The sequence below is a fragment of the Amblyomma mixtum genome, chromosome 1 (assembly GCF_055824585.1).
Source record: "Amblyomma mixtum isolate Tamu chromosome 1, ASM5582458v1, whole genome shotgun sequence".
NCBI lineage: Eukaryota > Metazoa > Arthropoda > Arachnida > Ixodida > Ixodidae > Amblyomma > Amblyomma mixtum.
The window spans coordinates 315,483,256-315,771,613 of record NC_143012.1 but is presented as its reverse complement, the minus strand read 5'-3'; the positions used below and the strand labels follow the sequence as shown (position 1 = coordinate 315,771,613).

Here is a 288,358-nt window from a genome sequence, read left to right as displayed (position 1 = left end):
GGGCGCACCGCCGAGCCGAGGAAAAGTCTTGAGGGTGCTCCCACACCACACCCCTCTCCTTCTTCCCGCTAGAATAACGGAACACTGAAAGGCGAGAATAGCGGTCGTCGTCGTCGCTCCACGGACAGAAGGAGATCGATTCTTCACAAGTTTCTGGCGATCCCTCTGCGCACGCTACTTTTGTACGCGTAGATCCTTTTCTAGCTGTGCGTATGTCTTTCTACTCCTGGCTCCCTGCAGCGTCCCTTCCTAACGCTTTGCGTTCATTCCTTCGTTCTGTAGTAGCATTTTTTTTTACTCCTACCTTCCGGATAAAGTTGTGGTTTCTTTTTTCTTTTTGTGCGGCGGGCGAGTGAAAAGCTTTTGACGGCTGCGACGCGTATTTCAAATGCAGATGAACAAGAAATTAGCCCGAGGCGTGTTAGAAAGTGTGTTTATTTTAAGTTTCCTATTTCAGCACCCGCATGTATGCAGAATCGTGCGCCGGACAATTTAACTGCACCCGAAAAAGGAAAGAGCACGTGTTGGAGGATTCTATTGTAAGCGTAAAGGACTGGGGAAGCCGTTAATATGTTAATACCGTCGCGGCTGCGGACACAACGATGGAAGAGGGAAAATAGAGGCGCCAAGCTTTTTTGAAATGTGCGTCTCCTGGTGTGAAAACACACTATAAGGGGTCAATCACGCGTTCAATTCATGCGTCAAATATTTATGCGCTGTTTTTCTTCGTTTTCTTTTTTGTCTGAATTGCGTTTGCTCCATATGTGAAAACGAAGCTTTTCGCCGAAATGCACACGGGCCGAAGCTTTTACACACTGCCTATTCGAATATTAGGCGCTGAACCACATTGAGTATAAAAAGTGAGTTCTAATATGTACAAATCAAATATTTTTTTATTGGGTGGGGGAGGAGGGGCTTCAAGGAATATATGAACGCACAAAAACCTGCCACAAAAAGCGACAGTTGCACTCAATCTAAGGCACAATAAACCCGGCTGGTTTCGAAAGCTGTGCACTTCTGAGGCGTCTGTGGCTGTTCCATCGTTTTCTCGCGTAAATTATTTTTGTGCAGCTATAAACACCTGCAGCTAGGTTAGCGTGTATATCATGTTCTGTTTTATCTTTTTATAGTTATCCTGCTCTCTTTATTTCTAATTATCTGAACGCGCCCTTTGCACCACCAAATGACTGTGTGCGTGTGCATCAATATCAGAGCAGACGGTGATGGTGGTAGAAACTTTTATTGCCAGCGATGTAAATGGTGGGAGCGAAGCCCCCTCTGGCACTTGGATGTTTCCTCACTGTGAGGAGGCACCCTTAAAAGAGAAGGATAACTCCTGGAGCGCAATCCTTCTCTTAGCACTGGAGATGATCCTGCGCTGGTTTTGAGTGGAAGTCCTGGTTAGAAGAGTCTTTGAGTAAGACTCCACCATGGTCGGTGATGGAGGATGAAGGAAGGTGGGGCATGTAAGGAGGGTGCGTAGGGTGTGTAAGAAATCTCCTGGTTTGCCGCAAAGTTTGCATGAGGAAGAGAATTGGTCTGGGTACCGGGCATGTAGTAGTATGGCGTATGGGGCAGTCTGAGTTTGTAGTCGTTGTTAGCGTGCGGCCTGCGCTATGGTTAGGGATGGGGCTTGAGGTGTGTTCCTTTCAATTGTGCCGGTGGTACGAGAGAATATCAAGGAAGGGAAGCAGGCACTCCCCGGCCCGTAGAAATGGCTCGACTCTTCCTGCCCAGAATGTGAGACCATGGGCTAGGGAATGAGCCTCCTCGTCGCCAGGGAGGCCGGCACCTGCTGGCGTCCAGATGAGGGTTATGGGACGCCGTCAGAAGCGTAATAAGCGGTGCGGGATATGTAACCATTGGCACAGTTGAGAATGGCAGATTTGGAGCCAGAGATCATTTTTGTGGCAGATGTAGTGTTGTGAGCAAGCTTGACGGCTGCCTGTTCTGCGTCTGCGGTGGAATTGGTTATGATTGAGCTGGATGTTAGAAGCTTTGCTTGACTGTTGGATACCGCCAGGGCCATACGGGAACGTGACGTACATTCCGCTGTGTTCACGTTCCTCACCTTTCTGTTTGTGGAGGACTCTAGCTTTTGCTACTCTGCGGTCCCTGTCTTGATCAAGGTGCATGTTATTGTTGATGGGTAATATGAAGAGGTTAGAGCGGAGGAAAAAGTAAAGATAGCTACCTCGGGAAAGTGTCTAGTTGGGTTAATTGGGATAATAGAGTGCGGCCAGGCTCTGAGCTGGATAGGCGGGATATTTGTGCCGTGAGGGTTGCTACTGTGAGTACCTCAAAGGTGCTGTGGGCACCGAGTTTTAGGAGTAGGTCTTTGGATGTGCTAGGGGGACGACGTAGTTCCGTTTACGTGCAACTCCGTAGGTGCACGTTTACTTGGTCTCTCTCCTTCAGTTGGAGTGGTAGGTATGGGAGGACCTATGTGATGCGGCTTATGATGTAAGCATAGGTGAGACAAAGTGTGTTTCGCTCGCGTAGGTCAGCCCGGTGGTTCGGCATGCGGCGAATTAGTCGAGTGGTCTAATGAGCGTGTATTTCGAGAGTATTTTGACTTTTTCATGCACGCCATGGGAGTGGAGAACTAACCCTAGCACGCGGATGTCCGATACTAGTGGTACGGGATGGGTACTTAGCGTGAAGGAGATGTGAGTATGGAATGAATCGTGTTGCTTGGGGCGTTAGAGAAAAGGTTCTGATTTTGAAGGGCAGCAGGCCAGGCCACGCTCCCGTACATATGTGTCGACTGTGGTCCAGACATCCAGACAATCCAGACAACAGAAAAATCTCCGAACAGCAACGACGGTAATCTTTCGTCTATGTATACGCAAGAGGCCTGGGGTGATTTTTGCGACGCACTTAAGCTTCATGCTTCAGGCTTTCCTTTGTATGAACAAGCCTTCCGTGCAGAAGCCGAAACTCCTAACATTTTAACAACATTTGGTCGACGTTTTTTTTTTTTTTTCCTTTCGAGACAATTCGGGGGAAGGACGGAGACAGCGAAGAAATTTTTGGAGCGTCTCTGCTACAGTGCTATGTACATACGTAGGAAGAAAGGACGCCATACATGGGGTGGTAAGTGCCCACCCCATACCGATGTGATAAAGCTTTGTAGGGGAATACCGATGCAATGTTCCTGCAAATCTGCCATGTGACGCAACCATGCAGAGTTCGTATGTACATGGAGAAAGTTTGAAGAGCAAGTGGATTCCAGTGAAAGGCCCTGCTCTCTGGTGCTGGAATATGCTTGCCATCTACGCCGCTAACCTTAACGATAGAAGCTTTCGGAGGTCGGTAGGAAAACGTTTAGCATCTTTTCCAGCTGCGAATGGCAATGAGCAGGTGTTTATTTGGTTGCCAGAAGAGGCGTGGTCCACTAGCCCTGAGTCCAGCCCAATATGAGTGTTTTATGTCGGGGTACGTACTTTTCATAGTGCCGGTAAATACTCCAGTATAGCCTGACTGGGCAGTAAGTACCTTACAGCTTGACAAAATTTATTTTCGTCGCAATGTGAACGTGAAGAAAGAATGAGACTGGGGGGCGCCAATGCGTCCATGTCAAGGACGAGAGGCGTACGAAGACTGCAAGGTGCGGATATACAGCGAGCTCGTTTTGGGGCCGTCATGAATCAAAGTTGTTTGCAGTCGCTCCTCGACCGCAGACAGATTTCGCAACTGTGGGAATGTTCTGTGTTATCCACAAGGGAGCTGAAAAGCAGCAAAGGTTTTCCACTGTCCCTCGCTTCTGCAACTGTGGGAAGTACATACAGGTAAGTGCATCTGGCTAGAAAATTAGCAGGTACGTATATATGGAGATTCCTGTAGATGGTGTTCTCCTACAAAAGTAGATATCGCCCTGGCAAACGCACGCAACAGGTTGCACGGCGACCACGAAATTGAATTCGGCTGAAACGTTGCGCAGCAGAAACACGGGGTAGCGCGTGAGCGAAATTTTCTTCGATTGTTCCCACTTTCAGCTGTACTTCAGTGTCCCGCTTCAGAGGGGGCAGGCATGCATGAAAGCTGGGTTGTAGCGTCCCGTGCAGGGCTTCATGCTGGTCTTCACTGTTTCTGAATACTTTTTTTAATGCTGTCGTATTTTGTCCGAAAAAGAAATAGTTAATTAACTGCTATTACTTCTGCTGTTCCGTTCACATTGTGAAGAAAGGAGGGAGAATTTTTTTTTTTTTTCACTTTACAAGAAAAAAAAACGGAGGAGTTAACGAATGAAACTCGTCATCTGGAACGTCTCTTTTTTTTTCTTTATCAGAAGAAACTCTAAGGTGAGAAGTACTGGCGCCGTCTTCCTGCGAAATTCCCTCACCATTACTGGATAACGAACCCACCTCACTATGAACTGAACTGAAACGTTAGCAGTCGTTAGTCAAGTTTATGCCACCGCTGCAAGTTATAGCTAATAATATAGCAAGTTATAGCTAATAATAGCGCAGCAAGGGAATTCTTAGATTTCTGCAATAACATGAACCTCACTCAAGTTATACTAGAACCCACCCGCGTAACTGATAATTGCGCGAATATCCTAGACCTCTTATTGACAAATCACCCAGACAGTGTTCAGCCCATTACTTACCTGCCTGAAATCAGCGAACACGAAGTTATTCATGCTAACATTTCCCTCAAACTAACATGCCGACGAAAACTCAATAAAACTATTCGCCTTTATGACAAAGGAAATTATGACATGATTAATAATGAACTCAATGAGTTTTTTCCAGTTTTTGCTTCACGTTTTCATTCTCAGTCTATTCAAGAAAACTGGTCGTTATTCAAAAATAAACTAGAAATTCTAACCAATCAGTTCATTCCCCTTTTTAGTTTTCAAGAAAATTCCAATAAGCCGTGGTTTACTAAAACACTTAAACGTTTAGAAAACAAGAAGAAGCGTCTTTACCGTTCAGCCAGGTTTCGCAGTACGAATTGCGCATGGGCAAAATACTACGAGGCCGAAAAATCATATCTCTCCGCTATTCGTTACGCTAAATATACGTTTTTTCACTCAGACTTACCCAATCTGTTAAAAAGTAACCCGAGAAAATTTTGGCAAGTCATAAACCCACATCATGCAACTGAGATAACGCTCTCAGATGAGTCAGGTGCAGTCTTCACTGAAGCCGAGTGTGCCACCATCTTCAATGCTGCCTTCGCATCTGTATTTACTAACGAGACTGAAAAGCCTTTTTCGATACTACATTCCCAAATAGGTTGTGCTATGCCACCAGTCATTTTCTTGTCATCAGGTATTTCGTCCCTAATAGAAAATATGAAGCTGTCATCTTCATCCGGTATTGACAATATTAACTCCAAGCTCCTGAAGAATACCAGGGATATTTCTGCTGAATTTTTATGCTTACTTTTCTCACAGTCACTCTCATCAGGACGAATGCCAGATGACTGGAAAAGTGGTAAGGTCGTTCCAGTCTTCAAATCAGGCAAGAAAGATTCACCTCTTAATTACCGACCGATTTCTCTTACAAGCGTACCCTGCAAACTCATGGAACACGTCATTTACACAAACATCATGAGCTTCCTCGACTCTAACAACTTTTTTCATCCGTCACAACACGGTTTTAGAAAAGGTCACTCATGTGAAACACAGCTTGCTATTTTTCTTCATGATTTGCATGCTAATCTTGACACTAACCTGCAGACCGATGCCATCTTCCTAGATTATGCAAAAGCGTTCGACAAGGTACCACACAAACGATTACTACTAAAACTGTCATACTTGAACTTGCCTACTGATATTTTAGAATGGATAGAAGAATTCCTCGCTAATCGCACGCAGTTTGTCACTATTAACGATCACAATTCTAACTCCATTCCTGTAACATCTGGTGTCCCTCAAGGCTCTGTACTCGGTCCACTTCTGTTTTTAATTTATATTAATGACCTGCCAGGCAACATCAATTCTAAAATTCGCATGTTCGCAGATGACTGCGTCATTTACCGCTCAGTTACTACCATTAATGACCAAAATTCTCTCCAGGAAGACCTTAACCGCATTCAGGAATGGTGTGACGTTTGGTTAATGGAACTTAACCCTCATAAGTGTAAACGTATGTCTTTTCACCGCCGCCATAATCCGCTTGATTTCCCGTATGTAATTAGTAACGTCCCTGTACAGACTTGTCTATCGTATAAGTATTTAGGTGTCACCTTGTGTAACGACTTGTCCTGGAGTGCCCACATCACTAATATTATCTCATCTGCTAATAGAACACTAGGTTTTTTACGACGTCATCTCCGCCATGCCCCCGATCATGTAAAATTATTAGCATGCAAAACACTTGTCAGATCAAAATTAGAATATGCCTCACCTATTTGGAGCCTGCATCATGCTTACCTTATCAACGCACTTGAAGCAGTACAAAACAGAGCAGCCAGATTCTTTTATTCTTCATATTCCTACGACATCAGTGTGTCAGGGTTGAAAGATAAATCCGGGTTATCACTCCTCTCAGTTCGCCGTCGCATCGCCACCCTTTGCTTATTCTACAAATTCTACCACAGTTCACTTTCCTGCGCACCCTACATCGTCCCGCCAACCCGCATATCTCATCGCACTTCTCATCCTTTCCAAGTTTCTCGACCACGTTCCCGCACGGTTACTTTTGCAGCCTCATTTTTCCCCCGTACCATTGTGGACTGGAACGGCCTTCCCAGCAACATTGCAGCCATCATGTGCTCCGCGACCTTCGCTGATAATCTTCATGCTCATTTGTCATCATGTTAACACTTGCCGCCAACGAATATTGTACCCACCCCTTATGTAATGCCCCTCACCGGGCCTTTAAGGAAAATAAATGAAATGAAATGAATGAAATGAAACTACTGGATGCGAACCTGTGTAAACCATTTACAAACGCGCTCGTGATAATGCGCAAATGCCCTCAGCTCGCTCACTGCGTACTCAAACTATTGATATGGAGCTGACGTGTAAAAGCAGTAAAGAATAACGCCCATCGCTGGCTCTGCTCATTTTGTGTCTCAAGCAAATGTTAACACAGGCCTCTCTTATGCGTACCTCCATTGGAGACGCATGGGAGAGACCGGGAAGTACCAGCGTGTCTACGGAAAAAAATACATTTAACCCTTCAACCGGTCTTAGCTCAACTGGACAAGTCCTGTCATCCGCGCATGCTGCGTCAAGGGGCCGCTAGCCGCGGGCAAGTCTGTAGCTGTGGCAGCGAAAAGAGGAGGAGGAGGATGAGGAAAGAGGGCGCGTACCGAGAGATCCTCTTTCATGAATGTCGCAGCAGCAGATGCAGCAGCATGTGTATACGCGGACGCAAACTGTTGTTGTTATACGTCCGATAGCGGTGTTTCCCTCCGAGAGTGGCACTCGCTTTCCAACTACATGGACGCAGAATGAGGGCGGACAGTACGCGGCCACGCGGGAGCAACCGCTTAGCGTTAATTGCGAGTTAACTACGCGAGGCACGTACGTACGCGAGAGGTAGCGGCCGTTCCGTTCGTCCGTCCGGCTGCCGTCTCCGCAGTGTTTTTAGTTTTGACGCTTGGGGTCGCGGCGCGCCATGTCCGCTCCGTCGGCCCGACCGGGCTGCTCCGTTCGCCTCTTCATCTTGTTTATTTCTTTTTACGCCCGGCCTCGCGCGGAGCATAATAGAATGAACAGCGGCCATTAGGCCGGAAGGAGTCGTTTCCTGAGCCCATTGCGTCACAAGGGGGCAGTGTCGCTTCTTGCCCCAAGCCTCCGCCACTCTTCCCTTTTTCTTTTTGTTCTTTGCTTATTTGATCCCCGGGGTCCGATCTCACGCGCCTACTTGCATCGGGTAATGAGCAGGGAGAGCGTTGGGGTCGCGCGAGGGAACGCAGAGGTTCCTCGTAGGTGTCAGCTAACGGCGGATTGCGTAGAACTCTGTTCGCCTATGATCTCGGGATAGTTCTGTTTTCAGTGTAGTGTTGAAAGACTTGTGCATTTTTAGATGTGCCGTGTGCTGTGGGTGTTTTTGGCTCAAAGTGGCGATTCCGATGTGTGGAGCGCTCTCGTTTCGACTTTGTTCGCAACAGTGTTCAAGGAGATTGCCCGTTTTTCTGGTTTTTTTTTTCGCCCTGCAGGTATGGTTTCCAAGGCATGGGTATGAAAATTTAGCCCCAAAAGTATTTTGGAGAACTTCGTCTGAATGACCTCTGTCTCTGTAGAGAGGAACTAGTTTCAGGGTTATTGTAAGAGAAGAAGGACTTCCAGTGTTTGTTGTGCTACCTGTTTACATTCTAGTAGGTTCCGTGGCCCACACAGTTTAAAAGCTTGGGCGCGAAAATTCTGAACACCATGCCACTGCGGACCAAATATTCAGTCTCTGTAGATAACATTTTTTTGTAATACTTTCGAAGAGACGCTGAGAGAAACTTCATCAAATTACTGTTCTCAGTAAAAATTGATCCTCTGGCTCTTTCTGAATCTTTCTGGCAGAAAAAGAGGGATTTATTGGCGATGAAATTGGGTTTTTGAAATATTCCCTCCATTCGATTCATTCTCGTGACATCCTTACGGAAAAAGACGGGTTACTGTCGTTTCGAAGTGAAGGGTGGTGTAGCATAGCCTCTGGGATCGGTTCCAGAAAACGCATGCATTTACTTACGAAATCAGCTGGTGATGGCGCCACCTATATTTATTTTTTTTTGTCTTTTGCAGCTTATAAGCTTATTCGGTGAGAGTGGTGTCTTTGTGATTAGAATGTGGTGCCTTATCAAAACTCTCTCTTTAAAGAAAGAGTAACTATCTTGAAATTTATATGCAGCAAACCAAGAGTTTTTTTTTTAAATCAACTCAATCTAATAGATGATTCCACAGTGCCTAATTGCAATGTGTATATACAAAAACATACTTTATCGCCCGAATTAATATCTTTAACAGGCTGCGCAGAACAGGTTGGCCGCCACAATAAAATTTGAATTCTTAGGTTACGAAACTTAAATCTTAGATGAGTGGCAAATACCGCAATAAATATTTTGTTCAGAGCGCACGAGAACAAAAGGTGGAGAGATGCATACCGATAGCAACAATAGGCGAACGGTGGTGGAGGGGGGAAGCGAAGTTGGTCTCGTCAGCACAGCAGCAGTCACCTTGGTCACTGTCTGTGTGGGTTATTTTTCTACAAGGAACCCAAATAAGTATTTATAACAAAGCAGAAATAAACAGCTCGCAGTCACCACCCTTTTAACCCGTTTGTGTACCCCTCTTGTTTGCCGCCGCCCACTCCGCTCTGAAATCCTTGCCCATTCTGTAATGTACCGACCAACATGAAAAAGAATACACTTTAAGTGAAGGCGCCCGAGAGCTTTTTTCAGTAGTGGCTCAAAAATAAAATGAAATAAAATTAGTTACGCGGAAATAAAAGGCACGGTAACCGGCCACTCCCGGTAGACACCGAAACCGCGCGGCCACAGAAGGCATTTTATTTATTTATTTATTTATTTATTTATTTATTTATTTATTTATTTATTTATTTATTTATTTATTTATTTATTTATTTATTTATTTATTTATTTAAAATACCCACACCGCCATTCCAAGGCATCAAACAGGGATAAAAAATTACATTATTTGTGAAGAAAATACAAAAAAATTGGCGGGGGCTTAGCTTTGGTTAAGCCTGGTAAGTTGCGAAAGCAAAAGCGCAGCGCCTGCAACTGAAGGAACGCAGTGCGCCGCGTCTACAGGTCACGCGTGGCTACCGGCCGCCGCTGCGCGACAACTCAAAGCATCTTAGGTAATTTTTTTTATATTTTGTTTTTGATGATGTTGCGACTGAGAGAAAGAAAACAATCTACAGCTGGTATGACGTCACAACGGCAATAGCGCTACAGGTGCGCAGCGCGGCAAACACACACCGTAACTGCAGCCGGGCTCTCTGAAGGAGCGAGTTGGTCGCCCATAATCTACAGCTGGTATGACGTCACAGCGGCAGTAGCGCCACAGGTGCGCGGCGCGGCGTAACTGCAGCCGGGCTATCTGAAGGAGCGAGTTGGTCGCCTATATTCACTCCGCTAAAGGTCAAACGTAACTGCGGCCGGGTCACGCGAATGCTTGAAAGTGCAAGTAGTATTGCTTTCGCAATAAAAACATTGTGAAAGTGACAGCACAGTACCATGATGCACAAAACAATGTCACTTTGTAGCGCCCGGCGACGCTATAAAGCGCAGGCGCTGAGATCGGCGTTCCCGCGACAAAAGAAAATAAAGAACGACAGCGCGTGCTCGGAGCGCACGCCCGACACGCGCAGTCCGGAACTAGAAGCCTGCCACGCTGGTCGTCTCTGTCTGGTGCTCCGCTGCGACCCCGCAAACCCTCAACAGTGGTGACCTGGCGAACCGTGCCTTCTATCTCAGCGGCGTTCCAGCATGGCGTACTGGCAGCACCCAAGTTTCGACCCGCCGCTCCCGGCGTTCCGGCCTGCAGGCGTCGGCGAGTGGTTCGCCCAACTGGAGGCTGCGATGTACCTGAACGGCATCACCATCCAGCCGTTCAAACACGAAGTCCTTTGTGACATCCTCCCGGCCGACCTCCTGCGTCGGCTCACCTACTCTGCTTTCGGCGGCCGGCCATACGATGAGCTGCGTGCGGCCGTCTTGGCGGACATCGGCGCCTACTACGTTCCGCCGCCGCTCTACGACGCAGCGGACCCGTTTTCGCCGCCGCCAGCCTCTGTCCCTGGACCGGCCTCGCTCGCGCCCACGCAGCCTTCATCAGAACCCGGCCCGCCTCAGCAGCCCCTCGCCGCATCGCCGCCACTCCCGTCCAGCGTCTCCAGCCCGGCTGTCTCTCCCGACGCCACACCAGGTGGGATCCGCACGAGCTCCGCCTCGCGTCCTGCTCCCACTACTATCCGACCCGCGTCTCTGGCTCTGCCTCTTTGCGCTTCAGTGGCGTTGTCGCCAGAGCCTCCTGCAGCCAAAGACGACTCTGCGGCAGCAGCCGTGCCGAGGCTTCCGCCATCTCCATCTACCTCGTCACTACCGCCAACAGCTCTGCAGGCCTCTTCTGTGAGGTTGAAGCCGTCGCCCGCTGATGCTAAAGAGCCCTCGACAACGACCAAGCCTGCTTGTCACACTCCCAGCCCCTCAGAAGGTCCGCAGAGCACTACTCGTCATCAGGAGCAGGATGAGAAAGCCAACCCGATGACAGCAGTAACAAGCACGGCGATCGCCTCCAGCCCCACTTTGCCTGAAACAGTTCCTGACCCAGTGTCAGCGCTTGCTCTCAAGCCCGACCATGCCCACACGCGCATCAGCACTGGCCAGTCGCTCCGGACGGCCACTCCCGCTTTACCCCAGCACCTGGAATTGAACCCAGCAACTTCCTCCGTCATCACCACAGCTGTCACCGTTGTCTCGTCGGTCACACCTGTGCCAACCCTAGTGGCCGGACCGCACTGCTCGCGCCCTACATCAGGGGCACCTGAGCCATGTAAGCCAGCCATTTCCACCTATTTGGACGACTTGAAGCTGGCGCTACAGCAGCGACACGACACCACGCTAAAGACCACATCTGTCCACGGAGCCGTTTCGACCGCTCCCTTGCTTGTGACGGCGTACTCTGTGTGCCAGCTTCCCGCCGACATCAGCTGCAACGGTCCAGCACCAATGACACTTGTGCCAGCGGGCAGCACTACAGTCGGTGACGGCCCCACCATGGCCTTCATTGCCCTAATATGCTTTGTCAGCTCGGCACCCTGCATCATTCGCCCATTGCGCAGCAGCCAGGCTCGTCCACCTGAATCCGCGCCCTCCACCCGACGGCTCTTCCCGGCCTCTGACCTGAACTTACCGGACCTTGTAGCGACCCCGTGGGGACACTGTTACTCTAGCTGCCTGCTTGCCTGCCGTGGCTACTCCATCTCTGCCCCGTCGGCACGCACATTCCGACGTTCCGTCTAGGCGGGGGGCCCTGTAGCGCCCGGCGACGCTATAAAGCGCAGGCGCTGAGATCGGCGTTCCCGCGACAAAAGAAAATAAAGAACGACAGCGCGTGCTCGGAGCGCACGCCCGGCACGCGCAGTCCGGAACTAGAAGCCTGCCACGCTGGTCGTCTCTGTCTGGTGCTCCGCTGCGACCCCGCTAATACCTCAACAACTTCATGGAAGAAAATACAAAGTTAAGTAGAATGCACGCTACGTGTGCCGACCACTTGTCCATTTGGAAATAGTTTGGGGAAAAAGTATTTTGAAAAGGTATGTTTCGCATCTTTATTTTTTAAATTTAAATTAATGATGTGTTCTTAATGAAACACCATCGGGGTTTATTATATATTGACTCTAGTCAATGCCAGTTCTTGAGTGTAATATATTGCGAAGCAATTTTAAACGGAGAACTTTCTCACCTTTATGGACTGTATTCCAACCAAAGCTGTTCTTCGCACGTGATGAACTGAAATTTCTGTAATAGTTGCTGAAAAAAAAAAAAAAGCAGATGGCCGAATTCTGGACTCTTTCTAACTTTTGCACATCAAATGCAGATTTCGGGTCCCAAACTGCACAACACTAAAGTATGCTTCGAAAATTTGACGTACACAACGTTTTTTAGTCTCTATATTAAAATGTGTTGCGAAAATGTGTTTTCTTCTATTTATGATATAAGCAAAATTATGAAGAGCCATTTTACGAATGAAACACAAATGCACAGATTTTTTTTAATTAACATGCATTACCGATTTTCACACGCCTGGGCTACCTCACACAAGTCTTGTTGCAATGTTTCTCAGTCACATTTCGCAGTCACATCAATTGTTAGTAACTCTATACCACACACAATCATCCACGAAATGTTGCATGTTTGAATAAATATTCGCAAAAATCTCGTTCATGTAAATTACAAAAGTACTGAACCCAGAACGGATACCTTAGGCACCCTTGAGATTATATCAACCGCATGGGAGTGCTGTCTTTTTTTAACAAGACTGTCACCTAAGGTTCAAATATTGTGTTATCCGTTTAATAACTATCTCCTTTGTGTTGTACCCTGGTATTTTTTTAGTAATAACGAATGTGACACAACGTCAAAAGCTTTTCTTAACTAAAGAAATATAGAATCAATAGAACATCTCTTATCTAGTAGGCTAGTTAAGTATGACCGAATTCGGTGAATCTGAGTGACACACGAGTAGCCGATGCGAAGACCACGCTGGCAGGTATTTAATAATGAGCACGCACAAAGGTGTTTCATAGTATTAGCGTAAAGCATGTGCCCTAAAGCTTTACATGTAACAGTAATGAAAGACACTGGCCGGTAATTTGAAACAATAATTCTACAGCCAGCGCGGTGGCTCAGTGGTTATGGTGCTCGGCCGCTGACCCGAAAGACGCGGGTTCGATCCCGGCCGCGGCGGTTGAATTTCTTTGGAGGAGAAATTCGAGGCCCGTGTACTGTGCGATGTCAGTGCACATTAAAGAACCCCAGGTGGTCGAAATTTCCGGAGCCCTTCACTACGGCGTCTCTCATAGCCTCAGTCGCTTTGGGACGTTAAACCCCATAAACAAACAAACAAATAATTCTACATCCCAATACAGGCATACGCCAACGTTTCCACGTTTATATTCTTCAGGTAAAGAGCCGTCCTGTAATAGCTTAGTGAAAAGAATCTGCAGGTAACTTGACAAAGAAAAAAAGACAAAAAGAGAGCAGGACCGCTGGTAAATCGTCCGGTCCGGTGGCGCTCGTTTTTTTTTTTTTTTTTCAAGTGATGTAAAAATGACACAATCCCTCGTTGACCGAACAGAACGCCCGTTATGGGATCGTCACTCAAAAGTTCGAGTGAAAATCAGCGGGGCTATTACTTTCCACAACACGCAACACTGTGGTGTAAAGCGACCTAAAGCCCTCAGCTTACATCAGGCTATAGTGAACGATTATATCCTCAAGATCGAGTGCCGGGATGAGCAATTTATCCTTTTTATTTCTTTTAATGTATTGCCAGGCCTCCTTAGGCTGATCTTGGATACGTAAGTCGAAGGACTGAGAGGAGAAAGTGCAAGAAAGAAGAGAGAAATAGGAGCAATAGGAGCTTCGGAGTAAATTCGACCACCTGGGTTTTTCGGCAGCGGCGGCGGCTTGAGTGAAAGATACCTAGAGAAGAAAACTAGGTGGGCCGCTTTGGTCATGTGACGTTTAGACGTTATCACAGCCTGCCCACCTTGGCAGGAGGCAACCTGCCCACCGGATTGAGAGCAAACTGCCTATCGTGGCAGGTGGCAGTTCAATTAATGATTGGCCGCGAGAGTTTGCTAGGGGAGAGAAAACTGTGTCACGCAAGCCTCAGCGGTGTAAACACCTACCACCGAAGAGCAGTGGCGCATCGCTTAACCCCTGCACCGTTACGGAAGGAGTGCACGAGGGCTCCCGGGGATCTATGGATGTTAATTAGACAATGACCAATTCCGTTTTTTAACAGCGCGAAAAGACGACGACGTTTACACACACAACAGCACGAGCGCTGTGTGTGTAAACGTCGTCGTCTTTTCCCGCTGTTAAAAAATGGATAACAACCAACTCGCCCAGCTTTCTGTTTTCTTAATACCAATTCCGCATATACGAGGTCTGTTAGAAAAGTATCCGACTTTATTTTTTTCTGCGAACACCTGATGGATATGAAACAAGCGCGCTTGCATCAGGTGACCTTGAACCTTCATGCGCATGCATGAATTTTTTCCCGCCTGCCGATAGCGTCAGTCGCTGGGACGCAGCATTTCAGTGAGGCAGTGCGCAGTGCTCTCGTCGGTTTTTTATTGCAAGGAAAATGGCGGAGTGAAAGGAGCAGCGCTACTGCATCAAATTTTGCCATAAACTGGGCGACAGCCAAGTGGAAACCATTCGAAATATTCAGACAGCTTTCGGTGACGATGCTATGAGCAGCACACAGATTAAGCAGTGGTACAATTGATTTAAACATGGCCGCACATCGGTGGAGAACGAGCCACGCTTCATGCGGCCATCAACATGCCAAAATGACCAGGTCATTGCTAAACTGAAAGCTGTGGTGATGCGGGAACGTCGCGTGACTATCCGAGAAATTAAGGAAGAGGTGGACATGAGCAATTTTTCCGCACATTCCATTATCATCGAAGATTTGGCCATGGAGAGAGTTGCGGCGAAATTCGTGCCGAAGCTGCTCACGGTGGAGCAAAAGCAGCTTCGTGTTGAAGTCTCACAGGACATGTTGGATTCCGCAAACAGTGACCCCGACTTCATCAACATCATAATCACTGGTGACGAGTCTTGGGTGTACAGGTACGACCCGAAAACCAGATCTCAGTCGTCACAGTGGAAGCATTCCTCGTCACCAAGACTTAAGAAGGCCCACCAAGCGCGCAGCAATGTGAAAGTGATGCTGACTGCTTTCTTTGACACCCTCTGCGTGGCAGACCACGAGTACGCACTCCACAGGGTCAAACAATGACCAAAGAGTACTACAGGGATGTCCTCCGTTGCCTACGTGATGCTGTACGGCGCAAGAACCCGAAGCTGAGGTCAACAGGAAAGTAGCGCATCCATCACGACAATGCTCCTGCACATTCCTCGCACTTGATTCAGACTTTTTTGGCGAAAAACCAGACTCCTGTAGTTCGACAGACTCCTTACTCTCCTGATATGGCCCCTGCGATTTCTGGCTGGTTCCCAAAATCAAAAGGCCATTGAAAGGAGCGCGATTTAAGACAAGGAAGAACATTATGGCTGCAACGACAGGTGAGCTAAACTCCATTCCGAAAGGGGCCTTTTCGGAATACTTCCCACAATGGCAGCACCGCTGGGAGAAGTGTGTGGAGTCCCAAGTAGATTACTTTGAAGATGACTAGGTTTGCAACGCTCCAGTTATGCAAGTTTTTTTTCTACGGCCAAAGGTCGGATACTTTTTTAACAGACCTCGTATATGCGGAATTAACCCACTAACCCTATCGGGTCATACCCTTAATGCTGAGCTTGTGTCCCCTCCAGTATTTTTGTACATCCCCAACCATTAAGCAGAGCCGCTGCGTCCGGGGTTCGACCCCGCGTCCTCATGTTCAGCAGCCGAACTCTGTAACCACTGAGCCGTAGCGGTGGGTATTGTGGCTTCAGGGAGGATGTTGGAAGAAGCGGAGTAAGATGGGAGGAGTCATGAGGAAAGGAAAGACACTCTAAAATACTTTCCCCTCAGTGAACACATGAACCACACCGGGAAGGAAAGGATGTATATAAGGGGGAAACAAGCTGAGGGAGAGGAAAATGCGGTCAAGGTCAAAAGTTTTCAGGCCATATGCTTGTCTTTTGAGCCGCATAACAAAACTGTTAAGCGCAAGTCCTTTCTACTTCCTTTTTCCTTGTTGCTGTGCTGTGCGATAGGATTAGAAGCATCGTGGGGCCAATATCATCGATCGGTCATGAAATCTGCCCATGGATTGGAGGCAAGTGACGTCACGTGACAAGAGCATTACATCGGCTGGAGGAAAATGACATCATAAAACTGGAGGGAACGTCACTTCCGCTGAAGGTTACAGCTGCTAATGCTATCGTGTAGTGCCAACATAAGATGGGATTAGGAGTTCCTCTTAATTTTTTCCCATCAGAATGTACCAACTAGCTCAACCACCCATATTACTGCACTATAACGAAGCACTTACGGCTCCCCTGAAGACCAAAAAGGTATGGAAGAGGGATGACGATGGTACTACTCTCGTTAGGGAGATTTAAAGTTTTTTTTTTTTTTTTGCACTTCAAGAAAGAAGGCGCTAAATAAACATCGAAACGAGACAGTACGGCGATACAGGCGCCAATTTCCAACTATTTATTCGGAGAACGAGGTACATGCATTTACCAAACGCAGAACCGCCCACATTTATTCCCTTCGGGGCTTGTCAGTAGCTGCCACTTATCGAACCGCACTATCGTGTTGGCACAGAAAATCAAATTCCGCCAAATGCAGGTTATTTGACGGATCGCTTGCGCACATATCAGTCTTTTCTTTATGCGAAACGCCTCAAGCAAAACACTCGCCTTTTCGTTCTTGCTCCTGCCTACAATCCTCGCTTCCTCGAGTCGTGCCTCGCACTTACACGTGTCAGTATGCTGGACCAAATTAGTGTATTTTTCCCCACTTTCCAATATTAGTACATTGCACAACTCCACAAAGCTTCACGTATGCCATAGATTTTCCACTGCACGGCTGAAACGGAAAACATGAGACCTGGCGACTTTTGTCAAAGTCCTTATCTGCATGCTACGCACAGTCTCGGAAGCTTTTGTTTGGATCAAAGCCACGTGTGCCCGGAACCATGAAGTGGCCACTCATCATCTTCCTGCGCGCCGGCATGTTGCTACAGGAGTACAATAGAGACTGAAAATGGATGAATTGGAGTCCATGGGATTGTGGTTAACGAAAAACCAATGGGTCCAGTGTTTTCTTTTGCTGTATTCAAAGAAAGGAGGTTTGATGTTCCTGAAATCAATCTTGAGCTGGCCGCTTATTCTAAAGAGGCAGCGGAGAAAATAGCGCAACCGAAACGCGTGAGGTCTCATTGCGTTACAAAAGACGAACTCCCATTTATTTACGTAATGGTCGCCACTGAGTGGCTTCACACGGCGGTATAGGAAGCATATGTCGAAGATGGCTAGAGATGTTCCGCATTCGTTAGCCAATACAATTTTGCTTTTAACATTATTTTCATAACATTAAGCGCATTAGTAACCGCGTTCACCGTGAATATTCTCTTCTCTTGCAAATCTTCATGAATTATATAATCGGCAAGCGCAAGCTTAGCAACGTGTGTTGATTTCGAAAGCGCGATCATCTTGTGAAACAGGAGATTAAAGCTGGCAGTCTGATTAAAAACACTGCGCTTTTTGTGTGTAAGGGCTTTACGAGCCGCACTGGCATGATATGCTGATCAGCACAGGTTTCGTGAAAGGCATCAAATTATCTGGCAGCAGCTGTTTACCTCTTCGGCACTATAAAGGGCCTTTTCAACGCTTTTCAACTTCGCTTCAATTTCCCGTAAATTTAGTACAAATTACAAAACAAACTTAGTCATATTCGCACGATGACAAATATCTGAAAACTACGATAGAAGGTTCTCGTGAGCATGCTGAAGCCGTCCATTATGTTCGCAGTGAGGTTCAGAGCTTACCTGCGTGCATGGTGCGAACAATATGTTTTAAATAAACTGCGAATCCGGTCTGTTCTGGTTTTGATAACAGGAGAGAATAACATAGTTTTGTGAGACTGTGCAGTGGGTTTTCTTTGTTCTATGTTGCATTCAACGTTTCAATTCCTGCCCAAATTTTACCTGTATTCTCAGCCGCCGTTGACTCAGAATTACTACACATGAGCCACCACCCTATTAAGGTGCCCAGAATATAGAGAACACGCTCGGCTTCCAAATGGATCAGTTTAACCGATTTGCAGCTTATCTCACTCTCCGGTCTGGCGGTCGCTTACTGATGGACCACATTAGAGGTTCGCAGTCCCACTCTTTGAGGGTCGACGTTTACAAATTAGGGGCTTCAGCGCAATGTCTGGTTTCTAAAACCCTGAACATACGGCGGGGCATTAAATTAATTTATACTAAAGCTCTCTTTTCAGTAACCGCAGCCTCTGCATTCTTTGATTGCGCTATGATATGAGGCACTTTCCGCTGGACATTGCAGATTATTTACTCACGCTTTGAAGTTGTAGCGCTCGCCCTCAGGTGCTTAAACCCAGGGGAATTTCTGATTGGTGGTTTCGGTCGCCCCCTTGGCTGGTGTTTGTGCTTGCATGGTTAGAAAAATTGTACTGATGTTGCAATTTGCGGGAGAAAGATACTCGGGCGGAACATCTGCCGACTAATGTAAGGCTAGTCGTGCCTGAGCCTTAATTTTTTCATGGGCTGCTAGCTATTTAGATTCAAGACAAACGTTTTTCCGCCTAAATAGTGCATCCATATCTCAAGAAACACGATTCATTAATTTTCAAGCGCAGAACACCAACGCATAACTTTTTTTAAAACATTCACAAAACATTTGCAAAAAGTTCCACAACGGCTGAAGATTGTTAAATCGAATTGCTAGAATTTGTCAGATAAATACCCGAAGGATCACTGAAGCACTTTCCATTGCAAATATGCATATAAAGCTAGACATTAAGCAGAACAATGGTATAATTGATATAAATACTGGTGGCAAAATCTGCCTGTATTTTAAGTGTCGGATAATATGCAACTAAACTCACTTTTTACGAAATAATATTTACTGTGCTGCATCATGACATAAAAAAACCATATATGTGCAACATGAAGGATGCTAAATTCCCCCGGCACAAAGAAAACAGAGCTAAGTGCAGAACACTCCCAGAAAAATCGGCGAGTTTTCTTTGTACACAAACGTGTTAACATCACCGCCACCAAAAACCATGAAAGAAATAAGCAGCAAAAGCAGAAAAGGGAGTCGGTGAGGGTGCATGTAATGACGTCGACTAATACACGCGTATGTACTAACATCGTCAACCGAAGCCAAAACAAGGCAGTAAAAAGCGAACAGCAAAAACGAGGTCTCATTCGAGGGAAACTGAATGTTAGCGCAGTTGGTTTTTCCTTCGAAGCGCGAACTCTCCTTTTTAAAAGTGCTAATAAAACCCGCCTGTATTTCCTCTCTACCCGCTAGGGTTTGCATTTTTGTGTTCGCATTTGAACTGTCCTGTTCGCGCTTCATATGACGTTGATCGTATTTTCCTGCTTGGTCATATATTGTACAGTGTTCCTTCAAACTCTCTCGGTGGTCGTCGGGATTAGGATAGAGGCACAAATTTTGAGTCTTACTGCAAGCTGCTACCTTTATCGCTACACTCAGGTGGTATAAATGCACACGTGCAGCATTGGCGTGCTCATTTCGTCACATACTAGGTAACGGCACTAATAATGCTGTAATGGTGAAGAAGAATGTTTTACTTTCTCCACATGCACACAGTAGTCCTCTATGGCTAGCGTCATACGGTGGCGGTAACTGTCGCAGTAGAGTGTACAACACCTTGCAACTTCACTGTACTATGCTTGGGGCACCACTCACGTTGTCATAATATCATTATCATTGCTTATCAATGACGACTTCCTCTCGAAATGTTCTGTCCTTTTGCTTAGACGCTATTAACAGGTGAGCTCCACCTTTCACCTCCAGACGTTCAGTTTCTCCGATCCATAAGCTTCCTTGTGGTGGCGTCTTGCTGGAGCAGGTCTAATATTAACACAGGGAAACACAGGGATAAGACCGGTGCCCCTCTTGACACCAAGAATGCCCTAGGAGTGCTTGTGAAGTGGCCCCCCGTGCAGAGCGGGCAAACCTCGTAACACAAGAAGGATTCTCTTACTTCTGCTCACGATGGTACATATGTATACACGCGGCGTCAAAAGTTTTCAGGTGTCACCGAAAAATGCTCTTTTCCGAGTAGCTTTGGAAGATAACCTGGAAATGGCAGGGGCTCTGCAGAGCCACCGTAGTGGAGTTCAGGTTCCAGATTTTCATTTGAAATTACGCTCAATGGCTTCAACAAAATTAATCTTTTTCGCAACTGGCGTGCCCCATAAACTTCTGACACCGAATGTGCATTCTTGTGATCTTCCAGCGGAATAAATACACAAAATATCACTCGCATGTTTTAAGTTTTAAGCACACTGGCGTGTCGCTGACCGTTCATCAGCGCTCTTTCAAATAAAAGATGCTTTCTTTACGCTTTATAATAAGTATTACTTATTCAATATAGGGCTGTTGAATGCGTCATTCACACGTTAGTGTGCTTGACCTATACAGACTCTTCCTAACCACACAGGTGCGACAGTTTGTTTCTTTATTATTATGAAAGATTTAAAGAATATACTATCGTCCGCAAAAGTGCACGGAATGTGCGCGCAGGGAAAAATTTAATTCGAAGTGGTCACCAAACCAATCGCTTGTATGCAGGTATGTGGGAACGAGAACGCTTCATCAGCTGGCAATATTACCAGGCGACTGGGTCGCGAGCAGCGCTACAATCATTTTGAGGGGACAGCTTCACTGTGCAAGGTAAAGCCGGGTATCGCAGTGCGTGTAACATGACGGGCATGACTCTGGTAGGTGGTGCCCAGAACGCAACCTAGGAGGCAAGTGGGCCGCCTAGGTCACGTGACCTTGCGACATACAGCCCGCCCAGCGGATAGTAAGCAAACTGCCCATCGTGGCAGGTGACAGTTAAATTGATGATTGGTCGCTCGGTAAGATCAACCTGGCCAGCACAAGGGCAGCCGCTGGGAGCACCTGCCATCGCAGGGAAGTGGTGCATCGCTTAACCGCTGCACCACTGCGCCATGAGTGGCACAATGACTCCCAGAGATCTATGAATGTAAAGTAGAGAATGGCATACTGCATATATGGGAAATAGCCCACTACGCTAACGAATCGTACCCTTAAGGCTGAACTTGTGTGTCTCCTTCTTTTTTTTTTTGCTTTTTTTCTAGAATGCACGTCCAGTTAACTTTATACGTACGCGCGTTCCTTTCTAATAAACAGTTGTGAAGCTTAAAATAACTTCAATTCGGGCTAGTTGGTTACGCTTATACATATTGGCAGTGCACGTTAAAAAACCCCAGGTGGTCGAAATTTCCGGAGCCCTCCACTACGGCGTCTCTCATAGCCTGAGTCGCTTTGGGACGTTAAACCCCAATAAACCAACCAACATATCGGCTCAATACGCGTACAACAAAGACGGGTAGCGCTCGTCCCGTCTTCATGTCTGTCGCCTTTGTTGTCTATGGCTACTAGGCATAAACAGTTGTAGGAACAATTGGGAGTTAGCGCTGATCCGTCCACATTATTTTTGTCACGTGTATTGCGCTTACCTTACCAATGTAATACCGAGTCGAAATTCAAAAGGCACGTGTACTGTGCGATTTCAGTGCACGTTAAAGAACCCAAGGTGGTCGGAACTATCTGAGCCCCTCCACTAAAGAGTCCCTCATAGCCTGAGACACCTTGAGATGAGACACCTTGAGATGTCGCGAGACCATGTGGCAGGCGTCACCATGTTCCTGGTTCGGCGAAGACCTCAGTTTTAGTCCTTCTTCGTCGAGAAACCAGAGCCTCTCATGACGCAGCTATGTGACCACTGCGGCTGTCACACTAGAGAACGCGCACTTGCGCCTTCACTGTAATGCTCATAGCGCTTGCCTTGTAGGACCACTCGCACAGAGTTCCACAAGCGGCGCGTGGTGGCGCCACGTGTTTACGAAAGTTCCTCGAGGATGATACTATCGAGAACACAATGATAAAAAGAAGCACTGGGTATCTGAAAGCACGACATCGCAATCGCTTCGCTGGCCGGACGGTGAAAGCAGCAATGACAGCATAGACCGTACTGCACTCAACTTCTGAGGCGGGGCCAACAGTACCACTGCCGCGTTCAATTTCCGGAGGTTCGGCAAGCTTCTTTACGGGATACACGGGTCGCTGCAACTTCCTTTTGCTCGTAGTATTTTTCTCTTTTTATGCCGAGTCTCTGGTTTCTTTTTTTTTTTTCGACGACGACCGTTTTGTTTACATTTGGAGCTGTTCCGTATAGAGCCAAGAACCACAGCGGTCACGATTGTGCCTTGCTTTTACGCCTGGTCTGCCGTTATCAATGCACGCAAAGGTTCTTTCGAGAGCGCTGGTCACCCAATCTTCTCTACTGATCGATCTGCGCGACCTGTATTTACAAGAACCTACCAGGAGAGAGCACAGTTCGAAAAAAGTAAATAAACAGTACCAAATCTGTCCCGGAGTTCCAAATCTAAGGCACTCGCTGCCTGCTATACGCAGCTCATATTGTACCTTCCTTTCTTTTCTTCGGCTACTCCGCCATTTATTGCTTGCACATCGGCTGAAACTCTTTATGGGAAAATGTTGCGTCCCACCGAGCACACACAAACCTTCATTTTTGTCGTTATCAAGGGAAAGCGGCTGAGAGAAGGAAGGGAAGAAAAGTAAATGGCACTTGAATGGAAGAGGCATAAAGCTAAGTCGGGGGTATTGGACGCACATCCCAAAAGACGGTTACGAACATGCATTTCCGGATATGAAGCATATCTTTAACCGTCTGCTGGTCTGCATGCATTGGACGCAGCTGTCTAAAAGGTTGCTACCCCGGGCCTTCATTCTTTCCCGAAATGGATAAAAGGCTCGAAGGAATTCTATCTTAGTGGCCTACTGAGCATTTGATTTTTTTATGACCATCAGGCTCAAAAATGGTGCAATGCTCGCCTTCTCATCAAACACATGTGTTTGCTACACCTACACGAATGCTCACACTACCGATATTCATTCATCGTAAGATAGTTTCTCAGTGCTGTCATAGAAAGAGAAGAGAGCTAGCACGATATGGTGGTCTGTCAGTCCAGGCTTGCCAACGTTGTTAGACATCTTGGTTTCGCCGATACCGCGATAACTGTGGAGCATACGTCCTTCGGGAGAAAGTTGCAGAGAACTAAGAACAGCAGTTCAAAGCAAGCTTGGCACGATGAACACGAAATGCTAGGGCTCTCAAGGACAAAAAAAAAAACTTGTGATGCCTCGGTGGCCCGTGGGAGAGCGCCTCCAGCAGGATTACGTTTTCCAAGGTCGAGCTGGGAGTAAAAGCGCCGTGGGTACCGAATTAATTTCGCTTCCTTAGCAGACGCAAAACATTATCCACGATCCGCCTCAGGTAGCAAATGGATGGTAACGATTGTGTACTGATATTTGGCCCCAGCACGAAGTCCTGCAGCGATACTGTGAGTTTTCCATGCGATTCCAGAAAGGGCACACTACAGGAGCACTGCTGATAAGCAACGGATGTCGATGAATGACACCATGGTGGATTCTGAGCTAAGCCATGGCCTTTTGGATACCAGACTCGGGTTGGTACTCAGCAAAATGATGATGGCTAAACCGATAATACTCGATCGGATAACCTCCAATAAACAACCAGGGTTGGTTTTAACTTTTTCATTGTCGCATGTTGATTTCAATTCAGGTACTTTTTTCTTTTTACTTTTACGAGTTTTAATCGTCCTCTTATGCCCCTGGAAATTTTTAGACTTCTCGAGAGAAAAAATAAATGCGAGTGCGACAACTCAGTCCTGTCATACACAGCTCTCTCTCTGGATACCACTGACATTTATCGTTTTCTTTCTTGTAAACCTGTGAAGTTCAAGTTTGAAAAAGCGCCATGCTTTTTCCATGTGCACCAGCCTTTTGTTTCCATAGTTTTCGTTTCCTAAATTCGCATACTCTCACGGTGTCGCTGCGGTCATGAGCGTTGCGCTTCTCTGCATTGCGATTCGCTGTACGTTTTCTGCTACATTATTTCAGCTCGCGCATAAAGATGCTAACAAGCGCGCCGTTTTCACGTCGAACTTCAACTTCCCAAAGAACGTGCCACCTTTTTCTCTGTCTTTTTTCTCATCGCGACTGGTTCCCTTTTTCAGTGACATGATTTCTCGAAATCTTTTTAGGTAGAAGTCTTGATACTGTTGCGCGTAAAAAGAAAATGAAACAGAACAAAGCAAAAATTGTTGCCTTCTAACCCGGGAGCGCGTGCTTTTCTCCAACTATTCTACTTCGTTCGGTCAAAGTGCGCTTTTCGAGGGTGAAGAATTACAAGTGAACGGTTTTGACCTCGCATTCTGGCAGAGCATGAAAGTGCTGCAGTGTAGTTTTGTCGCTTAATGTATACAAGGTGTTTTCGACTGATGCGAACTTCCTTCGGTTTTGTTTTGCGACAGCTTACTGAAGCTCTCTGCGTAGCTAAATTATATAAGCGAAGTCATGTCGATTTTTTAGTAATGACATCGACGACAAATACCATTTCCTGAATTCATTGCATTATTACATTTAAAGCTACAGACGTAGTGTGTATGCCTTCAGAGAAACGTCGGAGAGTGTCGTTAAGTAATTTCGGTTCAGTTTAGTTAATTTCATTTTGGAATACTAGCTGCAGCTGCTGCCTGCCTGTCTGAGCCTCTACTCTACCATTTGATAGATGTAGGAAGTCTTTCTTACATTACCTGAGCATTGTTTGTCGCTCAGAGCTAAGCTTGCTTCAGCTTAGCTTCATCTCTAAGTTTGTGTTTGAGCTTCATCTCCGAGTTAAGGTGATTGTTTGTAATGACTTTCTCGCTTCGCTACTGCTTAAAGTACTATTTCCGTAAGTGCGCGGAAGCGTCGATATTATTACTGCATACTATTCGCTGCACAATGCGTCGATAGCTTTCCTAAGCATGCAGCCGATTTGTACCACTGGCCGCAAATTCAACGCTAATGTTCGAGCGCGTGTTTTAATTTACTCGGCATTATAGCGCCACGGAGCGTTGGGCGCTGGCTCCGAGATGATGCTTCGCAGTGTTTTTGCGGCGGCTGACGACAGTGGATTCCCTGCAGCCACCCCAGCATGATCTCGGACCCAACGGCCACCGTTCGGCAGTACTGATGCCGGTTAAAGGCACGCGCTCGAGAATTGGTTCATCACTCCCGGGCTGTGGTGCAGGTTTCCACATATTTTAAAAAGCCATTTTTATCAATATGACGCTGAACAGTAAGGTGGACGTTACGTGTACGTATACCGCATCCTGCTTCTGCATTTACCTGCGTCAATTTGGAGTACATAATTCCGCGCGATCAAATTGGCCGTCAACTACTGAAACCATTATAAACAATTTGTCCTTTATAAGATCTGTTTGCTTTCTGATAGACTGCTCTTTAGTTTACTAGCTCCAGCGCTTGCTTTGTTGCATGCAATTAACGTTTTGAAAGGAAATGATCAGGGAAATATGACTGCCTTTTCCACTTTTCGCTTCACTATAGGCGCCCAAAGCAGAAAGTTGAGCGACTCACAAAAAAGAATTCCATATCCTTCGTAGGCCGCAGTTAGGTTGCGACGTAGCCTAACTGCTCTCACGGTCTGCCGTATTTTCATGCGGCATTCCGTGGTGCCTTAAGCATTACGGTGAGTACCGCATTACGATAAACTTAGCGTTTATGTATAGGCTAGAAGCATTGAATAGACGCCGGGTACTGAAGGCGAAAAAAAAAAGCTAGGGGGATAGAATTCATCGCATTTTAATGACTGCATTGCGTGCCGCTGCACTCAGATCTGCTCACAGTCATCCCGCTGTCGACACGTGTCGGCTTTTCACGAACATTTATTCTGGCAAGGTTTTTTTTCGTGGTCTGCTGGAGCAAGTCGCCACTGCGAGGACAAACCGAGTATAGGCACTCACTCGTCTCCAATTTTGAGTGCGTGCGAGTTGAAGAAAGTTGTGCTTCCAATCCCAAAGTAAAATTAGTCCAAAAAGAGACTGGAGTAGTAGGGTAAGTGGAATTGGTTGTTGGCGACTATCAAAAAGTATTATTTAGTAGTACAATGCAAAGTATACTCCTTGTGCAGCAGATCGTGCAGAGTCATTTTACTGCAGAATGGAATCATATTGAAGCTTATTTTTTTCCTCTTTAGTTCTGCGAAATCGCTTTCATCTCTCTCGTCGCCACATTTAGATGCAGGACTTGTTTTATGCCAGCCCTGTAATTTCCTCCTCCCGAAAACGGGCTTTCTTCGAATGAACTGAACTGGTGCCGGCTGTAAGATGTAAAGGCTATCACAAGCAAGAATCACATCAGCTAACTAAGTTTAGGTTACTGGCGTCTTACCAGCAAGGCTATAAATGACGTTAAATGGAGACTTTGGACAAGTCGAAGTCAACGTGTATCAGTAGAGTACCGTATTCTAATCACAAAGAAAACAGCTTTCGTAAGCTATGAAAGTACAATAAACTGAATAAAGGTGGCGCTAACATCGACCGACTTTGCTAGCAAAATGCATGTGTAGGCATCGATTTCTTCGCGGATCCCAGAGGCTGCGCTACAACGGCATTCAATTCAAAAAGGGTGGCCACCATTTCTTTTAGTTGATGACGTCACGAGTTAGAAACGATTGGAGGGAAGATTTTTAGATCCAATTTTATATAGGCGATAAATGTTTCTCTTGCTGTCGGCAAAACTTCAGCATACAACCGGAAAGAGCCTATATTTACTTGTACTTTTTTTTAAAAGCAAACTCTATATGACGCGTAATCTTGTACACGATGCCCAATGTAAAATTTGGAAAGTTGCGCAAAGAGCATCAAGATTTCATTCGCCTTTGAACGTGAAGACACAAGGAAGTGAAATCACCTCAATTACGAGCTTTCTACAAGGGATCCGCTGCAGATCCCCGCGACCAGACGAGTACACAGCGCACGGTGCAAAGAGAGCAGTCCGCGCTCGCACGATAAGGGTGCTTCAGAACACAATCGCAACCCTGCTTTTGTTTCCACTGCCAGAAGCCTTTCTTCGAATGAAAGAGGCCCACTGCGGAGATTTGGTTTCATTTTTCTTTTCTTTTCTTCCTAACCGCAAATACGCTCCTTTGCAGGTTCGCGTCGAGAGAAACACACCGAGAAAGGCGTGGAGGGCCGAGGGATTGACGGGGAGTGGAATCAAAACGCTCCGTCCATTATGCTGCCAGAGCAAACAACCTGCGCGCCAGCATCGCCTTCGTAGGTGTCGACACTCGGGCCTGTGATCACTTCGTTGCTGCCCGCCCCGTGTTGACCGAGAAAATGGAGTTGCCGAGCAGGTGTGCCGCGGCCGACCGAGTGAAAGAAGCAAAACTTCTTTTTTTTCTTACAGTGAATTGTAGGCTAGAGTAGCGGCGAAGCACACTTGTTCGATGGTCTCTCTCTTCTTTGTTTTGTTTCCCTTTCCTCTCTTCAGATTCCTCTCCCTTCTACTTCAAGGCCCGTGAGACATTCCCTCGACACCCATTGCTGCTCTCCTCGTTGTCTCTAGAGCCCACTAACTCCCTTTCATTTGCCTTGCTTTCTTATTCTTCTAGCGATTCTGTTTTCGCACTCTTTGTTTCCGACCGCAAATGGGCAGTTTTCATCGGATCTGTGTGCGCACTGCTACTGGGCAGGTTATCATCATGTGAGTCTTGGTTAACCTCGATAACGTAGACGAGGGATAGCTCTAATCGAAGAGTTTGTCAGTATCATTCAGTGCTCTGCGAGATTAGGTACGTCCTGCTGGTGTACTTGGTTGCAAACAAGCCTTTCGAAGAAAAGCTGCCCCTGACAGCGATGTATTCTTTATAAAAAAGAGAATTCTGGCGAATCCTGCTTGTTTCCCCGGTTTGTTTTCTTGTGCTGGATATAATCGGTGGTGCACCTCCCCGTTCCCTTCTCTCGTTCCCGCTTTCGTTTGCGTTTGTTTTTACCTTAGACCTGTGCCTATATTTTTCTTCGCTGTTGTTCTTCCATTGACTGGGCGAGTAGGATGTCACGTAGTGGTGACTGAAGTCCGGCGAACAGCAACACAGCAAGAATGTCTTCGAAACAAAACTCTTTATTCGGGCTGACTTGCGCCCGCAAAGAACTGAATCACTCGGCGGCGGCGTAGCAACAAGCGTGCTCGGCGGTCGTCGAACAGAATGAACGCCGCTGTCGGCCGTGCTCTATTTAAAGCTGATAGCGAACCTTCGAGATAAAGCTTTAGAAGTTACTAGAACATTCTGGCGCAAACTAGAATCGGCTACGTCCGGATGCGATCAATCGAGATATTTCTAGGCGCGTCTTGCGTCCCAACCGAAGCGATAAAGCGGCGTGCCGGCAGCCTTGAAGCATGAAGAAACAAACACTACAAACGAACGCTACAAAGATTCGCGGCAAGGGGGTAATAGAGGAGAACTGCGGAAAGAAAAGGTGTGCACGATACGGGCGTGAGCGAATAACTCGGGCGAAGTGGTAACAGGCAGTACATTATGTGCCATCTTCACTCACTCTTCACAAAATGTTCTTTGGACCACGCGTACATGAACATGTTAATTTCCGTAGAATGCCGAGATGCGCCATGTGCACAACTTCATAAAATGAATTCGGTTGACTGCAGCTGACACGTCGCACTCTAGACTTAATGGCTTCTGAGGGTTAGTCGCAATGAACCAGAAAGACCACCCCTCTCCATGGGACAATTTTTTTTATAAATGTACTGTGCCGGCCCCCCCGCTTAGGAGTTCCTTAAAAGAGCAACCAATGCAGACGAGCCAAGGGTGGAGCCACATTGGGGAAAACTGGCGACAACTATATGTCACCACGCTCCACCGGCATCACCTTGTTCCGGGATGATGCCAGCTCCGGCTCCGCCTTGCGCTTCGTGCTCCACTACGACAACGTCCTTTTAGAATGATTCTGAGAAAAAGTCCGCGCTTTGATGCCCGTCAAAGGCCATCGCATTTCGATAATGGTAAAATTCATGAACGTACTTCAGGTGTCGTTCAGGTGTGCTTCGAGGAGCCCCGGACAAGTAGTCGAAAATAATCCGAACCGGTCCACTACACTATGCCTCACAAGTTGGATAGGGTTTAGAATTAGATTTAATATATTGTCACGTATTGTCGGGAGAGCAGGAGGACACTGAAAATGGCTTCTAAACAAAACTCTTTATTTGGGCTGACTGAATCGCATAGTATAGTTGATAACAGAAATGATAATAATACTCATCATCATCAGCCTGACTACGCCCACTGCAGGGTAAAGGCCTCTCCCATGTCTCTCCAATTAACCCTGTCCTTTGAATAACAGAAATATTTGTTATTAAAAGAGTTCTAGAATACAGCAGCTATTACTCGTAGTTGTGCTTTCTATAGAGATCGTGTGTATTCTGTAAAAAAAAAAAAAATCTGAGAAGAGCGAATTTCAGATTTTTTATACGCATAAACCATGAAAAACTCGAGCCTGGCGCGTGTGCCCAGCCATGCTGCCGCGTTTCTCGTGATGCGGGGACATTTCTGGCAAATTGTGCCACTCCTATAGAATAAGAGCGAGCAGCGAATAATTAATTCCGTCTACGCTCGCAGCACGATCGTACCGACGCTGCGATCTCAACCGCCACCGGCCGACAACAATACGCAAAGGTCGCAATTGCCGGCGTATCACCGCTTTCCCGTCGAGTTCCCTGCTTAACGTGTCTAGTAGAGCAGCTCGTTCAAGACAGGGCACGCCGCTCTTCATCCAGTTTGTTTCAAGTTCCCACTCTTTCTACCTTTTTTCTCCCTCTCTCTCCGCCTCTAACGTCAGAACCACAACGTGTTATTAAACTTGAATTCCAGATGCGCAACGTTCAGCGAGCGGAGAATCGCGGTTCCCGGCGCATTTGTGCGAAGCGCGCTTCGTAACCAGCACGTTCTCCAGGGGAACGCAGGTGGGCGGCGGACAGCGCCTAGTCTAGGTGGCGCTCCTCTTTTGTTTGCTTCTTTCGTTCTTGTTTCCTCTCTAGCAGCGCGGACGAGAGGTACTCGTATAGGAAATCAGCAAAGGAAAAAACAATAAAAAATGCGAAGCAAAGGCGCAGCGGCGCGCATTCATCACCGGCACTCGTACAGGCGCGCTCACATCTCGACGGAACCTGCGGCAGCAGCCGGGGCTCGTCTATTTGAATTTAATTTGAGCCTCACCGACGTCGCGGCGGCGGCGGGGGACTGGAGCGCCGTACGTCGTGTGTTCGCTGTCGCCGGGATGAACTGCGCCTCGTGTCGGAAGCGGAGGAGGCGGCGCTCAACCCCATCACTGCCTCCGAGGGCTGCGGTCCGGGGGCCACTGGCGACGACCGGAACAAAAGGAAAGAGCCAGGCGAGCCTGTGACAGGGCTCGCTAAATGGGATCCAGGGAAGGGCTTTGCTCCGTGCGACGTGATTCCGTTGAATCCGAGGCTTAGAGGGGAGGAGGAGGATGGAGAGGGGGAGGTCGATCCTGGCTTGCCTCCACATCCGGCTGGAGCGAACACCACCCCTCCCTCACCTCTCCTCTCCACACCACAACACTGCCACACATCCCTCTCCCACCTTCCCTGACTCCTACCTACGTATTGTGCCTGCCCTCTCGGCTCGGATTTAAAGGCGCGAGGTGAATTAGGTGCTTGTTCAACCCGCTGCACTGTAAAGAGGCTAAGCCCTGGAGAGTTAACTTAAAAAATATCCGCCACCTCCGCTTCACTGCCTTCTTCTTTTTCCTCTTTTTCCTTTGGGTCGAAAGCTCTCTTTCAGGCTTTTGCTACCTCTTCCTTTATTTTTCTCGGGCTGTTCGGGATGAAAAAGCGTTCCACACGGATTTTAAGGCTGAAGAACCTGTATATGTATAACCGGGAGCCGGTAGCACTCTCTTTTTTGTGTTCTTGTTTTCTTTGTTCACCACCTGTTGCTACAGCGACCGTGACGCGCTTGATGGGTCGTATGTGTGTGTTATTTTCGGATAGCTTGTACCTTCGCCGCTTGCTTCGCATGCGCTGCCCTCGGCGCCGACTCACCGCGCATGTTTACCTAGCGCAGCTCACAGTTCATTCACTAGAAGAACGCTTCTAATCGGAACAAGGACGTGGAGGATGGCGATGCGCGTGCCATTGTTCACATTGTTTACTGGCGAAACAATGCGCCGAGAGGTAGTCTTAATCCTGCATACGTCGATTTATTCCAGCAAGCATCCGCACACCCATGGAAGGGCGTATTTTGGGATGAATACAAAAACTTAGGCCGGTCGATTGGATTGATATGAAGGAAATGAGAGAGTATTCTTCTCCACCTTCTCTTCCTTTGTTTGTTGCTCTGCATTCTCAAGTACCATGCTGAGCATTCTCAGACAAAAATTTTGAAAATTGGAATATTGTGAGACACTGTTATGGAATTATTGAAGTTAATGGTCCATTCTTCTGATATGTAGCAAAATCTCTTTGGAAGTGTTTCCATCGATCGCACCGAGCACTTAAAACTGCCATAGAAAGCCAGTGGGGAACGCTTTGACGATAGAAAAAACGTTTATAGAAAAAAAAATACAAGGCCACCGTCGGGTGATCTGCGGGTATATTGATTGTTATAGTGAGACCTTACATTATGTGAAAAAATTGCGTTCATGAACGGTTTTTCGCTCAAAAATGCTTTTGTCCAAAATTATTCGCTATGGAACTGTGTAATTACGGGCACTACGCTACTTGCAACTTCACATAGCCACTTTCATCACTGAAGTGTGCTTACAAAGTTGCTATCGCCGGTGTTTTATTACAGTCGGGGTTTCATTAAAACTGGTGATTCGTTCTAGCCGGTGTTAGAGCTGGTGACAGGTGGATAGGTGACAGGTGGAACATGCCACCTGTCATCTCTCCCCCCCCCCCCCCCTCACAGATGATGACGTCGGACAGTTTTCGCTGTCATGGCCCTCCTAACGCTCTCTCTTCAAAATAGTGAAATCGCCTGGACTAAACAAAGGTTTCCCGAATGCACTGAATAGTATTCATCTTATCGGGATCTAAATAAACGAACTGGCCACGGATAACTTCAAGATATCATGACCGAATTTTTAGTCTATGCAAGACATGGTTCTGCCACTTTCTTGGTGGAAAGTGTCACAACCATATCATTTAGCCCTCTCATTCAAGCTGATTAGAATGATCTTGCCAGGAAGGCATACAGCGGAGCATTCCAGAAGAACACTCGCTTCTCATTAATCTGGCCTAACTAGCCCCACGTGCAAGTCAACTGCACTGTCCAGCGAGGTAGCACTTCGCAGTTCCTTAAGCTGCAGTCCCGCAAGCGGGCTTTTCCACATAATAAGTTTCCCAGACCAAGTTTGCGGAGCTCTCACTAGAAGGATTGTGAAGGTTAAATCACGAGAGCCATAGGCGCGCACATTAAGTACGAAACACCTTTTAGAAGGGCCAAAGAAGAAAATTTGAGCTGTCGCGTTGAAACCGCATGAAGAGTGGTTGCTCATCTTATTTGGGACAACAAACATTTTCGGAAAAAACCTATTGCATAGCAGCGGATGTAATCCTGCTTTTTGCGCTCGCATTTTTTTTCCTCTGCTGAGGCAGACAAAGCTTGTTCATTCGCTTAACAAAAGAAAACAAAAACGAAAAAGGCGCTTATTCCAAAGGTACAAGTGGCCAGCGATAGCTGGTTCATGAAATGATTAACGGAATGATGACGCCAGGCATGACGGTACCACGATTGCGCTTATTTGTGATATGGGAGGGTTACATTGAGTGCTTTAGTGTCTATTAATGCGTGGGCACAAATGATGACGATGAAAAAGATTTATTGGATCTAATAAAAGTAAGTTTTCGCCGTTCTGGAGGGGTCCTCAGTCCAGGGGTTCTGTATCCGCTGCCGTACGCCTGGCCCGGTCCATCAGCTTACGGTGGCCATCCAGGTCCGAGCTGTACGCAACGGCTTCGCACTGGGCGGGGTTGGAGGGGGGGAGGGGGGGGGGAATGCGATGTTGAGTTGCCACGCCCAAGTGGTGAGCACAGACAACCTACGTATCTTATCGGACAGGGCGATTGCGGGCAGCGTCCCGAGCGCGTGCTCCCTGTGTTCATATCGCCGCATGTTTGCGGGACCTTGGGCTTCCACCTATGTGTGGCGTTCCTTGTAGCAGAAGTGGTTTATTCAACCTAAAAATGAAATCGAAACGAAAGAAAAATATGGGTGCCAGTTTAGGCAAGTGCTTTCTACTATACAAGCACCTGGGCTGCAGCCTGTACGAAGGAAATGGATTGGGTGAAAGGTATGAAGGCGAAACGCAGATAAGAGCTATAGCGAGGAAGGATAGAGAGAGAAATATATGCATCTATATGCAGGGCGCAATCACATTTACGCGTCTGCTGAAAACGAAAAAGAAAAGAGAAAGCAGAACGGTTCACGCGCAATCCGCAACTCTGCCTGGACACCAATGCGCGAGCATTGTCACTATGTACAACATCATCATCATCAGCCTAACTACGCCCACAGCAGGGCAAAGGCCTTTGCCATCTCTCTTCAACTAAGCCTGCCCTATGCCAGCTGCGGCCACCCTGTCCCCGCTCACTTAGCTGTCTGCCTTTTACGCTTGCCTTTTTTAGGAATTCACTGAACAACTGTATGCATCGGTACACTGTATTCACAAGTCGCGCGCGTGTTGTGTCCCTTCCCTGTGTATCAGACGCCCGGCGCACTGTACATTGTAGCAGCCGGTGCAGGGCGCCTGACTGCTTTCTGTCCGTGGGCAGCACACTCGGAGCGTCCTCTCAATGCTCGACAACCTGGCGAGGTGAAGACGGAACGCCAAGTCCGTCTGCTCGATGTAAGAGAATGCGTATTATTACGTGTGGCCACTATTTGCAGCATTGCCTCCGTGCCGTTTCAACTTTATGCACCCTTATTATAAATGCCGGCTTTGTGAGCATGGCCGTGAGTATGGCCGTAAGTGAGTATGGCCGTTATCCGTGAGTATGGCCGTAATCACTTTTACTGCGCTGCCCGCAAACTACAGATTGATGAATGTACTGTCGGGGACAAAACTGACCACCCTCCTCCAAGGTCTGAACTGTGCCGAACTGCATGCGAGAGCCACCTGATGATGCACTGCTGGCGTCGAGACCGATGCAGTGCTGAGGTCTCTACACCAGGAGTGCAAGAGTTCAGAACTTGAAGGGGGGTTAGTTACTTTTGTCCCCGATAGCACGTGTATAGTGTTGTCAACTGCGTGAGATTTATGTTACGAGCGAGGCCTTAATTGCTACGTCAAGTTGCTTCATAACATTCACGATGACGTCGACAGCTAAGACAACTGGCCAAGTGCGATCGAAACATGTTATGAAGGGCTTCTGAATTCCAGAGTGTTTTTCCCAGAGGCGTTTGGAAGCGTCTAAAGGCGTCCGACGATCATGCAAAACCTTCCCCCCTCTACATCCTGCAGACTATGCAGGTTACATGAGGCGCAAGGCACATGCAACAAGCACGGGGTGACCATGTGGTTGTCGGCGTGCACGCCGTGATGACGCAGGTAGCGTGAGGCACGTGTGTTCTCGCGCCTGGGGTGGCCGTCGTACGTAACTCTCTCCCTCCTCTCAATGCGGACATAGACGATGCAATGCTGAGGAACGTCGTTCGAACAGCTATTCCCGTAACACACGCACGAAGCCGGCTCTAGCGCGGCCTTGTGGGATAAGTCGTCAAAGATACTAGGTAGTGACATTCGGCACTTTGAGCGTTGCGAACCGTGTGACACATGTCATGCGGAACCGAATCACGTGGTCTGTGGTCCAAATTAACAAGGAAGAAGTGTTTTGGTTTCTGGATTCGCTTTTTAGCCCTGTGCACGTTGTGCAAGGCAACGGCCGCGCCCCTGGTGGCCGGCTTGCTAAGTGCAATAGGAAAGGGAAAGCCGGAAGCACTGGTCGCTCACCTTACATTTCAATATTATTCTCATCATAGCTTTGCTCTGTGTTTGTGTCGTGATGCAGATACAAGCAAAATCTGTTGCAAGTGCACTGCGATACAAACGTAATCGTATAGTTAAGTGAAAACAAGGTAAAGAATGCTTTATTTTCTTATTCATTTGTTGTCCCGTCAACAACAATTTTTGTCCAATTGAATGCTAAAACACGAAACTTGTGTGTGAGCTCGGCTGGCAACACGACCGCGTATAGAAAGTTTGGTTACATTTCGCTTTGTTACGCGTTTTTTTTTTAATTATCTCCTTTAATTTTATGTGATAACGGAAAGTATCTGAAGCAGTCGGAGTGTCAACGCGAAAAGGGGGCACTTAGAGATGCGTATGCATTTGTTGTACGAGAAAAGCGCAACAGCGGCGAGACATGGACAAAACCAGCGCTTGTCTTGTCTGCCTCCCACCAGTCTTGCGCTGTTCCCCTGCAAAGAATGCATAACAGCTCGCTCAAATTTCTGCACATAAACCTGGCTCTCCATGACAGCTAAAATACACTAGCGCACGTTTCCTGCTACTGCCACAACAGAAATTATCAGTGCGAGAAAGAAAAAAACGAAAAATCGCAGCCGCGAACGTTGGCAACATTCTTACCGACTGAAGTGCCCTGCGGAAAGTGACTGCTAGGAGGCTTTCAGTAGCATCTCTACAGGAGGCGTGCAGGCCGTATAGCCCTATGGACTAAAAGCTCTTAAAAAGGTGAGCAGGAAGGTTCTGTTCACCGGCGAATATTTAGAGCTCCATGAATGTCATAAGGTCCTCACTGCAAGGCTTACTAACAAAGCTTGTAGCCTGAAAATACTTTACCAAGGGTATCCCGTCGTCCTTCCGACAGTGAAAACAGAAGAGCCAGAAAAACGCCCGGACGGACAACTACGAAGTAACGCATGCACCAATGGTCTCCAAAGTTCAGCAGAAAGCGGGCAACACAGCACCAAAGACGTCGTCATGGGCTCGCTGACGAAGGGAATCGGAGCAACAAATAAAACCTTCGCCGGCCCTTAGACGGACGGTGCTGAAAGGACACCGCATTCAAGCATCCGGTTGGGCGAATCCCGAAAAGATGTCGGCGCCTTTTACAAGCGAGAACCTCGTCGCCGGCTGCCGCCTCTGTCGATCCTCACTGTCCCACCAGCGACAACGCTTTCTGCAAGCAAACATAGCCCCTGGTGGCGGGTATCAGCAGAACTAGCAGCAGCAGCAGCAGCAGTCAGTACAGGGACCGTAAAAGGATTTCGCCGCCACCCACGCTGCAGCTACGCGCGCGCTCCCTGGCAACGAAATTGTACTCGGCGCGAGAGGCTCTCCACGCATATCGAGCGAGTCCGCGCGACCCCTCGCCATTGTTTTTAAGCGGCGCGCCTGGCTCCGTTCCGAGCTCGCGGTGCGGAAGAAATCGGATTGGAAAAACAGGAGCAGCAGCGTCGGCGCGTCGCCCGCAGCGTTTCCCTGGACAAGAAAGGAGAGGAGGGGGGTGAGGAGCACTTCGGGGACAGCTTGGGGTGAGGAGCAGCCACTTTCGGCGGTGGTTCGCGAGGCAAACGAGATGCGCTTGGCGCGGAAACACCGCGCTGTTTCTCGCACGCGTGTACCGTGTAACGCGACGCGCGAGCGCGTTCTATTTCTGCTGCTGAGCCTGTTGCATTTCCTGGAGGACATGGGACGGGGGAGGTCCAGGAGTTGCTCGCGGCAACCTGTTGAATCGCGAACAGCGGAGTATTCGACGGCTAACGTTTTACGAGAGCTTTAACGTTTTACGAGAGCCAGTCTTGCATTTTTCGAAGAAGTTGGAGGCATTTCGATACGCACGGGACGTTACGCATCTCCGCCAAACGATCCAGCCCCATGGTTCCCCACAACACTATTTAAGAAGCAACGCGACATCAACAAAACTGGAAGAAAGAACAAGAAGTAAGATGGTAATGGCGCTTCCTTACTTCTCTCCTGTTGTTCAGCAACCTCTTGAGAAGTATGTTACATTAAGGCCGATTCAGCACCTTGGTATTCCGAAAGCCTATCTTCTCCTCTGCACTCCTTTCACTGCAAGATGCGAATGCATTCTCAGTTCACCGAAATCATAGGGCTGATTTAGTTCACTGAGCTCTAGCTTCGGTGTTTGATAATCTGGTGTACTCAAGGTATACCTGGGCGTGTAATAGGCGGGCAACATTTGCCGGCGACAGTTGTTACTGGAACTCCCCACAGGCTCGCCCGCTCCTCTTTACCTCGGGGAGCCGTGGACACCTCATACGAATTCAGCACTAAAGAGGAAACCAATACCTTTAATAGCATCACAGACATTCAGAAAAACAACAAAAGGATCTATCCTCCTCCGGATAGATCGCTTAGCTCGGCTGAGGCCTATGACTGGAGAAGACTCCAAGCTAGAAACTTCGCATCCCCGCTCTGGAGGAGCTGGACAGGAGGTGACACGAGGGAGGATGCGGAGGTGTGCGAGTTCTGCGGGCATACCGCTACACTCGAACACATACTATGGAGATGCCCCAGTGCCCCAGGATATGGCAGAATCAATAATGCAGAGGAATGGGAGACCATACTCAGAAGTGCCGACCTTAGCATACAACGATACTCTACCCGCCTGGCAGCAGAAGCTGCGCGACTATACCGTTGCTAGTCTTCCAGCTGCGACGCTGCCCCTCCCCGGACGCCTACGTGCGGACCCGGAGGGGCACGGGTCTTCTTCTGGCGGAAATAAAGTTTCTTCACTCACTCACTCACTCACTCACCTGGACCTAGGGGTTTAAATGGTTGTTGGGGGCCTGTGAAGGACGCACACCCGGTCTCCTTTCATCATTTTGTTGCGAAAGCAACCCTACGCGAGCCGCCGAGCCATTTCGCTGAGCTGACGAAAGGCCATACTGCGCATGCGCGAGGAGCAGTGACGTCACACGGCGCACAGTTGGCGCGCCGCCGCCATCGCCGCGCGGGTGACACAGAGGTGCCGCTGCCGCGCTCGCCAGTTGCGCATGCGCAATAGCGGCGCATAGCTAGCGTGCCGGGGCTGCCGCCGCTGCTGCGCTCTCTCCATCGCCTCTCTCTCTCTCTCCTTGTTGTTTTCGCAATCCTCCAAGTTTAACCAGAGCTAAACCACTGTCAATTTTTCTCACTGCGTGACAAGGTCAGCACGTCGGTTCGTTTAGTTTCTCCGCCTTCGAGTGGAAACGCGCGCACAGGCGGCTGCAGTAAGCGCATGCACGGACACTGTCCTGGCCGCGCTTAAGCTCACTACCTTGTTCCATCCACTGCCAGCGGTGGCGCCACCTGCTCGCTTTCCCGCGATCTTTCAGCGGTCGCTGAAAACGCAGCGCGGAGCGATCGAGATTGCCTTCGCGAGAGCGCTTTTCTGCTCCGTCCGGAGCCGGCAGCATCATTCGCCGCGCACTGTTGTTGCGCACAGTTGTTGCCGTAAGAATCCCCACGTCAGCAGTGCCGGTGTATTCGTCGGACGAGGGAAAAGCAGATCCGAAGTTACCTGGATGATGCCGCGCCTCACTCTTCGTTGGTTACCAGTTCCCCTTTTTTCCACACTTCCTTCTCCTTTTTGTCCTCCCCCGCTGAAGCAGAGAGGCAACGGTCACGAGCACAGCCGCGCTTTGCCCCAGAGCGACTAGAGCGACCTCTTCACGTACAATCGTGCTCTTTCTCTCCATCTTCCTCCCTTCTTTCGCAGCGGTTGTAGTATAGCGCCCTCCACAGGCCAACGAGAGCAATGTGCGGGATTGATGAGCTGCCGGCGCATGCCGGTGAGCGAATCAAACAAGGGGGCCGAGCGCGCTTTTTCCTCCCCCCCCCCCCCCCCCCCCCTCCCTACTTCTTGCTCGCGATCATGTACGCCGCTCCACATCGCCACGAACGCTCGCTCATCCCTCCTCTTTCTTCCCTCCTGGCTACGACTACTACTTCTCAGCGAATTAACCGCGCTTCGAGGCCGCCGGCGGGCTGCGCGCGAGCCGTATCTCAGAGTGGTGTATGCGTTTTCTTTTCCCCCTTTCTTTGGCTTCCTTTCATTCTCTCTTTCCTTCTTTCTATCTTAGTGGCTTATGGCAAAACAGCTCGGTGTCTTGCCCGAGCGATCAGTGGGAGCCGAAACCGCGTTGTGCCCGGCCTTATCTTTTTTGCTTCTACTTCCGCTTCCGCGGCCGCGACTAGATTCGGGTGTACTCTCCTATGCAACCACATTCTCGCTAAGAAAGGGCTCGTTTTCTTCTTCTATTCCTATTATACTGCTTGTTTTTTTTTCTTTACTGGACGCTTTCTTCGTGTTTCTTGTTGCTCACGGCGCGGGGTCTGGCATCCGTTAACCCCCTGACTACACAATAGCAGGACCGAGATCGCAGCGGTGGTTCATCCCCTGTTTCTGCCTACCTGTAGCTTTAGCGATGGGATATACCGCTCGGCCTTTTCGCTTACCCGCGAAGAACGCCCGCCTGTAAGCCTGCTTCGTTGTGAAGAACTTGCGTGGGCACAAACGCAGTCGTTGTTTTTGTTTATGGTTTATGGGGGTTTAACGTCATAAAGCGACTCAGGCTATGGGGACACCGTAGGGAAGGGCTCAGGAAATTTCGACAACCTGGGGTTCTTTCAAAGGCGCAGCTTTTTAGGCTTGTTGGTGCATGATCATAGCGGTGAGAATATAGCGCAGAGTAGGACAGGACTAGTACGGGACTAGTACAGGACCGAACCAGTAGGACAGAGTAGGACAGGAATATAGCGCTCGTGTTGTTCGTGTCTTCTTGTGTGCTGTCCTACTCTGCGCTATATTCTCTCGCTATGGGGTTCTTTAACGTGCACTGACATCGCACGCTACACCGGCCTTTAGAATTTCGCCTCCATCGAAATTCGACCGATCTGCGATGTCCACACCGAACGCGAGTGTGTACGGTATCCCTATTCTTCGGCCTCGGTGGCACGCCCAGTACGGGTGTTGCCATCGTAAATGGTGGGCTTCTGCATCGGCCGTTCATACGGAAGCATCTTCCTCTTCGCTGCTGGTGACGTCACGGCGCAGAAGTCGCGTGAAGCTGGTCACGTGATGTGTGGTAAAAGACTTCCACTCGAGCGTCACGACTTCTATTTGCTCCTCAAGAGCAGTATACGGACGCCATTTTTCAGCAATGGCACGTTACTGCATATCACGGACTATATAAACTGGACAGAGCAGTACGTTCGATTAATGGTTTTCTACCAATATCGAATGCCGAAATCTTCCTGAACATTATTCTTCGTCTTCCCTTTTTGTAGAGCCAGAAGAGAATGGTGTGGAGTAAGCACTGCACGGGCCTCAATCTGAGGCCCAAGCCCGGCCCGGGCCCGAGACCTGAAGCCCGAGCCCGGCCCAGGCCCGTGGCTTCAAGCCCGGGCCCGGCCCAGGCCCGCTAAATTATCGCTCTAGCGGGCCCGGCCCGGCCCGTGAATCCCGGAGTGAAGCCCAGCCCGGGCCCGGCCCGGCCCGTTTCACAGTAACGCTTGAGGTTTACTGCTCGCTCTGAGCAAGTAGACTTCTACTAGACCGATAAGAAACAGGCTGAGAAAGGTTCTGAAACCGCAGTTTGGCTTGCAGAAAGTTGGTTCTTTTTAACCCAGAAGGAAGTGATTAAGAGTAGTGCTCGCCAGGCCCGTCTTTTGGACAGTGATCTCTCGTAGGTGCGCAAAGATAAACTCGGAAGTTCCGAGAGCCAAATAAAACGGGCTGCATACGCGCGTAATAGACTACTTTGCATTCCCCCATGATTTTAATCAATCATATTTTGCCGCCCGGAAGTATAAACATTAAAGCTGCCTAGCAAGCAGTGGGATGACATTTTTTTAGTGAACGCGATCACACAGGTGGAACTCATATCCGAACTGGTCGCCTTTCAGCAGAAACGAAAAGCTAGAAGTCTTGAGTATTTCACGGTGTGTGTTTTGAAGACTATAAGCGTCCTAAACTCATATTTTCTTCCCGAATGCATTTCTAATAGTATATAGGTATGTTTTTGGATGACGAACGATCAATGGCCGATTAAGACCAGTTGAATTTTACTCTTACTGGTGGAGCAGAAGATAACGCGCGAACCATGTGATAACTTACAGGGCAAAACACTTGTCATGACAACGAGGCTGAAGAAGCGAGGAGGGATAGGTGTGGTTATGAGATGAGAGTTACAAACTCTCGCGAGTTTTTGTGGCTATTTTATTTACGAGACGTTCCGGTCGGCTGATCAAAAAGAAAACCAAACGCGCTTTAGTTTGTGAATTTTCTCAAATGAGCAAAAAAAAGCTATGAAATAAAAGCTATGTTTTTGGGGCTGAAGGGCCCAAGGGGAGTAAGGCTGTAAGAGACACCGAAGCAGAGGGCTCCGGATCATTTCGACCACCTGGCTTTCTTCAACGAGCAATGATACTGCAAAGTACATGGCTGTCATGCTTGGCGCCTAAATAGAAATGCGGCCACCGAGGCTAGGAGCAAACCCTGGTTCCCCGGCTCAGTAATCAAGCGCCTTGACCACTAAGCCTCCGCGACGTTGAAATAAGGAAATAAATAAGTCAATGAGTAAAACTTAGTTTTTTTTCTCAGCGCGTAGTATGACCCATAGCTCATCCGTGTCGGTGCTCCAATGCCGCAGTTGTGCACATCACTCTGCAAAAATGAATGAATAGTCGGACACCAGCCGTTTCTGTACGGACCCAAGCCCGACTCGGGTCCGCAGCTTTAAGCCCGAGCCCGGCCCGGGCCCGCAACTTCAGGCCCGGGCCCGGCCCAGGCCCGGCAAAACAGATCCGGGCCGGGCCGGGCCCGGGCTTTCGGGCCGGCCCGAGCCCGCGCAGTACACTAGTGTGGAGTACATTTTGCAGGTACTCTCAGATCATTAATGGCAGTTTACGAGTATCCCTGTATCTTACCCGTACTCCCCTATGTGGCGGAAACGTGGAGGTTAACGGGAGGGTTCAGCTTATATTAAGGACGACGCAGCCTGCTATGGAAAGGAAAATGATTGGTGCAACGTTAACAGACAGGAATAAGGCAGAGTGAGTCAGGTAACAAACGCGGGTTAATGATATCCTATAGTCTAAATCAAGGCTAAGAAATGGGCTTGGGCTCGACACATAATTTGAAGGCAAGATAACCGATGGTCATTGAATGTAACGGATTTAATTAGAAGAGAAGGCAAGCGTAGCAGGGGGCGGCAGAAGTCAGGCGGGTGGACGAGATCAAGACCGTTTGCGGGGTTAAGGTGGCCGCGGCTGGTACAGGGCAGGGTTAACTGGAGATATATGGGCGAGGACTTTGTCGTGCAGTGAGCGTAGTCAGGCTGGTGATGGTGATGTCGGCATTCCAGGGGACAACCCAAGGCATCCGGTATATCATTGGAGCGCTGCATTGTAGTATTGGTGCGTGATGTGGACCGTTGTCAAAAGTACTTTAATGGCAGGGTTGCTGAACAGACCACAGTGATGCTACAAAAGCCCATTGACAAGCAGAGAAGCGTCAAATTCACACTCGCATTGACTGCACAGCTACTAGCTACTAGGAAGAAATTCCAGTGCAGGATGTTTATGCGAAAGAGTTTAAGTAATAGTTTACCTTGAATATGTCAGAATGCCATTTTTTGTTACATTTGGCCCATTACAAAAGAAACAAGAAAAGAAGCAAAACTAATTTTTTATCCGGCACAGTAAGCGTAGAGAGGCAAAGCTCTCGCACTATAAGGGTAGCTGTCTACTGCGTAGGTCTTTTTCAAGGAGAATTTTATTCTGAGAAAGCATGAAAAATTCTTTTCCGGAAAAAAAAAGGCACAGATTCTTAAATATTCGCTGCAAAACAAAAGTTATAGTTCAGTTAAAAGAACGAATAGAGAACACAAAAAATAAACCAAGTGAGCTACATGTCGAGTTCCTGAGAAACGGGTCTTAAGTATGCCTGAAAATACATGGGAAGTATAGTCCATGGTAGAGAGAGCGCAGGCAAATGTTTCTTGATCCGCACAAAGCGGACACGGGAAGGGAAAGCCTCAGGGTGCTTGCCAAGGTTTCGGCAAGAGGTCTTGTCTTCGTCTAGGCTAAGCGTTCTTCGTAAGGGAGCTTTAAGTATGGCCTTCACTCCGAGTAGAAGGGCGTGATGTGTGAAGGCTGTTAGATGGGGACTGTGAGTCTTGTCCAGACATGATGGCCGCTAAAGAGAATTAATCGGTTCGCCTGCAAAACTGTGACTCAGCCGGCCTCTTCTTTTCGCAGTTTTACAGGTCAGCCGGTTAACCCTCTTTAGCTGCCACCATGCCTTGACAAGGTTCACACTGTTCATTCTAACACCCGTCAAACATCACGCCCTCCTCCTCCTTACCGTGTGTTCCTCCTGGGAGCGAAGGCCCCATTTAAACTCCGAAAATGATTAGCGCTTTACCCATACGAAGGCAAGTCCTCTTGTCGAAACGTTGGCAAGCACCTTGGCGTTTCCCTTGCCTTGTTCACTTTGTGCGTATGGGAAGTATAAGGCCCATCTTGTGCAGGGCGTCGTACGGCGGATGTGGGCAATTCCGGAGCTTGCCACCACAAGACACTATATACACATCGTCAGAATGGTCGAAACGCTGGTAACGATCAGAGCGAGGTGTACGGAAGTGGCAACGAGTGTTCTCCATCGTGCGGGAGTGGAGACACGAGGACGACGTTTTAGGAACGAAAGCCAGGTACAGTATTCTGCCAACACTTAGGAGGTGAGGAACGTCCCTGATATCATGACACGACGCGCGAGTCACTGGACATCCCTGTTAAGAGCCAGCCAACCATTGTACCATATCTTCTACTCTCCAGTTCTCGTCCATAATGTACGTAGACTTCTTTGCCTCAAACCAGTCATAAATGGTCTTCCACAAGTGTAGACGTCCTGTTGAACACCTGGAAGCAGGTGGAGCTTCAAGAGCAGCTGAAAAGGCTTTCGAATTCGACGAGCTTCAAAGGGTCCATAGTGAGAAACATGAAGCTAAATCATGCTACGTTCTTTTTTTTCCCAGTACCATTCGGAATGGTAGGCTTCCCATCATAGCACAGCACCAAGAAGTGGTGGGTGGCGGGAAGGGGGTGATGACGTCATCTGTGGCCGCTTTGAATTTGCAACGTTGCGAATCTGTTTAGAAAAAAAAAGAACAAGCTCCACCAAAAGTAAAGCTCAAGCTTTGTGACTTGATGGGATTCGGCAAGGCACGGCAGGCCACGGCGGAGCAGCGGAAATCCGACTGTTTTCGTAGACGACGTTGTTAATCAGCTTCTCTGCAGAGCGTTTTGTTGTGTGGAGAAGCGTGGGTGTCGTGCCAGCTTTCATCGGCGATTATGTAATGTTCAATTTTAACGTTTGAGCAAACAAAATAAAAACGGCAATCTTTACCTAAAGTGTCATACATTAGAATCCTTCAAGCTCGTACAATTCTGAAAAAGCGGCTCAGCTTCACTTTAACCTTCAATATCGTCTGCTTTAAAAGATAAAATACGGCAACATCGGTTTTCCAGCCGGTATGCTTTGCAGTTGAAGAGTTTCTTCTGGTTCTTCTGATTCTTCATCTTCATTATCATCATCAAAGATATGCATGTCCACTGCAAGACAAACGCCTCTCTCAATCACCCCTGATAGTTCTTATCTTCATTAGACTACGCTTCCTTGCTCAAACGTTAATGAAATATCGCAAGATTTTATGCTCAACGAGAATCACCACCACAAAAATCTTATAAAATCAATCGGCATTGCTTTCGTCATACATAAGGCTGAAACATGATCCTGCAAACATGCGTCATTCGAATGGCACTGCCCTGCTTCTCGTTTAAGATACAAAAAACTGTCCTTGGTACTCTAGTTATCCCAAGCCTATTCTCAAAACGGCCACGAAAAAATCCCTGGTGTTTGAGCATCCCAATAATTACTAAGGGGATCACCTACAAGTATACACCGATGGATCAGTGAGCAAACCTGATCAATCATCCTCCTCTGTATTTCTGATCCCTGGCCTCGGAATATCTTGGGCATGTCGACTTCACAAAATAGGGCAAAATCCGTGGCCTTTTCGAAGGCTCATAGACACCTTTCTCTATGTGAGCCTCAAGGCGCAGTAATTATAACTGACTCAAAGTCAATTCTAGAGCACCTCTAAGAACAGACTCTCTTGGACAGATTCAGCCTTGAATAGTTAACCCTATTAAGACAGTTCCAGTATAAACGATTCACAGGGCGCTTTCAGTGGCTTCCCTCTCACATTAGAGCCGCTGGTAACATGGCCACGGATTCACTAGCTCAGGCAGCTCGCTCACCCTAACTCTCAGAGTTCTAAAAGGTGATAGTTTTTCAAAGCAGCTTGCGACACAACACTGTGCTTCGCTAGAGAAAGTGATAAGGCCGCTCGGCTACACCGCTTACACACTGACGTCATGTGACGTCACTTATGGGCTCAAACTGGGTCGTTGTGGGGGACGTACAACATTTTGATCTAGCGTGTTTTGCGCATGAGCGCGAGGGACTTCGGCCAGCCGGAGGAGGTGGGACGTGTCTCTGGCCAACGTTACTAACGTGGTGCTCCCTGAGAGTCCATTAACTAAGAGGCGCACGTTAAAAAGGTTAATTTAAAATTTCGCACAGGACGCTGGCTTGCTGGGCAGTGCTAGGAGTCTCCTTTTTTTTTTTTTTTTTGCTTCGTGTATGCGACACAAACGGAGCATTTGTAGACATCACCAATGTGAAACTAGCACTTCCTGCCCCTTAGCCCAACCACCACCATCTCATAGTCGAACAGAAGAGTTCGCTGTTATTTTTCCTGGAGGTAGGATGGGGTGTCCGTAAAGACCTGCTTGCCATTTTTTCCCCCCAGGATTGCCACCAGTCACCTGCAGTGCCGTCATCGATAACAGCTCGGACGCGCTCACTGAAGACCCTTTTCTTATCAGTTCGATCTGTTCCGCACCCCTTGAATTGGCTTGTTGTACTCATTCACCAAGCACAAGCTGAATTCGTTTAGGAAACAGGCATGTGATATCCGGTGCAAACATTGTTTCTGAACCAGACTCTGAACCAGAATGCGCTTACACTCATAGCTGCACCGACGAAGCTGCTGCTGGGTCGTGAAGCGGACGGGCTACAAGAGGACCCACGCATGCAAAGCTGTCTAAAATACCACATCAGCCATGAGAAGTGGCAATGCATTCGCGTATACCATTCTCGTTATGAGTTCGAGCTTTTACCACAAGATATAATGAATGCGTTGTCTCATGTGCACTCATATAAGCTAATGCTACTACATAGTTATTGAAGACCTGAGGGAAAGGTTTTTGTTCTGTAGTGAATGCAAGTGCTGTTTCAGCCGCCACTGCTGCTGCTGATGATGATGACGGTGGTGGTGTCAACGAGAAGCTTATATTGAAATGCATGTGAGGTTATCCCTGCCTTGGGTGCGTTGGCGTTGTGAAGTCGACGACTGAGGACTTATTGAGGCAGTGGTGCTAGGTTAAAAACGGTGGCTTGCCCTAGCTTGCGCTAAATCGGCGACGTTCCCTCAAAAGATGATTAGCTCCCGTTTTGTTCACAGGATGTCCGCTAAAAAGCTTAGTGAGCCCTGCTCTGCTTTGCAGAAAAACCGGGCTTGGGATACCTACTGCTTTACTGAACTGCAGCGACTTGTATGGGCAGAACAGCAATTTTTTTTTTACCTAATCATTGCCTGAATAATTTCGCATATAGCCATTTTTCTGTAAGTATTATTCTAAGCGACCTCGTGCGCCTCTCTTTCGGTGCTTCCCTGGTGCCTCTTTTATGCCGTTCTTTCTTCCGTCCTTTCCCTGCCAGTAAACTTTCAGATGCCAACCATGGGTTAAGCAGCAACGGAGTAGCATAAATACTTATGTTCACAATTTTTTTTAAAATAAACACCAACCTAACCATCCTGCAACTCGGCATTTTCAGTCTCCTTGGCAAGTGGTGTGCCGGTATTGAATACTTTACGAAAACAGCAATGCGACCAAGGCAGGCTGAAATCTCTAATAACACCCTGAGCCACAAATGGCGGCAACAACTATGCCTGCTGCAGAGCAAACTTTGAAGCAATAGCAAAGGGGGAGGGAGATTGAGGAATTGTTTGGTCTAAAACCACGGGATCCTTCCTTTAACAATTTTTAACGACGGGTAAAGATATAAACGCCTACAGCATTCCTTTGCCTATAGCTTAGGCGATCCGAAGAAAATTCCCGACCTTCAGTTTTAACGCTGCCTTTGTTCTTCTGAAACTCTGGTCACGTCAGGCTTTCGAGTATTTTTTGTTTGCCACTTTCACTCTGTTAATCTTTGCCTTTCGCACCGCTGCGCCACCTAGCGACCACAGAGCACTCCAGTTACGCCACACACAGGAGAATGCTGGCGGCTTTACAGCAGGGGATGCATTCAGATAACAATGAACGGGCAAAAACTGGCCTCCTTTTTTTGCTTGTCAGTAGCACTCAGCGGCTACCCTCTGTTCCCTTCAATTTTTATGTATGTGCATTTCTCGACATCGACGTCCTAACCCAGTGAGCCTCCTCTTTTTTTTTTCTCCGTAGTATAGAATCAAGGCTCTTCTCTCTTAGCCATCAAAGAGAGAAAGGGAAACCGCCCATTCTATCCTCCCCCCTGAGTTTTTTTTATTTCTTTCCGTTCGGAGATCCGAGGCGGTGCAAAGCTCAGCCGAGCGTTAATTTGCATTCCCATGAATTCCGGCCACCGCGGACCACCGAAGCGGTGCGGCGCTAGCGGACGACCGCCGTTAATAAATTACCTTTAAATAGCTTTCCACGTCCCTGGTTCCGTTTGGCGCGCGCACGAGCGAACGCACCCCCCCCCCCCCCCCCGCCCTCCTACCCCCTCTTCCCATTTCACCTTTTCTTCCTTCTCTCGCTCTTGTCCGGGAGAGCCCGAGCTCAGCGGCGCAGGCAGGCGTAAAAAGGAAAGCATCCATCCGGGCCCCAAATGAGCGAAAGAATGGCCCACACCCCACCGCAAAGCAGGTATACGGAGCCGGCGTGTATGAGCGCGGAGTAAAAAAGTAGGGCCAGGAGAGAGAGGAAAAAGTAACGCTCTACTCGGAGCTCAAAAGAATGTGAACCCGTCGTTAATGCAGGACTTCTACGCGGCCGGCGCTGTTGAAAGAAAGCGCGGGGTTTGCCCTCTCCATCTTGCTCTTCTCGCTGTGAGCTTCTTCGCGTGCTTTCCATGCCTCTTCGCTTCGGAGCCCGCACCAAAGAGTCTCTGCTTTTGGGCGTGATCTTTTTCTTTTCTTTTTTCACTGCTGTAGCAGTATATATAACGTAGCCTGTGGCTTTTTGATCGGCTGAGCTGTATAGTTAGAAAGTTGCTGAGTTAGATGGTGGCGGAGATAGTTGCTGAGCACTGAAGCTGTCAAGGCCACAAGCAAGCACATAGTAAGACTAGCGTTGAATTACGGCACTTTTTTGTGCGATAGCATTAAAGTTGCTGTCACACCAAAACCCCGTCGATGTCCGCGACAGAATTCGCTAATTGGTCGAAAGAGGTCACGTGACCTTATTAATAATAACCTGCCCATGATGGCAGGTGGTAACCTGGCCGCCCGATTGTGAGCAACCTGCCTACCGTGGCAGGTAGTAATTGAATTAATGATTGGTCCAGAGAGGTCACGTGACCCTCTCTGCCCACCTGCCCACCGGGGCAATTATTAAATAAATTACTATAAACCAGCTAGCTAAACTTGCCTTTCTGCTACAACATGGAAATAGCTTGGAAGGACCACAAAGATTACAGATAACTGATCGCATCTATCGTAACAAACAAAGTGATAAACCGGTGTGCCGGCCGATGGCTGATAGCATCGACCCGATGCTTAAACTTAACACGAAAGATAGCCAAAATGAAAATTCGAGTAACGCTTAAGCTCCACCGTTAGGGGTATGACGCGATAGCTTTAACGGGTCCCTTCAGCGACTCCACCACTTGATCTCATTAGCATATTACCCGATCACGCGATCTGCTAATGTTAACAGATAACACCGCACACCACTGTTAAGTGGCGCAAACATAAGGCTGTTCACGTACATCACCCCAAGGCGATATCCGCGTTGCTACTCTCTTAATCACTACTTCCTCAATTAGTGACCCTCTAATCTCTCACACACACGCGCGCGCGCACGCACGCACGCACGCACGCACACACGCGCGCGCACGCACACACGCACTTAGCATGCATTCGTAAGCTAACCACGTTATGTGAAAGACCACGCGACATACATGTAAAACCCCGCTCTAAACAAGCCGCGCGAATGTGTCCTCGTGGCCATGGAAGAAGAGGCTATTCGGAACGGCCAAGTTTTCATCATGCTCTCAGCTAAAAACAGCTCATCGGCCGTCGGCCGAGGTCCTGCAACTTCTGAAATCCCGATCGACACTTACAAGACTGTCCTGCCTCGTCCCCCGTTCGGTGATATTGTGCTCACCACCGTAATTTTGCATGGCGACCTAAATTGCCGTCCATACCGAGCACCTGACTTCAGGGAGCCCTTCCCCGTGTCATGGGTCTTCATGGTGTCGTTTGCATTGGCCAATTTCAAATTAGCCATTTTTGGATGATGCTATGTGAGAATAATGCATCAATACAGAAGAACGCAGAGTGGGTGAGGGAACAAACGCGAGTTAATCCTAGTCGAAATCAAGAGGAAGAGATGGGCTTGGGCAAGGCATGCAATGCGAAGGCAAGATAACCGCTGGTCCTGAAAGGTGCACTGAAGAGGAATCTGGACTCGTCTTTTTGCCGCGGGAACTCAATCTGCACGTTCCGAGCATTCTTAAAAACTTCGATTTATTGCCCTGTGTGGCAGATTTTCCTAATGAAATCAAATTAACGTCCGGTTCCCGCCTTTTTTTTTTAATTCTCCCTCGTACGGTGGGCGGAGTCGACCAACGCGTGGAGTGCCTTTCAGCCAGTCCCGCGGTGGCTTGCTGCTCTGCCATCGGCGGAGTAATACGTAGTAGTCCGTAGAAGCAAATAGTGCGCGCGTATTTTTATTTCTGCGGGCTTATTTTGCGGCTATATTATCTGCTAATGAAACTATTTATTCACGGAAACCTAAAAAACAAAATAAAGCGAAAGCAAAGCCTCCACGGAGCTGACTGCAAGGCACTCCACGCGTTGGTCGACTCCGCCCACCGTACGAGGGAGAATTAAAAAAAAAGGCGGGAGCAGCACGTTAATTCGATTTAATTAGAAAAATCAGCCACACAGGGCAATAAATCGAAGTTTCTAAGAATGCTCAGAACGTATAGATCGAGTTCCCGCGGCAAAAAGACGAGTTCAGATTCCTCTTCAGTGCACCTTTAAGGGTAACGGAGTGGATTCCAAGATGAGGTAGCAGGGGTGGGCAGAAAGTTATTTGGGCGTATGAGACTAAGAAGTTTGTCGGTATACGGTGCCCGCAGCTGCCAAAAGAGTGGGTTAATTGGAGAGACATGGGAGAGGCCTTTGCTCTACACTGGGCGCAGTCAGGCTGATGATGATGATGGTGATGATGATAATACATTTCACGCATTTCCAGTCCTCTTCGAATGCTTTACTTGATAGGACCTACGTTTCTGCTGGCACATTAACCAGTGTGCGTGGCTACTGGGTGAGGGCGATATTTTGCAGCGACCACTGCATGGTGTCTATTCAGATAGGGAGGTATACTCGGCGTCAACTCCAAACACAGTGGAAGCTGGAAGCAAAATAAATCTCTCCTCTCAGGTAAAAATTTTCAGCACGCTGCATCTGTTTGCTTCAAAGATACGTGGGCACGTGCAGATTTCTCAGTCTTTCAAAGGTGGTATCTAGGAGGTTAATAATTTGACCATTGAAGCATCCGCACGCATCTCACTCCTGAAGCGTATTCACCCTGGTGAATTTGGGTGCACCCTAAATGAACAGCATGACGTTGAAAAATAGCCCAGGGATCGTATCTTGATGACATCAACAATTTTAAAGCAGAGTTACAACAGTTAAGCGCAGAAAAATATAAGAGTGCCTTGATTAGGTCGCGGACACGGAGGTTCGTTAATGAACAACCATCTCGCCGCGGATTTAATGATGAAAGGCAGGCTGCTCTTTCCAAGGAGGTTCTAGAAATTGGATAGGAAACTGATACATAAGCTAACAAACCAAGTATTTTTGGTGCTTTTTATTACTATTATATGCGGCTCTTCAGGGGTACCAGTAACCAGATTTGAAGATCAGATTTCGCTGCTTCAAAGCAGTGTTTCCTTGACTTGATGGTGAGCAGCGTGCACTCAGTGAGAGGGTATACTGGGCGCAATCAAGTCTTTCGGACTTACCCTGAATCATTAGAACTGCCGCTTCGCCTACCAGCAGCTGCTGTTTCTCGGCCTCATTATTAGCAAGGACGGCGTACGCCCTGGCCCACAGAAGACAGCCACGATTGCCCAGTTCCCGCAGCATAACGACAAGAAAACCGTCTGCGAAATTTTGGTACTGTGTACGTATTGCAGACGGCATGTCAAGAAGTTTTCACGGATAATTGAACCTCTGACTCAGCTGACAAAGAGAGTCGCGCCATTAATATGGGAAGCCCCGCAAGCAGAAGCCCTCAAGTGTTCAGCGTCGTTTAGAGTCACTCCCGGTCTTTGGGCATTATGAGGAAGACGCCGATTCATACCGATGCAAGCAGCGTGGGCATAGGCGCCGTCTTTATCCAAAAGAAGTACTGTCTGAGAGAAGTAATCATACGCTAGCCGTTCCCTTCCAAATGCCGAGGCAAAACTACGATGACCGAGGAGGAGTTCCTCGCCATCATCTGGGTAACATCGAAATCCCGCCCGTGTGTGTACGGTCGACAATGCAAGATTGTAAGCAGTCGCCATGCACTGTGCTAGCTTGCCAATTTTAAGGACACCTGCGGCCGGCTGGTTCAGTGAAGCCTGCATGCGTCCCAGAGAGTTCGACGTCACCGTAGTCTACGAGTCTGAGCGGAAGCACTCCGATGCAGACTGTCTGTCATGAGCTACCGTCGACGCGTCACCGAAAGGTGACGATGACGATGTATCACTGGAACCTTTAAACGCCAGTGATTTCTGAAGACAGCACAGCTCGGACCCTGATCTAGAGCACCTTGCCAGTACTTGGGAGACAAAACCGGCTCAGCGCCCGGAGAAAGAACGAAGTTCTTGAGAACTACGTTCTTACGAAGAATCTCGCCGCCAGTAAGATTCTAGTAGTTCCCAGTAACCTTGGAGAAGAATTTCTGCAGTCTTCCCACGACAAACCGACAGCTGGGCACCTAGGGTTAATTTTCACCAGCTGTCACGTAGTGGTTACAGCAGTCCGGCAGTCGAGAAGGCACCGAAACGGCTTCGGAAAGAAAGTCTTTATTGGTCTCAATTGCGTCTGCAAAGAACAACTCGGCGGCGGAGATCAGAACAAGCATGCTCGGCAGGCGTCGAGGAACAGAATCACCTCCACCCTCATCGTCAGTTTAAAACTGGCCGAGAGCTTGCGAGGTGAGGCTCTGAAAGAACCGACATCCTAACGTAGAAATAGTTTTGCAGGGCAACGAACATTCGAAATAAGTCTGATCAACTCTACGATCACAAAGTGATAAAGTTGTATGCCGGCGGCTTTGAGCATAGCATAGCATCTCCGCCTTAAGAGCATGACGCGATAGCGTAAGGGGTTAATTGCCATATGTGCAGGAGGTCATTCTCGACTTTACATTTATATATTTATTTATTACATTTATTATTATTATTATTATTACTTTACATTTATTTATTTATTTATTTATTTATTTATTTATTTATTTATTTATTTATTACATTTCTTTAGCATAACAGGGCGTCGTATCTACCCAGGTTGAAAACCTGGGGCAAATGAAGGCACGGGGAAAGGGGCGCTGTAGTGCAGTGTTCACTGTTCAGGACTAATGTCCACCCCTTCAGCTAGTTCTTGAACGTGCACTGATATCACACAGCCCGCGGAAGTTTTCTCCTTTCGCTTTTATCGAAACGCGCCCGCCGCGGCCGGAGAGAAGAGCCACCTGTTCTTTGCCGATTACATGGGCAGGAAATACCGTGCGCATCGATAACGACCATAACGACTGATGGCACCGCCGTCAACCGAACATAACGCCGCAACCAACGTTACTAGATTACCTGCCGCAACGTCTAACTGGACCCTTCGCATTAAGGTAGTCTAGGGTCTAGGTTAATAGAGCTGGTGACGCCACCTTTGGAAACAATCAGGAGCTATTGGAAATCCGAGTCTTTTTTTGCGGATTTGGTATTCTCCCTCGCAACCTCACTCACGACCCTATTTTATGCTTGTGCTGCCACACCGTGTTCGTTGCGCGAAGTACAATGGAGCGTCCATGCAAGCTGCTGCTTCCTGACGACCAAACGCCGAAGCAATGTATGGCGGTCTTTTCTAAGCCAGAAAAGCATGGCACAAAAGCACCCCAGAAGCTGCTAAATGCATGCACTGAACACTTATTGACATCGGACTGAATCTGAGTTTGGTGAAGGGTTCAGGTCGCATCATGACATAACGAGGTATTAAGGCAGGAAGGACTATCATAAAAAGCGAGCGGCTAAACACGCCGCTAATAGATAAGCCACCAACTACAATAATTTTTGTATTTTTTTACTTCATTTCTTGATGGTACATGGACCGCCAACAAAACAGTGCAGGTATCGCTGTAAAATTACTGCCTACAGCACATGGCCGCAGGACGAAAGGGGAAGATAGACGGCGAGGAAGGAAGGCTGGACCTTAGTATCATGCAATAATCGTGCCGTACTCGTCTTATCTCTGGCGTCGGTGGCTCTCATCTGCTCTGAGGTGAAGCTAGAAGAAGCTGGCATGAGTTCACAGCGACCGGAAAGCAAGTTGTTTCTGCACTGTTGCGAGGTTGAGTCGTACTTGGGACGATCAATAAGTGCGAAATGATCTCAGTCCTGTATCTTCCTTAAGTACACAGGCGTTGGGCCTATATTTTTACACTTATGTTCCGACTCTGAACTTGCTCGTTATACGTTGGAAGCTACCGTAGCGAGGGCACGGCTTCCAGACCTGTATGAGGATGACTAACGTGAAGATAGCACAGTTATGGAAGTTGAGGTATCAGTCTCGTAGCTTTCACTCTATTGTGAACAAATTGTGAGACGGCGTATAGCGAATTCTCGTTATTACGTTTGTTTTGCTCCGCTCTCTTTCTACAACCATAAGGGTATCATCACCTCTATGATCAGTGCCCACTTCTACAAGCCTGTGTATGTAGTAGGTTGCATGTCATGACGGATTAAAAGAGTGGCGGTGAGAGAAAAGAAAATAACCAGCCGCACTGAGGGAAACATTTTGCAGTGGAATATGCCATAATATCCACACTTTTCGAGAAAAAAGAAAGGTTAAAATGCATTACACGCATAAGAAAGCCCCTGCAGCCGCCGCCCCGAAAAGTTACCCATAAATCAGTCCCGGTTTCACGTTCAGGAGTATGTAGTCAGACAGGCCATTTTGTATCAGATTGTTTCGTGTCTGTGTATATGCCCGTCACTGTTGTGCACATTTTTTTCCAGTAACACGGTTCTCATAAAAATTTAATGATATGCCGGAGACAGCACGTTGCCCACGTGCGTGAACTCTTTTAAATAAAATTGAATATCGATATACTGGACTGCTACTCGAAATGGACTCAGAAACAATATCATATATGTATAGCTGTCAGCAGTGCGCTATTTTCACTTGCTCGAGAAAGGCACTGACACAAGACCGCTGAATACTTTTGAATATTGGCGCGTATTTGATTTTCCCGCTTTAGGCATTAGATGGCAGAACAGTGCAGCTTCCTTGTTATTCGCGCCGTATATTCGGTTTGACTTCTTCCGTTTTCAGCGGGACTTTTCAGCACATTTCAGTGTTAATCTACACACTGTACCATACAATATTGTATAAATCGCAACAGTTCCTGGTACACAAGTATTTCAAGAAACTGATTGCTTAACTAAGAAAGAGTCATAATGAATGAGCGGACCACTAGCAGCCCGCCGCGGTGGCTCAGTGGTTACGGCGCTCGGCTGCTGACCCGAAAGACGCGGGTTCGATCCCGGCCGCGGCGGCCGAATTTCGATGGAGGCGAAATTCTTGAGGCCCGTGTAGTGTGCGATGTCAGTGCACGTTGGAGAACCCCAGGTGGTCGAAATTTCCAGAGCCCTTCACTACGGCGTCTCTCATAGCCTGAGTTGCTTTGGGACGTTAAACCCCAATAAACCAAACCAAACCACTAAGAGTATCTTTGTGGGTCAAGCGCGAAGGCTAAGCCAGTTGAATTTTGAAACAAACATTTTACCCGAGTAGGCATGGGAATTCGCAAGTCTTTGGTCAAGCCTGCGAAGTGGAGGATGATCGATTTTCGAAGAGTTTACTGTGCTTTTGATGTGGCGCTAGCGCTTAAATAAATTCACTGGAAGGGTAATTTTCCTGCAGCGCTTGTAGAGATGGCCTAGAGGTGTAGCATCCGCCTCGCGTGCAAGAGAACCTTTGTTCGAATCGCGTTTCCGCTCAATGCTCCACAAGATAAGAGAAAAATCCGGCTGTCGATGACAATGAATAACGATTCTTGAGGTGTGGCCTGATCCCAGCGACTAGGACCGACAACGCACCCTTTCACCTGAACAGGATTTGACCACCCCGGTGTAGTAATTCGACGCCACCTCCTGTATGAGCACACCATCTGACACCTTGCCCTCAGTGCCCAGAGGCTGAGGAGCAAGTGACCAAGGTGACGGTCAGATCTGTGACGCAGCGGACGTTGCTAATAACGTCTGGCTCCTGACAGGCCACCGTTGGAAACTTAACCTCTTAGCGTTTAACGCAAGTACATTACCCAGCCAGGCTAGCTTAGCAGTGTTGTTATGGGAACTAGCAAATTTTATATAAGATGTCACACTGCTTAGCGAGGTTGGGAAGACTGATAAAGCATATACAGTGCTAAAAGGCGAGCATGTACTATGCTATTGTGGATGAGCGGACACACGAGAACTACGTGTGGGATTCCTCATAAATCAGTACATATCTGGCAACATAGAGGAATTCTACTATTAACGAGGGGGTGGCAGTTACCATAATTAAGCTTAGTAAGAGACACAAAATGAATATACAGTGCACATTACTGATGGGCGACTTCAATGCCAAGGTAGGCAAGACGCAGTCTGGAGAGAAGGCAGTGGGCGACTCTGGCCTGCTCTAGGAATACCAGTGGGGAGTTATTAGTAGAGCTCGTAGAAAAAAAAATAATTTAAGGGTCATGAATACTTTCTGCGAGAACAGGAAAACAGGAAGTGGACGCGGAAGAGCCCCAATGGTAGCGTCGTACGTCCGTGTGAATTTCTTCTCTTGTGTACGCGTCTTGTTCTGCTGGTTTCTCTCCCCAGCCCCAATGGGTGAGACTAAAAATGAAATGAAATAGACCTCATAATGTGCGCTCACACTGGGATCGTACAGGACGGGGAGATCCCTGGAAAAGTGCGTTGTAGCGACCACATGATAGTAAGGCATTGAATCAGCCTAACCTAGACGTATTAGTTTAGCAATGTGTGGAATTCCCGATAAATAAGGATTTGCCTGGCAACTTTAGATGTTCTGCAGCATTTACAAGAGGTTATCGTAATAAAGCTTAATAAGAGGCACAAACTGAAGGTTGTACGGGCCTACGCACCTACATAAACCCAGTCATGATTACGAGATAGTTGAAAGGTTCCCTGAAGACGTGAATAAAAACACAGTGCGCTGTACCGATCGGCGACTTTAATGCCAAGGTAAGCAAGAAGGAAGCAGGCCACACGGAAGTGGGGGACTACGGCATAGGTTCTAGGAATAGCAGTGGGGATTTATTAGTACAGTTCGCAGAACTAAATATATTACGCATCATGAATACCGGATGCGCACTTGGAAGATCCCGAACGGACGGACTGAAAGTAAAGTAGACTTCATGATGGGAATACATCCTGGCATAGTGCAGGAAGTGCAGGTACTCTTCAGGTTAGACGTAGGGACCATAGGGCGGTGAAGACTCAAATTAGCCTAGAACTTAATAGGGTACAGAGGAAACAAGTATGGAAAAAGCAAGCTAGCGAGTTAGCAGTAAAAGGACAAGTAGACTAATAAGAATCTCAGAGAAAATACATTTAGCTTAACTGATGACGATGGCCTTAGTGTAAAGGAGATCAATGATAATCTTACAAATACCATTACGGATTATTCAACAGAAGTAGAGAGTAGTGTAGCATGACAGGACATTTGCAAGCTCTGTCAGGAGATGGAAGAGCGGATTAAGACACACCAAAGTGTGAAAGCCTCATAGATATATGATAGAACTGGCAGTACTGTCAAATCTAATCAACAAGCGTAATATACACGAGCTAAGGAAGTATAATATGGAGAGGATCGAGCAGGCTCTTAAGATGAAAGTAGCCTCAGAGCGATCAGTAGGAAATTAGTAATTGGCAAATATGAAATGTACGCCTTAAGAGACAAGGAGGGCAATCAGTGCATTGCCAACATGGATGACATAGTTATAATAGCCGAAGAAATCTACACACATCTCTGCAGTAGCCGAAATGATCAGGATGCTAATGGTGAAGTGAGTGGTGCGGAAGAATTCGACATCCCAGAGGTAGCGAAAGAGCACGTAAAGAGAGCCTTACGAGCAGTAGAGAGTGGTAAAGTGGCTGGCGAGGTTCAGGGATCTGCAGGTTCGTTGAAGGACGTTGGGGACAATGTTCTAGAAAAACTTTCCATCCAATACACGCAGGGACTTACGACGTCAAGCACACCTGAATCTTGGAAGAACGCTAACCTCAATGTAATCCATTAGAAAGGGAGCGCAAGGACTTGAAAAATTACGAAGAGCATGCCGGAACTAGCAGACCGATCAGCTTACTGTCCGTTGCCTATAAAATATTTACTAAGGTAATCGCTAATAGAATTAGACCAAGCATATATTTAAGACAACGAAAAGTCCAGGCTGGCTTTCGGAAAGGCTACTCGAAGACGTTTGCGGGGATACGGTGGCCGCAACTGGCAAAGGACATGGTTAATTGGAGAGACAAGGGAGAGGCCTTTGCCCTACAGTGGGCGCAGTCAGGCTGATTATGATGATGATGACACACCATAATGAAATGCGCAGAATATGACCAACCCTTATATAAAGCCTTCGTAAATTACGAAAAAAAAAAAAAACATTGGATTCAGTCGAAACCTCCCCAGTCATGCTGACACTGCGTAACGAGGATGTAGAGATGGAGTACGTAAAGGTTAAGGAAAATATCTCTAGCAGCTGCACGGTGACCATAGCCGCCCGTAGAGAAAGCCAAACAAATCAATTGTCGGGCAAGGAAACACGATATATACAGTCCTATCCACTGCGTGTTTACAGGGGGTTTCAAAGATCTTTTCTGGCAAGAGTTGGAGGTATAAGTTAAGGGCGAAAACTTAAGTAATCTGCGATTCGCTGATTACAATGTAATGCTAAGTAGCACAAGAGAAGAGTTGCAAAGAATAGTCGAGGACCTAGACAGGCAAAGCAGAGCGGTGGGACTAAAAATAACATGCAGAAAATTAAAGCAACGCTTGACAGCCTTGCATGAGAGCAGCAGTTTACGCTAGGCAGTGAGGCTTTGGAAATGGTAAGGAATTACATTTTCTTAGGACTGTCGTGACCGCAGAGCCCGGCCACGAGAGTGAAATAAACAGTAGAATAAGAATAGGGCGGTGTGCATTTGGAAGGTAGTCTCATTTTATGAATAGCAGTTTACCAGTATCCCTTAAGAGGGAAGTATATACAGAGACAAGAAAAGTACAGCTTAAGTGACTTGATAAGCCTCTTTTAAAGAATAGCAAGGCTGACTGGGATGTTAAGTACGCCAACAGTCGCTGAAACTGAAGACAGCATCGGGGATTTTTTTTTCTCTTTGAGATTTGGATCCTAGCTGGCCTTGTACTTTCTATTAAAATTATCTTTTAAATACATAGTGATGATCTACTAATTTCCCAATTAACTACCCCGCTAATAAAAAAAACATTCCTTATGATTTCCTCGCTTTCAACTAGCGTTGGCTTCTTTCATGTGTATATTGTGACGATACACCATTTCCCTGTCCTTGTCTATTCACAAATATGATCTAGGGGCTTTAGGTACAGCCTTGAGATACCTTACAGATGCTAGGTATTTAAAACCACATTGGGAAACATCGCACAGACAACCGATTTTTAAACGGCTGGAGGTATGTACAGGCGCGGACATAAGTAAACGGCGCACGCTATTCCGTTCGAAGTGCAATCACGCCTTCTCCATTGGAAAGGAAGAAGCGTTGTTTATCTACAAGAAAGCCCACCACCGTCCGCTACCAGCATGCACCTACCATTGCTGGAAATTTCAGTTAGGTGACGCGTGAAAAATATTCGAAGACAGTCGCGTGCTCCGTTTACTTTTGTCCGCGCCTGTACATAACTTCTATCCGGAAGCTTTAGATAAACCAGAAGAGGCGCAATTCTTAAACGGTATATTTGTTGCGAAAGTTTTTCAGTTTCGAAGAAAGTGCGTAAGAGACAAAATATCCGCTATAAGGGCATGCCTGATCACCCTGTGTACGCGAACGCTGGCCTATTGGTCGTTTACCTGGCATGGAAGAATTCTCGCCGCTGCCTTTGCTATGAGCGCTGCCCAACCGTTCAGCGCGATTATTCTCCTCCGCGGTTTCTGCATAGTTTTTCGAACTGTACTCAGAGCGCAAGGGAAATTAATAAAAAAAAAACTACTTTTACTAACTATCACATTTCGCGTCTTAATTATAACGCTGCCAAGCTGTAATAAAAGCGTTTTGAGCAGCTCAGTAAATGGTGAAATTAAGCAACTTACTCAGCGAATTACTTTCGTTATGTGCGAGCAAAATATGCCGAGACTTCCTCAAGTCGCGTAGGGTACTCTGAATGAGTGAATAGTTGTCACTCATATGTTTTATACATGATATCCAACTATAACACTGACCATTTACGTTCCGCATGTCTTTATTTAAACTGGTACACCTACATAGGTTTTTTCAAAAGAAAACATTCGACAGAGGTCTGTCTGGTTGGGAAAAGGAATTAAATATAACTTAGAGACGAACGCCAATCAAAAACTGAAAAAAAAAAAACACGATGTTTTACAGCCTACTCGGTTCTTCCTTTGACATTTTAATGTATGATCAAGCACCCATGATGAAGAGGAGTCAGAGCGGTTGTTGAAAAAATAGACGAGGTGAATTTTTCACTATGACTAGACGCTTCAGCCGCCCCTTGAGGGAAGAGATGAACACAATAAATGAGGAGAGCTAGGAGAAATACAGACGGTACGCGCGGACTAATACACACATGAGGGGCCATCATATGCGTTCTGGAATCAGTAGTGGCCCTAACGTCTGTGCGCTGCCCTATACTGTACCACCCAGTATTGTAAACAAGGAACGGCAGCGATATCTTGATGGTTCCGCCTCTCCCACGCCCTTGATTAGATAACACGCAATACCGCGATGATTACGCGGACCAAACTGCATTCGATCAAAGTTGGTACTGCCCAAGAACTTCCTCTGCTCGCTTGGCTGAAGTACTCACTTTACGAAAGACGCATTAAACAAATACACACGCATGTGTTTTCTTGCGTGCTAGCGCTCGTCCTGTCTCGTCGTCGTCATCGTCGTCTTTTTGTTCCTGCGTTATGTTTCTTTAGTTACGATGTATTACCAACACGCGCAAGCTTATTCACTTCTGTGGTTTCTTGCCCGCCTGATGATTCTTGTTGCGTCCACTACACCCCCCCCCCCCCCCCCCTTCCCCCACGCCACATAATTATTACCTCAAGCTTCGACAAACACGTTTTCATTTCCCTCCTCTTACTACGTACTCGATTTTTTTTTCTCTTGCCTACATTTCCATTCCGTTCGGCTGTTAACGGTTGCGTCACAGTTAGGAAACCCGTTCGCGTGGCTTGAAGACGCAGTAGGCTGTTTTGCTTCTGGTGTCTCGGCTTGTTGTTTAACGTGTTCGCGCAAATGACAGAACGGCGAGCACAATGTATCTGCGCCGGCGAAGGAAATTTCCGCTCCTGTCTTCTTGTCGTTTTTCTGTACTACGACCACTCTCTCTCTTGGGGCTCCATCCTTGAGTATAGGACGCTCTTCACGACGCCGCCGCTTTCCTCGTCTAAACGCTCGTCCTTCGTCGACATCGTAATGTGCGAAACCTCCCACCCGCTCGCTCATTTCCCCCGCGGCAGCAAGCGTGCAAGCGGACATTGTGCGTCGCTCTTTCTCTCTTTCTCATTCTCTCTCACCTTCTCTGCTTGACAACTCGCGACGATTACACGCCTGAAGAAGCGCCTTGACTATGCACGCGTTTTTAGATGGCCATTCAGTGGATAATTCAAGGCTCTTGACGTATTGTTCGCCACGCTGCATTTTTTTTTTTTTTTTTGATGCGGGACCTAAACTTTGCTAACCATTGACACGCAACACCACTCTGTGTGGAAGGATAAGAAGTTCGTGACTTCTAGCTCACTAGTTCCCTCTATCTTTAATTGTATCTTTTCCTCTAATGCATTGTGCTTTTTTTTTTTTTGCTCCTTCGGGATGATATCTTACAAAGCGCTAAAGTTTGCCTTTTAGTGAACGGTAGATTTATTAAAAAAACCATGCGCAGAGACCTTAAAGAAATATTGGCGTTCAGAGTTCTCTGAGGTTCTGGTAGCATAGGCTCTAAAAAGGTGAAAAGACAATAAGCCTTGAAGGAATACTCTTTTTGTGACGTGTTTATTCTGTGCTCTATGAGTCAATGGCAGCGCTGTACTTAACCAAGCATGTGCCACTTCTCACCACAGTGCCTCTGCATTTCCTGAGGCCACAAAGGCGTCTGCATCACGGTGATACACCATGGTACCAAGCAGAAGTTGGTCGGACTCATTGGCGTAGTCCCTAAACGTACGTCCTGTGAACCTTAATTCCCTTTCTCTCTTACCTCACAAAGCGATCCAGGTGAGACAGTTTATCTTGCATAAAAGAGCCACCGCGTCTTTCTATTCTCCATATCTTAAATTTCACTTCACTCTGCACGACCTCATAGCCATTGCCCCAAACTATAACTCGCACCTTAGTAGCCAACGTGCACGAGCCATACTCTTCAAGCCACTCAATAAATTAATTTTACAAATCTCTTAATTTGTCCTCTTCTTTGTCTATTATTACGTAATCGAGGGCGTCAAGCAGTAAGACTCAGTGTTGAGCTTGGAGAAGTTGCTTGGATAAAGCTGCCTCCGCTTACTTGAAACAGGGGCAGTTTGAAGTCTTTGGAAAAAGCCTTCTTTCTGAATTCGATATAACTCGGCTGAATTGGAGATGATGAAGATGATGATATTAATTACAATGATGATAAAGATGACTGTACTAGTGGCCTATTACCGGATCAGGGCTCGCGATATACGTGAAAGCATTCTTTTCAGATCACCGTCAGTATGTCAAGTAGTAAGCTCATACATACAATATGTCAGGTAGCAAGCACACACATACAGGATACTACCTGACGATGCTACTTGAATAAGACAAGTTTTCTGGATGGTGTGTAGTTAACGTAAGCCAAATACAACGAAGCTGTTATTCTATCGTCACTAATAACGACCTTCCAATCAACTTCTTACGATTACGACTTAGCTCCCTCTATGGTAGTGGTTGGCAACTAGGAAAGACCATGATTATTCAAACCAAACCGGTTAAAACTCATTTTCCTTTAAAACTTAAACAAAAACTTTCAGGGAAAACAAGAACAAGGATCAACATTCCAGTACAAAAAACAACACGTACAGCTTTCAAGTCGTCGTAATATGTGATGACGCAATTGTTATCCTGTTTTTTTTTTCTACCGCCACATCCTGTGTATCAAATTTATCATGCATGAAAACAGATGTACGCGCAGAATAATAAATATTCCAGGAAAGCAGTACACCCTCCGCTCTCCCCCCAGTGGGCTTTGTACGCTGCTTGAGCTGCATCCCGCAAACTTCACCTAATGCACGGCCTTCCAGCACACCGGCTGGATGTGCCCCTGCAGAGACGCCGTGAGGTGGGATACTCGGAAAAGCAACACTTTCAAGGCCAGCAGCACTTTGAAGGGTGTTAGGTACCCGCGTAGGCCTCTGCGGCGCATGTCACAACCTGCTTGTCTGGTCGCGGTGGCCTTAGGAGCAGGCTCTCTTGACCCAGCGCGAAGACACCTTTGACCCTTATGACCCCAGAAGACCCCTATTTTCGTGTTTACGCGAATAATTCGCCTCAATCTGTATTCATCAGCGTTGCCAGTGCGCCGGGCTGTCAGAGATAGCGTAATCCCGGTCCGCGCGAGTTGGTTACTAATTGCTGCCATTTGTGGCCGGAGGATACGAGCGTTCGTGACTCAATGGTCATGGTTGCGCACGATTTCGTGGTTACAGCTTCAATACAAAGCAAGTCCGGCTTTTGTTTGCATTTGAGTAGTGTACAGACAGCAAAATGTTGTTGCGCAATCTATTTCTTTTCTCAAAGCGGTGTTTGGTGGCCGTGTGGCGGATGATTGTAGCTTTCAACTCCTCTTCAGGCTCGCACAATCGGTAGGACAAACGTAGCTGTGATTTCGTGACAACTGCGGTTTGAAATATTCATTTCATTCCAGCAGACACTTCAGACATGCAGTATTTTGCTTCAGAAAAGTTGTAAATAGATTATTTACGTTCGGTGCACTGCGCCTAGTTAGTGCCATTGTTGCACTTATAGGTAGTGCAAACTGGTTAAGTTGTAGAGCCTCCTGGTTTCTGTCCTCATCAGTCTGTTTCTTTTTTTTTTCATTAGTTGAGTCCTTCATCCGTTATTCTTTTTCTCTCTCTGTTCAATACAAATATATTTACGATTTTCACTTCATTTCGTAGACCGTGCTCTGACTTCATAACGCAACCACTGAGGTCGGCTCTTTCTCTGAAGCATCGTAAGTAGAACTGGTGTGCAGCGCTCCAGCCGCGGCAGAATTCGTTCACGCGTTGATAAGGCCTGCATCCAACAGTGTTGGGTTTGCAGTTCATCTCCCCATTTCCTTCTTCCCTCTGAGATAGTACTCTGCCTTCAAACACTTTATTTTTCGTTTCATATCTTTCGTCTCTGTACCAAACTCGAAACCACCTTACATCGTGGGCGAACTAACCCACCTCATCGCGCAAACCTCTCCGAAAATGCCAGGAAACCCCAGTTACACACGTTACAACTATCACCGAGTCAGGACCCTGGACCTGGTGTTTCAAAAAAGACGTTTTTTTTTCTTTTCTTCGTCTCTCTTTTTTCCTGTGTCTGCGGCTTTTTCGAAACGCAGCAGAGCAATAGAAACAAGAGATACAATTTGTTGCAACCTGACGTTGTATTCCACTGCATGGTGCTGAAATTTGCCTTCAGCGGGTTGGAAGATTGGCACTATGCGACCTTCAAACCATTTGATATGATACAAATCAAGCAACCTCATCCTTCCACGCAGCCATCATTGTGATCTCTCGGTGTGTGTTTCGTATCCGCGTTACCTGCATAAAAGTTGTATACCTGAGCTAACCTACAGACGCCATCGACATGCTGCGTAGCTCTTCAACGTTTGAATAAAGAAGCAGGCACAGTTTGCTAAACAAATGAGGTGACTTAAAGAGCTAAGCCTAATATTTTCGGCATGGGGTTTTCTTTTTCTTTTTTGTCGTATTTCTAGGGTGAGTTCATGATTTTCAAGAGCTTTGAAGAGCTGAAGTTTTTTGGCCACATCGTGGGCGCTGGAAGCTTTAGCTCAGATCCCAAAAGGATGGCAACCAAAAAAACAAAAAACAAATGGCGCACACTTCGCTTCTTAGTTGGTGTGGCAAAAACAGCGACGGCTGCCGCAACTGCCTTCTCCACGGCAGCTCATAAACGGAATGCGCCGTTTTCTTGGTCTCTGGGTCTATCATCGCTGTGTTGTCTAGGATTTCTCCAATATAGCTGAGCCCCGAATCCGCCTTACAGAAGATGAAGACCCGTTCTTCCGGGGACCCAGGTACAGCAAAAGGCCTTCGGAGAAGTTCACAATGACCTTCAAAGTAGGCCCATACTTGGACACTTCGATGACGAAGCTGGCACAGACTCAAGGAATGTCGACCTCAGCGCGCTTCTTTGTAGAATGGCAGGGTGGTGTTGAATGTGACGGAACGTGACGGAGGGCACGGCACCTGGACAACCGGCAACATGTCTAAGCCACCGATCATGCTGTTACAGGTCCTGCCGTGGATTGTTGCCGCAAGCATTTCCACCTGTGGAACGGATGAAACACCATTTTTCTACGCGACCCATCACGACAGCGATATCGGCGATAACCTGTTCAAGGGGCGTCTTTCGTCGATGACAGTGACGTCACCAGTGGCTAGCCTACAAAAGGAACTGCGCGACGCCGGAGCATTCAGAGGGCACGGCACCTGGACAACCGGCAACATGTCTAAGCCACCGATCATGCTGTTACAGGTCCTGCCGTGGATTGTTGCCGCAAGCATTTCCACCTGTGGAACGGATGAAACGCCATTTTTCTACGCGACCCATCACGACAGCGATATCGGCGATAACCTGTTCAAGGGGCGTCTTTCGTCGATGACAGTGACGTCACCAGTGGCTAGCCTACAAAAGGAACTGCGCGACGCCGGAGCATTCAGAGGGCACGACACCTGGACAACCGGCAACATGTCTAAGCCACCGATCATGCTGTTACAGGTTCGTTATTTGACTAATATTGGAAGTGTTAGGAGTGACAACCGCTTTCTGTTAGTTCTGCCGTGCCCTGGAAGATTGTTGACTGCTTTGACTGTTTTGAGTGACACTTGGTCTATGTTATTGTCTTTGTTGGTTTCTGGTGATATTGAGGAAAACCCGGGGCCAAAGACTGCTGAAATGTTGCAGTTAATTCTAGAAAACCAGGCCACGTCGGATGCTAAAATAGATAAACTGAGAACAGAAATGACCGAACTTAATGCAAAATGAGATAGGATGACTGGATTTCTTGATATTATCGAAGAAATGAACAAACGAATGCAAACTTTAGAGACCCTTGTTCGTCAGCAGGCAGATAAGTTGACTGAATACGAGAACAGGAGCAGAAGTAATAATCTTTTGGTTTTTGGTGTCAAAGAAGCAAAAGACGAATCAGATTCCGATCTGAGGGAAGCTGTGGTTCCGAAGATATTTAATGAAAAATTGGGCGTTCAGGCGAAAACTATAGACAGAATTCATCGTATAGGCAAGAAAAAAACTGGTAGCCATAGACCTGTCATTATGCACTTTTTCGACTCTAGAGAAAGAGAGTTGATATTTAAGAATTGCGGGAAGTTGAAAGGCGGCCCGATAAGTGTAAGCCCAGACTATGCGAAGGAAACAGTAGCAGTACGAAAAAAACTGTGGCAAAGTAGTAGAGCCGAAAGAGATAACGGAACAAAGGTCAAACTGATACATGATAAACTTAAGATTAACAACACCATTTACGCATGGGATCATGAACGACAAGAGCGTTGTCTGTACCGAACCCACCAAGATAAGATAGGAGGACCCAAAGTTAACGATGAGTCTGCTGGTCATAGTTCGCTATCCCCGGCCAAATCAACTGCAGTTTCTGATGATCATAGCGATTGCTCGCAAATATAGCTCAGAATTATTCTGTTAAACGCCCGTAGTGTAGCAAACAAAACAACTGATTTAGAACATTTGCTAATTTTCGAGAACCCTGACTTATTGTTAATAACCGAGACCTGGTTACATGAGGGAATTAGTAACGATAGCATTTTCCCACCAGGCTACCATGTTTTTAGATGGGATAGAAATTCTAAAGGAGGGGGGGTGGCTATTGTTATGAAAAGCACAGTATCTGCAGTCGCTCTTAACTGCAGCCTTTCTGAAATGGTGTGGTGCAAGGTTTCTTGTGGGAACCTTGTACATTTAGTAGGTGTTGTGTACAGGCCGCCTTCTACATCTCCTGAATTTTTGGATGAATTGCTTTTGTTCCTTAACTCTCATGTAAATAAGAACACCAGACTGATAATGGCTGGCGACTTCAATTTGCCACATATTAATTGGGAAACTTTGTCAACAGGTAATGTAGAAATAAGCAGTGCGAATAAAGTAATGGAAATTATGTTTACTCATAACCTTCAGCAAATAGTAAAGGATTTTACAAGGGTTACATCAAGGTCCCAGTCATTGTTGGACTTGGTTTTCTTATCCCCTAAAGTGGCAGACCACACTATATCTGTCAAGCCGGGTTTATCTGACCACAAGATGATCTGTTTGAATGTGCGGTTGAACACAGAAGTGCGCAAAAAATCGCATGTTTTAATACGGGTCAAAGACTACAGCCGGGCAGACGATACGTCTATCTTAGACGTCTTAGAAGAAAACTTGAATCAGTTTGCAACATCATCACACCATGAAAGTGTTGAGGAATTGTGGCAACGTTTTAAGGGCACACTAAAATATTGCATTGATAAGTTTGTTCCCACTCGCTCAAAGAAATCGAAGCAGCTCAATCCTTGGATCACTAGAGAGATCATTCAGTTAAAGCGCAAGGTAAAAAGGCTACGAAAGCAAAAAAATAGAGCGACAGAACTTTCAAACATCAAAAAGAAGCTCAAAACAGTGTTATTAGATTCGAAAAAAACTTTCTTCAATACAACACTGACTAATTTTCTCACAAGCTCACCACAAAAGTTCTGGCGATATTTTTCAGCGAAAAAGAACGCAATCACACAGGTAATGGATGGGAACGATGAGGTGACTGATAAAACCGATATTGCAAATCTGTTTAATGATTTCTTCCAGTCGGTCTTCAGTAGGGATGATAATGACATTGAGAGTGATCATACAACAATTTACACGTTGCCATACTCAATGCACGAGATTCGCATCAATAGGGAGGGCATCTGTCAGCAGCTGCTGTCTCTGGACCCGAAGAAATCGAGCGGTCCCGATGAAATACCGACGGAATTCCTTAAACGGTATGCTGAGTGGTTATCATATTATTTGCAAATTTTATTTAAAAAGTCATTGCGGGATCATTCTTTACCTCGTGACTGGCGCAGCGCAATAGTAGTTCCGGTATTTAAAGGCGGTAATCGACTTCTTGTAAAAAAACTACAGGCCAGTTTCACTCACTTCCGTATGTTGCAAGGTTTTTGAACACATAATAGCTAAACACATCCTTCATTTTTTAGAAATAAATGACCTATTGTGTCCATTTCAGCATGGTTTTCGGACCGGCCTTTCGACAGTGACGCAATTAATTGAAACAGTGAACGACTTTTGCAAGGCTATAGATGAACGTCAGCAGGTAGATGTGGTCTGTGTAGACTTCTCGAAGGCTTTCTCGAAGGCTTTCGATAAAGTTCCGCATCATAAGCTTCTTTTTAAACTACGCAGATTAGGAATCGCTGAAAATATAGAACTATGGATTCAGGCCTATCTAACTAACCGCTGTCAAGTCGTCAAAATAGAAAGTGCAGTATCGAATAGGCGTGAAGTTCTGTCGGGGGTGCCACAGGGCTCTGTTTTAGGTCCGCTTTTGTTTTTATTGTATATAAATGATATTTCTGCTATCGTCGAATCGCCTGTCAGAATGAAACTTTTTGCCGATGATTGTTTAATTTACTCTCCTGTGGCTTCCCCGGCAGATCAGATGAACATAAATAGATGTCTTCAGTCGTTAAACTCGTGGTGCCTGAAATGGGGTATGGAAATAAACTACCAAAAATCTAATTACATGCAAGTAACAAGGAAGCAGAATGTTATGATGTTTCGATACAATATCGGTGAAAATTCCTTAGATCAAGTAAAGTGTCTCAAGTACTTGGGAGTGACATTAACAAATAATCTTGACTGGCGCACCCATATTGAAAATGTCTATTTAAAAGCCTACCAGAAGGTCTGTTTCCTGAGGAGGAAGTTGCCGAATGCGACTAGAGAAATTAAATTGATTGCGTACAAGACGTTCGTGCGGCCAATAATAGAGTACGCAAGTGCAGTGTGGAGTCCTCATCAAAAGGGTTTAAAACGGAAACTGGAAAGATTGCAAAGGATGTCAGCACGTTTTATATGCTCTAAATACCGCCGCACTGATTCAGTCACAGCAATGCTAAAAGAGTGTCAGCTAGAATCCCTAGAAGTAAGAAGACTAAAGCAGAAATTGAAACTTTTTTTTCTGATAATGAATGATAAAGTCAAAGTTAATAAACATCACTATGTTGCACCTCCCCTGAAGCGTTGCCCTCGGAAAAATCACAGTAAGGTATTACAACCTATTATTACACGTACTGATGTCTATCGCTACTCCTTTTTTCCCGATGCTGTAGAAATTTGGAATCAACTACCAAGTGACGTTGTGGACCAAACAGATGTAGACAAATTTGTGATAGGTGTGAACGCGTTCCTGGAAGATTGCTGTGCAAATCTGTAATTCTGTGCATTTGAGTGTTTCTTTTTTTAGCGAAGAGAATTGCACTTGTGTCTGTATATGTTTCCCTCCCTGTAATGACCCTCATGCAGAGGGTTAACAGTATGAATAAATAAATAAAAATAAATAAATTACTCGAACCGCGCCGAACCACGATCCGAGGCGAACTATCCTACCACCGAACTGGAGTGCCTAGTTATTGTGCGGGCGATGACAAAATTTCGTCCGTGTATGTGGCCGCCCGTTCCGAGTCCTGAGCGGTCGCTTCACGCTCTGTAGTCCTGCGAGCCCTAAAGATCCCTCGCGGCATCTTGTTCGCTGGACACTTGGAATTCAGTAATTTGATGCTACCATCGTGTACGAATTAAGGAAGAAACAAAATGATGCTGACTCCTTGTTTCCCGCCCATATCCAGTGCAACCAGGATGAGCTCGAATACTGATGCGAAATATGTGAGGCTCGAATCTTGGGACGGTGAATGTTGATGAGACAGTGAAGACACAGAGACGCATTCTTGAACAAACAAGCAAGGGAAACTGTATTAACTTTACGGTACAGATACACAAAGAGTGGTTGGACGGAACACAGGACACAAACGTATTTCTTATTTGGCGTCGAAGAGGCCACTGTCTTGCCGAGGGGGCCCGGCCATTTTTCCCTGACCAGGCCGTTTCGCGCCTGAACTCGCCTCGCAGGCGCCGCCGTCGAATTCGATTCCGGTCTAGCCACCAGCGCTCAAAACAGGGGGTGTCCCCGTACTGTCCCGGTCCCCTTTGGCCCCCCGGAGCGCACACGGTCGTAGGGAGAAACACAGACACAAATGTAAAGGAGGGCACACGGTTGACGAAAAACACAAGCACGAGTAAACGACGCCGTTCGTGGAAGACGCACTGCCCCTTCCCCAAGAAAAAAAAGGGAATACACAACAATGAGGATTCCGACGTTCTTGGCGCTATCATAATGCAAGCTATGACGCACTACTAGAAACATCACAGAGATCATACGAGCAGTGGGAGGTAGCCCTGACCAGCACTGGTCTGGAAGACCAATGTCAGACCATCCGACAGGTCCATACATCACAGCAAGCCACCGGAGTCCTGAACTAACCAGTCCGCCCACCTAATTCGTCCTACATTTAAAAAGCTTATAAAGTTTTCTCGTTCTCTCTCTCTCTCACTACTAACCCTTCTGGTGCACTCTGGGCGTTGTGGTAGAGCATCCGCCTCACATTCGGGAGGTGTTGGATTTGATCCTCAGTGCCACCGGGCGCCCATCGTTTTTCTAATGGGTACGAGATTTCCCCTGGCCTGGTGATCGGGGGGTGAAGCGCTTGGGGAAAGGGTATTGGACCAAACCATTGCTTTGATGGGTAAGTAATTCGCTCCACTGTCAGTCAACGTAAATCCGCTTCATGCGGTAGAAAAATCACTGCGTCTCGCTTCGGACGAGTCTTCTGACGGCTGCTGGGCTGGGCTCTCCACCTCTGCCGTCTGTCATCGCATCAACTAGCATTCAGCGGGACCACACAGCACAATCTTTTTTAGATTGCGCTTAAGCTCAGTACAGCTGATGTTTAACTACAATTAAAAACACTCAATTGAAGGCGCTATAATGCATGCAAGCTTCTGGGAAGCAAGTACGAAATTTGTAGCTCCCGACACGGGTGAAGGCGAGCTAGCGGCTCTGCCTCTCCATCTAGGCGCTCAGTTACCTCCTCGACAGATACGGCCACATAATTGAAAGCCGCATCAGTGCAGAGTACTACACTGACAGCAGGCATCCGTACCGCTGGCACCCAACGGCACGAGCGCGACTCGTTCGCTCTCCAAAGGGCACCTAGATACGGCAGTACGGGCTATGGTCCGACGGGCACATCAAAGAAGTTTATAAATCAACTTTTTTTCATAAATATAAGGCTATTGTGAAAGAGTAATTACCGCAACAATCGTTAACATTACTGCCAGAGAGTTCTCTTAATTACGCTTGCTTTGCAGGCCGTTGTTGGAGACGGAGGGGCCCTTGAGTTGACTGACTCGTTCTGCCCCGCAGGTTCCGGCTCCGAAAGACGGTGTCGTACTCCGTTACGGAGGAAACGGTACAGTAGGTTTATATGTATATATTTAGGTCGAGACAGGAGTGTCTCGGTCACAAAACAACATTCCATTAAATAGGCTTCGTATTCCCCAGATAACTACTGGGAAATGAAATTCGGAGAACGAAGTCTAATCAGAAGGGCAGTTGTGGACACTGGTGGTACAACCCACGACAGGGGGCGGTGCTGATGCTCTCTCGTAGCTCGGTCGATGGAAAGGAGTAAAGAGAGAGTCATCAAACAGTGAAGTGTCAATTTCACCACTGCGGAAAGTCTTCTGTTCGTTGCCTCCGCGGGGAAGGAATTTCCCGCAGTTTTCCAGCAGGCGAATGAACCGTCGTACTCCGCCGCCCGAGGTCCGAAACACGAGACCTCTGTCGAGGACACGGCCGTCTCTCAATTAACAGAAACAGCTTGACCTTCACTCCGGCCGGCGACCCGAGGGCAGTAGAGTTAGTTGTTGGGCTAGTTGGTATACTTGATTTAAACTCATAGTTTTTCATCGCAACGGCACACGGCCAAAGAAAAGAAGCAGGAAGTGGAGAAGGACGAACACAGCGCTGACTGTCAGCTGTTTATTTAGGAACGCACACACAGCTTAAATACACTCAGATCAGCGCAGGCGCACACCGTGCAAGGGAAACAAGAAAAAAAAATTCGCTTCACATCTTTATCGCAAAAACTTTGAAAGTAGCATCTTTTCTGCAGCATACAAAAGAACTGAAGTATCGCTGACACATTCTTACTCTGCTCTCTGAATATATTATGCCTCTATCGTTTCATGGGTTGTTTTTGATTTGCTTGGGCTCAGAATCCTCACTCCCGAAAACACCGGTGTACAATCCTTACAAGTAGCGCAGTGCTCGACAAGGTTAGCACCTTCCCCATTCCTTAGGTCTCTCGCGTGCTCCCTGAGCCGGTCGTTGACGCAGCGCCCAGTTTGTCCGATGTGCGATCTGCCATACGTCAAGGGGATTTCGTACACAACGCTTGTGGCGCATTCCGAAAGCGGTTCACGTGCCTCTTTTTACACCCAGGTTTTCTGTTTTCACCTGTGATGCGACTCGGCCACTTGATGCCGTCGCCGTCGCCGCTGCTTCCGCCGCTGCTGCCGCCGTCGCCAATCCTCGCCGCATCTTTGCTTCACGATGACTCATGTCTGCTAGGAATTCCTCCCAAGCCCGTGTTCACCGGTGTTAACATCGTTTTGTGTGAAACGCATGTTTCAATTTGTCTGTAACGTTTTGATTGAGGAGAGGTTTGCCTTACAAAATGAGTTTTGAGCTTCTGTTGACTTCACGTGTTCCTATTGAATCAGTGGAAAACCAACATCAACCCCATATGTGTTCAGTCCACTCTAAAGCTGTCAAACAAAATTCGGTAGCTACTCACCCAGCAAAGTTTATGCCGTTATAGCCTACCTTGAATGATTTTTTTTGTTTTCGGCGTTTTTTATTTTTCCAGGATATGTGAGTAGAAAATTACCAAGGATTGCCCTTAACTCCGTGAAAAAGGGTGTCTTCTATAGCCGTCCGGAAGCAGTGCACGCATCCGCTGCTTGCTTTGCTTCTCTTTTCATTCTCTGCTTACATGCATCCTCTGCTACTGAACAAGAATGCGACTTTGCTAACCTTGGTCAAGTCAGTGTCAACAAAATTATTGTTAAATGTTGCCCAGCACATCATTTGTTAGCTAATTTTTGTTGAATTTATGTTGAAGCTCTTCAGCGCAGTCAGCGTATTTCAGTTTAATTAAAGTATATCAGACCTAACCTTACCAAGATATGCGTGGTGCGAAAACTGCGTTACATTTTATGCTTAGCAAGAACCCAGCTCCTGTTGACACCTTCGTAAACCGCTCAAGCTCCTCCTTTCACCTGACAAGATTGTAGATCCTACAGATTTGTGGTTCTTGAGGACAGGAAGATGGCGCAGCAGCTGTCTCACTTCTAGGCGGACACCTCAACCTAGCCATGAGGGAAGAGAGGAAGGTGAGTGTGAAAGAAGAAAAAGACAGGTGCCATAGTGGAGGGCTCCGGAGTAACTACAACCACCTGGGGATATTTATTTAGAAGATGAATAGGGAAATGGACGAAACCAGGGAACAGCAAGCGTGAGACCAGATGCAACAAAATCTTCGTGCCTTGACCTCATTCTCTTCGGTTTCCAGCGCAGCGCAGCGTACGGCGTGACGCTTGCCCCCGGGCAAAACGAAGCTCGCCCTCGAGCGATCTGCATGATTTGGCAAACCCATGTAGTGTGATTCAGAGTGGGATCTTCCCCGCATAGCGGCCATGTGTTTGGGAACAATGCGGATTTATGTGGCGTAAGAGGATGATGTGTGGGTTGTGTTCGTCTGAAGCTGCCTCCAAGCTATGACTTCTTCTCGCGTCAGCTTCTTGTATGGTGGAGGGTATATTCGCCGATTTAGCTTGCGGTAGGCAGCGAAGTCACTGTACTGTTGTGGAACATGGTTCCAGGGCTGCTGGCTCTTCTGTCGGGGCCCGGCTAGCGTGACCTTGTTTTACGGCGTGCGCGCGCTGATTACCGCTTAGACTCCTGTCCTGGTGTACAGATTAGTTAGGTTCAGGAGGTTGGCTTTTTTGTGCTGTTAAGATACGGTGTGCATTTGCTGATATGCGGCCATTTGCATCATTTTGACATGTCGCTTGGGTGTCTGAGATCACGTAGGCTTCGTCTTCCCCACAGCTGGAGGACACTGCGAGAGCGACTTCCATCTCCTCAGCTTCTTTGGATTTGGAGGTTAGTATGGTGGTGGCTGAGATAATCTGCAGGATGTGGCCCACGACACAGGCGACCATAGCAGGTCGGGCGGCATATTGCTCCCCGTCTGTGTATTTGACGTTCATGCTTTTCCGTATTTTCCAAACAGGAATTTTGCTCTCGCGAGCCTTATCTTTGCACGGTACTTGGCATGCATGTTTCGTGGGTTCGGGTTGGCTTTGATTCTTGTCCTGAGGTCAGACTCCATTGTCACTGTTGACTGTCTGACAGTGTTCCCCTAAAATCACAAACCCACAACCTTAGCAATGGAAGGCCATGCTGTCCAGCTCAAGCCTAGAGTACCAAAGAGTACCAGCGGGCGCTGCAAACAGCTGAGGCCGTAGGAGCACTGGACTAAGGGCCCCTCCCAGTTTAGGAAGCGCAAATCTCTTTACTGATTAAATTTTGACACCACCACCACCCTCGAGCGATTTAGCAAGTTCTCCGAAGACAGGGTTTCAATCCAGCCACGTGAGTGACCTGCGTCTCTCTGGAGTGGAGATTTCAGAGGTCACTTTCGCGATGCTGTAGTTGACGTCACTCAGCCGACGGATCACGAAAGGTGGTCCACAGTACTTGAACAAGGAATTCTGCTAAAAGCCGCGGCAGCGCAAGGAGTCCAGAGCCATGAGAAATGACCTGGAGCGTAGGCCGCAGCAGTACGTGCTTCATCGTACCGGGCCTTGGCGCGACCTTGGGTTGAGAGGATTCGTAGGCGAACAAGTCAACGGGCTTCGTCAGCGAGGCAGAGATGCTGTGAGATGGATGGGTCATCGTGTTGAGAGAATGGCGGCATCGTGTCCAAGCAGTTGGGCGGGAGGTGCAAGTATGGAAGGAAGAATGCTAAGTAGTAACCTCGTGCTTCGCAGTGTTGCATGCGTATGTAACAAATAGTAGAACGGCGTCCCATCTCTTATGATCGGATGCTACATACATGGACATCCTGTTGACGAGAGTGCTGGTAGTGAGCTCTGTAAAACCATTTGTCTGTGGATGGTAGGCCGTGGAACGGTGGTGTTCGAAGCCGGAGAGCCGAAGTAGTTCAACAACGTCGGAAGTTTGTGCGTCGCCAGTGAACTGTGTGTGTGTGAGCGCGCGTGTTTGTGTGTGTGTGCGCGTGTATGTGTGTGGATGTCACATATACACATGCACGCACACACACATTTCACTGCCGAAGTTGTTTACTACTTCGGCTCTGAACTGACTGTGTGTGTGTGTGCGTGTGTGTGTGTGCGTGCGTGCGTGCGTGCGTGCGTGTGTGTGTGTGTGTGTGTGTGTGCGTGTGTGTGTGTGCGTGCGTGCGTGCGTGCGTGCGTGCGTGTGTGTGTGTGTGTGTGTGTGTGTGTGTGTGTGTGTGTGTGTGTGTGTGTGTGTGTGTGTGTGTGTGTGTGTGCGTGTGTGTGTGTGTGTGTGTGTGTGTGTGTGTGTGTGTGTGTGTGGGTGTGTGTGTGTGAGAGAGAGAGAGAGATTGGGCTGGTGAAAACGCTCAAGTTTAGATTACACGCAACATACATACCCTCGAAAGTATATGATTGGACAGCCGCCGCCATAGCTCGATTGATCGCGCACCGGAAGCGGAATTTGGAGGTCGTGTGTTCGGATCCCACCGCTGGCACTACTACTTGTGTTGGTCGCCATGCCCGCTAAATAAACGCTCTTTACTAGGTGGTGATGCCTCGATCCTCACGCCCAACAGCGCTCTTCGGCTAAATAACGCTATCTTCTACTTAAGTGACGTCACCAATCCCTGGTACCGCGACCCCGAGGACATCACCACCTGGTATGCCCTCAAGACAACCTTTACTGTGGTATCAGGGTGCCTTGCTGTCCACAAACTTCGTACCGAGCAGCGTCTCCGATCGCGTGCTCAGAAGGCCGGCAAAAGCTTCACGAGTTACACTGTCGGAGGAAGATAATATCTACCGACACAGCCTAAAAGGGATTGGTGAGGGCGCTTTCAACATGCTCCTCGCAAAGAGTCCGACTATCATTTCGACATCGACATCTACGAAGTGTGCCAGAGTTTTGACGATCTCGCAAGTAGGGTGTTTTGCCCCACTTTTTGTTTTTGATACTTTGTAATATATATCCAAGGCTTCCCTATGCTGGGCATGCCAGTATACCCCCACCACGCCTCACTACGCGCTCAGTACAATGGCCGTGGAACAAAAGTCCACCGTTTGATAGGTTAACTTGATGCTTTCCTTAGGAGGGCTACAGGAATCAGCATACGGAAACTCGCAACTCCAGTGCCTACAGTAGGCTGCCAAAGCCTGCTTACTGCATGGGCAGGTTTCGTTTCTGATCCCATTGGAATTGACGCAAAAAAAAAATGCCATTCATTTGCTCATCCCAGCCAACACTGCGGAACAATTTTTGCGTCCGATTGGGTAACAGCACTCGGCCGGCGCCAAAAAACTCTTGGACTATAGTTGGAGGAAACCTTGTGATATATATCACTAGGCGCCGTCGTTCATTCATTAAATCTCATGCCTACAAAGCCAGAAAGTTTCGTCTGCATCTTTGCTGTTGTCTTCTGACGTCAGCAGCAACAGCCTTCTTTTATTTTTTCTTCATCTCGCTAGAATAGTAAGTGCACGGTTTGAAAACGTAAGTTCGGCCCAAGCTACACCGCGAGATCCCTTCAACGAACAAACGGTCATATATTATTCGGCATGCACTAAATGAACGCCGTGGAGATCCAAGATCGCATTCAGCCTTTAAAAACCTTTCGCAGACTGGCCAGACAGCTTCGCTGTGCCTGTTCCTCTGAGCTGTACGTCATTACTGATCCACAACTGTTTCGCGTACCATGAGTATTTCCGTGTGTTACCGGCGGGACCATTGCCTCAGTACTTCCATATGCGTGCACAAACGCTGTCCAACCGGTTAAATTATTACCTCGGCGACGAGATGTAACGCTCGCCCACATGCGCTCAGCACGTGTGTTTACTTAGCGGTGACCTCCCTTTCTGGGTTGGGAAACTTTGAGATATCGTTAGCGACGTCTTCGGCGGCGATGTCATCGTCGTCCACCTCCTTCCCTCTCTCTTTCTTCCTTGGCTTCTCATGCATCAATGAATGTGTTACAAATTCGAGGGGAATGCTTCGGCGCCATGGTCGAAAACAACCGGTTACCGAATACACTGCTCCCGTAATTGTTCACGCAAGCGCACGTTCGCCTGATCGTTCTTGTACAGCAGCGCGTAGTACCGGCTCAACCGAACGTCGTGTTACTGCTCCCCAGTGCCACTCTCAATTTCAAAATGTTTCAAAGTCCTTGCTAAAACATGCCAATAGAAACGACGGGAAGTAATGGCAGGAAAGTTATTTTCTTTATTGTATGGCTGAACTGCAAATGGGGATCATGTACACACAACTAAATAGTGGTTGATGCCGGGATGAAAGGTACTAAACGGGTTGTTATGCTTTGGAAGCTTTGGGAGAACGTCATGCATCAAAAACACTAAAGTTTCCCGTCTCAACAAAGCTTCAGTGATTCTTGTTCGCCTTGTAGCTAAGGTGTTTGCAACCAGGCTCCGTTATAGGCGTATATTTTTGCTCTTAGATAGTTTGATACCTCGGTGCGAAAAAAGAAAGCAACGTCAGCTCAGAAACGAATAAAAATGTATTAGCTTTCCGGTGTATTCGAAGTACATAAACAAGGGCACAAGAATTTAGTTACAAAATTTTTCATGAGTAGGTTACAATTGGTGGCGACTTTGTAAGGAACCGCGGGTCACAAACGGAACCTTTCCTGCTTCCGACTAAGAAGACTACAGAGACAACAAACCTGCTTTTAAAAAGTAAATAAGTTGTTTTATTTACAACATGTGGTCATATTTGTCCAGCATTTTGAGGCATTTGACATACCTTGGCTGTTTCGCAAAATAATAGCACAACAAGTATGTCAATCAAAATGTCTGTGAAACCACATAAGTTGCAGGTAACGGTCACCTTTACGTGAAGGATGAGGTAATCAAATTCACTAGAATATTGTTTGAATGCATTCATGAGCATTGACTAAGCATGAAAGAGACATCTCTTTACGGCGAAAGTATTGCAAAATGCTGTTCATAGAACGTCTTTTAAGCACTGCTCTTTGTGGCACCCATACGGACATGTTGTTCTACCATAGTCCGGACGGCATAAGCGAATATTGGTTTGGTCGTCGTCGACTGCCGTCAAATATCGTGCTCGGACCGTCGTAAACGGATGAGGTGAAGTTAGGAACTAAAAATATGGAGCTCGGAGAAGAACAAGGCAAGGTAGAATCGCCTCAGCCCAAAATATAACCAATGCACTGACATTCGCCTCGTCAACGGAGCGTATATTTGCCGTCAAACACCGGTTGACCATTTCCATATGCACCCTCATTGAGAAATTGACAAGTTTATGTTGTGTTGTGTTGGGTCTCATGGCACATAAGCTGCTAAGTCTATCATGTGCCAAACACGTTAATGTAAACACGCCAGATTATGTTGCTGTTGCTGATATAGTACAGCTCTCGACAGCTTTTAGGTAGTTTATTTTGTCTAAAGACGAGTTATTGAATCAAACACAGCCACTGGCAAATTCCATCGCATCCTATCCTCTTTTGAAAAATTTTATGCTTGCTTGAGAAACGATTACAAATTTTGGTTATTTCAAAGTTTCTAACCTAAAATGGGTCCGAAGGTCTAGAATCAAAAGGCCACGACTTTTTGCTTGGCGTCTATAAGTTATTGTGTGGAGCAGGATACTTATTCATCGTGTAGTATACGATGAATACTTGTGAGTAGTACACTTAATGGACAGAACTAATCTTTCTTAAATAAAAGCGCGCAGATTTCTAGCTTGTTTCGGCTAAACTACTTAACATATTCTTGGACTAGTGAATAAAAAAAAAAGGAAACTGCAAGACGGCATTAAGATCATGTTGTATATGTGCCTTTTTAGGTTTGCTTTGTCTCAAGTTAAGATGTTTACCAGGTACGGTCGGCGTATAACGGAGGCTTAACTTATCAGTGAGCTCAGTTGCCTCTCCAAGACAACAGGTGGTCTCTTTCACACCCTCCTTATTCACGCTAGTCGACACGCTGCCGCTCCAGTGCGCGTGACCCTGACCCGCCGCAACGTTCTTATCATGTAATTCTCGCCAACTTACAAGAAAAACCATTCAAGCGTTCAGTTTCATAAGTAATCAAACGCGGTGCACGCGTCAGGTGACGGAGTACATAGAAGGAACGCAATTGTAACACCTACTCGGTACGCACACTCTTACTTCAAACTGTTTCAGGATGTGTTCGTTGACGGCTCTCAAGGCTTTTGGGCTTATCTGCAGATATTCGTTTTTTGTTATATTTCCGTTATATTTTCGTTATATTTTCGTTATATATTAGAGTGACAGTGCAGTTAATGCACCGATACACACGCACGCATGGATGTGTGGTGCAAAATGTACGAAATACCTCTGTACTTGGAAGTTGTGCTGACTCTGGTTTTCTCCTTCCTAAGTGCATATTACGCTATTGATCTTTTTATGCAGGAGTGCTGTGACTGCGATATGTGGCAGGTAATATTATATATGAATTACTGTTCACTTTCTATATGTTCACATTGATGTGCTGATTATATCCCCTGCTTTCATCACTTTTTGTTATCGCGTTTCCTTCTGGGAGCTTTACAAATGAAAGCTACGCTTCTTTATCCCTTATGGCAAGCGAAATTAAGAAAACATCAGCCACATGAAGCTAACGTTGGGCACTACTAATAGTAGCGATACTGATCACTCATTTCGCAGGAATTTCGGTTCAACGCAACTGATTATTATTTCAGGATGTCCGCGAAGCGAGAAAATAACTACTTGTTAAGGCTAATGTGATAAAACAATTTTTTATCTGCTATGTTAGCGATAATATTGCTGCTATCTCTCGGCCTCTTTACGGCAACTTAACAGAACAGCTTTCTTCGAATTTCTCTCCCTCCTTTTCTCAACGACTTTTGCTGGAGACTCGATGAAGCCGGGGACTGCACGGAGTAGAGATAAAATGAAGTCCTAAACCAAGCTGCAAATACGACTTCAGTCCTTGCACCATAGGTATTGTTCTATTGTCAATATATGCAGAGCCGTCGCGGTGGCTCAGTGGTTATGGCGCTCGGCTGCTGACCCGAAATACAAGGTTCGATACCATCCGAGGAGGTCGAATTTTAGTGAAGGCAGAATTCTAGAGGCCCGTGTACTGTGTGATGTCTGTGCACGTTAAAGAACCTCAGGTGTCGAAATATTTTAAAGGTGACGCGTACTGCCTGACTGCCAACTCCGTGCAGGAAAAGCGCTACCAGTACCTCGCTATCAGGAAGCTGCGCTCGCCGGCCGAGGGAGCGACGATTATAGCCGGCTTGCCAAGAGAGCGGAGATCTCCCATTTTCACCGCTAAGGATGAGGAAAAACAACTTCCAGGCCGACTCGCTCCCACTAGAGCCGCCTCCTGCAGTCTGCATTTCGTTCAAGCGAGCTACCAGCGATAACGATGATGCCGTCAGTGATGATGATGGATGACATGATTGTTATGGATGTGTATTTGTTTAAGAGGCTCGAAACACGCATTTGCGCTATTATCACCTCGTCTTATTTTTACGTCAAAACAGTTTAGCTGCAAGTAGCGACTTACAAATTCCGTCTTTACATAGTAATAAGGTTAATATCACTGAGGTACCAGTTGTGACCCCGAGAAGCATTTCTTTCATTTGTTAGGAGTGATCTGAGTGCATACCCTTTTTGAAAACTTTCTGCTCAAAAAACGAGCGAAGACCTCAGTGAGCAGCCCTAAATGCATCCTTCCTTAAAGAAATCATTATTTATGTATTTATTTATTTATTTATTTATTACAATACCTTCAGGGCCCCAGTCGGGCGTTACAGAAGGGAGTGGATAAAAAAGTAAAGACAATGCAGCAAAATGAAAACAAAAAGTAAATGCAAAATGTAATGTAATACAGCAAAGAAAGAAAAAACGTAAGCTTGAACAAAATACATATCAGATTAGGTAACGAAACAGCCTAGTCAAACACATAGTTTTCCGCGGCATTTTTAAATAAACAAATTATAAACAAGAAAAGAAGCGAGTTCCCTCAGATAGACGCTAGAGAAGCTGACGCGAGCGTAGGAGCGTCTCCGAGTAGCGCACGTCCCGCTTCTAAAAAGGCGTCGAAGTCGAGGGGAATCCGTGAGGGGAAGAGCTCCAGGTGCGTCGTCCTGGACCGCGCCGCCAACGGGCCGCATAGCTTCGGCGGGCGCTGCCGACGCGGCGCTGGATTCGCAAGGAAGACATCGCGCCCCCTTCCTCTTTCCCAACCTCCTCTCCCATCGCGCGCGCGCTTCTCCTATCGCGCGCCACGCCACGCGCGCACACGCAAACCGGCGGCGGCCGCGAACGACGAGTGATCCACGCGCGTCCCAACACGCGAGGAGCCGGCGGCCAGGTGCGCCCAGGCAGTGCACGTGCTTCGTGTGGCACACTGTCTCAGCAGTCGACTGCGGAGCACCGGAACTCTTCCCGGACTTCGCAGCAGTGATTCATCCCAGCCTTTTACTTAACGTCGCGTATTTGAAACTTCAGCGGTGCGAAGACGACGGGAAGCAATGCCTGCTCGCTTCAGCCTCGCGTCCCCGTGCTTGTGTTGTGTGCAGTTGGAGTCCCCACCAACACCTCCGTGTCGACATCTCGTCCCCTTCAGTGATCCGCAGTTGTGCGCGACCTCGTGAACTCGTCTTCCCGTGTGTGAGTGTGTGTGCGCGAGTATGCGTGCACGAGCTGTGCCCGCTGGTTGTCTGCTGTGATCTGTTGTTTTTAATGCGGTGCTCTGCACGCGTAACATCGTGACTTCGTGCGGCGCGAGTGTTCGTTTTTAGGGCCGCTTTCAGCGTGAGGCTCACGACTTGACACGAGGAAGCACGCTTTCCAAGACGTCGTGGCCTTGTTCCTTTTGTGTTTGTTTGCTTTTTTGTGCCGGCGATTCAGTGGCGACGCGTTTAGCGTGAGCAGTGCGTGAATTCATCGCGCGGCCGAGTAACACCGTTTGCGGTTCCTGATCATCTTTGTACAAGTCGGCTCGGTGGGCTTACCCAGGGAAGTGGCTGTAACAAGTGTCTTCTTTCGGGCCGCTTGCTTTGCAACGTGCTCGTGGGCTGAGGAAGTTACAAAAGAAGGACAGTAGTGTGCTCTTAATTGCCTCATTCAACGAAATATAGAGTGTCAAAGGTCCCCAAGTAGCTTTTTACTTGGAAAAGTTGATCCAAGAGGTCTTAGTGAGTCTATTTGACCACAGCTAAAAGATTAATGTACTGAGGTTTGTCCGCTGGGTTCCTCAGACACTTTTGGTATTTTCCGAGGTTTTCGCTTAGATCTGTTTCAATACTTTCGAGTGTAACGTTCTGTAATTCACTTGCGGTGCTTTTACGTTAGAGACTTCGTGTACGACTACAGAGAGCAGGGTAGTGGGACGAAGATTTGAGCACATCTTTCAAAATCATTGCCACATGCAGAAAGTGCTTGCAACAAATTACCGTGAGCTTCAGAGAATTTGAGAGGTTATTGCGTTTAGAAATCGAATTCTTGCATTGGCTACTGCAAGAAGTCAATCGTTTCTTGTCTCACGTATATGTCTAGAATAGCGTATAAACGCCGTCTGATTTTCTGCAGTCATCATACAGACCATCGCTTTCCCTATGCAGCAAGTTTTTAACTTGAAAAGGTACATTCCAACTGCCTCTACACGCAGTCTGTTTCCATTATATCCACTCGCCGTCGAGGCAACGAAAAGTTTTTCCCTGAGCTGTGTCAGTTTTTTTATGCAAGATAATTCTGTTGACATTGCTGCTAGTCAAATGTAATGTGATGAAACGAACACAGGGGCAAGGTATAGCTTCCAGCGGCACGTTTGCTTAGTAAGATAATGTTTTTTGCTGATTATTCATTTTAAGGATGTTCTCTGACGTTGTTTGGAGATATTTGTCTAAATATTGCTTGAATTTTGAAGAACTGGGCGCTTAAGTTGTATGCCTCATTCGATTTGCAAAGTTTAAAGCAACATTGCCCCGTTCACTTTGATTCGTTACGAAACTCGAAGGATCTCCGGCGTAGTCGTTCCTTGCAATTCGCTTGAGCAACACGGTCTTCGCCAACTGGTTTACCACACTGGCACTGTGTGCGCTGCCCGCAACACCACTGCGTTTACCGGTTGCTAAACTCGACCTCAAGCCACATCTTCTTTTTCTGGAGGAAAGGGATCTGCACCGTCGAGCAAGCGGCCGTGACTGGAATTCACACTGACCGCCGCTGGCGTCGCACGCTCGGGTTCCATCAACCGGAACAACCGTGCCGTGACCAACGGACGTTGTGATGATTCCAAATGCGGGCAACGGCACCGGGGTCCTTCCTTGACCGATCAAGCTTTTGCCGCTTGCACGAAACTCACGCGAGCTCGGAGGCTTACCAAACATCGTCGTGCTTTCACGGCCTGCAGGCGGAAGTTCGTCAATAGATCCTCGTGACCTCTGTGTGTCATTTCGAGTTGGTCCTCTCCATTATGACGAACGCGCCGCGGGGCTTTCGCTTTGAGCTACTTTTAACTTTAGCCCTTTAGTGTGTTTAGCTGCTAATAGAAACTACATGATAGGAAAGGAAATCCTTCCCAGGTGCGAATAACCATCTCTTAGCGCATGTTTTTTTTTTTTCTGTGTAAATGTCAGATGTTCGCAAGTTAATGATAGCAATGCCGCGCTGACCTCCTCAGGACCTCTGCACTTATCTTCCTTACCAGAGTGTTAACGTTCGTGATACAATGGCGGACCAACATATGAATTTCTTCGGTTGCTGAATAGCTGTGATATTCTCCCTAAGACCGCAGACAAAAACTGTAAAATGAGTGTTGGACTCAGAAATGATTAGTGCGAGCCTGAAAACTGAGTACTTGTGCACACAGTCTACTGTAGAAATAGTGTCACAGTGCATACCCTGGTACTGAACATTTTTTTTTTTTTTTGCACGAAATTCGCTGTCAATTGTATCCCTACAATGTAAGGGCACGAACCGTTTAGCGCGCTCTCCGAAATCAATTTTCACATCGCCCAAGGCCTGTAGTTCATCTGCGCACAATTCCCTCCGTGCGCTGGTTCCATTTTGTTCGACCTGTATTATTTTTGATGACGGACGCACTTTGTTAAAGAAGCTGTCCCGGGGGGAAACGGTAGTCTGACGGAGCCGTGTTGTCTCACAAAATATTAGCCGTACGGATAAAGGCGAGACCCGCGTCGCGCCTCTTGTTTTCTCACGGACTCTTGACTCTTTACGGAGAGACGTCGCGGCGCTCTGTTTTGACGAAGCGGTCAACGGCTAATCATACTCGGCGAAAGGCGAGCCAAGCAAGCTGCCAAGAGTGCTCGGGCTTCGGGGGAACAGAAAATTGAGCGCTCAGCCCAAACACAGCGGCCGACGATGATCGACCAGAGACGGCGGCAGTGTCGCAAGACATGTCGTCGAACTCTCCGGGAAGGCGTTGTCGACGATGAGCGGATGCGAAGAGCGTGACGCCCGTATCTCGACGTTCAGCCTCCTCGGCCATCGCAGCGCCTGGCACAGAGAGCTGTTGTTCGAGTGTTCGCACGTGTGTCCATCTGCCGCTGTGGTCGTCGGTGGTGGGATGCTCGCCTCACGTGGCCTCCCACCAGGTCAGACTCCATGGTGGTGACGTCGAGGCGTCTGTTGCTGTACAGCGCCCTCCTCGTGTGCTGTCTCCCGCTGGTGCGGCCGCTAGAAGACGGGCCGGTCAACTACGACGTCGGCGGCAACGAGACGTCGGGCTGGGACGTCTTCTACAACGACTCGGCGCTCGTGTTCAGCATCAACGACGCCGCCAACGTCAGTGGCGTCGGGGAAGTCGACCGGTCTTCGTCGGACGATGAGGATGAAACGGTGGTGCGATACGACTTGCTTCCCTTGCGCAATGACTCGGCACCGCTGTTGGAGTACCGCGAACCGTTCGAGCCGTCGCCCTCGCCTACGGCGCTGGAGTACGACGTTCGCGAGACGCTCTACCTGCTGGGCCTGTTCGAACTCACGGGGAGCTGCGAGGCGGCCAAGGGCGGCCGCGCCGAGCGGGCCGCAGCGCGACTGGCCGTCCGACACGTCAACGAGAGACGCGTGGTTCCCGGATACCGCCTCGAGCTGTACGACAACGACACCAGGGTAAGTGGGTACTCGGTCGCTGCCTGCTTTTTACCTTTCTGCAGGTGCTTGAGATCTAGACAACTTACGTTCGAGTTGCGCCTGGTTCGCGTTCCGATTCTGTTCAGGATGGGAGCTTGTTTTCAGCATGCGTAAAGTTTCTGGTTAGATCCTGAGGGTGCCCTCTTTACGTTTTTCTCTACTGTTTCACGTTGCAGCTCATAAAATCCTGAACGAAAATGCACTAAAGCAGTCAAATTAATTGCTTACAAAAGTACGTTAAACATAGCAGAAAATGTCGATAATATGTAGTTTTCTACTACAATAGATTTCATCGCGTCGAATTTTAGGCACACATCCACATACGGTACCTTGAGCTAGTGGCCTGATGATAACTCCAACTCATATGGTTACAGGGTCGATGTAAAGTGGTAAGGCACGGAGCAAAGCGTAGTCTGAATTCCCGCCTAAAACAGAACATGCCTGCTCGGTAGCTCCTATCAACTTATACTGGTAGTCGTGAGTGTGTGTGAAGTACAGAGCATCATCTAATACGACGGGTATAGTGCGTGCCAGTGTTTCTCATCCGTCTTTTGGCAAGTAAGACTGCACTTTTTCTCACGCCTGTTTTCATAACAAGCGCAAAGACGCGATAGGAAGCGAGGGTGTCCCATGATTTCAAGGCCGTCTGTGCCAGCTCTCCAGGAAGCGTTCCCACTCTCTGTTCCATTCTTGCTGCTCGCGTAGAGCAATTATGTAGATATAAGAAATTAGCGACTCATGTCCTCCGGGAGGGAATAAAGAGATGACTTGCAGCTTATTATGGCCGCCTCCTTAATAATCGGCAGCGAGCGTAAGCTTTTCCGAACAGTCGGCTCTGCTTGCGCTGGTGGCATCTTATAGCAGAAATAGGTCCATAGTAACTGCAGTTACTGTGGGTGAGCCTTAAGGGGGCGTGGTAAGTAGGCTGTTTCACAAGTGCTCGTTAAAGCTCAGAGTGACGGCATTTGAAGACGTAGCCTGCTTTCCCAAGCCATGTACTCTGGAAAGCCGAGCTCCAGGCCGAGGAATAAACTTGTGCCCATACGAAGAAACCGGTGGGTCGCTGGACGCCAGTGGGAATCGAACATACTACCTTTCTAAGCTGAGGCGGGTACTCTATCTCGAGGCCATGGCTGCGGAATTTTTCGGAGTTTTTAGTCGAAAAGAAATGGGGTTCAGCGTTGTTTCTCATGTAAAATTTCTCGCCTAGTGGTGGCACCGCCCCTTACGCATACCCTTTAAATTCACGCTGGCCTTTACATTGGGTTTCAAGTGAACAACAGCTAAAAAAAAAATTAACTCCACTTATACTATACTGAAGGTTTCATACAACGACGAAATTCGCAGGTTACCTTCAAGAGAACCATTTTGTTTAAATTTGCAGTCATCGATCGTAGATTCGTCATCTAAACGGTTCCGGAGGATGGCACAAATTCTTTAATTCGGGTGGCTTCCATTGTAGCTTGTTGTCTACACTGTAGCCAACGCATGCAGACAAGTCTCTACGCAAGGGAGTCAAGTGCGCTGTGAATGCAGTCGGTGGCCATGACCTTCACCGCCGTCGCGTAATAGCTACGGCAAGAACGTCCCTTCTCCGCTACGCTCGATTATAGGTTGCAGGAAGCAACGAAACAGCACATTTCAACCAGCTGATCTCTATCATCAGCGCCTGGAAGTACGGGTGCTGGCATGCTGTTTTGTGTTAAATGTTGATGGCACAGTCAGGAAAACTGCAGGGTCGTAGTAAACATCCCTCGAAGAACTGGTAGACACGCTCTTCGTTTTCTCACAGGAACTGCTCAGGAGGCAACTACCACAACGTCGTCAGTTGGTTCCTGATGTCGCGTTCCATTATTCAGAAAATTCGAGGACATTCTTTTTGGTAGTGCAATGATAGCATCCCGCAGCATAAAGGGCATAGGTCAGTTTGGTATCCAGTGTTTATTACCACGTATAAAATGCGTGCATGTGTGACCTGTAATTAGATCGCGGCAACATTCTGAGTGCAAACGCTTGTTGTTTGTCAGCTCAGCTCATTGCTCTGATTAATAATTTAACTTATATAATTGCACAGATGGTTACACAGCATGCCTGCAGTACTCGTTTGCTAAGCCTGTTTACAGGCATCGAAAAATGTTTTGTGCATTTTATTCAATCAATTAGCGCATGCTATTGTGCTATGAACTGCAGAGATACGGCAGCCCTCTGAAAATGACGCCAGCGTGCGCCAGCAGCAATGCATGCCGGCCGTAGTTGGGCGGACGTGGAAGCAGATTCAATTAAGCAAATCAAAATTTTGTGCATTGTTTGACGTAGTGCCAAGTTAGTAACATTCGGGTACCATATGCACTTGACGATGCCTTCAGTTCAGTTGAAGACACTGTCTATTGCATGTAATAGCATATGAGATGGCCCTTGAAGAAAGTATTCTAGATGACTACGTCATTTTTACGGCGCTTGTAGAATGATAAGGTTCTTTTATAGGGTTTAAAGTCACAAAGCGACTCAGGCTATGAGAGACGCCGTAGTGGAGGGCTCCGGAAATTTCGACCACCTGGGGTTCTTTAACGTGCACTGACATCGCACAGTACACGGGCCTCTAGAATTTCTCCTCCAAAGAAATTCAGCCGCCGCGGCCGGGATCGAACCCGCGTCTTTCGGGTCAGCAGCCGAGCACCATAACCACTGAGCCACCGCGGCGGCTGTAGAATGATAAGTAGAGCGCAGTGTGTATGTGTGAATTATAGTTGAATGTGTGCACGTGACTGCTTGCGCGTATAGTGCACACAGTGCGTATGCATGCACAGCCTTTTTCAAGTTTAGAGAGCAGAAGGGTTCGCTTCTAGGCCCCCTAGTGGGCTCCTGTAGCATCCGGGGAAGTCTTATGCTTTGGAGGGGGCAGGACTAGAGTTCCTCCTACCTTCAGAAGATTTGGAATTCTGGGAATGCACAAAAAGCCGCTCGGCGTGGCACAGAATCAAGCCTCCCTGGGCTCTGAAGTTTTGACGAAGGCTGTACCACCAGCGTCAAATGACGCACGAAAAGGGCATGCGACATAAGAGCGCAAATTTTCTGATAGCTCTTTGAACTTACAACTGTGACACTGTGCAGAAAAAGTTTGCCTCGATAGCTTTAGCTTCTCTGTATAGCTATCGCCAGTGTGAACACTCAGAAGCCAACAAAAACCAAGAAATGAGCTTACTATTACACATTAGCATGTTTGTGAGCAAATAGACCTTACTATCAAACACCGTATCTCGAACTACGGACTAATTATTGAGTGGAAATTTTGTGTGAAACTGCTCCTAAAATGCTAACTTTTTTTAAGGGCAGGTGGAATTAACATTGGCAAGTTATCATCAAGTGCATTGAAGCAGTTGTTTTTGTAATGGTATACTTTTTCTCCACGTTTGTAAAAATACTCGCATGCCTAAATAATAACACTGCACGCATGATCCGTTTGTTGATGATCCAGCTATTAACAATGCGTTTTGCGTATGTGCTACTGAGTGCGCATCTGAATGATTGTGGACTTCTTTTCATTTAATTGTAGAGGTGATTATTGCTTTTTTCACATTAATTGCTTTTCTGAACAAATTTATGCTGATGCTGTGCTCTTGAAAAGGATATGGGGACCAGTCAAGCTGCATAAAATCAGCTTTTTCTCCAATCTCCTCATGTGCCACGCATGAAAAGAAACTCCTCAAACTGAAATTTAAAACAAAAAATATTAGCCATTGAATAGGGAATGCAGACAGAGGCCTTCAAACGCTTTGAAACAGCGCTCATCATGCCTCCGCAGGAAAACTCAACTGTGTTAGTACTCAGCATATAGGAACTAAGGTCTTCTCGTTATGCTAATCGAGTTTCAGTCATTCGGTTCGCGTTTCATTTCATGCTAATAGCACACATCTGTCAGATATGGAGCGATAGCGGCACACAGCTTTCTAACGTCTGAGCAAAAGCTTTGCGGGAAACAGATGACCCATGAATTTTTTTTACTGCTGATGAAAATACAGCTTGACAGTGCTTACGCGTACATGGCAGGCTTTATTCACTAAGCGCTTCATTTTATCCATTTCCCTTCAGCACATTGCTTAAAACTTGGCTGAGCACAGCTATCAAGCGTATAACCTTACGGAAGCGCTTCTTTCTATCTATACCCTGTTGAGACGCGGGGTCTCAGTTGCCGTCGGGACGCGGGGCCGCTGTCGCCGACCAGCCGGAGCAATGAAGAGACGGGGGGTTAAGGAGCAGCGTGAAAAAAAAGGTATATGTATTTACATATTTACAAGTAGCGAGAAGCACGATACATGGCACGATGTATCTCAACAGGAAAAAGACACAGACACAGGAGACGGGAGCCCTTAAATAGAGTCGCCACAGACTCCCGCCCCTTTTCATCCAGTCAGGAGCGTCCTGTTGGCTGATTGGCTGGCAAGGCTTGAACGCCAACCCGGGTAGCGTTCCCGTAGCTGTCCGGCCCGAACGCACAACGCACTCCACGATGACGACGCGCAGGCTCGGAGACGCCGGCTTGGACGCCGTCCTTGGGGAGCGTCTCTGTAGCTCACCGGCCGAACGCGCAACACTGGGAGCGTTCCGGTGTTAGAAATTCACGTTCACAACAGCTCGCCCCCGCCCGGAAAATCGTGCACAAAGGGAAGAGGTCCGCAGCCACTTCTCGAAGTGCCCAGGTCGGGGCTTAGTCTTTGTCCGCCGGCCGTCATCTGCTCGCCAACCGGTCTCTTCAGGTCTGGAAGAGAGGTGGTCTGGACCGGACACAACCGCAGCCAGCAAATGCCCTTCCATCTCCCCAGAGATCTGCCAGGCTTCTATACTACCAATACTTTCGCTGACAGGCGACAGGTTCAATCGCGAGTGCACCGTCGCATCACAGACTATTTTCTTCGCGAGTAGAAAAAAAGAAGACTACAAAACAGCAAAAGAAAGTAGCAGCCCGTCCAAATCCCTTCTATACCTTTCTGTTTTCAGAAGCATCGGCTTAAGCCATCTGCGTTGGCGTTTGCCTTTCCTTTTTTGTACTGAACCTCGAACCTGAATTGCTGCAGAGCAAGGCTCCAGCGCAGGAGGCGACCATTTTTGCCCGACATGCGTTCTAGAAAGGTTAGAGGACAGTGGTCCGTTTGTACGATGAACTTCGTACCAGACACGTAGCAGGCAAGTTTTTGTATCGCCCACACCAGGCACGCGCATTCCTTTTCAGAAGCGCTGTATGCTTCTTCCCTGGCAGTGAGCTTCCTGCTTACATAAATGATATGGTGTTCGTTCCCTTGATCATCGGTCTGGCAAAGCACAGCACCCATTCCCCTGTTGCTCGCGTCACACTGGATTATGAACTGTTTTGTATAATCCGGGGACTTTAACATGGGATCCTTCCTCAGGGATTCCTTTAGAATTAGAAAGGACTTTTCTTTCACGTAGTTCCAGGCGACGCGCTCTGGTTCAGTTTTGCGCAAAGCGTTGGTGAGAGCGCTAGCGATGTCCGAGTACCGCGGGATGTATTGCGGGTAGTACCCTACAAGACTGAGAAAGGCTCTCACATCATCCTTTGTTTTCGGTGGAGGGCACGTTGAAATGGCGAGCAGCCTTACCTCAGAGCTACGCATGTCTGTCTCCCTGCGATTGTCTCTCCATTTTCTACGGGAGGAACAAGACGAGAACGATTTGCTTTCTCTTGCTGTCTTGTCCCTTTCCTTACGCCTTGCGCGCCAGACGCGACTTTCCATTTCGCGTGCGTAACGCTTCGGGTGGAACCGTCCTTTCTTTTTCTTTGTTCGTGGTGGCAAGTGACACCTTTCAGAAGTGTTTATTTTCTTGCGCACTCTTCCTTTTCGCTCGGTGTGAGGTTCGCACCTATCCGGTCTTTTGATTTTGCGTCTACTAAATGGAGCTATCTTAGCTCGGGGCTTTCTATCGCGATACCTATGCTTGTCCTGATAGCGACAAAACAACAGCCCCTTTCTTTTTAGCAGCGTGACACTCTTCAGCCGCGCCCTGCGCGGTCGCAGACCGACAGTAGCTTTAGCAAAACCGAAGGTCTTAAGTGCGCGTTGACCCCTGCGAGCTCCAGACGCCGCGCAACAATGATTCGTACCGCCCTCGGCCGCGCGTCTCCGACACCTGAGCAGTACTTTAAAAGTTGAATGCGAAGGGGGAAAGATCGAATACGAAAAAAATGCCAGGGTGCCTTCCTTTCTCAGTTCCTGAACACCCTTCCTTTCCTTTTTTTCCCAGGCGCGCGTTCTGCTGCGTTCTTTCACGCGGTGGCAGTGCGCGCTTGTTAGTGGCCCACTGCGCGTTCCACTCCTCGTGCAAAAACTTCTGCAGTGTCGCCACAATGGGGCAGGTGGCATTCGCGTTCTTTGAAACCATCTAGTCAATTTGGCCTGCGTGCGGTGCCTATCGCATCTGGAGTGCCGTGGTGAAAGTCTTGCATGATTACATTGTCGACGTGCCTTCACCCTTATGACGTTTTTGGCCCGTCCTTTGTCCTTTCTCTGTGGGCTACCCCTTGGCTTGGCTCTCCTTGCGCGAGGCCGCTTTCCGGAAACTGCTCTAGATGTTCTTTCTTGCACACCTCCCGTTATCGTGGTGCCTTCATCCTCCATATCTGCTTTTTGACTAAGCATCGAGCCGCCTTTCCCATCTGAATTTAAACTATCGGCTCGCGCTTTCGATGAATCACGGCACGTCGTAACCTCAAATTGTTCCGACTGCACTTTACTTTCCGCTGAGTCTAGCAACCTGCTCTCCTGAGGATTGCTATCCGACCCCATGAAACTAAGTACCTGGCCCGCAACTCTATCTGAACCACACTCTTTGGCTAACGTTGCGTTCTGGCCTGGGGTTTCAGCGACGCACTCAGGTGACTCACGGTCACTCAGATTACAGCAAAGCGTCTCCAATAAATGGCTACTATTGCTCACCAGCCGCATCGAAGGAGCGTCTCCTTTGGATCCTTCACTGCGCTGGCCTGTGAGCTCACTACTCTCTTCTTGAGAGATAACAACTGACTCACTGTTAAAAGCAGAATCTGCTTCTGGGTTTAAACCTTCCCTGCCGTTACTTCCCTGAGCAACGGTTGTGTCCTCAGCTGACCAAGCGGGGTTCCTAGGCTGGTCGCTGACACACAGATGGGAGCGCTGCCCCCTTTTATCACTTCGGACTTTAGCGTCCGCCTCTCCTTTTGGACGGTCGTCCCCTTTTACTGCTCCGGCATTCTTAAAAACTAGCTTCGCGCCTGTTTCGTCTGCTATATGCCTAGCGGGGTACCGTTGCTTGTACCTGTTGCTTGTACCACGACTTTCAAGCAACACGCGGCGTGACGCATACTCTTCCGCGAGTTCAGCAGCCTTCTCAACAGTGTTTACCTCGGCCCTGTCGAGAATCCACCAACGCATTCGATCCGGAATTGTGTCATAAAACTGCTCTAGACACATGCATTCCATGATCTTCCCTGCGTCCGCGTGAACGCCTGCGCTCTTTAACCACTCCACTAAGTTTGTTTTCAAGTTATAACCAAACTCGAGGTAAGACTCTTCTTTACACTTAGTGGCGTTTCTGAAACGCTGGCGAAAAGCCTCGGCAGACAGGCGGTACTTCTTTAGGAGGCTTGCCTTCACGGTCTCATAGTCCTCCGATTCTTCCGCACTCAGTCTCCCGATCGCGTCCGCTACCTTACACGGCAACAGGCTCAATAGTTGCTGTGGCCACCCATCTTTGCCAAGATTGTTTTTTTGGCATGTCCTTTCAAAGTTCACCAAAAAAATACCAATGTCCTCGCCTAGCTGGAAGGGTTGCATGAAATCTTTAATTTTGATTGTTTCCCTTCCTCCTGGGCTGGGGGATGGTGGCTGTGCGACGCCGGCTTCGGCTCTTTTCGACTCCGCGTCCAGTTTCTTTAGGTCAATTTCCTGCTGTCGGCGTGCTGACTCGAGCTCCTTCTCTCGAAGCTGAAGCTCGCGATCGCGTTGCTTCTGTTCCAGCTCGCGCTGTTCCTTCTCAGCTGCTTCCCTTTCCTTCTCAGCTGCTTCCCTTTTCTTGACCAATTCCCATGTCTCGATAAGCTCTTCATCGTCCGCTCCGCAAGAAATTATTGCCTCTATGATTTGCGGTTTCCGCATGGCCTTCCCAAGCTCAACCCCTAATTCTTTGCTGATCAAAATTAGATCCGGCTTTTGCAAAGATTTCAGGTCCATGATGCGCTCAGACACTCGACCGGTCCCCTATCTCTTCTTAGCAATGCGTACAACAATCAGTACTCAGAGCACTGCCAAAGAAAGCCTGCCAGCATTGACGCTAAATTCAAAAGCCTGGCAAAATACCTCAGGGAAGAAAGGTCGGACACTCACAGAGCCGCGATCATGGGGTCCACCAACGTGGGAGCTCTTGCAACTGCGAACGCTGCTAGGCGATGCGAAGAGCTGACTTCGATCCCAGCGCTGCCATCCAGTTGTTGAGACGCGGGGTCTCAGTTGCCGTCGGGACGCGGGGCCGCTGTCGCCGACCAGCCGGAGCAATGAAGAGTCGGGGGGTTAAGGAGCAGCGTGAAAAAAAAGGTATATGTATTTACATATTTACAAGTAGCGAGAAGCACGATACATGGCACGATGTATCTCAACAGGAAAAAGACACAGACACAGGAGACGGGAGCCCTTAAATAGAGTCGCCACAGACTCCCGCCCCTTTTCATCCAGTCAGGAGCGTCCTGTTGGCTGATTGGCTGGCAAGGCTTGAACGCCAACCCGGGTAGCGTTCCCGTAGCTGTCCGGCCCGAACGCACAACGCACTCCACGATGACGACGCGCAGGCTCGGAGACGCCGGCTTGGACGCCGTCCTTGGGGAGCGTCTCTGTAGCTCACCGGCCGAACGCGCAACACTGGGAGCGTTCCGGTGTTAGAAATTCACGTTCACAACAACCCACACGATATTGCCAGGTAATATCAGGAGCGCAAACATATCGGATTTAGCAAGTTTTGATGGCGACAATGCTCTTCTCGTAGCGGACACCTCAAAATTAGCATAGACCTTTAACAGAATTTTTTTCAAACCAAATGTGCGGCTTTCGGAATTACGGGTGCGAGGAATTTGATGATGGTCAGCTCTCGGGATAGTGATATAACTTTCAATTATTAAATGTCTAGTAGACAAGTTGCCCTTTGGAGCTGTTGAAACTCAAATTGCAAAACAAGTGCTGTTAACACCCAAAGGGCTTCGAAACACTTTTCGACCGAACAGTGTGCTTCTATTTGCGGCGAGAGAGAGAGAGAGAGAGAGAAGGAAGACGATGAGGGCTAGGCACATTAAGCACACGCCACAAAGGGGCTTAGATCGGGGAGGTTGTTTGCTCAGGTTTCAAAGCAAGTGCGTAAAATAGCACAAAAACAAACATAAATAGGAGACTATTGCGTTTTATTGCAACTTCTACATCAGAGGATTGCTTTTCAGGGCGTATTACTCAGGGGATTAATGAAGCACCGGCGCAAACTCGCTCAGAATGAGAGATGAGCTTGAAAAAGTATTTGTATACTAAAAGCATCTGCGCCAGGTGGTGATTTATCCGAACACGTAACTGCGGGCGCGCTCGCTACAAGCGATGAGAACAGCAAGCAGGAAATAATGTAAGCTATATGAGACAAGCAAACAGAGCGTCGTATTTCGAGCAGTTCGTCAACACTTTTATCCGACGATACTGTCACAGGAACCAATTTCACATAATTTTATTGGCTCATTTCTGCAGCCCAGTCACCTCTGTGACTGTCCATCCCTCGTCTGCAATTACGAAGATCCTCCAAAATTTCCTCCTCCGCATTCTTTATTTAGCAAGTGGTTACGTTGTCATCCCACTTAAAGGAGGCAAGGCAACATAATGCGCATACAACAGCTGACAGCCATATGTTCTCCGGTTCTAAACTTATCCCTCCTGTCCTCGTTTTGTCACTAGTGTAAGTCAACCACCCCCCCCCCTCTTTTTTTTTTTTTGGTCTCTATAGTTCAGAGTGGTTGCAGCAGAATTTATAGATGAGGACATTGAAAGGATCGAATAGACAGACTGCTGCAGCTACCCTGAAGTATGAGCCAACTTGCTCAGTTAACCCCAGTTTTAAGGCTCTAGTATACGTTCGCACTAAATATAGAAAGTGTACAGGATAATCCTACAAAATGCAAACCACCATCCGTAGTTGGGATCATGACCGCATTATTCCCACTCGCAGCAATCCGAGTATGCTGGCGTGAATTGAGTCTTTGAGAAAAGTGGAAACAGGTTTCTGTGCTGTGATGAATACCGCAACCACCTCTCTGAATATCTGTGAACTTTATGCCTTTACGGGCTGAGCCAACGTTAGGTAATGTGATGTGTGAGACCGTGTCTCCGACTCCATCGAGTGCTCAGTGACAAAACAAGGAATAAAAGATAAGCTGTTGGAAATAAACTCGATGAAGCGCCCCACAGTTCGCTCATTTACGCTACAGCTCGCAGGAAGGGAATCTAATCGCCGTTTGGTTATTTACATAAAATGTGTGTGGACTCCGGCACTAGAAACTGCGGACATTTACCTCGTCACACAATAAAGATTCGCCGAAATTCTTGAAGAAAGTTCATTTCTTGGACCAAGGGCTTTCAGAGCTGTACTTTTGCGCATGGCAACAGGACAGTGCTGATGACAACATTCAACAGCCGTCGCACGGTAATGCAACACAGACAGCTGTCGCGCCGCTCGCGTTTTCAAGCCACCCGCGGGACCACCTGCCGTCAGACGAAGCTTCCGTAACGCCGAGCCTATGAGACAACATACAGCAACCGGCAGCGCAAGAAGCAAGCGTTGGCATTTCGTCCGATTCTCGTCATGTCAAAAGATCACCAGGCGTCTAACTAGCGACTGCGGCCTATTTTCGGCTCAGGTTGCGTGAGAGTAACTGGAAAAAAATCTTTTAACTGTTCTCTTATGCTATTCCTCGAACTCATTGGAGAATCGTTCAACGAGCTTCCTGCCCTTTATGAAGCGTTTACACAAGCGCTTGCGGCTAGGACGTCCTCTTTTCTTGCAGTCTACTTGCAGATAATTAGCGGCCTCGCCTTGCGACGTTCGACATTAAAAAGCGTCCCTGGCTTTAAATTGTGAGAAGCGCTTCAGAAGAGCTATAGTTTGGTGCTATAACGTCAGAGATAGTTGAGTCCTTTCATTTGAATATTAGTGCTCGAGATCAGAGCAAAGGCTTCTGGATATCGGCGCAGTGAAGTGTTCGCGAAGTCAGGGCAAGCTTTTGAGCTATCAACTTCGGGAACAGCAATTAAGAGTGATTCTGGTCGATTGATACATTCCAAACAAGGATGTCAGGGGACGCTCGAACTATACCCAACTCAGCGGCCTAACGGCGAACACAAGCAACGTACTTATGCGAACTGCTCACGGGGAATATAGGACGGCCGTGGTTCCACCGACGTAGTCGCTTCCGTTGAAGTCGGTGAAACGCCGCAGACAGGAAGCCACTCCTGTCTGCTGCCGGGAGGACGGCCGGCGGCTCAGATCACCGATGTCAAGGAGATAACGTCGATGCCGACCTCAAGGCAGCCGCCGGAAGGTCGCGTGCCCGTCGGAAAAGCCGTCCGGCAAGGCTGAAACGCCGGCAGAAGCCCTGCAGACGGCCAGTATCTAGTACGCGCCGTCTGGATCTATGCGTGAGCTCTTATTGACGAAGTTTGCAACGTGGGATTATTTTTGCAACGCGAACTGGTGGGCGAGTTGGTCAGACAAAATTCTTGGGATTATATTTGTACAACGACATCGACGTTTTACGAGATACATAGCTGCTAGGGAGACATCGGAAGCCTCGCGTGTCGGCTGATGGTGTCCGGTTCCCCTGCCCCTCATCTTCGTCTTCGCGCTCTAGTGGCTACAAGAAATAGCACAGCGTAAGCGTCGTTCTTTCGCATTGCACGAAGCCTTCGCTACATACTGTTTAGAAAATAAAAGCAGTGATCACTGCCGCAGAATAAGCAACGTTAATTTCATACGTGCAAAGACATCAGCATGGTTTGATTTACCTCTGTAGTGGCCGTGCCGCACATGTATCGTAGGTAGTTAGTTGAAGATTTGATCTGCTGGCGTTCGCGCCAGCCTCTGCATAATACATACTTCACTATGATTTTACAAATGCAATAGTTACGAACGTCGCTGTCGTACACGTCCGGTACAATAGCGTAAGTGCTCCGTAAATTTTTTGTGCCCTTTCACCGTGGTCATGTCTGGCCTTTGCTGCACTAAGATTCCACAGTTATGCCTATGTGAGGCGCTTTCCCTAATGCGTCTCGCTTCATCACCGGCTTTGCCACAAGTGTAAATACCGGCGTCCACATCCTGGTCCGTAAGAATGTTAATTAGGGCATTATCGCTATCATTTCTTCGAACCGCTCTAGTGCCATCAGTCTGCGAGTTTTCACGGAACTTCGGCTATCTGAGAGCGGGGACTTGGTCACGATGGCTACGTGAGAACTGTGAATGCAAGATGTTTACAATGGTTACGGGTCTAGAACTGTAGTCATTCCACGTCCCCAACGGGATTCGATAAAAGATTCAATATATTTTCTGAAAATTAAGATTGATTGATTGATTGATTGATTGATTGATTGATTGATTGATTGATTGATTGATTGATTGATTGATTGATTGATTGATTGATTGATTGATTGATTGATTGATTGATTGATTGATTGATTGATTGAAGCTACAACGTCCTCCGTAGCGCGCCTTTGTAAACATAAATTTGGGTTTTGCTTTTTAGCTATGTAGCAAGACACATATGGCAGCTCTTAAGTTGCAAATCTGTGTAAGCTAAGGAGAACCCTTGACCTCACGTTTCATGACCTTTGGCCTTGAGTGGTGCTGTAAAGACTCCACAATACGGCTGAGAAGCAAACCCCGTTGCTCTGTCACTTTTGGAAAAGAGTGTACAAGTATCATAAATAATTCAAGAAGCAATGCACAGATTCACAATCTATACCTTGGCACGATGCATGCAGCTACTACACTTCTCAGAAGCGCGGTATGCTCTTGCAGCAAAGCAACACCCTCTCAGGGTTTCGAAATGCGCCGCGCACGCCAGCTGCCGATGTTGGCTGGCGGATACAGCTCTAAACGCCGGCTTTGCCAACATGAACGCATATTTCTGTTTATCTGCAGAATCTGCGTTCCTATGTGAGCATCCGCTCGAGCGCATGTATTCGCTTTTTTTGTTCTGGCATTCCCGACTAAACTTCGTCGTCCCTACATGCGCATGTGCGCACTCCTCAGCGCTAAATGTTGTGCGCACCCGCACCATATTCACACTGACTACCATTGCGCACTTCGCTCCGACTTGCTGTAATGAATTGCTGAAATGCGCACTTCATCGTTTTTAAGAGCGAACTATACCACTGGATCGCGGATGATCCCGGATAAATGAGCTAAATGTCAAGTTGCGTTCCAATGCTTCTGGTTGGTTTAAGCTTAGTAAAAGAGAGGATATAACAGACACACGCTGTGATTGCAGCGGTAAGTCATAGCTCGGCCTAAAGTCGAGCAGTTGCCAGTGGCAACGCGCAGTAAAACATTTAGCTCTCAAAAGAGTTCATTTGAGAGGCTTGTTTCTAACAAAGATGTCTACCGAATCGAAGAAGGAAGAACCTCTCACTGATCGATAACCTCGCCCTGTTTTTCTTCTTCACGCTGTCTTGAATATCTCTATCTTTTTATTCTTAATTTTCTCTGCACTTTCTATTTAGCCACTGCTTCGTACCTAGAACAGGTTCGAAAATTTTCTTGCTTTTAGATATTATTTGTGATAACAAGAACTACGCCTGGTGCACGTCCTTACGAACCTGCACTCTCATGCCCCAAGGGCGCGAAGGCACTAAGCAGGCACGTATCTCGGAGCCTCCCAGCTTGTCGAGAAACAATGTCAACTCTTCTCACGAAACTAGTAGTTCATCTCGCCCAGCACGATTCCGCAGAAGAAAGTTTGTCTGGCACTTACGACCGAGTGCAACTGAGCAGGACCTAGCCTACTGCTGCTGAAACAGCGACCTTCGGAAACGACGCTATGTTTGCGGAAAACGGCGGTCCAATTATGTGCCGACTTCCGCTAGCTGTTTCTCGTTGTCGCTTGAGCAAGGTCGCGTAATGGGGATATCGACTAAATTCCAGAAGAACGCTCTTCTGAGAAGGCCTAAGGGACGCAAGACCAGACGACTGCAGAGACTCAATTATGGCCTCTGCCTGAGCTAGACAACGATCGGTATCGTGAAGGGGGCGACGAAGACATATCGATAGAACCTGAACGGAACGTCTTGATCATATTCTACCTGTTTGGGCGCCCAACTATCCTCAGTGCGCAACGAACCAGATTCGTGCTCTTTCATCTGTTTCGTGCATTTTACTTCTATTTTTTTCCTGTTTGCACCGCAAGGCATTCAGCGCTCTATCTTTTACTCCTCTCCCTCTAAAAGGGAAAAACAAGAATCGCTGACATAGTAACATGTAGCTGAGAAGGAGCTTGTTTTTTTGATGTTCTTACCATATGTCTCACATTCTTTAACGCTGTCTGTTCACAGTACCTCACCACACCGGCCAACCTAGCTGTCATGTCCTTATTTTGCTCAAAATGTAATGCTTGCTCGCCAGCCTAGTTGTCATGGCTGTTCCAATAAGCTTGTCCTTATTTTCCTCAAAATGTAATGCTTGCTCACTCCACGTCCAACAAATCACTGAAAAGGGATGGGAATGTTGCGAATGCGTCTGTTTGTGTGTTTTCATGCGTACGCGAGTGAGCGCGAACGTATCTCTGCATATTATTTTAAAAAAAAACAAAAAAACGCTCCAAATGCTAAGCCATCCGCTTATGATTTCGTGATCGAAAAAGTTGAGTGATCAGCAGATATGACTGAGTGTTATGCCGCCGGAGTTGTTATACGTTTCACGCTCAAGTTCTCTAGATGCTATTGGTGAAAACAGCGCGAAAGAAGAAGCCCGAAGGCGAAACGAGGAAGTGACAGGAAAGAGCGCTGACCGGAACTCTATAGCCTGAGCTGCACGTCGTTTATATTCGCGAAACTTCTTCTCAGCGACCCAATCAGGATGTTGGCAGTAGCAGGCGACACGCAAACCGTCATAAAAGAGTCGCACTTGCCTCCACAGCTCAGATCGTAGAATTCTACATATCCTCTTTACGTGGCCAAAAGAAGGCCGGACTGCACCGAAGAGGACGTTGAGGTCACAGGGAACCAATCCCTTCTTCATGCAGAACGTGATGTACCTGGCCCGGCAGGTTGACCATGTGATGTTATTGACGAGGGCATCCAGTTGTGCCGTAGGAGAAGAAACACATAACGAAGGGCCCACTGTATAAGAAAGATAATCTAGCAGAACTTTTTGCTGGGCTAGTTGGTCCATTCTGATATTGGTGAAAACAGCGCGAAAGAAGAAGCCCGAAGGCGAAACGAGGAAGTGACAGGAAAGAGCGCTGACCGGAACTCTATAGCCTGAGCTGCACGTCGTTTATATTCGCGAAACTTCTTCTCAGCGACCCAATCAGGATGTTGGCAGTAGCAGGCGACACGCAAACCGTCATAAAAGAGTCGCACTTGCCTCCACAGCTCAGATCGTAGAAGCGGTCAGCGCTCTTTCCTGTCACTTCCTCGTTTCGCCTTCGGGCTTCTTCTTTCGCGCTGTTTTCACCAATATCAGAATGGACCAACTAGCCCAGCAAAAAGTTCTGCTAGATTATCTTTCTTATACAGTGGGCCCTTCGTTATGTGTTTCTTCTCCTACGGCACAACTGGATGCCCTCGTCAATAACATCACATGGTCAACCTGCCGGGCCAGGTACATCACGTTCTGCATGAAGAAGGGATTGGTTCCCTGTGACCTCAACGTCCTCTTCGGTGCAGTCCGGCCTTCTTTTGGCCACGTAAAGAGGATATGTAGAATTCTACGATCTGAGCTGTGGAGGCAAGTGCGACTCTTTTATGACGGTTTGCGTGTCGCCTGCTACTGCCAACATCCTGATTGGGTCGCTGAGAAGAAGTTTCGCGAATATAAACGACGTGCAGCTCAGGCTATAGAGTTCCGGTCAGCGCTCTTTCCTGTCACTTCCTCGTTTCGCCTTCGGGCTTCTTCTTTCGCGCTGTTTTCACCAATATCAGAATGGACCAACTAGCCCAGCAAAAAGTTCTGCTAGATTATCTTTCTTATACAGTGGGCCCTTCGTTATGTGTTTCTTCTCCTACGGCACAACTGGATGCCCTCGTCAATAACATCACATGGTCAACCTGCCGGGCCAGGTACATCACGTTCTGCATGAAGAAGGGATTGGTTCCCTGTGACCTCAACGTCCTCTTCGGTGCAGTCCGGCCTTCTTTTGGCCACGTAAAGAGGATATGTAGAATTCTACGATCTGAGCTGTGGAGGCAAGTGCGACTCTTTTATGACGGTTTGCGTGTCGCCTGCTACTGCCAACATCCTGATTGGGTCGCTGAGAAGAAGTTTCGCGAATATAAACGACGTGCAGCTCAGGCTATAGAGTTCCGGTCAGCGCTCTTTCCTGTCACTTCCTCGTTTCGCCTTCGGGCTTCTTCTTTCGCGCTGTTTTCACCAATATCAGAATGGACCAACTAGCCCAGCAAAAAGTTCTGCTAGATTATCTTTCTTATACAGTGGGCCCTTCGTTATGTGTTTCTTCTCCTACGGCACAACTGGATGCCCTCGTCAATAACATCACATGGTCAACCTGCCGGGCCAGGTACATCACGTTCTGCATGAAGAAGGGATTGGTTCCCTGTGACCTCAACGTCCTCTTCGGTGCAGTCCGGCCTTCTTTTGGCCACGTAAAGAGGATATGTAGAATTCTACGATCTGAGCTGTGGAGGCAAGTGCGACTCTTTTATGACGGTTTGCGTGTCGCCTGCTACTGCCAACATCCTGATTGGGTCGCTGAGAAGAAGTTTCGCGAATATAAACGACGTGCAGCTCAGGCTATAGAGTTCCGGTCAGCGCTCTTTCCTGTCACTTCCTCGTTTCGCCTTCGGGCTTCTTCTTTCGCGCTGTTTTCACCAATATCAGAATGGACCAACTAGCCCAGCAAAAAGTTCTGCTAGATTCTCTAGATGCCTTTGCTCAGACAACTTCGATTTTTCATCGAGTGGACACTTGAAGACACTGACTACCGAGAAACATCGCGAGATGCAATAACTCTTTGTTACTCGAACCACATTTCTTCAAATTGTTTTCGTCTAAATTGAGGATTCTTACTGCGACGGAGCCAATCGTTTACAGCAGCACCTTATTGGGACCCGACGTGTTCGTAGAGGCAGCTTCTTTCAGGCGCAACCTTAGCGTAAGAACGTTATTTGAGAGTCAAAACGCGTCCATCGTTCTTTCTCCTTTTCTCTCTGGCATGCCTGACAACCGGCAGAGGTCGTTGTGCTGGCGTCGCAGTCTTTGCTAATTCTTCAGTTTGCCGGTTGCGCGTTAGTCGATAGTGCGATTAGCACTCGGCCTTCGAAGTCTCTTGCGCGCTTATATAAAATAAACAATAAAACGTGCAGGCGAAAGCATTGCTGGGAGTTTCCATCACTGCTTTCCGCCTTTGCAGTGCCGTCGAGACGCGTCATCCTTGAGGCACACAGGTCAGAAACCCGTTCAAAGGGCCTTCGGCGGAGAGACGCAGCATTCTGCTTTCTTTCTGCTTTATTTTCGCACTTCCTTGTTCGAAAAGGACGTGTATGTCTCGCGCTCGGCTTGGTTGTTTGTTAATTCTTATGATGTCCGGCAAACAACGTTTGACGCGTCGCCTCCGCTTCTATCGCAGTTCATTCGGCGCATAGGGACAGGAATCCGATGCAATCTAAGGTTTACTTTCCCACGCGAGATGGACTCTTACGGAAAACAACTCGCTAGAAGTTTCTGGTCAGAGGTCAGCAGCCCTGATTACGTGAAAGCAGGACGGTGGAATCAATATGCCATTATGAAGCTAACGTGGCACTCGAAGCAAGTGATGCAAGCATAATACTAATGTAATCATAGCAAAAATGATGAAAAATTGAAAGGAATGACTTCCTGATGCAAAGAAAAAAAACAATGAAATAGTTAAGAATGGCACAAGTTGAAAAGAGGCAGGCATTACTACAAAAATGTCCAACTTACTGCACTCGCTGCAAGGAACGACATCGATTAAGGGCGGCGGTGTTCGAAAAATGACAGGCACATTTGTTTGACCCTTGTATATGGCGTAGATAGCGGTGGCGGTGGTTATAATGATGCTGATGATGATAAGAGTCGTGGTTATTGTGCAGATGACGGTGAATGTGATGATCCCAAGCTGTTCCAGTAAGCTAGTAAAACGCATTTTCGGGTATGCACGAAACATTCGGACTTCCATAGCCTTTGCACGCCCACAAGCTGCATTTGTGCGAAATCAGGAAGATCAGGAAATTTTTATCCCCTATTGGCAGTAGTCTCATTCGAAAACATTTGTCGAAACATCCTCTCTGCCCATTTCCAAGAAATCCTATAAGGATACGTACGATGGCTACGCCGACACACTTAGCGCCGATACCCATTCTTCTGCGCCATGCGAGTTCAAAATCATCATTGGTAAAACTTCTAGAAGAATGATATTTTATTGCTCCACATCGTTCGTTCGTTCGTTCATATCATTCATTCATTCATTCATTCATTCATTCATTCATCCATACTACAACAGCACGCACAAATCTCTAGCAATTTTCTTGATAATACGATGCCGGAGCCCGTGCCAGCAACAGAACTCCCTTCCGCTTTACAACAAGCGCGCCGAGCGTCCGTCATTACTTCCTTCTCCTCCAACTTTCCACGGTGAGCGATGGCACGCTAGCTCTGTTTAAATATAACATTGGAGTCGCCTGCCGGCCAGTTACGGAGCGCACGCACCGACAAGGGGGCAGGCAAGGGTCCCCCGCGGCAGTGTGGCGTGACCGTCCGAACACTGCCCGTGCGCGCTCGCGTGCGCTGCAATGATTGGAACGGACCCGCGCGGAGCGCCGATCCCTGAACGGAGCCTCGGACCGCGCTCCGAGAGCGAATTCGCGCGCGCGCATCGGACAGAGAAATTGGGTCGACCACGTTTAAAAAATACAGAGAGAGAGAGAAAGAGAGTGACATTGCATTTCAATGGCGAATCATAAGCAGCCACGGATTCAGCGTTGGCTGGCTCGTACCTGCGGAGAAGTGTCTTCCGTGCTGGGCGACTGTCCGAGGACGTACTACCGAAAGATGCACTATGCAGTCGCTACGAACTAAGCGGTAGCGTGTCATAGCTTGCTGCACCGTGTGCTGTGCAACGAGGCAGTTCGCGTGCAGCTCGTGCCTTCTTCAGAGTCACCGCGCTCGTGCTTCGAGATAGCTACAGTGAGTCTGACAGGACACAGCGAGGCACAAACAACACGGGTTCCTCGATGTGTCCCGTCTGTTGCGCTGTAGATATGGTGATCTCAAGCCAACTCTCCCTACAAGTTGTTTTGTCAAGATATGCGATAACAGGTCGATTCGCGAAAAACACGATCTGCATGCTGCGCTAGTTGGTTGCGATCCATATGTATCAACGGCGCAAACAAAATCAGGAAAAAGATGCAGATAGGACAGAGCGCTCAACTTCCAACTTTATTTGAAGAAACTTTTTTCTGATTGTGTTCGCGCTGCTGATACATATGCTTCACGAAACCTCTTCATAGAGACCGCTGCTATAGAGGCTTCGTGCTCACACAGTCTTTCATCTTCTGTACCGATGGAGATGCTGTTCATTTATCGGAGAAGACATCAAGATAGGGGAGTGGGTGAACAAAGCTTACGGAAAAAGAACGAACGGTCAACAACTATGCAAAATTGTACACCCTTTAGTCAAATTGCGGCAGTTTCCAAAATAGCTAGTGGGGAAATTGTTGCTGAAAGCTGACCACCCGTATGTAGAGCGAGAAATCCATGTTTCAGTCGCCGCCCACATCCGCAGGTCTGGATGTCACAGAGCACACACAGGCCTTGTGCAATCACATCACACTGCCCTAGTGGAGACACAAGCATGCCGTCGCACGACCACGCCGAGCTCTCCCTACTGAAAGTTTCCTCATGGCGAGTCCCAGTGAGTCCCATATGGAGTCAGTACGGAGTGTATGGAGACAGTAAGAAAGTTATGGAAAGCGCGTATAGAATCTTACGGACTCCATTTAACGTCATGCACATTTTATAAAACTTTTATAAACATTTTATTGAAAGTTTGTGGACATCATACAAAATACGTATGGATGTCCATATATTTTTCTATATCACATGGACTCCATATTCCTATAATTCCAAACAAGTGACTCGTATGGAATGTTGTAATAGGGCTTTGTTACTCGAGACCACAGCGTTCGGCGGCGGGAAATTTCCATCCAGGCAGAACAGAGCCGTACCGGCTCGTCGGAGCGGTGCACCTCTGTTTACCGAGCAAATGCGCGTCCCTCTGGGCCAGAGTTGCACTGGCTGAAGGATTCGTTTCCAGTTAGAGATGGAGCAGACAAATGCGAGTAACGCTGTTAACGCTCACAGACGAAAAGCGTACATTAAGGTTTGTAAGCATTTTATATAGGAGACAGAGGTTTAAGACGAGGTACACGTCTATCAGTAAAATCGGTATGCGGGTTCAAAACGGCGTCGACATCCGTCATTACAGGTAGCTTCATCGCAGCATCGTGAAGAGCGTTCTTATCACTAGCAAAATTTTTGCTGCTAATGATCCTCACGATGCTACCAGGTAATGTGAGAACACCATCCCTGATGGTATTCCGATCTCTCTAAACATGATTCAGCTGTATGTGGGACTTTACATAAGTCTCTTCGTACTACCATGGACGTGAAGCTTTCATTCCTTTTTTTTTTTCATGAATCTCGCTCGCCAGTTTCCCTGGAATGTTTCGCGAACTCGGTCTCAACAGTCATGTTGATTTCGCAGAGGCATCGCTGAAAATCGATGTGTGGACGAGGCCGCGCGAACTGCCCACAACGACGGAGATTTTATGTCGATCCCAATTTCAAGAGTGTACGCAGCCGGTACGCTTTGAACACTTAAAGGGGAATCACGTTTCCCTCATGAAATTCTGGCCAGTTTTCTAACCCACGTACTCAATCCCAAGACCATTATCTGCCTACTTTGGTCTGTCACCTATGGCTTGGCTTTGCGTTCACGAACCAATACTCATTTGTTACCTGTATGGGTGATAACCCCGGATGCGCTATCTGCAGGCGTGACGATGCCATAGCCCAAGTTCTCTGTGTATGCCCTGCATACAGCGTTGAAAGACACTCTCTGCTGTGCGCTGCAGCGTCTTTGACCACGCCCGCTTACGGAGATGAATATTCTCGGACAGTGGCCGCGGACATCGTCGGCGGCGTAGGTTTGCCAGGAACTGCTCAGTACCTTGGGGGCGTCAGGCCTGCACCTTAGGCTGTGTGTTCGCCGCGCACTAACTACTTACTAACTTCATTTCAATCATAGCTCCTCTTTCTCCTTCCCCTTTATATCCTCTCTTCTCTCTCCTCCCTTGCAAGGTAGCAAACCGATTTCTCACCACGTCACATGTTTCCTTGTCCTTCTCTCCCTCTTTGTATTCATTTTTAAGCGTTCGAGACGTTAAGAAAATCGGCTTTTAATTTCGACCTACCGGCGCCGTTCTCTTTTTCATTAAGTACCGTAATTGCCAGGCTGTAATCCGCTGCGGGTCTATAGTCTTCAGGGCGAAATTTTCCCTGAGACAAAAATAATAGATTGTCCGAACCTGGTAAATATACCGCAGAGTCTATCTGCAGGGGTATGTTAATTGCGTTAGCACCCCAAAGGGCACAACGTGGTGAACAGTTCCCACTTCGGAGGCACCGCGTCTGTTTTTCTACACACATGTGCTTCACTGTATTCCTTCCTGCGGGCCAAAATGACAGCAATAACTGCGTTATGTAAGTCAGCTGGCTATGATTAGCCACGTGCATCATATTCATTTCAAAGACAAGTCGGTGGAACAATATTCCTCAAAATTAATAATTCAGTAAATGTCAATAAGCAGGCGTAAGGCCAGTCACCTGCGCGGTGGTGACGGAAGTACAGTGTAAGTAAGACTGTGGAAAAAAAAGAGACAGAAACATGATGCATCAAATTTTGTTGCAGAGGACCTGTTATAATGGCAAATTAATAAATATATATTGTATAATCCTTAGTTTAAAATACCCCGCAAAGCCTAAATTTTCACTTTTACACGTATAAATTCGGCGCATTGGATTCGAACACACCGTACTTGTTAATGAAGTTAACTGGTTTCCGCTGTTGCTGCCATTTATCGCCTTTAAAATCGATTTGATAGGTCAACAATAAAGGACAGCCACGTTCCACGCAACTACAACATAAGAGAGTGATATGACATGCACACAACATCGCAATGCCGTCAGTGTACTGCATAACAGTTAAGCTTAGATCTATTAAACCGTTCAACTCTCCTCAGAACCTTGATGGCCGGACCTGCTGGCCTAAACTCGTCCTGCTAAATACGGCTTCTTTCCCGCACTATGCTGTAGTTTTACGGCATTGTCACCCATACGGAGAACTTCAGGGCAGGTTCTCTGTTGGTCTTAACCTGCGGTTCTAAATAACAGCATAGAACGCCCAACAACGGACACTGGCTCCTTGCAAATGTCCTTCTTTATCAGCGCAATCCCGATTTTCGCATTCTGTTCTTTCGGCTCGTCCCCTAACGTCGCACCGACCGAACCGAAAATTCACGAAATGCATTGGAACTTGGCAAAAAGCGCTACATTTGAGCCAGATATAATGACACGCCTTTTAATGTCTCAAAAACAGCACACAGTGTTTTTTAAAAAAAAAACATTGAACATAGAGGAGTTATACTTAAAAATATTTCATTTATGCCACCCGCCTCGAAAGGCGGAAACTGGACCGGCACAGATGGCATGAATGTTTTCAATGCTGTCCAAAGAGGTGGCTTTTTTTATTATCAGTTCATGGTTTTCCCTTTGCGAAACGGCACAGACAACTAACAACTGCTCGAGGGCTGTCGGCACGTGCTTGCTGATGGCTACATCCGCATCGCTGTATGCCTTCCTACTCTTTTGACCTTTTTACAAACAGGGAGAAAATTGAAGGAGAATTTAGACTAGAATTTTAATATTTAAGTGCGCCGCTTCCTCCGAAGTGTCTGAGATGTGAAAAGTGCGCTTTGGAGCTTTTGGAGCACATAAAAGCCGCATATTGACTAGGATAAAAATCCTGAACGAACTTGTGGCCGTTCTACCAGTCAGTGAGTCAGCAGTCAGTTTGCAACGACCGTGCACTGACGTGTAGTGCTCATAACCATGTGTCGTGTCGTTCTTAGAGCTGCTAATTGAGAGACAGAGAAAGCATCTGTATCCGATGTCTCCTGCAGTGGAAGTTTCATATGCTCGTGTTCGTGCCGACTGCAGTGACATCCTGCATATGAGATGTTAGTGCCACAACATTCCGGATAGAAATGCCAGCCTAAAATATTAGCGTTCTTAGCGATAATTATATATCACGTGACCTGGACGTCACTGTCACGTGACACCGCTTGACAGTGGCGTCACAGGCAGCGAGCACGGGGGTTCGTGGAATCTCTTCGGTTCAGTGCAAATAGCAGAGCACAAATCGCGGAAGCTCGAACAGCACTGCTGGTTAAACGCTTTGCCCGTCCGAAGGGTTGTTGCTCTTGGTGGCCACGAGAAGCAGTCGCGCACGCGACTGCTGCTAGTGGGAGGAAGAATCGAGGAGCGAGCGGAAAATACAAGTGTGTAAATATCGAGGACTGAAAAGGAAACTTACCAAGGAAGATATTAGGGCTAATGCTCACACTCAAGCACTATGGGAAGGCTGTTGTAAAGAACAAGTCGGGTCTGATTATCAGAAGTGAAAGAAAATAAAAATACTCAGAACACTGAGCGATGCTGAAGCGTATTTATTCCAGGGCACTGATGACGTGTTTCATCGTTCTTAGCACTGTCTTCGCAAGCTACTAAATGCTTCGGCTTTCGCCGCTAAGACTTGGCGAATCCTTAGAAATAACTCTGTCCAGGTGGCAGTCCCGTAGTCTCTCTTTCTTGCACTTGGCATTCCGATGCTTTCCTATCGGCGGAGCGAAGGAAAAACAAGAACGTCAAAGAAAGCAGCCGTTGCGTCTTTTCAACTGTTCGGTTTTCATTTTCGTTTTCCTTTCTTTTTTGTTTAAAGCTAGCTTGCCTCGTTTCGCCACTGAAAGCGCGCATGAAACCTGTTTCGTTACGCAACTCCATCTGCCAGGGTCTAAGGAGGAAAGTTCTCCGTGCACACCACAAATAGAGTGCGGTTGTGCTTCTGTGCTGATATCTCACTGGCACGCGAACTCTTGGAAAGTAGAGCTATCAACGACAGAACGCCGCGCCACCTTCACAATGCTTCTTCTTTTTTTTTTTTACTTCCACTAGAGTGCTGTATTGAAAGGTAGATGGAATCTTTCACCCGTGTGGAAATGGGTTGAACAGATAGGTTAACCTTTTCAGTAACCATTAAAGATCGCATCTAATACAAGGAGCTAAACCGCTTAGAGGGGGTTGGGCTGACACAGTATACGTCACCATAATGCTCCCATTGTAGATGCCCGCACTAGTTCGGCCAGTACAGTTTTCTTTAAACGGAAAGTCGCTGAAAAAGAAAGGCACATTTAAATCGACTGATTCAAAGTGCGTTGAAATGCGTTTTAAAAGGCTCTATTCTTTAACTTTCAGTGCTATGATTTTCAAAATTGTGCAGGAAATTTGCAAGCTCCAGTTCTATGGTAGTACCGGTCATGATGGTACCGGTTAGAATTACGTCGTCGGAAAACATCGATGCTGCCAGATGGGTGCGCTATGAGTTTGGTCTGCCGCAGTGCGGTTGGTTATCAAGAAGCGTTACCGTAATGGCTCCCACAACGTTAGCACCATAGAGTTTCTTACTATTACCTAGAGGGAAAGCTGGCGGCCCGTCTATGGGAGTTTGCATGGCGACCCCTCGAGACCACTTCAGCCACCATGGGCGCTCAAAGCATCATGGGGCGGTGAGCTACTTGTTGCGGAACTGCAACTTTTGGCCAGAAATAATGCAAAAATAAGCGCTATTTGATAATCAAGAATGCCCTAACATTCAATATCTTGTCTAATGATTGCAACAAACGAGCAGAAAAGCATTTAAGTGCAAAGTTTGCCCAAAATAACAGACGACTCGCTCTCCTATTGGCCAAGTAATGAACACTATAAAAACTAATATTTCGTACTTAACAGGCGCATTTTTAAAAGTAAATATGTTTTTAAAAAAATGTTGTTGCTGAGGTACTTGAAGAAGTTTTTTAATGGCATTTCGGAAAAGTGAAACTTTTATTGGCGTCGTGTGTCTATGCGTTTTTACTACTATGGTCTTTGCACACTGCGTTCGCGCGAAAGTCGTCTGCGCACACACGAACAGCGTTTTAAGAATGAAACATCTCACTAGTGCCACTCCGTGTTCCCGAAAAATTACGACTGTGCCGCAACAAGTAGCTCACCGCCCCATGATGCTTTGAGCGTCCATGGTGGCTGAAGGGCAGCGCCGCCAGCTTTCCCTCTCGGTAATAGTAAGAAACTCTATGGTTAGCACAAATATGAAATGATTGTTCATGTGCGTACCGCCGCCACTTTCTCTCAATTTCCAGTATATTAACTGCATGTTAGAATGCAGTGTCAATTACAACTTTTTAATTGGTGCGAAAACTAGCTTTAATGGGAACACATTGCTTAAGTGCAGCACATGAGTTTATTCCGGGTACTAACTATATAAAATAACCACATGCCGCCGGTGGCATATATATATATATATATATATATATATATATATATATATATATATATATATATATATATATATATATGCCACCGGCGGCATGTGGTTATTTTTGTCTGCTTTTCTAATCCATTAGCTTTTAAGCGATAGCATGTGCAGTAATATTCTACATTGATCAACACCACAAAATAAATAATTTAAATTAACAAATTCCCTGTGTCCCTTGGTTTTTGTGGCTGTTGGCTTCTCTCATGTGTGTGTGTGTGTGTGTGTGTGTGTGTGTGTGTGTGTGTGTGTGTGTGTGTGTGTGTGTGTGTGTGTGTGTGTGTGTGTGTGTGTGTGTGTGTGCGTGCGTGCGTGCGTGCGTGCGTGCGTGCGTGCGTGTGTACTGAAGTTTTCTCAACCTTCCCTTCTCCGGCTACTAAATTAGGACACACTTGTTTAAAGGATGCAAAAGTCTAAAGAGGCTTCATTCACAAGCCGCAGCCTGGCTGTGTGGGCCTTTAATCACTACTAATTTTCTTTAAGCTGTGTTTGTCTTGAGTGGCATAATTTTTTTTCTATTTTCTGTGAGATCATCGTTGCCTTCTTCTTTTCGAGCCAGCTCAGTGAGATCAGAAAGAGCACGCAATAGCTTCGGGTTAACCTACTCATTATAGAGCGTCTTGTTGGCCCTGAACTTCATCGCCCAGATGAAAATTACTTTTCCGCCTCTAATATTAATCTCGCGCTTCTTGTACCGCGTTGTATAAAAAATGTACTTGCGCTGTGCAGGAAAGTTTAAGCCATATCCGGGTAAATATCTTAATTGCAAACTTTCTTTCTTTTTTCATTTTTTACTTCGTCTATTTAATGCATGCGAACGAGAGACTTGGTTGAGAAGGACCAAAAAAAATTAATGCCTCTTGACCACCCCGTTACGAGTGCTCGAGCGTCAGGGGTAATTGGAATGCTCGTTCCCTCTGATCAATGCCTGTTTTCGACATATCCGAGGACGGCGCATCTTAACACAAAGCAAATCAATATGCTTCCTTTCCTTGAATTTCTCGTAAAGTTATGGTATTTACTCGCGTAATGAGCCCTCTTTTTTCCCCAAAAAAACTGTAAATTTCGGATTGAGTTGGGGAGGAGGTTGTTACGCGTGATAAAATATTCAAAAAAAATTTCAAGTCGTAACAACAAAGCAAAAACCAGGCTGGAGAAATAAAAAAAACTGGAGGGGATACGTAGGCTTCGTTGAAGGGTATGACGCGCTAGTCTTAATGAGTTAATGGTCATACACGCGGAATCGGTCATTCTCTACTTTGCATTCATAGATCCCTAGGAGTCCTCATACCACTCCTAGCGAAGTGGTGCGGCGGTTAAGCGCCACTGCCCTGCGATGACAGGCGCTGCCACCGGTGGGGCGTGTGAGACCCAGGTTTCTCTACAGGAGCAACCTCTCGCGACCAAGTGACCTACGGAGGCGAAGAAGGCGCACCACGTCTCTCCTCTGCCCCTCCTCCTGTCACATCAACTGTGCGTAATCCAGGTGCCTCGACATGCAGTCGCCATGTCTGTGCTCTGTCTTTTAGCGTACTGAGCTGTCACCGCCGTCTCAGTGCCGTGGCCGATAGACTTCATTTCCTCCTTTCCAGCCATGTTCCATTTGATCATATATTCATTGTCTGCTACTGATTGCCTCCAGTTATATTGGGAGTGGTTATGCAGTGGTTATTTACAGGGTTGCACCTTGTAGATAAAGCACAAGCGTTTGCATCATCCATAAGGGGACGTTCACGCTAAGATACTCTTTATTCTAGTATTACTTACAGAGCCTTTCATCATGTCCAGTAGGGACTACTTCTAAAACATATGCTGTTGTTGTCTAATAGCTTCATACGTCAATATCACGTCATACTTGGACAAACATATGTAAGAAATCGAAGATAGTCACACCTGCGGAAAAAAAGCGTTAGGCACAGGCTTTATAATTCACATAAGCCCACCGTTAACCGTAAACGTGGTAACTGTTACTTTTCCTTCTACGGGCGGCAAGCTTTTAAGGTCAGCTAGGTATTTTCGAAGATAAATTCTTTTCTTTCGAAGAAAATTTTTTTTGTTCATTTTACGGCCTGCACCGGACCAACCATCACGATGAACGGCTGCCGCTCGCCCCTCTCTTCAAAAGCCGCATAAAAGCCTTCTCACCCGCTTACTCTATCATAAAGGCACCCTCTGACTCATTCATTCACTCACACATATAGTCACTTATCCACAACCCCAGCCACTTGCTGAGTCATTCGCCTTCCCCACACACGCAGTCGCACTCAATCACGCACACACTGCTGGGGCGCGATTACGAGTTTTTGTCTCAATTTTGCATAGAGTTTCTTACTATTACCTAGAGGGAAAGCTGGCGGCGCTTCCCTTCAGCCACCATGGACGCCCAAAGCATCATGGGGCGGTGAGCTACTTGTTGCGGCACAGTCGTACGTAATTTTTCGGAAATATGGAGTGGCACTACTAAGATGTTTCATTCCGAAAACTCTGTTCGTGTGTGCGCAGACGACTTTCGCGCGAACGCAGTGTGCAGAAGCCATAGTAATGAAAACGCAACAGCACACGACGCCAATAAAAGGTTTCACTTTTCTGAAATGCCACTAAAAACCTCTTAAAGTGTTTAAGCAACAACATTTTTTGAAAAGATATTTACTTTTAAAAGTGTGCCTGTTAATTACGAAATATTAGTTTTTGTAGTGTTCATTAATTGGCCAATAGGAGAGCGAGTCGTCTCTTATTTTGGGCAAACTTTGCACTTAAATGCTTTTCTGCTCGTTTTCTGCGGCGGCGAAGGAAGTCCTCCTTCGCCGCCGCCTTGTCTTGGGGGTCTCGTCGGAAAGCGCGCACCTTCTGCGACTTAACTTTGACAGTGGTCTCCGCAACTCACCGCAAACACTTGCACAGTCGGTTGGGCTACGCCGACGTTTACTTCATTTCCGACGGTGTCTTGAAACCCACCGGCGGCGAAGGCGCGCACAGGCACTTGCCGCTCCACTGACCGCGCACTCATCCGCACACCTCCAAGTTCAACGGCGAGTTCGTCGCACAGCCATTGTGCTTCTTCCTATGTCAAAACGTCGAAACAACTCGTCCGGCACGTCAAAACCGTCTTCATGCACCCTCTTACACCGTTGCTCGCGCGGCCACCGGCCATGTAAACAACCGCCATTTTCTGTCTCAAGCGCTTTGAGACCAATCGTTCCTGTCGCAAAAAATCGTCTCAATCGGCTCGCATAATTAGGTAAACAACGTCAACACTTCTGCCCGTTTTATGACGTCGGCCGGTGACGCAAAAAAAACAATATGGCCGCTGGTCACGACCGACCAATAGGAACGGGGCAAATGAGACACTTTTTGAGACACTTTCCGATTGAGACGATTTTGAGCGACTCGTAATCGCGCCCCTGTGTTCTATTTTCACCAAAAAGATTATGCACCGAGCAGCCCCACTGTTCAACATTGTTGAACTCACTCACTCACTCACTCACTCACTCACTCACTCACTCACTCACTCACTCACTCACTCACTCACTCACTCACTCACTCACTCACTCACTCACTCACTCACTCACTCACTCACTCACTCACTCACTCACTCACTCACTCACTCACTCACTCACTCACTCACTCACTCACTCACTCACTCACTCACTCACTCACTCACTCACTCACTCACTCACTGAAGCACTCACTTATTCACCCACTCAAGCACTCACTATACTGCTCAATCACTTGCTCAGTCGCAATTACTCAATCATTCTGGGACTTGCTCACTCGCTAGGTCACAAATTTAGCCGGTCGCTTAATCCCGATCGATCGGTCACTGAGTCATTCACTCGCTCAATCATCGCTACCTAGATCGCCCATCAATGACTCATTCACTCTCTATCACTTCCTCCACACAGGCTACATACACGTATTGCACACCAGACACGATTTGTGTTTGTTTTTCATTGTATCTGATAACGAAGACTGCCCCCTTAATTTATTTTTTTACGTGACACTGAGGTCGGCCCGCAGGTCAATGACGGCGTCTCATGCTCTGGCCGGACTCACCGACGCCGTCTGTCCCTCTCTTTCGCTACACGCTTCCGCGCGCGTTCATTCTTCGCATCAGCAGATACATTCAATCACGAGCGGGTATAGAGCGGCGTCAGTAAAAGGAAAACAAAGGTGCTCGCTTATTACTGAGCGCAGAGCTTTCATACGGTGAAAGCAATGTTTTCTCCCAAAGGCAACCTATTATCTGCGCAATACTCTAGCACGCACGCACGCACGCACGCACACACAATAAATAAATAAATAAAAACATTCCACTTCAGACTAAGTCTCTTCGCTTTGCTTATTTTTCCCAGCAGACGGCCTTCTCCCCGCTGCGATTCTTGCTAGCCGGGGAAAATGGGCCTGCGTGGGGAAATGCGCGAGCCAAGAGCTGGAAGGAGGTACGCGTGCTTCTTGTTAATGTAATCATTTCTTAATCCAGACTGGGCCGGCGGAGCGAAAGCAGCTTAGTCCGTATTCTTCGCGTGCCGGTCGTTTTGATCTCCGCGTTATTTTTTTTGTAGCGATGGATTTTGTGCTTTCTCTTTTATTTACTCCGCTTATTCTCTTAGTCGAGATTGCAGCAACGCACCTGAATCTCACAGACATCAAAGAAAAATACGTGACGTCGTATTGATCACCCCTATTTGCAAGTATTCAAAAGTAACAGCGCGCCTTCTAATCTGATGAGTGCATTCGAACGTAGAATACTCCAAGCGCCGACGCACCATATGCATAGAGTGGACCGTTTTTTAATTCCGCAATTTTTTCCCCCGATTGAACGTTTCCATTCCCCTTTTTCTTTCTCACTGTTTTCTTTTTAAAATTTTTGCTGGTATACTTGTCCAGATGTTCGATTACTGCGCCGCAATGTTTTACTTGGCTCGGGTCGAGATTCGGCCCAGCGAACTTATTGAGTGTGCGCGAAAGATTTAGGGTTAACAATATTAAATTCGGTTCCCTTAAAGCATTTACGCTCGCAGTCCCATATTATCGCCGCAAAGTCTTCACTGTCAGGTGCGCTGAAGGCAGCAGCACTTGACTGGGACAAGAAAAGATTTGCAGGAGTCGCAGGATTTTTGTTTCGCGCCGCAAGCAGTAATGGCGTTAAGCACCGTCTTGTCCCACCCTGAGCCCCTGGAGTGCTCGGCGTCAGCTTTAAAGGTACCGCTGGAAGTACTCGTGTTGGCGTACCCTTAACCCCTCTCCTCAGCTTGTTGACAGGAGCCGTGAAGATCGGGAAACCATTTATTGCTTTGTTCGTTTCGCAGCGCTTAGTTAACCTTTCGGAAAGACCGCAAAAAAAAAAAAAAAAACTTCTTGGGGAGCATAGAGGCATTCATATGTGGTCGTTACTGCGGAGAAGTAATCATCTGAAACAGTAGCTCTGCGTCGGCGGAATATCCGTCCTATTTGCCGGTGAATGAAAGGAACCTTGAGATTTCCTGAAGGGGCCACAGTACCCAACTTCTTCTAGCTTTTTCACTTTATTTACTTTCCCTGCGATTTGGCTCCAACTTTATTAAGGGGTTATAGTGGCGTCAGCACGTTTGCTGGTGAATTACCGATAGAAAATAGTTAAAAACGACGCAGCATGATAGTTGCCGGCTGGAAGCGAGCATAGAAGACCGTTACTCCTTGTGCAGCAATTTTGTTTTTGTACCTATCAGCATTTATATCAAAGCAATCCCATGGGAAGAGCGAAAGCTTATAAGCAAATGCAAACGGCTCTTCCGGCGAGTACAGCTCCCTTAGGGGTCATTCTAGGACGAGTTCGGGCTACTTTCTTGTTGCATTTCAGCGTAGTGTGCTTCCTTAGCAGCTTTTTCCCCTGATGTTGTCACCTTTGCTCGTATAAGGGGCAGTGTTAATCAGTGAGCTAACCTAATGTAATGACTTTTCCCCCTCCCCCCTCTCTCCTGTCATGTAGAAAGCCAAGGAGGGTTGGCCCATCCGAAATCCAAACTTAGTCTTGGTTTTTTACGCTTTGTGTATGAGGATAAAATCAAAAAGAAAAAAAATTCAAATTCAAATCTTTTATTTCTGCTAAAAGTTCAGACAGCGGAGGCGCAGAAAAAGCTGTCAGATACAGCTTGACAAAGCCGCAGCTTCCTTTCTCTTGGCAGCGGCTTCACAGCAAGGCTTCTAAAACAAAGGCAATTACACATCGTAACAACATATATACAATACTGTACAAATACAAAAGAAAACGAAACAACATTATGCAATGATTCAAAATGATATTCAGATTGGGTAAACCCACGTGCCGGTGTTTAAAGGAAGTGAAGAGTAAGTGGTGCCTCATACTGCACCCAGATAGTACATAAAGCGTTACCTTGACTTCAGAAACGCGCGTCTGAACTTTAGACGCACTGTCAATGCGAAGCATCAAGTATACGCTTACTTTTACCCACTGAAGTTTAATGCGCCACAAATATCCTCCATGCTCGCCTTCACTTTACAGCGCTGGAGAATCCGTCACCTGTTGTAATACACAGAAAATTTTTTCATGGAGCGTAGCGAACAATATGCCTAGGCAAACTAACATGACCTGGAAGTGGAAGGAAATTTAGCTTAATTGCTTCTTACAGATTAATCTCAAGCCCGGTAGCGATAACTTTCATATGTCATCCTGTCCTGGACCGACGCAAGCACCGAGCGCCTCGCATTGCCGAGCTGTGTTTTGCGCTGAAGCAGCCACTTTTGTTACTTTATTTTTTTTTTAACCACAAGTGTCGCGATACGGCGACTTCCTTAGCAGATCGTGTCCATCCTTGGGAAGCCTCATGACGCAGCAACAAGCGCGGTGAGGAACCACGTATGGGAGCAGCACACTGTTCGTACGGGAGAGCAACATCCGTTACCTCCTTACGTATGCATGTGAGCCGGAGTCAACCGGAATTTCCGGCAAGCTACGCCACCGCAACGGAGGGGATTCCCGAGTATATAGATTCCCTGGTACTACGCTGAACAAACTGTGCTTTCCGAAAAGCGTCATATGCAGTAGAAACCCCTGCGTAAACCAGTCAGTCGCGATCAAGATCAACGAAGTCATTTCAATACACGATTTCTGCTAGCAAGATCCCTTTAAGACAGCGCAAAATGTGAACGGGACCGTTCCTGAAAGCCGCGAGCATAAAAACGCACACCGTGTTGCAATGAAAAGGCTGGTTACGTAAATATTCATAATGGTGGTTCAACAGCGCAAACACACACAGACCAAGAAAGAGAAAGGACACACACACCAGCGCTTGGTCTGTGTGTGTTCGCGCTGTTGAACCATCATTATGAATCTACACCAACTAGCCCATTCAGCAGTTCTTCTACGTAAATATCATTTTCAAATGCCTCATATTCCCTCAAGGGTCATTGAATACAAGTTATTTATCCTGTTGTTGGTCACTGGCGTCGGCAGTGCTCAGTACTCTGCAAGCCACGACCAAATCTCATGCAAGTTCTATCCTACTAAAGAATGCTTGCGTAGCCATTTCCGCACATTTTTGTATCATTTCTTCGCTTGTTTCCAGCTCGATGCAAACACGGATTTCGGCTGTTCGTCAGAGACTAGTGCGGATAGCTTGTAAGCTTCCCCCGAGCACATCGGTCGAAGCTCAGATATATCCCCACAGAAAACTCACAGGGTTGCTAGTAGCACTGCCTTAAATATTTTCGGCAAGCTCGAGAAGCCATTTGCACTACTGTGTCGAGCACCAGGGTGCAAAGCCTCTCCTGTCCCGCCTCTCTGTCTTTGAATACACAGATCAGTTTTCTGGTAGATCGCCAGGGTGCTCCAAATAGCTCATCTCAAGCTTTAATCCTGAGCACCACAATAGAAGGAGCTAATGACGTCAATTTTACGCAGCTGACCAAAAGCAAGAGGGGAAAGGGACAGGAAGGATAATGCTCCGAAAACCCACTGTCCGAAGTTTGTAGGTCCGTCATGATGGGCAGGACAACTCCGTCCAGTTTTTTTTTTTTTTTTCTCAGTAAAAATTGAATCCACGGCTCTTTCTCTCTACGACGATGTTTCTTCCAGAGCAAAACACGTGTTTATTGCTGAACAAATTCGGCACTTGTTTGATTTATTAGGGTTTAGTTTCCCAAAGCGACTCAGGCTATGAGGGACGCCGGAGTTAAGGGTTCCGGATAATTTCGACCCTGTGGAGTTCTTAACCGTGCACTCACATCGCACAGTACACGGGCCTCTAGAATTTCGCCTCCATAGAAATTCAGCCGCCGCGGCCGGGTTTGAACCCGCGTCTTTCGGGCCAGCAGCCGAGCGCCATAACCACTGAGCCACCGCGGTGGGGCAAATTCGGCACTTGTGTTTCATTAACTAACTTTTTTCTATCTTGCAAAAGCTCGGTTTTCCGTGAAAGTAGTCTCCTTGTCATTAAAACGCGGTAACTAATCAATACAGGTTAACTTCAGTTTCTTCTCAGTGTCCCCGTTTAAACGGGCTTCGAACCTACAGGCAGCTCCACTATTAAATGAAACATGTTATCAGCGTTCAATTAATTGTTACACCATTAGTATGAGAGAAAGGAGCACTTTTTCCTCGGTTCTAAAAAGCTTTCGTCTGGCCATATGATCTCCATCAGTTATTTTCAACTTCAGTGTGTAGGTAACAACGAAATTTGTTCTTATGTGCAAAGTGACTGTTCCCTTTCATATTGAAACCGTCTGTAACGTCAGGGATGTGAACGGGACAGCTGTAACGCGAACAGCAGAAGGAAAAAAAAATAGTTCAGAGAGGTTGTATAATATATGCATGGTTGATTACAACTTCGAAAGAGCTAACCTCAATCATATTTCTTGCGGTGCAGTTATTATGCTCGTGTCTTCGTTCGTGCGTTTTATATTGTCCCTATCGCGCCACGTTTCCCTTGCTAGCATGTGTACAGCTTTGTTAAGAATTCTTCAGGACGCATTGTCTGCTTTACTTAGGTCACATGGCAAAATCCGAAAGGCTTTGAAAGCCGCCGCGGTGGCTGAGTGGTTATGATGCTCGGCTGCTGACCCGAAAGACGCGGGTTCGAGCCCGGCCGCGGAGGTTGCATTCCGATTAAAACCAAATGCTAGAAGCCGAAGCCCTCCACTACAGCGTCCGATAGCCTGAGTCGCTTTGGGAAGTTAAACCCATTTACCAACCAACCAATGGCTTTGAAAGGTGAGAGCTAGCGGTCATCTTACCTCACGCCGATTTAGAACTCTAGCCGGGCTGTCACAATTATTCCACTACATGGCTTACACGCAAATTGCCTAAGTACTTCTGACCAACGGATTAAGTGTTTACTCGGTCGACGAGACGACTTTTTTTTAGCTGGACTTTTGACTAGACTAGCTAGACCGTTCCGCCACGGCATGCGTGTATCATGAGTCAGGACGCTGCAGGGTTAATTCAACATGCGAAAAACAATAAATGTGGGCGAAGAGGGAAGCGACCGGGCACACCTTTCGGAAGGGAAGTAGAAGTGCGGCTGCCGCCGGAAAGATTGTGAGCGTCTGCATAGCGGGCCGAAAAGCCGCCTTGTTAACCGCCGCCCATATCGACTCGCGGCAGCAAACAACGGGGGCTCTATGCGACTGCGCTCCGAAGCGCACCGCCTCCATACGAGATTACGAAACGATGCTGAGGAAGCTGTTTTCGCCCGCTGTCTTCGCCGGTGAAGCTAGTTGCGGTTTGCGCGTTCAGGCGCGAAAACACGTATAGTTTCATTCCTGAAATGTTCTCTTTGTCTTCTTTCGTTTCACGTCTGCCGTCTCCGGTGGTAAGCCATCGCCAGAGCCCTCTGAAGCGCGAAGCCTCCATTCCGTGCACAAAATAAACTCTCACGTCCCTTGTTTGGACGGCGCGTGTCAAAAGAAATAAGAGGGTGCCAAGGTGAGAGAATTCTAAGGGCGGCGGCTCTGACTGAAGCCCTTCGTGCCATCTTGGGGCGGAACGCCTGCTCACTATTCTTTGCTTCTTTTTTTCTTCATCCGTGCCCCGAGAATTCTTTCGTTTGCGTTCTCACTGGGTTTCCTATTCACTCGAAGAGAAGGTGCAGATCGCGAGAGTTCTATACGTTCTCTGTGTGTGGGGAAAAAACAGAGAGAGAGAAGCGAGAAAGAGGCGTGGGTCCCGTTGGCAATCTTCTCGCGTATTCATCCGTGCCAAGCCAATCCGTGAGCGGCGAGAAGACGGCGGTGGTAGTGGCTGCGTGAGAGCGTTTGCCATCGCCGGCGTCACACTGCCCCTGCACAAAGGGCCGACCGACCCAAGAGTTTTGTCTTCCTAATTTTCGACCCGGATCTATCGATTGCCCTTTCTCCTGCCCTCTTCCGGCCTTGAGATCGCTATGCATGCGTCGAAAAAGGCGGCCGTACATAATCAGGGGTCTACAGAGGAACGTGACACGACGCCATTTGAGGAAGAGGCGATAGCGTCGGCAATTACACGGGCGCCTCTGCGTCCGGACCCTATTGTTCTCTGCCGAAATGGCCGAGTGCCGGTGAAGGGCGCTGGATTGTTCCGTTGAGAAAGCGTGGTTTGTCTTGCAGCGATGTTTAGTTACGATGTTACCTTCATGGTCTCTGACAGTACTGCATGCATAGTCGTCGTCACAGGATGACTGTTGTGGAGCTTTGCAACATAAATTGTTGGAGTATACCTCCATTTGTATGTTTGAAAAAAAATTCTCCGCCAACACTGAATCAGTATTCGACACAAAGAGTGTCAGCTACGGGAGCTTCAAGTGTTTACATCGGTGGGCTCAGCAAACGTGGAGAAGACCAAATACAAACATCGGCGGATGTTTCTTTTCCGGAAACATCCCTTCTAAGACCCAAGCAGCGCTATCTGCCTCATGGATTTCGCACCACTACTGCGATTTACAGCCACCTTCGCTACATCCGGTATATTTCCCCGTTATATCAGTCAATAAATTTCATAAACGTGTGCATCACAACACGACGAATCGTCGACACCACCCGAGACCCCCTGCGACAAACGGTTCGGCCGTAATGGCCGTCTGAAGGTCCTTGGAATGCGCGGTATCAGGGATGGGGGGGGGGGGGGGGGGGGGGGTTCACTTGTTTGGGGGCTAGTTGGTGCATATATCCAATAGCGCCGAAAAGGACAACACATACACACAGTAAGCGAGACAGGACAGACGCAACTTCCAACTGTTTATTATTCGCATTCGCGGTGAATAAACAGTTCTAAGTTGCGCTTGTCCCGTCTCGCTTGCTGTGTGTTGTCCTTTTTGGCGCTACAACCCTTTTCTGGCGGACAGGTCGTCGTTGCAAATCCCACACCTATTTTGGGCTTCATCTCAATTAGTAATTTTATCCTCAGGAACATGTCAAGTCATTTGCCACCACTTCGAACATTGTGCGTCAAACGGGTGGCCTCAAACTTTTATGCAGATGGTGGTCCCTGTGCGGCCTCAGATCGATGGCTGCTATACCGGATCGAAAGGGTGTCGATTAAGGCGCTACGTACCCACTGTTCCTATGCAGTATAGCGCGGTCACGTGGTTACTGTTTGAATCAATGTGACCTTCGTTGAAGACAGACGCGTCCTTGACAAACGCAAGTAGTAAGAGTTGAGAAAAAATTAACTTCCATGCAAATCTCACCGTCGTCCAAATCTTGAGCTTGTTGTTGATCGACATCGAGTGCAGAGCGCCAGTTCATCTTTAACGAGTGCGATGGCTCTAATTAAAGAACTGGGAAATCACAGTTACTCGGCATGGCACTCTGTGGAATTCAATGCAGCACAAGCACAGGACCGAAGAAATTCACCAAAAGTTTCGATTAGGCTACCTAAACCTTCCTGTGAGTAAAGTGCCTGAAAGCCGCATCCAAAACTGTCCTTGTTTCCATAACCTATTTTAGAGCCAAAGAGCAGACTGTTTTCTCTATATTCGATGGGATATTGTGAACGGATATCTAATTCTTTTGTCTCTTGTTTTGTATAGAGCCGTTTATGTTGTAAACCAACTGATACATGCAACGTCAGCTCGACCTCATGACACACCGCGTTCCTGCATCCCCCCCCCCCTCCCCCCTGGATTTTCTGTACCGCCCGCTGGCTCATCGAGAAACCCTACCATACGCTTCCTCCACTTCGGCTAGCGACGAGTGGGTCGCCGAAACGGTGGGGCATATCTTCGTGCCATTGTCCGGTTACCCTGGTCCGCCGGCATCCGATCGAAGCCAGGGTAGTGCCTTCCGAAGTGTGCCACGGAACAGACGAATTTTCTGCGCCCTCCATGTAACCGCCTTTGAGATCCTTTTTAGTGCGCTGGAACTTATAGTGGCCATTCTCCGCGCTTAGCCGTTGTCCGTCCGTCCGTCCGTCCGTCCGCCTGCCTGCCTGCCTGCCTGCCTGCCTGCCTGCCTGCCTGCCTGCCTGCCTGCCTGCCTGCCTGCCTGCCTGCCTGCCTGCCTGCCCGCCTGCCCGCCTGCCCGCCTGCCCGCCTGCCCGCCCGCCCGCCCGCCCGTCCGTCCGTCCGTCCGTCCGTCCGTCCGTCCGTCCGTCCGTCCGTCCGTCCGTCCGTATCAAGCCAAACCTGTGGCAGGCTGCTCACCTGCCCACCACTCGGTGGGCAGTTGAGCAGCCTACCCATCGCGTCAGGCGGCAGCTCAATTATTCGTTAGAAGCTGCTCGGGAAGGGCAACCTGGACCGAAACCTAACTCAAGCAACGCAAGTCTCACCGATGGCAGCACCTGCCATAGAAGGCCAGTGGAGCATCTCTTGACCGCTGTACCACTGCATCACTTCGCCAGGAGCGTTAGGAAGACTCCCAGGGATATATGAATATAGAGAATGGCGAATTCCGCATATATGGACACCAACCCATTATCGCTGCCCAAACAACTGCCATCCGTGAACACTGAATCTGGACACCGGAAGCGGAGTGAAAACCTAACAGCAAGAGCACCTAATTCGTATTTGGCCTAACTATGCAAATCGGCCATCATTTGTTTCTTTCCGTAACGCAGTAGGCTAATAAACCTGCCTTTCCGTTTTCTTAACATTACTGTGTCGACTACAAATGTGTATTATATCGAATTAGATGCGCTTAGCGGACTCTCTTTTACAACAATTTTGAAGGATGCAGTTTCAGAGAAGTTCGCGATCCGATGCTTATATATGGTAATGAAATTCGAACAGGAACGCATGCAGAAGCATTTATTATGCAGGTGAGTCGGAACATAGTACGCAACGTTTTGAATAACTAGGAGACTGTACCCCGTTTTGCCGCTTTTGGTCTTTGTATGTGGCCGGAGGTTTCAGCCGGAACTTTAAGAGGACGCCTTAGACGACACCGCGGTACGGGTAATGAATGAAACGAGATAACGCAAGCGCTGATCGCAAAAAGAAAAAAGAAAGAAAGAAAACGGGGGAAATCGCGCGTTAGTGGAACGCAGTGCTCACTGCTGTTCGTCCCAGCCTGGTACACACAGTGCACAGGCGGTGCTTTTCTCAGAGGCTCTCGGGCAAATGCGGCGTGTCCGTGCGTTGCGGACCGCCGAGGGACGAGGAAAAGAACAAAGTGCGTCATACCGAAGAGTGCTAACGTGATTCGGGAGCTCAAACGGCCACCTCCTCGTCCTGCGGCGGCACCGGCGCGCCCTCGAAGGCCACGTGTTCCGCAATCGAGCAGGCTGTCGGCTCGCTCGGCTGATAACCGCCCAGCGACTCAGCCGCGGGTGCGGTCAGCCCTTGCGGGGAGGTTGTTGGGAGGAAGAGGAGGAGGGGGTTCTGTCCGAGGAAGCGTGGGACACGCATTCAGCGCACGTGCGGTGTTCTCCGGGCTACAACCCTGCGCCGCTGGAGGGCGTACGAGTAGACGCTGAGGATTGAGAGCAGCTCTGCGGGCGCGACAATCCCACGCGGACGTTTTACGGCCGTCCGGGGAAAGAGGTGGGGGGGAGTAACGAGGGAGAAAGTGGCATGTGACAGTCATTTGTATAGGTATACAGCGGCGCTTCCTCCTGTTGCTGGAAATACCCGCGACGCTATTTTAAGCCAAACCAGCTGCGGACCATTTTAGATCCTCATAAATAATCCTAAATCGGGGCACGTTGTTAATTCACTTTTAACTCGATACCGTTAAGGCTTCCATTGTGCAGAAAATCTGGCGTAGTCGGCTTTTCGAGTGATAAAAGGGGGGCGTAGGGTGGCCCAGGCGGCCACCCCTGGAGAAGCAACCTAGATGGGCTACCTAGGTCATGTGACCTTCTGGCGTCATCACAACCTACCTACCGGGTGGCGAACAAACTGACTACCCTCACAGGTGCCAGTTATATTAATGGTTGATTGCTAGAGGTTGCTCGGGAATAGCAACTTTAATCGCACAAGACCCACCGGTGGCGGCACCGGCCATAGCAGGGCAGTGGCACATCATCAGTGCTGAAGGAGTGGTACGAGGACTCCCAGGAACAAATGAGTGCAAAGTTGAGAATGACCAATTCCGCATATATGAGCGTTGAATCATTATCGCTATCGCGTCGTATCCTTAAGGCGGAACTCAACGGTCCCTCAAATTTTCCTCCTCGCCCTGACATCAACGAGAAAGGAAGGCAGTGGCGACTCGTAAACTTCGAGCGCCCGCTTTCTGCACCTCATGCACCTCATTTCTCATGCAAGTGCATGAGAAATTGTCAGAACCTGAACCACTGTCGTTGTTCCCGAGATCTCCGTACCAAAGCTGTCGGACTTGGGGGATTAGGAGAAAATAGTTAGGCTCATTGGATTCGCTCACAAAGTAAATGTTTTTGCTCTGTTCGAAAAGGATCGGACTGTACAGCGAAGGTGCCCTTGGCGCAGACATGGACGTCACCTCTAATCCGCCCTACAAAAGTTTTCTACAAGTCTAAAAATATTCTGCTACAGCGAGACACGCGGCCACGTTAGACATTACAGCGGGTGCAGTCAGATGGCGTTCCTACACTTGGGGGAAGGAGGAGCAGAATGATACCTGTGACATATAAAGCGACATTTTTCACTTTTGCATTACGTGGGCTCTATCATTTCAGCACATAAAAATGAAATGTCAGCCACGTTGTGCTTTAAATTATTCACTGGAATGAAACTGAGAACTGGTTTAGGTAAGTGAGCAATCTTTTTTAAATGATCTGTTGCTGTATGCAATAACACCTTGCAGTGGCAGAAAAACGATTAAGTTCAGTGTCTCAGTTCAGGAGTCCTACGGTCCGATCAAGAAATCCTCTTCAGTTAACATTATTCTTGTTTAACCATTGTGGTTTACGGACACGAGCTTGAGGAAAATTTCCCTTCTTTCGATTTTTTGCCTTGAAGCAGTAATTGTTTTAAAGGAAATATATATGTATATATATATATATATATATATATATATATATATATATATATATATATATATATATATATATATATAATATTTATATAACGAGCCCCTCATTCCCCTTCTCTTGTTTGCTTAATTGCTTAGCGAGGGCCTCGGTTCTGGCAGCCTTGACGCCATAGGAAGCATAAGAGGGTTCTCACGCAGCTTCCACCCTCTCCGTTTGATGACGTTCTACGTCACACCTGCGGTAACTCAGGACGTTCCACGTCCGCCGCTTATGAACGTGGGTGGCGCTGATGAACACTCTCAAGGTTAGGTTACTTGTAAACATAAATACCCCCGAAAGCAGAAGATTTGACAGCCGTCGCCGTAGCTCAGAGGTAGAGCACCGGACGCGTAATTCGGAGGTCGTGGGTTCGGATCCCACCGGCGGCAGTGGTTGTTTTTTCTTCTGCTTTCCTAATCAATTAGCTTTAAGCCATAACATATTCAGTAATATTCTAAATTGATCAACACCACAAAGTAAATAAATTAATAAAAAATAAAAAATCCCCTGTGCCCCTTGGTTTCTGTGGCTGTTGGCTTCTTTAATATATATATATATATATATATATATATATATATATATATATATATATATATATTCTTGCCCCAATGCACCGAATGGTCCGAAAATGCAAAATAAAATTAATGCATCTTATGGACCAAAGCAAGAAACGAAAAAAAAACAAGAAAATTTAGTTAATGACCACTGGGATTTAGCTCTTCCAAGTACTTGGGAATTCCTTTATTGTTATTTTTTCCACGGGTACCCACGATGCTCAAGATAAAACAGTACTGAGCCATTCTACATACTCTCTCCGAATTCTGGTTAACATTTCTAATATTCTTCCTGGGCCTGAGGCCCCAAAACACAGCCTGACATCAGCTTTTCACGAAACGTCTTGTAAAATCTCAAAAGGCAACCTGCGCAATCACCAAGCTAAACCAAGAAAACACGAGTAGAGCCAGATAGCCTTGCGTAATCATGCACATAAACGCGTTTGCAGAACGTGGCCAACTGCGAAGTCAAGCACTGGCCGCATATGGCGAGGATCCAGAAGAAAACTTTCCGCTCTGTTCAGCGCCAGACATGCGGACAGTGAGGACTTACAGTGAAATTTCCAGGGATTCACTTGAAAACAAACTGCTCTTCGTTCCCTACTAATGCGTCTTATTTTGTGCCACGGGCTGGGACAAAACTAGAGACTTGTGACATTTATCAGGGAATGTTGTTATGTTTGGTTATATCCGGCGTTCGTATCTTCGTTGACAGAAAGGTGAAATCAAGGGTACGACAAATATTCGTCTCGTCAGGCATTCCAAATTGAAAATAACTTTGAGATCACAGCGGCGACCCGCACTGAAGCAATGCGAAAACAAAACGACCGATTATATGGACGATGGACGTCCGTGGCTGTTCTGACGTCCACGTACTATATCGTTGTCCATGGGTACTCTGACGTCTAAGTGTATTTTTCGCGTTTTGACGCATTTAATTAACTAATTAAACCTTCTCTACCAAACTTTTCTCGGTGCAACACTTTATCACACACTATCTGCCACAATCACACTTTAACACATTTATCTTAAGAGAATGGCGTAATCATGCGGACAAAATTTGCGGACACGTTTTGCGGACACTTTTTGCTGACGCGACAGAGCCATATAATGTTTTCGAATTAATAATTTGCTGTCACTTAACCTTCTTGTGCGCGCTTTAGTGTGATCAAAGAAGAAGTGCAGGTTCCGAAACTTCGTATTATATGTTCAGTTAATAAGTTACTACGGTTCTTATTTTCATACAGGTGGGTCAGCAGTGTTTCTGCGCAGTTATTTTCTTCAGTGTTTCAAAAATAAAAGATAGTTTTCATTTACAAATTGCTGCCCAGCTTTGCCTTACCTACCGTTAGATGAACCATGTTTTATTTGAGCAAGTTATTGTGACTCCACTTTCACAAGCTACGAACTAAAGAAAGCGAGGTCCAGGTGAGACTATCGGTGACTGTGCAACGCCCTGTAAAACCAGTGCTCCTCTCCGATCGATCGACGCCGGGGTTTTGTAACAGCAGCTCTTTATTATACCCTGCACACACCTCACACGCCTTATAGCCAGTCAACGTAAGGCTTGCAGGGTGGACGCCTGCCACCAATTCGTATGGGCGCGATCACTTCGCCCTATAGCCGCCACCGAATCTCGCGTGGTGTAATCTGCAGTCGAACGTGACACAGCGTCAGCTTCAGTGTGCGGAGTAATCATGGACCATATAGAGAGGGAAACCACTGATGTCTACACCATATACACGCACACGAAAATCCGCAGAAGGGTGGTGATAGAGCAATGTTCCTTATGCAATGGATGAGCAAAATATGGGCAAGAAAAGTACATTTCCCTTAGTCCCAAACGCGGCACTTTTATACGAAATATCTGATTGCGGCATGGCATGGAATCTTATTAGAACGCGTTACTGCAATATTACGTGCACGACCCGCTTTTGTGGGTAATCTGCGGTCAGAAATTTGCCCCCCCCCCCCCCCCCCCCCACAACCAAAGAGCTGCGGGGTGTTCGGAGGCTACGAAGCGCTAACTTCTTCAAAGATATTCAGTGGTCACCGACAAGACTAAACTTCTTTTGAAAACTCGTTAAAGAAAAAGATACGCCACGTCCGCATGAGAATGCTTTCGCAACGTGCTGTTTTCTTTTTGTTTCGTTTTTGTGTCGGCCCCTTGTGGCGACCTTCCTTGAAAACTCCCCGCAAAACCTCCTCTGCGTCCTTTTACACCGGCCTCATCGCTTCCTTTCCGAGAACCCAGGCGCCGTGGACCGGCAGGGCGGCTGACAAGAGCTCTGGCCTGGCTGTGCGTCTCAGCACGACCACTCGAACTTCGAAGAGTTGGCGCAAGGTGGTCGGCGCAGGCAGCCGTGCGAGACGTTTATCAGGGGAATAACTGAACCGGAATGCGGGAAAATGATCCCGCAGACGACGCGCAGCTCGGGCGCCCGGGGAACAACGCTCCGAAGGGACGACGCCGCCTCAGGAGAGGAAATGGAAAGTGCGCCCGCTCTCCTGAAGGGTTTCGAAGCAAGCAACCTGTACTGTCATAGGTTAGCCTCGTACTCTGCGACAGGAATTAAAGTTACCTTCCCCCCTTGGGGCTGTTTTAAAACTTCTGTGCTGAAAAGGAAAGTGTGCATCAGAAAGATTCCAGATGGACAAAATGGTGGCTGCTTCTGACCTCGGAAGATGTGCTCGTCAAAACCGTGCTAGGACCTTCCTCCTGCCAGCTGGTTTTCAGTGCATATGCGTCAGTGCATGTGTTCGTGTGCGTTTGGGTGTATGTGTTTTAGAGCCCCCCTCTCGATAGAACCATAACGTCACTTCCGCGATCATACGCGCGACCACCAGCCTCTTTTACTGTAGAAATAAATGAGTAAAAAAAGAAGGCCTTAAGAGAAATCATGAAGGCTATAGAAACACACACGCACTAGTGCACATAAAAAAAGTTCCCTTACCTAACTTCAACCAGTCCGAGTAAGTTTGCTGTGTTTCCATTCTCGTAGCATTGGCTTCAAGAATTTACATCAGAGCGCGATACTGATGATGATGCTTATGGTGTAAAGAATTTATTCCGTCCAATAAAAAGGTTGCCCCGTCCGAGAGAGGCCTTCAGTCCAAGTTTCCAGCATTCGCTGGCGTCAGCCTGGCCCGGACAGCAAGGTTTCCCATTGGTCGAGGCTAGAGTTGGAGATGTTATTCATTGCACTGTGTGCTTTTGGTAAGAGAGAGTGCGAGGTGTAGTTTGTGTAGGAAGCTCAAATGAGTATATGCATGGGTTTGGAGCTGTCGCCAGACGACGGCCTCGTCTTGCTTCAGTCGTTTGTGGGACGGAGGATATTTGCACCTGCACAGGCGTTGATGTGGATCATACTTACATACTGGTTCGGTACTGGCTCCTGTGAGGAGCTGCAGTCGATGTCGGTTCCTGGTGCCCGGGTGAAGCTTTCGCAGACGACAGCATTTGTATGATGGTCGCCAGGAAGAGGATCATAGCCAGGGGTTCATGCCAGTACGACCTTGGTTAAGAGGGGGGCGCACGATCTGAGTATTCTGACTGCGTAAGGCTGTAAGGCTGTAGTACAAGTAAGGCTGTACGACACTGAGATGACATACACTGACATGTCACTTGCATGTGAGACATGTCATACACTGAGTATGACATGTGTGACATGAGTATGACATGTATGAATATGACATGTTCGAACAGTTTGCCGAGAAACGATGCAGGGGAGATGGGGCGTAGTTTGTCGAGGCTAGGTGGTTAGCCTGGTTTAGAAGTGAGGTTCATTTGCGCGTGCATCGTTTCAGAGGGCACGTTGCTGGTTCTGGTTGCTGGTTGCTGGTTCAACCAGTGCTGGTTGAAGTGCTCGGTGAATGCGTGAATTGAGGCGCCATCGAGAATGCGCAGAAGATGATTTCTACTGCGGTCTCGACCCGGTGCTGTTTCGGCTGAGTGTCTGAGAGAATTTTTTTTCCCCTATTGTAGTTGATGCCCTGGGTGGCAGGAGCCATGTAAAAATAGAGCTGTTGAAGGAAAGGACGTTGTCATCTTGTCCAGGATAGGTGCATAGGATGTGCTGTATGGTCCGGTTGCTGGCAGGTTTGCGCGACGTTCAAAAGTTATGAGGCCCAGGCTTCCAGCTGCACGCGCTGATTTATATGTCCAACCTCGTAGTCCAGGAAAGCGCTTGTTGTTGCCAGTAATCATCACGTGACTTGAAGGTGCGGAACGGTCAGCACTGTCAGTGCCATAGGCGCCCCTCCCGCTCCTTGGGCTTAGTGCAACATCAGGTGTCATGGCAGTCCCTTACAGATTCCTCATGGGGAGTAATCAGTGGGACAAGCGACGTCGGGGTCGTCCATGACTAACAACCCATACATGTGATTAGTCAGTTATGATCACACATAATACTTTTATTGGTTCCGAAGTTCTCGCTTGTTTACTTAACTTCCTTGACGGGGCATCACCGTACGTACTAACTTTCGTGAAGGCATCGCGTGTCCACGCAACTATAACCAGACTCGTCTAGTGGTGCGCCTTGGCACCATTGAGTTGCAAAAAAGAAGATAAATTATCTCAAGGATAAACTACCCTTTCTGGGCTTGTAATGGCTCTCTCACATAGTTACCTTCCATTGCAACAAAACGACTGCGGCTTGCTTCGTCTATAATTGGTAACTGGTTAAAAAACGTGCGATTGAACACGACAGTGAACCAGCGGCTAACCTAAGCCCGTACGTGAACCCTCAATGCGGCCAGACCACGCAGTGTTTTGCTGTACAGGTACGGACGACTCCCAAACTGCACTTCGTTTTTCGCTCACCTGTGCTACATTCTTCCTATCGAACGCACGCCCGAAAGCAGGCCTGTGGGGACGAGATTTCTCAAGGAATCCCCGGGCCGTTTCAGCAGCAGTGAGGCCCGTGCCGTGCGGAGCACCACTATTTCTTCCCTCGCCACTTTTTGCTTGGCTTCTTTTTCTTTCCCGCGGCAGCTTCGAATCTTCACGAAGGCGACCTCCCGGGTGTCCGGCCGGAGCTGGGACATATATTTCCTCTCAGTTTCACACGTGGCTGCCTCTTCTTCGGGGCCTGACACAAAGGCAGCGGGAGCGGCGCGCATGAAAAGCTACCTGCACCTCGGGAAAGTCTACTTCCGCCTCTGCCCGGTGAAGGCCGAGCGCACAAAGAAGGAAATGCATTCGCGAGCCGGCGTAGTCGCACACGAGTGCAGCAACCGAGCATGTAGCTTTTTTTTACTTTCAATGCAACAATGTCGCCTCACGGAATGAGTATTGTGTGTATGTGCGCGCGTGTGTGTGTGCGAGAGAGAGAGTGTGTGTGTGTGCGAGAGAGAGAGAGAGAGAGAGAGTGTGTGTGTGTGTGTGTGTGTGTGTGTGTGTGTGTGTGTGTGTGTGTGTGTGTGTGTGTGTGTGTGTGTGTGTGTGTGTGTGTGTGTGTGTGTGTGTGTGTGCGCGTGTGTGCGAGAAAGACAGTGTGTGTGTGTGTGTGTGCGTGTGTGCGAGAGAGTGTGTGCGTGTGTGCGAGTGTGTGTGCGAGAGTGTGTGCGTGCGAGAGGGTGTGTGCGTGTGTGCGAGAGAGAGTGTGTGTGTGTGTATGCGAGAGAGAGAGAGAGTGTGTGTGTGTGTGCGTGTGTGTGTGTGTGTGCGAGAGAGAGAGTGTATGTGTGTGTGTGCGTGTGTGCGAGAGTGTGTGTGTGGGTGTGTGTGCCAGAGAGAGAGAGAGAGAGAGAGAGAGAGTGTGTGTGTGTGTGTGTGTGTGTGTGTGTGTGTGTGTGTGTGTGTGTGTGTGTGTGTGTGTGTGTGTGTGTGTGTGTGTGTGTGTGTGTGTGTGTGTGTGTGTGTGTGTGTGTGTGTGTGTGTGTGTGTGTGCGTGTGTGCGTGCGTGCGTGGGTGCGTTGTCCATGCAACTGGCATTACCGTTCTTTATTTTTCGTGGAGGGAGTGTCACCTACCGTCCACTCCGTCAGGTGACCTAGGTAGCTTTCCTGTACGATGAAGTACAACGCCAATGCCGTTTACTTCATATACAGAGTGCTTCAACTAAGGCTGTCACCAATTTTGATAAATGGGCTTTTTGATTTTGAAGAGCGCTTTGAAGAGCGCAGAGTAAGGATACACCTGGAAAGTGTTAACTAGCAGGCTGCTTATCTAACATTACATAGTTAATTTTGTAGCAATTATGATTAGGGACCTTAGTTCCTGGAGGTTGTAGCTCGCCGCAAATAACGTCTATATCAACTTTTAATATGGAACTTTTGAAATGCTGAAAACTGATACGGACATTATTTCGATGGGCTACAAGCCTTTCAGTAAATTAGGAGTTTAACAGTAATAGTTAATTTTGAACTATTTAATATTAGTTAGGCAGCCTGCTAGTACGTCTTAGCAGTGTTCTGATGCACTACATACGCCGCTGGCAATACTATAGCAAAAAAAGCTACTGTCTATTTTTATTTACTTTTAAAAAGCCTTTTTTTTTAAATTGCTCACAGCCTTAGGTGAAATGTGCTGTGTAGTCTAGTGTGCAGCCGTCATAATAAAAAGCAATAAATATGAACAGACTAAGGAGTGCACTGAAGAAATGAGCGTGAGGACCGACTGCAGCATTCACCTTGCGTAAAACTAAACATTGATCTTAACGAGCCACCTGTTGTCTTGTGTCATTTCGTAACGACCCAAGTACTTCCGCTTGTCTGCCATAACATGGGCAAATAATGAGGTCTTCGGGTTCTCCTTCATCGGCTTACGAGCGCTCCGCTCTTCGCTCGGTCGCCCAGCAGACATATCTACTCTCCAACCATCGCCGGAAGCACCGCTCTCAGCTTCCGGGACGACGGCACAGCGCGATCTGAGATTCCAATTAGCCGAGAGTTTTCAGCTCGAATTCCGGCAGTGATTAGCCGCCCTAGTTCACTTAAATCTTCACGACCGGATCTAGTAGATTGTCTCGTTTTGTTTTGAAACTTTTAAGGCTTCTGTAGAACCATGGCGTTGCTTGGCAAAAGGTTTCTATCGATGGTCGATCGAGATCTGTGCCTCGGTAAGAAGTTCGATAGATATACCGCCTCTTCATTTGCATGTGAACACAGACATCTAAGAATCAACAGGAGCTGCCGGTTACGACAGACAGTTTTTTGTAGCTAAAGCCTCGGTTGCGGTCACTGCGCAACTGGATATTATTTTGCAGTCCGAAAGACACAGAGATAACGCGCGAACCATTTCTCTGCGAACCATTTCTCAGTGTATTTTGCGTTTCTCCGTGGATAAACTTTTTACTGACGCCGAAGAAACCACCCTGCTTTTTGCCCGAGGCTTGCATTACTACCTCTAAGGTTTCTAAAGCCTGCCAGGCTCAGCATTACTTTCTCATAGCGTCGTACTTGCACGGCAAATTGTCACTTTTCCGCCTGCCCGTCTTTAACTTCCGTCATTCGTTATTGCTTTCCCCCTTTCTCTTTTGCGCCTCATGTTCTCTTTCTCCTAAAATAGGGTAGACAACCGGAATAGTCTTCTAGTAAGATTTTCTCTTCCTCCTCGGTGCAGTACGTATTGACTTGAAGCCTGCATAATAGAATAAATTTGAGTAAACGAGTAAATGCATACACCGCTAGCTCTTTCCTTTTGCAGAAAATGCAGTTGTGCTAACAGAGCTTGCTCAGATACCTCACTGCAAGCCATCGCTATGTGCGCAGCTCTGTAACCATACTCGCTCACACGTATTGATACTGTCGAACAGCCAGTACACCGAAACGTCGCTCAGTTCCTTGCGACATGCCCTCGTGAAAGGTCAAAGTTGTCCACCTGGGCTAAATTGCGTCTACCTGGTCCACACCCTTCCTTTCCGTCATGCCGGAGACGCCACCAACGTCACTCTTAGAACGCATGCCCGGAAACTGGGCAAGCTAAGAAACATTTGTTGTTTTTTTTCTCTCTCTCTCTCTCTCCATGCTGTCCAAAAGTATGGCCCACAAACTATTTGGACCAGTCGCGGAGCGGCAGTCTGCGTATTTTTACAAGTTCGCTTCTCCTGGTAGGCTGATACGATCCGCAGCTGTGGTGGCACTGTAGGAAGCGTATTGGAGGTGAGTAGAATTATACAAAGAGAGTACGGAAGGAACAGACGTGTGCATTCACCGGAACTAGCTCCCGTTTTCCCTTGCCGATCGGCATTTACACCCGGTTGTCATCCGGCTGTGGACTGAATGTAACCGTCGCAATATTTCGATCGTTTTCTAGCCATGTCTGGACGGGCGGTGACGGACGATAGGAGAGTGGAGCGCAGCGATAACAGTGGGGGCTCCGCGCAGATCCGCCCAGACGTGATTAATGTTACCACCGCGCCTCAGCCGCCGGTCTCGCTAAAACGTTAAGTATCGCGGTATATACATATGTGATCCACCAGAGCGAAACCTGCACGGCAGCAGATGTACGCCACGCTAACAAAGTGACACGTATAACAAGAGAATCAGCGCTGTTTTAGATAGTTTGTTTGACGTAACCTCGACGTTTGACGGTATTTCTAACTAATTTGTGGCACACGTTTGCCCAGGGATCATCGGTTAACTATCGGGGCGTTCCCGCATCACGCAGGAGTCGAAGCGATTGGAAATTACCTTAGCGGCATAAGTATGTGAGGACGAGCTCTGTCTGTCAGCCGTTTGCGACTGACCGTAACGGGGCCGAGATTCGTTTGCATTACCTCGTGTTCTTGCTCTATAAACGCACGATGCAGGCGGCGAGCGCAGGGAAGACAAGCAGTGAATTGTAGAGGAGGGGGAAGCGGGGAAAGGGGAGCATATTCCTGATTTATGGCTCACCTGGGAGGGCGCGGGCGGCGCCACCATCAGATACGGCGCCTGATGGATCGCGAGCCGCCCATTTTGGCCGCGCTTGTCGTCGCCGCCGCCGCCGTCGCCGCCGCTGCCGCATCAGCACGACGTCCCCCAACCCCTCTCCTTTTCCCTCTTACCCTCTTTCTCACTCACTTTTCTTATAGCCTTTACAGTCTTTCGCATCTCTCTCTTGTCGCGAATCGCCATTGCTTTTTTTTAGCATTTTTCGTAATAGAAAGCTGTGTCTCACGAAACGCTTCGATGGCTCGCTGCAGACCTACTCGCACGTGCGCGCCGAAAGGGGTTTTTTTTCTGTTTCTTTATTTTAAAATTCACTGATTTTTTTCATCCACCCCTGCCTTGTCTCGCGCAGTGTGTGCGTGTCTGTGTGCGCGCGTGAGGTAAACGTAGATATCGCAAGGATCGCTGTCTTGTCGCGCTAACACGATAGTGCAAGCGAAAGGAAATTCGCTGCCTAGTAAAAAAAAAAGAAGAAATGTAGGCTGTGTGAACCCCGTTCCGTGTGCGGCCGAACGTTACAGTATTTCTGAGCGAACAAGTCGTCTTTCGCCCGAGAGGTTCGTTTCCTTTGTCTTCTTACGAGCTGCAGCGAAGGAATGTCGAGCAGCGGCATTGCAGTTTTAAGCGCTTGGATGCTCCGTTTTCAAGATTTCTCCCAGCCAACTTGGGCACTGGTAGGAAAATTCATAATGAAAAAAAAAAATGAACAAGAAAGAAGTCACACTTGGAAACTGGCGGAGGATGTCGTTTGATCCTCTGTTCTGCCGCCATCCTTGACATGACAGCATTTGGCGTTTCTTTTATCAGGTGGTACAAATGACTGCGAGGATTTATATTTTATGCACGAACTGCGCTCTATAATAAGTTACGTTTCCGCTTCCGTATAATTACCTGCAGGACTGACCAATACGCCGTAACTAGTTGCATTTAAGGAAAATTTCCTCTACCTGACCACAGTTTACCTGCGTAATAGTATACTCAGAACTTCAACACTGATATGAATCATTTCTATATACATAACACAAAACAGTAGAGCCACCGGCATAAACATTTTATTTACGGGATCCCATGGAAAAACACACAAGATACCATTAACCGCAGATACAGAGACAGTCCGGAGCGCTGATTTCAAACGCGGACTTTGCATCACGGTTTGTGACGTGATCGGATCGCAGGTACCGATGATGATTGGTTATTAGGAAATGAAATGTGCGATAACTAACTTCAATCCGTAAGGGAAGGGAGGAAGGTGGGAGTGAAAGGAGAAAGAGAGAGGGGTATGTAGCGGAGGCGCGGATACAGGTGCGATTAAGCGGTCAGCGTGAACCAGTGGTTTTCTCGTACCGTTTCTGCCAAAGTATGCAGGCACGAAGCTTGGTTCTTAGCCGTGTAGAGGGAAACACAAGGCGCCGCCTGAGTTCTAAATCTGTGTAAGATAAGCAGAACCATTGCCCTCACCTTTTGACACCTTTTGGTCTTCAGGTGTGCCGTAAGCGTTCCACTGTACGACTCACTGTACGACTATTGCCTAATTACTTTTTACAAAGACTGTACGACCAACATCGGGTCATAACGAATAGCCCCGCAAATAGTGTGCACGCGAGTCGAAGAACAGCTCAAACTGCAATCTGCCACTAATAGAAAAAAAAAAAAAAGCTAACGCGGCCTATCGGCCTGTCATTTGGCTCTCGCACACATCCAGTGACCGAGATAATTATTTCGGAACCTTACCAAAGCTTTCATCATGTCCAGCATGTTATCATTCCTGGCCTGTTTCGAACTTTCGAACTCTTTGCACACTTACTCTCTTGTCCTTCCTGCACAAGGCCGGCAGGCTCACTAAGAAATAAATAGCTAAATGAAGATGTTGTTTAAAAGAACTCAGCTTTTTTTTTTTTTTAAGTCTTGACGCCCCTTCTATCTTGTTCTTGCCTTGCCCAATGCGTGCTACCGTCCCATTTCTAGCGTTTTTCGTAGCAAATCTCTTCTCTACTACGCATGCACACAGAAGTGTTCGTTCTGCTTCCTCAGCTCCTCCTCCACCTCTTCTCTGTCTCTCTCTCCACTTTCGTTGTGTCTTCGCTTCCTTCTGCGTGCGATCAACGCTTCTTCCTTAGAGAAGCCTGCCCCATCACTTTCCGGCGCTTTTGAAGCAGCTATGCTTCCCCTCGCATGGCATTATGAATTCACTTGCTGCTTTATTGTTAGGCAAGAGGTGAAGTACTTGCCTGACCCACCCGTGTGAATAACTGACTCTGTGCCAGCAAAAAAGACTTCGCATGAAATTAATGCGCAAGTTGCTATTGGATGCTTATATATGGTCAAGCAGAGAAAGGGTGCATGGTGCATGCGTAAATAACGACGTCAAGGCCAACGTTGAGTATCGGGAAGCCGCCGGATTTCTTTAAAGCACGGTGAACATGCGTGACGAGAATCATTTCATTACGTATTCGGGGATCGTTCTATGCTGCAAGTGCGCACAGCGTTATCGGTGCCTTTTGTGGTGATGCATACATAACTATACCCTTTCTTTCAGGAAACAAACTAAAGCGAAAGAACACACTGCGTTAAAAGCTCGTAATCCTGTCTGCCTCTCTCATGTTCGTCCAATGTTGCGCTAACTTGTTACCGAAGAAAATGCGCTAAATAACCTCGCTCCCCATCCCTCTCCCCTTCCTGGCCTACCTGCACAATTTGTCGACTATTACCATTAACGTGTTCTTTATCAATTTAAAGTAAGACTGACGAATTAAGAAACATGTCTTGCTTGCACGTAGTGCTGTACTGCTGACTGTCTACTATAAGCACTCGCTTAACCCTTTTCGGTAAACCTTTGCCGAAAAGAAATGGGGAAAAAGGAACTTGAAGGAGGTGTGACTAGGGGATGGAGTTGCGTTGCTGTGGCTCGAAGTAAGGGCTAAAACAGGAGCAGCTCAGTTGTTCGTTTCTTGATGCGAGATTAGACGTTTGCATTACACGCATTCCCCCCTTACCGACAGCAATAAAAACTAAAGGGCAGCAGTTGACCTAAGACTGAAAAATCCGGGGAACACTTAAACTCCACCTTAAGAGTATGACGTAATAGCATTGTATGGGCTCCTTGAGAGGCCTGAGGTCCTCTTTGCATATTGTTTCACAGTCAAGGACATTGTTCTTTATCTGATTTTATTTCAATTTTTTTTTATTTACCACAAGACACAGAAGACCGCCCTTCAACAAAGACAGAACAAAAGTTTCTCTGTGGCCGAGGGGCCCTCCTCGACCATTTTTCTTTTAAGCGCATTTGCTTTTCGTTCTTCACAGCCACTCGTAGAGAGACGTCTCGACCACATAGACTGATGAGAAATTGTGCAGTGAAGTCATCAACGTTGTACTGCGTGATCGTTGTGGGGTGTTTGATTTACCCGCGCAAGGCCATGTGATTGTGACGTCACGATCCTATCGACCAATCCGGATTTTCTCGACAAAACACCGTCTATGACGCCGGGTTCTCTGCTGCACGGGGCACTTAACGCTGTTGTGTTAAAAGCAAAAGCAACGCAAAGCTACAACGCCTTTTGCGCGTGTACGGCTCTCTGCCTCAATCCTCCCTTCCGCTGTTCATCTGAAACACCGCTACAAGAAAAGTAACGCGCGCAAGCAAACTGTCGGAATTTGCGAAAACATTGCGCGTTCTCTTTGTACCACTGTATGCAGCCAAAGGCCCGCGCTGCTGTAGCGAAACACGCTTAAACAAGACAGCAGTTCATCTTTCGTTGTTAACAATGTTTCACCTAAAGCTGGTTACATATACCGTACATTATTGTTATTCCAACCGCAGCGAAGCCTAAAGGATAGTGCTGAATCGCAGGAGTTACATATGTAAAGCCGCGTCGCATCTTTCATTTTGTAGCCGCACACAGAAGCCTACTTCGAAAAGATGCAGGCACTAGGGACGTCGGGTTGCACCGAGAAAAGCTTGTTGCACCCGAAGAACGCATCCACTAGCAGTTTACATTCACTTTATGCGCTCTGTCTAAAAATAACGATGCAGTGCTGTTTAAGGCCTGTCGTCAAGCAGTGGGTTGGTGGCTTCCTTCGCAACAACTTAATGGGAGGGCTTCCCTGGCCTTCCAACCACGATAGCCTATGACAGTTCAGATCGATATGTCGATAGCTTAGTCGTCGACCTATCGCAAACCTTTGAATTGCGTTCGGGTACTTTCGCCAATTGGACCTTTGTTCAAATCAGGCCAGCGACAAAGCTCGTATTATAATGCATGGTTTTAGCAGCGAGACAGCGGACAGCCAACAGTGCAACTCATGTATCACTCCCACTTCCAGACCCGGAGAAAGACAAAAAGTATAGGCTCTGGAGCAGGAAGAGCCAGAAGCTCTGCAAAGACTAACTCCACCCAATGACACCGTTTGTTTGCCTCTCCCTAACTGCTGACGCCTGTCGTCGAGTGCCTAAGCCCCAGCCGGCAAATGAACGCCATCGCGAGAGAGCACAAAAACGTTAAAAGAAGCAGGAAGCATGCACGCACCTACGATCCCTATGTTCTCTGAGCGCGGACGCCTGGTACACCTTGCGTTCAGCCTGCATGATTCATGAGAGCGGCCTACAGGTCGTGCTCATGGAGCGGAAGCGTATTGCATTAGACGAAGTTCCGAGGCAGGCGACTGCTGCCTGCGACAATGGCGTAGACAGAGGGGGGAGGGGGTCTTTAATGTGAGGATGGGTGGAGAAGTCGTCCGGAGTAACTCGTCTCTGTACTGCTATTTTGGCGCTATGGGGGAGGGAAAGAAAACGAGATAAAGAGAGAGAGGACGTCTGCACGACAGGTGACGATGGGGAAATGCAGTGAGCACACCATGTAATGCCGTGAGGTCAGAAATAAACAGTCCGTTTCGAGAATGGGCATTCCTTCAGAGACGGGTGTCCAGGCCTTGGCTGCAACAAAAACCGCAGAACCCCCCCTATACAGTTGCTCAAGTTGCTCTCACTGGCGACACTGCTGATCGTGAGGTTGACCACGTCGGAATGAATTTTAAAAAATGATGTAAAAGTGGCCATGAACACGTATTGACGGCCTTTTCAGGTGTTTAAATGTCACATATCCTCCCAACATTTGTAGCCTCTCTAGCATCAGTAATGTTCGTAGAATAAAGCCTTACCATTAGCCGGATTTCTATTATGGAGACGGGGAGGAGAGGACGTGTGCAAGTGAGCCACGTATTCCTAGCCGTGCATTCGTATGGCGGAAAGCATACGACTACGTGGAGAGTACGAGAGCTCTTGTATAGTAATTTTTAGGTTTCTTTGACAGTTTATGCTCATCTTATATGCTAAGCTTTTATATTGACCTTATTTTTAGTCTGAACATTCATTTGATGATACATACTTGTAGTTTGGTTTTATTTTTTCTAATTTGTAAACTGTATAGGTTAAATTTATTCCTTAACTCCTTTAGAGCATACTGGAGCCACCTACCGAACGAACAGAGGCAATGGTAGCAATGTCAAGGCGATTAACGCTGCTTTGCACGTAGACATTGCAACTAGACGTAGTCCCGTGATATATAGCTTGGTGATCATCGGGAGCGTTGAACGTGCTGCATCGGACCTGCTTCTGCACAACTTCGGCACACTGGCAATATGTCAGCAGGGAGGAAGAGCTCCTGCGACGAGTAGTAGATTCGACGAAAGGTGCTTCAGGGTTCCTTTAAATGAAGGTTCACTAGAAATAGGCATGGTAACCGCGGTATCTCCAAGCATAAGTCGCATTTATACGTAAGAAAGGCAGAACCCCTCTTTTTTATTCCAGTTAAATCCGTAGTTGAAGTTCAAAATTCGAGGATAAATGTGGAATTTTACGAAACGCTTCCATCTCCATGCCGAATCCACTGCTGTTGTTTCGCTGTTGTTTAGCGAAGGGAAGGAATGAGCTAGTCTAAAACACTCCGTGCGTATTTCTAGAGTGTTCGCTGAAGCTGCGATAGGGTGCAGATTTCTAGCTATGCAACGTTAGCCCAAAGTAGTATCATGCTATATAATGGACTGCAATTTTAGCTGATCCAAATCGGCTGACCGCGATTCCTTCTTACGGCTGGCTGACATCACCTACGTGTCGAATGGAAAGAAATTCAATTTCAGCGAGCACCATCACAATAAGCTATTGAGCAGAACGTACTAATATTGACGTAACATGTGCAGGTACTTAAAACATCTGGAGTGGCTACAGTCCCACCAGCTTCCCCTTGTTCACCAAAAATCCAAGTTCACTGTGCGTGAGTCTATCTCATTGGAGCACAGGAAGGAACGAAGCGCTCTGTCCTGCCAACTTCGTTCCTTCCTGTGCTGTCCTGTGCTAAAAACCAATTCCAGTAATGCACCAACTAGCCTGCAAAATCTTTCTCGCAAGACTATCTCATTAACGCCGTCCGCAACCAGGTTCTTCAGTTCACTTCGCGAAGCAGATGCTTCGGACGAGAAGTGCCTCAAAACATGTACGCCCGGAGAGTCCAGCGCCTCGACCAGCTGTTTCGCACGTCGCCGAGAAGGCGGCCCTATCGCGTCGGGGGCAGCTCGAGAGCTAGGCACGTAGGGAAACAAAGTCACTCCTCGCGTGTCGACACACCGCGCACACTCGCGCGCGTGCAAGCGCGAAGGTTACACAGTAAGAGCGCGCAGCACTCCCCGCGCACGTAGAGTCGATTGCGCCGAAATATGGATGAGCGGGCGGAGGATGCCACGCCCGATACGCCCGTGGGGACCGCGACTATTCCGTCCTCTCCAAGTGAGGCGCCCTCTGTCGGGCTCACCCCGCGATCGCAATGTCTTCAGGGTTACCGTGTGAAGCAGACAGGTGTCGTGGAATCGGGTGGTGGCGGAGAGCCCGTGTTGCTCTCAGTTTCTGTCAACAGTGTGAAGCCGGAACGACCTGCGTTTCCCGAAGGCCGTGAGAAAACACGAGATGTTGCTTTAGAAGGATGCTGAACGCCTTAAGTGTAACGTTTACGAGAGCACGCTTCTGAAAAAGTTGACAAAACCACCCACACCCACCCTAGGCTCCGTGGTGGACACCTGTCGACACTGTCCCTTGGGAGAAGGGATGAACGAGTGGATACGGGGAAGAGACAAATAAGTGCTATGTATATCACACTTTGTTCTCGTGTATGTGGGCGGGAGTGAACTAGCTTGTTCTTGCTCTGGGAACCTGGGGTCGCAGCTCAGCATACACCTGCATACAACAAACTATGAGCAAGCCCGAAGAGCAAAAGCGTATAGTTTGATTAATTTCATGAGCGAAAGCTCATTCTACGGTTGCATGCGACTCTGCGAACGATTATAACTGGTGTTTCACGTGTTAGTTCATTTACTGAATAGCTATTCGATCCCATGCTCATGGAACGACAGGTGGTACCTTCCGGAGGTCCGGAAAAAAATCTTTTTTCAGTCATTTTTATTTTACTACACTCAAGCTTTCCATAAAGGAGAGGAAAAGAAAATTAACTATATCACACCTCTGTAGACACCTCAACCACTCCGTTAGAGAAGAGATGGAGGAGAGAATGATAGATGATGATGATGATGAATACTTTTTATTGCGCAAGAGCATCTGGGTTGATCCCCATACACGCGGAATCAGTCATTATTTTTTTTTACAGTCATAGCTCTCTAGGAGTCCTCATACCACTTCTGACACAGTGATGTAGCAGATAAGCGATGCGACACTGCCCTGCGATGGCAGATGCTGCCACAAGGGGGGGAGGGGGGTTTGTGAGACCGAGGTTGCACTGCAACCTATCTTTAATTTAATTGCCACCTGCCACAATGGGTAATAGCTCACAATCCGGTTGGCAAGTTGTAGTTTCGTCACAAGGTCACATGATCTAGGTGGCCCAGCAAGGTTGCTTCAAGGTCAAGCAGGCTTCAGACCAAGATCGGCGAAATCACTGAGTGCGGGTTTAAGTGCTAACGCACTAAATTACTCTTGATGATAACGTTGCTTTTTCTGTGCAACCGTCAGCAGTATTGCTTGAGCTTCATTCTAGCGATAAGAATAAATTTTTATACAAATTCTAGATTTATGCACTACATAGAAGGGCGTTTTTGGACTCAAATCTCGATGATGGTGCAAGCGATGCTTATGTATGTAGTTGGAAAAAAGGCGCCATCATAGTGCTGTGCATTCGAAGAACCACGTAAGATCTGACAGAGGTCGCACAATCACCACTGCCTCGTTTGTATCCAAGAGTTTGGTCCTAGATAACACCATGAACCCATCATAAAAGTCACAAATATCCTGCTCTCTTCGGAACAGGGACGGGTGTCCTCGAACGTGGCTGCGTTAAAGTAACGGTTGCAAGGAACATCAGCGCTTCCTACCAGTTTTCTATGTACAGTGTTTTCTTCTTGTTTCCTCTGCCGTTTTTTGCGAACTTCTGGGACGTCGGCCCCGGGAGTTGATTTATTGTCGCATTGCCACCCATTTCCTCTCGTTCTTACTCTACTACAAGCCACCGATAGCGAGCATATCATGATTGTGTTGTCTTAGGTTGTGCTGTGTTGGGTTTAATGGCACATAGGCATCTAAGGCCGTCATACAACAAGCACAAGGTATAGGCATATCACGATTCATGTACTACAGCTCCGTTCGGATCGCTCAGAGGACGAAAGACCAGCAAAATTTCGCGTGTCTTGGACAAGTTTTTCTACAAGTGCCTTGTTTTTTGTATCTCTATCCCTGATGCCAGGATGACTTGCGGAAGAAAGCTTCGTGTAAACTTTTCAGGGTGCCCGTTTGAATAGAGAGTCAACTACCCAATGCGGCGCATGTAGCAGACACAAAAGAGAAAGCTCCTGAGCCATTCATTATTACCTCGTTCAGAACGAATAGTATTCCACTTCCAGCACGAAATCACGAAACCCTTCGTTGATGACGTAATTTTGCGGACTTCGTTACTCCAGGTCGTTCCTCCTTCATTTCGTTCATTTCAAATCTTCAAGTGGAAGGCAAGGGTGAAATGAAATTGTGAGAGTTGGGGGTGGTTGGGAGGAGGGGAGGGGGGGGGGGGCGGTTGTAATCGATGAATTGCTTCCTTTCTCAATTCGAAGTCGATCGAAATTTCGCTTATTTACTACCCTCATCTTGAAGGAAACTCCCGCACAGTGCAAACGAGGGGCTCTCCAGAAAAAATAACAGAAAGCGAGCGGCGAGAAACTAAAGAAAAATGCAGGGCGAAACGAAGTTGTCGATCGCAGTCCAGAGAGACAGTCCACCACCGAGCGGAGCAAGGCATCGGCAGCTCCGAAGACGAGCTGCGAGGCAGGTGTGCACCCAGCGCACGTGGAACGCCACGAACGGAGTCGGAGACCGCATTAGGGGCGCGTAATCGAAATCGTTAATGATGTTGAGGCGAAGCGCTCCGGGGCCTGCATTGTTAGCGGCGCCCTGGAACCGACGAGGAGGGAAGGAAAGAGAAGATAAATAATAAAGGGAGAGGAGGTAGGATCGTCGGCTTCGTCGCGCGCCTTCCGCCTCGCCCAGCGTTCGAACTTCAGTTCATATAACTCCTCGCAGTAGAAGGGGAGCCTCGCTATTGAGAAAGAACTTCGTTGTACAGCGAGGGGGAATATCGTTCCCCGGCTTTGCTCTTTTTCCCGCGCAAAACGACGGCTCGTTGTACTACTCCGCGAGGAGGAATAAAATGTACTAAACTCACGGCGCTCAGAACCGAGAAGGTTCGCGGGGGATGGTTACGAAGCTTCTTCTCCCGTGTCGCGCAGAAAAATGTACAAACGAAGCCAATCGAAATCACGGGCGCCTGCGCTCCCGCCCCTCTTTTCTCTTTCGGTTTATCCTATTTTCTTTCGTTTTCTTTCGTTTCCTTTCGTTGTTCTTTTACTTATTATTTTTTTCTCGACAACGATGGCACTATTGGAGGGTTGCATTGTGCACATCGTTAAAAGTGTTCTCGTTAAAGGACCGTCGCTTCGCCGGACGGCCGCGCTGGTCGTTTAATTCTGTTTAACCATGCTCAATTGGGCGCGTTGTAGCATGTGTACGTATATGCTATGCGCAAGCGTGTCGGGTCTGAGAGGAAAAAGTGCACTTCGCGAAAAAAATTGCTGACGCACTAAAATGTCTGGATTCAGGGGCTGTCACATCTGATGCTACCTGAGAACGGAAGAAATTCATGTGCGGCGCCAATACTTCCCCTTAAGGCGCTAATTACTATCCAGAGGAAGGGCTTCAAATTATCACTGTCAGGTGATTAATTATGCAATTTCTGTGAGGCCGCCATATAGCCACGTCGTGACTCAGCTGCGCTTTAAATGCCTCAATCATATTTCTTTTTTAATGTGCAATCATTCGATGGCTATGTCGCGTCGTCAATACTTGTCCGCACAATTGAGTCGCCCAATAAAGATTAATGTGCAAAAGTTTGATTGTGTTAGATAGTGCGTGATGATATCTTGCTTTGGAAAAAATTTGTTTCATGAGTCATAATTATTTAAATAATTTCACGCAAAAATTACACTTAGACGTCAAAATAACCATGGACGTCGATATGGTATATGGACGTCAGAACAGCCACCAACGTCGATATAGTATCTGGACGTTTTGCTTTCGACGTTTTGACTAATTCATTTACTGAATTAGTCATCAGATGACTAATTCAGTAAATTTTACGCATTTTAAAGCACTTCGTGCAAAACAAGCGAGCAGACGGACTCACAGATACCGTACCATAGGTATACCGTGAAACGCAGACATGCCTATTTAAAAAAAAAAAACGACTTTCTTCATTCATTTACATGCCTAGCTTAGGGACCATTCGACAGAAGATTTGTCAGATATGAGCGAGTTGTTACTGCTTACACACTTGTAGACACTGCATCTTGCATACAAGGATTCCAGTGTGTTCAGGACATATCCACAACTGCGGACTCAGGGTATAAAATAGCTGTGTTAATGAATTCCGAGAGTTCTTATGACTCAAACCCAGTGTCCGTGACACGACTTCGTTATCCCATTTGAAGAGCTGCACATATTGGATGTGAAGCTGAAGCTAGTTTTGAAATTTCCTTCGCAACGCCACCCGGAATATGTTGGAAAACAGGCAGGACTCGTGCGCCGAATACCGAGAAGGCCGAGAAGTTATCGGTTGTAGGCCCGAACATTCATTTATTTTTATGTATTTATTTATTTTTATTTATTTATTTATTTATTCACGACGCCATGTCTGGCCCCACAGCGGGGGTTGGCAGAATCAAAAGTACAATAGAATACAACACGGGTCCATGTTCAACATAAAATCCAAGCAAGAATGATCGCAAATTTGCAGCAAAGATTTCATTATCTTTAATATTAATTACCAGCGATAAGAGACCATTCCCGTCACGCACAGTCTTCGGAAAGAATGAAGGCTTAAACAGCTCAGTTTTACATTTCAATTCTCTCACTTCGATTTCGTCGTCGACATCCTCAGACCTATAGAATGGCGACAAAATATCTTTATCGCGTTGAAGTCCAACTTGATTATGGTAAATGTTATGAACCAGCTTAAGTCTAAATTTTTTACGTCATGTCTCTAGAGACCCCCATTTCAATCCCTGCTTCATATTCGTTGTACTTACTTCTCTAGCGCACCTGCCAGAAACATATCGGGCTGCATAGTTTAGTGCTCTTTCCAGCTTGTTTACCGATTATTCTTTCGGTTAACCTCCCTGCCTTTCCTCTTCTACATCCTCCAGCTTGTTTCTTTCTAGATTTGTCGGTGAGTCCCATACCGCATATCCATATTCAGGAACCGCTCTAATGTAAGTTTTATACAATATCTCTATTGGTATCTAGTGGAAATAATCTTTGTATTTCATCGCAAGAAACTCAGCTGTTTACATGCTGTTTCAGTTATATTATCGAATAGTGGTGCCAGCACAGATTGGATGTCACAATTGCTTTCAATTATTTGCATTCTCGAACAGATCGTAGTGTGCGCCCATTTAGAATACAGCCGTCCCGCGGAACTTCCTCCTTTTGACAGAAAACATAAGTGACCGTTTTTCTGCCGGTTTCAATCCATTTTTCATCGTTCACACCTAGTATGCCTGTACTGGTACACTGAAAACTAAAAACCTATATTGCTGCGCGCATAGTACATATTTAAATGCTTAATACAGCCTTGAAATGAACAGGGGCCTCTTATGCATCCACTACATTTTATCTGTGCCTGCATCTCAATCAGCCCGTTCAGCTACTTGTTAACCTGCCCGCCTTTCCTCCTTGCTCTTCTTCCTCCTCCCTATGTTCAGTGCGGTCCCTTTCAAAGGCTTTCGTTCTGTCACCGACTGGGACTGCTCTCTTCGGTCCTGATGGACATTATCTCTTCTCCCCATTACACGTCTGTAGTTTCCCAGAAGCTTCCGAAGCGTCACTTCCTTGAATGCGGTGCTCTTGGCGGCCGCCAAGCTACGTAGTTAGTGACACCATTGTGATTTGTGCGCGTCTATCTCACTCAAATTCTGGATTTTGTGGCGCTGCAGACGAGAGCGCGACGCTGAATGTTGTTTGCTCGTCCTTCCCGAGCGTATATTGCTAGCAGATGCATGAAAGCACGACTGCAAAGGAGAATGCACGAAAGCGTGTGTAACCTCCGCCTTCATTCTCATCCAGGCTTAGGCCGTCGCGCTAATCTCTATGCCTGTGGCTTTCCGCTCCAACACCCTCAAACACCAGCTCCGCACCACGTGGACTACCGTCTTACTTTACTTTCACTTTAAGGTGTCTAGGATATTTAAGAAATTTACTTCAAGATGTCATGATGTACTGATGCGCAACAGAGCTGCGCTTGTGATATGGTGTATAGGGTGAGCCATCAGAGTAAAAGATTCTGAGTCAGAGCACGGCCAACTGTCTTATTTCTTGCATTTTGTCAGAATCAAATTGCAGCCGCCATGGCGGGAATAGAACCAGCTTACTGGTCATTAGCATCAGAACTCCCTAGCTACTGCGTCATCGCGGCGGGTATCCACGACTTGCAACGCTCTTTCTTGAGGACCACCTAAGGAGGCTACGTTGTTTAACCGTTGAAGTATAACTACACGTGCTCACACCCAGCGACCCCACAACAGCGCTTGGTCGGGTGTACCAAGGACCCCTCGTGTGCTATCAAAAGTAATGGCGGACCCTACGCGACTGTGAAGAACGAGAGGGCCGGGATAGAGCATCGACGCGCTTCAGGACCAGTAAACGGGGAAAACGATTACAATTGAGCGCCATTAGTTACGCAAAACAGAAAGCTGATATTTTTCTTTTCGCCTCACCTCCTCTCTTTATCTCAGCTGTCTCCGTCGGTGTACCCGACGTCGGAGATAGGAATCGCGGTAGAGAGAGTGGTGGATCAGAGCGCGGGGGAATAAACGTGAATGGGGTCAGGGAAGGGAAAGATGTAAGTTCTGTAGCGATCTGATTGTATAAGCCCTGTATGCATTGCAGGAGCAGCAGATACCTTGAAGCTAGCCTGCCCTTGACAAAACGCAATACCAGGGCCGCACGCAGCAGAGCAGGACAACGTGACGACGGATGGCATATTCTCTTTGGCTAGTTTCATTTTTTATTAGTTTCATTTATCTCTTTGGATAGTTTCATGTTTCATTCTCAATGGCCAGAGATCTTGTGATGAAAGTACCGTGGTGTCACAAGTTCTGTCGTTATGTCGACCATTATTTTATGCGAAAGAAGAGCTGGGGCCGCACACATGCGCGCGCGCGCGCGCGCGTGTCTGTCTGTCTGTCTGTCTGTCTGTCTGTCTGTCTGTCTGTCTGTCTGTCTGTCTGTCTGTCTGTGTGTGTGTGTGTGTGTGTGTGTGTGTGTGTGTGTGTGTGTGTGTGTGTGTGTGTGTGTGTGTGTGTGTGTGTGTGTGTGTGTGTGTGTGTGTGTGTGTGTGTGTGTGTGTGTGTGTGTGTGTGTGTGTGTGTGTGTGTGTGTGTGTGTGTGTGTGTGTGTGTGTGTGTGTGTGCGTGCGTGCGTGCGTGCTTGCGTGCGTGTGCTCGAAGATGGTACAGAAAATCCCAGCAGCTGCAAACAACATAGGATGACGTCACCAAGCGGCCGTATGGCGCGCACAGCAAGCCGAGCACCTCCACTTCTGACAATCCTATGCATGTAATTGGCCTATGCTTACCCGCCACGGGCCGCCCTCCACGTGGCGCCAGTTTTGCCGACTATATTCGTAGCGGAATTGTGACGCAACCGTTTGCCGTCGAGCGCTCCGGGTGGTGTCGTACGACTTCTAGTTGGATATAGCTTATATGTACCAGTCAAGTTGGAGGCTAGCTTGCGCCTGCAATTGTATGCCTTCCCAGAGTTTCGTTTCAAAATTGCGGTGCAACCCTTCGTCGTACAGCGTTCCGGGTGCTTTCATACGTGCGCGTGTGTGTGTGGGTGGTATCATATATCTCGCCACCGGAAACGGCGTAGACAATGGAGCTCACTGTCTCCTGCTTCGCATTTGTCTCTGCCCAATTTTTACTTCTATTCACCAAGACAGCGAAGACTAACACTCTAATCCAGGAAATCCTCTCTGATGGAAATGTGCCAGTGAAAAATTGAGAACCCACTAACACTGTTTTTTATGTCTCCACTAAGTTTCAAGAGTACAGAACATACAGCTCTCAAGAAGGGACACAAAGGAACACTTAATGTATACATGTAAGCCCCAGTATGTCTTCGCGGTGTTATGTATTGCCTGTCGCTTTGTGTTCCATCTTTTGCACTGTCTATTCTGTGCTCTCGGAATGAAGAATCAAATAGTTCAAGCAGAGTCACTTTCGCATATACCCTTGAGCGCATAAGGCGGGCCGAAAGCTTGCGCAGCGTTCGCGACGGCAAGCTTCTAGAACCACCGACGATCTCGGCGGTTAGCCTCCGACGGCTGCTGTGCGGTTTAACAGGAAGCCGATTGTGTTCAACTTGGCGGCCAGCGTTCAGGCTTGTAGGGGAAGTCGCTCTCTCCAGGGCTCATTAAATGCAAAAACACGGCTACCAGCGACCATAGGAAACTAATTAGGCCCTAGCGGGAAGCTCGCCTGGCTCTCATTGCCACTCGCTCGCTCTGGCAAACAGCCGTTCTTATCGGCGTGGCTCGCCATTTCAGGGTGTACTGGAACAATCTCCAGATTGTACTCGCGACTTCAGGACACCCCCGCCCTCTACACACACCGGAATGGCTTGGAGGCAAACGGAAAGTTTTGCACATCATCGCAGGAAGGGTGCTGATGGTCATAATGCCTGAACGTAAATACTACGCCTAATGGGCATATAAAGGACTGCGATGATGAATAGATTCCTATTGCTTAGCTCATAAGCCAAAGGTGGCGAGAGTAAAAGTTGTTGAATGAAAGCAACGAGAAAGCGAAGTACACGGTTCACTGCAAAGTAAAAAAGCTGTGGGCCTATTGAGATGTGACACGCCCACAAAACTTCGACAAAGTTTGTATTACCGCATATACGCGTGTAAGGGCCACACTTTCTTTTCGAAATTTTGCCAGCGTCCGGCGCTTAGCCGGAAGTGGCAATTTTCAGCTCGATTTTCAAGCTGTATTCTGGGGAAACTAGTGTATTGTCCCTTACAGTTTGACGCTATATTATCTAGCGCATAATTCTATCTGTACCTAGCGCCTATATATTTCACCATACATATATATATATATATATATATATATATATATATATATAGGTTGCGAAAGCGTGAAGTACTAGACTGCTTATAAGAATATATATATAAGAATATATATATCCTGAAGAAGATCGGTCTTCCGATCGAAACGTCGAGTTGAATAAATATGTTTCCTTTAACGAAGCGTATACTTCCCTATATATATATATATATATATATATATATATATATATATATATATATATATATATATATATATATATATATATATATATATATATATATATATATATATATATATCCCACCGGCGGCATGTGGTTGCTTTTTCTTCTGCTTTTCTAATCAATTAGCTTTAATATATTCAGTAATATAAATTGATCAACACCACAAAATAAATAAATAAAAATTAAAAATCTCCTATGCCCCTTGGTTTCTGTGGCTGTTGGCTTCTCTCATATTAATAACGAGCCCCTCATTCCCCTTTCCTCGTCTGCTTAATTGCTTAACGAGGGCCTCGTTTCTGGCAGCCTTGATGCCTTAAGAAGCATAAGAGGGTTCTCAAAGCTTCCACCCTCGCCGTTCGATGACGTTCTACGTCACATCAGCGGTAACTCAGGACGTGCTACGTCCGCCGCTTAAGAACGTGGGTGGCGCTGGTGAACACTCCCAAGGTTAGGTTATTTGTAAACATAAATATCCCCGAAAGCAGAAGGTTTGACAGCCGTTGCCGTAGCTCAGCGGTAGAGCACCGGTCGCGTAATTCGGAGGTCGTGTGTTCTGATCCCACCGGCGGCATGTGGTTCTTTTTCTTCTTTTTTTTTCTTCTGCTTTTCTAATCAATTAGCTTTAACATATTCAGTAATATAAATTGATCAACACCACAAAATAAATAAATAAAAATTGAAAATCCTCTGTGCCCCTTGGTTTCTGTGGCTGTTGGCTTCTCTCATATTTATAACGAGCCCCTCATTCCCCTTTCCTCGTCTATATATATATATATATATATATATATATATATATATATATATATAGCGAAGTATACGCTTCGTTAAAGGAAACATATTTATTCGACTCGACGTTTCGATCGGAAGACCGATCTTCTTCAGGAGTGATTTTACTTTGTTACATCATCCCCTTTTATAGGGGTGGGCACAGAACTGGTGAGAAACACAAAGCACCTGTTCTGTGCCCAACCCTATAAAAGGGGATGTAGTAACAAAGTAAAATCACTCCTGAAGAAGATCGGTTTTCCGATCGAAATGTCGAGTCGAATAAATATGTTTCCTTGAACGAAGCGTATACTTCGCTATATACTCCTGTAAGCAGTCAAGTACTTCATGCTCTCGCTACCTATATATATATATATATATATATATATATATATATATATATATATATATATATATATATATATATATATAAATGGAGTATTTATCGAGCTCTTATAAACTTTAAAGAACCCAATAAGAGTCATTTGGAACTCAATGCACATTTTTGTATGGGAGTTATGTTGGAGCTGAAAAGATTTCCCTATACTGCTACAGCAACCAAAGTGAAGGCAGTGGTGATTTCCACTAGGGATTTCCTCCAAAGCTGTAACCCTCTCAAATTGAAGCTTTTCTCGTATTTCCAGCGGTTCAAAAGGCTGCTGTTGATTTTAAGTTTTAATGACGTTAACGTGAGTTAAGAGTACTCCAGTATTATTTTTTTTAATTCTGCAGCCTGCATATCTTCCCTACAGGTAATAACTTGCAGAGCGGAAAATTAGCATTCATCATCGCAAATTTTGTTCAAGCAAGGCGCAGTGAGGTGGACTATATAATATTCCATGTTGAGCTAGCCACTCTTCACAGAGCTATGGTGCGAAATCAAGACGGATGCGGAATCGTAATCGCCGCTGCGTTCCATCATGTCTCCAATCGCTACCGCGCCCTAAAGAGACGCCGAGTACAGCTCCATTCAACTTTTGTTATTAGTGAAAAGTAAATTATGTAGCCCTTTCTGACTATGCTGACGTTTGTCGGGCAGCACCAGACGCATTTATTTGCCAAAAAAAAAAATCAGATTTAAAAATTTTCCCGCCACTCGACTGAAACCTGTGACGTATATGTCCACACCGAAAAGGACACTGTGATCACCATTCTGAATGGAGGTGTTGCCTAGCCTGACGGATCTGTGCTAAAGCTTCTCGGCATGCTGCAGTTTGCTCGTGAACACAGTGTGAGTCGGCGCCACCTGTATTTCACTTTTTAGCTATTTTACCTTATAAAGGCCCGTTTTCAGTGAAAGTAGCCAATTTTTCATTAGAACGCGTTACCTTAACGGTACGAGCCAACTTCAGATTGTTTTCAGTGCTCTTGCAGGTCACACGAAACAAAGAAAGCAAGGTGTAATAAATTTGTATGCTAGCTTTTTTTTCGGTCGTTTCAGAATGACACAATATTTTCGGAAAATCCGCATCACCATTCCAGGGTTTGGAGTTTTCTCACGGTACTCAAAATCCCCAGCCGATGTAACTAAACTGTGAGTTGTAAAAAAAAGTATGAAAAAACGTGCATACAGTAGCATACAATTAGCATGCAAATACAATTGGTTGTTTCATTTGTTTCCGGCAAACACATTCTGTCTTGTTTTTTTTTTATTATTACAAACTGCACTTTAGAGGAGTACCCGGTAATGTCTTCTAACAATCTCAACAAAGAATTTTCACTTCTGTGCTAAAAACGGTCTGATTAACGACGCCGGAAATCTTCTCTCATTGGCTTCGAAAATGCTTCAGTGCAATAATGGATTGATTACAGTGTTTTCGTCGGGTCGGGGCTTCGTAAAGAATGGCTTCACCCACCCTGCAATGCATCATCCTCTTACGATGAATGAGAAAACAGAGCCTCTGCTAGAGGCTACGCTAGCGGCTGCACGCAAACTGTTTATCCTGTATTTGGGATGGACAACACGGCCTTGCGAAGCCCCATCAGCGTGTCAGGCTGGTCGCGCGGCGAGATAAGCCGCGGTTGCTTCCATTAGTTGATCATGCTGGCCTATTTCCAAACGCAGTCGCATAACCAGAAAAAATAAAAGAGCTGATCCTGCTAGATTTTCTTTTTTGTCCCTCAAGAACATTCCTGACTAGGATGCAGCACTAAAGTTAGATCGTAAAGGGCTGAAGACACCTCATACCAATTGCATGTTTTAATCTCTGTAACAATGCCTGAGACATTAACATTTATGGACGACCACGTGGTATTCGCCTACGGTTTCTGAATAATTTATAACTTGATTCCTTGTGCCATGCTGCTTCGGTTTCATCAACCAAACGATGGCTGTGGCTTGTAGGAAGTATTTAGGTCAGGTGAAGCGTGAAAAAAAATGCAGTATAACCGGTAATACGTTGTTTTTGTTATTTCAGCTCTTTAAGCAGGCTGGCTTGAGCGTTGTAGTGAACTACAGTCACGCATCAGCAATTGCATTGCAACTTCTTTCATGCCTCACGGGACGTAAACAATCCTTATTGGTCGCAGCCATTGTTCGGTTGTCGAATCGTAATGGCGTAGTGAAGAAATTCAATAGCAAATTGTCTAGTGGTCGCGGGGTGATACGAGTGGGGGACCAATGTATGCTGATATCTAATGCATCATTTGAAATGAAGGAAACCCGCAAGCAAAAATTTGGCGCCTATGTTCCTTTAATCTATTGAACTAATTACATACAACAGATCGTGTTATCACGCGCTGATGGTTGTTTATTTTGGTCGTCTAATTGAATATATATGTCACATTAAAATACACGTCACCGCAGCAGTAGCCTATAGCGGTTCGAGCATCCACCTCGCATGGGGGAGGTATGGGGTTCGATCCCCAGTGCCGCCGGGTACCCACTGGTGATACATTGGGTACAAGCTTTCTTCAGGACTGGTGCTCGGCCTCTCTTGGGTGAAATGATTGGAAAATGGCTCTAAAGCATAAAGGAAATGCCTTGTGCCATGAGGCTCTTTGGCCTAAAGCTGGCCTTGCGCGGATAAAATTCATCATCATCATCATGTGAAATACGCGCCTTCACAGCTCATATTAACCTCCATCATTTTCAACTGTCATGCACTAGTGCGGAATTGATTCTTCAAGAGAACACGCCTCGTTCGTCTGTCGGCGACTATATCTGTCGCCACTCTTGTCATGCGCAGCAAACTGTTAGCCTATAAGGGGGTTTATCAGACGCTTACAGATGCGTTCAGCAAAGAAAGCCAGCTTTATCATTCAACCTTTTCAACTTTTTTTTTTATTTTGAAGATAGATTTCAGCTTCTCACTCTGTAACAGTCCAGAAACAAGTAATTCTTTTTAGGTGCATGTTTTCAAGGTGGAAATTACCTTTGGAGCTTCTTGTCGGTGTAAAATGGGCTAGGAAATCATGCACTGGCTTGGAAAATTGGTTTTCCGGAAAGGAAAGGGCGCAGTAACTGTCTCACGTATCTCGGTGGACACCAAAATCGCGCCGTAAGGGAAGGGATAAAGGAGGGAGTGAAAGAAGAAATGAAGAAAGAGGTGCCGTAGTGTACGGCTCCTGAATAATTCCGACCACCTGGGGATCTTTATTTTGCACTGACATCGCACAGCACACGGGCGCCTTTTTGCATTTCGCCTCCTTCGAAACGCGGCCGCCGTGGTCGGGTTCGAACCCGTGCACTCCGGCTGAGTAGCCGAGCGCCCTAACCACTGAGCCACCGGAGCTCCCCCTCGCATCTGTACAAACCGCGCACATCCAACAATAACCCCACTGCGATTTTTACTTCAAACTATTTTATTAGGCTCGATTGTTACGCAGGTTCGTTTCGTTAAGTTTTCTCCATCTCGCCTTTGTTACAGCTCGCCACATTTTGGGTTCGACCAAAATCGAAACCTAAGAAAAGTGTAAGCAAGTCGCCGAAAGAGTTACCGATAAACAAGAGCGTGCTGCTAACGTCTGGGTAGCAGACAAAGTTTTCTTCAAGCAAAGCAGAGCCCACCATTTTTATAAATGTCTTTTAATTGGTAGTTATTAGAGGGACGTCTGCAGGCTTCCAGCTTTGCGCTTGTGCAGGAGCCTACTGCGCTTATAGCCGCCCCTTCGGGAAGTCACAGGAAGTAAGAAACGGCAAATTCAAAACAAACTGCAAAATCATTAAGACAAGCAAAATCGTTTAGCGGAGGCAACGAAGGAGCGCAAAGTTCCGCTCAAATATCACACGTGGCCATCATTTATTGATCATTGTCCTTTTCTCAGGGCACCACCGCCCTCTTGCCACGTGGCGCACGCGTGATGAGCCTTGCGTGACGTATCCTATTTGGCGCCACTTCCGTGGCTATTCTACGTACAAAACCTCTCCCTCTAAACACCACTTTGGAGACGCACTCTACACGCACTGCGATTCGCACTCACGACACGCTGCACGAACATCGTGTTTTGACGTCGTGACCACAACGTTCGCCCTATGTTCCTCCCTTTTCACGGGCTATGCGTTCCGCCGCTTGACTCTCGCGGTGGTCATTGACAAGCGAGCGACCGAACCTGCGCAATGGCGCCAGACAGTCTCAACGGCACCCCGACACGTGTAACGCTTGCTTCGCGAACATTTCTTTGACGGTGGAGCAGTGAATGGCCAGGAAGATTTCGAAGCGTTCTCAACGACGTCATCAGTATTCAAGGAACGTTTCTGCAGTGATAATGTAGTGGACATATCATTTTCGCTTTCATAAATCTTATCAAATAGCTTTGGCGACGCCATAGGTTTTAATTAGCCATGGCGCAGTACTCTCCATCAGTTTCAGCTGCGTGAGATTTTAACACGTACTTAAATCGCAGTAGACAAGGTTTTATTTCTATTTTTTTTTTTTCATTTCGTTGCCACTACATCTGGTCACTGTCAGTAAAAACCGAGCCTCCGAACTGTTGCTGAGCTGCATAATGCATATACCTGCTTAGCGGATGCAAGAGGTGATCGCTGAGGTGATCTGGTGAAGTAAGACTAGGTTGAAAATTCTTCAGGCTGGCAGGTATTGGACAACCACATCTGGTCGGCTTCGAAACCTGTCATGAACTTGTTCTGAATAGTAGACTCCAGCTATCTTCCATTGCTGTTTCTTTCGGTTTGGAGATCTCTCGGAGTTGCGAAGTTCGTTTTTCCACACTCTCCGAAGCTCCAAAGAGTTTAGATGGCTTTACTCGGTGTGCCTGTCAGGACCATGCGAAACCCCAGCTCCGGAAACAGCCGGAGACCTGGAAACTGAAGGATCTGTCTTTCTACATTTCTCGTGTCTCGTCTCCTTCGTAACGGCTTTATCGAAGCTTCACGCCGGTGCTTTTCCGTGCAAAGCTGCATGGGTAGTTTAAGTCGGCGACCCCTTTGGCCGTCACGGTATTTGTCCAGTCAAAGAACGCATGTCCTAAGCTGGGCAGAGCTTTGTAACTCCCGTGGCAATGGAAGTAGGGCTTAGAGGTAAGCAGTGACCGCGGACAGCGGCTTTCACCTGAAATTGTTGGTGGCACTTCTCGAAATTGGCAGGGCGAAGAGTGACTTGGACTTCAACACAAAAGAGTAAATAACAGAGAAGAGATTGAGATATCCAGAAGACTGTGGATGAACGTTCGAGAACACTCGAATAGAGCTGAAGGCCACAGGCAAGCAAAGCTCAAATATATTGCCTTAGCTTCTTGAGGCGCTGTAGTACTTTGCGGCTGTTTCACCTCAAGAAAGCTTGATATCGTAGTACCTCTATCAAGTAGTCTACGTTGTACGCAAACTCGTTTTCGATAGTTTATTATGCAACGAGCAAACAAGATGTGCCAGAATAAATAGATGGAGCCTGTGACTCTTACTGTCCGTCCACTGGGTCTGAACTCAGTATCCAATTATGCTTAGACTTGCCTGGTTGGTGAAAACGATGGTTCGACTATAAAGCTAGTTTATAGAAGACAACGACGTTGTGCTAAACATTCTACTCTCTACTTAGCAAACAAAAAGGAAATAAGCCGTTTTGCGCTGGGTCTGTAACTGGTAATCGAGTTAGTGTGCGTCCCACTGCATCTACACACACGTGTGGCACGCAGATTAGAACTTGGGGCTTGGCGCCGTTATGATAGCCGTTATCCTCGCCCAGCCCGCACCGCGGATTAAGAGTTCCGTCTCCTCTGTTGTGCTGCGTAGCGTGAGGCCCGTTTTGTGGCGCTTCGCTCGCGTGTCGGCGATTATATGGAGCGCCATCGTGGGCCGAACAATGCCCGAGCTCGTTTGCCTGAGATCTTCTTTTGTCGCGACGCGCCGATAAGAAACCTGGATTGGGGCGCCCGTAGATTATGTGAGAGCTTAATGACGGTCCCTTTCAGGCGTAGCCTTCTTTAGTCAGAATGAGCGCCGTTCAATTCGCAAGTGGGCTCAGTGGGATCGACTGATCTGGACCGAAACTGTATGCATCGTGGTGCAAAAGTAGACTCCTTTTAAGTTTGTCTATTTTCTATCCAACCAGAGCCGCTAGTTAATACATAGCCACACTTTAGTCTGTCAAGCGAAGACATTTAGTTCACTTCAGTCGTCCAATTTGTATGTATAATAAAAATTTGCATTTTCCTGTTCTGCCCCCTGCCCGTTCTGCCACCGTTGCACTCGATGTATAAAAGAACAAGCGGAAAACGCTTTTAATATTACACCATGTCCGTTTTTAAGAAGCCAGGGTAGATCTGATGTGCTCAGAGGCCTGTGCTGAGAGGTTCGGGTGTTCGCGCAAGGCTGTTCGCCCACGACATACAGCGTTTTCGAGCTGAATGTGGGCAATTTCAAAATGTGTGATCGTGGTCAGGATAGCCACACTATCTCAGGAGAGAATAATATTTGCAGAAAATGTGGGCTGAGTTTTTCTAGGTGTGCATAAAGAGGTCCATTCAGTCAGGAAGGAATTAGTTTGAGCGCCTCGCCAGCATGTGCTGTCCTCGGGCTATTGATAAAGTGTGGAGTGCGTGTAAGGTCGAGTAAGTGAAGCAATTTATACAAGCCGCAGGAATGAGAGCTTCTACTCAGGCCGAACGATTTGCTCTTTAAGATAAACGGAAGGAAACGAATAAAGAAATACAACTGCGCTAAAAAGCGAGCGGTCAGACGTCTTTTATGCAAGGCTCTCTACTTTGAATGTTGGTGAAGATAGCATAGTGAGCAAGAGTAAATACAGCAGCGCAGCATACACTGACGACGGCTGATTCATTGATTGATTGATTGATTGATTGATTGATTGATTGATTGATTGATTGATTGATTGATTGATTGATTGATTGATTGATTGATTGATTGATTGATTGATTGATTGATTGATTGATTGATTGATTGAAGGTGTGAATGACGGTACGAAAAGAGGCGTTTGAAGAAGGAAGATCAGCAGTGGCTTCTGCATGTTGTTGACACTTAAAGTGAAAACAAATGCTCCTTGTTCAAAATGTTTCTCGGAAAAGGCTCACATTCCCTGAGAGCGATCGCACATGTTTGTTCATGAAATTGGTTCGTTCATGCGTTTGCATGAGCGGTAATGAAATTCCTCTTCATCATCTTTAATGCCAAAACATCCGAGTCGAGGCGACAACCGCGTCATCGTAGGCCGCAGGCTCACTGCAGCCATGTTCGCTTTTGTCCTCGGAACTTGTCCAAACGAGAGCGTCTGCATAGTAAGGAGATGCATGCTGAGGCCGGCTATAGTGTACAGTGGTGTTAGGCAGTCCCACAGAAATATGAAATTAAGGGATAAGAAACGTTCGGTTTGACTCGGTTTCGGAATAATGTTCGGCTGATAATGGCGACGGTTGGCGCTAAAAGCCTTCATCTTTGGAAACTCTGCCTAGTTTTTGAGCACCTGGCACTTGTTATGATGTTATCGCCCGCTGCAGCCCCTGACCACTGAAACGCACCGGCGCTCCCTTTTCTGCCGTTTTGTTTAAACCAACAGAAAAAGCCGCCTAAGTTGGTCAGAGTTTACTCTGTGCATTTTATTTTTCTCATTTTTGTGGAATTGCGTGTCATGTTTTTGTCGCCATGGTCCTTCCTTTTTGTCTCCGACCGCGCTTTGGGAGTCATTTCCCACGGCTACGGCTATGCGGCCGTCTCATTTCAGGGGCAAAGACAAGGCTACCCTCCTCTCCTCAAAACAAGCAAAGTTTAAAGACTAGTTTGCTATTGTATATTAAGTGCACTTATCCCGCCTTTCGTCAGTCGATCGTTAACCACCACAGAAATATTGAGCTAATGGCCCTCACGCGCACCTGCATGCACCTTCAGCTCTAAAGTTCCGAGGTTTTACTTCTCCGATTGTGGGGAACTGAAGTGCTGCGTAAGCTTCACTGTGGCCAGATGAGTGCAAGCTTTTTAAGCTCCTCGAAAGAAAAAAAAATGGATCGCTAATGAGTATACACCTTCGTCTGTGTCTTTCGTTTCATCGATGAAGTCTCTTTTTCATCTCAGAACTTCAATCGAACCTCGTACCACATCACCCTCAGTTCGCAATGGCTAACACAACCTTGCGACGGCGGAAATTCTGACCACAACATTCATTCTTTGATCCAAAAGTCAGAAAGCGGCCGTCAGCAACGCATACCTTCTGCACCTCGCATACCTGCACATCTGCAGAACATATCCGCTGCGCAAACACCACCTCGTAAAGGTCTGCAGCTGCTTGTTACTTTTCCCACTTTCAGCGAATCCAAAGCGCTGACACAGGCAAATAGAACATTGTCGGCCATCGCTTTCAAAGCACACCACGCGTTTGAGTGGCCACTAAATTCGCGCCACACGCAAAGTCGCTGGTTTCGAAACATAGAAAGTTCGCAGCCAAAACTTAGTTCTGCAATTTATCGCTGTTCTTGCGAGTAAAATTACAAATGCGAAAGCGAGTTCGAGGAATTCACTGGCTCCGCTTTCGTCAGCGCAAAAGGCTGATAACTTCTAGTTGTTCATTTACCTTCTATACTAAATGTAACCCCGCAGCAGCCCCATTAAGAAGAAAAAGATGATCTCGAAGATGCATCGAGTGCGAGTAAGCCCTTTCCTTTTCTCGTTCGCTTCTTTACGAAGCAACTCGCTTAACTTTCGGGTCGCTACATGCGAGGCTCGTCGCGCGCAGGTGATTGCCTTCCTTAATATTTTCAAACGTTGCCTTTTTTTTTCCGCTCCGTTTACGCTTTTCCAACCTGCATCTATGCATAACAGCTGCCCGTCCTTGGAGCGGCGCCAATAAATAAGTAAATAAACAAATTCTGTGCTTTCGCCGCCAATCGTCGAGGCGTCCTCTCGGTTGCCTCTGTCGCCGTCGCATGCTTCTCCTTTCCGCCGCATGGCGTCGCGCTTTAATTAAACGCGTCCACGGCGTGTCCTCAGGCGCTGGGGCGACGGCAGCAAAAAGCGAATGGTTTTGTTCAGGGGAGCGTAAAGTTCCAGGTTCTGCTGCTGCTGTTGCTGCCGCGACGCCCCTCCGGTTCGGACCGTTGTAATTGATTTCGCTAACTTCTCTGTCTCCGCACAGGAGCGCTTCGAACAGGTGTGCGTCACGGACGCGACTGAACATGGCTTCAACACCTTCTTTTGTTCAAGCGCATTCTGCAGTGAAAGTGGAGTCGTCGTTGATGAGCTCGTAGTGCATGCGCGCGCTTCTTCCCATTCACGTTGATGAGGTGTATGCGCGTGTGTTGGAGAGGCTCTTGTTTCTTTTTTTATTCGCGCAGCCAGTGACCTGAAACTATGTTGCATACGGGAAGAGCGCTAAAAAAGTTAAAAAAAGAAGCCCAGAGGATCGAGGGGTGGCGTGGTTTCTCATTTAGGGCGCAAGAAACGTAAAATGCAGGCTCTGAACTGTCGTTGATTGGACACTGAATTTGTTCGTCGAATTGCGCTGTTTGGCTCAGTAAAGTTGGGTTTTGTCGTGACCTGCCACATTGCATTTTACGTGCCCTGTACTGAATGTCAAAAACTGCCTGTAACATATTTAATTCGAAAGGCTGGTTGCACCTGTCCTCATTGTTTTCATCCAACACCACTTGGCAACTCATCGACGGAGTTGTAAGGATGAGTCAAAAGTTGCTCGGTCCTCGGACATCTGCCAACTGCATCGACGCGACGCAGGCCCAACACGTTTTTTTCGCGCCCGCGAGGTCGCGACGGAGGATTAAAAGAAAGAGGAGGAGGAGGTGGCGATAGGACCTTTAATACCTTCGTGCGCCTCCCGAGACCTGCTGCAAGTAAGGAAGCCCTGTAGCAAGCAGCGATAATCCAGCAGGCTTGCACGAACTTGCCCCACGGTCCTGTTCGCCCTTGCAATATTGACGCGAAGCTCTTTATTGTTTTTATTTTATGCCCTAAGCCACTCGGTTTGTCAGGAGATGAGGCAAGGTTTATCTCGAATGATCGCAGACACGCGCAAATGTTTTGATATTATCGCAAGATGCTACTCCCGCCTTAACTCGAAAGTACTCTGCCAACTTTAAAATGAGCCCGCCCGAGAGTAGAGGTTTTCTATACTTCGACGACCCCCGAGCGCGCTTTTTGCTATATCGCCGCCGCCGAGTTGCTCAATTCTTTGTCAGCGCAAGATAGTCATGTAAGGAATTCGTTTCATCCCCACGACAAGGTTGACCATAGCTGTGAGCCAATCGGCATGCCGGCCCGTTAGGGTTGGAAGCTGAGTTGAAACATGCTCCCATCGCATAGGACGCACGTGCGCTTGATCTGAAACACCTGTATCGGTTCTTGATTCTTTGCTATTGCAAGCCTCGAGAGACAAAACGGATCCGCATTCATTCGGTGTTGCTTACAGCAAGCCAGCAGTTTAGTGAGATGTTTCGAATTTATGTTCGCTCAAATCGCTTGGCTCTCGCCCACTCGAAGAGTAATGAGAACGCGCACACTCTGTAATTAAACTGGCATCTGATGTAGGGGGTTTGTCGTCCTAAAGCAATATATTAGGGCCACGACCGACAACACAGTGGAAGGCTCCGGCGGGTTCAGCAGGCGAGCGCTCTAACCACTGAGCCTCCGCGATGGCGTAATTAAACATACGCGAGAATCGTACGTTTGGAGAATTGGAGTTCATCTGCTACGAGAACAAGGATTAGCAAATGGCTAGCAGTATAAGCATTCCTGTTTTTTTATTATTTTGATTTCTTGGGCAAAGAAGTGAGCGATTTGTTTCAGTTATTGTGCTTCCAAGCTATGAGGATTGCTCATGTAGTCGTGGAAACGCGTGCGATTTGGTCGGATAATACGTTTAAATTCATTTAGCCGCGCACCAACCCGGTTTATCAGCCGAGCACGTCTGCTCTTTTATTGTTTTAGTGCGCACAGCCGTTGCTTTTCTTCCTTCTGTTATAAACAACACCGACTTCGCGCACTTTCCTGCGTTCTGCCAGCAACGCTTATTTAGCGCGCTACGAGTTGCCTCTCGCGTGAAGTGGGCGTAGTGCGCATTCTGGCAACCGCAAGCAGCAGCGTAGTTAAATATTCAACCTGCCAGAGAGAGCCGCGGGCATCATGCTTGTTGGTCTCCGCACGCATGTAGACTGCACCGACCAGAACTACGCTTTGTGAAGAGAGCCGACGGAAACTGTGACAAAGCGGGCCCGGTTTAAGTTAGACAACTTTCACATTGTTTCTTTTCCTATAACTTAGAGTGAGATATATACGTAGGGGAAGAAACACGTCCTTCTCGCAACAAGGAAGAAGAACTGCTTTCTTGTGCCTCCCGCATCAGGCCTTGGCAGCCGCTCTCGGTGAACGCGAGATAATGCCGCGAGGACGTGAACGGGAGGAGGCGATTTAAGGACTCGGGGAAATCTCCAGAGCCCATGCACGGAGGAGTCTCCGTTATTGTGCAATCAACTTGGATGCTTTCGTCGACGATGCCTTTGACTGCGCGGGTTATTCCACCCATTTCGTCTTCTATCCGTGATGCATTCACGGGGCCCGTATAGCGGAGGGGAACGGAATCATTGATGCGAGGCGCACGCAGGCCCAGCCCTCGAGCGCGTGGCGGGATGCCGGCGCTCGCAAGAAAGTCAAGACGAATAAGACGACGCACCGTCCACGCTCACGTACAATGCGCGCATTCTCTCGGAGAGAGATCGCGCACGCGCGCGCTCCCAGGTATTCTTCGTTTCCCGCGGGGAAAGGGAGAGGAGGCATCTATAATGGGAACGCGCAGCGGTTCCCGCCAAAAAATAAGGCGGGAAAAGAAAGGTCGAAGCGGATCGCCGGTGGCGGGATCAGCAGGGCATCTCGCGCGCGCTGCTGTGTCCGCAGGGGTTGTGCGGGGCAGGAGGAGTTAGGAAACGTTTTGTCGAAGCAGGAGGAGCGCCGCACACGCGAGATCGACGAGGAACGCAGACACACGGCATCGCGCGCGCCTTCCAGGAGATTGATTCCCCGCAAATAGGTTCTGTGGCGGCTGCGCGAGCGCGCGGCGTAACTTTATTTTTTTGTACCAAAGCGTCTGCCTCCATGACTGTGCTCTCCGAGATTTGGCTTTCATTTAGTCTCTTTTTTTCTTCTTCTTCTTCTTCTTTCCGTCTCTTCTCCTTCTTCTCATACTCCTTATGCTCCGCGCAAACCTTGTGTTCCGCTCGATACTTCATTTCCTAAGACCCTCGTGTATTACGCTTTGATGCGCGCCGCGCCCATAGCTAGCTTTGGCCGTTATACTGCTTCTTCCTCCCCCTCCGCCTCTATTTAGCCTCCATTTCTTTTCTCATTCTTGCTCCCTTCCTTTCTAATTCCCGGGCCCAGTCAGCCAAAGCCGGCGGTCTTTTCACTTTCGCCGCTCGCCCGTGGAATCGGAAGAGGAATGGGGCCTCGGCGACGAATGCACCATTTCTGACCCGCGCTGATTTCGGCGACGGCGTCATTCTGTGCGGGCGGGGACGGGCCACCTCCTCATGAGTTCAATATTCTGCCGAGCGGGCGTCGTGTTTGCGATCTCGCTTATCGCCAACGCTATTTGCTCGCGCTCTCTTATATGCGGTCCAGCTCCGGACCCTATCCTCCCCCACACCGTTCTTACCCCTTTGTTCTTTGTCATCATTCTACGTTCAAGCAATTTTGATTACCTTCTTCGATAAGTGTTGCGTGAGAGAAGGTGAGATGGAGAACCGCGGAATGAAATTCGCAAGTCAATGCAGTGCATTTTCTTTTTGCTTTTATTTTTACATATGCATTAGTTTCTCTCTGTATATTTCTTTTTTATCCTGCGGTCCTAACACGAGAATCAAATGTTCTTATCTTTTTTGTTGCTTTTGTCTCCCAGGTTGCTGACCCTGGTCAGTTTCTTATCACTAACTTCTCTTTTTATTCTACACTCAAGGGCCTCTCCCTTGTTTACATTTTTCTCTTTGCTTTTTTGTGTATAGTTTTCATAGAAACGTGCCTTTTCGGAGGTTTCGCTGCGTATAAAAAAAAAATTGGCCCTAGTCGGTTCGTACGTCTTATCGTTAACAACTGTTGACTCTCCTTACGATATCTGCAGTGAACAGTAGAGCTTAAAGCTGCGGAAACGGAAGACGGGTGGCGCAAATGAGAGAAGAGGAAACCGAATTTCGATCGCTATCCGCTATGCACCCTGGAAAATCCCCCGCCGTGGGTATATGCCATTCAGCCTGAGGACATCATCATCATCATCATCATTACCGTTCCTGTGAGTGCGAAGTGGTTGGATGTTTGATAACCGTATGCGTCCGGGACAAAATGAGTCACGTTGGACATTCCGCCCTCTGTCATGTTTTGTTGGTAGGTTTCATTATCTGACTAACTTTTTTTGAAAAGTAAAGGTGAAAACAGAGTAATAAGCGGCATGGGTAGTACTTTTATAAAGCCACTATATTTTGATGGATTCACTCAGCCCTTCGCGGTGCAAGCAAAGTTGGTGCATGGTTCGACGGTGCCGTGACTGCTCCACTGCTGGCTAAAGGAATAAACTCAACCTGCGTATCGGATAGCTACATGACATCGCTTCCTTATGACCGCAGTTTATTTGAAGGTGCTGCGTGAAAACTTTTAAAAAACAGTATAAGCGCGCTCGAAAAGATGCAGCCCATCAGTGCAAATTGCAACAACTCCTTTTCTTTTTTTCTATGTGCACAAAGTTTAGAAACACAGTTCACCCGTGCTTTTATTCAGCGCTGTGCTCAGCTTGTGCCCTTCCTCGTCGTCTCTTCAGTTTTATCCCGATAGTTTCCTTTGAACTTAAGTACCAACCATAACACACAAATCAATGTTACTGAGTTCAGGTCGTGGTGATATATGGCGGTCCTATTCCAAGTTTTATAGCACTGGTTGGAATAGAAATCTCCACCGCATCTGTGCCGACCATCCTCACCCTGAAGCGTTCATCAACACCCCCACAATAAAACGTAAACTACATGTCTATGTACAGGTGGCCCTAACATGAAAGGGGACAATCAATTTACCCAGTATAGAACGAAACGTGTAGTTGTTTTTGCACTGAAACAGAAAATGTAATGTGGTTATTATTCGTCTAGAAGAAAACAGATCAGAAAAAAGTTGCGGAGGATTTAGCGTGGTTAGGCTAAATGAGAATATAGGTGCGTGAGCACTTCTGTTTTCCTTCGGTTCCGGTTCGAGGCTCGGTTTTATACTTCAAGCAGGCTTCAGACAAAGATCGGCAAAATCAGACTTAAGCTCCGCCTTAAGGATATGCTGCCACAGAGTTAATGGGTTAACGCCAGTATATTCGCAATTGGTCTCTCTCGAATTTCACAGATCCCTGGGAATCCACATGCCACTTCGGTTAAGCGATGCGCCACTGCCGTGCGATGGCAGGTGCTATCATCGGAGGGGCTTGTGAGACCAGGTTGTTCTTCCCGAGAAACCTCCAGGTCACGGAGCGGGTCTTTGTGCACACAAACAGAAGCGAAATCTCAGAATGGGTGTTTCAGTGCTCGCGCACTAAAAATGTGAGAGTGTGCTTGTCACTCATACACGTGGAATAATTATTGATTGAATATTCATCGCGGCTCTACCCACTTCTCTATGGACACATTTTCTGACGAAAACAAACTTGGGCAACCGATTTTGAACCGGAGGATCTAAAAGGAGCCGTGACGCTTAGTGCACTATCTCTCAACCACATAACCTCTCAGTCACTCATAGGCTATTGCGGCTATTTGTGTTTCTTCACTGGCAAATCAGTGGCAGATGGCAGTCAACGTGACGTCATCTTAGTAACAACCATTTCAAGGACCAGCTGGCGTTGATCACTCTTCACACCCTGTAATCTTTTAATTATTTTCGCCCCTGGTCATTGGTCCAGGACACCCCAAGCCCCCCGTCAGCCACTCTGTAAAGTGGGCGGTAAGAACAGAATAGGCGGAAACGAATGGTTACATTATACTGGTCCTGTTCACGGCCACGATCACCGTGGAGAGGATTATTAACAAACATTTTCACTCCTGAAAATAGTGCACACTCCACGACCACCCGCCAATTCCGATTCACGAACACGGCTGATCATACTAGTAACGTGATAGCGTTGAGAACTCCGTTCAGCGGAGAACCCAGAGTCGGCGTTGTCGTGTACGGAAAAACAGGTGGTCCCAAATTGCCCACCGGACTCTGAGCAACCTGCCCACCGTGGCACTGCGCCTTGCGGGAAGAGCAATCTGGTTCGCATGAGCTCCACTGGCAGCTGTGTTTAAAACAGCCACCTTTCAGCGCATCGCTTAATCCGCGCCACTGCGCCAGTAGTGGTGTGAGGAATCCCCGCGATCTATTCATATAAACTAGAGAAAGAGAGAGAAACTATTTAATGAAGAAGCAGAGAATTTAGCCGGCGTTTAAAAGCGCTGGCATACTACTCTGCGTGGGGAGGGGAATTAGGGAGATAAAGGCGGAAGGAGAGGGTGCGGTAAAGGTAAAATAAAAGAAAAAGAGGAGAAGATAAAATGCGGTCATGAAAGGCTGGCTAAGGTACATCGGCGATAAATTATGTAAGATATGAAGTGATGAAGTACATAATAGTCCGACAAATGGGCTAACAAATTTCACAGCGTGAAGAATGCATGAGGGTAACATGCAAGGTGAAATCAGAGCTTGTCAGTGAACTTTTCGTTCGTGTATTTAAAGGACATTGAACATGTAAAGTAACGAATGACCAATTCAGCGTATATGGGCATGTAGGCAGAACCTAGGCGATGAAGGTCTATTTGCGTGGGAGGGATCTCTACTGCTGTCGCACGTTGGCTGCGAACTGATAAGCAAAGAGGACCCCAGGCTGCTGAAGGTACCTATTAAAGCCATCGCTTCGTACCCTTAAGCCGGAGCTGAGGTGTCCCCCCGAGTTTTTTACATGCTCGTTGTGACTACCTACCGCTGTCATAAGACCGGAACCTCCGGTTCGAACTGCGCAGAGCGCGGGGTGAACCGTCAGAAGGCTAATATTATACTACACAGGGAGTAACCTTTAAGGCACCTTACTCGCCGCGCATGGAAAGTTCTTCTTCAGTCGGGACAAGATGTAAAAGAGTGCGAGTGTAGTCATAGAAATGCATGTATAATAAACTACCGATGTCATGCCCGAAGAAGTGCATCTTTCATCCTTTGCAAAGCGGCTCCTCAGCCAAGCTGCACACAGACCTCCTGAATATGGACCGCGATTTTTGTGTGTGGGTACAGATTCATAATTTGAAAAAAAAAATAAAAAAGCGCTGTTTTTTGTATTCAAAACGGCACCTATTCCTCAGTATGTTTGCTTGACTTCTTTCTTCTTCAGCTTTGCTCCCCTTTTTCTTTATCCTACAATTTCTGTAAAAGAGGCTTTCGGTGAGAAAAGAAGCACTAAAGACACGATGACAGCAGTAAAGATGGACGAGGCCAGGGCTGACTACCAATGGGCTTCTTATCCGGAACAGAGCTCACATAAAGCGACGCAGCTACTGAAGCAATGTTCTGAATAAAATATCCGATTGGTAGTCAGCATTTGTCGCGTCCATATCTTCTGCTGTTGTGGCTTTCGCGCTGCTTTCCTCGTGTATGGTTACCGGCTAGTCCGGTTTGGCCATCCTAGCACAGCTTTGGCAAAGGAGTATTTTAGAGAGAGCAGGCGTTGTACAGACAATCCCTGTCGCTTTAACTCTCTGGGGTGCGTTGCGAAGGTCGCGTCGTACCCAATAAATGACGCCGTCGTCACGTGACCAGTGGTGAAGCAGTGGAGACGTAGAAAAAAAAACTACTTTATTTCGGACGCATTCTAAGCACACAAGACGTTCATTGCTTGGCACGTCCCATTGGTGCGAGGCCAGCCAGGCATGCCAGGATGGAGGAGGACGGTTGGGGATCTTGTGGGATCCGATGGCTGCGGAACACAGGCAGAAGCAGTCAGTGCATGAGATTGGCGTGTAGGCAGTGACATTTGGGACATAATGAATCGGTGCGGAATCCATAAGGTACACGTCGACTCTAATGTCATAACACCTCCTCTTTAGACCTCGTGGTCGCCACCAACATAAAATGACGCCAACACATAGCAAATTCACATGACCCATCACCATTAGTCACGTGAGGAGGAGGAGGAAAACTTTTATTCCTATTTACAGTGAGAGGTCGATGGGGCGAGCCGGAAGGGCCCGCCCCTTGCAAACACTAGGAGGGATCCCTAGTCCGGGATCCCTGTAGCTTCCGCAGCGGCCCGGGCTCTAGCTACCATTGCCTGTTGGGCATGGAGTTCGGAGCAGCCGCGTGAGAGATGGGCCAAATAACTCACTAATCGACTGAGACCCCGAAAACATTGTCATAATTCCTCTCCTACATCCCCCATATATATACAGCGGACGCCGAAACCTGTTTCACTAGATTGCCTGAAAACCGCTTCAACTTTTTTTCAACAGTGTTTTCTTTTTTTTTTTTTTTGCCGAAGAAAAGAAGTATTCGAATCAACCGAGGCCGCGAACACTGGTCCGCAAGGAGATGTGGCCAATCTGTCGAAGCTCGTTGCGCCGCACAGTGTGGACTCGTTGTCAGTTTTCACTTTCGCTCGCCGCAAAATGAACCAGCGGCGATCCGAAATGCTCTCGGGGCTTCCGCAACACGTTTCCTGAGCGCAGTCGTCTCAATCTCCGAGCTTCAATTTTTCCTTCCTCCTGCCTCGCATTTGAAATGTAAATCTGGCGTTGTTTATTAGCGCTTCCCGCAGTTCTGCTTCAGCGCGGTTTCTCCCGTTGGATTAGTTTTTCCCCCGAGAACACGGCCAGAATGCAGTTTTGAGCCCGTTCTGGGCAAATGCTTTATTGGAAATCTATAGGAACCTCGGCTCGACACGTAATGTTCCTTCTTGCGACTGAAACTCTTCAACCTGCTCTACAGCACTGTTCTTTATTTATTTTCTTTTTAACATCGCTGCTGTTTTCGATCCCTCGACTCATGGCGATCCTGCATATATTTTCCCCGGCTGTGGCAAAATGTATTATTTTTTTTTTTATATATCTGAAGCACGCAAAGCCAGAGGAAAGTATTCACGAAGCATCAAAAAGAGATCGCTCCTGTCGTAACTTCTCGAACGTTGCATAAGCGTTCAGCAATTTGCATTTACTTTCGATAGGCTGACTACAACGTTTTGTATAATAGCCCGTTGACAGGAAATTATTCCTGAGACTTCCACTATACGGCACCTCTTTCTTCCTTTCTTTCACTCCCTGCTTTATCCCTTCCATTACAGCGTGGTTCGAGTGTCCACCGAAATATATGAACCAGTTACTGCGTCATTTCCTTTCCTCAGAAACAAAACCAAACCGTCAAGAGACAGAGATTTTTTTTTTTTTCAATGCCAACATGAATGATGTACCGTAAGCGTAGCGCATGAATTTTCTTGAATGTTTCTTTGTGCTCGCGTTTTTTCGCCACGTTTTGTCGAGCACTTTTACTCCCATCGACTAGCTTTGGGAAGATTTCATGCGAATCTTTATGTGCCCGGGAGAAAACGTTCTTTTCTGGTGAACTCACCTCGTTTCATTCCAGCCTATTCATTCTGATGCCTGCCGTGCATGTAATGCATCGACAGACACAGTTGATCAAGCAGTTTTGTTCTTACAGGGATGCCAAGTGTAGTGTTTGCTATACGTAACCAGGCTGCACGGCTTGCTTCTCAGTCGTGATTGATTGATTGATTGATTGATTGATTGATTGATTGATTGATTGATTGATTGATTGATTGATTGATTGATTGATTGATTGATTGATTGATTGATTGATTGATTGATTGATTGATTGATTGATTGATTGATTTATGGGGTTTAACGTCCCAAAGCGACTAAGGCTATGAGAGACGCCGTAGTGGAGGGCTCCAGAAATTTCGACCACCTGGGGTTCTTTAACGTGCACTGACACCGCACAGTACACGGGCCTCGAATTTCTCCTCCAAAGAAATTCAACCGCCGCGGCCGGGATCGAACCCGCGTCTTTCGGGACAGCAGCTTCTCAGTCGTACATTAAAGCTATTATGCCAGCACTCAAGCTCTGAATCTCTGTATGGTAAGGAAAACCCCTGTCCTCACCTTCAAAGAACTTTTTCGACCTTTAGAGAAGCCGTGAGGGCTCTACTCTGCGAATGAGAAGCAAACCATGCAGCCTGATTACTTTTAGCGAAGACTGTACGTGGCCTGATTTCGCGCAGGCCACAAAGGCAAGTTTGCTGTCTCCGCACACTTGCGGCGCTCTTGGCACAGCCTGACATAGGAGCAGGTACGACGATATTTGGCCAAGAAATCGGCGAATAAGTGTTAGCTTGTCCTACTCTATGGAATCCGGAACGCAGCAGCCTTCTGCGCAGAAGAAAATTGTTACAGCTTTTACTGAAGCAGTAATGATGATGAGACGTCTAAATTAAATTAAGTTAAGCGATAGCAGCACCTAATAAAGCCTTCACCGCATGGGGTGGCGGGGTGAAGTTTTGTCGCTTGCGTGTCCATTTTCACCAGAAATCCAGCACCTGCCGAAAGGGAAAAACACGCCGACGCCTCATCGTGGCCACTGAGAGCTGTGTGAGCTTTGACACAAGATTCAGGGCGCTTTCGCGTTCCTCGGAGTAGCGCGCGAAGCCGCCAGTGGGTGCGAACACTTTGTTGCCTGTGTCTGCATGGTGTTCTGTGCACTTGCAGACTGAAGAACAAATCCCTGCTGATTATTAGCTCATCATGCTTACAACCACAGTTTACACAATTAGTAAAATCCATGCATCAGCTGCATCATTTGCATTCGTTCTCTGTTTCATGATTTTCTGTCGTCCCTAAAGAGGGTCCCTGGAAATTCAGATCTCTATGGTACCTATAACCACAGTTCACAGAATATATTTGTATAGCTTATGTCTATTTGCATGGTTTGTGTTTTTATATGTACACTATATCTTCTGGGTATCTTGTATTCGCAAAAATATGAATGTGCATTTCTATTCCTAGAAATTTCTTTATGTGCATTTTTATGTACTTATCTATAATCTTTCCGAGCGTTCTCTGTCATAATTGTTTCATATTGGTGCGGGAAGTTGGTTATGCAAGTTTTTAAAAAACAAAAACAAAATGGCCATCTATACCCAAAGCCTGCCATTATTTAGCATTATTGCATTTATTTTTTATATCTATTTCCGGACCCGCGTCTCCATGGAAAGTCTACAATCCAGCCCGCTGGCTGAAAAGTATGGAGACCCATGCACTAGAGCAAACACTGCCGTCGATGAGGTAATGCCGCAGAATGAAGTGCTGACCGCTATGGATCCTAACAGATTGCAGCGCAACATTTTACAGCAAAGAGCGGCATTAAGGAGCTACTACCCTTGCACGCATAACTGAAGTGAGCACTTGCTTCCGTTGAGGACGTATTGTACTCAAAATAAAAATAATAAAAAGGAAGCGGGTGTTGCGATCATATCGTTACCATGCTCATCTTGTAACCCAGAGGTTTAGGGCTCTATTTTCAGCCCATGGTGAGGTGCTTGTTTTTTTCGCTGTATTTTTAGACCTGGAGTTTTGACGAAATTATGGAGAGCTCGGGATTTAGTTCCTTGTTCTCCACCTATAAGAACTTACTACTTGAAAGGCCGGAAATACCGGTTGCTAACAAATAGCGGGCCGAATACTGACGACTTCGAAAATTTCAGATTGTCACATCTGGCCGTCTTCGACCTCTCCTTTTCTGAGTAATTTCTTTATTTCGCTTTCTTTTTTTACCTTTTCTTCATTTACATGTACGACACACTTCTGTTTAAATGTTTCGACTCCTAACTTGAACGCGGAGCGATGTCCTCTACTGCCCTTCATTTGTGCGCAAGGCTACTACATTCCCTTGTGTGCTTACTATACGCGGTCTACTTATGTGTCACATCGTTCCACTTAGCTTTTCTCCGACCGCAGAACTCCCGAATCTCCGCAAGACGGCCACTCACCGCGTTCTGGCAAAGATATCTGGCGCCGTGTCCAGCGGGGTATTCACGCATTCGCGCAAGCGTGCTGTGCGCCACTACCGGGCGCATTTGCGGCCTCGTCGCATCCGCTCAGACAGCGCGTGAATGGAGCGAACGGAATGAGAGGAGTCGCGACAGCTGGCATGGTCACGTAGCGTCCTTCAAGGGACTAGCCAGCCAAGTTTTGTTTGCGACTCGCTGCGACGAAAGCGCCTCATTATCATGCTACTCGTGACTGCTAGCATTTCATTGCTTTTTCCTTACGCCATTCTAGCTCAGATTTTCTTCTTTATTTCGTGTTTTTTTTTCGGTGGAAAGCTTCACAAGTCTGTATGTCCGTACGATGAGCTTTATTGGGCTGAATGCTTTCCTATAGCGACAGTTTTGCTGCTTGCATTGCCGCGAAAATCTACGAAGGAAGGAAGCCACGCGAGAAACCAGCAGTGTGTGGGACAGCTTGCTATTGAATGGTGGTAGGTGTTCAGAAAAGGCGGTTATGTGATTCACCACAGGTCGCGGTTAACGAATCATCCACATCGCTCAGCACGCCAGTAATCAACGGCGCGTTCCCGTAACTATTACCTCAATAGTAACTAGTAAAGTCAACGTAATCGCTTCTTCTGTCATTACACTGCAGTGAAGAAGTTGCGCTGAACGGCTGGACGTAGAAGAGGACGCGAAGTGTGGCCGCCCGGTAGACTACGAGCTCCGAAAGCAGAAAATCACTGCTGCGTTTCTGACGGCCACCACTGTGTTGAATCCCGCCGTACACTTGGTGGAGGTGCAGGGTATCGATCCACGTACCTCCGTACCTCTCGCAATTGCCGTACCTGTCGTACCACAGCAATTTCATTCATTCGGGCACTTCTTTTTCATTCCTGACAAAACGAACGCCATGTTTTGCAACGCGTTTGGATTGATTACTTTTGGTAAATGTTACACGCAATGAAATTTTTACTTCTTCAAAATATGAAGCACACTGAACACGCTGGGGCACCTAATATTTTGTGAAGGACCAAAATACGCACAGCTAACAGACCACAAAACCTGCTCACGAAGTCTGCAGTTTGGCTTTCGGTAGCACGTAGTTCAGTAATCCGGCCCTGCGAACTTGGCAGAGATGATTACGAATGGGGCATCGAGATATCAGCCTTCGCTTATTCCTGAGCCAGCCGTGAATTTCGTTGTCGGGGTAAATATTTTCGCACCTTGAAAAGCCAGTCGGTAGTTCATGCCTGAGTTAATCTGGCCTGGTCCCCAAATTAAATCTCTTAAAAATTAGAAATTTTCTAATGGGCGAAAACACAGCTGGTGGAATTTACTCTGGTTCTCTGGAGAGGTCAGATCTTTATAAAGCATAGATTTTTTACTCGTGGTTCACCCAGCGCCTTGACCGTGAGTGAACCGGAACTTTGGTTGATAACACTCAGCAATCGCAAAAACTTCAGAACTCTGGACCGTTGTGTAAATATTATGCGAACCGACATTCTGGGGAAAAAAAAAAACGGAAAAATAAATAGCCCCAACCTTAAGTATCCTAACCAGGAGTTCCAAGTCCAGTATGTGGAGATATACAAAAATATTATATCTCCTGGGTCAGAGGCACGCCTGAAGAAATTGTGATAGAATGTTTCAATCAACAGCGCAGATAAAAATAAAATGGTTAAAAGACAGGAAGAGAGTGGAGCTGGAAGCAAGAGAGTGAATTAAATGTTTTCCTAGCACAGTAAGCACGGGATAGCATGGAATCGATTAGTGCGTCACTGGCAAGGCGCCACGGAAGTTGTGCTTGAAGACGAAGTCACGTTCTCCGCAGGCTTCGGGTCCAAACGGCGTAGATTCAACGGTGAGGCTGCTGTTTATTTGTGCCCTACGACCCTTCCCCAACCCTTTGTAGAACTGTCTCGAGGCGAAAACAAGGTACTCTACTTAGCGCCCCGGGGCCTAGAACTTGACGCTCGACCCACTTAGGTGAAGAACGGCGTCTTAACTCTGAACTTATGTGTTCATTCGTCTTGATTACGTTAAAGATCGTGAAGCACTGTTCGCTGGACAAATTGAAACCACGTCGCTTTACAGCGGCAATGGACTACAGCGAAAGAAGCGATGCAGGGAGTAATGCCTTTGGCCCCTGTTCGACCTCAACGTAACACTCGTCAAGAAATAATCGAAGTGCAAGAGCTAGCTTGAGTGGCTACGTGGGCACTCAAAACGCGACGAGAAGTCCCGACTAATTAGTCTTAACTCCAGCAATCTTTTACCCTCAGTGTGTGTGTGTGTGTTTGTGTGCGTGTGTTTTTCACTTTCCCGTTTTTTCACTTTCACTTTAGTTTGACCTTTTGCACTGTGTTCTTGCTTTCCTTCTAACAGACTTTCTATTCGCAGCTTTCTGTGCGAAACCTAACTGTTTACCTTTCGCGCCCCAGTAAACTTTGCAGACCTCCTTTACAGACCTATTAGTACTCCCTTCTGGAAAACGCGGATGCTCAAAAAAGATTGAAGCTGGCATGGAAAGGGTTACCGCCGTTATTGCAATACAATTAATCCTTTAACATTAATTAATTAAAGAAAATGAAGTTGCTGGGCTTGGAAAACGGGTCCGCTACTACAGAAGTAATGAAAAGAAAACAAGAAAGGGATAACAAGAGTAAAAATGGTACTTTCATCATTAATTAAATCCAACTATCCAGCTTTCCTCATTTCTACAGAAAATGGTTGTGTACATAAACTGATATACAAACCCACTCCGATTTACATAGCAACGTGGCCAGAGAAAACGCATTACCAACGAATACGTTGGCCTGAGCCAGACATCAGTAGATTCACAGCGATCTCTAGTGGTTCAGAGTTTTCTTGAACTGTATTGGAAAGACAAAAGTGGCATATACTCCCATATGAGCTGCAATGTCATAGCACGTTTTTCTGGGCCCGATGTCCTGGGACACCTCCTGGTGACATACCCCGCCCCCTTTTCCTTCGCCATTGCTGTCTGATGTGCAAACTCAGGAAGCCTTAAATACAAGCCGAATAAAGGAATCAATCAATCAATCAGTCAATCAATCAGTCAATCAATCAGTCAATCAATTAATCAAACACCACCCGCAGTTTCGCACAAATAACTGCTGTTTAGGATCCCTTCGGCTCAAAAGTGGTGCTTGTGGAGACGAAAATCAAAAGAAAGCACACACAATCCTGGACGAATTGCAGTTCCGCCCTCAATTTCCTTTCCGTTGCAGATAATACAGCTGCCAACAGGTTTAGTCTTCAGGCTTCAGCAACCTCACTAAAGGGAGTTAGCGCTGGTTACGCGATAACAATAGCCACTGCTCGCGAATAAAAGCTGCACGACGTTGCATTGCACATCACAGTGACGTGCAAATGAAACTGCGTTATCTGAGGGACTTCAGCAAAGCATTCATAAACCTGAAAATGAGCATGTTTTGTACGAACACAAATATACTTTCAATGTGAACGACCAGGGCATCACTCCTTGGCATGACTTGGCATGGCGGAGGAGTTACACTTCTCGCCGTCGTTCATTCATAAAGCTATTACCTTTTAAAAACCAGATCAGTTCCATTTGGCTTAGTAATGAGTACGATCCTACTTTATTATGCTTACAAAGCCAACGGATTTCTATATTGCGCTGAATATCTGGGAGATCAAAACCACTGCGGTCTTCTGTTGCTTTAAAAAGCTCCAATATAAACGTGCTTTCTTTTCCTTTTCATATCGTTCTGCGATGAAATTGTGTTTTTGGTATTTCTCCTTCTTCAGAAATGGTGCGAAAATGGTGACTGAGCACTTATTATTCTTACCTACTTGCCTCCTAAAAGAAAAACACTCATTCGCAGTCGGGTAGGTAGATACAAATTTATAGTGATGAATGTGTCGGCACTTTGGTACGGACAACATTAGTGGGAGGAGTTCTGTGCTGATGACGTTTTCGACTTTCACAAAAGAAAAAGTCCGCACATTTTGCGTCCGGAGGGATTTCTCGCGTACACGTGCCGTCGGAGAGAAGAATTATGCGAACGCGAAGAAACCTCGAGATAAGACAGCTCGGCTCGTAAGCAGCCGAGAATGATGAACATTGCTTCGCGGCATTAAGAACAATTTGTCGCGATTAACTTTATTTTCCTCTTTAGTTCAAAACGCGCCTCTCGTCTAGGCAGATATCTGGAAGAATATAAAGAGGGGACTGCCGAAACCAGAAGCGATCAATTTGAGTTAGCGCACTGGTGGCCATGGCAGTTACTCAATATGGATGCCATACCCTTTGTTGAAAAATAACTGGTTTATCGATGCCGTATAAGTGTTAGCCTCTGTGCTTGGTCGAGCGTGATATACGGAAAGTTTTTACGTATCCAAACAAAGCTACCTAACAGTTTAGTTGTAGGGATCGGCTTTTATCTTGTGTGGTTTGCAAAGAAATAATTGCAGTATAAGAAGCGTGTGACGCATCTAAACATTACCTGCGCCCTTTAGCCCATCACAAGAACAATTTCCACTGAGCCACCGCGGCAGACCTACGGGAAAAAGAACGGCTTCCTTTAAGGCAAAGACGCTTTATAACTGCTTCCAGCGTTTGGAATACTCTATCTGCACACCAGTAGGTTTCCACTGATGTGAAAACAAAAATGAAAAAAATAACAAAAAAAAGACACGGTGCGTCCGTATAGCACACCCTCGCCCGCAGAATAGCATTGCCATGGACCCGAGAAACACCTGCCGCTGAATAGGAAGCCAGTTCTTACTAGACACGAGTTGGGTGGCCTCGCTATTCCGATGGCTTGCCGTTGGAGCTGAATGGGGAACGTGAGCCAGGGCAGGAATAGAAGAAGCCTTTTACTGTCACGAAGATGCGGCACTCTCGAGCTTGTAGGAAATGCACTGGGCATAACGATGTCACCTTTCATCGCTCGGCAGCGTTTCTGAGCGTCGCATGTCCTTGCTTTCGCGCGTGCATTACGTGCCTTTCTTCAGCGATGTTGCGGCAATGTGTGACAGGTTCACATGTTAGGCGTTTCATTAAACTCGGTCTATCAAGTTAATTCGATGTCGATTGCTTATTCGTACTTAAATTTTGTTTTATCGGGGTAAAATAATTTGCATGCGTCTTTGCTTAGTAGTACTTCGTGCAGTAGTACTTCGCAATCCTTTCGTTTTGGTTTGGTTTGGTTTATTGGGGTTTAAGGTCCCAAAGCAACTCAGGCTATGAGGGACACCGTAGTGAAGGGCTCCGGAAATTTCGACAACCTGGGATTTTTTAACGTGCACTGACATCGCACAGCACCCGGGCCTCTAGAATTTCGCCTTCATCGAAATTCAGCCGCCGCAGCCGGGATCGAACCCGCGTCTTTCGGGTCAGCAGCCGACCTTGAATTGTCTTGTCTTGACTCTTCTATTATCAAATGCTCTTAAGCCATCTTTCATGTCTTACCAACTGGCACTACGTTCTAGGCTACAGAACTTAATTTCACTATGTTCCTTTTGTGTGCACATCCATCCGTGAACAGAAGGACCCAGAGGGCAGACCACATTTTGTATGTTGAAACCGACCGGTCTGTTAATGGCGTATGTCTTGCTCGTTGGCTACGTTGACTTTCCAGAGCACGTGCAGCAACAAATCACGAGCTAACACTGAGTGCGAGCAGCTCTACCTGGAGCTTCTCGCACTCGTCGCTGACTCGTTGTCGACCCACGATCCCAAAAGCAAGGCAAAACGGTTAGGTTTGGTTTATGTGGGTGTAACGTCCCAAAGCGACTCAGGCTATGAGGCTATGAGGGACGGCGTAGTGAAGGGCTCCGGAAACGCCTCCATCGACACTCCACCGCCGGGGCCAGTATTGCACCCGCGTCTTTCGGGTCAGCAGCGGAGCGCCGTAACCACTGAGCCACCGCGGCGGTTTCCCAAGGCAAAACGGTCACCGCAATGCGTACCCAGCTTTTCAGGCGCGATCGCTGCCAACCATGAATAAATGTGCAGTACGAACCTGCCGCATTTTTTTGGAGTGAGGGCCATGTCATCTCTACGACTGACAAACGGTGGCAAACCTATTGGCTGGCTCGCTGGGACCTCACGCACACGATTCCCGTAAACGATGCCCCGACGATTCGTGGTGCTGATCGAAGTGAAAGGGTTTAATAAAAGCAAGAAACCGAAAATGGTGACAAATGGTTTCGAAAAAAAAAAAAGATTTTTGTGAGGTTCTCTGAAGGAAAGTTAAAAAAAAAAGATTTTTTTTTTTGTTTCTTTCATTCATAGGACCTCACAGGCGAACTACCCCAGCTATTTTAGGAGAGGAAACTGAACTGCGCTAGAAAGGCTGCCCCGGCTGACGCCGGCGTCCCTTATAGTCTCCATGTGAAGGCGGAAAATAATATGCATTAAAACCTTAAATTTGTTTGTACTAAAGATTAATCTTTCCAGGACGTAACGTTTCCTCGCTGCCTCATTTGTTTACATCTCCTGATCATTTTATACCGCATGAAGTCATATTTAGCTGAGCCATCAGAATAGAGTGATAATATATCTTCTTTCCCGAGTTTCTTTGACAGAAAAAAAGAAATACACGACAGTTTCTTCTGCTATTTTGAAATTCATAATGCCGGCAAAGAATGAACAAGGTTTGCTATGATCGCAAAGACGACGTGTACTTAGATAATATAGGACATTGCTTCTTTCTTTCGTTATTTTAATTTTTTTATTTATATCCTCGCAGAAGTGCATTTTCAGCAATGAGACTAGTTTAAAGAAATATAGAACGCTTATCCGACTCGTTTTTACTTTGCTACTGGCATCATCCGCACTGTGCAAAATGAAGAGGGAAATTTGTTCCGAACGATCCTAAAGAGTATAGCTTCGTGGTTCTCCTGCATTAGTTCCTCCTGCTGCTTAAACAAGAGAATGGTTTATTCGCTTCAAATCAGCATGGCTGATGTTCGGGGTCTATCCTGTGTACCGGAACGAGAGATTACGCATAACATTGTATTTTGTCTGAACAAATGTTCACACAGACGAAATCCTCCTTCCTTGACTCTACAAAGGCTTTTAAAATCGTTCAAGAGAACCTGTTCCTTGCCAAACTCTCACGATTAACCCTCCCTAGACATATTCTTGAATGACTTATGCAACATTTGACTATACATCATGAAAGAGGGGCTGCAATCAGGCCGACATCACTTGTGTATGCATTTATTGGTGTGCCTCAATTCTTCGTACATGGACCTTTGCTTTCCCCGATTATCATTTATTTACCCGTATCATTCAGCCAGCAGGCCCACTTAATGTGAAAAAAAAAAATGTGTGTTTACCACCCGGTCGATTGCAGTGTGCTGCAATCTGGATGTGCTGCAATCTGATCTGGACAGAGTCTGCATTGGTTTTTTATTGGCGGGTGCCTTCAAAGGTAGCGTAATGCTGCTAAGTTTAATTTACAATAAAAAATCTACGTAAATGTTTATTGCCAGTGATTCAACACAGAACCTTTAAAATTTTAGGTCTGAGAGGAAGTGTGAAATTTAATTCTGTATGTGCACGAGCAATACTGCCGAACTGTACATAGAGGGGGCCGGGCTTTGTCAAGCCGCAGTCATGCGGCTTTTACCCGTCACCCCCTTTTCTCCTTGAGAGAGAAATAAAGACGATTTCATTTGAATGCAAACTTGAACACTTAGGCGCAAAGTTTAAGGCGGCACTGGATTTCCTTCAATAGAGGAAGTGATACACTCATTAGCAACCACCTGAGAAACCTATACAGTTTCGCGTAATCTTCGCAGTTAAAATAAAATCTGCTCCGCCTAGGGTGACAAATTCTCCCCAGTAAAAACATTGTGCTAAGATTGATTGATAAAGTTAGTAATTTTAATGCGAAAGCCTCCCGCTTTCTACACTTGCTTGAAAAGAAATTTTCAAATTGTCCCAAAACCTTTAAATTAAACTATATTTCACTAAATTTTTAGAATACGCGTGCGCAGCATAGAACCCACACTCTACGGAACTCAGGGAAATATCAGAGCGAGAGAAGAAATGAGCTGCAAGGTTCACCGCAGGCAGCTGCGGTTTTTTTATTAGAAGCTCACGCTAATTTAGGCTAGTAGTCGTTTTGTTGTTAAAGGAAAACCCTTGTTATGAAATTTCTGTCGTGTGTGTAATGAAACTAGAATAAACAAAAACTGACTCTCTACAAATGTCTCGCTAAGCGTCTCTCAGACGAAATATATAAGGGAAACGAGATAATTTCAATGTTATGCAAAATAATTTTTTTCCTCAAAGGCTGTACCACGCTTCGGAGCTGTGAATGAGTGTAATTTTCCCAGTGCTGTTGAAATCATTACCAAATCATCATCATTTTGTTCTGCAGTTTGTGGTGCTAACTTGATTCACGATGTCCGCATTTCATGCCTACACCTACTATGCTTGTTTTCTTTTCTACCCTCTGTATGCACATTCCAGTTGTTTCATGACTAGTTTTTTTGTGATTTTTTCTCTCGTGTATAAGTATTATAATTTTATGTCTCTTTGTTTGATTTTTGTGCTTTTATTTGCGTGACAAACCTGCTTACCCTAATCCATAATGAAGCTGCATGTTACAACTTGTTACAATCCCTACCAACTCGCCCAAATTTCCAGCCTTTTGGTTCCAGCCAATTTTCAACCCTTTTGCACCCTCTTGTAATAATATTGTAAGGAGGTAAGTAACCTCTGTCAAGCTGTAGGGGCACTGCAGTAGTTGAAAATGAAAATACTCTATGGGCGTTATTTTGATAACACACCGGCAAACTCTTTATTAAAATGTCGGATATCAAAACCCACACTGACAACCCAGTACGCTTCGTTTCTGTTCATTGCAAAGCCACCTTTGCACTGACTGTTCGATATCGTATGTAAGAGAAGTCATCTTGACCAGCTAGAGGGAAACCATTGTCAGTGCGCCGCTCAGCGCCTCAGTTGTTCGACAATATCAGCTTTAGAAGTACTGCTCAATACCCTGTTCCATCCCGTAGCCAATTTTCGCACGGCAAAGCAGATTTATGCGCCGCCTATGAGTTTTACTGGCTGTGCACTGTGAACACTTTCTACGCATGTTTTCACCCCCTCTAAGCTTACGTTCGAATGCCGCAGGTGGCAGAACAGTCTATTGTTCTCCAAACTGTGGACCAATCAGCATCCTTGATTTTCAAACACATAGAGCACACGTGAAGTTTCACAGCAGCTATGATTGAACAGTTATGGTCTAAAGAGCGGCTTAACGTCGAGTGCGCGAAATGGGGAACGTTTCGCCAATTTATTTATTACCAGCGCTAATGTGTATATTTACCAAATCCCCACTGTTGCACCGAGGTTGTTGTTTTTTTTTTTTGGCGGGGGGGTTAACAGCCATGCATCTGAATGCAAACATTGACAGAAACCAGTCAGGTCTATAGAGTACAGATTCTTCACAAGCACACCTTACAACCGAATGTATCGTTTCATAAATTAACATAATAAAGAATGCGTATAGCTCGAAAGCAACAGAAAAAAAATAACGATGGAAAAGAGGTATTCTGTTTTTGCAGAAAGAAAAAAATATTCTGGGCTTTGAAAGCAGTTAGCGTGCGGCTTACTCGTATGCCCTCCTTGTCGTGAGTGCCAAGTTTTGAAACGTAAAAGGCGCGCCAGGCATCGTGTCAGCTGCTCGCGCGGGGAGCGTTGGCCGGGCTGGGTGCAGAAATGCATCGGGGTTGCTGCCGCGGATGATGACAGGTCCCTCTTCCTCCCCCCCCCCCCCCCCCCCTTTCTTGGGAAATGTGTTTCTCATGGAAAAAGGAGGAAACGCGGCTCGCGCTTTTTCCAAGCCCTAACGTAATGTTTCGCATCTTCTTTTCTTTCACGGGTCCATTTTCTCTTTTTTGCTATTCCTTCCATGCTCTTGCACTCTAAAAGAACATCGTTTTGTTTCTGACCTTTTGTGGCTGCTTCGAAGCGATAAAACTACCTATAAAACTTCGACACCGTTGATGCTTTAGACACCGTGTCGGTAAGGGGCTCACCGGCGGCTCTTCGATTCTGGCAGATGTGTATAATTTAACGTGGTTTTCTCTCGCGCGTGCTGCTGCAAGGTGTGCCTTTGTCCTTTCTCTTTTGCACGGCGCTTTTCTGTATTCTGAACGCCATGCACGCTTGTAGCGCTGCATGAAATTTTGGAAAAAAATTGTTTCCAGAGAACGTTACGAAGGATCATCATGCAGTCGAGAATTCGGTTTCCTGTGTGTTTTAAGTGAATGTATCGCAGAATGTGAAGCTGTCAATGACAGCTTGAATGTGAAGCTCTTTACACTTACGATGCTGTTGAGTTAGTAAGTATTCATGAAAAAATTTGTGAACTTCAATGCAGATATTTAGTACACGTTAAGCCTAACTCGGGATTGATATACACAGAATGAAAACAACGTCCAAAAGAATTTGAACAATGTTCCCTTTTACTAAGTTTCACTTTTATGTGTGTGTAAAGAACTATGCTTCGCCCAACGGTGGTCCAAATAAGGATCCGAATAAGGATGCGAATAGGGATGCGAATAAGGATCCGAATAGGTATGCGAATAAAGATCCGAATAAGGACCTGTGGAGCAAGCTTCGGCTTACGCAAGTGAATGGCGTTTCTGTGTCCTTATGCACGTATGCTTCGGTGTTTGGCACCTTATTGGCATCGTTTCCTATGCCGTAATTGGGTCATCGCAGAAAGCGATGCTTGCGGGTGACATGTAGCCGCACGCTTGCATGCAGCTGCTCTGTAATGCAGTTGGTCAGCAGTTAATTAGTAAGCATAACTATATTCATCTTGAACTCATGAGCATCAGTGCAGGCATTTAACAAATTTTCAGGCGCTTCACGACTTATTCAATGGTGGGCACAAACAACGTTTATAAACTTTCAAGGCGATTGTATTTTGTAAAATTTGGATTCATTACACGTATTAGAAAGATATCCACTAAATTTCAAAACATTCTTTGCTTCTCAACAGTAAAAAAAATGGCTGAGGCTTAACTTGGTTAACCCTGGTCAGATGCGAAGCATATTGATGGCTAGGCTTGGTAATACATGGCTTTCCTTGGTTGAATACTTGGTCATTTTAATACAACCACTAGAAGCCTTCGTCGTGGGGGAAGACAACGGCATGGCTACAGCGGAACGCCGACTAACCCCGAGACGCGCGTTGGGTGGGCGCCTGGATTGCCACGGAAGCCGCGTCCGCCTGACCGGTGGAGCGAGCGTTTCACCTACACCGAGTGTGAACGCGCGTTCGAAATGCGCGGGAATGCCGCTCGAGGACATTCCGTTGTCTGTGCGATGGCATCGTTCTCCCTCTCCCAGCGCGTGACGGCGATCTGTCGTGACGTCATGTGTCACGTGATATGTCGTCACTGTACCACGTGGTCTGCACGGCGTGCAACCACAACGACGGCGCGAGGTGGACCCTCATCTTCCTCTGTCGTGACGTCATGTGTCACGTGGTATGTCACGTGGTGTGACGTCACTGTACCACGTGGTGTGCACGGCGTGTAACCACGGCGAAGGGCTGTAGTGTACCTTCGTCTTCCTCTGTCGTGACGTCATGTGTCACGTGGTATGTCACGTGGTGTGACGTCACTGTACCACGTGGTGTGCACGGCGTGTAACCACGGCGAAGGGCTGTAGTGTACCTCCGTCTTCCTCTGTCGTGACGTCATGTGTCACGTGGTATGTCACGTGGTGTGACGTCACTGTACCACGTGGTGTGCACGGCGCATAACCACGGCGAAGGGCTGTAGTGTACCTCCGTCTTCCTCTGTCGTGACGTCATGTGCCACGAGGTGTGACGTCACTGTACCACGTGGTGTGCACGGCGCATAACCACGGCGAAGGGCTGTAGTGTACCTCCGTCTTCCTCTGTCGTGACGTCATGTGTCACGTGGTGTGACGTCACTGTACCACGTGGTGTGCACGGCGCGTAACCACGGCGAAGGGCTGTAGTTTACCTCTAGTAATATGCTTCGCATAAAAAAAGCGTTCCTGGGTTGAAAGCTACTTACAAAGTAATTTGGCTAGTAGTGGAGTCCTTCCCATAGCAAGCGCTCACAATTGCCTTTGTCAAAAGCGCAAAACCACAGAACCCGCTTCTGCTTTGTGCTGTGCAGCTCGTTATGCTTACCCAAATCTCTCGAAGGTAAGAGCAAGGCCTTTTCTCCACTCCTTCCAAAAGTATGACTTAAGGAATGCTACAGAAAAGTCTCACTACTTGGATACATTGGACCAAATATGTACGAGCGGCGCCACCAGAAACGCGGAGTATAAAATTAAAGCGTAAATAGCAATAGCATCGATAACATCAAAATACACACGGACAATGCGCCAAATAAAAATCTGAAATAAAAAGCTGCGATATCAAAGTAAAAATACAGTAATATAGTAAATCTACAATGTTTCCAATCGACAGCGTCTAATGGGGGGTGTGCGCAACATTTTCGTCTCAAAGTAATCTAAGCGAATCGAATGGGGGTCGAGACTCTCAATCAATTTCATTTTTTGCTTCTGCGCGTAGTCGAAGTGCCCTCACATAGGCTCCTGAAAGCTACCTGTGATGCCATACTGTAAGCCATTTTACTTAAAACCCGACAAAAAAATATACCTCGTGTGCTGCGGATGTGGCAAATGGAAATGATTCCTTCTCCAAATTTCTCCACGCCGACGCTTCGCTGCCTCACTTCCTTGTAGCCTCTGTGCGTCCATAGCTGTAAAAGATACCCATTGCCAGCATTGGGCAATGCTCGGCCAATGCCAGCTGTTGGCGTGCGCCATTTGCAAGAAGGCAAGGACGAACGAAACGCTCGCTGATGTCAAGGAAAGGCAAATAAAAATGCGCTCTCACGCGTGAAAGGTGGGATTTCTGAGGATACAAAAAAAAAAAAACTTTATTTTCGACTTCTTGCCGGCGGCTATTTGCGGCTCCTGTAGGAAAGGTAGCGCGATGAGAGTTTCGCGTGACCTGCCCGAGCACCTGCTGTCCGGTTTGCACCTTCACGCGCGCGAGACACGGCAGTGCACTTTCGCACGAATCAGGTCAGCGCAACGCAGACGCACATGGCCTGTCGTTAAAAGGACTTCGCCATTGTGGTAATGAAACAGAAGAAAAGTGCTTGTCACGGAAACATCGATAAATGCAGCGCGGTTAGAAAGTCCTTGGGGCAGAAAACTGCGTTCTGCCCTCTCTTCGTTAGGTAATGCTAAACAATAAAGGGACCGCTGGCAAACATGAAAGGTGCCAAAATTTAGCTTCCTATCGACCATTACGAGCACACTTTTTCATAGTATGGCGCATTATGCATGCAAGTCCTTTGTTAACGTTTTCTGCTACACATGGATAAAATGCTTCTAGAATTTTCTTTTAGCTCTTTGGCGACCGTTCGTGGGTTGAGCCGCATCGCCGCCGTCGGTGTAACCGAGCCAGACCATAAATAAAAATAAACTTTGCCGAGACTGGGATTCGAACCCGCGGCGCTGCGAACAGGTTAGCTTCAATTTCCAATGCACGAGAGAGCAAGGCTATCACCGCTTCTTTTCTTATTCATTGTCTAGGCTATTGACGCAGCCGATCACGCCTCTGTTATGTTGTTGTTGCTGTGCATTCCACACCGTCGTCTTCAGTTCAGTTCAGTGCATTTATTTCAGTCATGTACAATGGCTGAGGAGAAAGGAAAAAAAGCCGCGCACGCGGCTTGACAAAGCTCCCATCTCCCGTAGCGGCTTGGCACGGCGATGACAGACAGCAGTAAAACAATAACAAGAGAATGCATGAAATAACAAATATGTACAATATCTTCATAACAGATCACCAGAATAGTCTCGGTACTGTTACACACACGCAAATGATCGTTTAATCACAGCACACGGACACTTTGTTTATTTTACATTTGGATATGATTCATTCTTTTGTAAGAACATATTTCTGACAGCGTTATATGAAACGGAAAGAATGGATTGATTAGTGAAAGCGTTACTATTAAGGAAAGATGGCAACACATACCTGAGAGTTTGAAAACCGTAATTTGTGCGTGGACAAGGTACATACCAATATTCGTAGTGTCTTGTGTTGTGAACAGCGGTATTTTCCCGTAGATTCGCAAGGTCAGCAAAAAATGTGGTGTCACTATGTACCTGAGATTTGTACTGCTGAATTACACGGTACTGATGAATAACCCTAATACTGCTATCGGACTGCTAATACTACTTGTAAACACATTTTCGCGCGCTGTGCATTGCACATCGACGTCGTCAGCAACTAATACTACTATCGAACTAATATCGTCGCCAGATATGCCGACGACCCAGCAAAGCAAACCAATGAGCCTATAGAGACCGAGAGCACTACAGGTTATTGCCGCAGCCGATCACGCCTCGTGTTAAAGTACAACACACTCCCGCGCTGTGCATTGCACATTATTGTCGCCTTCCGAGCAAAGCAAAACAATGAACTCTACAGAGCCTGACATACCTACAGAGGACGCACTCAAATTTCGCAGCAGAGACTATCGTATTTTCCCTAAACAAAAAATTGTTCCTTAGTTTCTTCTTATTTCATTTCAGCGTAAATCTTTCGATCGCTATAAAAGTGTTTCGTCAGAAACCCTGACTGGCACATTCTTAGGACGCCGCAAGAGACAGGATTTTGTTAGCGTTACATTAGGAGCCATCGCATCGTAGATTACTCACTAGAAAACGAGATAATCTCGGGGGCCAATTTTTAAGTGTTAGCGTCTTTCTTTGAAGCGCACTTTCAACGACGGTAATGGCCTGAAACCCTGGCCGCATAGTCCCAGCGGTATTGTCTTCTTTATACTCCACGTCAGTCGTTTAGCGCTTGCGGGCAGTAAAATCCCACGGCGTAGTACCTGAGTCGGACCTGGGCTGTGCTGAGATGACAGACGACGGAGGCGTTTTCAGAATGGTACACGTCTGCACATGTACTAAGCTGACCGAAGCGGTATGAACAGTTTTTTGAATTTCAAATTTTTTTTCCAATTTTTTCTTGAAAGAGGGGAAAAAAGTCCGAAACGTTACTCTTGTAGTCGGGTGGAAAACGGCTCCTGCTTTCAACTTTTCGCTGTTCCAGGTGCATGCAAACGACCACCGGTTCTTAGTGCTGCAACAGCAAGAAAAACCGGTGCTTTCATAATCACTCGGAAAGCAAGAACGTTGCCTTTAACTGTAGCGTATTTCTGGCGCCCATATCACGGACCAGGCTCTCTCTGGTGCTTCCAAGATTACGCGAAAAGAGGAATAAATGAGGCAAAGACGCGTATTTGAACGAAAGCAGTTTCAAGAAAGCGAGGGAATAACTCGTGATAACGAAAGTACGCCTTAGGCTCGCGGAGAGCATCTCGCATTCTTTGAATTCAAATGCTTCGTTGATGTGGCAACATTACGTCAACGTGAAGAGGCTCGCTATGAAGCGATTTCTGAGCGTCCATTTTATGGAGGTTATTTGTTTCGTTGGATTACACGTCATTAAAACGCCCGTTGCTTATGACCATTTACGGGTGCAGCTAAGAGCTGCGTGTTTAAATTCATGGCTTTTCGTTGTGTTTTTTTTTTCTTTCCTTCTGTGCTGTTGCGTAACGACTAAGCTTGGATTTCAATATTCAGAGCCAAAACTTCTTTCTTTCGCTTTACATAAGAATTCTCATCGCTACTGAAATTACGCCAATTACGAATGTGTACCACTTGACAAAACACGTTGCGGGGCTAGTTGGTGATGCTAGTTAAAAATGTGGCGCTGGATTACTTTTTTTAAGAAAACAAGATGTGTTCCAGCGGCCTCTCATACTAAAAACTATGCTGACTAGTTGTGCGGATCATAAAACTTAACTCGCATATAAAACCTCGCGCTAAAACAATATAGATTGCTGAAGTCTGAATTTGTCAGTAATTTAATTAGTTTCTACTACATGTTCGCATAGTCGGACGCTCTTGCAACGAGGATGTAGCCTTTAATAAAGCGGTGAATTTAAGAAGCCCACAGCAGTTTAAAACATAACCTTCACGACATGTTTTTCAGCTCCGAGCAGTACGAATACATGCGAACTTCAGCACCATTACTCATACCTGATAGACGTTCAGGCCGTTATTTCCATGACATTGTGATGTGTAGTTTATGTTGTTTATGTTGGGGGCCGGTGCCATAAACGCCGGAAACCGGGATAAACTTTTGGCTACTGGACCAAGGTTCCGCGTCGAAATTCTCAAAATGTGTCTTGAATTATTTTATTAGTTTACTCTTCGTTGTAAACCTCACAAAAAACGCAAGTGTCCGCGGTGTACAATGCAACACGCAAATCTCTGCGCACCTTCCATAAACTCCGACAACTACAAGTACAACAGCGGCCATTTCTTTTCACCTTTGTCGGAGTGAACACACGTCGCGCTGTAAGGCTGAGGGGAAAGAGAAAGACACCCCTTTCCTCCTCGTATACCGCCCGTCCTCGTCGCTCACGGCAGAAACAGTTTAGAAGGCGTTGACGGCTCATAACGTGTGACTCAATTCATCTTGCCTTCGCCTCATGCGGTGTCAAGGAAGCTTGCGGGGCGGTTAACGCGTCCGCAACGCACTTTAGGCGCTACGCACTCCGGTGCCGCAGCCAAGTCACCCTAGGAGGGCGAGGGCGAGGAGGCGGAGTAATAAAATGTCCCCGGCCATTCCCAAGCAGGAAGTCAGCTCATCCCCGTCGACGAACCAGCTCGGCTCCTACCCCAGCCGCTGTCCTTATCGGCGCCGATATGGGCCCCGTCTCTATGGCTTGCGCGTGAATAATCGATGCGCAATATGCCGCGGGCCACCGCTCGTCTTGACACCTATTCCGTGTCCCGGAATAACCGAATACAGGTAAACAACGCTGTCGAAACACGCACCCGCCATCGGAGGCGGAACCGTCGCATTGTGGTGGCTGGTGTACGCAAAAAAAAAGATTAAAAAAAGGAGGAGAACCTGTTTTCTAAAGTCCAAGACGGGCGAATCGCAGTGAATGCGGATGTTGGGTCATTCTTTTTCGTTTCTTTTTTTCGTTCAGTTAGTTTTATTTTGTAAAGAACGTTCTTAACGAAAGTGCGTTTGTTCGCCCGAGAAAAATGTGAGTTAGGAGCTAGAACCCACAAAAAAAATTTGCGCACCTTTGCTGCCGGAAAAAAATATGCCGTCGAACGAAGCGATGAAACGGTGCGTAGGACATGGCCCGAGCGCGTCGCTCTGTCGTCCTGTTCTATGGGGAAGAAACGGGAAAGGAGGAACGAGGCGCGGGCAGGAAAGACGGTCGAGTTCGGTTTCGTGACAGGTTACGAATGGAGGCGCGGTCATGAGCAGGCGTTACTCCTGCTTTGCAAGCGCTTCGGGTCGCGATGTGATCTTGCGCGTAGGCGATTTTATTGACTCGCCTCTTCGCCTGTGTGCGCGGGCACTTTGTTGATTCAACCGCACCCAGAGAGCCAACGGTTTCTAACCTGAATTTTTATAAGTCCTAGGCACCAAAGATGTCTAATCTTGGGTAAAAAATTGAATAGGGCCGGGCATAAGAGAGAAGTTCAGGCAAGTAGAGATTGGACTAGTTCTGAAAGAATCTTCGCCATTTCAGAAGTCTTTGCCAACGTACCGCGGGACTTTTACCATTACTGTGCGGAATATCACCATTGTACACTGAGAAATGCTGTGCTCGTATGGCAATAAAAGCGGTTTACTGTGCTTTTTTCTACCTTCACTGAACAAAGTGTTATTATACAGCGTACCTGCGCGCAGGGGGGGGGGGGGGGGGGGGCATAACGTTTGTCAAGAACGCTTGAACTGCTTGCTGTGAGCCGCTCCGGGCTACGCGCGCGACATCTAGCGATTATGCCTGGTTAGAGACACGTCGGCTGTAAGCATCACCGGCCAGACTGATAGCATCGCCTGTCTTTGCGACTCGCTGGCTGCCACGGCTTTGTCAACTGCTTTTGTCGTGGGCCTTACCTTTGTTTTTCACATGCTGAAAAAACGTTGCGTACTGTTATTGACGAGTTTAATGAAAGCATTTCACACCAGAGCTCGGCGTTTTACAAATGGAAAAAAGTATGCTTTTTCCCGGAACATCGAAGCGTAATGTGGTTTTCGAGATCTACTGAGGGTCCCTGCACGTCAGTTGTATGCACATAGCACACTGTCGACTAGGGATCTTTTATTGCCTAAATTTATGCCGAAAGAAAGAAAGAGCCGGACGAACGAGAAAGAACTCCTACGACACAAAGTCCGTCGCGTCGTGGGTGTACCTTGTCATACTTTTCTGCGCTGTTAATTCAACATCTAAGCGCATGAGTCAATTAGCATAGACCAGAATTTTTATCGAATGAGTTTAATCATCACCATAATCAGCCTGACTAAGCCCACTCCAGGGCAAAGGCCTCTCCCATATATCTCCAATTAATCCTGTCCAGTGCCAGTTGCGGCCACCCTATCCCCGTAAACTTTTTAATCTCATCCGCCCGCCTAACTTCCTGCCCCACCGTGCTACGCTTGCCTTCTCCTGGAATCCACTCTATTACCCTTAAGGACCATCGCTTATCTTGCCTTCGCATTGCATGTCCTGCTCAATCCCATTTCCTCCTTTTTAGGATGTCGCTAACAAACCCTGTGACATCCCATTTAACACCCGCCAGTTCCTCGAACAGCACTGCTAAGCTAGCCTCACTGATCAGGGTTCTACCGTTAAACGTTGCCAGGTACAGTTTTCAATGGCGGCCTGTCCGGAGCGAGAGATGCTTAGCACCCTCCGCTGCGTCACGGGTCTGACCGCCGCATTGGTCAGTTGCTCCGCAGCCGCTGGGGACTGAGGGCCGAATGTTAATGGTCTAGTCGTTAAATATGCTTCTGATTACGTGACCTGCATTAAAAAGCATTCTTTCCTTCTTGGAAATTCTCAACGCATTTCTCCATATCTCTCTAATCCTCTGTATGTTTATTTTGCTTTATTTTTTAGCATAAGGGCATTTTGCCGCGGTTCGCAAGCGCCAGTTCTTCCGGCGTGCATAGCGCCCCTTCCTTCGTTGGAGCTGTCCCGACCCGGTCGCTGTCCGGAACAGGTGACCGGAAGCGAGCCGATCGACTGCCCCTCCAATGCAGCAGCGATTTGAATAGCGGGCGGCCAGGCACGAACGAGTTGCGAGGATTATAAAACATGAATACCGGTCTGGCCGCGTTTCGGGGGGTTCCTGCCGGCCTACAACCCGCCTCGTTTACTCGTCGGCTGCCAAGCACAGTGGACGAAGGAGCTGCCCCATTTCATCCACAATAAGCGTGAGATTTGTTTGTGCCTTTTAAAAAAGAGGGAATAAGAAAGCACGTCTTCAAAATTTGTTTACACTTGGTTACGCTTTGCATTCGCATTGATGGAGCAGGTCGTGTGATTGCATGCCCTGCATGTGAATTCTTCCTGGGCAGCTTTACAATAAAAACACAACTGAAAATAGCTGCACCAGATACCGCAATTTTCGGTATGCAGTCCCCGAGCCCCGTGAATTGAGCGAAAGGCTCAGTTTTGGCTTAATAATTTTTTATTATTCAATCATCTGCACCTAGGTCGTAGAATGGCTTTACGCACTTCAGGACGTACTGTGCGAAATTAAAAAAAAAAAACAATTCTGTATATAGTCCTCACCTCCAGATAGTCCGCAAAGCGCAAGATTTCAACTTTGAAACATTTGTAGCCCGGGGGTTGTGTACTGGAATTTACGGTATTGGGCTGACCCAATGAATAGTGCCGGACACTTCGCGACTGACCACGAAAGCGCATGCCCAATTACTCAAGGCGGCCATGCAAAACGTACACATATGCACACTCATGCACGCGCACCACCCTTCCTGTTTGGCTCCAGTGGTTCTGTTCGGGGATTTCTCTCTTTTTCAGGCAATTTTGGGAGTAAAATTTGGCGAAAAAGAAATTTTTGAAATTTTTGAGTTTTTTTCCAGATTAGAAAACAGGTTCCAGTCGAAAAATTCTCCCTTTTTCAGGCAATTTTAGGATTAAAATTTAGCCAAAAAGAGTTTTAAAAATTTTTGCGCTTTTCAAAATTGGTTGACTTATCAAAATGCTACAGAGAATAAGTCCAGAAACAAGGATAAGGGAAGTTTTGGTTACGACATGGAATGCCACTGCTCTCCTTGTGCCGGCGATAGCACAAGTTAATTTCCCCCGTGTGACGAAGGGTTTCAACGATGCCGAGCTGTGCTCGGGCAATTGGAATTTCAAGATTAGTCCATTCCGGCTTCCACTGGGAGAATATTTTAATGAACGGGAGGCACGTAGCCGCTTGAGAACGTGTCGCGAACAATCTACTGAGGTGGCGCAATCGTGCCACGAACATCACGTCCACAGTTAAGCTTCCACCATACAGCATCGTCAAGACACCGCTTGCTTACCACTTCCCCCTTTCTATCGCGTTGCAGCCGCTTTGGATGCTTTTTGGAAGAAAGCGGTCATGCCTGCCTTTTCTTTTCATTTCCTTTTTTTTTTCTTCTAAGGCTACGCGAGCATTCCTCGCAATATGCAAGCATTTGACACTGTTGAATTTTTTGCATTGACGTTCCTAGGTGTGTGCCTTTTGGTGTTTTCGCCCTTCTGGAGTGGTGTTCAAGTGTTTCTACTCGTTTAGAATTCTCCAAAGAAAACAACGGGGATAAAAAAAAAAGGGGGGGGGGGGGACGACTTGCAAATTTCGATTTTGACGAAAACCCCTCCACCACGTACTGTTTCTTCCTCACCGATCTCGCAAGAGCTTGCCCATTCGTATCTTGCCCCCTGGCCCATACCCGGGAAAACCCCGGAGTCGTAATAGTGCCGCCCCGCGAGAACTTTAGCATGTGCTTTCCAGGGGGCAGCACGGCCGGCCGGCGTAGCGTACGCTGAGGGCGCTGTTGTATACACATTCGCGGGCCACGCATGCTGTATAATGCGCTCGAGTTATGCAAATGGATCCACTGAGGGGCTGTGCGAGAGATTGCGCAGCGCCCTCTTCGCCTCCGACCCCCTCACTCAACTCCCGTGCAGTGCACAGTTTTCCGCAGCTTCACTCATTTCCATGACCGCAACCCTTACACGCGCGGTCGCCTTAATTGGCCCGCAACTTCGCAGTGGCCATCATCGGTTTTGAAGCGATCCATCGGCCGGCCGTTCCTTTGCGGAAGCCGCTCGTTCGGCTGCGGTGTACGCCCCACTCCGCCAATTTTCGACCGCGTGCAAGACTAGGTGAACTGCGGCTTCTGAAGAATCCATCGTTTTTTTTTTTTTCTTCTTCTACAGTGACGGCTGTTCTCGAGGGCTTTCTCCTGGATGAACAGCGCCAATGGGGCACAGCCGAACCCTGATATATCGAACTTCAACAGGATCGCGGAGCTGTTCGATATATCGACATTTCGATGCATAAAAAAACGCACTAGATAAGGTTAGCTGCAACTTAGGAGCAAGAATACCATGTACCAAAGCTAGTAACGCGCGTCTTGCAGCGACGTGCCGCGAGCCGACACTGGCAGCGCACCGCCCGATAGGCGTCGTTAAGCCTAACCTGCTTCGCATCGAAGCCGCAGCGGACGGTGCTTTCGAACTAGCCACAGCCTATCACGAGATCTCTAATCCTGTTACCAGTACACTACAAATACAGCAGTCGCTCATCAAAATTAAGGTACAGCTGATTACCGCAAAAGCCACGCAAGTGCCACCGCTAGACTTTAGTTGGGTTGGCTTCATCGCATGACAGCGACGTGGCGTGAAAAACGTGTACATCAGACCGAAGGTCCCCTTCAGATACACCCCTTGTCCACCTCGTCGCGTGGTTTCACAGTGTTAGCGCTTCCAGCAGGTGTCCAAGGCCGCGCAGCCATTCCGTCTCAGCGCGCTTTTTTAAAAAGTGGTCGAATAGCATCGTTAGGAGAAGCACCACTTGCAAGAGCGTGGCGCACAGTTCGATATGCCGAATGACAGCAGAAATTGGAGTTCGATATGCTGCGAGAATTTTACACGGGATTTTTGAGGGGATAATCTGTGTGTTCGATATAACTATTACTTCGCAATATCCGGGATTGATATGTCCGGACTTGACTGAATCTCATAATCAAAATCAATCTCGTAAATCGCGAAAAGGGAAGGGAGAATCGGCAACCTATGAGATAGGGACGTATGCTGTATATCTGCACGCGTCTAGTCGGAACATACTAAGGCTGAGTCTACACTTCGATCGTAACTGCAGTAACTTCCCCATCGAAGCATCCCTCTCGAGATGTTCCTTTCATCATCAGGAATTTGAGCCAACAGGAACTAATTAACAGAAGCTTACGTTGCCAAGCGCATCAGACACGCCTGCTGAGCGCATTAGTCTAGCATACGATAGAGTACATAACCGGGAATACCTAATGATTCGTCTGTTTCTCATTTCTTTTCCCATCCCTGCAGTGTGACGCTGGGGCAGCCATCAACGCCTTCTTCCATGCCATCTACCGGAAACAGCAGATGACCATGCTGCTGGGAACCTCTTCGTCGGAGGTCACAGAGCGCCTCGCTAAGGTGGTCAGCTACTGGGGTGTGCTGCAGGTACGGCCACTTACATCGGGGCCTGTCCCCATTCTTCCTTTTTCTTTCATAATTTGCACTGTGTGGCGCACAACGCGGTAAATGTTCTAGATGGAAGCATTCAAACGTGCCTATTGTCAGTGCTGTAAAAAAAAAAAAAAGAGGCCGATAAAACTTGTTAACGCATGCAACTGGGCTAGTTGTTAACCGGTCTTGAAATATGCTGATGTCGAAGCAGCTGATGTCTTCAGCGTGGGCTGCGTCTGTCTGTGTCCATTCTTTCATGAGAGCTATAGAAAACGCATAAACTTGTACACGCTCAGCAAGACTATATCTCTTAAATTTGGACTTGTTGTTGGCCTTGATTCCACTTCTGCATAATTTCGATGCTTCGTGGTATACCACTCACGCGACTGGTTCGATTCGACGCAATTAGACGTATGATAATTCGAACGCAAACTAAACAATTACTTCGCATCTGTTCAAGGGTTGGGTTCTCCATATGGCGCGCAATAACGGCTGTTGGTAAATAATGAACCTCAGCGTTACGTCTTCACATCAACCACAATCCTCTCATGTTGCTGTTCGTGTTTGCTTTGTCCTATTTTCGTTCTGTTTGTCCATCGTCAAACAATATACGGCCATGCCGTGAAGTAGGTGACAACCGAAAGCCATAACGCTAGCGGAGACATTCTGTGAAGCCGCTTTTTAGCAGAAATATGATAGAACCATTTAGTAAAATGCTTTATTGAGCTCTGTTTCTTTTATGGCTTGAAAGATTTTCCACCGAAAACATTCGCGCACTTAAATCCGCTTTGCCTGCTACGTAGAGTCGTAGTCAAAATTGTCCATAGCGCTCGAGCGCTTCATTCTCACGCAAGCCGATACCCTGCCACAGCCGCTAGGCACTAGAGGAAATCTTTGGGTGGAATTAGAGACATAAACCTTGAAATCAGATGAGTACGAGCACGCTGCTCAGTGCCTTCATTTTAGTTAAACGCTGACTGCTTTATGAAATGTCACCTCAAACGCCACTGCTGCCGTCTACGTCTTAACATAATTTTCTACCAAGTTTAGTTTAGTTTAGTTTATGGGGTTTAACGTCCCAAAGCGACTAAGGCTATGAGAGACGCCGTAGTGGAGGGCTCCGGAAATTTCGACCACCTGGGGTTCTTTAACGTGCACTGACATCGCACAGTACACGGGCCTCTAGAATTTCTCCTCCAAAGAAATTCAACCGCCGCGGTGCCCCAGCTAAAGGTAACCAAGAGTCTAAAAACGGCGAAGTGCACTGGCTCACTGTAACCAGCTGACGGCTGTAGGGAGTCGCGTGGCCTAGTCTGCAGTATTTATTTTTAGTTTTTTTAAAGTTAGTTAATTAGTAAAGACTGATTACCTAACGTTTAAGTATTTGTTTCAAGAATAAGGAGCCAGTTCAGAAGTTGTAAATCGCCTTGAAAGCAGCTGGTTGAAAAGTTTGCACCAAGGCACCCTTTACGCAGCTTCATTTACCGCCCTTGAAAAAATACCACATGGCCAGATGCTGGCGCATATCTATCGCCCAGTGCACACACAAAGTTACGTCGGATACAGCGTTCTAGAAAAAGCGGATCTTGTTCTGTGAGACGCGTCTTGGGGCGCTGAAGTACCACCGCTGTCACGTGGAATCTTTTCTATTTTGCGAGCTATCGTTTAGGATGGTAAAAAAAGCTATTTTACGTAAATAGCGAGAACATTTCAGCCATTTGCTTACACTTTATTTCCGAAATGAACAATTAAATTATTAGCTACTTAGTATTCACCAATTAATTAGCTTGGAAGAACGAAAACATACTACAGACAAGGCCACGCGACTCTCAGCAGCCCTCAGTTGGTTTCACGGGGCTAGGATATGCAGTCGTTTTTAAACTTAGTTACTTTTAGCTGGGACGCCTGGTTTCGTGCTTTCGCCAGGGTTGCGTAAGAGCTTCAGGCGCTAGGTTCTACAACCATGCCTCCAAACTGAATGAAGAAGACACTCGAGACACCGTCCTAAGAGTTTCTTCTTGCAATGAACACCGCCGCTTCGGCGCACTGTATGGAGGGGGTCAGGATTACTAATAGAGAGAAGCATAGGAAGCACACTGACTGAACACGAGGCTGCAGTAACGGTACAGCGGCAGAAGGGAAAGAATGCCTCAACGCTCAGAACAGAAATAGCACTCTCTATGCGTTTAGACAAAGCACAAAGCCGCGGGATTCGTGAACTCGGCCCTTGATTGTGCAGCGTCACTTCTGTACCTTTCAGCGTGTTGTATTGTCTTAGTAAGACAAAGCATAGGTATGTTTCAACGTGTCGCATTATCTTAGTAATTCAAAGCATAGGTCATTAAATACGTTATTAGTGCAGACTAATTAACCACAGAAGCTTCCAACGGCTGCAGGGCACGTGGCGTTAGTCTGAAAATAAAGAGAGACAGAGATTAGGACAGACAAGGCCCAGGCAAACTAACGAGAACAATGTCTGCCCATTCGCAAATCTTGTCAGATTATCTGCTAACTCGCGCCGTAGATCACTGCTATGGAGGCTTTGCTGGGGGAAAAAAATGCGTTGGAACAGGTAAGACGGCGACTTCTATCTAGGGGCGCTTTCAGACTAGTCTGTGCTTCGTTAATATTTTGCCACTTGCGAAAAGCGAAGGGCCGCTTTTCCACAACGCCAGGCCGGGCACTGAGTGCCAACAGTCCACGCAGCAGCTTTAGAAGACGAGAGCACGTGGCTACAGTACGCTTCGAAAGAAGCAGAAACGCAGGAAAGCAAACGCCCCGCTAAGCTCTTCAACTCGACTCACTGCTGCTATGCCCTCGTGTCTGCAGAACCTGTTTGTCCCTTGCCATTCGGCGTGATCGTATACCTGCGCCCAGCCACTCTAAAACCATGCAGCACTATGAGAGCTGCAGAGCTCACGTTAACCACCATAGGATCAACCCACAAAGTTGCTCACGCGTAACGAGGCTCCGTGATTGGTCTGCACGTGGGGACCAACTAATCACAATTGGCGACGACGCGACACCCGGCGTAGCTGACAATCTTGACTTATTCGCATGTGCAACCAGCCCAGTGAATTGATCGGGCACAGACTAATTAGCTGGCTCAAGCTTTAGCTTCCGCTGGGCTGCACGGATTTAGGGAGACGAAACGCAGTTGCGCGTCTCCTTGATAAGCAGGTTGGTGGAGGGCCGCGCAGAATGGGGCGGATAAGAGGAACAACTGAGCCCGTGCCGCACGTGGCAGTGAGAAGGAAGGGAGAGACCGGGAGAGGCGCACAAGCGTTCTTCCTACGACGCGAATGGAGGCTAGTACGTGAGCTCGTATCCGCTCCGGGCTTGAGCCGAGTGTCGCACCTGGTTCGCTGCTACGACGCACGTGAAAAGTGCTCATCCGAGAGCCAGGTGTCTCGACGTGCTGGTCCGTCCGGGGACTGCAGCAATGGGCCGAGTGAGGAGGCAGATAGCCGGCCCATTTCATTTCTTGCTGTCTTCAGAGAGATCTAGCACGGCAGTATAGTGAGGGCGTTCATTCTTCCTCTGCTTTTCTGAGTGGCACGTAGTGGCAGTTTTACTAACCGAGGAAGATTGTGCTCGCTCTAGGACTTAGCAGCAGTCATATTGCTACAAGCTTTTCTACTACGAGAACTTCAAGGAGAAGAAAATAACCACCGCTGAATACTTACACCACTTTTACGGATTCTCTGTAAGACTGAAAAATGCATTGTTTTCCTTAGGCAGTCAGAAAAAAGCATAACAGTTTACTCTGAGACGCTTGCACGCCTGCGCTGGCAAAGTATATATAACTTTTGCGCCTCCAATAAACCTCATTTGTAAGTCCGCGCCCGTTCCTCCTCGTCTCTTCTGTGCACGTCTGTTTAGCGCTACGCATCTGCCGATAGCAATTTAACATTCGTGTGACACGGAAAAAGGACTATCTCTTGAGCTAGTTAGTGCACAGTTAAGAAACGACTTCTGTTATTAGTTACGTTTAGCGATCATGGCAAGGGTATATGGACGAATGGCTTCTGGATAATAAAGTAACAATCAACAAAAAGTGACCGAAAAGAAAGAGAACATAGGTTCCTCACGTGAAGGCAGGCCCAAATGTCAAGTGAGTTTTCTAGTTTTCGCTTTTTTACTGCGTTATCGTAGAAGCATCATCTTCCAAAACTCTAGCAGCATGAGTTTGTAGCCTCAAAGAAGGAGCATAGGGGGAAACGGAATGGGAGGGAGAAGAAAAAAAAAATCAGCACACTTATAGCTCCGAGTGGGAGTGGAACCTACGGCTGCGCAAAACAGTTCGTACTGATGAATTTCACGCGCTGCAACTAAGAAACTGCACAGGGCAAAAACGCTTGTCCCGTGGTGTTCGTTTTTGTGATGTGTAGTTTCCTACTGGTAGCGCGTCAAATCCACCAGTATGTACAACCAACCAGCCCCAAATGCTTTCTTCCTTTCAAACTATCAGCTTTACTTCCCGCTGCTTTAGGACACCCGGCCATCTTTTTTTCTTCTGGCATGGTGCGAGAGGCTGCGACGATGGCCGAGTGCAGCATTTCTCGTATATGAATGCCTGTTCTCGACAATCGTCGTAGCCTCTCACGTCGCGTGTTTAATTGGCAGCCTCTCATGCTGTGTTTTTATGCACCATCATCTCCATTCTTTTTCGTCCGCTCGTTCTGTGGCGTATGTCAACAGCCGCTAAGGGTGCCTCAGACGTGCTGTACATTTCAACTACTGCTCGGCAGTCACACATTCGGTGAGCGGAAGCAACAGCGATTGCGACGGCAACGCTAATCACCTCATGCCAATAGTGGAAACGCAAAAGCAAAAGACAAAAAATTGGAGGGGAGGGAAGGGTAGGGAGTAGCGTTATTGGGTCCTTCACCTAGTTAGGGTCACCGGAGTCCGTTCACCAGATTGTCCGAGACATCAGTGTTCCGTATGACCATGGCGGGTTGTGTGAGGCCGAGAAGAATCTTGTGCCCAAGGTTAGCCATGGTGTGGCCCATTGTGGCCAACCTACCTCGAACTGTTTTAACGCGAAAGCGTTAAGGAGCTGGTATAGCAGAAAAACCGACGTCGGCGTCGTCGACGTCATCATCATTGTCGGCATCGTCGGCGTCGTCGACGTCGTTGATCATTAGCAAAAAATCCACGAAAAATCCCAGCAACAGCCATACGTGTTACCTAGACGACGAGCTACAGCACGGGAACACTCGTCCGTCCCGCCACGTGTCACATTTTGCAGACTGCGCATATCACGCAAAAGCTGCGAAGAAGTGTCTGAACAGTGGTTATGGTGCTCGGCTGCTGGCCCGAAAGACGCGGGTTCGATCCCGGCCGCGACGGTCCAATTTCGATGGCAGCGAAACTCTAGAGGCCCGTGTCCTGCGCGACGTCAGTGCTCGTTAGAGAACCCCAGGTGTTCGAAATTTTCGGAGCCCTTCACTACGGCGTCCCTCATAGCCTGAGTCGCTTTGGGAGGTTAAACTCCTTTAACCAAACCATAAAAGAGAACATGCCGCCTTTCCACAGGGGCAAAGAAATTATAGTGGTGTATGTACCGCACTTCACCGTGTTACATGAGAGCGTGCACCCCTGTCCCACCTCTACTGCTAGGCCACTCCACGACACGCCATCCACAGCGCCCACACAAAAGGCCACACGGGCCAATTGTCGTATCACACAACCCCCGTTCACACGACCCGCGATCCCATGAGTCATGATCACACGAGAAAATATCATACGACCCATGGTCACACGACCCCCGGATCACACGACAAATGTTACGCTACCGTTGCATCATGATCCACGGTCACGTGACCACTAGATCACACGACCACTAAGGGCACAATCTCGAGAACGCCGCTACCGACCAGAATAGCATTGCCATGTTACAGCAGATTAACGCGAGGGTTTCGGCGCCCGACAAACGATGACGATGTTAAAGCCGTTCATGCTTCAGAAAGTCAGCCATGCGGCTATCGCCCTGCACCACAAGACTCAATGCTGCACTCTTCAGACGAGGTGGCCGGATGATAGCTTCACAATGGCGCTCTCTCTGACGACTTGGCCCGCACATTTCTACCGACTAAACTCTCACAAATCGTGTCGCTTAATCTCTTGCCGCTGGAAAGCTTCCTTGGGCTATTCCATAGCACGCAGTCGCTGTAACAAGGAAACGGGCTGCGCGCTATTTTGTGAACCCACACCGTTTTATAGCGCTTCAGATGAACAGCCCGGTGTAGTACAGGGAGTCGCCAGTAAAATAAGTTTCGCGTAAGTGCGTCTCGAAGTAAATACCCGGAAACTACGGCCAGCCGACAAGTGCGTTTAGTTCCTTCAGACCCCTTGCTTCAGCGCTCCTCTGCGCCCTCACCAGAACGCCAGCAGATCCAAACCAAGAAGCCGGGTCCTTCAAAGTTTGGCCAATACCGCGAACGTCACCGTGCGACAAGAGGAACCTGAAGAAAGCGCGAAAACCGGTAGAAAAAGAGAGGGGCAGGGGTGTGCAGGGCACCCGCCGCTCCCGCGCATTTCTAGGGCACTTTCCGAGAAAATCGTGTAGTCCACCGACGTATAGGGGCGCAAAGGGTGAAGGGAGGGGGGCTCTTTCCACCTCTACGGTTCCATTATAATTGCAGAGCAGCAGACCCCGCCGCCTGGAGTTCGAGAAGAGAGTGCGCGGTTAGGAGTTCTCCGCGGGCATCGGCTCGAGTGCCTACAGACACAGCGAAGTCAAAGTAAGAGGAGGAGCGATTCGCCCAGGTTCTTCATACCTGTCCGCACTCTTTCGACGGTCGCATCGCACGCTGCTCTGCTCCCGCGCCCGTCTGCAAACACACACGCACAGGCGCGCGCACGCATGAACTATACTAACGCGCACGCACGCACATGACGCATGCGCGCAATCCGCGGTTCATACGCCCTACGCGCCTGTAGAGACAGGCGGTTTAGATGGGTCACGCACGAATGAGAGGCATACACGAACGCGATTACATTCCGACATGCAGAGGGGCACGCTGGTAGACAGGCCCGCCTGTTGTCCTCGTAGTAGGTTGGAGCCGGCGCCTGCCTTTGACGTGGAGCCGGCGGTCGAAGCTCTCGATGTCAGAACGGTCAGCGCCCACTACTCTGAGCGGCCTATGCCGATGGCATGCTATGCCGGGGGTTCGCGGCGTTCGGTGGGATTGCCGCGCGGCACGTCGGGAGAGTGTCTCGTATTTTTCCCAACTGTGTGGAATGGGTCGCGGTTCCCGCGTGTTCGTGACGCCCTTGCCATCTATCTTCACGAAGCGCGTCGTTCGCTCCTGCGCCTCAGGTGCGTTCGCAATCGGCTTTAATTCAATGCATTTCATTCACCTCGCTTCTTTACATCAAGGTTTATACATATCCGCAGGCTCTATGTCACTTCGGCACTTGTTTGTTTTGTGGTTTCGTTTTCTTTCTTACCTCAGTTTTTCTTAGTTTTTTCTAATTTTTTTTTTTTTTGTAAAGTTGATTCCACAGCAGGAAAACACCTATACACGAGAGCTAGCGGAGGGGTTGCCTTCCTTCGTCTGTTTTGTAAAGCGCCTTAAGCATAACTGGGCTGGCGCATGCCAAGAATGTCCGCTTTCTCACGCAATTTGTGTTGGGGAGTCGGTAATATGATCCGGTATGTCGCGGTTCAAAAAACTACAGTTCGCAGTCCTGTGCAAAAATTAGATGTGCACCTTCTAACTTCCTAACATTCTGAAAACTTTGTAAAACAGCGCAGTATACGATGCTCCAACAGTTGTTTTCTCGTGTTATTGGGATTGATATTCGTGCTAGCCGTCCTCGCGCAAAGATTTAATGAAGACGTCAGGCTAATTTTGGATGTGCGTGTGCCTTGAACCAAATTGAAGCAACGGCCGCGCATAGCATATATAAACTAAAATAGATGTTTCTTTAGAGCCAATAACATACTATTGGTCAGCGAACAGAAATAAATATTGCCTTGGTATGTTTATGTTCAAAGCAATAAAAAATCGGCTCTGAATTTTCATTATTCCTAAACCGCTCTTCGGAAAAAAGTAATAGTACTAGGTTTGCTTTAAACGGGGAATATTTTTTATACCTAAAGTGCTTAATTTTTTACTATTTCATTCTCGAGGTCGTCACCCCCTGTTTTAGAATGTTCTTAACCCCACATTTTCTTTAGACATGTCCTCTGTTTCCCCTGTTTAAAACGCATTTTTATTATTATTTTTATAGTACTAGCTGTAAATGCGAATGTTCCCAGGAAAAGCGTGTTTTCCGCCGTCGTCGTCATGGTAACAGTATTGTAGTAGCAGTCAAAAAGCTTCCTTGCCGCTGAATATGACCAGAACGCGGGGGGGGAGAAGGCAGGGGGCAGTGACCCTGCACGGGCATCCCGCATAGGCGGCATCTTTCTGTGCTCAATTATTGTCTCATGCCAGCTAACACTGATTTTCCACATTACCAGTTGTGCAATTTCCTTTCAATTCTTCAGAAACTTCTAAAATATCTTTAAAGCTCCAGTTCTCGGCAAATTGAGGCGGAAATTGTCAGGAAACAACGGCCAACGTTAGGCCAAACGTGAAGCCGAAATTATCCGAAAACTTCCAGAAATTTTCATCTGAGTGGCATCCAGCAGAAAAAGGTCAGCCCCTGCGGGAGTCGAACCACCGCCGGGGTGAACAGAACAGTCTCGTCTGCACATGGCTATCTTCGCAACCTCTAGCGCTGTGCGTTTTAACTAGCTGTATCTCGTGCTACTGCTTTAATTTGATGCATCCGCTATTTTTCATCTGTTTGTTGCCCGCTTCGAAATTCTAATGCCAATGGCGCGCTGTTCTGCTGAAAAAGAAGCGGCTGTTGGCAGTGGCTAATCCTCTAAAGAAGCCAGGGAGACCGTGCGTGCTGCCGGGGTCGAAGCCTAGAAGCAAGTTAAGATGGCTACCCGTCCAGCAGCCTGTTGACCTTTGCAATATCCGACTGCTGATACACTGTGTAAAGCGTCCTAGAACATGATACGCATGTCCTGCAATGCATCACATACTTACAGTTGCTCTCAGAGACGAGATAGTCTAGACATTTTTTTTTGTGTGTGTGTGTGTGCTGTGTTTTCTGTTGGCTTTCTCGCTCGCTGATATTAATTTGCGGTGTTCTTTTTTTTTTCTTTAGCGGAACTACCTATCGTTACGCATCGAGTAACCATGTATCATACTATCACTCGTGGGCAGAGAAAAACCGCTTGCTTAAAGAAGGCTACTGGGAAATGCAGAGTCTAGCAGCCGTTCGCTGCAGCGAGTTTTCTGTAAAACCGATGAGCCTGTCGACGACCTCTGATCGCTTCAGTTCCGTTTGTCGCAAAGCAAGTGAATCAAAATCGACTCAGTTCTTCGGCCGCGGAATGGCCAGTTCATTTCTTTGTGCGGTCAACGGTGCAATCATTTTCGAATCACCTCACGACCACCGAGAAGAAGGAAAGAGGGGGAGGGGAATGAAGGTGCGCTCGATACAGCGTTCGATCTCTTCAGACATGCAAGTAGGCAGGCCGGTCTCGAAAAGAAGTCTTTAATTAATTTCTGGCCAGCCGCTCTTCTTGGCTCTCGCATCAGTGAGCGCAACCTAAAGAAGGGGCCCGTTTGTCTTGTTCTCTTTTATGTTCTCTCGCTGTCGAGCAAAGAGAGCAGGTTAATAATCGAGACACTAGAGTATCATTATTTAAGTCTTCTCTTATCTGCCGCCAACGAGCCCATGAAAGCCTTACGTCAAACAGGTAACAAGCGTCTGGAGTTGAGCTGAGTTTCTGTCTTAATCTCTCTTTCTATCTTTTGTGTTTTAAAGGGACGAAGAACTAACTGTGGCCACTGTTTTTAGGCCCTCCGGGCCCTCAGCGAAAGCCAGGGAGCTGACACAGGTTCATGTTTCTGTGCTGAGGCGGAAAGGCGCTTGCATGCCGAAGGTGATCTTAAGACTCATTTAAAGAGAGACCCATGTTAGGCTGTCCTTACCAGAGAATAGCAAAGCGGGACAAAATCGATTTGCGAAATTACGGGCGGTGCTGAAGAAGCAACCCTCAGGTCGACAGAGCGCACATTTCGCGCTACTTTCTAGCGTTAGTGCATGTTAGGGCGTTCAGCCTAAGTGTCAACGTACACATGTGTTTTTTTTTTTCTCCTTTTTTTCTGAACAAAATTTCTCCATTGCCCGATGCACACTCCTAAAATGTTGGTGTTTATTTACACTTACAACACTGGTGCTCCTACAACGCCAAGCAAGACATTTGCATTGAGAGAGGGAGATGCCTAAACGCACTCTCTCTGGACTGTCGCAAACCGATTCCGCTGCCGCTTCTACCGTGTTACCACCAGGTGCACGAAAAATTCCAGCGAGCAATATTACGACACCCAGGGAGCTATTATTGCAAGAGGTCCCATGGCAGAAAAACTCTCCCAGGTGAAACGTATAAGCTGTCGGCTTATACGCATTTCTAAGAGCGTGGGGATGTTTGCCTTTTCGGCCGCGGGATACCGTCAGAATTACACTGACACCGAGCCACTCGAAAAATTCGTGACATTACCGCACCGCGCCGAAGGGCGGAGTCTTCTAATCATGCATATCGTATGTTCTTTTGCTAGGCCGATATTTAATCCTCTAACAGCCAGCGAATCACCTGTGATACAGAGTGTAAAAACATGAACGGCTTTCATTGCTCCTATTTATAAATGACATTATAGATGGCATACAGTCTTCCATAAAACTATTTGCGGATGACTGCGTTGTTTACAGGGAAATAAATTCACCATCAGATGTATCTATCCTGCAGAGCGACCTTGATAAAATAGTAAATTGGTGTCAGCGTTGGCAAATGAATGTGAATATTAGACAATGTAATCACGTCCATTTTTCAATTAAAAAGTTTGAACTTCCTACACAATACATTGTTGAAAACATAACCATAAAAAGCGTCTCAGAGTGCAAGTACATTGGTGTTTATTTTATGCAGACTTTTAAATGGAACACACACATACAGCAGTCAATATCTAAGGCAAGTAAAATGTTGTACTTTATTCGTAGAAATTTCAAATCAGCATCAAAAGATGTTAAAGAAACACTTTATTTCTTGCACGTCAGATCTATCCTCGATTATGCCTCCATTATTTGGGACCCATATCAGGCATACTTGATTGAAGCAATAGAAAAACTCCAAAATCAGGCTGCACGCTTCGTATCCAATAATTATAACCCCTTCCAAAGTATCACTGAGATAAAATCACTGCTGGGCTGGGAACCGTTAAACATCAGAAGAAAAAATTTGAGACTTAAATTCTTCCACCGCATCTTCTATAATCAAACAGGAATTGATAGCCGTAACTACCTTTTAGAACCAACTTACGTCTCGACTCGGCACGACCACTCCAAGAAGTTGCGCGAATACAATACTAACACAAACAGTTTTTCTAAATCATTCTTTCCACAAACTGTGAAAGACTGGAACTTGCTGCCGGAAGAGTGTGTTTCAGTCTTTGATAATCGCGATTTTTACTGTCGACTGTATTCCTGACAATCTAATCCTTTCCTACTATTGTTCAAGATTTCTGTTACCTTTAATAATGTTCACTTATTGTTTTGTTTTACTTTGATGTTAACTTCGCTTAATGTTCTTGTTGCTTTTTGTGTGAAAATGAATACGTTGTTTTGAAACTGTCTCCCCTGCGATAATGCCTTCGGGGCGACGCAGGTATTCTGTAAATAAATAAATAATCCTCAGGGCCCGAAAGCATTAGCAGTGCAGCAGGAAAAATATGAGCATAAATGAGGTGGAAACAAATGAAAGAAAAAAAACGCAGCAAGGAAAAATGTGTTCATGTCATCTCAAACATTGTTTATATTCATTTGTTCTCAGCACCTCTGCGAGTTTAAACCACTTTTCCCGGCAGGTAGTCGACTTTAGTGACTCTAATAGTTTTAAGGCTGCAGTATGTAATCACTATATATAAAATTTTCTGTTTTCTTTGAATCACTTTTCAGTAACTTGTTACTTACCGTTCCAAATGAAAATGAAAATTTTGATTTTCATTTTCACGAAATGTTGCTTTTACGTAGTCGTTTCTCGGCCCGAATTGACGTTCCGAGCTTCTGTAACTGATGATAACAGTAGAGACGCGCACTTTAATTCGAGTTTTTAAGCCGCCGTGGTGGCTCAATGGTTAAGGTGCTCGGCTGCTGACCTGAAATCCGAGGTTCAATCCAGGCCGCGGCTGTCTCATTTCAATGAAGGTGAAATGCTAGAGGCCTACGTACTGTGCAATGCCAGCTCACGTTAAAGAACTCAAGGCAGTCGCAATTATCCGCAGCCCTCCACTACGGCGTCCCTCATAGCGTGAGTCGCTTTGGGACATTAAACTTCATAAAACCAAACCGAAAGCGTGTTTTCCTCAATTTCTGCGCTCGCATCTGTGATATAACTATGTCTTATTTTTATTTTGTTTTGCCCTTTCCTCAGGAGATTAACTCCTGCTTGAGTGGCCTCGAACATTTTTTAGCGTGAAACTTTGGTTTCTCATGTTGCACGCATGGCTATACCTCTACGTTGGCAATGCCCTTTTGGTGTTTATACTTTCTGTGCATAGTTCCACTAGATTCCAAAACACTTGCCTCGTCGGCTGAGGGCATCCGGCTTGATGTTAGCCAGCTCACACGTCGCGTGCGTCCACTTGCGGCTAACGACAGCGCAAGGTCGCCTGGCCTTCAGCGCTGGCAAAACAAGTGGTGGCAATCTCCCACATATATCTACCAGGTTCTCCCAGCTGTCAAACCCCTATCCCCGCTATTTTATTATTTTTATTTTTTTTCTTACCCTGTATTTAGGAATTCTTTATTTTTATTTCTTTTTATAGAACCCTCAGGTCCCGATGGTACCACAGAGAAAAGTGGGAAGCAAACAAGGGAACGTAAACAGCGTATCAGGAAAAGCTGGGTTATAATGAAAAAAAAATATACAAAACAGCTCAGTGTCCAGTGTTGGGTGCTGCGCGCTAAAAACATCACTAATGAACACGACGCATAGCACAGCTCTGAATTGTACAATGTTGGCTGCAGCATCTCGGAAACTGGAAATACCCGTCGCTATTGCTTAGTGGCTATGGCGTCCGGCTTCTGGGCCCGAGGTCGCGGGATCGAAACCCGGCCGCGGCAACCACATTTCGATGGAATCTAAATGCAAACACGTCCGTGTGGTGTAGGATGTAGGTGCACGATGAAGAGTCACATGTGGTTAAAATTAACCTGACTCCTTCTACTAACAGCGTGTCGCATAGCCCCATGCCACGCGCCAGCTTCGAAACGTTAACCCTCACACACCATCACAAAACTGTGGGCATCATCGATGCTTACAATTTTGCATGAGTTTCAGTGGCTACAGTTTTAGATAAAAGCGTTCCCTTCTCGTGCGCAGATCTCGTTCGGCAGCCTGAGTTCGGTGCTGAGCGACCGCGCGGGCTTCCCGCTCTTCTTCCGCACCGTGGCGCCCGACTCGTCGCACAATCCGGCGCGGGTGGCGCTGCTGCGCCGCTTCCGCTGGGACGCCGTGGCCACCCTGCACGAGGACGACGAGCTCTACGCACTGGTGAGAAAAAAAAAAAAAAATATATATATATATATATATATATATATATATATATATATATATATATATATATATATATATATATATATATATATATATATATAGAAAGACTTTTCACGGTTCGCCAGAATATGATGACCACGTGATGATTCAGGGGAAGCGGAGAGAAGAAAATTGGAGGAGGTGCAAAGAGCTTGTCTTGAATGGGTAAAAGCTGAGCACACCACGCGAGCTTCGACTGAATTAGTGATTCTATATATGCTCGCGCATGGATCATATACAGGGACACTAGACTAAACTGCACGCGAGCGCCACGTAACGGCCGCTCCTGCTGGCGGGGCAGCCGAAGTGGGGACTGTCACCCGTGGTATACGTCACTTTATTCTTTAGAGAAACGTCACTTTGTTCTTATTTGTAATTAATAGCAGAGAAGAGACCACATGAAAAACTTTGCCCACTTGCTCGACATCAAACTTTGTGGTTAAAAAAAAAAGCATGGTTTAAGGACCGAACCCGAACATTGCCGGAACAAATGGAGCAGGACTCCTTTCAAGTATTCTAACTAGGATGACTTCTCCTCTAACCTAGTATTTATTGCTACACGGGAAGTACCGAAGTTAAGAGAGTCACATATACAGGCTACTTAGAGAACGGCAAATTACTGACCAATATAGCATAATAAAATACTGTGGCCACAGGCAGAGCACTCAAAGCCTAAAACACCTCTTCCTGGTTTACAAAACTACATAAAATGGAGGCAAAGATATAGACAAGACGTTAGCAACTAAAACATTCCACTGGAAACTCACTTTCGCTAGAAACCTCGTCAGCTCGAGAATCATGAGCTAAAACACACTTTCGAGAAAATTATTAGTTCAGCTTTGCTATGGTGGCTAGCAGTTCTAAAAGCGACGTCTGCGTGATCATTAACTCCACAAGGAGCTTGAGGATACTTTTTCTCAAATGTGAAGTTTCAGGGGAAAAAATCGATTATTGTTCCCTGGGGATGATCAGTTCTGCTCAATGTTTATCAGCCTACCTGCTTTGTGTCATTGGCAGTGTTTACTGAACAGTATGCATGTCTCACGTTAATTCAGTGCCCATCAGAGTGCCAATTTGGTGTGGCACATCTTTGGGGATCTGTTCATTCCTTTTACCTTATTACCTTTTTTTATTTTTGTGGCGATAACAGCCCGTACCTCGTTTCTCCATAGTGCGTTAGCGAGGCCTTCGTCTCGCACTAAAGGCTGAGCGAGACCAAGGGCCGACGTGTTTCGGAGGATCAGGCGAGTCGGCAGAGAATCCCATGCTTCCCTCAACACTTGTGTGTGTGTGTGCCGGCGTGCGCGCAAAAAAACACGTCGCCTCACACCTGTTTTCGGTGCCCGAAGACCCTCTTGCCGTGGTTCTTCTTCGCCTTCCACCCCCCTCCCTCACCCGAGCCTCCGCTGGTTCGCAGGCCATCAACGAGCTGCTGACTCAGCTGGAGGGCGCCAACATCGCCGTGGCGACCTCGGAGAGCGTCACACGCAACGATTTCCTCGAGCAAATACAGGAGCTGAAGGTAAACGCGGCCTACCTCCGTCTCCGCGCTCCTTGCGCTCCCAGTGTTGGCTCCCGTTTCCTTTTTCCCCCCTTCTCCCCCCCCTCCCCCTTTCCTCTACCTTAGTTCCTCGCCGACCGCCCCCTTCGTCAGGCGCGAACCTACGGTCCCAACCCGGCGGCACTTCCTTCGTTTACAAAGCTTTGCCGCTGGCGCCTACTTCTCTCCTCCTCCTCTCTCTTTCTCTCCACCCGCTGCTCCGCGGAACCACCAACCGAGAGAGTGCGAGCAGGCCTACTCCGCTCTGTTCCTAAACACTACCTGCATAGCGTGAGCCGGATGATTTTCCGCTGCAGAAAATCGTTAACGTGTGACAAACGTGTTGCCGGACTAACTTAGTTCACGATGCTTTGGAAACTAGCGCAAAGCGCGTCTCCGACTGACTGTCGTGAAACCAGTAGGATGTAGCGCTATCTTCAACTAATTTATGTGCTAGACATATATACTACAGTGTAGCGTTTCTTCGGCGCATGCGTAGTGTGGCACAGAAAAGAAAAGTTCAGAGGAGCGGAACGAGAACGAAGAAAACGCCAGAAGAGTGAGCTATGGTATAACATGCTACGAAGCAATTTGTGCTCGCTATTTATTCACAGAAAAACGACTTTTTGATCAATATATCATGCTCTTCCTATCATACTTTTCGTATCCAAAGAAAAGCTTTTCACATTTTGACAGCTTCTCAGTTTATGCAGAACATTTTCACATCACATCACTTTATTACCTTCAAGACGGCCACTTTTGGCGGTATCACATAAGGAGTGCATACAGGAATAAACATGAACTTATGTAAAATATTATTTATTAAATATGGGTGTTATATGTTTTAAAATATTATCGATTAAATATGGGTATTATACAATTATAAAATATGGATGGGTAGGTGAAAGCAGCGACGTCATGTGGAAGGCTGGTATCGAGTGTGGCTTAGTGAGGGTAGAAATGATGAACCAGACGTTGTAGTATGACAACGTTAACAAATGTTAACAAATGTGGCATACTGGTATTACCTCCAGACACGCCTTTGCACATTACATTAGCCCATCACTCTAATCTGATTCCACAAGTGGAATCTGTTACATATCTAGGTGTTACTTACCATCCAACCTTATATTGGAGCCTTCATATAAAGAACAACGTGCGTAAAGGAGAACGCGCTCTAGGCCGGCTGACACGAATCGCCAAAAAAAGGTTTGGGATGCGCCGCGACACATTATTGTTACTATACAAAGCTTATGTAAGACCTATACTTGAATTCGGCTGCATTTTGTTCTCTGGTAGCGCAAACTACAAGGTTCAACCCTTAATCTTACTGGAAAGGCGTGCTGTACGTCTCTGCCTTGGTCTCCCAAAATCAGTTTCAAACGCCCTGCTTTATCTCGAAGCCAGTATGCCCGATTTAATTTCCCGCTTTCAAAAACTCACGGTGCGAACTTTCCTCAGGTCGTTGGACCCGATGACTAATGTCAGTACTCCTATTTTTGTGTCTCAGCAGGCCTTATTTTTTTACCATCAATGGCCACGATATCAAATGCCACAAATTACCTTAACGCAGAAACCTTTATCACCGATTGGTGTTGATCTCAGTTCTTTGCAGTGAGTTGACGACACGCCGGCAGCAGTGGAATTAAATTTTGACCACAACTTCCCATCTCATGCGAAACACATGCCCACAAACATTTTAAACGGCATTCTTTCTGGTCATATAGCGGAATTCCCCCATCGTGTGGTGCTTTCTACTGATGCCTCCGTCAGCTGCCAAAAAGCTGCAGTTGGCATCTTTTCGCAGGATTTGGCATGAAGCTATTCTGTTTGCATCCCAGATTATATCCCTATATTCTTTGCGGAATTTTTGGCTCTTGGAATGGCCCTGCACAAAATTCCGTGTCATGTATCTCACGTTATCATCCTGGTTTATTGTTTGTCAGTGTTAGTCTCCCTTGAAACTTCCCAAAAAGATTTTTTGTGCCGCTTCCAGCGATTTTTTGTCCCGTCCACTTTAAAGGAGGTCCGTTTTGTCTGGGTTCCTGGTCATGCAGGCATTCATTCCAACGAGGTGGCTGATTATTTAGCAAGGTCAGCTCTTGACGGGCCAGTAACGTATCCCGTCCCGAATTTCAGTCTGCTGGCCATCTCCAGGTTTCAGCGGTTCCAACACATATCAGCCAGGTTACGCGATCCCTTACTAAATACTACTGATTATCAGCACTTAGCGTATAAATGGAACGCCCGTTCGTGTAAAACCAGGCAGTGTGAGGTATCAATGACGCGAGTGAGGTGCAGGATTCCCAGTTTAATTAAATTTATACCTATGCAGATGTGAGTGGTCTCCGACAAACCTATGTGACTCATGCCGGGACACTGAATCTGTGGACCATTTCCTGCTCTACTGTCCAAAATTCGCACTTCAGAGAAAGATTTACCTGGAGGTCCCTCTCTCCAGGTTAGGGCTCCCGTTATCTCTGCCAGTGTTGTTATCGTTCGCAGCGAGCGCCAAAGGATTTGCATTGGGTTCAATTTGTGGGAATCTCCATGATTACATAATTGCAACTGGTAGGTTGATTTGCTAACTCCTTTAAAAGTCTCGGAGTTTTTTTTTATATTATTATTATTTTCGCCAAAATGTTCTTTGTTACTTCACTTCAAATATTCTTCTGTCGTTTTTTATGAATACATTTTTCAAAATTCACGTTTGGCTCCGATATTTTATCGTAATCCTATGAAAATTCCCTTATGTATACCACTATACCTTGGCCAATCCCCCCACGTGGGTATGTGCCATTATAAAGAGGTGTAGAAGAAGAAGAACGTGAACGGGCAACTTGCAGGCGATGGCCAATGCGGGGTGAAAAGCGTGCCTGAGTGATGATGTAGGGTGGATGACGAAGTTATCTGTCAAAAATTTACGAAAAAGCACATTCCGGCGATTCAACGACGACAGGGAAGGTTTGTTAGGCAGATCAAATACTGACATTGTATGAACACGAATGAATGAATCTAGTGGCTCGATTCTGCAGTTATTCAAGTGACTTTATCTGACAGATTTAATTAGGGCTGTAGATGGGGGACGCCTATTGCGTATTCTAGTTTTGTTCGAACAAGGGTCTTGCATGCAAGAAGTTCTGCATTATTCAAGGCGTGGCGCAAATGACGTTTAAAAAAAAAAAAAGCCGGGATTCTGTTTGCTGATGGGATCATGTTAGTTTTATGCGCGTTCCAGGTTAGATCAGTGCAAAAAGTTGCTCCCAGCTATTTATAAAAGTTTGTTGACACTACCGGGACGCCTGAGATAACGTGCATGAATAAAAAAGAGTTACGTACGCGGTGAAATGACGCGAGCTTATCTGCATTTATCGGGTGCAATGAGCCGTTGGCTACACTAGTCTTGTAAGCAGGTTAGACGGCCGTCCTGTGGGTTAGTAAATGCGCCGTAGAGAACGCAGCCATCGACAGACATACGGATGTTAGACGAAACATGTGTCGGTAAGGCGTTGATGTATATCAAGAACAAAAGGGACCAAGCAATGACCCTTGACAGACGCCTGATGTTACTAGGAGGGAATTAGAGGCTTGGTTCTTACCTTAAAACAATAACATATAATAATAACACTGCACCTCCTTTGTGACGACAGCTAGCCCTTCCTGGCTGCAGCCTTCAATGGGGACAGCCGAACAAAATGGAGCAAAACCCAGTAGGTGGCTTTCGCCACTGTCGACATCGCTCCTCAGAAATCTCCATGAAGGTAGCCGGTTTATGGGAACCATAACTGCCTCACGAGGGCAAATAAGGCAGTCAGATATCGCGTAACGGTAGATATAAGAGTCACAAAGAAAAACAAAAAGGACAAACGACGAGATAATGGTGGGCAAGCGACAAATCGCAGTCACATACGGTCGAAAAACACATCCAATTTTCTGCCACCCCAACAAATTTTCTGTGTTCTTTTTAGCCATAACTTGTAGTAGCAAATTTTTGTAGCAACAACAAAATTTTGTGTAGTTACTACAGAAAAATACTACAGAACTACAGATACAAGAAGTACTACAGAAAAAACTATGGTCCTAAAGAAAATATTACAAAACAACATACAGATCTTTCGTTGTGACAACGCAACAAAATATTTTGTCGTATTTTTGGCACGGTTCTGTATTTTTTTTTCTTTTTTGAGAGGAACGGGGGGGGGGGGGGGGGGGGCTAGGAAGCGCCAGAGAATGTACGCTTACATACTTTTCTTCGTCCCCCCAACCAGTCACGTCTTCTTACAATAATCTTCTCTCACCAAACAGCCGTGGTAGTTATGGTCGTGCTTCGAGGAGAATCTGGTTTTCGAAAATCAACTCGGAGCAGCCAGTATACGTATGTACGCTGCGTCAGCTTTATGCTGCACCGCACAGACTGTTGGCGTGAGCTGCTTAAAAGATATATTGGAGTACACAAAACCCGTGAGTCGAGTTATACGTTAAAATTGTCCGCGTTGCTTCATCTTATATTCGGCGGAGAAAAGATCGAGACAGAGAATAAAGAAAACGTTTATTCGGCCCTTTTCCTCGGTGAGCGCTACAAGTGAACCAGACTTTGCTCCACAGAAATGGAGGTTGAAAGCAAATCCTGTCACGCTCCCCCGTCATACGACTCGGCCCGAACATATATAGACCCACCCATGCCTCTCTGAATGTTGAGTTGCTGGGCGAATATGGCGGGCGACTCGTCCTCTGTTTGCGATGACGAGAAAGAAAGAAAATGAAAACTAAACTAAAACTTGCCCCGCAGGCATGGAGTGAGTGCCTCTTGACTTAGGCGAATAAACGAAGAAATGAAAAGTGATTTAACGCGCGTTTCGCGGACGCTGCGTTTCTTGCGTTGTTGGACAAGAACTGTGGCGACCACTGTGTTCGTCTATATAGCCCTGCCTCTTGAGAACGCAGCTCGAAGCGTGTGGAAAGCAGTAAGAATGCGCACACTCCATCCCATTTTATTTTCTCATTCACCGCCTGGATGTGAATGAAGAAGCCCGAGGACGTTTTCGCGGCACTTTTGCGCTTGCGTGGACGCGTGGAGCTACAGGGAGTGACTGCTTCCCTTCGTGCACTATTGACGAAGAGGAAGCGCTGACTTCCGCAGTGCGAGGGCGAGGGAAGAGGGACGGAGGAAAAGAATGAAGGAAAAAGAAGTGTACATAGGAAAACAAGCGCGATAAGAGCGCGAATGCTTTGACGGAGACGTCTTTCAAAGGCGCCCCAGGAAATGAATATCCGCGGACGGCGGCGACGCGCTGGCATGGTTGCTCCGTGCACCGGATGCGCACCCAGCGTGCCCGTTGCGCTGTTTTTGCGTTCCCGCCGCGTTCGAGGATTTTTCAAACACCGTGCTCGGCATGCTTTTGCGGCTATGCAAGGAAAACACTGTGGGGCAGGAGGCTAATACATGCACCACGGCTCTCATTGTGTTTTACGTGTGTTCGACCCTTTCTTTTTCTTTACAACTCTATCACCTTTTCTTACAAAACTGAGATAACAGGCCGCTCTGTTTTGAGTAGTGTGGTCACGTTCTGTGAGCGCAGCTGATGGAACAATGTTTAATCATTTATGGGTTATTTAGCGAGAACTCCGCATCAAATCTGAAAAGCCCAGACGATGATTTTGCTGTCGTGCGCGTTGCCCCACAGCCACCAACGTCGTCATGCACTCGCATTAGCCAATGAGAGGAGGCTACAATGACGTCACCCCACTACTCTTCTCCGCAGCGCTTCATCTCGTCTCCCTTCACAGTCGCGTTTTCGGAACCTCGATGGAGCTGCTTCCACTCGGGGCCGATGTAGTTGTCCTCCTCTGTGATGTTGGTCGCATTTATTTAAAAATATCCTCCTAACCAGAGGAGGATCCGGAGTGCGACACTCCATCGGCCCGGGCCATTTTAATAAAAGGAGCCGACCTAAAGCAAAGTAGAGAAAGAGAGTGGGCCGAAGTAAGGATAAAGGAAGAGAGGGTGCCAGACTTTGTGTCCACTTCCAACCACACAGGCTGCGATCGCATCAAGGTTTGGCGCAAAATGCGCGCTGCTGCAGAACGAGTTTTGTTGCCCCTGCGCCACGGGTCGCCCTAAGTTGCTGTTTCGACCGGCGATATCTTAGTACAGACTTTTGCACGCTAACTCATTTCTGCAGAGTAAGCAACGATACACAGCTGTACATTTTTCTCCAATACTTCCAACATTTTCGAAGGGCTACAAGACCCCCTGTACGCAAAGGTCTAAGCGGTTGCCGTGCCTTGCTCCAAGAATAAAGCTATGCTTCTGGATTCCTTGGTAGTTTTGAAGACGGCCCTAAGTATTTAATGAGCAAAGCGTCTAGACGGACAAAGCGGGAGGAGCTCCACCGCAAGGCATTCAGACTGTTAGGACCACACGCTGCGTGAGCGCTTTTCAGAAGTACTGCACGTTGATACTCGTGTGCAAATCGCACGTTGCCTATTACGTTACCAGGCGTACTGACGTCTCCCTCTCATAAACTTTCGCCTCACCGCTTCCACATTTACTCCGGTAACACATGACGCAGAAATGGTAAGGCCGATATGGCTCGTTGGACTATTCCTTCCTGTCAGACACTTCGCGACAGAAATCATGCCCGTTCTTTCTTTTTTTCAAATCCATCTTTCTCTAGACAACATGTGGGTAGTTTAAATGCACAGGCCCTCCACACGCGTGCGTTGAGAGGAGAATAAGATGCCGCAACGGCCAGGCCACGCGGTGACGAAAGAGCAGGCAGGGTCAGTGCGGCGGCTACCGGAGCTCAGCTCCATTCGCGATGGCAAGCACACGCCAGCGACGAAGCAAGGACTGGAGAGAGCAACTCCAAGAACGGCGCGACTGGATCGGGCGGGTGGTGGTTCGCGTCGCGGAGTAAGAGACGGCGTTGGGGATAAAATGAATCCTCTTCTGTACCTTCTCAAATCTGTTAGCGGGAAAGGGGCGAATGAAGGGGGGGGGGGGGGGGGGGGGGGGTCACGTCAGTGAATCCTGTTGTATATTTCCCAATTCCGAACGGGCAGGGGTCACGTCTGCCGCTAGATACGTGCCTGATGCCATGTACCACGAAGCTCCAAGCGGAGTTCCAACTGTGCGCTTTTCTTTTGTTTCTTTTTTTTTCGATGTCTGGAATAGTAATCCGAGACCACCCCTTTTGCTGGCTTCTTTTTAGACAATGAAGACGGTTCGATCTGGAGTACGGATTAAAATCGAAGGCCTCCTTCTCTCCCGGACGGTAACATAGTGAGAGGTAGAAGGAAGCCCTGGTGGTTGAGGTTTAGCTTAGAGATCACCTGTGAAAGCACACGCCTCTGAAGTGAAAGTAACAGCACAATGGCGAAATTGAATTGAGACAAAATTGGAGAGGGTGGGAGGGAATATAGGCTAGAACCGTGCAAAAAAAAAACGCGCACATAGGTCTGAACCATCGTGCCACCTGTAGAGTTCGGACCAGTGCCTTTTCGGTCCATGCGCAAATACATTCCATAGCTGTCGTGGTCAGCGCCATCCGCATCCTAGCGGGATTAACCCTTTTCCAAAACTATCAAAATGCATTTTGTAAATTTTCTATATGCTGTCTCAGTCAGCCAGATTGCGCGCCATGCATGTCAGAATTAACCGTGGCGGTGCCTGTACACGGTTATACACGGTCGGCTACGTGATGAATGGTACTCTTGGCAGTGTGAACTTTACATGAGCACTACGTAAAAAATACACAGATCACCGATCCTACTTTAACCCCACCGTTTCTCTTTGTACAATGTCAATTTCCTGTCTCCGTCGTGACGCGTATCCAACTGCGCAGTTCTCTCATAAAAAGCATGTCAATCACGTTACTGCAATGTGTTGAGAGTTCTTTGCTCATATGCTTTCCAGACAAAACTAAGCTCTATCATAAGCCAAGTAGCTGCTCACGGCTTCGGTGCGACTCATGGGTCGTTAAGAATATAGCGGAATTATACGTTGCGGTTTAAGCCCCGGCCCGCGCTGTCACACCGCAGGGCGGCTTATTATGCTTGGCGGCGCCTATTAGCCTACATCTACGGTCGTAGCACTATCGTAATGAACTCCAACATCAAGTTCTTTGCTTAGCCGAAAAACGCGCAGAACGAGAACAGGAGGTTCTGCGAGACGCAACACTAGAGGGCTATAGTTGCCCTGTCCGAACAATTGAACAAGATATACAAACAGCCAAACTCTCTTCTTTAGTTAAATCAGGCATCGTCAACGCCGAAAGTTATGTTTGTTTTGTATATTGTGAGCAAAATTGATAGAAATAGTGTTTTGCTATTTAGAATACAAAGAAAAAAAAATCAATTAAGAAAACAACATAGCTTTTGGTTGGAACTGAACACGAGGCCTTCACGTCTCGGCAGTTCTAAACGTATTACGCCTTTCGCAGTTTCCTTACCGCATTCATTGTCTGTACACTAGTAATGATCCCGCCATCATTGCGTGTAATGACTGCCGGCTCTTTTTGTTTGCGTCACCTAAAGTACGCTCAACGTTGCAGAAGGTTACATTAATGAATGTGGCCTTTTTTCTTATTATTTTCCTTTCCAAGCAACCGTTTCTTACATCCCCATTCAAATAAGCATACGTTAATTGCGACATTTCGGTCCCCGCACCTCTTAATATCGTTTTTTTTTCTTCTTCTTCACGGTCGTTAAGTGGATGAAGCTTTTTTCCCCTGTAACGTAAAGCTAAATAACAAGCCCGTGTCATTTGCTTGATCGGCTTCAAGTTGTTCTTTGTTTCCCATTTTCTTCGCAGCAACATTAAAATAAAGAAATTAGAAATAAAGTTGTTTCCTTCTCCTTTTTTTTTTTTTTTGCATGTCGTCTCATTCCGTAGTTTGTTCTGCTCTCAAAACCACCGCTTCTTAAGCGCTTTCTATGGACGTTTCCCAAGAAGTTCCATGTAAATGAACGTCTGCAATTCCGACAAAAGGAAAAAAAAAATCGACCGAATCGTCCCGACATGTTTCGTTATATCTGTACGTTCGTTATATCTCGCGCCAGCAGGGTAGCCGTTGTTTCAGCTACAGGAGCCGACCGTAGGAGGAAAAGCACAGAGGTGCAAAGAGGCGCGCATTCGACCGATGCGAGTTAAATCACGGCAAGCTTTGTGTTAGCTAGGCCTAAACATATGCGGTGCTCGGCCAGGCAGAGCGTTGTAGGGGACGCAAGGAAGCAAAATAAAGTATGAAGGAACAAATTAAACCTGCAAACACTAATAAATTGAACTGCATACAGCCGAACGTCATGCACATCTGCCTTCAGTGCTCTCCTCCTGCTTAGGGTTTGTCGAGCAGCAAGCCTATTTGTACAATGCATTCAAACACAACGTAGCTGCTTTAACTTTTTTCCTTGTTGCTTCCCTTGCCTCTTAGACATTTCGTCCATCGACACGTGGCAATTAATGAACAGGCAGCATTGTTTGCAGGGCCCTGTCAATCGCATTTAGTTTTTCGCGGCGCCGCATTTTGTTCATTTTTATTTCTTCTTTAACTTTTCTTTGCGTCGCTGAACTTCCTTTCTTCTTTGGACGTTTGGCACTGTGCCTCTCAGAAGGTTAGCAGTTGACTTTGTAGCCCGTGGGCATCGCCTTTAGTTTTAGCTTCTCGCATCTACAGGCGCAGTGCAGTTGACGAGCGAAGTTTGTCGGCTTGTTTGCCAAGAGCACTCGCTCTGTGTACCTTACTTAAGAAGTCCTGACGGCTGCGCTGGTCACCCCAGATTTTGCGCTCCCTGCATCGCCACGCTGCCGGTGTTTGCGAGTTTTTCTGCGCCATTGTCATTCCTCGTCTTGTTGCTCGGCGCTACTAGCGTTCATCTTGGATTTTCCGTCCAAGTCCAGTTCGGTGAAAGAAGTGAAGATGGTGCAGCTTCTGTTCTGTCGCTCATGCTTGCGATTCGCAACTTATGCATTACTACAGAGACTACGCCAAAAATAAGTGCGCGATAGTCTTCAGAGCGATGCCGGAGAAGCCTTCTTCTATCTCTCGCCATGGGAAAAAATGGCCGTCTCTTGAGAGTTCTCGGTAAATTTTTTTATCCGAGAACCAGGAGGCTTAAAGTTTGTTTCAATATATAAAAATTAATCGTAGTAAACACGCTTGTCGGTAATATAACTTTCAGTAAAGCGTTTCATGTCTTATTACTAAATTTTATTGTTGAAATCAAGGTTTCTAGGTAAACGTTGAACAGTACTTGCAAAGATGTACTTGTATCGAAAAAAAAAAACTTAAGAAACTTCGAAATGTACAAAATGCCTGCCCATTCAATAAGAAAACTTCAGATTAAGTCCGAGTTCTAGCTCCTACAGTTATTCGGCTAGAAAGCAATAGATTTAAGCCCTACAGTTTAGAAAGCCATTGGGCAAAACAGTCGGGCGAAACCTTCGCTGCGCAGGCGGCGTCAAATCGCGCCAAAACGGTGCGGAATATTTACAGATGAGACAAATAACATCGTTAGCGCCAATATCTTTTTCGGAACGGCCTCTGAGTCGATCAAAACGGGCCCAGATAAGAAACTAACCAAGACGCTGCTATCGGTGTTCTGGGCAGGTACCTCTAGTCTTTTTCGTCCTCTGAACTAAAGTCAGATGATGAGAGAGCATGCTCAGAGTCACTGCTACCTCGATAGTCGAACAATCGACCGTAGTCTCTGCTGAATGGTGAGATTTTCTGCGTTTCAGAGAGCGTTCCACGCTGGTGGAGGCGGTGATACGCAAATTCTACGTTCCGCTGTTTTTAGAAGCGTTAAAGACATCGATGCCACGGGCAACAAATACAAGTTAAAAAACTTTAAAAATTCAAATGTAGTTTCTAGCTTTAAGGCGCATGCCGCAGCATGCTCAAGTACGGAGCGGAAGAGTTTGAAATCGGAGTTTCGCATCCTTCATTAGCAGGCTAACGACGGTCAATGGGCGCAGTAGGGAAAACATTGCAGAAAAAAAATTCAGGCAGAGACATCTAAGACTGCTTACGCGAGGGAATGCGAAAACATGTCATGGAAGCAAGACGTAGACGTTTGGTTGCGGTTTGCGAAATGAGTTTATTTCAGGCGATGAGTATTTCTTTTTTTTTTTTCGAATTATGACACCACCCACACACACGAGCGTATGACACCACCCGGAAAGCTGTACGACAAACGGTTGCTTCACAATTTCGGTACGAACGTTGTCGTGAAAACTGGCGCCACATTGTGGTCGGTCAGTGGGGGGATATAAGAAGAGCAACATCTAGAGGATTGTCTGAAGTGGCGTTGCTCGGCTTGCTGTGTGCGTCAGACAGCCGGTTGATGACGTCACCTTACCTTTCTTATCATCGCTGAGATTTTCTGTACCATCTGCGAGCACACACACCGCCGGTTTTTCTCGTTTGGAGACTAGTAATGGTTTGGTTTGGTTTATTGGGGTTTAACGTCCCAAAGCGACTGAGGCTATGAGAGACGCCGTAGTGAAGGGCTCCGGAAATTTCGACCACCTAGGGTTCTTTAACGTGCACTGACATCGCACAACACACGGGCCTCTAGAATTTCGCCTTCAAGAAATTCAGCCGCCGCGGCCGGGATCGAACCCGCGTCGTTCGGGTCAGCAGCCGAGCGCCGTAGCCACTGAGCCACCGCGGCGGGGTAGACTAGTAATGCTTTCGCGCTGAAACGGCAAAGTATTCCCCTTAGTTCAATCAGTCATAAGGCAGCACAGAGTGTTCGTAATTGGGTTGTTGAGCGTACGTAAAATACCTGCGTATGTGTTTCAGCGAAAGACTTCGTAAGAACTTATATTCCTTTCGGTGTTTCTATACCAGCGATATTTTCATTTCACTGCTGTTTTAATACAAAAGCATTACTAGTCCCATTACTAGAAAAGCCGGCGGCGTGTGCACGTTAGTGTGTGTGCTCGCAGGTGGTACTGAAAATTTCAGCAATGACAAGAAAGGTAAGGTGACGTCATCAAGCGGCCGTATGACGCCCACAGCAAGCCCAGTACCGAGACACAAGAAAGAAGATCTATCTGCGAAGGCTTCGCTGAAAAGTTGTGTATCTTTGGTCTGCAGTCGTACAGACTACTCTCGAGTGGGTGTTAATTACAGTCATCCCTTAAAAACAGACAGTCATGGCAGCAATCCTCTCCGACTTCACATTCCGCCTGTTCCTTTCATGCGTCAACTCTCGCGCGTTGTGGTCTTCTTTCCTTTCCGCACGCATTCCTGAATGTATTGTGTATAATTGTCCTCCGTTTACCTCGTCACTTTGTAAGTGCTTTATTTCTTCTGAGTAACTGTCTTCCGGTGTCGCCATTTGACCCTTTTTTGGTTGTAAGGACGTTGCTCTCTCTTGGGTCTCTACAGCGCTCTTTCTATCTGTAATCTATAGGAATGGAATCGACTGATTCCACTTTCTTAACGACAAAGGTTTAAATTGGGCCAATTGTCAGCAATCCTCGACGAAAGCGAAGGCATAGGCCATTGATTGTGTATGTTTAAAGGTTTGAAGGAAAGTCCTCCATTTAATGTAGTGGCAAGAAGGAGGTAAGAGGGACGGGCGCAAAGAATCACGAGCCTGAAATTCTAAAAGGGCGAAACACTCACACTAACAGACAGTTCGTTTCTATTTACCATTTTTCCTATTCGATTATTAGGGCCTTATTTCCAAGCATTGTCATCGGAATTTAACGCAGATTATATGCATCTTTCCCGCTTACTAATGCCTTATCAAAAAGCAAACTTGCAAGCTGGATCTATCTACTGCAAAATCCGTTTGTCGCAATACAATGTTCAACGGAAAAGTCAATGTCGGAATAATACGCATCTGACGCACGAACATTGGTGTCGTTTCAGAACAGGGACAGCCGGATCATCATCGGAAGCTTCTCCAGACACATGGCGCGCAAGATATTCTGCGAGGTAAGTTCTCGCTGCAGACAGCGAGTAACAGAGGAGCCGCGTAATAAATAAACCAGGCGTAGAATAAGTCAACCACTGTTTACTGTGTGACGAGATGGCGGCCAAAAATAGAACAGCCTTAGCTTATTTTGCTTGAAGTTCTTAGCACCGCCATCGCACTTCACTCCTTTCTGTAGTGTCTAGCTGTCAGCTCACGCCGACAGGACAAAGCGAAAAGGAGAAAGACTTGGCTACAGGGAAACAAGAGCAGAAATTAGTGCCGCTGAAGGAGTGGCAAAGGAAAAAAGTTGGTACATTTAGTTTAGGTGGGTGGGCTTATTACTGGGGATAAAATACAAAAACTGTCAGCAGAATCTAGTCGGAGACAGTACTCGGTCTGGTTGGTGCGGTGGCTCCCGACGTCTGCGCGTAAGCAGACACCAGAAGCCTTAAAATTTGTTGTATCGTGCGCCGACTAATCTAGGGAAAACGCTGCAGCTCGATATCCTGCTCAGATCTCTCAATCTGACAACAGATTTCCTCAAAACGAGTTCTCTGAATCGTGCTTGCTCGCACCAGCCCGAAGCCTCTCTGTGCGGATTAAAATATGTCGACATTGTACGTTGACTACTTGTCGGTTCAAAAGACAGGAGACACGCGTACACTTACTACCTTTCCTTTACTAATACCTGTTTTACTCATACCGGCGCTCACACTGTCACTCTAACATCGCACGGTTTTCAAGCTACCTTTTCTGTACCGCGAGAGAAAATTTCCTTTCTTCTTGAAACTTTTTTTCTTTTTCTTTGAAACTGTAACTCCTCATAGTAAGATATTTTGTTCTCAAATAAACAATTAATTAGTCGATCGATCAATCAATCAATCAATCAGTCGATAGTGCAGTCTATGGTCGATCAAGCAAACAGTGTCCTGTGCACTGCTTCGCCTTTTTTCTTCGTTGCCGGTGGCAGGTGTACAAGCTGGGCATGTATGGCGCCGACTTCCAGTGGATCGTACAAGGAGGGCTGGGCGAGTGGTGGCTCGACCCGTCGGGCACCAACTGCTCCGCCTCCCAACTACGCACCGCCGCCAACAACATCATCACGGTGGCCGCCTACACGGGACGCCTGGCGAACCGCACCAGCGTGTCCGGCATGGTACGCATGCATGCCCGATAAACGATATCGGCATCGAGCCTCCAGCCCGCCGCGTGATGAATGCGTTGGGATTAACGTGATTATGCGCACCCTCTATCGTTACAGCGAACAACGCGGGCGCGAGGGGGTCGGCGGGCCGTCTAGCCCAATTATCCTAAGAACGCTGCTGGCGATAAGAGGTAAAGGTGGAGCGTGTCAAACGCCTTCTTTGTGCTCCACCGGGGCGTATAAAGATGAATGCGTAGGAAAGGCGAGGATGAGAGCAATGCACCCGCGTGATAATTGGGATGAAGGAACATATGAGAGCTCAAAAGTTCATTGACAGCAACCTCACATAGAGATCTGTTAGCTTAACAGTTACAAAATCGCTAATCGAAATCCAGGTGCGACCTGCGGCCAGTTTCTCCCGACGACAGCGATGACGTCGAGGCCATATCGTTGTCAGCGGATGGTTTGATAGGATGGCGTTCGGCCAAAATACAAATTAGAAACCAACAAAAAAAAATGGACAATGTTGAGATGATCTGGTGTGATGAACTTCGTAGGCAGAATGCGCTTTTAGGATGACGCTCTTCTAGTTGATGTTTTTCCTGCATCTTATTGCCTGAAAGTTGCGCCAATTGATTTCGCTCTACTTTTGCAGTCATTTAGGGCACACTAAGCTTCTTTATTATTCTTTTACTTTTGTTAAAATGTACAAATTTCGCCTTGGTGCGCCGGGTTGGATCAGCCGATGACGCACGCTGGCTTTCGGGCCGCTTTCCCGCTTTCCCGCTCTCACCACTCTCCGCTCGCTTGGGCGTCACTGCACCAGCCTCTCCCTACCCCTGTCATCGGGTGGGGACGGGGGGGGTATTCTACAGACGTCGAAGGCATTTTGGCCTAATGGCTTGCATACTGCTTACGCAAAAAAAAACAACAAAAGAAAGGCAAACGGTTAGACAATTAGCAGACGGACGGACAGTGGGTTACTGGCACCACGCTCAAACATGCATGTTTTCCCCCAATAGCCATATTCTCAAGAGCAATTCAGCAGTTGCCACAGGTGGCATGACAGTTATCTAGCCTGTGGGTGTTGGACAAATGAGAGTGCCAGATCTTGATGAATGGCTCTACGAAGAGTTTCATGGCTATAGTGTATACGTGGTCACAGACGCATGCAGTCGAGTGGCAGGTAATAACTGCGCGGCATTCTGGCACAAAACTTCCGTCGTTCGCAGCAACGGCGCCGAAGCGAACGACAGTGTTGACCAGTGAAAGCATGTTAGTCTCTTTTTTTTTTTCCCCCAAGTCCATATCTCTGTTTTTCGTGTTCAGATAAATTCGAAATGGCAAATGCTGAAAAAAATAAATAAATAACGCTGTCTTACGGAGAACTAAGTTTAGGACGTTTTGAGCGTCTGCGGAGATGAATTTCCGCGATCCGAGGATTCACCCGTGCGGGGAAGTTCCCACAAGCTTTGAAACTGTCCCGACTAAAGCATTAAGCGATCTCGACTCTGTGCGTAAGTGGTCATTTCGTGTGCGGTCTTCGGTACGAATCTGAGCCCAAAGGAGACGGAGAAGGAGCGGGAGTCCGGAAACGTAGCTGCGTTCTAAAAGGCCTAACGAGCACTTCTAGCTGTTATACGACGACTGCTGTCTGGGAGGACGAAGCCGGCCACCGCACGCAAACGTCCGTAAGCCCGCCGATATACGGTCGCTGCGTGCAGCTACAGCCAATTTACGCGTCGGCTGCGGAGCAAGGGGGCAGGCATCGTCCATCGATCCTGGCGGTCACTGCTTCTAGGCCAGCCACGTATAGCATTGGCCTTGTTTTGTGGCGGGGGTGTGTGCATGAATGCGCGAGCATCAAGTGCCGGCGGGGCGAGAAGATGTGGGGAGGCCGTGGCAGCAATCGCTGGCGGTACGGCCACGCACGGGCAAAGCAACGGAGAGGGAAGCAAGAAAGGGACGGCGATTAAGGGGGAGCGAATTATTCCGCTGGGGGGCATCCATTGCAGTGCATGCGAGCGCGTCGCTAATTGCGTGTCGTTAATCGGGCGCAGCAAATGGACGCCTTCCGGCGGGAATTGGACGCCGAACTGGAGGCCGAACTGCGGTCCAGCCGGGAACCGCCGCTGCCCCCCGGAGCCGCCGGGTACAGCGGCCATGTGGCGCAGGCCTACGACGCCGTGTGGACAGCGGCGCTAGCGCTGCGCTCCGCCGAGCTGCTCTGGAGGAGGGTGAGGAGCGTGTCGTGTCGTGTCGTGTCATATCGTGTCGTGTCGTGCTGTGTTGTGTTGAATTATCGTGTCGTGTCGTTTTGTGTAATGTCGTGTCATGTTGTGTTGTGCTGTATGTTTTTTTGTGCGGCGATATGCTGGTTGCACCGTATTTTCTTGTGTTTTGTTTTGTTTCATCGCGTCGTGTTGTAATGCGCCGGGCTGATCTTCGCTGCGGTATGCTGTGGTGTGTTGTGATTTAATGGTTTGCGTTGATCTGTGTTATGTGGCGTTCCGATCTGTTACATTCTATGCGATGTGCAGCATTCCGTTATAATATTGTGCTTATGTTCCTTTGTAGTATGTTCTGTTGTGTTTCACAAAAATTGCTTAAACCAAGCCGTAAAAAAAAAACTCGGGTTCACCCCTTGGCCGATATTAAGGAAGTTTTGGGAAATTAAAGCAGCATCAGCCAGCGAGTGAGCGGCATGATGCGTGATGTTGGTTCCTCGTGTGCAACGCACTGACGGTCCCCGTAGGTTGAAGACCTGGCAGCATTTGCAATGGCGACGCGGAAATCGGACGGGCAAAAAACGCCAGTGCAGAAAAAAAAAAAACCTGGTCCCTTGCCGTTTTCTGCAAAGGAAGAACGGCTACAGCTGAGTCACTACACGTTCTGCTGTACGCTCTGCAGCACACAGGCTACATACAGTCACGCTGCCAGAACACACTCCGGCACTCTGCTAAATTTATCGCCTTACTTCATAGGTCCATCATCAATTAAGAGCGTCGCTAAATGTTAAGAGCCGACTCTACGGAGGTCTTTTCCAGTCATCGAATCCAACACTGCGCGGTTGTTCGTGGTTGGTTTTGTGTCAGCGTTCTGCACCTACAGTTCAAGCTCGCTAGCTCAGAGGCAGAGTCCTCGACGGCGTACGGCCGCTGAGCGCGAGGACGGGGGATGAAATTCTCCCAGCTGTCTTCTGCAGCCTTCGCATGGTGACCGTAAGAACGCCGTATCAAATCGCTTCAGTGGTGGCGGCGTTTCAGTGTAGACGAAATGCAAAGTACGCCCATCTGCTGTGGGTCTAAGTGTGCGATAAGGAACCACAGGTGGTCTAAACTATTCCGGAAGCCCCTACTACGGCGTCTCTTCCTTCTTTCATACCCTTCTTTATTTTCTCCCCCGCGACACGGTTGCCGATATTTAACGTGCACTGACTCCGCACAGAGGCGCCCGTGTGCTGCGCGATGTCAGTGCACGTTAAACCCCTAAGTGGTCGAAATTATTCCGGAGCCCTCTACCACGGCACCTCCCTCTCTCTTTCTTCTTTCACTCCCTCCGTCATCCCTTCCCTGATAGCCCGGTTCGGGTGTCGACGGAGAAGTGAGGCAGTAACTGCGCATTTCTTATCCCCAAAAACCAATTTTCTCAAGTCCCAGATGATGTCACACGAAAATACGCTCGTCCGCTGGGTATCCTGGTCTATAACACCTATCGCTGTCCTACAAGTTGCGGCGTCAGCCGATGCGCCTTGCAGTGTGAACCTGCCCTGCCGCAAGAGGAGTTGAAACATATTTTACGCCCATGCGGTTGCAGGCTGGCGTGAACCTGACGGTGTCCGACTTCCGCTACGAGAAGCTGCTGCCCGAGACGGGCGGCGGTGGCAGCCAAGGCTGGAACGTCACCGCCGAGCCGCCACCGCCGCCACAGGAGCGCCGCATGGCCAACTACTTCGACCGCATCGTGTCTCGGCTGCGCTTCAACGGCATCTCGGTGGGCCTCTCTCTCTTTCTCCGTCGCTCTCTTTTATCAGCATGCAAGCACGGTTTACTGCTATACTTGCCGTGGGTGATGCACAAGTTACAAGTGGCGCCACCTCACCGGGTGATAATTAAAATGAGCGACGAACGCGTGTCAGCGTACACATGCCGGCCTTCTCTCTTCTCCACTAGGGCCCGCTATCGTTCTCCGGCAGCGACCGCGTCGGCATCACGGAATTCCAGCAGAACCAAGGTGAGCTCTTGGAAGAAGTTGAGATTAGCAAAGGAAAAAGTCAGAGGTGGCGTTACCTTTGTCTCTCCGTCTTTCTCGCAATTTCGTGATTATATCAGATAGCGACGACGAGAAAAGTTATATATCGCGCGTCGATCAAAAGCGTTAACTAAGAGTGAAAACGGAGCTTTAAACTTTCGGGTTTCAAAACAGCCCACTTCGCGCAAACCAGGCAGAACCGCCACCAGGCAGGCTGGTCTTTGTATATAAATCACTGGAAGTATGTCGACATTAGCGCACACACACCCATGCGCAAACAAGCACACGCACACATACGTGTACCCTCCTTTTTTCGCGCTAAATGCGTGCATTACTGTGGAAGCTGCAGAGACTACGGATATGCAGCCTCTAACGCGCAACAAAAATCAGTGTCCAGGTTCGACAGCGCGTTTGTTAGTCAATAAACCTGACAGAATTCGGGATGCGAACACCAAGCCTTCCGTCTGGAGAACTGACAAAATCTTATGCGACGCGCGCATATATGCCGCATTGCTCGTCTCTCTAAGCCACAGTTGTGCTTCGATTGGATGACGCCAGTTTCAGTTCCCACTCCACTGCACGGTCTGGATGAGACGGAGTACAGGTGAGAACAAAAGGAGAGCATCCACGCTGCACACACACAGGACCGCGGCGGTGAAGAGCCACGGGCCGTATGGTCCGTCGCGACGAACTCTGCACTTTCTAACTTTCGCGTGGCTTTATTTTCGTTCCCTGACGAACAACAAAAAGAAAGGGATGTACTGTCCGCCGAACAGCGCTCAACAGCGCGGGCGAACAACAAGGGCACGAGCACGCCATGCTCGCTTCATTAGTCACGGCGGTATCGCAGTGCTCCGGACAGCGCCATACGCTGCTAATGAGCGACGTGAAACGAACCTCGGCACGACACTCGAAGGGCCCTCTCGACCCGGCGATGCGCGCTCGAAAAAAGCCTGGCCCCGAGCGCGCTCTGAGCCATGGGCTGCGGATCTGAAGAAGGGCAACCTCGCACCGCTGTACCTCCTCCCTTCCGCCCCTCAACGAGCGCCCCCTTGTCCCCACACTGTCAAGCTGTTCCACCGGCACCGCGGCCGCCCTCTTTTCCTTTTTGCGATCTTCAAACGCCGACGAGAGAGGGGGCGAGCGTGCTATAACGTGACCATGCGGCAGTAACGGCTTCGGTACTTTCGCTGTAGGGTATACGCGCAACTTCGCTGCTCTCGACGCACGACATCAGCACGGTTTAAAGCATAAGCTCGTGTATTTTCAAAGGCAGTGGTTAAAGCTTATGCTAACGGGTGAGGGTGTGCCCGGCAAATCGACGCGCCCTCTTCTGTCAAGAAAGAGATGGGGGCGTTACTGAAAACACAAGTGGCTAAGCCGGCTGTACCTACGGGGCTAGCAGTTTTAAACTACAGGGGTGAAGCCAAATATTTATAGAAGTGAGTTAGTTAAGGGGCGAAGTAGAAAAAAAATGAAGATGTAGGCGCAAACCAGACATTCATTAAAAGTTCAAAGGTTGCCCTCAGGTTTAGATTTGCGCAAGTAAACCAGCAGGACCCTCGAGCAGAGCTACTCAACGTCTTGTAGGGCGCAGCCTGTAAAGACCACCGTTGCGTAATAAGCTGTCAGCTAATTGGCATTTATTCACTTTATCAACCACTTCAGCCGAACATGCACGACGAAGACTATGTGCGGCCGGTAACAAAACCAGATGGTGAAGTGCCGCCGGTAGGGCACAGCGAGTCGTGCGTGTTTACTTATTAATACACTCATTTATTATACACTGTTTCTCGCTGTAATTTGCACAGCGTGGTTGAGAGCTGTCGAGCATTGTGCAAGATGCTAGGTAGCACTTGGCCACCTGGCCGAAACGTTGAAATCTAAAATTTATCAGCAGCGGCTGTGAATGATCAGCCGATCGCAAAAATCCAAATAAGCCTTTTCAATACAGTGGCCATGCTTAGCGCTTTTTATGGCGACTGGATATGGGGCTTTACGATGATGCTCGCAACCAATCATAAAGCGAGTGCTGCCACTACTTCCAAAGGGACACTGAGGAAAACTTCATCGTATCCTTACACTGCGGAGCCGGCACATAATCGCAGCGTGGATTCAGACAAGCGAAATAGCAAAAGCGTGCGACCGTGGCGCTTTACACGCAGGCGGATTTCTTCGCAAGGTGGCCCTGTACATACCCGATTCGAAGACGCTGGACTTCTCTTGTCCGAGGTGCCGCCCTATCGTCTGGCAAGGTAGTCTGTTTTCTCCATCTCATTAAGTTCCTTGCATTTCTTGTCTTGTCTATACTTGCAGCGACTAGGACGTACACTATGGGGTCAGTCTATGTTCCACTCAGTATACTGCTCATTTAACGGAGACGTAGTCCCAGGCGGGACTTCAGGTCTTATCGCTTTGTTTTGCCACTGGACAGGTTGTTGTCGCTATTTCATCGCCCTATTTGTGTCACCCCTCCCCCCTTTTTTTAGCTGTGTACGTTAGCCATGCAGTTTGCTACTTCTAGACAAAGGCCGTTGATTTTCAACAAGTTTTGCCTCCTGGGCACTTTTTTTTGTCTATATTAAGCGATGGAATTAAAACACGTTAAATCAACATGAAAGTTTGAAATGTCCTTTTTCACAGGAACATCTCACTTTTCGATAGTCCCCACCAGGGGCAGTGCGCTTTTTCCACCTATTCCTATAGTCTCTATGCTGTTGCAGAAGAACGAAAGGGCTGTTGGCACCAACTGGACGCTGCCTTGGTGACCTATTAGTCAGAAGCGAAGCGCGTAGGCTTCAGATCTTCTTCCATTGTGAGGAAACAGCCGGAGTTACGAGGGCGCGAGGTCCAGCGTGTCAGGTGGTTTAAGCAAGAGAGCCTCCCTGATCTTTCTACTACAGTAAAATTTCGTGCTGGGCTGATGATGGGGACTGTATCAAAAAGTGGCGTGCTGCTAATAAAGAGGAAATCATAAGCTTTCATTCAAAATTGATACATATTCCAATTCCACCGCTTTTGAAAAGGTTACATCCCAGGAGGCAGGCAGAAGTTACGGAGCACTGGCAGTACTGTACAAGCGCTGCGTGCATACGCAATTTCCTCCTCGCAGACGGCGAGCCCCCCGTGGCGCGGCGCATCGTCAAGCTGAGCGTGGCCACCATCCAGCGCAGCGTGTTCGTCTCCGTCTCGGTGCTGGCCGCCTTCGGCATGCTGCTGGCCATCGCCTTCCTCGCCTTCAACCTCTACTACCGCAGGAGCAAGTGAGGGAGCTCCCCTGGCAACCGCAAAGAGGCGCGAGATATTTCGGTTGCAGCGGCAGCTATCGCGTGTGACACGGTTACTATGGCGTTCGCGCCAAAAGTTTAGGCGGGGGTCTGGTGACCTCAGGTATGCCTCTAGTCACTAAGTTTGGCTTTCCCGAGTAAGTTCATTCATAAATAAAGTTCCTCTGAAGGAAGCTTATACAGAAGCTGCCTGCTTCTGGGAATTTAAGCTGGATATACGAGTTGAAACCTTGTTGTAATAACCTATTCCTGGCGCATCCCCGGTACTTATAATGACCGCTACTTTGATTTCATTGCATGTACATAAGTTGGGTAAAGCATAAAGCGAAAAAAATAAACTCAGCCTTCTGGCATAAATCCATAACCGCAGCAATTGGCAGTGCTTGACAGGAATTCTGCTTCTCTGAGTGCAATACTGCCTAAAATTACGAGGGGCACTTAAGACTACTTACGCCCTTTGAATGCGAAAACAATGTTTTATTAATATTTCCATTTTATTTTTATTTCTTTTTAGTTTCTAATGACACACCTACTTATTAGCATACAGTCGTAAGGCAACGCTTATACAAAGTTCACCTTTGTTCGCACAGAAGCAAAGCGCGGTTTTGCGGCCTTTGAGTTGCGTGCTAGCTTCGCAGTCTGAAAGCCCCGGGTGGAATTTCCCGCACCGTCGGAAGAAGTTTTATTTTTCTTTCATACCACGGTGACGTCATCTGGGATCTTTGGGAGCACTGCTGCAGCCATATAATGCATTCCCACTAAAAACTGAAAAAACCATGGTGCGTAATCAGCACCGATGGGAGATAACATCGCGGTGACTGCAGGCCAGCGCCACCACTTTCTTCTTCTTTGTTATCGTTTTCTGTTTTTAGGGCCTTTGCTCACGCGCGTGTGTGACCAAGTCTCTCCTGTTAACAAAGATAACTGGCGAGTCTTCCTCAGTTAGAAGCTTGCTCGTAGGCTTCTTGACGGCATTAATCGGAAGGAGCGGTGGAAGAAGGACGCAGGCAGGACATGCGCTAGACATCAGCGGAAGCTTAACTGCCAGGCAAACAGGAAATAATGCGAGTGCACTCGAGTCTTTCAAATCTCCTGCTCTGCACGCGCGAAACGAGATTTTTCGTCGCCTCTGCTTTCATTGTACGAAAAAGAAATGCTAAGGCTGCGCTCGATATTTTACGCAGTGGCGTAAGCAGTGGCGTAGTTAGTAGACAGTGCGAAGCCAGCCTGCGGGATTAATATCAACACGAAAATTTACAACGTCAGCGCTTGTTTCGCGGAATTCGGCTAGAACTAGCATAAACGTCCCTATGTGTATTTTTATATGTCTGCCCCTTTTACCCCTTCCTTAATACCTTGACGCTTCAGGTGTCCGCACACTGCCAAACTGCTGCTACCATGGCGTTCCTTATACTATAACTGCTCATAACTGCTACGCAGACGCGCACTCTCTGTGGCTTCGGCGGAGCGAGGACGCCCGTGCCTCATGCTACGCAGCATGACGTAAACGTTGTCAATGTTTTGTCGATGAAATGTGCGGGCACAGACCTGCTGATGTCTTCGGGCAGCGTTCCCAGTGCGTGCTGTGCTCCATGCGTACAACCCGCCGAGTGATTGAGAGCTCCGAGAGGCGTTTCGAAGCGTCCTACACTCTAAACGTAAAGGAGTAAAAAGGGAGAAAATTTGTTCTCTAGAGCACTCCCTTTTATAAGAGAATGCGCCTGAGGACAGCGTGCTCCATTTTACTCTCATATAGGCGTTTTCGTGTTTAGAGTGTACTACCGCGCGTCACACCCCATGACGACGAAAGTGGCGCGAGGAACGGGCTGGAGGTGTTCACGTGGTCGCGGAACGAAGCCACGCGTTGGTAGTCGGGGGATGTGCGTATAATAGCTCTTGCTGTAATATAACAGAGAGAAAGAAAACTTTATTTTTCGTCGCAGACCTGTGACGCTGTTTTAAGTCGGACGCACGTCTTGTTGACCTCTGCTTTCAGAGCTACAGACTCAAATCAGTGCCCAATCGCGAAGACATTTACTTGCTGTGAAGCTCAGTGGATGAATGGGCCATTGTAAAATTCACTGATCCCACAAAAGGAAGGTTTGAAGCGACTGTCTCTCTCTTTCGACTCTAGCGTTTTAGAGCTCTACAGCGCCGTAAATGCAACATTTCGCGCCTCTCCGCCGAAGCAAACTTAATTATTCCGCTACATTGGCTCATCGCCAAATTTTCCAGTACGCTTAGTTTGACAAAGTAGCAGCTGACATCTTGCTAATTTATTACTGGCACTACGTTCGTGTGCCTTTGAGCTTATCTCCCATTTTCACGATATCCCGAACGTCTTTATGTGCGCGCGTTTGCAAGGCGCATGTGTGCATGTGGGTCCTGCTACTCTCGGACTCTGCACCTCACCCGCCTGCACCTCGAATCCGGCAGACAAGTCAGGGTGACCCGGTTCCCCTCCGAGCACGCACACACTACATCGACAATCATTTGCACCGCGCACCATCCACATGTGGCGCTCGCTTCCTGTAGCACCAATATGTCCAGCTTCAACCCACAAGACATCAGAAGGGTGTTTCGTCAAGTCGCCAGCCATCCGTGTTCCCTTGTTTCTGTGTTATCTATTATTTTCATTTGCATTTGATTATTGCTTTTTTTCTCTATTCGGTGTACTAGGCCTCCGTGATACGGGCCTTCCGTCTATCGAGTCCACCCCAGCCTTCCAGGGGCGAAATGTATATTAGTTGGTTTAATGGGGTTTAACGTCCCAAAGCGACTCATGCTATGAGGGACGCCGTAGTGAAAGGCTCCGGAAATTTCGACCACCTAAGGTTCTTTAACGTGCTCTGACATCGCACAGTACACGGGCCTCTAGAATTTCGCCTCCACCGAAATTCGATCGCCGCGGCCGGGATCGAACCCGCGTCTTTCAGGGTCAGCAGCCGAGCACCATTACCACTGGGCCACCGCGGCGGCTGAAATGAATATTATTAAATGTTGTTATTACACTCAGAGTGCCTGAAGTGCGTGATGTGCTGCCCAGGAGAGAATGTAACACCCGTCTCTCTCTCTCAATCACTCACGGCCCTCTGGTACGCTGTCCATTTCCTTCTTCCTCCCTCCCCCATTCCTTCCTGCAGGTACATCAAACTGTCCAGTCCGAAGCTGAACAACATGACCGTAGTGGGCTGCCTGCTTGTCTACCTGGCCATCGTGGTCCTCGGCCTGGACTACGGGACGCTAGGCAGTGACACCCACTTCGCCATCTTCTGCACCGTGAGCCGCGGCCTCACCCGTTACATTCTTGTCCTCAGTTAAATGTTTCTTTCGGGGCCATAGAGTGGTGAAAGCTGTCTCGTATGTGCAATTACGTTAAGTCATTGATGCTAGGCAGCAGTGCGCTTCTGAAAGATATCTACTGAACCGTCAAGATAGTGAGATTTGGACCACGGGGGCGTACTTTCGCTATCAAGTTCATGTCTCCGTGTCGGCACCGTTTGTCGTTGCAATCGAATCGCTTATTTGTTACCCCTCATTACATGAAGCGCGTGGCAGGTTCTCCGGAAATTCAAGTTCATGGCATCGTTTATGACATCATAGCGTGAAGTCCATGCAAATTCGCCGTAACTAATCCTTTGCAAATTGTCATCTGTTGTCCTGGCCACCTACTCAATGATCGACTGATATCACAAATGCTCGTTTCGCGTTCAGCGGACCTTTACCTCAAAAGAGTTGCGAGTTCGAATGCCCTTATTACGATGGACGCTCAGGTTAAAATGTTAATGGTTAATGGATGCTACAGACACTAGCCAACAACTCGTGCAGCGACCGTATGTCGCTTTCACAGCACTCCACACTCTTTAAACAGCCGCAAGAGGGCCCTCAGCGGGCTGCGCGCAGGCTGCTCTGGCAATACGCCACGTTTAGACTACGCTACTTTGTCATTCATCACGCTCATTGCAGCGTTGCACGGCAGGAACGTGACCAGGAAGTCCCATGCAACGCACCCTTTTGTTCCCCCAATTTCCTCGTTATTCACGCACGATCTCTTTCTCTCTCTCTGTTAGAGTGTCACTCTGCCCTTGACCAATGTGACTCGTGCTTTCATACGAACTTACTTACGTCCAGCGGTCCAGCTTGAAACGCGACGGCCTCTCCTGCAGGTACGCGCCTTTCTCCTTTCGGGAGGCTTCTCCCTGGCTTTCGGGGCGATCTTCATCAAGACCTACCGGGTGCACCACCTGTTTGTGAGAGCCTCGAGCGGCGTCATCAAGAACAAGGTACGCTTACTCTCCACAAAAACCTTAGCAGACAAGGACATGGGGGCTGAGGGGCTCGTTATGACAGGCACAGAAAGAGGGCCAACAGTCGCTGAAACCGAGGAAGGCGTAGGGAAATGTTTCTATTGTTTTTATTTGGGGTGTTGATCAATGGGCAAAAATTAGTGGCGTAACTATTATTTACCTGAAAGATGACTGGTTAGAAAGCAGAAGAAAAAACAACCATATACCATCGGAGGGATCCGAAGCCACGACCTCCGCATATCGGGTACAACAGAGCATCGCATAGAGCACAAACACTGTACAGCAAGACACAGACAAGAGAGCGAACAAGGCGAGTGCTGACACGCTTTTTTCTCTCTCTCTCTTTTTTGCAGAGGGGGGGGGGGGGGGGGGGGGGACCTTGAATTTTCAGACATGAGCAACATCGCGCGGATCTGTATAAAGCAAGGTTAGCTTCATACAGATTTCCTACAAAGTGCCACGCCTGCCTTACTGATCACGTTTTTAACGGGTGATCATGTATGCGCTTCTCCTATTCCCTATACTGTCCGTGTCATGGTGGGCCTTTGAGCAAAATGTGCCATACAAACTTGTCCGCCATCGTGCCGTCTTGAGCAAGGCATGCGTACGCGAGCCGTTCCCGGAACCGCTGGAAACCGGAGGCACTAGTAGCATCTCCGCGGCGTTAAGAATTTCGATCCAAGGGAGTAATTTGGACCACCGTATAGCAACAACAATAAAATCCGGAGTGACAGCTCTTCGTCAAGTGCATACGGGGTGCCCCATGTAAAATGCCATAAGTTTCAACACATACTCGGAAAGCTTTTAGCAGTACAAAAAAAGAGTACCTTACTAGCATGCCTCAACAATTGCTCCCGCACACACAGCGGAAGCCCGCGAGTCACGACAAGGCGAACTGCACGTGTTTTTGTTGTTACCGTAACTTTCAGACCGCAAGGTCGTCTCGACTCTCGAATAGCAACAGGTGTGCTCGCCTGCGTGCATCCGCTCTGTCCGTGTCTCGGGTGCTTTCGACGCAGTACACGTTTCGTGCTGCCTCCCTTCTGGGCCCGCACTCCTTTCGCACGCCAGCCTAACGTGGATCGCTGCCAGCCACTGCTGGACAAGCGGTTCCGGTTAATCCGGCAAAACAGACAAACAAGGTCGCCGGGGGGAGACGGGAGAAAAACACGCAAAGCCGGCACACGGAAGTTCACCGGGGGCTAACGTGGGAAATCCTGGAAGACAGCTCGAGCTGATGAGAACCTACGGAAAAAAAAAAAAAACATCTCGATCGCATATTGTAAAAGTTAATGAGAACAGATGAGATGTTATACAGAAATTACAAAGGTTTTGACGAATAAAGTGCGCAGTGCAAAAAAAAAACTCGAAAATTTGACCGACAGCCGGGTAAAAGTCGGTCGAGCCCGGCGTGCAGCAAAGGCTATCCTCCAAGACTGTTGTGAAAGCGTCTTGGAACCCTGTCTTTAGTACGTGGCGTTAAGTGCGTTATGTGTGCACTGTGCATTGCACACGCGTGTGCGGTTAACTGTACCATCGCGCCTCCTATCACCACTCTCCCATTTTCCTCATAAATCCCTTTCCCTGTGTGGAGTGGAAGGTCAGAATTATGTTTCTCTGGTCGACCGTTCCTCTTGTCAAAACTTCTTCATTTGGCTATATTCAGTTTTGGAGCGTTAGCTCTTATGAGCTTGTTCCTCAGTTTCGCGCCGTCGTCGTTGTCGGCGTCCGCAGCGCCACCTGCCACTTGTCACCTGCTGCTTGCCTCGGTTGGCAGGTGGCAGAGTGGAGAGAGAGAGAAATCCCACTCTCCACATTTAGAGGAGTTGGGCGAGAGGGGAAAAGGGGAGAGAGGCGACGGGTGGCCAGGTGGCTTGGGCGTCCGCCTCGGCTGCAAGAGATGGTTGGTTTTAAACCTGCCGAAACTCTGCACCAAAACCCACTGCAGAGTATCACTGCAGTCCTGGACAAATCTGGGTTCACCTCTGGCTGTCTGACTTTTCGGCAAAAAAGAACATGTCTGTGAAAAATTCGTTGCTGTCACACCACAGCTAACGCTCGAACAATCGCATTACACGCTCGTAACTGTCCTGTGATTTTCTGGAGGGGTTTCTCACTACGGGGCGTATGTGTCATATTATGAACTAGTTCTTAACTTTTCTTTTCTTTGTTTCTGAGTTGAAAACGCTCAGGTTAATTATCGACTCTAAATTTACTTCTGAAACCCTCCATATACTTTCGATCTTTTCTTCAAACGACACAGTAATGCACATCCACTTCCTAAGATCACAAAATATAAAGGTGATCAACAACAACAAGCGCATATAATAAGTACGCCAAACAAATTTGCAGGGGGTATTTGAAATTATATTCGCTGAATGTAGGTTTGCACATCACCGACAGCAGAGATCGTAAAATCAAATTTAAGAACAAAAGAAATTATACGACATCATCTCTCGAAGTGCACGAATAAAATTAAAAGATATTTCAACTTATCGCAAGACAAAACTGGCGACATCAGAGAACAGCTGTAACTAGATTACTCATTTTTAAATGCAATGAAAAAAAATACTTCACATCAAAATAAGCAGTGCAATTACTTGAAGGACCTTTTTGAGAAAATCCTGCATAGATTTCCCGGACTATGAAAAGCAGTATGCTGACCTATTTCTGACCTTTTTTCTCTCGTGCTTTAAAGAAATTTCGTTAATTAAAAAGCCGTTAACTTAAAAATTAGCAAGATGGGAACGACGAGTACTGCATGTTTAGATGGAGATGAGCAGCGTTTTCCTTGTGAAAGTTCTGCAGGGAAGTTTTTCATAACTCTGCCGGATTGCAAGCTAGGACAGGTTTGTCGTTACGGCCAGCAGCAGTAATTAGGTCGCTCTGATTCTATTACAGTAATGTCAGTACCGCCATCTTTGAAAACACGCGCGCGAGTTCATTTGTTTGCGTTTTGAGTTGAAAGCGGCATCGCTGTTTACGTTGCGCCAAGCAAGAGCGTTCGACGCAATGCTCTGGCGAAAGCCTACACAGCAAAATAGAACATTATAGGAGCCAGTTTAAAGAAATAATTTCTTGCGAAAATCCATCGCTTCCAGGGGAGAAGCTGTCGTAGAAGCATCCGTGGATAACTAACGCTGTATATTCGCGCGTTAAAAGAATTCTCGCGTGTTTACGTAAGAGGAAACTTGAAAGCAACCCCTCCGTCGGCAGTGAAAAGTTCAAAGCTCACTCAAGAAAGCCTTCGGAGTTCAAGCTAAGCAAAACAGCCGTGAGAGGCTTTGGGACAATAAGGAGCGAGTCAACTGTGGAAGACCCTCACGATAACAGGGTGACACGAAAGTGGATGCATTCTAAGTGAAGGAAAACACGCTTCTTACAAAGCTTACTGAAGGTTGTCAGGGCAAAAAATAGCAAGGGGGGGGGGGGGGGGGGAATTCTGTACAACATCTAGCTTTTCAGACAACTACAAGAAAGCGTAACGTTTTAGGGGCGAGGGAAACATCTTCGCTTTTCTTTACCACACCCTTTCCCTCAGACTTCAAGGTTGCGCTCAATTTTGAAGACTGCGTGCATTGTGCTAGATTACGGGTTTGAATCTGTAACTAGACTGCTTGAACTTCTGCTTGTATATGAAGTTGTCCTAACCGTGGTTGTTACTTGGTTGTTTAGACGTGTCTTTAGACGAGTAAGGCCTTACTGGCCTCGGCTCTGTGAGGCAATGAACTAGTTCGGCGACCTTTCGGCGATTAGAATTAAAGGTCACTGCGGGTGGAATATTTTCTTAGCTTTTCAGACGCTGCCCCGCGCGCGATCGACGGCTTGGTTGGTGGCGTCCATAAATGCTGATATCCAAGGCTGTTCGCCAAGAAATTAATATGCTGGCACACGCTGAAGAACTTCGGCAGCAACCAGGGCTAGTACGGAACCGGCTGCTATCTCTCTCTCTCTCTAATGACGTTCGTCATCGTGGCCCGCGGTGCCGCCCAGTGGATGCGTAACCTGCACTTTCGTTTTTACCCTTAAGGCCGGTTCACACGCAAGCGACTGAGCGATTGAGCGACGCGTCGCAGCGAAAATTTCCAACTTGTTGAAATCTCGCCGCTCATCGCAGCGGCGGCTCAAAAAAGGTTTTTCCGCCGCGGCGTCGGGATTCGCTAGCATTTTCGCTTGCATGTGAAACAGGCTTTAGGCATAACGGAACACATCGAGTGCACAGGAATATCATCGTGCATTGATAACGAGGCAAGAAGTGTGTCCAACTTCGCCCATGTCATCACATGATGCTCAGAGCAGTGCATACCGCAAACTCCCGCCAATACTCGATGGCGTGAGGAGGCATCCGCATGCTAGCATTTTCGGTGCACGCTACAGAGTCACTTATGTTGCCGGAGTAATTTGGGGCTCGAAACCTGTGCGGCGAAAACAAGGTCGTGCGCAAGAAACGCACATACTCAGGACAAACACCGTAATGGAGAACCTAACCACTATTACGTCACCCATCGAAAGCAATATCGAGCGACCTTTGCATTTTAATGCTCTAGCAGTATGTATTCCTTTTTCAGAAAAAAAGGCTGTGGTCTATGCGTGTGCGTATGTGAAGCATCCACCCCCTACGTCCGTAGCCAATCGGAGCGAATTAAGGCATCTTCTGGGCACCCACCGGTAAAAATGCATCTCCCATCTACGAGCGTTCACCCACCAGAAGCCCACTCAGTGAGTGAAAAAGACGCGGCAAAGTCAATTTCAAAGACGCAATAATAATAATAATAATAATAATAATAATAATAATAATAATAATAATAATAATAATAATAATAATAATAATGTTTATTTGATCACCACATTTTACATGATGATGCAGGGGACCGAAGTAAAAGCTGTCTTTCAACAGCTTGACAGAGCAACGGCCCCCCTTTTTGGCAGCATACAAAGTGGCGCAAAAACAAAATATACAAGGTAAAGGGAAAATACGTGCGATGAGCTCACCGCACTAAAAGACAGTACAGAAACATGTTACAAAACAGATGCACCTGGCACATATATTTAAAGCAGTACAAAACCATAAACACAAGGCAAAAAGAAATAAGGAATTCTAATATTTAACACAATGCAATTACATGGTAAAGACGCTTTAATAGAAAACATATGAATACCAGCCAGGAACACCAACAGTTCCACGGCGGCTGTTTTCGTTGCATGAAGAATTACATGAAATGTCTACAAAGAAAGTAAGTTAGAAGTCTCTGAAATGTTACACATTGGGGTGTTATATTCTGTTTTAGTAGATCATTAAGAAGTCGTGGAAGACGGTTTTCTAAAGTTTGCAGACCGTACGTTGTTCGAAATGTATTAGTTTGCCACATGTCATTATTTCTTGTTTCATAAGTTTGTTCGCGCCTTTTCAGGCCTGAAAGATTTTGAATAAAAGACGTTTTATTCAAAAATTCCTGTTTAAGTGTTCGGCTAAGGCGATAGTCATAGATTTTTGCTACTGGTATAATTTTGTGCTCTAAAAATATTTCTCCTGTGTGATGTAACCTTGGTAATCTCTTAACAATTCGCATTGCCTTTTTTTGCAATACGAGCAATTTGCTCAGATTTTCCTGTGTTGTAGTACCCCAGATAAGGCTACAGTAGTTAAAGCGAGAATGGAATAAAGAGTGATAAACTAACATCATAACACAAGACGGCAAGATTTCACGGTTGCGATGGAGTATACCAATTATTTGCGACAACTTAGAAGTTATGTGGGCTATGTGATCGTCCCAGGACATTTGCTGATTAAAGACAACCCCCAGGGTTTTGAAATGTGCCACTATTTCCAGTGGACAAGATCGCAAACATAATTGCTTTTTTCGCCGAACCTTGACAACACTACGATTGTGTACAAGAATGACAACGTGTTGTGTAGGGAAATTTACGAGGCATATAGTATCGCCAAGGCTCATAACACGTGCGTGGCCAAACCGTCCGTTACTATACGGGAAAAAGAGGTAGCTTATCTGGACAAGTGCTTTGCGTCTTGATAGCAGGAGCTGGCGGTGACTGTTGTGTTTAGTTTTCTTCTTTTGGTTTTTGACCAACGATTTTATCGCACTTTCTTCCTTTATAATTCTACGTGTTTTCGAATAAACTTCCAGTTGTTAGTCAGCGCTCGTGTCGTCTACTCTTTCTGTCCTTGTGTGTCGCGCTAAATTTTTTCAAGATGTATGTTAACCAACTCGCCCAATCTGCAGTATTGTTATAATTGCTTTGTCAGGTGAACTTGTTTATTCTTGGCCCGGAAGATAACTGCTTTTGTTTTGTTTACATTAATTTGTAATGCATTCTTTTGTGTCCACTGGTCTAGATGTTCGAGCATGCAGTTAGCAGTATCTATTAACTCATTAGCATTTTCACCAGCCAAGAACATGCTGGTATCGTCTGCGTATATAATAAATTTTGTGAAAGGAAATACATTGACGATGTCATTAATATAAAGATTGAAAAGAAAAGGACCGAGTATACTCCCTTGCGGTACACCGCAGCGAACAGGGAGAGTTTCAGACATGAAGCCATTTACACTAACAGCCTGCCGGCGATATTGAAGATATGACTTAACTATCGATGCTGCGTGCCCGCGGAAGCCGTAGCGTTCAAGCTTCTGGAGAAGTAATTGATGATTTATAAGGTCAAAGGCCTTTGTGAAATCAATGAATATTCCTAAAACTATCCTATTCTGTTCAAATTGTTTTAGTATATATTCTTTCTGATCTAACAGTGCAAATTCTGTGGAAAGGTGCTTTCTAAATCCATATTGTGATTTGGTAAGTATGTGGTGTCTGGATTCAAATGCCGCAAAGCGTTTATGAAGCGCTTTTTCAAGTACCTTTGAGAATATTGGAAGAATTGATATCGGGCGGTAATTGCCTAGCTGATTCCTATCACCCTTCTTAAAAAGTACAGAACAGCGGGCAACTTGCATTTCGTAAGGAAAAACAGCATTTGCAATACATAGATTAATTATATGGGTTATGTAGGGCAAAATAATGTCGAGAATCGATCTTATGGGCCGTATTTGTAGTCCATCAATATCGCATGAAGTACTATTTTTAAGCTCTGTGAAAATAGTCATTATTTCGGCTTCATTAACAGGATTAAGATATATCGTTTTGTCTTGTAGTGGGACACAATTCAAGTCATTGTCTACGTCCGTGTCGCGGCAAAGGCCAACAAAGTACTTATTAAACTCGTTCGCTAAACCCTGGTCAGACACCTGTACCCCTGAGCAGGCGAAAGAGAGAGGGAAGGCGATCAATGGGAGATGGGAAGGCGATCAATATAAAAGCGAAATGTACAACCAATACTGCTAGCTCTAGCGCAGATTAGTCGTCTCATCACGCCGCATGATCGTCTGTGCATTTTTTTTTCTCGCTTTATAATGTAAAAAGATGCGAACGATCAGCACATCGCATGCAACCAAGGAGGCTGGACAACTATTAGCCGGGTATAAGGCCTCTATAGATTTCCGCAATAATTGTGTGTTATTAGCCACAACCCCCCCCCCCCTCTTTTTTTATTATCTTGTTTCTCTGCATGTCAGTAAGAATACTAGAATGACGGGAATTTGGTTATTTTAACCGTCAGAATTCTCTAAAAGGTTAGAATCCGGCAACGAACAAAGTTCTACTGATGACTTTTTTCGCAAGTCCACAACAAGTGCCGCGCATCACACAGGTCCGGTGAAGCTCCACAGCGAGGACTTTTTTCACTCTCTGGCAAAAGCTTTTACGAACTTATAAAGACCGGCCAAAGAGGCGTTCCTATACTTTTCAAACATATCGAGATTTCGCTACAGGTTGTTCAACAATCCTAGCGCGTTGCGCGTCACACTAAAGTCTATTTTCGCTTTTCCTATGTTTACCTTTTTATTCTCTCAGCTAAACCTACCCCAGTGCGGGATAGCCAACGACAAATGTAGCTGACTTGCTTATGTTTCCTTAGTTTAACTCTCTCTTTCTCCCTTTCTTTCTTTCTCTCTCTCCGAATGCCCACTGGTTTAAACCAGCTATGCGTTGCAGCCCTTTAGGCGTCCCGCAAAGCGGAGAACTGCGTGCCAAATGAGCGGTACCAGCAGCACTCGGAGTGATCCCCTTTCCCCAAGCCTCCCGCTTCAGTGCTTCCCCCTATGAGCCGCGTTTCGCGACCGCTTGGCAACTATCGCACCAATCTCATGTGCCGTCTCAGCACTGTTCCACTTAGCGCAAGCAGCAGCAGAAGCCGGTGTCAGAAATGAGTCGCGTCAGTCAACGGTAAAGCAAAAAGACTTCCCGCGGGATCGGGATGTGCGCAACAGGGAGAAAAGGAGATGAGGAGGAGAATGGGAGCCAAGGTTAGCGCGCGCGGTTGCGTGCGCTTCCCCTACTAAAGGCGCGCAAATGAGGTGATCAGGCGAGACCTTCTGACTCGGCGATTACTTCCGCGCGCTCGCGCATCGCTTCCCGCACAGCGCCTTCCTTGCTCCATCGCCGGTCTTGCGACGGAGGAACTGGGGAAAAGGAGAAGGAAGTCCCGAAGGGTGGGAAGTAAATAAGCGGTCGTCGGGATTCGGAGCTGCTGCTCCGCGCACCCGCGGGAGACACACGCATCGCTGCTCCAAACCGCGTCGAGCTGACACCACGATTTCACTAACCGCCCTGACTCCCCGCTCCCCCACCCCCCGTGCGCGAGTTCATCCTTCTCCGAGCCTAGCGGCAAATTCGTCGGACGATCTTCGCTTGCAGCGGAATCTGTTTATGCTGTATCCTTGCATTCGCCTCGACTTTTTTTTCTCGTAGATTTGTACAGCTCTTCAATGTTTAGCATTATCGTGGGAGCGTCCACCAGACGGCCGTTCGGCGTCCCATGTAGGACCACCGTGGCGAAACGGACGAGAGTGCGCGCATGCGCACAGATAACTTTCCAGTTGCAGCATCGTTTGCTAAGCTATTCCAATTACATGACAAAACCCCCGCTGCTGGTGTACTCGCGACGCAAGTGAGGGTTGTGCCGCGACACGAGCAGACGAACAGCATGGGTTGGGGGTTGTGTCACGTAAGCAGAACAGCCGAGCAGACGACGCTGCAACTGGCAAACTATCTGTGCGCATGGGCATACTCTCGGCCTTTTCGCCACGACGGTCCTGCACGGGACGCTGAACGACCGTCCGGCCGACGCCCTCGTGATATCACTAAAAAATCCGTCGCTAGTATAAGATCGTGTCGTTCGTGACGTCGTTATTCCATAAAGCAACGAACTTCATTGCAGCTTCTTGAAGCATTTTTCTGGGTGTACTATATCTCTCACTCATTCGCCTTCCCTCCCTCCATTGTGCTCGATATTGTGCAACCGTCGGGCGGTATTTAATTATTCAAAAACGCGTCCAACCGCGCATTCGTGCCCTCTCTTCGAAGCAACCGCACCGGAAAGCGGGAACCGCGCGTTGCTTCTATGCGTCTCTCATAGCCTCAGTCGCTTTGGGACGTTAAACCCCATAAACCAAACCAACCAAACCAGCTTTTGTTGACCCGCTCTTGTCTTGGAGGAAAAGTGCGCGCCCTGCCCCACCCCTTCTTTTATGGCGCCGATTTCTTGCATTCTAATCTCTGCACCCGAATACTGCGTACACAAGTGCCTAGACGACGACACCATCAAAGATTTTTTAAGCATTTTAAATGCGCGCATTGGTTACACTGGAGCGAAGGTAATCTCGAGTCAAGGCTTTCGTTTCCCGCGCTTCGGCAACCCTGAACACGTACAGCATACACGCATTCATGCAGAGAACGTATGTGCGGTAAAAAAAATTCGAACGATAATTAGTCCTGATTGGAATTAGGGAGAAGTCGCTTTTAATGAAGGCGGCGAGGGATTGAGGACAAGATAGGGGCGCCCGATTCGCGCGCTAAATGAAGCGGGCTGAGTTTCAAAATGAAACACGTAAAATGCAATCAAACTGAGCTGAACACGCCTGCGTCACGCCTATGCCTTCGCGTCCATACTGCGTGTAAAAACACAAAATAAGGAGGAGGCAGGTAGGAGGCATAGGTTGTGAAGCTGCCACGAGAACCAGGCTGCCGTTTTAGTTTTTTCAGCGACAGCAACGAAATAACTGCGACATTAGCACACGAATAATAAAATACGGCGGCATTAGCCCGCGCCAAGAAATACAATCTGAAAATTTACCGCTAAACATCGCAAAAAGAGAAATCAGCCTAATATGCAGAAATGCATTGTAAAGGGCAGAGATGGCGTCATGCGTCATCTGAAAAGGAGCAGACGAATACGGGCTTTCATCACGCGCGGCCGAACTAGGTAAGCACCTAGTTCTACTACTACGAGACTTACTACGAGGCAAAAGTTACCGCAAAATGCAAGTTCCGTGCGCAGTTTCACCTCAAACGAGTTTGCGGTTGAAGAAGACAAATTTTCTAAAGTCGCTACGATGAAGATGCACATCACGATGCACGGCCACGTACAGCTTACACTACATACATACGTACAGAGGGCAAAACACATGCCTAAAACAACCAAACTATGTGTTCCGGAGCTCCCAAAGCCACTGCAACCAAGAAGGCAAAAAAATGACGATGAAATTCTATGAGTTAACTGCACATGTTTACATCGAGACCATTTTTAACCTAGCTTTATCGCTAGTTATTGCGTGTTACGCCCGAAACACGCTCAGAGCGTGTTCTAGACATGCGTTTTGCCCTCTATACATGCATGGGCGCTTAGGTAGAGGGGCAGTTTATCTATGACATCGGGGCAAGCATTGAGGAACCGGGTGACCAAGTAGACGATAACCTTGAAAGAACGCATGGAATTTTATGGGCAGTCGAGGGGAGGCATTGCTGTAGAAGTTTATCCCATCATCTGGATTTCCTTTTCTTTTCCTACTAAGCGAGTCTTTGTTTATTATAGCTGCGCTTAAACGGCAAGCAGTGGATAACGATATTTTACGTGCCGTCGGCTATATTCGAGACGCGAATAGCATTTATGGCAAATCACTACCTTCAGAAGTTTTATGGAGAATCCTGACCCACCCTCGCTAGGGTGTACTGGTTACGCGATGGTTTTCAACCAAGTCAAACACGTTAGCTGTTAATTTTATTCCTGTCACAGCAGGAAAACTTCGCTCTAGGAGGCTGTATACGATTTTTAATTACTGAAGGACGTCTGCATTCGTATTCCCTTGCACATTCGTGGTTTATCGAGTTGTTAGACTTCTCTGTCCAGGCATTGCTTCGAGGTGATTTTGAATATGTTTACATAAACCTGCATCGCAGTGAAGCGCTGTGAAGTTTCTTTTAACATTGCTTGATGAGATTCACTGGTCACTGACCAGTCACTGGTCACTGGTCACTGACCAGTGAACAAGGGAGCCGTAGCGCTCCCGAAACGTCATTTCTGTTTGACCATGGTCAGTGACCAGTGAATTTCATCAAGCCATGATTCCTGACCAGACGATATGCCGTCGAACTCTCGACTACATTCTTTTAACATTCATTATAAGTTCATCACTGAAGTCAATAGAAGGAACGCGGACCAAAAGGTTGTTGTTTAATATGAAGACGAAGACGTTTCGGCTTCCATACGGAAGCCTTGATCACCCAGAGTGATCAAGGCTTGATCACAGAGTGATCAAGGCTTCCGTATGGAAGCCGAAACGTCTTCGTCTTCATATTAAACAACAACCTTTTGGTCCGCGTTCCTTCTATTGACTTCATGAATTTTCTTCCCGACCAGACGAGTTTTCACCGAACGTTAGATAAGTTCATCACTCAGTCGGATAATTAATGCCGCCTAAGGAGAAACATCTTCTTTCACGGTTGAATTGCCGGGACAAATTTGATTCTTCACTATTATTTGCGTAACCTCGCGGTAAAGCATGTACTAGTGTAATGTCTTGGCGACAATCGCTGAACATGGCCAGAGTGGCTAACTTTTCTTCGTCCGCAACTTTGTTTGCAACGCTCCAGTAGCTGTAAGCTTTGAGCCATCCCTCAACTGCGCAGGGTACAATGATCCCACGAGCTCATCACCGCATCCCTGCATCTCGATTCACCACACTCGCTCTCTCGCTCACCATTACTCTTTGCGGTCATTTTCTGAACTCTTCTCTCTTGCTTTCGGACGCTGCATCGCTCAAGCATCCTGCACATCCCTGTTCCTTGCAGCTGCTCCAGGACCAGCAGCTGATTGCGCTCGTCTGCGTGTTGGTCCTCATCGACTGCGCCATCGTCACCCTCTGGGTGACCTTTGACCCCATGGAGAGAAGCATGCGAAACCTTACCATGCAGGTAAGTGCCGCGGTTAGTCTTTGCTTCGCCATTCGAATCGTTGTCGCGTGAGGTATATTCATCCTTCTATAGCATACCATTAACCTATCCAATGATGGGTTTCGACACGTCGTTAAGCATCATTACCAGCTTGCTGCGTCGTGTTTGAACTCTCACTTGCAGCCCCAAGCCGTCATCAAAAAGCATTTTCAATTCTTAATATGCTAATATTCATCGTGAAGTCGCAGGCAGGACGGTGCTCAACTCAAGCTACAAGCAGAATACAGATGCGGGCGCACTTCTAGTTACTGTTTGTGGATTGATGTGGTAGGTAAAACCCTGCCAGTCGTTGTGACCAGGTCAGAAAAAGTTGGGGCGACACCTAAGCTCCGCATTTAACAGCACGACGCGACAGCGGTTCCTCTTGCCCACATGGACACCGCTACGATCACTGAAGATCCGATGCGCTGCTGGTGTGGCTGGCGCCATCTATGGGAGTCTCTTGTAACAGCCGCCTTTTCTACCAATCCAAATTTTTCTGTCACGCCGACGGCAACGCCGACACCGGCTTTTCTGCGACACGAGGCCTTTACTCTGACACATAACAACAACAAATAATATAATTTCAACGGTTTTTTTTTTTCTGCTTAGTTCTCGGACAGTGCCGCGACACGGGTAACGGCTAGCAAATCAGAAGATCGGCATGCATGAGGGACTGGTAGTTTCTCAGCAGCCCTCGCGCTCTCTCTTATGTTTCTTGACATCGTAAGAACGCACTATAATAACTGCGCGTCTTCAAAGCACATAGAAAGAATTGGAGGCGACACTTAACGCCACCTTAAAAGTATGAGGCGATAGCGTTAATGATTTTAATGCCCATATGTTCTTTCAAGCTGATGTTCTAAACTGAACTCTGTAGGTGTACGCATTTTATTGAAACACTCTTCTCTATGTTCATTATCTGTATAATTTGTCATCCAATTGGTGCTATGTGCTTCTATACGCTGTTCTCAGCTCAGAAAGAGGCCCTCTGGCCACCGTCAAGCTGTTCTCACAGCTTTTTGCCAGGGAGACCGTCAACATTGTAGCAGATGTTTATAATAAACTGAAACTGATATACGGAATTGGTAGTTCTTGACTTTACATTCATATATTACTGGGAGTCCTCATACGCCTCCTGGCGAAGTGGTCCAGCGGTTAAGCGATACGCCACAGCCCTGCGACGGCAGGTGCCGCCATCGGTGAGGCTTGTCAGAACCAGGCTGCTCTTCCCGAGAAGCCTGTCGCGACCAATAATTAATTCGACTGCCACCGCCCATGGTGCTCGGTTTGCTCACAGTCCGGTAGGCAGGTTGTGACGACACCACAAGGTCACGTGACCTAGGTGACCCACCTAGGTTGCCCGAGCTCCTGCCGCTCTGGCTGCAAAGCTTCAAAAGGTCGCCGACATCGGACTTTTTTTTTTTGTCGGCACGTGGGTACTACCGCTCTCGCATTAAAAGATGTTGCACTTAAGTTTGAAAAAATTTAGGGGAGCTGCAGAAGTGCGCGTGCACCAAGGTCAAGGCGTCTGGTAACGACTAGATACAAGCTCTTGCTGGCGCAGACGACAGCGAATCGCTGGCGACACTCTGATACACGATTCGTCAGGGACGACGACAGGTACAGAGACACTTGACACGACACGAACGAAAGAATTACAAGGCACTGCAAACAAAAAAAGGGCAAGGAACAAAGAGCCAGGGCCAAGAAGAAGAAGAAGAAGACGTTAGTCATGGGGTGAGAGGGAAATAAAAGAACAGATTTGGCGGCACAAGTGCCGCATCTCGAGAAAGTGCCGAGCAACCATACGGCAGCATCGGACGTGCCTTCATTTTATTTCTTTTTGTTAATATCTGTATTTCCCCGAGTTCCTCCAGGCGAGCCAGGGGCGCGCGATCGAACCTTCTTTGCCTTTGGCTCGGCTCTCAGTGACGTTAAAGATCGAAGCTAGAAAGGCGTCGCGCGCGATAAAAGCTTCGACGAGCACCGCTCCACGATGCCATCTCGGTAACAGGAACTGCCGGAGACGGTCTTTCCCACGCTACCGACAAATCCGCACTCGCTCGAACGGCGAGGAGTTTCGTTCATGCGAGCGAAACGCCGGTAAGTGGCCGCCGTCGCCGCGTCGCTAACTGCGTTTTCAGCTCTGCGCCGATTCGGCAGCGTTTCCTCACGTCGGCGCTCTCTCGTCACTGACTTCGCGCTCAGCACCGTGGGCCAAACTCACCGACGGTCTCATCGTGTTTGCCACGGACGGAGGCAGGAAATTAAATAAAAATTGGGGAGGGGGGGGCGTGTTCCGTTGTATGAGGACACCTCGCAAGATGCGAGACGTTAAAGTGCTGCTACACCTTCTGCCATGCGGGCTAACTAGCGCAGACGTGGAGAGACCGAAAGGACAGAAATGGAGGCGTTAGCGCTGTAGCGTGCAATGTGACGACAAGCTAGGCTAGAAATGGGGGAAATGAAAAAAAGACGAGAAGAAAGGCGAAGAAGGGGTAGTGAGCTGCCTCTATAAAGAAGTAAAGGCAAACTAAATTGGCCAATGCGACAAGGAGATTCCAGTTCTCTGCCGACTAGTGTCTAAGCAAAGAGGAATTCGAAGTCATGCCACGATAGTTCCTTTTCTTTATTCGACGTACAGTTAACTGTACAGCGAGAGAAAGTGAGAGCACCCTGCACTTTCGGAGGCCTTTTGAACGAGTTTTACTCGACTCCTGTCTGTGGGTCTTTAGCAGGTATTCATCACCATCATCATCACCATCAGCCTGACTACGTCTACTGCAGAGCAAAAGCCTCTCCCATGTCTCTCCAACTAACCCTGTCTTTTGCCAGATGCGGCCACCATATCCCCCAAACTTCTTAATCTCATCCGCCCACCTAACTTTCTGCCATCCCCTGCTACGGTTGCCTTCTCTTGGAATCCACACCGCTACCCTCAAGGACCAGCGGTTGTCTTGCCTTCGCATTACACGCCCTGCCCAAGCCCATTTCTTCCTCTTGAGGTACCCATCAAAACAAAAAAAAAAAGGCATTTCGCTGTGATTTACGGTTGCGGAAAACCTGAAACTATTCATTCACTAGCGACTACGTGTAACGAACGACGAAAATTAGACAGCGGTAACACTGCGAAGTCTGCCTACCTTCAGCAAGAAGGCAGATGGTACATGTTTCAGGCAATATTCACAGCAAGGGCGCTTGCTGTGAACAGTGCGCTGCTACTCGAGATGGTTCCGGCTGACGAGGAGCCTAGGGGCCGTGCCTCCGCCTCAGTACTCTTCACAAGCTTCTGGCGCGCAAGACCAAAGCTCGGCGAGCGGCTGTGAAAAAGACCAAAAAAAAAAGCGACTGTGACCAGTGAAGGCCCACCAACGCGGAGCGCGAGCGTCGCCAGCGATATGAGCTGTGAATGGGGCGTGCCCATCAGCTGCAGACTTTTTATTATCCAGCCCACGTCGCATAGCAGGTGCGTCTCCCCACGGTTCCTGCAAAGAAATCCCTGAAATTAAATTAAAATGAAGCTTCAGACGCGCCATGTATTCGTACGCGTGCGCGTTAGCCCCTACGCATGAGTGCGAAGTGTGGGGAGGAATGCTCTCATTGGAGCCGCACTCTCTTGCTCACTGAAACTCATTTGCACATCTAAAGAAAAACGCAGACACGCGTAAAAGAAGGGCTCGCGTTCAAAACGTGGCGGCTGTGAAGGACCTCAAAAAGAGATATTAATATCGAACACCTTGAATAGCTGTGGCCATTTCCCAAATATATGAGTTTGTTATTCTTACTTTATTGGTTTCCTTTCCTTTCGTTTTTTTTTTTCTTTTTTTGCTGTATGTAGCCGCAGAAGTCGACCACATCTCGGACGTAATAACGCAGAAGCTAATTAGTGAAGTTTGGTTGCCGCACTTGCCAGTGCACTCGCGCGCATCGATCCCGCCTCTGGACGTTTGCTACTAATAAAAGCGTGACTTGAGCGGCAGCTTTCTGGCGCTCGAAAATCTTCCCAAAGTTTAAAAAAAGAAACACTGAGGCGGAATATCAAGTCCGCACAACCGTAACGGAGCAGCGGGGAATTAAGAGCACATGCCGAGCTGTTGTATCCCTTTAGATGCGCTTGCAATCGTTTTGGATCAGTGAATTTATATATAAGTCTAAAAATTACGATTAAAACCTTCTCTCTACGGAGTAAAAACAAGTATATTCTCCTTCCGGTGTAGTTGCTGATTACATCCCCCAGCAACGCAAACGTTGCTAACGGCGTTGCCCGCGGCAGCTGTCATCCTGAAAATCTAGCTTCACTGCGAAAGTATAACACAAGCGGAGAAGCCAACTTTCAAAACTTCCCAGTTATTAAAAGAAGGAAAAAAAAAAGAATGGCCTGATCGCAACCTTCGTAAAAGCGCCACCTTCATTGACATTGCTTTCTTGTACGCAATTGCGACCGCGTACAAAAAATTCCAGGCCCGCAGACGCGGCCGGGCTCGAAGGCAGCGGTGCTGTGTACACAGGGTGGTGGTTGTTCGGCGCAGATCTCTCGGTGGGAGCGCGACGTGGTGTACCTGCCGCAGCGCGAGCAGTGCCACTCGGAGCACATGGCCAAGTGGCTGGGCGCGCTCTATATCTACAAGGGCCTGCTGCTGGTGGTCGGCTGCTACATGGCCTGGGAGACGCGCCACGTCCAGATCCCGGCGCTCAACGACTCGCAGTACATCGGCATGAGCGTGTACAACGCCGTCATCACCTCGGCGCTCGTCGTGGCGCTGGCCAACGTCATCTCGACCGAGCGCTACACGCTCACCTACGCGCTCGTCGGCACGCTCATCTTCGTCTCCACGACCACCACGCTGTGCCTGCTCTTCCTGCCCAAGGTGAGCAAGCGGCTAGAGCTGACGCCATGCAGATCATATATCAAAATTCAATACATGTCGGATTTTTATTGCGAAAGCAATACTACTTGCACTTTTACGCCTTTGCCGTGCCGCGGCGGTGACCACCATTGACCTTCATTTGACCTTGATTGCATTAGATTGGATTAGATTAGATTGAACTGGATTGGATTAGATTACATTAGAGTAGATTACATTGGATTGGATAGTAGTGGATTGGATTAGATTGAAATGGAGTGGATTGCATTGGAATGGATTGGATTGGCTTGGATTGTATAACTGATGCATCACCACAAGCACCACCACCAGCTACACTACCAGCTGTACCATGGCGTAGGTACGGATATTGCTTTCGCAACTACCGGGCTTAACCAAGCTAAGCCACAGCGACTTTTTTATTCATTCCGATGCATGAGCGTTACATTAAGAATGCTCGAGTTTTCGATACATAAGTGTCGGATTCTGATGCATGGTTCACGTATCAATATCCTACGCTCTGACTGGGCCAAAATTCGGACGTTAGCAGATTGTCACGCCACTTGCGGCATTCGCATGAACACCGCCATAGCGAAACACTCAGCAGCGTAATTTTTGTACCGGAACCTTCATTTCTAACACGAAAAAGCATAACGTTCACAACCTTTCCCATTTAAGCATTTTATGTGTCTCGTAGGGCTCAAAATATTTGGATGATAAACAAAAATACACTTGGGTGCAGTAACCGCCGAAGATACCACATGAGCATCTCTCTCTCTCTTCAATCCAAACTCTTATTTATTTTCCCTTCCTGCCCTCCTTGTGGTAGACTCCCCCGGTGTTGCCCTTCCGCGTGCTTTTCTTTTGCCTTTAGTATGTACTGGTGAATAGCAACCTTTGCCTCCCGATTCATGGCTGATCCCCCAGTGTGGGTATGTGGCATCTTTCCAAAGGCTAACAACAACATTTTTTAACTTTGGTTCATATTAATGGGAACAGCCTCGATGAGATCGTGGAGCTTGTCGGGATAAACCTGAGCCACGCGCGCACTCTTGTTCTCGTGCGCAGATCCACGCCATCATGAATAACGCCGACGCGGACGCCGTGGTGGCGTCCTCTGGCGTGCGGGTCGAGTTCAACACCCGGCGCTTCGCCATCGACGAGCGTCGCGAGCTCTACTACCGCACCGAGGTCCAGAGCCGCGCCTACGCGCGCGAAATCGCAGAGGTAACGTCCACAGACGCCGCGTACTGAGCTCACGGGCGGGTGCTGAAATGGCACAGCTCACGGCTTATGCTGAAGTAACAGAAGCAGAGGACGCAAGATAACATTGGCCGTTAAAGCAAAAGAAAGGAATGCTCTCGACTTATGTTAATACAGTTAGAGTGGGCGTGATGTACAGCATTAGGTAAAGGATAATTGGATAGTAGCATACCGCAGGGGACACGGATGTGCTTTTCGCGAGATACAGATCGAAAATTTAACTTCGAAACTCCACTGCCGTGTAAGGTTCGCACCCCGCCAAAGTCGCAAAAAGAAGTTCCGCCCGTAGTCAAGTGTATGTATGCTTTGCGATACTCCGCATCTCTATCGCATCGCAGCGCCATTAACGCGTGTATTAAATTAGAGCCTTGTGTGCGTTACAGAGTCAGAGTCAACCTCGCTGATATTATCAGTGAGCGTACAGGTGTAAACAAACAGGGAACTATCGCAACTCGTTTAGACAGCGTGTTTTGCAAGATGAAAGCAAAATCATCGTTGGAACGACACCTGCAGTTCTTAGCTATTCACTGGAAAAGTTCCCGCTTGTTGCGCCGACATTACGCGGTGGCGGCTGCATGTCTTCCAAAACCAGCGGTGCATGGAAAAAAACTGCAGTATTCTAAAAACGCTTCCAGCGACTCTAACGTGGCCACCCGCGCGTCGCAGATCCTGGTTATCCCGGTCAAAGCCTAGGTGGCAGGGCGGCTGTTTTCGTTAACGGTAATGCTGTGTTTGAGCGTCGTTTGAAGACAAATTTTCTCGCAACTACGAATGAATAACTAAATTAAACTGCGGCGTTTTCAAGAAGCCTCCTGCAACTTGGCCACCACAAGCCTATGCAAGCTCTTTCCGCGGCAGTTTCGCATGCATCCTCCGTTGGAAACATGATAAGGCCTGCTGATGCAAAGATAACCCTCTCAAACATATCTTGCAGCTGGACGCCGAGATAGCACGACTGAAGAGGATACTCGGGGAGCCGCTCTCAGCAGAGGCATCGTCCGAGAACAACTCTGTCAAGGTGGGCATCCAGCGCAACTTACTGAGGTGTCACTCAAGGCCGAGATAAATGCGTCACTGTTGGAGGCGGTGTTTGAATAGTGAAAGGGGGGGGGGGGGGGGGGGGAATGCTTCACACGCCCCCGTCGTTTCAAGGGAAAAGTACAAACCAGGAGCAAACTCGTGGCAAGTCGGTATAGCTTTATAAAATCACCCAAAAGTAGCTTCTCTTTCAATCAGTAATTTTTATAACGAAATATGGCCTGTTGATTTGTAAATACTCAACCGAGAAATTTTGTGCCAGTATTTTTTTTATATATCATCCTGTGGGCGTGATGAAGCAGCCCTTTGGAGTCTCAGAAATCTGACGACCTTGAAAGGCGATCGTAATTTCCTCCTTTAAAGCTAAATTTTAAGAAAAGAGTGACAAGCAGACAAGTTTGTTCGATTGATTACTTACTGACTAATCATTGAAATGTTTATAGACTAGGATGGCCGGGAAAACGAGTTGAATGTAATGAATCTTGTTCGCATCCGTGCTCCATCGCACTTCAAATTCCGCCGTGGCCGCAGTCGGAGAGCCCCCTGTCGTCGCTGCTGGAACGGTTCAAGCGCAAGCGGGCCTCCTTGGAGAACAGCGAGGCGGCGGCGGCCTCGCCGGGCATCGCGGTCATCGCCCGGTCAAGTCTTGGAGCATCTTTCTCCGCTGCAGCAACGGGCGGCCGCACGCCATCGCTGCGCTGCTGCAGTCCGGCCCGCGTGCACGACTTGCGCTGGCGCGGAGCGCCCAATTCGCAGCAGTCCAGGGGCGCTCCGGAGTCGCCGGTGGCGGCAGCCGGCGATGCCAGGAGGACGCTGCTTCAGCTTCGCGCCGAAGACCTGCTGCTACCAGCCGGGCCAAGCGGCTTGGCCAGGTTTCTCTCCATGCAGGAGGGAGCGGGCTGCAGGTGACGGTCATGCGCATTCGAAGCATCGGTAGTGCGTGCACTAAGGGAGCTGGCACCGACGTCACAGTGGACGCCATTTTGTGGTGGTGGTGGTGGCGTAAATATACAGGCGGGATTAGCCTTACAGAGGCCTGTTGCCAATTGCTCCGCCTGAGTCACTGACTTCAGAGATTTAGGATTAAGAGATTGAATCTAATAGGCTTACCGCCACCTGCACCGGCATGCACCGCTGAAGCTTCGCGCTGTACAACCAAATGGCGCCCATGACCCCACTCTTGTAGAAGAAAATAGCGTGAATTTTGGTCATGCAGGACATGACACTGCTAAGCTGCTAACAGACTATGCCCACTGAAAGCGCCAGCTAGATCGGCGGTAATTTCGATTAAATTAAGTCTACAACGAAGCCGGTTCGGCACATCGAAACGGCCAACCAATCAGACTGCAACAGCCTTTGCTGGCAGTATAAAAAACAATGGCTGCAAAATAAAAACTCTTACGAGATTTTTAAGGAACGGAACAGCGCAACTAAAACGAAGGACCAAGAAAAAGAGAGACACGAACACGCTCTCTTTTTCTTGGTCCTTCGTTTTAGTTGCGCTGTTTCGTTCCTTAAAGATGCAATACCAACTCGCCCACTATGCTATGTTGCTTACGCGATCCTCTAGGGAGCGGTTGAATGCGTTGGGCTACCCGAGATTGACACACTAAAGTTCGTTATATCCGAGGTGGTACGGTTGGGTTCGATAAATCCCAGATCAATACATGAAAGTTCGTCATATGCGAGGTGGCATACTATAGGTTCGTTATATCCGAGGTAGCACAGAAAGTTCGCTGTATCCGAGAATAGCACACGAAAGTTCGTTTTATCCTATGAGGCATTATTAGTTTCGCATACTTAGGTTATATTCGAGGTGGCATGCTACGGTTCGTTATGCCACGCGTTACGGCGGTCGCCATTTACGCTTGCGTAGACCCTTTTAATGCTGTTAACATACGTTAACGCGTTACCGCATTAAAAAGATTCGCTGCTTCACTACTGATTGGTTATAGCACGCAGCAGACACTCTTTGTAATGGTGCGGCGCAAAGCAATACATGATTCTCTTTTATGCCTACGCAGGTCCAACGAAGGGCTGCCGCAATCTAGGGGAAGCCTGCCAATCATCGCAGCAACTTCCGAGGACGACGCCGCCAGCGGTGCTGGCGACGGTGACAAGCCGGTCTCAACCGTTCCGCACGCCGGTTCTTTTCCGACGCTGCCACGCCGTTCGTCGTCACGACCGGGCTCCGCACCCGAGGACCGCGGAGCCAGCAGGGAAGAAGAGGACGAGTCCATCTACCGGTCGGTCGAGCTGGCACCGGCGGCCAGCGGCGGTAGTGCTACCACGACAGCGAACACGACCACCGACGAGTACCGGACCGTGTCCTCGGACGAGTACAGGACACTCTCCTCCGATGAGGACACGACGTATGCCAGCTGCCGCAGTCCCGCGTTCGTCGGGGCCCTCAACCAAGCCTCGTCGTCGCAGGCAGCGGCGCCTTCCGGGACTTCGCCGTCTCAGTGCAGCTACGAAGGACCGCTCGAACTGGCCGTGCTAGAGGAGGCCAACAACGACGAAGGCGTTGCCGACGTAGAGTCTTCGGCGTCCACGACGCCCGTGGCTCGGGAACCGGAGCCTTCGCCGGTTGTGGATGGGGACAGCTTCCGGGCTCAGCGAGAGCTTTTCCTTAAGCAACTGGAAGAGGCCGAGTCGGTGGACGTCTGACGACTGGGATCTTATAACTTATATTTAAAGTCGTTCAGACTGCAGAAATTTCCGCCGTGCTCCTGCGGTGTTCTTTGGTTGTGGCGTCACACAATGGACCGGCCACAGCTAAGCGATAGCCCCGAGATGGATTTGTCAGCGACTAGCATGCAGTACGTACGTCGCCGGCGGTTGTGATGTAATGGACGCTCGTCGCACGGTTCTGCAATCTGACTTGGTGTTCTGAGCATGTGCCATTAGGTGCGCTGCCGCTTGTTGCCGTAATTTTTGTTTTTTATGAGTGAGATATCCTCGGTGCCTCGAATGCGGCAGGGCACAGCTCTTTTGCCGCCGGTCAGCAATGCAGACACTGCTGACCAGAGGACACGGCACGAGCGGCATTCTCGAAGTTCACCACAACTTAGCTCACACGTCCCTTGTCTCTATGGTGCGCATGAATGACGTAGAACCGGCCTAATCTCAAATGAGATGTTAACGGTTCTTCAGACCCCCTTTCAAAAGAATGGAAGATATGGACTGTGTAAAATTGCGGATGTGCTAGTTCCCTCGTCTACAGCAAGCTGGCTATGAACTTAATGGGGACGACAACCGCAGTACGAGATTTTCTCACGCGTTCATCTCCTGCACTATAACACCTCGTTCTCCGTGTGTACAGTGAACTCGTTTTTTTTTTGTTTTTTTTTTCTACCGATTGATGTGTTCCACATATTGCGGCAATGACACAGAGGCAAAGACCGATGTGTGAGGTACAGCCGCGTGTTGAAACGCCTAATACTGTACGTTAGAGTTCGAAATTATTGTCTGTTTGTAGCACATACCTAATAGAGGCCTAACAGCGATGGTGATAGCGTTACGGGACGTTCCTCACACAATCCCACAAGAATAATCATATCAGCTGTTTGTATTTAGAGCGGTACTGATCAATCATCGTTACCTCTGAGCGACAGAGTTATTTATGCAACGAGCCATGGTCTATCGCCCGCGTCGCTGGCTGCGAGTTAGGATTCCCTCACGACCGAAATTTCACAACGAAGTGAGATGTTTACCTTTTTTGTTGCATGCGTGTGTGTGAGAGAGAGAGTGTGAGAACTTATGAGAGTGCCACTTCGTTCAGACACTCGCATGAGATATTAAACGCCAGGAGTACTCGCGCTTCTGATCTCCAAACCTGCCTATTATTTATACTTAGTTTTGTTTCCATCGCATATTCGTCATTCAAACTCACTGCTGCCACAGAATGTCTCTGCATACTTGCACTCCAGCGCTTTTACGCTCCACTTAAAGGGACCCTGAAATAATTTTGATGGTCATACACTAAAGCAACAAATCTGTAGAAGTGGTCTTTGCGAGTACTCGAGCAGAATTTAAAAGCTCTGCGTGGAGTACGTACTTTAATTCTGTTTTAATTGCTGCTCGTAACCGATTAGGGCGACAAATCACTGTGCGTTCTTTCCGTTTTCCGCTAGCGTGCAGACACACTAGCGGAAAACCGCGCGCGGTGCGCCGCAGGCAGCAAGACGATTGCTACGAAACCTGCCGCGGCGGCAGGTCGATCTGCCGCACAACGAATGGGGCGAGAAGCCATTTTCAGCAGCTTTCCTCGTGCTGCAGAGAGGGGATACCAATGAGAGGCGTCCTACTTAGTCACGTGGGGAGCATCGGTTCCGCCACCTCTTGATTCCTACAACAGATACATTCCAGCGGCGGCGGTGGAGCCTCCACGCTCTAGATGAAGGGACCTTGACCAGTTTTCCATAAATAGCTTTGCGTGATGGCGCTTTCCCCGAGTACCCCTCGCCGCCGATATGACCGTCCCTTTCGAGGAGAGCGTTGTGCCGCCAGCGCCCTGCCGCGCGTTTTTCCGCTTGTGTGTTCCCCTTCCGCCCTGACGAAGAGCGGGGAATCGGACGAGCCTTTTCATTCGACGTGCCCAATTTTGCACATGCCTGTAAAAAAAAAAAAACAAGTCGAACTTCGTTATAACGAAACGGTTTATAACGAAGGAATGATGATTCCCCTTGGAAGCTCGGTCAGCTTGGGCTATAACGAAGCTACGGCTATAACGAAGTAATCGCCGGGCCCCTTCACCTTTGTTATAACGAGGTTAAGCTGTAGTTGGTTTTTTTGCGTTAGAAAATTAACGAAGTCGCTGTTTGAAGCCCAGATATGCTATTCAGGCGGGAAAATGTTTGATTTGAACCGAAATAATCAGCGCAGCCGGAACGAGTTAATAACAAAATGCAGACATACAACGGAACAAGCTTACCAAGTCCGTCAATGCAGCAGTGCAGTCTCCCGTCACAGTATCTGAGCGCTGCGATTACATGAGCGGAGGGACCTTGAAACACTGAGGTGCGGAAAAATTAAAGGTACAATGCTTAGATTTCTGTTTCCCTCAACTCAAAAACTTTCCTCCGTTTTCCTTCGACTTACGCCCGCGGTAACACCGACCCGTCTACCGAGGCCTAGTCCAGCGGTCGTCGCCCATAGCAACCCATAATCTTGCGGACAGCCGCTGACGTCACACTGGCTGCTGCTCTGTGACGGCACAAATCAGACGTAAATGTCGCTGCAAGATATGCACGAGTTCGTTCTGTGCTTCGCTTGAGGGCGCTACGCGTCACCAAGGGTTACGTTTCCCATTGCGCGGTTTTGAAACGCCATTTTCTTTCTCACCTTTGAAGGCTGGTTCAAATGCAAGCGATTGAGCGGCGCGTCGCAGCGCAAATTTCCAATTAGTTGGAACCACGCCCCTCACTGCCGCGACGACTGAAAACAGGTTTTTCCGCGGCGGATTCGCTAGCATTTTCGCTGGCGTGCGAAACAGGCTTGATGCGAACACGAAGCTGGTAAATTTCTACCTGCAGAAAGACTCATATGCCTGGCAGCTGTATTAGATGATCTGGTGACGCAGGCAACCAAGAATGGGGTCTTTCCAAATAACATTGCGGCGCCGAAAATAGAGTCTGTGAAACAAAATGGCATAGTCGTCATCACCCTAAACTAGCGTTTAGAATATACCTCAATGGAAGGTGAATATTATCCTTGTTTTGTCACTTTTAATCGCATTGCAAAGCGAAGGATGACAAAATAATCGAAGCGCTTTTGGGCCTAATCAATGCAAAACATGACCAGTAGCTTTTGTCCTTCAAAAGACACAGAAACCGATGTTTTGAAAAACCGCTAATGAAATGACCCAATTACGAAGTGCAGATGATGTCAGCCATCGACGCAATGCAGCCTTGCTTTAGAACTGAAGTGAAGCTGCAGCAGGATTAAAACTACCACGCAACTTGTGCAGGCTCCAGTCTATATACTGAGCCCTGCTAGACCAATACATGCAATTAGAAACACGAAGAATTTATAACTGATGAACCATGGAATACTAAGAGGCTTTTAAATGAGCGTCAAGTGGAGTCCATCATCCAGGAAACTACACACGTGTGTGGACTTCCGTGATAATCCCGAAGGACTTGTGAGCAAAAGGGGTGACCATTATAACAAACGGAATGTTTATGTGATAATATCCCATTACCCATATATTTTATGTTCGACAAACATTCAGAACACAGTGGCACTCATAGCAGATATAATGTACATTGCAACTCCTACGCCCTGCAGAGGGCGTAGTCAGGCTGATGATGATGATGGGGTGTAATTGCACCAATGTTGTTAAAAGGACACTATGGACAACTCCATGCAATTATTGTTCTCAGCAACAATGGGTTCATTGGCTCTTTCTGGGTACGCTCACGGTTCTCCGGCAACAAAGGCGCATTCATCAGCGAGAAAACTGGGTTTATAAATCTTTCCGCCAGTCGATTCAAACTCGTGACGCCCTCACCGAAAAGGAAGGTTGCCATCGTTTAAAACTGAATGGAGGTGTAGCATAGTCTGTGTGATCCGCGTGTGAATCAATGTCGATGCACACATTTTACCTGAGAAATTCACCGGTGAGGGCGACACCTTTATTTCGCTTCCGGTCTTTCCTAGCTCCGTTTTCGGTGAAGTGACCTCGTTGTGACAAGAATGCAGGCCAACTTCAATTTTTTCTCACCGTTCCTTTGAAGGGACATTGAAGAAGAATATGATGTCTAGCTCGATTGAGATTAGTGCCCCAAGATTCCGAGAAACCTGTTATTGTTATCAACAACAGAGCTGCAATAAGCCAAAAAATCTTGAGCAAAAAACGAAACAGCATAGCGATGAACCCGCCATTTTCACATGCAACACAGTTTCGACACAGACGGGAAGCACTATTGGAATAGATCGTGGCGAGTGTTGTTGAGATGCCATAATGCAAACAGTTGCCCGCTTCGCATGTTGCACAGTCGGCCTTCCTGAAGCTGCCGTGTGCATAAACTTAAAAGCAAGTAAACAAAGTATATTTATTCCCATGTTGGAAAGTTCATGAAAGAATATCATAAACAATGTTCATATGCGTCCATTAACATTAGTGCCAAGTTAAAAAGTCTCATTTTACATTACAACTTAAAATTTTTGTCTGGCTGCTTTCACCACATCAGCTCCCTCCTGTTTACACTGAAAGGCACTGAGGTGAGATTCCTGGCAACCCCAGCTAGATGTACAGCTAGTGCTCAAAGGCTTCGTGATTTTAGTTTTCCTCAGTACGCTTGGACTGGCAGCACTGAGCCTACAATGAGTGTAACACAAGCTTTTTGTCTTTTCATGACTTTCAACTTGCTCCTTTTCCCTTTGCACCTGAATGCGGAGTGAAGATTAAGTCAGACATGTATGAGCACGAGCAATGTACAAATGATGTTGCTGCACAGCATACCGTGTAAGCATTATTCATGCTTCACACTGCACCTGTCCCCTTAGTGTAGGCATAGGCTTTCATGAAAATGTGAGAAGTGGAATTGCTAATCACATTTGCAAAAAATTAGGCTCCTGTTGGCACTAAACCTTGACCCAGCTGTGTTGACTTCCCTGCTACAGCTCTTTCCGATAAAAACAAGTAGTTTTTTTTTTTTCAGCTCATAACAGACCTAACAAAGCAGCACCTGCCTGTTGTACTTTATTAGCACTTGCCAATGACATCACACTGATTTATAGCACATCCAGCTTGAGACTTTAGTAAACTGCAGAGTATAATGCATAAGCATGCTACAAAGACTGGTGCAGTGGCTCTAGAGCTTTGTTAGTTACCTGAAGTAGTGAATGAACTATTGTGCAATGAACGCAACAGGCATCCACATCTGAAAAACAGACTTTACAAATGAATAGTGCAGCTTAGAAGCACATGCTGAGCTGGTGAAACTTCCACAGCCCACGAAACGTATAAAATGAATTGTTTGTTATGCTGCTTGGCAGCAACACATATTGTGTTTAAAGAGGTGCCAACACTAAGTCATGCGGCTAAAGAGCTGCATCTAACCTGTTAATTAATTGTATTTCATTCACTATACTACATTTAATTTGTAAAATGGCAGAGGCATGGGAAATAAGCTAAACTTGAAGTTGTTTCCATGAATCATGCCAGCACAAACTGGAAGGGCCATTTGCAAAGCATCCAAATGCAAGCTTGCCCCAAATCGGTGGAAACTGACACCATGCAAATCTGGCATTATGAAATAGTAAATGAACCATAAATAATAGAGCTGTCTTCAAAACAAGGCCCCATAAAAAATGAGATCTTAAATGTTTTATTAGCTTTACACCACGGCAGCCTTAAATAATGCACTGTTTTTGGTTAATTTTGCACATCCATTCACAGCGCTTCCCTCGTAGCCATAGAGTTCAGCAGTGATCTACACTAAAACATTTCTGGCCTAAAGCTGAGCCTCTGTAAGAGCATGAAGACTTGTTTAGTTAGAGAGAAAAATTGATGGGTCAGTCACTTAACACATTGAAGAAAAATTTAGGAACACCGGTGAAGTCTCAAAAATGCTTCAATTTAGCCATTTCTGGTTATTTCCTCCTCTCAATAATGTGACTCACCAAAAATTTGATTGTGCAGCAGGATTGTTTCTTCTGCAAAATAACTACCATCATGCTTATCTTTCAGAAACAATAATTTTCTCTTGACATAAAAAAGCACTTTTTTTTTGTTACAATAATATATTTGTAGTATACAGAGAGTGCAAAAGATTTTCCCAACAAAGATTAGTAATCTTGAAGAAAAGAAATGACCCCTGAGAGGTGGACATCATGCAGCAGTGCATCGCACAGCAAAATGATTGCGCGACTTTCAGGTGTAGCATGCAAGGCTACTATACAGTTATATAGAGGAGCATGGGGGGCCAATAAACTTAAAGCGGCAGTGGGCATGCCACAAAATGCATAACAGCAATAACATCTTTTCCTTGAGAACTGTACCTGTGTAACCATGAGTGGTAGATGAGCAAGTGCAAACGCTTTCCTCCAGCCCCAATAGCCACAACATTAACTATTATCAAGGCTGACACGCAGTTTTCTTTATCACTGGCAACAAATAAACATCTAGAGAAAAATTACCAGGAAAATGGCACTGTTCAGAGCACTCTTTTTTATTAAAGCAGTGGCTTAACAGCTTTAAAGAAACACTTATTAGGTTTGACAGCACTCAACAGAGGATACAAAGAACTGGACATCTGCACTGTACAGTTTCTTCACATCTAGAGTTTCTTCTGCTCTTAGCAGCTATAAAGAGCAATCAAACCTAATAAGCACGATATACTAACTAGCCCAGATTGCAGCCTTGTTTAAAGGAATACCAGTGACACACTAAATACTTAAAATGAAAGCAGCACACAGCTAAAACCAGCTACTTATTGGTAACAGCATGAAAAATTCCTTGTATAAATTGTCCTTGTGATTCTTTTACTACTGCACATCACCACTCATTTAAATGGTACATAATTTCAATCTGCAAGACAATACTCCCGCAGTCTATCATGATGTTGTTGACCCAGAGTGCCTTAAAAATAGTAGTAGTTCTTCAAAAACTTAGTCGCTCACCCCTTCTTCAAGCTTCAACTTTTTTTTATAAAAGCTTGTGGCACGCAGCATTATGTAGACGGCATCAAAATTACAGCTCTGCCATGATACACCTTATAGCCTATTTATGAAGCATGCAAGCAGCACTAACTTTGCCAATACATGCGTGAAAAAGGGCTTGTCATTTCAATACAGGACATTCAGTTTGGCATAAGCTCCTAAAGGCTGCTATGAAGTGCAGTAAAATCCCCACATAAAAGAGATGGCCTGAACTGTTAGCTGAACGGCTGTGTTGCTAAAATGTGCTGCAAAAAAAAATAAAAAAGTAGCTTCGAAATGAGGCTGGCAAGAAAAAAAAACTTACAAAAATAGACTCCACACTAAATTTTTGTGCTGCAGCTAGCTATCTCCTTGGTCTACAATACCTTTCCATGTGCAGCAGAGGTATAAAGAGGGTGTCCCTGTTAAAGAAACTTCCTGTTGTTGTGTCACATTCCACTCCTCACATTTGACGCATTGAATGTTGTGCATCTTCATGCTTATGTGCTTTCACAGTGGTCATAAGTTCAGAGCAGAATATGCGTTCCCATCATCTAATGTCGTAGTGGCAGACAATAAACAGGGTCCTGCACACACATGCTGTGAACCTCCTCATAACAACTTTTTGAAGCAAACTATGTAGCTGGCTTGCAGCAAGTTTGCAATGCACCAGGCATGTTAAAGACATAACTGCTGCAAGGTACAGCAGTCTTGTGAACCACTAATTTGTTTTCCTTCGCTTATGTCTTGTGTGTACAACATCTTGTCAGTTCACTTTTAATAAAAACATTAATACTGATACATCAACCCTCGTTTCATACTGATTTGTCACCTCCCACATGGTTACTGATGCCAATCTACTCAGTCTTGAGGCAACAATAAGACTCAATAAAATACCAGGATTGCAACTTCACTCAAACTGAAACAGCCAGTTAGATTCCCACAGCCATTGCAAATTTGGCAAGTTTCACTAACTAGCACATTTTACGTAGCAATGAATCTACTGGCAACATCAATATATTATGAGCACTTAGATGATCTTTTTAATAGCTCTTTCAATCCTTTTTACCCAGAGGACCATCAGCTGCTGCTGAACATGGTGTGGCCTGGAGAAATTTGTTGTGGTTGAAGTGGGCTCAGGTGCATATTTCAGATGGATGGCTAAAAAGGGCAGACTTGCAGAGTCACTGAAAGTCCCTAACTTTCACACAGGGCTACGTGTGACCAGCAGCCGACCTCTGTAGCAACTGTGCAAAGCGGTTGGTGATTGAGAGTGATGTGTCAATAAAGCGCTCAACACAGTTGGATAAACAGGTCTCTGTCCGCCCGTCCAGCTTGGCGCCTGGCTTGTCCATGCACTTGTCCCAGCAAATCTCATTGAGCCGATGGACCTGAGAGCAAGCACAATATCAGCAATGCATGGATGTTGTGGGAGAGGACTGTACTGCACATTTACACACTTCAAGATATGCTCTAGTCTAATCATTTTCGCACAGCCAGATTTTGTGCACATGGTAGTCCTTTGTACAGGGTGTTTCACCTAAGGCTGTTAGCAATCTATAAAAATAGAATTTTTTTATTTAAAAGGGCACTCTCTTCAGTAAAGCACTGTCAGCAGTGATGTCTATCAGAATACAGCTAAGAGGTGTTGACTAATATTCAATATTAAACTTCTTTAACTATTACTGTTAAGCTTCTTATTCATTGGGAGGTTTGTAAACCAATGTAAGTAACATCCATATCAGTATTTAGATTTTCGAAAGTGCCATTCTCGTTGCCATTAGTGTGCAAGGAATTGTGAGGCATCTCACAAGCACAACCGAAACTGCACAGCGGGAGAATGTGCTAGCCACACCTACGAGAATGCGTCACACAGTGGCACAGGTGCGACATGCTCTTTTCCTAAGGTCTGGGAGGAAAAGGCAAAGGGGCAGAGAGCACATGACAGGTACGCCGCTGTGTGATGCACACTCACAGGCGTGACTAGTGCTCCCTCCAGTCACACGATTTTGGTTTCGCCCGAGTGCGGCCCCGAAATTCCTTGCGCTGCAGTGGCAACGAGAATGGCATTTTAAAAAATCTATAAACTTATATGCATATTACTTATGGTGGGCTACAAGCCCCACAATAAATGAGGAGCCTAACCGCAATATTTCAAACATTAACTATTTAATATTAACCAACTAGCCTGAGAGTTAACACATCTTAGCCAAATTCTGATGCATACCACCAGTAGCAATGCTATGCTGAAGAAAGCACTAGTCTTCTAACTATCCAAAAGCATATCTTTAAATGAAAACAGCTAGCGCAAGAAACGGGACGACAGAAAGAGGCTGATTTCACTGGAATGATCAAAGCGCAGTGAGGCACTGGTCGAGCCTAATGAAGGGATAAGTTCTGTTTGAACAATGAGTACATGAATGAAACTGTGAACCACAGAACGTAGAGGTGCGAGTTGGCATTCGCTGGCACAACAGATATTTGTCACTTCATTCAGATGTTGTTTATAAACTTGCACAAAACAGATCTGACCCTTATGTTTACAGGACCAGTCACCTCCATAAATGCACCTCATTTGTAAAAAAGAATTAGGGCCACTTCGCTTGTGGCTCAATGCATCTGGCAAGGTTCCAGTTCTTGCTGCTCCGAAATGATAAAGCGTGTAGTCAAGATTACTGCTTACTCTTCTGAGATATGCATTTCTGCACTTTCTACAAAAGTCTCGGAGTATGAGGCAAAGAAAGGTCTAATGACGTGTGTCGTGGCCTGTATACTTTTGGCAAACGGTACTAAACATCGGGATATGCGGCTTGGTTCCTCTAACTATAGTGTCGAGTTACTACCGATATACCGAAGTACCGAAGTTAAGCATCCGCCAAGTAACAGCGTGGCATCTAGAGCAGAAGCAAAACGAAACACGAACACAACAGAATGCACGAATCGTCGAATCCGCGATGAAACATTTGTATACAACCATGTGAATCACGTAGCCTGGTACTTCGATAGTGGTTAAGCTGTTTCAACAGCCCGCTAATTTTCTATCACGCATTCATCGCGAAATGTGAACAGTACGATCTTGCTAGAGCTTACTCATTCACTGCAGGTCTCACTATTCCCGACGGCCTGGCTTTAAGCGGACAAGGGGCTGTCCTCTTCTAATAGTTACTGTTCTTTGCCATGCAAATTCTGGTATTGCATAGAAACACTGCGCCAGAAGTGCGGTCAAATAAACAAACAAAAAATAGCTCGTCGTATGACCTTCACGAGGGACATAGCGAAGGAAACGTAGTAAGCCGAAGAGAAAAGCCAGATTTAACGAAGTAAATAAACGTCTCTACGTTCCAAATGGCGGTGCCCAGCTACAACAACGTAGCGAGTAGATGATGAAATTTACATCATTTTCTTTTCATTTACGACAGTAGCCACTGCAACTGCCATTCAGGAACAAGAGTGCATCTTGCAGAGACGTCGTCCACCGGCACCAAGATCACTAAACGCACACTGACAGCATGGGCGTAATTAGTAACTAATACACGAGCGAACCGATCGCGAAAGTACGCCTAATGCAGGAAATAAACGGTACTCGAATGCACGTGCTCTCACCTGTGCCTGGAACTGCGCTTTCTGCTGCTCTACGGCCAGAAATTGCTGCATTTCTCGATCCACGCCGGCGTTGGTTTCACCTGAGTCAAACGACATGATTTAGGTTTCTAATCTTTCTTCTTAACCGATGTCATAAGCCGTTAAGAGCAACTGGCAGCAGTTGTGACCGCCTTATCACCGGTCACAGCAGCAGACAGAGCGCCGGCTAGACGGCGAGTCAGCCATTCAGAGGAAGCGGAAACGCCAATTCACAATACATATTGCTCACACTGAAATAAACTGTACTGTTAAATCTTATTGCGAATTCTTGTTGTTCTCATTAGAAATTTTTTTAATTTTTATTTGTCTAAATCACTTTGATTTGAGTTCGCTGATTTAATCAAATAAGATAACATCAGATCTGTAAATTATCATAACTGTAATTCGTTTTTAATAAATGCAATTAATTATTTTTTATTTATTGACGCGGTATTATTTAAAAATATTTTGTCTGCATTAACATTGTTTGCTTGGTGCGGGACAGAAAGGGCGATGGTGCGGGGATTTTAAAGGGCGGCAGCGTTTTGTTTCGGTTCGCCCGTGTTCGCCCACTGCTGTGCGCCGTTTGCCCGCGTTGTTTATTTTCACCGACGTAGCTCCGAAAATGGCCACGGGAGATATACGGAACAACCTGAAGATGCTCAGCTCGGAGATCCGGAGCGTGAAAACACCTTCGTCTCTTGTTAACCTCGAAGGGTGAGGAGGCCCAATGTGCTATTAACCTCTCGACAACCCTGGTTTCAGATTACAGGCTCGCCAATTTCTCGCCAAAGGGCAATGTGCTTGGCGTCGTAATCGGCGCCCGCAGTCGTTGTTTCGCCAAACTTTGCGTTAATAGGGACCCTTGAGATCGCGCTTCTTGGCGAACGATCGTTTCCTGTCGTGTATCAGAGATCATTTCGCAGCGCACAACAAGGGATACCATGCAGCAAATAGTGCGTGTCGTTGGCCTCATTGTGTCGCGTGCCGGAATGCCAGCTTTACAAGCATCCCGCTCACCTCTTTACGCTGTGAATGTCTAATCGATCACCAGCATTATTCTACTCTTCCGTGCGTTCTACATTCCCCTGCTTCATTTCTGCCGTTCGAAAAATTTCGCACTTCTCTTGTATATTTCTGCGTCTCTTTCGTTCACATACTACTTATCACAAGTCAATTGCGGGCCTTCACGTGAACAACCTAATTATAAACTGTTTTGTTCTGCAACTCCGACGCCCTGTACCGGCGATTAGCAGCTTCGTCGCTTAGATATATCTGGTGCTTTGTGACGTGATCGACGGATAAAGGGTCGTTCTCACCGGAATTGCTCATGACTGCAGCAGAACACTTTGTATGTGCACGCAGTGTGTCACGTATGCGCGCTGGGTGCATTATGGAAGATCGTCGCGCATTTTTATGTTGTCATATTAACTGAGCTTATTACCAGACATATGCCGAACAATTACTGTAAATTGAGCGAATATTTTTATGCCTTGTGCCCTCGTACCTATCGCAGCTAGTTTACGTTCTGAAAATGGGATCTTAATAAAAAATTTCTATAAAATTCATTTGAGCTTAAAATTATTTACAGCCACACTACTGTTAATCTTCGAATATTATCTATAGTACAGTGATTCATGTGTTGTTAATAAAAATGTATTTCCCTCCTCATTGCAGTGTGAGGGCTTTTTGGCGTAACATAGATGAATAAATAAAATAAATGAGTAAAAAGCATTACGTATGGGAAACTAATAAACTTATAGCCACGACACACTGGCAAGCATGCACATGTAGTATGGACAGGATGGATCGCTGTATTGTAACTGTTTCATTTGAACAAGCAGGTGCAATCACTGTGATTTCAGTCTGTATCTTGCAGCAAAACAGCTTTTAATACATCCTTTTAAATGGTGCAAAAATGTGGTTTGCACACAAATTTGTATGTTATAGTATTGTGCTGTAGAAATAATGGGGTGGTGGGGCTGTTTCAGCAATGTTTTGTACCGAAATAAAAATGGCCAAACACATCTCAGTATACAAGTTTCCAGACAGTTGTTAAACCACTAAGGATTGAACTTCCTCTCTATATTCTGATCACTGTGCAGATGTTATGAACATATACTTCTCTTCTGTTTTCACCTGCAAACTAGTCTTTAGTGTATCCAGCCATCCTAGCGGTGATTTCAGCCAGATGAAAAAATGAAAATTGCTTTTTGACTAAAGGAAATGGCACAGGAACTGTCTCACATCTCTGTGGACACCAGAACCAGGCCGTAATGGAAGAGATTAAGGAGCGAGTGAAAGAAGTGGAGGTCTCCGAAATAGTTTCGACCACCTGGGAATCTTTAATGTGCACTGACATCGCATAGCACACAGACGCCTTTTCGTTTTGCCTCCATCTGATTTCCATTTCTACTGAAAGCTTAGCTAAACTTACTGACAACTTGAAGCCCTCTTAACTCTTCCATATAGGGCTGACGACATACTAAAAGGCACTAAAGAAATTTTAATATTCTATAAATAATAAAAATATTTTATAAATATTTTATTATCATCATTAAATAACTTTCTGTCAATCAGTTTCAAGTTGTTCAATTCCAAATGACAGAAAAATAAACAAGGTTGTCATGGTTTTCAAGGCAGGCAATTGTTCTGACCCGACAAACAACTGCCCAATTTCACTATCTTGTATTGCCTGTAAAATGCTGGAACATGTTATCTATACTTGCAAGTTGCATTTCACGTGGATGATAACACACTTTTTGGCTGACCGACATGGATTCTGTTCTGGTTTTTATGTGATGCCCAGCTTTATACAAGCTTACTGCCAAACTTAAACTTAGATTCCTCATTCCAAACTCTGATCATCTATCGTCCTAAAGCATTTGACTGGATTCCACATCAACATTTGATGACTAAACTCTCCTCTCTTACCCTTGATCCCTTTATGCTGTCATGGATTTCCTCCTTCCTCTTAGACTGCACTATGTTTTCTGTTAGTGATAACTGTCGCTCCAAAACCACCAGTCATTTCAGGCGTGCGTGGTCCACTTTTATTTCTAGTCTTTATTAATGACCTTCCTACAAGTATCTCATCTACAGTTTGCCTCGCCGCTGACGAATGCGTACTTATACCATTGCATAACGACTACCTCTGCATCAGTCACTCTAACAGAGAGACCAAAATCTAACAGAAAACTGGTGCGTCACCTGGCTGATGAAACTTAAAAGGTCCCTGAAAAGAATGAGGTTGCCTGTAATGCTATTGGGTGTGTTGTAGTTTCAATCTTGGTCTCAGCAGCTGCATATAATTGGAAAAGAAATACAAAAATGTTTACATGCCAAGATTTCAGTGTATGATAAAAAAACCCTTCACTATGGTGTGCCTTCTAGTCTTAATGCAGCTTTGGCACATCGAAATTTGTTAATTTAGAAGGTATAAGGTGGCCGCAGCTGGCACAGGACAGGGTTAATTGGAGAGGTGTGGGAGGGACCTTTGTCCTGCAGTGGGCGTAGTCAGGCTGGTGATGATGATGATGAAGTAAGACTTCACCTAGATGTTCTATGCAAGTAGTGAAATCTGTTGCTCTTTTTCAATTTACGACTTTTGCTTGCTTTCTTTTAGCCCTGATTTGTTTTATGATCAGGGATCTTCATCACAGATATGCCTGCTCTAAGTTCGCTCCTAATTAACCCTTTCAGGCGCTTTGTACGCAATTGTGTAAGCGGAAAACTTGCAACTTTTTCTGAGAAACTGGAGCACTTAACAGTGATTTCATTATTTCAGTCAAATTGAGCACCCTTCTTGTTGCAAATAAGTTGCTTTTTTGTGTCATGTAGCGAATGCAGTAAATAATATTTCACATAAGAGTGAGCTAGGTAGCACTTTGTCCGCCGTTTTTGTGCAGACAGATTTTGCCGCGAGTGAAAACGTCGATTATTTTTTGCTCAATTTCGAGCGTAATGTGAATCTTCTAAACACAGAGCGATTCCACGATCTCTAGGGTGTTTACCTGACACACGAGAACATTTCGATGTTATTATTTCTAACAAATCTGACACTTTGGACGGAATTCTCCACATCGTTGTAAGAACTGACCGGCTGGTTTTTCACATTCGAAAACTAACAAATTCCCTTTCTTGAGGCCTGAATATACTACTTAGGTGAAAAAATAATTGATTTCAGTGAAAACAAAGAATGACGCCTGAAAGGGTTAAGCTAAAACTACTCAAGTCAAAGTAAAATTTATGCTGAGGCACAACACTTTTGTTTGAAAAGCACATTCTTGGAAAAAATTTGGAGCTAATTACCACAGTGAGTGTTTTGTGACAACAACACAAGTGTTCCAGTCAGTACTTTTGTCCTGAATAAGTGCCTGCCGGTATACCATTTCAGGTGCTTGATGCCATGAGTAGATGCTTTGAGTTTGGGGGTATTGTTGTTCTCTGCACTTTTGTTTGCTCTCTGCACAGGTCTAGATGTTGTGTAAAAATGTGCTCACTGTTTGTTCTCTCACTTTCATGTTGCAGGATGATGGCTGGTGACCCAGAGGTCTACCTGCCAATCTACGACTACCTGTTCCAGTGGTACAACACACGGCTGGCCAATGAAATTCTGAAGCGGGACCTGAAGCTACCACCATACAAACACAACAGGACCAAGTTCCTGGATGCCATGTACCTGGTTCTTCGCGAGCTTTTCCAATGGAAGCCCCCCCTAAGCACTGCACAGTTCTTTTCATCTGGCTATGCAGAGAAGAAGGTCTGCCACTTTTGTTTACCATGTTGACAGTAGTGGTGTTTTCACCAGTTTGCTTAAAGGGGCCCAAGATGTTCTTACCAGCCCTCTCCCTGTTTCTTCCATCCTCACAGCTCACTGAAAATAAGCTGCCACCACTGACAAATTCTGTTGTAAGAGTAAGAGAAAAAGGCATGTTTACAAGTGTTATGCTGAGAAGCATAAAAAAAATGCACGAGTTGGCATTTGACTGGCTTATAACCAAATCTGCTCCTGTAACCTCTAGCATTCTAGATTGTTGAAAGAAGAGGGGAAAGCCTCAGGGCCAAGCTGAAAGAAGCTTTGGCAAGCTATGTTTAAGGGCCCTTCAATGTGCTTTGTGTTAGAGCTCCACTGTTCTTACTTGCTTGTGGAAGTTTAGGATTGCTGTATGGATCACTGCATAATTAGTTGCATTAACAAGATTAAATACAAGCCCTGTCTCTAAAGTTCTGATTGTGAATCTGCAAAAACTAAGAATTGATTCTAGTCACTTTTAAAGTGGCCCGCATTATTGTCTCTACCATGATGCCGTATCTGCAAGTTCCCAAAGCGGCTTGTGAACAATTCTGAATGGTTTTTTGAGCTCCATTACCTTGATGACATCAGGTCGTTCTTTCAGTGATCTTTCCGCCTTCTCTTCACTCATGATTAAATCTCTGCTATTATTAGCTTTGTATAAAAAATGTGGTGTCTTATTGGCCAATGATGCCCATGCTTGTGCATAATTTGATTTTAATGTGCTGTTGAGTTTAGGCACTCATTCTGGTCACAAAAAAAAAAAAAGATATATTTTGTACAATGATGTAGGCCATTGTAAAAAGCCATGCTACTTGCACACACTACCAAAACTTATGCCACCCGTACCTTCAGTTGAGGTATTGTATCAGCCTCAAAACCTCATGGTTGAAGATTGTGTTATACTGCTGACTGATGAAGCTGAAATATTAAACTTCCATGCTTTTCTCCTGCAGTTGCTAAAAACTGTAGTTTGTAAATTGCCATATCTGGAGAGCACTGCACCCTTTTAACAAAAATAAAGGTTCCAATTAAATAGGGTGACAAGTCTGCCTAACTGGTTTTTAATCATCTTTTCACTACCATGCTGTGTTCACCATGGAGACACAAATTGGGCTGAGGACGTGCTTTCCCTTATGCCTTATTTGTGTCATTGTGGTGAACATAGCTCAGTAGTAAAAACATTCGAAAGATCCTGCAAGCCTTGCCAGGTCTAAAACGTCCTCTTGCATTTATGTTTGTTTGCAGATCATCATGTGCAGGGACATTGTGAAGCTTATAAAGGAGTACAGCAGCTCCCAGAAGGCAGTTGGTCAGGCTGCGACGAGCCCTGCTGGCACAGCATCTAGGCCAAGGACGCAGAAAGTGCCCCCTGTAAGGACCAAGTTTTGTAGCGAAAGCTAAACTAGGCTAGCAGAAGCGCATTTCGCGGTGCCTGCCAAAGACCACCACTGCGCATGCGCCGTTACCAAGGCAACCAGTACCATGGCAACCATGGCGCTGCTCGGACTGTCAATCATAAGAAAAGAAAAGAGTAAGAAAAGAAAATTGGGGTCTAGGTAGGAATCTTAAACCGGGCCACAGTCATGCGAGACGGGGACGCTGCCACGACACTTTCAATTTCAATTCATATTTATTTACCAGAATACTAGACGGTCTCCAGGGCTAAAAGTTGCAGCCAGCATCTTGACTGGGCCCTGGAGCCGTTTACAAAGGCAACAGCAGTCTTCGGTTCCGAGCAGCACAACAAAATATTCACAACGCTATGAACAAAAATGTACAAGGAAATAGAGACATGGTAGAATATTTGTAATTGCAATCATACTCTCATTTACAACTGTGAAAAGTGTATTCGTAGTTGCTTTGGCGATTTGAAGGTTACTTGTCTGAGTTTATTTAGCAAGACCGGTAGGTTGTGTTTTAATGATTGCAGTTTGTACTGAGTGCGAAAAAATGGAACGAACCAGGGTTGGGAAATTCGAGTTAAAGAAGCAGCTCTAGGCTGCAGCAGCGCTAGAGAAAGAAGGAAACTTTGAGTGTCATGTTGAGAAAAATAGAAAACATGCAACAAGCGATGTTCATAGTGATGGTCAAAGCTAACAATATTATATTCTGCAAATAAATGTCTTGTTGTAGACTGACGGTCAATGTTAGCTATGTTACGAATGTACCTTTTTTGAAGAACTATTATTTTGTCAGTGTTTGCTCTTGTCGTGCTTGCCCACACTAAACTACAGTAGCTCATGTGCGGGGCAAATAATGCATTATATAGTTGAAGTTTAACCTTTTGGGGCAAGAAAGCACGACATAGAGATACGGCTCCAGTCACTGAAGAAATCTTGTTTGCAACATAGTGTATATGAGTGTCCGAACTCAAATGGCAAGAAAAATACACACCAAGAATTTTATGAGAATTTTATGACGTTAAGAGCCGAATAAAGGCACATCTAGTGAATGCATAGTTCTTAAAAACATATCTTCGAGATATGTATGAAGGTCTACATGAGTAAATATGAGCGTGTTAATTACAGATGTTGCAATCAAGCGAGTACCAAATTTCATCCGTCTCCGGTAAATCTCCTCTGTGCTTGGCATGTAGTAGAAGCCCCATCATGCGGCACCCACTGAAAACCTCTCTCGCAATGCACAGCACTGGCCCAGCAGGTGGTAGACCGCGCACAGCTCCCGTGCCGTGTGAAAACGAGGCGAGAAAGGCTAAGTGGGTGGCCGAAACGCCCGAAGAACGGGAGGAACGTCTCGCGAAGAGATGCCGCCAAGTATTTTTCTTTAGTTTGCTATCTGCTAATCTTTAATTCCTCGACATGGCAGTCGTGTGGTGCCAGTACTGGCCCCTTTTTGTAGTACTATTGCAAATCTTGTGACGCTAGCCGGCCATTTCTTTGCTAACCTTCTTGTGACTTGTCTGCATACGGAACGTTACACTAGGATTGCAGCTGCTCAAGGTAGTCACTACTGCATTTGTTGTATTTGCTCGACTGTCCTGCACATGCAGTTTTTCCTTGCAGTCAGGATTTTATAAAAAAAAACTGATGTTCGTAGAGCTTTTTTGCATCCAGTTCTGATGTGTTTTCGGTCACAAAACTTCATAGCCAACACACTGACTGGTTGTGGACAGAGTGTAAACGCAAGAGTTTTTTTTGCTGAAGTAGCAGTGCCAATTTATTTCCATGACGTTGACAGCAATATGTGGAGTTCTTCTTTGTCATGTTTGGTCACAAATCTAGAGCATGGTAAAAGATCACTCTGGCCGTAGGCCAGGTAAGTTTGGTGATGTATGGCATATGTATGTGTAAGCTTGTATTTCTGGGTTGAAAATATGCTAGAATTAAACTCTGTAGATGGTTTTCTTGGTATGTCAGAGCTATTTTGGCCATTACATATACAATGGTACACATAACATCTTGTAGTATCCTGTCCCAGGACATTGGATAGCAATTAAATCCCTGAAACAGTGAAATTCAGTGGTTTGCACAACCTTTAGCATTTCTTTTGGCTGACAAGCACTGTTGTCTGTCTCTCATTGCCCCAAAAGCTCAAACATCTGCTCAACAGTAATCTGCCATTTTACTCTACATGCCATGCCGCCATGTCATGCCATGCTTTACATGCCATTTTTCTCTTTCCGCTAGGCTAAATCCAATGCTGGTGTAGCGAAGCTCAGCCAGCAATCGGCAGCCCCTACTAATGGCACCCTCAGCAGAGAGAAACGTATGTGCACACGTTACTTACCATCATGTCTTGGTTTGCCTACACAGCGGAACTTTGCTGCTTTTGCTTTCAAAGCTCATTTCAGAAAGTGGCCCAAGGTCAGCAGATGAATGTTTCAAGCACAGAGAAAGAATGTTGCGGTTTTCAGCACTGTGAGTAGTGCACCTTATAGCAGTGTGCAGGTTAACTATTGTTAGCTATTTAGCTACTGTTAGCTATGTTAGCGTTAGCTATTGTTTTAAATAACCCGTTGTGTATGTCATTCTGTACGAATTTGTAACCGCTCTCTCCCTTCTCTAATGCCCTCCAAGGGCCATGAAGGAACCTGAAATAAATAAATAAAAAAGAAGTGGAGCATTCTGAAACACTACGGGAACTTAGTATTGTCCACTAGGTAACATTGAAATTCACCATCAGAATAAATAAGTGATAAGGCAAGTTTTCGAAGTAGAAAAACAGCAGTCAAGCAAGTAGAAGGGGTTCTAAGGTATCTTTTTTTAAAACTGCTGTTTCTGTTTCTGATCCTTGCCTTTTCTCTTTATTGCTTAAAGCTGTATAGACAGGCCTTGCAGAGTATGTGCAAAGCTCATATCGCAGAGTCAACACATAACCACGCCACTTTCTTTCTTGTGTTTTGATGATGTGTTTGCTGCCCTCTCCTCATGTTAAGAAAAAAAAATACATGTCGTTTTTCTTTCATTGATGCAATAAAACTCGTTGATATAGCTGAAGCTGTAAAGTATTGCAAGAATAGAAGTAAACTTGGAAGGGGGGGGGGGGGGGGGGGAAGAAACTGTGTTTGGGGGGAAAGTTGTGCAGTGCAAAGTGCAGTGTCACATTCCACATTCACAATGATTGGCTTTCACTGCATGGCATTCTTGCTTTCCTCAGCGCCATCATCCAAGGCTGTGCTCAGTGCAAAAGTGAGTGACTTTTTTTTCTACTTCTAACTATGACACAATGTCCGAGCTGCAAGGCTCTGGTGTAAAGTGCAGAATAAATCTTTAATGCGCTTCTTATTCCCGAACATTTGCACATGTTTAACTGCTACTATGAGCATGCCATTGGGTGCTAAGGATTTTCCTGGTCACTCCTGTGTTTACCACAGGCTGCAGTGCCCCCAGTACAGAACAGAACAGCTGAATGGCAGCAAATTCCTATAAACACTGTAAAATACAGTCGAACCCAATAATAATGTGCAGATGTAATGAAGACACGCCTATTATGAACCAGTGTGATGCTACCATCAAAATATGCATTAGGGTAATGGCAACTCCTCTCAGATACAATAAACAACTTTGGCCTTACAACTCAGTTGTAGCGAACGAAGAGGCGCCGTAAACTTTCCCCTCGAAGTTGAAGAACTTGTGCTTCCAGCATGTGCAAAATATCAAAGAGTCTCTCTGCCCCCACAACAGCAGCACCATGGACAGAACACATCGACCCAAAAAAAGCAATAAAAAGACTGTATTCAAAACTGCTGACCGAGCGCTCACCGATGACCTAGGCCAATCATTGCCTGCTTGTTCTGCAGCTGTGCAAAGCAGATCAAGTGGAAGCAGGAGACAGTGGGTGCGAGACAGGGGCAGCGTCTAAAGAGAAGCTACTGCTCACGGTAGTCGATTAGCTAACAGCAACGATTTGAGGAGTTTGAATGCCTTGATGGCCATGCTGCTCATCTGCCCCAGTAGCCTCCATCTTTTGTGCGGCCACCACGAGCAGGCAGCGTCAAACACTGGCCAGTGCAGCTGATACATTCTGTGTTCCACGAGCACTGCACTACCTTCATCACAGCATGCACCCAGGAATGATAGATGATGATGATGAATTTTTATGCCGCAATGACATCCGTGGCCAAAGAGCGCCATGGCACAAGGTTTTTTCTCTTCTACTCAAGGTGGGGTCAAAGACCTATTTCCCAAGCATTTCACCCCAATTAAGCCGAGCACCAGACCAGGGGAAAGCTTGTACCCATTATATCACCGGTGGGTACCCGGCGGCACTGGGGATCGAACCCCGTACCTACTGCATGCGAGGTAGATGCTGAAATGAGTAAGCCACTGCTGCGGTCCCAGGAACGCTCAATGAAGGTGTCGGAAACACAAGTGATCAAACACATGTAGGTTTGTGGCAATGCATCGCTGATGCATATCTGGCCAGATGTTTCCTCGGATCACTATGTTTGTGCAGACGACATCGCAGAGCGTGTGTGCACTGACGAAGCCGTTGTACACGAAGTATGAGCGCTCCCCTTCTGCTATGAATGTGGTATGGCCGACCTGCCATTAGCTTCAATGAACGCTTCAATTGTGATTAGTTATATCCCATCCCTGAAGCTGCTTGTTGGTAGCAGTGATCTCGGTGAAGAGCACATGACCGCCCCGGAGAGCCTGGAAAATGCAGTGGTAGGGTCTGCTTTAAAGAAGTAGATGGCATAACGACGTTTTTAAAGAAATATATGCCACTTTTGGCAGAGCTAACATTCTTAACTGTAATACGGAGAGTCCATTTACTATGAACATTGGATACAATGAATAAAATCTGTGTGACAGTCAGGTTCGTTATAAGTGGGCTAAACTGTATTACATTCAATCCTTTGAGCTAAGACATCATGGGGCGTTGTAGATCTGTTCAAGTTGATAGGAGTGCCTGCAATATCAAGCAACGTGAGAGCATATCGGCACTATCACTAAACTAACAATGCAAGCATAAGTGTGTAGGATTTTGCGAAAGGACAGTAATTAAGCACTCCGAAAGAAAAATATCTTGGAAATCGTTCTCCACGGTGGCTAGATTCTACCTTTCAGTTGTTGCACATTTCTGCCTTTTCTGTGGCAGCTTCTACTATCATGGCCAATGTTTTCCTGAGGCTGCTCACGACTTTCATCAAAGAAAAAAAGAAACTTTCTGTGCTAAAAGAGCAGCATGCGCTTAGTTGCTTATCTCATAAAAGCCACCTGAAAATCACCGTTGACCTTGCAAGTCTGAGAAGAAGGTCTGGATATGTAAGCGCTTTTAATAAAAATACTTTATAGTGGCACTGCAAGTATTTGCATGATCGTGTGTGTTGAAGATTATTTGCTCATCTCATTTTTTTTTTATACATGTTGGCCTACAGGAAGCTTAAGAGCAGTCCCAAAACTGTTCAGTGTATCAAATTATTCACTTTGTACCAAAAGGACATTATAAAGTTGATACCTCTAATTATTTTTCTTACTCCTCAGGTTATAACACGAGACAAAGGCATGCACTAACAATCACCCCTTTGAACGCGCGAAATAACTGCTTTAAATATTCTTTTTTTCCGAGGACAATTACTGATTGGAACAAACTTAATAGCGAGACTGTTAATCAAAATTCATTACTTCTGTTTGAAAAGTGCCTGTAAATGTTGTGAATTTGTGTGTGTTCATATGCTTGTATTTTGTTTTGTCCCACCCTGCTATGATCTGTACAAGATCGCAGTATCTATAAATAAATAAATAAATAAATAAAAAACAGTTTGCCTGAAAGGGAGCCCACTGTAAACACAAATGATTTCCATACTGTTTGGGAAAAACTAGTGGCTTTCTGTTGCAACACAATATTACTTCACTCCAGCATGCTTTCCAATAATGAGGCTACAGCACACGCATGCAAAGCAGCCGATAACATGTCTAGAACTGGACCGAAAGTGGGAGACAAAACGGAATGCCAGGTTTCCCAAGCAAGCCTCGTTGCAGCTGTGGTGGACGTCTGGTTTGCAGATCGACACCCTGCTGCACCACCTGATGGAGGTTCAGAGCAGCGTCAAGGCCCTGAAGGAGCAAATGCTGCTGGTCATGAACCAGACCGAGACCATGCTGGACCAGGTGCTGCCCGTGGTCACAGAGATTGTTGACGAACTTTACAAGAGGGAAGCTGCAGACACTGCCCCTACCAGCACCGAGCTGAGGCATGAGGCGGACAAAGGTGACAGTGCCATCCGTGAGGAGAGGAGGCAGTCAGGTGAGGGAGTTCTGTGCGGTTTTCACAGTGTTATTTCTTTCTGCAGCTGAACCAGTAGAGGAACGTTAGCGTTCATACCAGTCATTTCACCAAAAAATTAATGATAAGCATCGAGATGGGACATCCCAAGCCTAGTGATAGCAAAATCAAAAACTGGTGCAGCTCTCATGAGTGCATTTATAACTTAGTAAGAGCACAGATGCACGTTTCACGTTTCATCATGCTTGCCCTCACAGGAACAAATCGGTTCAGTAAGCAGGAAATTGGCAAGCATGCTCAAATTTCAGTCCAAGAATATATGACCAAGCTAAATAATCAAGCATTAAAGTGCATACAGACACACAGTAATGGGTGTAGCTGTTGATGCTGCACAAGTGTTATGCCTAAGGCCCCAAACTTTCTACGGTAGAAAACTCTAAATTCCGTGGATGCAAAATAAAGAATCCACGAATTTCTGCGGGAAGCATAAGACACATTAAATAAACATGCAAGTCTATTTTTTCAGCTTTTCAGCACATATGCTTCAGAGGTCCAACTTCTAAAATTTAAGGTGGCTGTTGTAACTTGGCATCAATGTTTCGTGTCATCTTTGCTCAAAAAATGTTGCTTGCTTGATACAAGATGTCCATAATGACTGCAATGGAAGATTGTGTTGGAGGTCATTTCTTCCATTCCAGCCCATATAGACAAAACATTAAAATCTTCACTCATCAAAAACATCACTTTTCCATTGCAGTCATTATACAAATCTTGTATCAAACAAGCAACATTCTTTGAGCGAAAAATTCATAAATTCGAAATGACGCAAGGCGTCTGTCACTGGATTTTGGTTTTCGGGCAGTTTTCAGGTACACTTGCCACTCAGCAGCTAAGAATGGCAAATCTTGACTATGCCCAGGCATGCTTGCAAATTTGAACCTTTCTTCTGGTAGAAACCAGACCTGCAGCGGGTCCTCCTTTGGCTACGGTTGGCCTGAACGGTTTGGGGTTTCGTTATAATCATAATATATATTTAAAAATTTTCCTGATATCTCTAACTTCCCCTCATGTTGCATTCGTGCAAATGAGGTAAATGGTCATTTTCCCGTCGTTCTGCCACCCCTGCTGCGTCTGTAACAACAATTGTATCAAAAAAATTACTTTTGCTTCCAACACAAAATTTCATGAAAAATTCTTAAATATGAGATTTTTCGCAGAATTGCGCGAAACTGGGGGGGCCTTAGTCATGCATTTCATGCTATGTACTCACATTCTCTGCCAGATGCAGTGAAGAATGACACGTTGTGCAGTGTCACAGTTTCACTAAGGACAATTTCACAAAGAACGTGCATAGCCTAGCCAAAGATGTATAATTAAACAAGCCAGGACTTGTCGACTTGAAGGAAAGGTCCAGACAGGCCATAACATGTTACTTGACAACGCGAGACCCACATTGCATGCACGGTGTTTCTGAGTAAATACGAGTAAATATGCAAATAAATACGGTTGTATAACCTTAGATGAAGTGAGAAACATTTCTCGCAGGGCAGGCTTAGGAAGATTAGTGCAGTCGTGTTGCCGTGTGCAGATGCGAAATTTGCGAGTGGCGAGGGCACGAACTGTGCTCCATTTACCCGGTACGGCTCGCTCACGCTGGCAGTTGTTTTCCTGGATCAGCAGTTGCATGCACACCAGAATCCGAAACTACCGAACTGTTTGCTGTTTGGTTTGCAGGTAGTCAGCCGGATCGCACACGAGGGCGCCGTTTTATCGCCATTTATCTCCTTTGCCTCTCACTGCTGGCTTCGTGATTGTATCGTTGCACGTTTATTGCTTTGAGCTCTGCACATGTAGTCATGCCGTCCCACAAGGAACCTCATAACATGGAGCAGGGCAGGAGGCGCTATGTGTCTTATATTTGGAGTCAACTTTTTTGGCTGGCGAGGGGTTCGAGATGGGGTAAATACTGCGCGTTATGACCTTTGTAGCGTTTTTTAGGGAGTGTTTACAAAATTTTTGCGTACTCGATCATTTAAACATATACAGATTAAAAAATTTTTACTTTCACCCATGCGTAATGCAGTTTCAATTTTTTTAATTTACCTTTCTTGTTTGTTTGTTCTTCCCTTGCAGATGTCACTGAAACTGCCACTGTCAAGTCTAAGGGTGAAGTTCTGTTGGACTAACGAGCCAAACAAAGTGCAATGTGCATGTTACCTTCACCGAATTTTTCCACATTCAAGTGGTACGGGTCGCGTCACAATTTAGGTGCATTCTTGCACCATGGCCATACACCAGCTAGGAAGTGAAGAGCAGCTTTTTTTTCCCCTATAGCTTAATTTTGATATTCGTCGTTGCCGGGCTCACAGCAGCAGCACTATTGGCGGCTGCCTGGCTTTACACAAAAACCAAAGTACACAATCTTGTCATTTTTTTACTTCTATGTACAACTTATTTTATTTGTAAACAAGTGCCGGTGAGCAGAAAAATAAATGGTGCCTTTTATTTGGAGAAAAAGATTGCTTGAAGTTTGCGTGATACAGGTTCGTAATTGCTGCTCTGTATTTATTGCCTCAGAAAGGCATAGCTAGCAAATTTAAAGTTGTCCATTACTGCATGTCCAAGGGCCACACAGCACATACTGTTGGCTGTTTGCTGGAACAGGTAGTACAGCAGCTGGGGAAAATTATGATGCTGCACTTGTGTGGTACATGAAAGTAAACATTTGTCACTACAAAGCACACCCACATAAACAGAGCCTCTCACCATTCTGCTAAAATGCAATCAAAAGTTGTGGATCTTTACTGATGTCTGCATCCATGACCATAGTAATGCAGGTGTGTATGCTTAGCACAACTAGTTGAGTCGATATACAACTCAAAAATTGCGTAAACACTGTTAGAATTTGCAGTGTGTGCTTGGCAGTGGGCGTGGCCAACTTATTTTTAGCCAAGGAGTCTCCCACCAGAAGCACGGGTGCAGAAGACAAATAGCAAGTACTTGCACATTGGAACTTGGAACTTTCAGCTATTATGCGATGGGGGAATGGATGTTTCTTTACTTGTGTACCTCTCAAGGACAGTCAACTTTCCAGAAAGTTGCAAAAGGGGCCAATCAGTCTGTATGTAAGCAGACACAGTAAAGCAAACTGGGTTAAGTAATGGTGTGAATAAGGCTCAAGAGCAAAGCCATTATAGTATACAAATATGCTTCATTCATTCAGGTGACGAGCATACTGCCTTCTCAGGAATGCATGCAACACCACCACCCCTGCCACAGGTACACACAGCCTCTCTGTTGACAAAAATAAATTGTAAATTGCGAGGTTTAACATCCCGAAGTGGCATGGGCTATGAGGGTGCCATAGTGGAGGACTCTGGATTAATTAAGACTACCTGAGGTTCTTTCGCATGTGCTGATATTGCACAGTGCATGGGCATTTTTGCATTTCACCTCCATCGAAAAGTGACCACTGCGACTGGGATCAGCAGCCGAATGCCAAAGCCACTGAGCCGCCATGATGGGTGACTGTATCACCAGACATATCAGATATTATGATACCCGGTTATGGTACAGCCCCAGTCAAAAGTATACAGCCCAAGGGGTTTGCTTGCGAGGCCTTCAGTGTGCCTCGTAATGCGTCCTCAGCAACCGTACCTTGAAAGAGGAATGGCTTCGCGCCCTCAATCTTCCCAAGCTTTGGCCTGCGAGATGTGCTAGGGAGTTGCATTAAACAGCTTAGAAGCAAACCCCTTGGGCTGTATACTTTTGACAGGGATTGTACAGTCGGGGACAAAAGCCTCCGGACCACGTGTTCCTCTAACGAAGCCAATAGCTCTGCTATTAGTCGGCGGCTGGAAACCACACCTGTGGAGTTAAAAGTTAAATTTTTGTACTTTCATCTCCGCAAGTGCGGTCTCCAGCCGCTGTCTGATAGTAGAGCTATAAGCTTTGTTTGACGAACACATGGTCCGGAGACTTTTGTCCCCGACTGTACATATTATGGTGCACGTTTCACAACAATCCCTAGTTTGGGTATAGCGAAAGCTCTGATTAAAGGCTGCTGAAGCAAAAATAGTTTTGCAGCAGTCCTGAACAAAATCACACGTACTACCCTCATTTCCACCCTATTATTGTGGAGCTGGGCTCACCAGCTGTGCTACAGTATTTGATGAACCACCTGAGAGAACCATTGATGAACACTTGGAAGAGCCACAAAGTGCGACTCTCCTCATGCGCTGCACACTATGGAGAGTAAGATTTTAAGCGTGTAATACTTAGAGGCAGCCTTTCACAGGTTTTCAGCAATGAATTTATAGAACCCAAAGCTAAAACAAGCTCATCAGCAGAACCAAGGATCTGTCCATCCCTTGGGCAGCCAAAGGACGCTATGGA

At 47.0% G+C, this 288,358-nt stretch overlaps 3 protein-coding genes across 4 annotated transcripts; 2 read left to right on the top strand and 1 right to left on the bottom strand.

The window, feature by feature from the left end:
- The first annotated feature begins 82,180 nt into the window (after nucleotides 1-82,180).
- Nucleotides 82,181-268,659, top strand: GABA-B-R3 (gamma-aminobutyric acid type B receptor subunit 3). 2 transcript variants are annotated; one of them, XM_089567046.1, is made up of 19 exons: nucleotides 82,181-86,003; nucleotides 197,423-197,560; nucleotides 211,023-211,193; nucleotides 212,653-212,757; nucleotides 225,663-225,728; nucleotides 226,679-226,864; nucleotides 228,913-229,089; nucleotides 230,669-230,845; nucleotides 231,025-231,085; nucleotides 233,269-233,358; nucleotides 234,216-234,366; nucleotides 237,534-237,669; nucleotides 238,557-238,673; nucleotides 250,898-251,020; nucleotides 255,571-255,909; nucleotides 256,972-257,130; nucleotides 258,101-258,184; nucleotides 258,736-259,109; nucleotides 260,229-268,659. In XM_089567046.1, the coding sequence occupies exons 1-19, from the start codon at nucleotides 85,497-85,499 to the stop codon at nucleotides 260,872-260,874; spliced, it is 3,807 nt and encodes a 1,268-aa protein (XP_089423172.1). In that variant the 5' UTR covers nucleotides 82,181-85,496; the 3' UTR covers nucleotides 260,875-268,659. The 2 variants fall into 2 exon arrangements, with proteins under 2 accessions (XP_089423172.1, XP_089423173.1); XM_089567047.1 differs by lacking the exon at nucleotides 212,653-212,757.
- On the bottom strand, nucleotides 266,518-271,699 carry Tim8 (translocase of inner membrane 8). Its single transcript, XM_089567048.1, has 2 exons — nucleotides 271,456-271,699; nucleotides 266,518-269,243 (listed from the first exon to the last, which is right to left on the bottom strand). The coding sequence occupies exons 1-2, from the start codon at nucleotides 271,549-271,551 to the stop codon at nucleotides 269,067-269,069; spliced, it is 273 nt and encodes a 90-aa protein (XP_089423174.1). The 5' UTR covers nucleotides 271,552-271,699; the 3' UTR covers nucleotides 266,518-269,066.
- A 290-nt stretch (nucleotides 271,700-271,989) lies between these two features.
- On the top strand, nucleotides 271,990-286,468 carry LOC149372546 (uncharacterized). Its single transcript, XM_089567045.1, has 7 exons — nucleotides 271,990-272,190; nucleotides 276,004-276,235; nucleotides 277,517-277,642; nucleotides 279,919-279,997; nucleotides 280,889-280,920; nucleotides 283,744-283,984; nucleotides 286,097-286,468. Exons 1-7 carry the CDS (start codon nucleotides 272,099-272,101, stop codon nucleotides 286,147-286,149), a joined length of 855 nt encoding a protein of 284 aa, XP_089423171.1. The 5' UTR covers nucleotides 271,990-272,098; the 3' UTR covers nucleotides 286,150-286,468.
- The last annotated feature ends 1,890 nt before the right edge of the window (nucleotides 286,469-288,358 follow it).

Bases quoted from the DNA above. Each gene is read 5' to 3' on its own strand.
- Tim8 (XM_089567048.1), bottom strand. From the start codon at position 271,551: ATGTCGTTTGACTCAGGTGAAACCAACGCCGGCGTGGATCGAGAAATG. The intron at 269,244-271,455 runs GTGAGAGCACGT...GCTTGCTCTCAG, and splicing joins AAGCGCAGTTCCAGGCACAG to GTCCATCGGCTCAATGAGAT.
- LOC149372546 (XM_089567045.1), top strand. From the start codon at position 272,099: ATGGCCACGGGAGATATACGGAACAACCTGAAGATGCTCAGCTCGGAG. The intron at 272,191-276,003 runs GTGAGGAGGCCC...TTCATGTTGCAG, and splicing joins TCTCTTGTTAACCTCGAAGG to GATGATGGCTGGTGACCCAG. The intron at 283,985-286,096 runs GTGAGGGAGTTC...CTTCCCTTGCAG, and splicing joins TGAGGAGAGGAGGCAGTCAG to ATGTCACTGAAACTGCCACT.
- GABA-B-R3 (XM_089567046.1), top strand. From the start codon at position 85,497: ATGGTGGTGACGTCGAGGCGTCTGTTGCTGTACAGCGCCCTCCTCGTG. The intron at 86,004-197,422 runs GTAAGTGGGTAC...CCATCCCTGCAG, and splicing joins TGTACGACAACGACACCAGG to TGTGACGCTGGGGCAGCCAT. The intron at 197,561-211,022 runs GTACGGCCACTT...TCTCGTGCGCAG, and splicing joins GCTACTGGGGTGTGCTGCAG to ATCTCGTTCGGCAGCCTGAG.